The sequence below is a fragment of the Triturus cristatus genome, chromosome 4_1, assembly GCF_964204655.1.
Source record: "Triturus cristatus chromosome 4_1, aTriCri1.1, whole genome shotgun sequence".
Taxonomy (NCBI): Eukaryota; Metazoa; Chordata; class Amphibia; order Caudata; family Salamandridae; genus Triturus; species Triturus cristatus.
This window is the reverse complement of record NC_140585.1, coordinates 1,299,653,306-1,299,941,663: the sequence shown is the minus strand read 5'-3', so window position 1 is coordinate 1,299,941,663 and position 288,358 is coordinate 1,299,653,306.

Genomic DNA, 288,358 nt, shown 5'->3' with positions numbered 1-288,358 from the left:
AGGTGGTGAAGCGGTTGAACATGTATTCTGGCTCGCATAAGATCTTGGACAATAACATAAAGCAAAAATAAGAGAGTTAGATAAGAAGCAAATAGATGTATAGTGACTGTAATTTTTCAATATCTTAAGAGCATCACGATAATATGTATCAGCTTAATACTACATGCTATTTTTCCTCCTATTGCCTCACTTTTACACTCCTCCACTAATGATACCATAAAGCACACATTTAGTGATCTGCCATCCTATGAGCTATCATATCGACTTGCCTTACGCAACAATACCTTTATTCAGATGCTGCACCATTCACATCAGACTAGCAATGCTACAGACTGCTGGGTCTGTGGCCGACTCCCCCCCTATCAGAACTATAAGGGAGTTTTGCCCCTTTATTCTCTATCCGTTCACACACAATGGCTCCTGTGGAGCATGGTTTAGTTTGATTAATTCCCTAGATTCGAATTCCGCAGTTTATCAAGACAACTGGGTATGGGGAAACCTGAATTTAGTTTTTGCTTAAAGTCTGCTACCCTAACAAGGAGGGACTTCCCAAAAGAACAGGAACTGATCTAAGAAATGAAGTATATGGATTAGGTAATTTTACACTTAACCTCATGATCCTGAACGTTGAATCTGAAGCTACACCAATCTTGCCCGCCATGTCCGTATTCCCAGTAAAAGAGGAATTATGTATAAGAAAGAATGGCTCCATACACATGGGCCATAGTAAATGCACCACTGTAATAAAATTCAGTGATCAAGGCAAGTCTACATTTAGAGCTTCTCGTCATTCCTACTTTATATGTGGCCAGACCGCATATATACGCTTACCTCTAGATTGGGATGGTACCTGTTACATAGCATTCCTCCTACCACCTGTTTTCCTAGCTCCTCCTGATTCTCATAGAAATACTCATTTAGTACACAATAGACAGCAGAGAGATCTCCCAATTGTCAATTACACTGAAACAGCATGGGAAAAATACACAGATTTCAATAAAGGTTTCTTTCCCTATATAGGTACAGTTACCAATAGTAAGCTGATACGTAGATTAACCAGAACCCTTGAAGCAGTAGTGAACGAAACTATTTCCGCCTTAGGCAATTTAACAGAAGAGCAGTCTGCTATGCGGATTGTTGTGCTTCAAAATAGTCTTGTCCTTGACGTTATCCTGGCCGATAGGGGCGGAGCTTGTAGGGTCATCGGATCAAGCTATTGCATTTTTCATACCAGAAAATTCGCCATCTGTATATAAAGCCATAACTCGCCTTCATAAGATTGTAAGCCAGATACACCAGAATCCAGGCACCTGGACTTGGTCCGGTTGGTTTTGGAGTGTATTATCTACCTTTGGATGGAGGGTCCTATCCTTCCTAGGTATTGGCCTTCTCATACTATTCAGTTGCTGTCTATGCCTGCAATGTGGACCAGCGATTTGTGGTCTGTGTGCCACATCGTGTATTCCACATCAAGGTTTTCGCTCAAGATCCCGGAAGAAGAAAGAAGAAGAAATGATGCTCCATGAGCAAATCGATGGATTAATGAAGATTGATGTTTCTTGACGGGCAAGTAGGGGACAAGGAGGGAATGTGGAAATGTGGATTTCCCTGATCAGTTATGTCCCCTATCTTGGACCCCAACGGTTCTATGTGCATGTTACAAATACATGTATGTTCCCTTCAGTTCCAGTTTCGAAGACGCAAACACATGTGCGTCCACCGTTAACATGTCCTCTGTCAGATCCGCCATGAATGGGCTGGATATTCGATTCCTAAGTATGAAAGGCCACCGACTTTATATGGCTAAGTTACTCCATTTTTACAGTTCAGGCAAGTAGGCCCGATTCTGTCCTCAAAGCCTTTCCCTGCTCTCTGCCTCTGACAGCTTCAGCTTGAGCTTGCATCTGTGACCATGAACTTTGTCTCATTCTCTGCGCGGCTCACGAAGCCTGACATCAGCCTATTCTCTGCCAAGAGCTGTATTTCACCTTCGAATTATCTGCTTCCCCCTCAGCCGATGCATTCCTGCCTAGTAGCTTAAGTAAACATTCCTCCAGTTACCAAGCAAAAGGCCCGGTTTCTCTGCCCTCATGCAAGTAATTCATAGCCCTGTCACCATGGAATATTCCCATCCCCTTGCATCTCATATAGACACTTAGACGCTTGTACACGCACACACAGTCAGTATAGAATAGATTCTGTCCGAGAGCCCTTCCCTTGTGGATAACACAGTTCTTTAAACATAGGATATTAGATATGATTTGGGATTAGGTTGACATAACCCCAGACTTTTGTCTCCACATGTAGAGCTAAATGTCAAGTCCCCTTCACCCTCTAGTTGCACGTCTATCACACGTCATGCTGCTGCGCGCGCATCTCTGCCAAGTATTTCTGCTGACATTGCGAAATCATCTCCAGGTATCCACCCACACATGACAATTTACCCCTTATCATCAAGTGGACGCCCACATGGACGCCCACCTTCACGCCTACTTACACGCCCACATGCTCTTATCTCATTCTCTCTTGCTCTCTTGCTTACGTACAATTGAGAAATGTATATATACTGTACTCTGTGAATAATTTTTTGAGAATATTGAGAATACTTTTCAGCCCCGTCCAGATCCTTTTTGGTGATGGAGATATTCTCCCTTTGACTCGAGTTATTGGAATAAAGCCCTTTATGAATCTGATACCACAGACTCAGCCTCTTGCTTTATGCATGATCTTATTGATAATATGAAAAATTATGACAGCGTGATATTTTATTTACCACACCTGGTGGAAACGTCTGAGGTAGCCTTGTCCCCCTGATCCTTGATGGTTCCTTAATTATCTGGCACATCTGCGTATAGTTTTGGTATTCCCGTTTCTCCTCCCCACCCCTACCTCTTTGTTCCCCTTCTTCTTGACTGCCATCGGGTGGTCGGATATGGGAGTGCCCCTGCTGTGGCCCGACGCCCATCTCATGTTTTCTTGCCTCGCTTTTGTTTTAAGTTGTTATTTATGTTAAAAGGGTGTATCCTGATTTCCTTTATGTGCAGTCTGATCTTCTGTAGGTTGCGGAGCCCCGGTGGGCCAGTCATTGTGTTTGCACTGTTTGAACTTTTACCTACTAGCGGCCGGCCCAGGTGGTTGTAGGCCCGTGCTTGTAACCTTCTTTCTGCACAATACAAATTTTCAAAAAAAAAAAAAAAAAAAACGTTTGTTGGTGAATGGAGAGTCCTGTTAGAGGATGTCATAAACATTGTGCGGAAGGCTAAGATGTCAGGTAGATGTGATTAAGTATTATTCATCAACGACAAAGGTGCCGATGCTGTATATAAGATTGTTGGTAAACCAAGTAAAAACCCAGCTTCAAGTCCTTCAGTGCTCAATCAAAAATGTTAAACAAAGACAAAGGGGGAGGCAACAGGTGTTACCACTGTGATGGTAGGGAACATTTAGCCTTCAGCAAGAACTGCATTGCCTTAAAACAAAGATGTCGTTGTTGTGGTATAATTGGGCATTTTGCCAAAGTGTGCAGGAGGAAAAAAAACTGTGTAAAGTGTATTTCGGAGCACGACAATGGTGACGAGGAACATGATGAGTGTGGTGGCCGTGATGAGAAGTTTAACAGTGTGATGAACTTAGCAAGGGAGTTGATATTGAATTTTAATAATACCAGTACTAAGCCAGTGTGTTGGATGAGCATAGGTGGTGTGGGAATTAAGATTTTCACTGATTATGGTTCACCATACACTATCATAAATGAAGAGATGTGGGAGCAAACATTTGTAGGGAAAATTGTTAGTGATTTATGTGAGCCTAATATTCAACCCCAAGGGTATAGTGGAGAAAAAAATGACATTTTGGGGTATAGGTGGCTCAGATTCAGGTTCAAAGATGAACACACATGTGTCAAATTGTATGTGGCAAAAAGGGGTCCCCCAGTTCTTGGATGGTTTCACCAGGGGAAGCTATCCATCATTTTGGATTCAGGTAGTTTGGATCAAGTTAAAGTGGAGGATGAAAGAGCTAATGTTGCAAGTGAAATGTTAAGTACATTTCCTACTGTTTTTGACAAAACATTGGGCAACTTGAATGGATTTGAACACCGTATCGTATTGAAAACAAAGGCCATTCTAAAAGTGCACAAAGTCAGAAGTATTCCTATCACAATTACAGATGAAGTTTCAAAGGAATTACAGAAATTAGTTATAAATGGAATCATAGAACCAATAGAGTCAGCAGAATGGATTTATCCTTTGGTCGTGGCCAGGCATAGCAACGGAAAAATCCATCTATGGGTAGATCTGCGCCATTTGAATGATAATATTGTGATTGACCAGTTTCCGCTACCAAAAATCAAAACAAAATGGTCACATGTGTTAAGGGAGCCAAAGTATTCTCCACCATCGACTTGTCAGCTGCGTATCACCAAGTTTCTTTGACACCTGACTCATCACACCATTTGGATGTTATCAATTCAAAAGGATGCTGTTTGGGTTAGCATCCGCGGCTGCAGTTTTCCAGAGACTGATGTGCAATCTTTTTGGAAAAGAGGCAGGCATCACATTTTACCAAGATGACATAATAATTTTTGGAGAAAATAAATGCTGTCATGACTCTAACTTGTGTAAGGTGTTGGAAATTCTAGCAAATAATGGTTTAACTGTGGAAATGTCAAAATGTAAATTTGCAGAAGAAAAAGTGATGTATTTAGGGCACGAAATTGGAAATGATAGCGTTAAACCAAAAAGATCTCTTGTCAGTGCAATAAAGGATGCTCAAGTTCCTAGTAACAGAGATGAAGTACGTTCCTTCTTGGGATTAGTGTAATATTGCTCAAAGTTCATACCCAAGTTTTCAGAGAAAAGCTTTCAGATGCGTCAACTCTTAAAGAATAAATCCACATTTGAGTGGACTGTGAATTGCCAAACGGAATTTGAGTTGATTACATCAATCATCAATAGGATACCAGCTTTGGATTGTTTCGATCTAAATCCGAGTTGTTGCATCACCACGGATACTAGTGGTAACTAGGAGTAGTCGTCACACAAACAGACATAGAGGGGAGAACATTTAACATTTTGTTCGCCTCACAAGCCCTTTCACTGGCTCAATCATCAATAGGATACCAGCTTTGGATTGTTTCAATCTAAATCCGAGTTGTTGCATCACCACAGATGCTAGTGGTAATGGTTTAGGAGCAGTCGTCACACAAACAGACATAGAGGGGAGAACATTTATATTTTTGTTCGCCTCAGAAGCCCTTTCACTTACTGAGGAAAAATATCCAATTACTGAAAGGGAGTCATTGGCCTGTGCGTGGGCTCTGGACTATTTTAGGGCATTTGTATGGGGTAAACCTGTCACCATTCTGTGCGACCATAAACCCCTTGTGAAGTTGTTGACAACTGAATGAACAGTCAATGCCTCAGCCAGACTTTTAGTGAGGAGCAAGATTACGTTAAAAAACTGGTGTACATACCTGGGAAAGACAACGTTGCAGCTGACTGTTTATCCAGGATGGCAGTAAAACTAGAAGAATGTGAAGATGAAATTTAGAATGAGTTCCAAATTGCATTCATACACGGAGACGGTAGTAATGCGGTGTGCAGGGAAGAGTGGCTGAAAGAGGATAAAAAGGATGGGGTTTTTAGTGCAGGTCAAGGGATTGCTAGAAGGGACATGGCCTAACAATGGTGATTTACCAGTAGAGGTGAGACCGTTTTGGGAAATGCAATCACAACTTACTATAGACAATAGCACCATTTTAAGGGGAGAGAGAATAGTACCTCCAGAGTGTTTGAGGTGATCCATAATTGACTTATGCCAAGAAGGACATGTTGGCATTGTACTGACCAAGTGTCTAGTTAGGAATTTATTTTGGTGGCTGAAGATTGATGCAGATGTGTAGAGGTATGTGAGGAAATGTTTCATGTGAGCGGAGGTGGATAAATCATTGAAAACATAGAGACCCTGGGAGATGGTAGCAATTGATTTTGTGGGACCAGTGGGTGAGGAGCAAAAATGTCTTATTGTACTTACTGACATGTTCTCAAGATGGCCAGAAATAGAGGTGGTCAAAAGGGCTTATACTAGGTCTGTTTTAAAGTTTGGGATACAGTGTTTGTTTCTGAAGGTCTACCTAAATGTTTGTTAAGTGACAACGGGGTGCAATTCCTTTCCAATGAATCTAGAGATTACTTAAAAAAAATAGGTGTGCAACATAAGACGACTTCCCATTACAACCTGAGTGAAAATGGTATGGTTGATAGGTTCAATTGGATTGTCCAGGGAATCATTCAAGCCCCTGTGGTGAGCAATGGTGATTGGGAGCCACACTTACACAAAGCGGTGTAGGCATACACAGTAACGAAAAATGAAGTCACAGCATCATCCCCTTTTGTAAATATGAGAGGCCGGAATCCCAGATCTAAGTTTAATCCAAACTGGTTGCAGCATGCTGGGGTTGAACAATGGTCCCTTGATGTGGTATTGAACAGAATAGAGGAGCATCACCAGAAGATAAAAGCAGTGTATGATAGTAGTCATGGTGTCTAGAAATTGCTGTGGGTGATTGGGTTCACATAAAGAAACCTGGGCATATCAAGAAAGGGCAATGTCAGTTTAGTGAACCTGTGGAGGAGATTGAAGTTCTTAATAATGCAGTCAGAGTAAGTAGTGGGAATTTATGGTGCTTGAAGAGAGTAGCACATAGTACAAGTGGTGTACCAAGGAGAGATGGACATAATTCCCCAGAAGAAGATTTTCAGTGGTTAGATTTGGAGGGCACCAGTAACAACGACCTTGATGACGTATCGGGTTGAAGTGTTCTGAGGGGGAAAGATGGTGAAGGTGAGGATGTATGTGTTAGTCCAAAGCACAATGATTGTAACAATACAGTTGGAAAAAAGGATGGTGTCAAAGAGTCGAGAGTGAATAGTAATTCTGAAGTGGTGGAGTGAGGGGGGAGTGAAGATTGTGTGGAAGACGACCTAGGACAGAGGGCAAGGAATGCCCCAGAATTGTTATAGGATTTTTTATGGGGAAAGAAGATGTTTTTGGAGGTTAATGGTTAGAGTGGTGATATTCATTTTTCTTGTTCTTTTGCTTTAGTTAATGAATTGATTTATTAACTCTGTTATATTTCTTGTTAAGTGTTCTCATTATAGATTTGTATTGAAAAAGGGGGGATGCGTTATGTTCCGCTGTTGCTGTGTGTGTTCTCAAATGGTTTGATATTCCAAATGGAATATGTAACATCAAAGCTGGGGGAACAGCAGCGGCAGATGAGCAGCAAGACGTGTGTAGCCCTGCTGCTTCAAACAATAAAGAATGCTGCCCGTATGTTGCTGTTATGGTTAATGTGCCCCCCCTACAGCTGGGCCAAAGGGAGATTCATGATACCCTAAAAAATAAAGTGGTTCACTGACTAGATGAGAACTGCGGATACCCGGTGGCAGGAGCAAGTCAGATACTCCTAACAAGAAGAGTAAGTTGGTTCGGCCCCTTAGCCAAGAATCTCAAAGGAGATTGTATTATAATTATTTTAGAAATCCTAGTAGGGCTAGAAACATCCTGGATAGAGCAGTCCCACCATTACATTTTGACCAGAATATATCATTACAACCCCTTGGTTTTTCCTACAGGCATTTAAGGTTTAAACACCATAAGGAAGCTGGACGAGGTCATTTTCATAGGAAGCCTGTTCTGTCAACTCACCCCCAATATACATTACCAGGGTCAAATAGATTCCAAGACCTGAGTACTCTACAAAATAATGACTGACACAGGGATGCCCGTTCATTCACTGTGGAGTTTGTCTCTACCGGAGATGGGTTAATTGATGTGAAGTTGGGATATCAGTTACTAGTAATTTATTACCAAATGAATCAAATACTGTTTTCAATGATAAGAGCATACATGTAGAGACCCCATATACAAGTATGGATGAAGGAAGTATATGAGAATGTTCTAGTGATAAATCAGGGATGACATTAGAAAATGGCTATACAATTGCTACATGGAACATTGCTGGCCTAGTGAGTAAACAGGACTCACTAAATTGGATAGATTTAATTAATGACCACAACATAATCTGTATACAAGAAACCTGGTGTACCGATAATGTTTACATAGAAGGATTTACTTCACATAGGTTACTGGCAGTGCCATCCCCTGCAGGTAGAGCGAAAGGGGGGCTTCTGATTCTCATGTCAAACAAGTTACCAGTTGTGGTCCAAAGAGTGATTACAATCGGAGCGCACTCCCAGATTCTGTGGTTGTATTGTAAAGATGGTAGGGATGTGATTATTATCAACCATTATATTAATGTGTTTGACTGAACTCGCAGTATTATTGTATTTGAACTAGACACAGGGCTTGATAATCTGTTAGGCACGATCAATACACATATTTACCTTCCATTCCCCATTAGACACGTGTCTTAGCTATGCTACTCGCTAATAACATATTTTTATGTAATCTCATGTTTTTCTCCTAAGCCCATTCTTGTAACTGCAACTGTAACTGTAACAGATGTAATTTTCGTAACCTGTAACCCGCTGATCCTCATGTAAAGCGCTCTGATACCTCAGAGTCTAGCCAGCGCTATATAAAACGCTTCAAATAAATAAATTGCTATTATATGGGCTGGGGATTTTAATATGCAAATATGCCCACTGTCTATGACCAAAGTCTGTGGGTATAAGAATGACGAAGGAGTTGACTGCATACATTTCCCACATAGGAACTATGGAGGAGCGTTAAACACCATGATGGCCAAGTGCGAACTCGATTTGTTACAGTGCTACTGTGACATTAACGGTGGTTCATTACCAACCTTTATAGGCAGGAATGCAACAACAGTTATTGATCATGTGTTAATTTCTTCAAGTATTATTCATATGTGTTCCACTCCAAGGATCGCTCAGTTAGTACTTAGCGACCATAATTGTATTATAATGTTAATATTTGTATGGGGCAACAAAGCTGTATTACATCAAGACCCTATTGTTAATATTTCCCCTATTAGACCAAATTGAACACAAATCAAATGGGGGGGGGGGGGTTGACCCGATAAAAGTATTACATGATATTGTTTTCAAAATGTGGTGCAGAGATTTCTTACTGCCTTAATTAGGATGTTAATCCCACCCAGGTGTTGGCCTTCAACGATTAATGGACAAGTTTTGAACTTTCATTGCTAGTAGGAAATTGTTAATTAATAATACAAAAACCTTTACTATGGTGTGTGGCCCTAAACCCAGGAAACATAAATAATTTTACATCGAAAGCACCAGAGTGGAATCTGTTAATAATTTTTGCTATTTGGCAATAACCTATTCATGCAATGGGAATTGGGCGCATGAACTAACTAATGTCCGCTCGAAGATGCTAAGAGTGCACATGGGGTCTTCTGATTTGCATCTAAATTGGGAGATCGCTGTATAAAGGATATGATAGATAAATACAAGGCTAGATGTGCTTCCATTGCTTTGTATGGTGCCGGGGTGTGGAGCCATAATTGTGGCCGGACTTTACAACCCGAAGAACATTTCTTTTTAAAATGAGTTTTATGTCCACCCTGTTCTGCTTCTACAGAGATAATGCACCAAGAAGAAGGGATAAATTACCTATCAAATTTGATCACTTTGCGCCCATTAATGCTCTGGAGATCCATTTGGGCGAAGAATGAAACTAAATTTACTCAAACAATTATTAAGGATTGTTTACAATTGGATAAAAGTTAACGTATTTCCTGGTTAAAATATATGACTGATTTATACAGTGAGTTATTTAATATTGAGGTTCATGAAAATCCAGGGCACGTGATAACCTTAACAAAACAGGAGATAAAGGATACTTTTTGAACCATAAAAAAGAGATCCATATGAGAGTTGTCGGGAAGCAAACCACATATATATTTTATAATACAATTGAACGTGGAAGTGGTTTCCAAGACTATTTGTCTACAGTGACTAAGTGTTCACATCGTTTTGTACTGACAAGATTGAGACTAGGAATAGCATATCACCTAGTCTCATTCCCTATAATGAAAATGTGTCGCACATCCTTGTGCCCTTGTGATGAGCAATCTAAACAGAGCACCATGCACTTCATGCTTATTTGTAAACTTTACTTGTATTTTAGATGCTTTTTTTGAAGCCCCTTTTTAAAAATCACAATGTTAGAACAACCGATGTTGCTATAAAATTGCTAGTTGCGCTTAATGATTCAGGGATTTGTCTTTATGTTGCACTATACATTAAAAAAGCAATTAATAAGAGAAAAGGCATTGTGCTTGTTAACTGACACATGTAATTAACTGGACCTATTTTGTTTTTTAGAAACCTTATTTATCTGATGTTTGTTTTTGCTTTTCTGGTTGTTGTACATACCGAATAAAGCTTGCTGAACTGAACTGGGTTGAGGGGACCCCAAACAATGCAAGCTGATGTTCGACAAACAGGGCTCATTCAAATGATCAGACCATTGCCTGGATAGGGGAGATGGATCGGATTGCGATGAGCAGCCACAGGGCATGGAGGGTGTCAAGGCCATAATGGCGGAACTCTGTGCGGGGTTCCGCACAATAGACCCTAAATTTGTTTCCCTAACTATTAGGTTAGACAGAATGGGGAAGCACCTGGGAGGACACAGCACCAGACTCAATGAAGCAGAGAAAGGCATCTACACCCACGAAGATCAAACCAGAAATACAATCCTCCGGCTGGAACATGTGGAACGACTATTCAAGATTGTAGATATAAAGAACGAGGACCTGGAGTCTAGGTCACGGAAAAACAACATCCGCATAATGGGTCTGGCCGAGTCCATAACATTGGGCGCCCTGAGCCATTTGTGGAGTGTTGGAAATGGCCCTTTTTGCAGGGTTATCCCCAAACCTTTTGCTTATTCCTTCTATTTTTTCCTGACCTGTGTTTGTTGGCTATAGGACTCTAGACACTTTACCACTGCTGATCAGTGCTGAAGTGCATACGATCTCTCTGTAAAAATTGATATTGTGATTGGTTCTCTCTGATTGGCATATTTGTTTTACCAGCAGGTCCCTAGTAAAGTGCACTGAGTGTGCCAGGGCTGGTGAATCAAATGCTGTTAGTGGGCTTGCAGCACTGATTGTGCCACCCACATGAGTAGCCCTGAAAAGATGTCTCAAGCCTGCCACCGTGGTGCATCTGCGCAGTTTTTTAACTGCTATGTCGACTTGGCAAGTGCACCCACTTGCCAGGCCCAACGCTTCCCTGTTCTTACACATAGGGCACCCCTATGGTAGGCCCAAGGTACCCCCCTGGGCAGGGTGCAGTGTATGTGAAATGTAGGACATGTACTGGAGTGTGTAACATGTCCTGATAGTGAAATACTGCTAATTTCATTTTTCACTATTGAAATGCTATCTTGCCCCATAGGATAGAGGGGGGAATGCTTTGTAACATTTTACAAGCATATCTTCCGATAGGAATAAGATAGAAAAATGGAGTTTGGTATCCCTGAACTCAGGATTTAATAACACACCTTTTAGTAAAGATGGTTTTTAAATTGTGTGCTTGAAAATACCACTTTCAGAAAGTGGCTATCTATATGTTCAACCATCTCGTGTGCCTGTGCCTGTTTGAGGCGTGACTGTCTGGCTTTGGAGTGACAGGGGCTGGGGAGGTGCAGTGGCTCCAGGAATCTGGAAGAGCCAGCACTAGGCTGAATAGGCCTGATCTGCATTTGGAGTGGAGGGAGGAGTCGCACCTGTACCTGAATATGGCTGTGCTGGCCTTCCACAATGCTGGCTCCGTCCCCCTGTGGTGTGTCTGGAGCCAAGGCTCACAATGGCAATGGATGTTGTTGTGCGCTTGAAGAGTGCCCCCCGAACTGGTTTGAACTGGGCTCAGAGCCCCCTGCACAAAGAGAACAAAGACGTTTTGGGGTATAAGTATCAGACCCAAAACCCCAGACTTTAGATCATTCCTGGAATTCAAGAGGAACCTTTGCCAAGGAGAAGAGCTGAAGAGACTGAGGAGAAGTACTGTCCTTGCTGTATGTCTGGGGTTGGCCTGCAGTTGCTGTTTCTGCCAAGGAAAGGAGAAGGACTTTGCTGTGTGCTGTGTCCCCTGCTTGAAGGAGATCTCCAAGGGCCTGAAGTGAGCTAGCCTCCTGTTCAGAAGTCTTAGGGACACAAAGACTTTACCCACAGCTCCCCTGAACTCTGCTGCCATTAGTTCTGACCTGCCTTGAGGTGCCTGTGCCAGTTGTGGGCCTCTGGAGGTTGTTGCTGCTGTTTAGGAGCTGGAAGAGAGAAGAAACTCAAAGAACTACAGAAACCGATGCATCGCTTTTCTTGTGGCTGAATTTCTACGCATTTCCGCGGCGCTGCGAAAACTGTTGCAGCACCGGTCATCGCAGCAAGAATCAACGCATCAAGGGATCGTGGCTGAAGATCGCTGATGCATCCTGAAGATCCATGCATCGTACCTGTGCGACACGCTTTCCCGCCACATCACCTGCGGACCGGAACTGGCATGAAGAATCGACCCAACTCTCCCCATACAGACTGGAATCGATGCAACCTTTCCTCTGCGTGCAGCAAGACTGTCGCATCTCCACTTCAGGGTCTCAGGAGTGTCGCATCTCTTTGTTTTTCCAACACTGCGGCTGTTAGGCTTGGTGAACTTTGACGCAACTCCAGGTACTTTGGTGAAAAGTCACGCATCCATAGATTTCTATGGTACAAGTTCTTGAAACCTTTTGAAAGTCATATTTTTAACTGTGTATGTTGGATTTTTTGTCGTTTTGGTCTTGTCAAATTTAGATAGAGATACTTTATTTTTCTAAACCTGTGTGGTGTCCATTTGTGGTAATATTGCTGTGTTACTGTCAGTGTTGGTGCAAATAATTTACACATTGCCTTTGGGATAAGCCTGTCTGCTCGTGCCAAGCTACCGAGGGGGTGAGCTGGGGTTATCTAAAGTGTGTATCCCCCTCACCTTGACTAGAAGCAAGGGTCTCTATTTGTACAAAGGCACCTACCTCTGCCAACTAGAGACCCCCTTTTCTAACATGGAGTCTATGCTGATTGAACTGTTCGGGGCTGATATTTACTCCAAAACCTTTGTTGTGGAAATGGCGCATCGATCTTCCCCCCCCCCCCCCCCCCCCGGGTGTCGCCCCATGGCCCATCATTACCTGTCTGTTCAACTACAGGGACCATGCCTGGCCCAGGAAAATACACCAGTGCAATACCAAGGCGCCATACTCTGTTTATACCCAGACCACACAGTTGCAGTTCAAGAGGCCCGCCGTAAATATGCGGAAGCAAACCATCAACACTGTACAATGGGTCTGAAATACGCCATGCTCTACCCAGCCAGACTGCGGGTGATTGTGGGCAATAAACCCCGCTTTTTTGATAACGCTGCAGACACATTGGCCTTCTGCAAACAACATAAGAATGCAAGCCGTAGGAGCCCTGCCCTGTCCTCCGCACATTCCTCTCCAGACAGACAACTGGCCGCGGGGGCCGAGCTGGGTTACCATGGTCTGAAGGCCCCCGAATTCCGGAGTCACTCATTTATCTTACTGGTTAAGTATGTCACTGAAGACTGAGAAAAGAATTGTGTAAATTCCATATAATACTTCGCAGAACTACATAGTTTAAATAATGGGCATCGGACGTATGAGGTGTCGCCCACCTCCTATGGATGATTCTGGTTAGTTTGATCTTGGGGTTTGTTTTTCCTTTTGTTTTATGGGGTGGGAGGATATTCACTGGACACTTGAGTTCAGGTGTGGGAGGGGGTTGTTGTCCTTTCCCAGGATATTATTGATTACATTATTGTTTAATCGGTTTCAATTTCCCCTATGTGTCTTTTCCTATGTAGTCCCATCCCCGCCACAAATCCTACGGAGGTTACTGATCGCTGGAGGTGCACATACAAACCCCCTCTTCATTGTCATGATTTTGAACACCGCGGTTGAAGCAAAGCTTATCACCTAGAATGTGAGAGGGCTTAACAATCCCAGGAAATGCAAACTGGTGTTAGCATATCTCCGGAGACAACGTCAAAATAGCATTTTGAAAAGAAAACCATCTTCCACTGCAAAAATCACCCCCATATGCCTCTCAAGGGGACCCCATAGATTTTTGCAAATTACAGTACCTACTCCCGTGGCGTGTGCCTCCTTATCCATCACACTCTACCTTTTACTCATAAGGACACTGTATCCAATGCACAGGGGAGATACCTGCTGGTGGTGGGGACGTTCATGAGCAGGACGCTTTTATTCCTCAATATTTATTTGCCCAACACAGAAGACTCCATGTTTTTTCTTGATCTTCATACTTTGCTTAATCAATATGGCTATGATGCAATCTTCCTTAGAGGAGATCTGAGCCTATGGCTGGACCCCAGACAGGACTCCTCGAACCCAGTGCACATTGCCATGCCTCACACCCTCTGAGCAATGTGGGACCTCATACAGTCCCTGAGTCTGCGTGCTATCTGACATACACACCACCTGGACGTCCCAGGGCACACTTTTCATTTGGCGCTGCACTCCACTCAGACACACATAGACTACTGGGTCACTGACTTGCTGGGATGCCAATGGACTAAGGGCATAGATACGCTGCCGCGCACAGTGTCAGATCATGCATCGGTGCTCCTTCATTTGAGCATTCCACACTATGTTGGGTGGGAACGTAAGTGGTCTTTTCCAGCCACGACCCTGCTAGATGCTGTGTTTCAATCTGAGCTTCAGGAGGCAGTTACTGAAAATTTTACTCTCAACACAGGCTCAGTGGCTAAATACGCAACATTGTAGGAGGCGTTCAATGCATATGGCCGGGGCATCTGTATATCTAAGCAGGTGGGTGTTCTGTGTTCGATACGGGAAAGCCTTACACGGGTTGAGACAGAGCTGTCACTACTGGACACACTCCCACCCACAACCAGCACCCTAAGCAAGCGTAACTCCCTGGTACTTGAATTTAATGAACACACAGACAGGGAGGCACATTTACTGGGCAAGCACCACACAGCACACCGATATGGGGAAGGGGAGTGTCCTGGGAGGACTTTGGGGAGGTTAGTGAGCCCCCCAGAGGAGCCTGGCACATAGCAGCAATAAAGCGACCCACCTGCTCCATGGCCACTGGCGATGCAGACATAATACCTGAACTGGTCGCGTATTATTCAATCCTTGTATGCAATTAAACTCCCCAAGGACTTCACACAACACCTAGCCTACCTGAAGGAGGTTGCTATGGCATGGCTCACTACTGGACAGGCTGAGTTCCTCGGGGAACCCTTCACTGTAGAAGAGATCACACTAGTAATAGCTGCTCTTGATGGAGCAAAGGCACCGGGACTTGATGGGCTGTCAGGAATATTTACAAATCATTTAAGGACACCCTGGCACCACAGTTCCTCGAGATGTACGCGGCGGCCCTTAAAAAGGGCATACTTTCTCCTTCCATGAGGGAGGTTGCTCTATCCCTCCTATTAAAACCAGGTAAAGAGCCCACTAGCTGTGCCTCATATTGTCCCATTTCCCTAATAAAGTTTGACAACAAAATCCTGGCCAAAATGCTATCCACCAGGCTATCATTACTCTAGACCAAATACTCTCACCAGTGCAATCTGGCTTTATTCCACAGAGGTCCATGGCCCTAAACCTCCGAAACATCTGCTCTGTAATCACTAGGATAGAGCTAAGTACCCCTGCAGTGATAGCCATTCTCGATGCAGAGAAGGCCTTTGACTCTCTAGAGTGGCCATTCCTTGTTGCCACACTTCGCAAACTAGGCCTCCCAGCCAACTTTATTGCCCTGATTGCACTACTATGTTCCTCTCCCACATCCCGGATCCAGGTGAATGGCTCATTGTCTCCTTCGATCCCAATATATCGGGGCACCCACCAGGGCTGTCCCTTATCTCCCATACTCATTATAGTGGCCAAGGACCCCCTAGTCTTGCACTTGCAGGAAAAACACATGTTCCGAGGCCTACAGTTTCATTCGGGTCCACTGTTGATGTCCATGTATGTGGACGATATCCTACTTTTTATTAAAAACCCCAATAATAATTTACAGCCTGTAATCAATGAGATATGCTGTTTTGGTGACATGTCTGGGATACGAATTAATAGGGACAAATCAGAACTGTTTCTCATTACAGATGCTGCCTACGTTGGGCAGGGGATACCACCAAATACCTTGGCATAAATCTACATAGAAGTAAGGAACAAGTTGTATGCCTCAACTAAGGGCCAGCTATCGACCAACTTACCTCACAGGTTGAAAGATAGATCCAGTTAGCAATATTCATGGCTGGACGCATCGTCCTTGTCAAAATGAATGTCTTGGCCTGGTTCCCCTACCTATTTGCTAGTATACCCACCCGCTTACAAATGCCTTTTCCGCACAGCCGCGGGGCTCACTTATCCATCCGGTCTGGGGGGGACGTATACTGCGAGTGGCATGGGACACCTTAACACTTCCTTACGATTGGGGAGGGTTTGCAGTCCCAGATCTCCATCTTTATTACCTGGTTGCACAGGCTCGGTTTGCTCATCATTGGTTCCACCCAGAGGATGATATACCGTACACTAATCCCGAGCGTGACCTGGCCGCTCCCACACCACTAGGGGCATCATTTCTGCAGGGCATACCGCTGGACCCAAACGATATACAACTCTTATCTACCACATGCTGGGCTTGGCACAGGCTCAGCTGAATGTTTGGTGCCAGCTCCCTGTACTCACCTGCTATCCCACTGCTGAAAAACCTTTTTCTGCTGCTTACATCTGAGACAGTGGTACAATGCACTCTCAATAAATTGGAATTGTGCACTATTGGTTCCCTATTCCCAGACGGACAGGCAATCACTATGATGGACATATCCTCACACTCTGAACTGATATACATGGACAAATTCATAGTGACCAGACTACTTAAGGCGCTCCGCTCAGCCACTCTGGCCTTCCCATTCCCACCTCCGGAATTTACACCACTAAAGCCACTTATCACCGACAAAGAAGGAGACCACTTGGTCACTAAACTATACCGGGCTTGTATGGCAATCCACCATGTTCGAGACGGGGGTGAGGTTGCGAAGGGAGAGTACCTAGGTCAATCACAGACTGACAAAGAATTGGCCTGCTGTCATGAGCAAATAAGGAGGATATTCCCCAATCACTTTCAAGTTTGTGCATAGGATCTATATCACCGCGCGACAACTGACCAAATATGACCCCACCAAGTCATCCAACTACCCCAAATGGCAGATTCCGGACGCGGACTTTGCCCACATGACTTGTACATGCCCCCAGATAGCTGCATACTGGGCAGATATATTCCTGATAATATCTGAAGTGATCTCCACACCGCTTCTCCCCTCTCCCAAACTAGCCTTGCTGGGGGTGGTCAGCGATATAAAACCATGCCACCGTAGGTTCACTGCTACAGCACTGATGCTAGCGAAGAGGGAAATCACAATACACTGGGGATCCAAACACAGCCCCACGAAAGAAGCATGGATCAGTAGCATGCCGTACTGTGATATGCAAACCGAAATATATGCAACGCTTCAACCCCCGACTTTGCGACCCAAAGATATATGGCATGTTTATCGCTGCTATTTATGACAGATACAGCAGTCCTCCCCGACCCCCTCTCTCAGCCACCAGCTGACACCAGAGAGGCCAGAACCTACAACTCTTACACAATCAACCCCCATACTGGCGCTATAGCATGCCACACTTTCCTATCCACGAAGATTGGGGCATAAACTACCCACAGACTCTTTAGCCCCTCACAGACCTGTACAGAGGAAATATAAAACATTCCCCCAGCACAAAATACAGAATGCAACGCAAAGAACACACAAGTGGAGGTTTCCTTCATCTCCCCATCCCCCCCCAGATCATTCCCTTTTTTTTGATTAATCATTTGTTGAAATAAATGTTTGATATTAGATATCAACACTAGGACCGTGTTTACCTCTGTAAGGCAATGTTCCTACCAAGGATAAGTTGTATGTTTTATGATTTTCCTATAATAAAAAAAATTTAATTACAAAAAAAAGAGTTCTCCTTTGACCCTTTATGAATTTAGTCAAAAGTGTCTATGGTGCTGCAGCACTGTTGGCAGCGAGTTCCCTAGAGCCCAACTAGCCCAGTTCGGTTCCTACCCACTCTCACTGCACAGAAGATTTAAATGTTACATCCGGCACCTTCAAGCATGCTCCCATGAGCCCTGATCAGTTCAGAGAGGTTGCGCTGCTTGTGGCCAATGCTGCAGCACCCAGAGGTGGCAGCTCTCCCTCTGGAGTGGCGCTGCCTGAGGTTTCTTGGATGTTGAAGTAGCTAATTGCTTGTGAGGAAGTAGTAAGCGGGGAATCTTTTCTAGCATCAATCTCTCCTTTGGGTGGTATCCCGAATTCCTTAGCAGTGCTGGTACCAATAGCCCCTCTTGGCATATTGGGTTGCTTTGGTATGTGGTGATACAGGCTCAAGCCCTCCCAACCTCAGTGCTTTGCCCAGATAGTCACACGTTTTGGCACTCTTTGAAATGGTACTTTAATTTAATGGTGGTCCCCTCTGGCATGCAGGGTCATCGCAGCACAATGCTACAGGTCGGCCTGCAGCACTGGTTGTGCCACCCACAGGAATAGCTCTGCAAATGTATCTCAGACCTCCCACAGCAGTGTCTGTGAATGCAGTTTAAACTGCCATGTCGACCTGGCAAGTGCACTCACTTGCCAGGCACTAACCTTCCCTTTTCCTACATGTAAAGCACCCCTCAGATAGGCCCAAGGTAGCCCCCATAGACAGGGTGCAGTTAAGTGAAAGGTCGGACATGTACCGGTGTGTATTACATGTCCTGATAGTACAATACTGCCAATTTCATTTTTTACTACTGAAAGGCTATCTATCCATAGGCTAACATGGGAGTTGCTTTATAACATATTATAAGTATCACTTTCCTTTTTTTTTATAAATGAATTTTATTGAAAATCAGCATTGATAATTTCATACTTACATTCATAGAAATGTACTCGATACATATTCAATACATAAGGAGAACCTCCTTCAAATCCAATTAATTATTGGGGCCCATAATGCTTACCCAAATTTCTTTTTTCTTCTACCTTTAAGTTTATACAAAGCAATTTCCAAATTATACAGAGCTAACAATTTAGCCTTCCAAGTAGAAAAAGACGGTGAGTCCGGACTTAGCCATTGAGAGGTGATACATAAACGAAAGACAGCCATACATAAAAGCAGAAACCCCTTCTCAGGAGTTGAACGCTTTCTAGTATTTATCCCAAACTCATATCCAAATAACACTAATTGAGGTGTAATATCGACAAGCACTCCGAGAGCTAAATTCAGAAAACATTTACCTCATTTAACAAGGGGACTAGTACAGGGCATTCATAAAACATATGCACCGAATCAGCTGCCCTCAAGGCACATCTAGGACAAACGTCCCCCCGATTCGTCTCCCACTTAGCTATCTTCGCTGGGGAGTAGTATAAGTCAAAGATAGCCATATAACATTGGCTTTTAAAACTACCTGATTAAAGGACAGCATCCACCAGACTAAATACTAACTGTAGGTCAACACCTAATATCCCCAGCCTTCTATCCCAGCGTTGCTCGAAGTGTACAAGATCGTCCTGCTGGGTTGCCATTATGAATTTAGAAAGTTGAGAAATCTTACATCTCCCCTTTATAGATTCCAATATCAAATTCTTTTTCAAGCTAATAAGCCCTCTTAGATTAAGTTTATCTAAAAAACTTCGAGTTTGGAGATATTTAAAGAAGTCCGAGCGTTGCAGCCCAAACTTCTCTTGAAGTTCACAAAACGACATTATTTGATTATTTAGAAAAAGGTCCCCAATAGTTCTAATTCCCTGAATATTCCACCTCAGAATAGTTGAATCAAGGAAAATTACAGGGAGCTTCCCTGTTATTCCTAGAGGCATGTAGCGATTATATTCCTTTAAAATAAACCAATAGCCCCTCTTGGCATATTGGGTTACTTTGGTATGTGGTGATACAGGCTCAAGCCCTCCCAACCTCAGTGCTTTGCCCAGATAGTCACACGTCTTGGCACTCTTTGAAATGGTACTTTAATTTAATGGTGGCCCCCTCTGGTATGCAGGGTCATCGCAGCACAATGCTACAGGTCGGCCTGCAGCACTGGTTGTGCCACCCACAGGAATAGCTCTGCAAATGTATCACAGACCTCCCACAGCAGTGTCTGTGAACGCAGTTTAAACTGCCATGTCGACCTGGCAAGTGCACTCACTTGCCAGGCACTAACCTTCCCTTTTCCTACATGTAAAGCACCCCTCAGATAGGCCCAAGGTAGCCCCCATAGACAGGGTGCAGTTAAGTGAAAGGTCGGACATGTACCGGTGTGTATTACATGTCCTGATAGTACAATACTGCCAATTTAATTTTTTACTACTGAAAGGCTAGCTATCCATAGGCTAACATGGGAGTTGCTTTATAACATATTATAAGTATCACTTTCCATTGCGACAAGATAGAGAAATTAGTTAAAGTGCTTCAAACTCAAAATCTAATAATACATCTTTCTTGGGAGATTTTTTTTTCAATTGTTTGTTTGAAAATGTTACTTTTAGAAAGTAGGCATTTTCTTATTTAACCATTCTGTGTGCCTCTGCTGTTTTGTGTATTGACTGACTGGTTTTGGAGTGACAGGGGATGGGGATGTGCATGGCCTGTAGACAGCCACAAGGGTGGTTGAGGTGTGTCCTGCTTTCCTGGGTGACTCTAGTTGGTCTAAATAGACCCTGACTGTATTTAGAGTGGTGGGAGAAGTCTCACTTGCACCTGAATAGGCAGCGTGTCCTCTGAACAATGATGTGTCCAGTTCCTTTAGTTATGTGGCAACAAAGAGGACAGAGCTGGTTTGGACAGGGCTCAGAGACCCTTGCCACAAAGAGACAAAGAGAAAATGGGATGTGAGTACTGGACCTTAAACCTCCGAGAGTTAGATCACTTCTGGACTTCATAGAAACCTCTGCCAAGGAAAAGAGGAGGAGAGCTGTAAGGAGGAGTACTGCCCCTTTGCTGTGTGTGCTTTACTGTGTTGGTCTTCGGGTGCTGCTTCTGCCAAGAAGAGGACAGCGACTGGAACTTTGCTTTGAACCTGCTTGAAGAAGTCTTTCCAAGGGCAAGTTTAATGCCTTCCACCTGGCCTGGCAGTTCGGCCCAGACTGTTCCCATAGGGATCAGGGTCAAGACTGATTTGGATATGGCTGGGTCTAATCTGGAATGGCGTGTCGTGCAAAAAAAGATGGATTTAACCCAGATCTGTGACTGAGGGTGAATGCCTGATTAATTCAGCATTCTGTCCACCCTCTGTTTTTTTTGCATTTCTCACCCTAAGTGGGAAGAGTATGCCCAGACGTGGTCCCGTGCTCGCTACGCCACCAGATTCAAGCTATCCTGGCTGATGAGGGGTGTTACCCCAAAACCGGTTCCAAGATGCTTGTTTCTGGTCTAGGGAGGACCTGGCCTGGCAGTTCAGGCTGGACTGTTCCCATTGGGATCATGGTCAAGACTGATTTGCAGGCTGGATCTAAACTGCAATGGCGTGGCGTGCAAAGAAACAATGGATTTAACCCAGATCCATGACTGGGGGTGAATGTTTGATTAATTCAGAATTCCGCCCATCATCTGTACTTTTTGCATCCTTCCTATCAGGACGAACACAGAACACCTCATCTACATTACCCCTCTCACAGACAGCATTAGCTCTAACAGACTCAACATAATCTCATACATCGATGACATACAACTCATACTCATGCTCACTGAGGACCCCTCCTACACTAAAACCAACATCTGCAATGACATGACCAATGTAGCCATATGGGTGAGGGGCAGCTGCCTCAAATTCAGCTCTGAAAAACAGAAGTACTAATGTTCGGAAAGAACATCTCCACTTGGGACCACAGTTGGTGCCCAGCGGAACTTGGACCAACACCAACAAACCATGCACGCAACCTTGGCATCATCCTTGACAATGAACTAACCATGAAAAGACAAGTCCATGGAGTCACCTCCTCTTTATTCAACACCCTTAGCATGCACCACAGAATCTTCAGATGGATCCCATTCAACCATTCAACACAAGAGACAGTCATGCAGGCACTCGTCATCAGCCGCCTCGACTATGGCAACACTCTCTATGCCGGAATCTCCACCCAACTCTTTAAAGCATTCCAGATCATGCAAAACACCATTGCCAGACTCATCTTGGACCTCCCCAGATTTACCCACATCACCCCCACCTCAGAAACCTCCATTGCCAACCCATTCAAAAGAGCTGCCACTTCAAGATCCTCATGCACGCTTGCAAGGCCCTACACAACCAAGATCATCTTTCATCAACCATCAGCTGAACTTCCACCGACCCACAAGACACTTGCAATCTGCTTTTCCCACCCTCACACACATTCACCCTGCATCCTTTACAGCTGCAGTGGGTGCTGCTCCTTCTCATGCATTGCAGCCAAGACCAGAAACATCCTGCCCCTCTACCTCCACTCTGCAAAAACAACAGTTGATGGACAGAATGCAGAACAATTTCATACATTCACCCCAGTACAGAGATCTGGGCCTAAATCCATCGTTTTTTGGCTCACCCTGCCATTCCAGCCATATGCAAATCAGTCTTGACCCTGTGTCTCATGGGAACAGTCCAGCCCAAACTGCCAAGCCAGGTCATCCCTGGACTGGAACCAATCATCCTAGGACCGGTTTCGGGGTTTCACCCCTCTTCAGCCAGGATAGCTTGATTCCAGTGGCACGGAGAACACTGGACTCACATCTGAGCCTACCCGTCCCACTCGGGGTGACAAATGCAAAAACAACAGTTGATAGACAGAATGCAGAACAATGTCATACGTTCACCCCAGTACAGAGATCTGGGCCTAAATCCATCGTTTTTTTGCTCACCATGCCATTCCAGTTTGAACCCAACCATATGCAAATCAGTCTTGACCCTGTGCCTCATGGGAACAGTCCAGCCTGAACAGCCAAGCCAGGTCCTCCCTGGACTGGAACCAAGCATCCTAGGACTGGTTTCAGGGTTTCACCCCTCTTCAGCCAGTATAACTTGATTCCAGTGGCACAGAGAGCACGGGACTCACGTCTGAGCATACCCGTCCCACTCGGGGTGACAAATGCAAAAACAACAGTTGATGGACAGAATGCAGAACAATGTCATGTATTCACCCAAATACAGAGATCTGGGCCTAAATCCATCGTTTTTTTTCTCACCATGGCATTCCAGTTTGAACCCAGCCATATGCAAATCAGTCTTGACCCTGTGCCTAATGGGAGCAGTCCAGCCTGAACTGCCAAGCCAGGTCCTCCCTGGACTGGAACCAAGCATTCTAGCACCGGTTTCAGGGTTTCACCACTCTTCAGCCAGGATAGCTTGATTCCAGTGGCACGGAGAGCACGGGACTCGCGTCTGAGCATACCCATCCCACTCGAGGTGACAAATGCAAAAACAACAGTTGATGGACAGAATGCAGAACAATGTCATATAGCTCAAGACCTGGCTTTTTGATGGAGACACGACACCCTAAGTGCCTAGATAAAAATTTTGCGCAATTCAAATGCACAATTACACTCCATTCTTCAAACTATAAATTAAGTTGCTACACCCACTTACTCCCTTCTTGCCACTTTTTGACAAGATTTTCTTCCCTGTACCAGGGTTACCCTCCATATCTCTGAAGATCAAACAGTAGTAGCTTGAATACAGTACAGATACAGCTCAGTCACACCCAATGCGTATGTGCCCTCGCTCTGAAGTGTCTTTCCCTTTCACAAGAGTTAATCCTTCAAGCCACCTGGTGTTCAGAATGTATGTACACTGACACACACACACACAGCCAGTCTGGGAATCCAATGCAGCCCTGGCAAATTTGGGGGGGGGGGGATGGGGCAGAGTGCAAGTGTGAAGTACTGCTGGTACTCCGCTGCTGCAAACCTCACCTCCACCCCTCTAGCCTCCTGGGAAAACGCCTGATGCCCTCTACGACCAGTCTGGCTCCGCACGCATGCGCACACACACACACACACACACACACACAAGCAGGCTTTAGCAAAGTTCCTATAATCAGGGCGCAGGGTAGCATTTAGCAAGGCCTCCCTTCAGCTGGTTCTTCGCTTGCCTGTATTCCAAACTTGACCCCCCCCCCCCCCCTATTTTTCACATTTTTACTGCATGTACTGGATGGTACTGGATGGTTCAATCTGCTCCCTACAAAACTAATAAATAATTGCTGTTTCTTTCATATGTTGTGTTGTGGATTTGCATTTCTTTTCATGCTTGCGAGGCTCTGATTTTGTTGTTATTTAGTCAACTCAAGAAAGACTTGCGTTCTCTGTAGTGAAGGGGAAAGTGCAACCCACTGCCCATAACAACCTCACAGTCCCTTTTCCCACTTAAGGAATGCGGACTTTAATTTCACTATGGGCCCCCAACATTTCTCATTCTACGTCGGCAGTTTCACTTCCCCTTATTCTTGCAACAAATTGCCCCAAAAATGCAACTGTCATTCACTGTAGACATAAAATGGCGCGTTGCTTCTTGGGTGACAGCCCCTGCTGTTTGCACACAGTATTCAGTATTTTTCTTACAAATATTTCTTGGAAATCAAAAGAAACCCACAAATTATCTTCAGCAGTGCATGCACAGCAACAGATACTTTTGACACAATCCTTTTCTGCCAGTTCCTTTCTCAAAACGGTTCATTAAAAAGTCACTTAAATAGCGATATTTCACACAGATTTCATGTAGGATCAAGCCTGACAGATGGTGTAATACACAGTTGACTTCCGCCCTCAGAGAGTGATTCATCAACATTTGTTAAGCAAGAATCAAGCCATGAATCTCTTTCGCGTTAGACATTTCTGTTTGCAAATAACCTCATCCTGGCTCCGCTCTGATTTAAACTGGGTTTCTGCTCTCAGACGCATTGGCTTCTGTTCAATCGAATTCCGCGGAAAACAGTCCCTCAAAATGAGCAGCCCTCATCACAGTCCTATCAAAGCTGAGCAACTAAATAAGAGTGTGGTGCTTAATCCATGGACTTTGATCCACAAAAATACCAAGGTAGCAAAATTAACATCATGCACCCTTTAGCCTATTTGTGTTTCCTTAGTTCAAGGACTCCATTTAGTAAACACACACGGCTTCACTTATGGCATTTTGGCATAGGGCAGCACAGCAAGGCACTTTGCTGCGCTGCCCTACGTCAAAGGGCAGTGATGCACTGTGTTTCAGTAATGCCATGCATTCCTGTCCTTTCTGCTTGTGCAGGCACCATTTTGACAGTCTAGCGCCAACGTAGCCACCCTTGCACCATGGAGCAAGGGTGCCTCCTTTGCATGCAGGATTGTTTTTATGCAAGAAGGGGCAGCTTCCTACAAGGTGCAGCACACATTGAAAGAGGAAAAACCGAAAAAGAAAAACATATTTCTCCTTGTTATGCCTCACATCGGGAGGCGTACCGACATTGTGCTTCCCCTGGTTTACATTGCTTTGTAAATCTGGATTAGCGTCAAATTCTATGGGTGTTGCATGGGAAAAGTCACCGCAATGCCCCTGGAACACCTCCCGGGCGCAGAGTAAGTTGGCTTTGCGTGGCTTTATACATTTTTATGACAGCCTTGCGTCACGCATGTACCACTTTACATGGTGCAAAAGTGATGCGCGGCTCTCATAAATAAGCCCCGTAAGTGAACAACACTCTTTGACCAAATTCTGTGTGAGTGAATGTTTACGTGAACAAGGGTCAGATGTACTAATGCAACATTTACAGAATCGTGAATTGAGATTGTTAAGAAATCGCACATTGTGATTCGGTAAATGAAATGTACTATTGAGTACATGTTTCAAATAGCAATTAAAATAGATTCTTGTTCCTGAAATACTGATGTACTAAAAGTGACTCATTTGTGCTCACAAAACACAATCGCACAGACACAGAGTAATGACATCAGAATCAGGAAATACATTGCAGAAATGTACACTAAAAAGAACCGGACATGGCAGTAAACACGTGTTGGGTATACCATCTAATGGAATCTTCTAAAATGGCAAGTCATCAGCAGGACTCAGGAAGGAAAAGATAATAGAAATTTTGTGATGTAGAAATTGAAAACCGTTTAGATGTTTCTGAGATTGATAATAGGAAGCTTTTTGGAAAAGCTTCTTTAACTGTTTCAGAAGCTACCAAAAAAGAATATGGAGCCGAATCAAAGAGCGCATTTATGCTGCAGGGGTAACAACACACAGTATGGCAGAAATTAGAAAGGGGTGGTATGTCCTTTGGAACTAAGCATAAGATTGTAGGTCACAAGAAGGAAGCTGCTGGAACTGGAGGGGGTCAATCCACACAGCCACCACTCACACTCACACATTTAGATGAGGCAAAAGAAAGTACTTTAGTATGAGGACTTAATTTTGTTGACAATTCTCAACCTGCCCAGGCAACCAACCTCTGGAAAAAATACGAAATCCACAATGCAGTTAAAAAAAAAATTATACAAAAAAATATATATATATAAATATATGTATATGTATATATATATATATATATATATATATATATATATATATATATATATATATATATATATATATATATATGTCAAAGAAATACCCTTTCAGGCATAGAGTGATGAATAGATTATGCAAAAAAGAAGCAGAGAACTCTGGGTAGTTCTCAAGTTTAGGTGGAAAGCAGCTCCTGTATGGAGCACTCTCAACACCTGCGACACTCTAGATCTGCTCACCTCAAATGTCTGTTTTTCTATCAAAATCTTTAAGCATAGGATTAGCACAGTGCCATCCACGCCGAGATAGAAAAGGACAAAGTCTTTTGCCATTTGTACAGCAAAGTCTTTAAGCATAGAACTAGCACAGTACTGTGCTTGCCGAGCTGTAAAAATGACAAAAGCCAATTACCACTCCAGGAACAGTATTACAGCTTTGAATTGGTAAAATACCAATCAAGCCAACCTGAAATGAGTAAAAGCAACCCCTGACACAGTGTTTCGCTCTAATTAGAGCTCTTCAGAGAGGTATAGCTTTGTCCAGACACAATGGAGCACCCAGTATAAGTCTAAGAAATACCCTTTCAGGCATAGAGTGACGAATAAATTATGCAAAAAAGAAGCAGAGAACTCTGGGTAGTTCTCAAGTTTAGGTGGAAAGCAGCTCCTGTATGGAGCACTCTCAACACCAGCGACACTCTAGATCTGCTCACCTCAAATGTCTGTTTTTCTATCAAAATCTTTAAGCATAGGATTAGCACAGTGCCATCCATGCCGAGAAAGAAAAGGACAAAGTCTTTTGCCATTTGTACAGCAAAGTTTTTAAGCATAGGACTAGCAGAGTGCTGTCCATGCCGAGATGTATAATGACAAAAGCCAATTACTACTCCAGGCACAGTATTACAGCTTTGAATAGGTAAAATACCAATCAAGCGAACCTGAAATGAGTAAAAGCAACCCCTGACACATTGTTTTGCTCTAATTAGAGCTCTTCAGAGAGGTATAGCTTTGTCCAGACACAAGGAAGCACCCAGTATAAGTCAAAGAAATACCCTTTCAGGCATAGAGTGACAAATAAATTATGCAAAAAAGAAGCAGAGAACTCTGGGTAGTTCTCAAGGTTAGGTGGAAAGCAGCTCATTTATGGAGCACTCTCAACACCAGCGACACTCTAGATCTGCTCACCTCAAATGTCTGTTTTTCTATCAAAATCTTTAAGCATAGGATTAGCACAGTGCCATCCACGCCGAGATAGAAAAGGACAAAGTCTTTTGCCATTTGTACAGCAAAGTCTTTAAGCATAGGACTAGCACAGTGCTGTCCTTGCCGAGCTGTAAAATGACAAAAGCCAATTAACACTCCAGGCACAGTATTACAGGTTTGAATTGGTAAAATACCAATCAAGCCAACCTGAAATGAGTAAAAGCAACCCCTGACACAGTGTTTCGCTCTAATTAGAGCTCTTCAGAGAGGTATAGCTTTGTCCAGACACAAGGGAGCACCCAGTATAAGTCAAAGAAATACTCTTTCAGGCATAGAGTGACAAATAAATGATGCAAAAAATAAGCAGAGAACTCTGGGTAGTTCTCAAGTTTAGGTGGAAAGCAGCTCCTGTATGGAGCACTCTCAACACCAGCGACACTCTAGATCTGCTCACCTCAAATGTCTGTTTTTCTATCAAAATCTTTAAGCATAGGATTAGCAAAGTGCCATCCACGCTGAGAAAGAAAAGGACAACGTCTTTTGCCATTCGTACAGCAAAGTCTTTAAGCATAAGACTAGCACAGTGCTGTCTTTGCCGAGCTGTAAAATGACAAAAGCCAATTACCACTCCAGGCACAGTATTACAGCTTTGAATTGGTAAAATACCAATCAAGCCAACCTGAAATGAGTAAAAGCAATCCCTGACACAGTGTTTCACTCTAATTAGAGCTCTTCAGAGAGGTATAGCTTTGTCCAGACACAAGGGAGCACCCAGTATAAGTCAAAGAAATACCCTTTCAGGCATAGAGTGACGATTACATTATGCAAAAAAGAAGCAGAGAACTCTGGGTAGTTCTCAAGTTTAGGTGGAAAGCAGCTCCTGTATGGAGCACTCTCAACACCAGCGACACTCTAGATCTGCTCACCTCAAATGTCTGTTTTTCTATCAAAATCTTTAAGCATAGGATTAGCACAGTGCCATCCACACCGAGATAGAAAAGGACAAAGTCTTTTGCCATTTGTACAGCAAAGTCTTTAAGCATAGGACTAGCACAGTGCTGTCCTTGCCGAGCTGTAAAATGACAAAAGCCAATTAACACTCCAGGCACAGTATTACAGCTTTGAATTGGTAAAATACCAATCAAGCCAACCTGAAATGAGTAAAAGCACCCCGGACACAGTGTTTCGCTCTAATTAGAACTCTTCAGAGAGGTATAGCTTTGTCCAGACACAAGGGAGTACCCAGTATAAGTCAAAGAAATACCCTTTCAGGCATAGAGTGACAAATAAATTATGCAAAAAAGAAGCAGAGAACTCTGGGTAGTTCTCAAGTTTAGGTGGAAAGCAGTTCCTGTATGGAGCACTCTCAACACCAGCGACACTCTAGATCTGCTCACCTCAAATGTCTGTTTTTCTATCAAAATCTTTAAGCATAGGATTAGCACAGTGCTATCCACGCCGAGATAGAAAAGGACAACGTCTTTTGCCATTTGTACAGCAAAGTCTTTAAGCATAGGACTAGCACAGTGCTGTCCTTGCCGAGCTGTAAAATGACAAAAGCCAAGTACCACTCCAGGAACAGTATTACAGCTTTGAATTGGTAAAATACCAATCAAGCCAACCTGAAATGAGTAAAAGCAACCCCTGACACAGTGTTTCGCTCTAATTAGAGCTCTTCAGCGAGGTATAGCTTTGTCCAGACACAAGGGAGCACCCAGTATAAGTCAAAGAAATACCCTTTCAGGCATAGAGTGACGATTACATTATGCAAAAAAGAAGCAGAGAACTCTGGGTAGTTCTCAAGTTTAGGTGGAAAGCAGCGCCTGTATGGAGCACTCTCAACACCAGCGACACTCTAGATCTGCTCACCTCAAATGTCTGTTTTTCTATCAAAATCTATAAACATAGGATTAGCACAGTGCCATCCACGCCGAGAAAGAAAAGGACAAAGTCTTTTGCCATTTGTACAGCAAAGTTTTTAAGCATAGGACTAGCAGAGTGCTGTCCATGCCGAGCTGTAAAATGACAAAAGCCAATTACCACTCCAGGCACAGTATTACAGCTTTGAATAGGTAAAATACCAATCAAGCCAACCTGAAATGAGTAAAAGCAACCCCTGGCACAATGTTTCGCTCTAATTAGAGCTCTTCAGAGAGGTATAGCTTTGTCCAGACACAAGGGAGCACCCAGGATAAGTCAAAGAAATACCCTTTCTGGCATAGAATGACAAATATATTATGCAAAAAAGAAGCAGAGAACTCTGGGTAATTCTCAAGTTTAGGTGGAAAGCAGCTCATTTATGGAGCACTCTCAACACCAGCGACACACTAGATCTGCTCACCTCAAATGTCTGTTTTTCTATCAAAATCTTTAAGCATAGGATTAGCACAGTGCCATCCACGCCGAGATAGAAAAGGACAAATTCTTTTGCCATTTGTACAGCAAAGTTTTTAAGCATAGGACTAGCACAGTGCTGTCCATGCCGAGCTGTATAATGACAAAAGCCAATTATCACTCCAGGCACAGTATTACAGCTTTGAATAGGTAAAATACCAATCAAGCCAACCTGAAATGAGTAAAAGCAACCCCTGACACATTGTTTCGCTCTAATTAGAGCTCTTCAGAGAGGTATAGCTTTGTCCAGACACAAGGAAGCACCCAGTATAAGTCAAAGAAATACCCTTTCAGGCATAGAGTGACAAATAAATTATGCAAAAAAGAAGCAGAGAACTCTGGGTAGTTCTCAAGGTTAGGTGGAAAGCAGCTCATTTATGGAGCACTCTCAACACCAGCGACACTCTAGATCTGCTCACCTCAAATGTCTGTTTTTCTATCAAAATCTTTAAGCATAGGATTAGCACAGTGCCATCCACGCCGAGATAGAAAAGGACAAAGTCTTTTGCCATTTGTACAGCAAAGTCTTTAAGCATAGGACTAGCACAGTGCTGTCCTTGCCGAGCTGTAAAATGACAAAAGCCAATTAACACTCCAGGCACAGTATTACAGGTTTGAATTGGTAAAATACCAATCAAGCCAACCTGAAATGAGTAAAAGCAACCCCTGACACAGTGTTTCGCTCTAAAAAGAGCTCTTCAGAGAGGTATAGCTTTGTCCAGACACAAGGGAGCACCCAGTATAAGTCAAAGAAATACTCTTTCAGGCATAGAGTGACAAATAAATGATGCAAAAAATAAGCAGAGAACTCTGGGTAGTTCTCAAGTTTAGGTGGAAAGCAGCTCCTGTATGGAGCACTCTCAACACCAGCGACACTCTAGATCTGCTCACCTCAAATGTCTGTTTTTCTATCAAAATCTTTAAGCATAGGATTAGCAAAGTGCCATCCACGCTGAGAAAGAAAAGGACAACGTCTTTTGCCATTCGTACAGCAAAGTCTTTAAGCATAAGACTAGCACAGTGCTGTCTTTGCCGAGCTGTAAAATGACAAAAGCCAATTACCACTCCAGGCACAGTATTACAGCTTTGAATTGGTAAAATACCAATCAAGCCAACCTGAAATGAGTAAAAGCAATCCCTGACACAGTGTTTCACTCTAATTAGAGCTCTTCAGAGAGGTATAGCTTTGTCCAGACACAAGGGAGCACCCAGTATAAGTCAAAGAAATACCCTTTCAGGCATAGAGTGACGATTACATTATGCAAAAAAGAAGCAGAGAACTCTGGGTAGTTCTCAAGTTTAGGTGGAAAGCAGCTCCTGTATGGAGCACTCTCAACACCAGCGACACTCTAGATCTGCTCACCTCAAATGTCTGTTTTTCTATCAAAATCTTTAAGCATAGGATTAGCACAGTGCCATCCACACCGAGATAGAAAAGGACAAAGTCTTTTGCCATTTGTACAGCAAAGTCTTTAAGCATAGGACTAGCACAGTGCTGTCCTTGCCGAGCTGTAAAATGACAAAAGCCAATTAACACTCCAGGCACAGTATTACAGCTTTGAATTGGTAAAATACCAATCAAGCCAACCTGAAATGAGTAAAAGCACCCCGGACACAGTGTTTCGCTCTAATTAGAACTCTTCAGAGAGGTATAGCTTTGTCCAGACACAAGGGAGTACCCAGTATAAGTCAAAGAAATACCCTTTCAGGCATAGAGTGACAAATAAATTATGCAAAAAAGAAGCAGAGAACTCTGGGTAGTTCTCAAGTTTAGGTGGAAAGCAGTTCCTGTATGGAGCACTCTCAACACCAGCGACACTCTAGATCTGCTCACCTCAAATGTCTGTTTTTCTATCAAAATCTTTAAGCATAGGATTAGCACAGTGCTATCCACGCCGAGATAGAAAAGGACAACGTCTTTTGCCATTTGTACAGCAAAGTCTTTAAGCATAGGACTAGCACAGTGCTGTCCTTGCCGAGCTGTAAAATGACAAAAGCCAAGTACCACTCCAGGAACAGTATTACAGCTTTGAATTGGTAAAATACCAATCAAGCCAACCTGAAATGAGTAAAAGCAACCCCTGACACAGTGTTTCGCTCTAATTAGAGCTCTTCAGCGAGGTATAGCTTTGTCCAGACACAAGGGAGCACCCAGTATAAGTCAAAGAAATACCCTTTCAGGCATAGAGTGACGATTACATTATGCAAAAAAGAAGCAGAGAACTCTGGGTAGTTCTCAAGTTTAGGTGGAAAGCAGCGCCTGTATGGAGCACTCTCAACACCAGCGACACTCTAGATCTGCTCACCTCAAATGTCTGTTTTTCTATCAAAATCTATAAACATAGGATTAGCACAGTGCCATCCACGCCGAGAAAGAAAAGGACAAAGTCTTTTGCCATTTGTACAGCAAAGTTTTTAAGCATAGGACTAGCAGAGTGCTGTCCATGCCGAGCTGTAAAATGACAAAAGCCAATTACCACTCCAGGCACAGTATTACAGCTTTGAATAGGTAAAATACCAATCAAGCCAACCTGAAATGAGTAAAAGCAACCCCTGACACAATGTTTCGCTCTAATTAGAGCTCTTCAGAGAGGTATAGCTTTGTCCAGACACAAGGGAGCACCCAGGATAAGTCAAAGAAATACCCTTTCAGGCATAGAGTGACAAATATATTATGCAAAAAAGAAGCAGAGAACTCTGGGTAATTCTCAAGTTTAGGTGGAAAGCAGCTCATTTATGGAGCACTCTCAACACCAGCGACACACTAGATCTGCTCACCTCAAATGTCTGTTTTTCTATCAAAATCTTTAAGCATAGGATTAGCACAGTGCCATCCACGCCGAGATAGAAAAGGACAAATTCTTTTGCCATTTGTACAGCAAAGTTTTTAAGCATAGGACTAGCACAGTGCTGTCCATGCCGAGCTGTATAATGACAAAAGCCAATTATCACTCCAGGCACAGTATTACAGCTTTGAATAGGTAAAATACCAATCAAGCCAACCTGAAATGAGTAAAAGCAACCCCTGACACATTGTTTCGCTCTAATTAGAGCTCTTCAGAGAGGTATAGCTTTGTCCAGGCAGAAGGGAGCACCCAGTATAAGTCAAAGAAATACCCTTTCAGGCATAGAGTGACAAATAAATTATGCAAAAAAGAAGCAGAGAACTCTGGGTAGTTCTCAAGTTTAGGTGGAAAGCAGCTCCTGTATGGAGCACTCTCAACACCAGCGACACTCTAGATCTGCTCACCTCAAATGTCTGTTTTTCTATCAAAATCTTTAAGCATAGGATTAGCACAGTGCCATCCACGCCGAGATAGAAAAGAACAAAGTATTTTGCCATTTGTACAGCAAAGTCTTTAAGCATAGGACTAGCACAGTGCTGTCCTTGCCGAGCTGTAAAATGACAAAAGCCAATTACCACTCCAAGCACAGTATTACAGCTTTGAATTGGTAAAATACCAAACGAGCCAACCTGAAATGAGTAAAAGCAACCCCTGTCACAGTGTTTCGCTCTAATTAGAGCTCTTCAGAGAGGTATAGATTTGTCCAGACACAAGGGAGCACCCAGTATAAGGCAAAGAAATACCCTTTCAGGCATAGAGTGACAAATAAACTATGCAAAAAAGAAGCAGAGAACTCTGGGTAGTTCTCAAGTTTAGGTGGAAAGCAGCTCCTGTATGGAGCACTGTCAACACCAGCGACACTCTAGATCTGCTCACCTCAAATGTCTGTTTTTCTATCAAAATCTTTAAGCATAGAATTAACACAGTGCCATCCACGCCGAGATAGAAAAGGGCAAAGTCTTTTGCCATTTGTACAGCAAATTCTTTAAGCATAGGACTAGCACAGTGCTGTCTTTGCCGAGCTATAAAATGACAAAAGCCAATTACCACTCCAGGCACAGTATTACAGCTTTGAATTGGTAAAATACCAATCAAGCCAACCTGAAATGAGTAAAAGCAATCCCTGACACAGTGTTTCGCTCTAATTAGAGCTCTTCAGAGAGGTATAGCTTTGTCCAGACACAAGGGAGCACCCAGTATAAGTCAAAGAAATACCCTTTCAGGCATAGAGTGACAAATAAATTATGCAAAAAAGAAGCAGAGAACTCTGGGTAGTTCTCAAGTTTAGGTGGAAAGCAGCTCATTTATGGAGCACTCTCAACACCAGCGACACTCTAGATCTGCTCACCTCAAATGTCTGTTTTTCTATCAAAATCTTTAAGCATAGGATTAGCACAGTGCCATCCACGCCGAGATAGAAAAGGACAAAGTCTTTTGCCATCTGTACAGCAAAGTCTTTAAGCATAGGACTAGCACAGTGCTGTCCTTGCCGAGCTGTAAAATGACAAAAGCCAATGAACACTCCAGGCACAGTATTACAGCTTTGAAGTGGTAAAATACTAATCAAGCCAACCTGAAATGAGTAAAAGCAACCCCTGACACAGTGTTTCGCTCTAATTAGAGCTCTTCAGAGAGGTATAGCTTTGTCCAGACACAAGGGAGCACCCAGTATAAGTCAAAGAAATACCCTTTCAGGCATAGAGTGACAAATAAATTATGCAAAAAAAAAGCAGAGAACTCTGGGTAGTTCTCAAGTTTAGGTGGAAAGCAGCTCCTGTATGGAGCACTCTCAACACCAGCGACACTCTAGATCTGCTCACCTCAAATGTCTGTTTTTCTCTCAAAATCTTTAAGCATAGGATTAGCACAGTGCCATCCACGCCGAGATAGAAAAGGACAAAGTCTTTTGCCATTTGTACAGCAAAGTCTTTAAGCATAGGACTAGCACAGTGCTGTCCTTGCCGAGCTGTAAAATGACAAAAGCCAATTACCACTCCAGGCACAGTATTACAGCTTTGAATTGGTAAAATACCAATCAAGCCAACCTGAAATGAGTAAAAGCAACCCCTGACACAGTGTTTCGCTCTAATTAGAGCTCTTCAGAGAGGTATAGCTTTGTCCAGACACAAGGGAGCACCCAGTATAAGTCAAAGAAATACCCTTTCAGGCATAGAGTGACGATTACATTATGCAAAAAAGAAGCAGAAAACTCTGGGTAGTTCTCAAGTTTAGGTGGAAAGCAGCTCCTGTATGGAGCACTCTCAACACCAGCGACACTCTAGATCTGCTCACCTCAAATGTCTGTTTTTCTATCAAAATCTTTAAGCATAGGATTAGCACAGTGCCATCCACGCCGAGAAAGAAAAGGACAAAGTCTTTTGCCATTTGTACAGCAAAGTTTTCAAGCATAGGACTAGCAGAGTGCTGTTCATGCCGAGCTGTAAAATGACAAAAGCCAATTACCACTCCAGGCACAGTATTACAGCTTTGAATAGGTAAAATGCCAATCAAGCTAACCTGAAATGAGTAAAAGCAACCCCTGACACAATTTTTTGCTCTAATTAGAGCTCTTCAGAGAGGTATAGCTTTGTCCAGATACAAGGAAGCACCCAGTATAAGTCAAAGAAATACCCTTTCAGGCATAGAGTGACGAATAAATTATGCAAAAAAGAAGCAGAGAACTCTGGGTAGTTCTCAAGTTTAGGTGGAAAGCAGCTCCTGGATGGAGCACTCTCAACACCAGCGACACTCTAGATCTGCTCACCTCAAATGTCTGTTTTTCTATCAAAATCTTTAAGCATAGGATTAGCACAGTGCCATCCACACCGAGATAGAAAAGGACAAAGTCTTTTGCCATTTGTACAGCAAAGTCTTTAAGCATAGGACTAGCACAGTGCTGTCCTTGCCGAGCTGTAAAATGACAAAAGCCAATTACCACTCCAGGCACAGTAATACAGCTTTGAATTGGTAAAATACCAATCAAACCAACCTGAAATGAGTAAAAGCAACCCCTGACACAGTGTTTCGCTCTAATTAGAGCTCTTCAGAGAGGTATAGATTTGTCGAGACACAAGGGAGCACCCAGTATAAGGCAAAGAAATACCCTTTCAGGCATAGAGTGACAAATAAATTATGCAAAAAAGAAGCAGAGAACTCTGGGTAGTTCTCAAGTTTAGGTGGAAAGCAGCTCCTGTATGGAGCACTCTCAACACCAGCGACACTCTAGATCTGCTCATCTCAAATGTCTGTTTTTCTATCAAAATCTTTAAGCATAGGATTAGCACAGTGCCATCCACGCCGAGATAGAAAAGGACAACGTATGTTGCCATTTGTACAGCAAAGTCTTTAAGCATAGAACTAGCACAGTGCTGTCCTTGCCGAGCTGTAAAATGACAAAAGGCAATTACCACTCCAGGCACAGCATTACAGCTTTGAATCGGTAAAATACCAATCAAGCCAACCTGAAATGAGTAAACGCAACCCCTGACACAGTGTTTCGCTCTAATTAGAGCTCTTCAGAGAGGTATAGCTTTGTCCAGACACAAGGGAGCACCCAGTATAAGTCATAGAAATACCCTTTCAGGCATAGAGTGACGAATAAATTATGCAAAAAAGAAGCAGAGAACTCTGGGTAGTTCTCAAGTTTAGGTGGAAAGCAGCTCCTGTATGGAGCACTCTCAACACCAGCGACACTCTAGATCTGCTCACCTCAATTGTCTGTTTTTCTATCAAAATCTTTAAGCATAGGATTAGCACAATGCTATCCACGCCGAGAAAGAAAAGGACAAGGTCTTTTGCCATTTGTACAGCAAAGTTTTTAAGCATAGGACTAGCAGAGTGCTGTCCATGCCGAGCTGTAAAATGACTAAAGCCAATTACCACTCCAGGCACAGTATTACAGCTCTGAATAGGTAAAATACCAATCAAGCCAACCTGCAATGAATAAAAGCAACCACTGACACAGTGTTTCGCTCTAATTAGCGCTCTTCAGAGAGGTATAGCTTTGTCCAGACACAAGGGAGCACACAGTATAAGTCAAAGAAATACCCTTTCAGGCATAGAGTGACGAATAAATTATGCAAAAAAGAAGCAGAGAACTCTGGGTAGTTCTCTAGTTTAGGTGGAAAGCAACTCCTGTATGGAGCACTCTCAACACCAGCAACACTCTAGATCTGCTCACCTCAAATGTCTGTTTTTCTATCAAAATCTTTAAGCATAGGATTAGCACAGTGCCATCCACGCCGAGATAGAAAAGGACAAAGTCTTTTGCCATTTGTACAGCAAAGTCTTTAAGCATAGGACTAGCACAGTGCAGTCCATGCCGAGCTGTAAAATGACTAAAGCCAATTACCACTCCAGGCACAGTATTACAGCTCTGAATAGGTAAAATACCAATCAAGCCAACCTGCAATGAGTAAAAGCAACCACTGACACAGTGTTTCACTCTAATTAGCGCTCTTCAGAGAGGTATAGCTTTGTCCAAACACAAGGGCGCACACAGTATAAGTCAAAGAAATACCCTTTCAGGCATAGAGTGACGAATAAATTATGCAAAAAAGAAGCAGAGAACTCTGGGTAGTTCTCTAGTTTAGGTGGAAAGCAGCTCCTGTATGGAGCACTCTCAACACCAGCAACACTCTAGATCTGCTCACCTCAAATGTCTGTTTTTCTATCAAAATCTTTAAGCATAGGATTAGCACAGTGCCATCCACGCCGAGATAGAAAAGGACAAAGTCTTTTGCCATTTGTACAGCAAAGTCTTTAAGCATAGGACTAGCACAGTGCTGTCCATGCCGAGCTGTAAAATGACAAAAGCCAATTACCACTCCAGGTACAGTAATACAGCTTTGAATTGGTAAAATACCAATCAAGCCAACCTGAAATGAGTAAAAGCAACCCCTGACGCAGTGTTTCGCTCTAATTAGAGCTCTTCAGAGAGGTATAGCTTTGTCCAGACACAAGGGAGCACCCAGTATAAGTCAAACGAATACCCTTTTAGGCATAGAGTGATGAATAAATTATGCAAAAAAGAAGCAGAGAACTCTGGGTAGTTCTCAAGTTTAGGTGGAAAGCAGTTCCGGTATGGAGCACTCTTAACACCAGCGACACCCTAGATCTGCTCACCTCAAATGTCTGTTTTTCTATCAAAATCTTTAAGCATAGGATTAGCACAGTGCCATCCACGCCGAGATAGAAAAGGACAAAGGGGCATATCAACAAGGGCTTTATCTTTGCTTTTTTGGCTTTTATAAAACTGGCGCCCTATCAACAACAGGGTTCTAACACGCAAATTTGCATGTTAGCACCCTTTTACTCTACGCTTCTCCTTGCATCTCTAATGAGATGCAAAGGGGGCGTTCCAGAGTAAAATAATAGGGGAAATGTCGCTAAGCGACATTTCTCCCATTATCAAGAATGTCGCTAACCCTGTTAGAGACAAAAAAAGCAGCGCTAACCGCGGTTAACGCTGCTTTTTTACGTCTGCTAATTTTCAGACTTAGCCATGATATCCTATGGAAGGAGGATATCATGGCTAAGTTTGCCTGTCCCTATCAACAAGGTAACGTGTGATTATCGCTGGGTTTCCAGCGATAATCTCACGTTAGCCTGTTAGCGTGAAGATTTTTATCGCTATTGAGATAAGCGTTGCTAATACCACGCTATCTCAGCGATAAAAATTCACGCTAGCCGGCGATAATTATCCAAGCGCTAAGTGCGCTTTGCGATAATTATCGCCGGTTGTTGTTGATATCCCCCAAAGTCTTTTGCCATTTGTACAGCAAAGTCTTTAAGCATAGGACTAGCACAGTGCTGTCCTTGCCGAGCTGTAAAATGACAAAATCCAATTACCACTCCAGGCACAGTATTACAGCTTTGAATTGGTAAAATACCAATCAAGCCAACCTGAAATGAGTAAAAGCAACCCCTGACACAGTGTTTCGCTCTAATTAGAGCTCTTCAGAGAGGTATAGCTTTGTCCAGACACAAGGAAGCACCCAGTATAAGTCAAAGAAATACCCTTTCAGGCATAAAGTGACGAATAAATTATGCAAAAAAGAAGCAGAGAACTCTGGGTAGTTCTCAAGTTTAGGTGGAAAGCATCTCCTGTATGGAGCACTCTCAACATCAGCGACACTCTAGATCTGCTCACCTCAAATGTCTGTTTTTCTATCAAAATCTTTAAGCATAGGATTAGCACAGTGCCATCCACGCCGAGAAAGAAAAGGACAAAGTCTTTTGCCATTTGTACAGCAAAGTTTTTAAGCATAGGACTAGCAGAGTGCTGTCCATGCCGAGCTGTAAAATGACAAAAGCCAATTACCACTCCAGGCACAGTATTACAGCTTTGAATAGGTAAAATACCAATCAAGCCAACCTGAAATGAGTAAAAGCAACCCCTGACACATTGTTTCGCTCTAATTAGAGCTCTTCAGAAAGGTATAGGTTTGTCCAGACACAAGGGAGCACCCAGTATAAGTCAAAGAAATACCCTTTCAGGCATAGAGTGACAAATAAATTATGCAAAAAAGAAGCAGAGAACTCTGGGTAGTTCTCAAGTTTAGGTGGAAAGCAGCTCCTGTATGGAGCACTCTCAACACCAGCGACACTCTAGATCTGCTCACCTCAAATGTCTGTTTTTCTATCAAAATCTTTAAGCATAGGATTAGCACAGTGCCATCCACGCCGAGATAGAAAAGGACAAAGTCTTTTGCCATTTGTACAGCAAAGTCTTTAAGCATAAGACTAGCACAGTGCTGTCCTTGCCGAGCTGTAAAATGACAAAAGCCAATTACCACTCCAGGCACAGTATTACAGCTTTGAATCGGTAAAATACCAATCAAGCCAACATGAAATGAGTAAACGCAACCCCTGACACAGTGTTTCGCTCTAATTAGAGCTCTTCAGAGAGGTATAGCTTTGTCCAGACACAAGGGAGCACCCAGTATAAGTCAAAGAAATACCCTTTCAGGCATAGAGTGACAAATAAATTATGCAAAAAAGAAGCAGAGAACTCTGGGTAGTTCTCAAGTTTAGGTGGAATGCAGCTCCTGTATGGAGCACTCTCAACACCAGCGACACTCTAGATCTGCTCACCTCAAATGTCTGTTTTTCTATCAAAATCTTTAAGCATAGAATTAGCACAGTGCCATCCACGCTGAGATAGAAAAGGACAAAGTCTTTTGCCATTTGTACAGCAAATACTTTAAGCATAGGACTAGCACAGTGCTGTCTTTGCCGAGCTGTAAAATGAAAAAAGCCAATTACCACTCCAGGCACAGTATTACAGCTTTGAATTGGTAAAATACCAATCAAGCCAACCTGAAATGAGTAAAAACAATGCCTGACACAGTGTTTCGCTCTAATTAGAGCTCTTCAGAGAGGTATAGCTTTGTCCAGACACAAGGGAGCACCCAGAATAAGTTAAAGAAATATCCTTTCAGGCATAGAGTGACGAATAAATTATGCAAAAAAAAAGCAGAGAACTCTGGGTAGTTCTCAAGTTTAGGTGGAAAGCAGCTCCTGTATGGAGCACTCTCAACACCAGCGACACTCTAGATCTGCTCATCTCAAATGTCTGTTTTTCTATCAAAATCTTTAAGCATAGGATTAGCACAATGCCATCCACGCCGAGATAGAAAAGGACAAAGTCTTTTGCCATTTGTACAGCAAAGTCTTTAAGCATAAGACTAGCACAGTGCTGTCCTTGCCGAGCTGTAAAATGACAAAAGCCAATTACCACTCCAGGCACAGTATTACAGCTTTGAATCGGTAAAATACCAATCAAGCCAACATGAAATGAGTAAACGCAACCCCTGACACAGTGTTTCGCTCTAATTAGAGCTCTTCAGAGAGGTATAGCTTTGTCCAGACACAAGGGAGCACCCAGTATAAGTCAAAGAAATACCCTTTCAGGCATAGAGTGACAAATAAATTATGCAAAAAAGAAGCAGAGAACTCTGGGTAGTTCTCAAGTTTAGGTGGAATGCAGCTCCTGTATGGAGCACTCTCAACACCAGCGACACTCTAGATCTGCTCACCTCAAATGTCTGTTTTTCTATCAAAATCTTTAAGCATAGAATTAGCACAGTGCCATCCACGCTGAGATAGAAAAGGACAAAGTCTTTTGCCATTTGTACAGCAAATACTTTAAGCATAGGACTAGCACAGTGCTGTCTTTGCCGAGCTGTAAAATGAAAAAAGCCAATTACCACTCCAGGCACAGTATTACAGCTTTGAATTGGTAAAATACCAATCAAGCCAACCTGAAATGAGTAAAAACAATGCCTGACACAGTGTTTCGCTCTAATTAGAGCTCTTCAGAGAGGTATAGCTTTGTCCAGACACAAGGGAGCACCCAGAATAAGTTAAAGAAATATACTTTCAGGCATAGAGTGACGAATAAATTATGCAAAAACAAAAGCAGAGAACTCTGGGTAGTTCTCAAGTTTAGGTGGAAAGCAGCTCCTGTATGGAGCACTCTCAACACCAGCGACACTCTAGATCTGCTCATCTCAAATGTCTGTTTTTCTATCAAAATCTTTAAGCATAGGATTAGCACAATGCCATCCACGCCGAGATAGAAAAGGACAACGTCTTTTGCCATTTGTACAGCAAAGTCTTTAAGCATAGGACTAGCACAGTGCTGTCCATGCCGAGCTGTAAAATGACAAAAGCCAATTACCACTCCAGGTACAGTAATACAGCTTTGAATTGGTAAAATATCAATCAAGCCAACCTGAAATGAGTAAAAGCAACCCCTGACACAGTGTTTCGCTCTAATTAGAGCTCTTCAGAGAGGTATAGCTTTGTCCAGACATAAGAGAGCACCCAGTATAGGTCAAAGAAATACCCTTTCAGGCATAGAGTGATGAATAAATTATGCAAAAAAGAAGCAGAGAACTCTGGGTAGTTCTCAAGTTTAGGTGGAAAGCAGCTCCTGTATGGAGCACTCTCAACACCAGCGACACTCTAGATCTGCTCACCTCAATTGTCTGTTTTTCTATCAAAATCTTTAAGCATAGGATTAGCACAGTGCCATCCACGCCGAGATAGAAAAGGACAAAGGGGCATATCAACAAGGGCTTTATCTCTGCTTTTTTGGCTTTTATAAAACTGGCGCCCTATCAACAACAGGGTTCTAACTCGCAAATTTGCATGTTAGCACCCTTTTACTCTACGCTTCCCCTTGCATCTCTAATGAGATGCAAAGGGGGCGTTCCAGAGTAAAATAATAGGGGAAATGTCGCTAAGCGACATTTCTCCCATTATCAAGAATGTCGCTAACCCTGTTAGAGACAAAAAAAGCAGCACTAACCGCGGTTAACGCTGCTTTTTTACGTCTGCTAATTTTCAGACTTAGCCATGATATCCTATGGAAGGAGGATATCATGGCTAAGTTTGCCTGTCCCTATCAACAAGGTAACGTGTGATTATCGCTGGGTTTCCAGCGATAATCTCACGTTAGCCTGTTAGCGTGAAGATTTTTATCGCTATTGAGATAAGCGTTGCTAATACCACGCTATCTCAGCGATAAAAATTCACGCTAGCCGGCGATAATTATCCAAGCGCTAAGTGCGCTTTGCGATAATTATCGCCGGTTGTTGTTGATATGCCCCAAAGTCTTTTGCCATTTGTACAGCAAAGTCTTTAAGCATAGGACTAGCACAGTGCTGTCCTTGCCGAGCTGTAAAATGACAAAATCCAATTACCACTCCAGGCACAGTATTACAGCTTTGAATTGGTAAAATACCAATCAAGCCAACCTGAAATGAGTAAAAGTAACCCCTGACACAGTGTTTCGCTCTAATTAGAGCTCTTCAGAGAGGTATAGCTTTGTCCAGACACAAGGAAGCACCCAGTATAAGTCAAAGAAATATCCTTTCAGGCATAAAGTGACGAATAAATTATGCAAAAAAGAAGCAGAGAACTCTGGGTAGTTCTCAAGTTTAGGTGGAAAGCAGCTCCTGTATGGAGCACTCTCAACACCAGCGACACTCTAGATCTGCTCACCTCAAATGTCTGTTTTTCTATCAAAATCTTTAAGCATAGGATTAGCACAGTGCCATCCACGCCGAAAAAGAAAAGGACAAAGTCTTTTGCCATTTGTACAGCAAAGTTTTTAAGCATAGGACTAGCAGAGTGCTGTCCATGCCGAGCTGTAAAATGACAAAAGCCAATTACCACTCCAGGCACAGTATTACAGCTTTGAATAGATAAAATACCAATCAAGCCAACCTGAAATGAGTAAAAGCAACCCCTGACACATTGTTTCACTCTAATTAGAGCTCTTCAGAAAGGTATAGCTTTGTCCAGACACAAGGGAGCACCCAGTATAAGTCAAAGAAATACCCTTTCAGGCATAGAGTGACAAATAAATTATGCAAAAAAGAAGCAGAGAACTCTGGGTAGTTCTCAAGTTTAGGTGGAAAGCAGCTCCTGTATGGAGCACTCTCAACACCAGCGACACTCTAGATCTGCTCATCTCAAATGTCTGTTTTTCTATCAAAATCTTTAAGCATAGGATTCGCACAGTGCCATCCACGCCGAGATAGAAAAGGACAACGTCTTTTGCCATTTGTACAGCAAAGTCTTTAAGCATAGAACTAGCACAGTGCTGTCCTTGCCGAGCTGTAAAATGACAAAAGCCAATTACCACTCCAGGCACAGTATTACAGCTTTGAATCGGTAAAATACCAATCAAGCCAACATGAAATGAGTAAACGCAACCCCTAAAACAGTGTTTCGCTCTAATTAGAGCTCTTCAGAGAGGTATAGCTTTGTCCAGACACAAGGGAGCACCCAGTATAAGTCAAAGAAATACCCTTTCAGGCATAGAGTGACGAATAAATTATGCAAAAAAGAAGCAGAGAACTCTGGGTAGTTCTCAAGTTTAGGTGGAAAGCAGCTCCTGTATGGAGCACTCTCAACACCAGTGACACTCTAGATCTGCTCATCTCAAATGTCTGTTTTTCTATCAAAATCTTTAAGCATAGGATTAGCACAGTGCCATCCACGCAGAGATAGAAAAGGACAACGTCTTTTGCCATTTGTACAGCAAATTCTTTAAGCATAGGACTAGCATAGTGCTGTCTTTGCCGAGCTGTAAAATGACAAAAGCCAATTACCACTCCAGTCACAGTATTACAGCTTTGAATTGGTAAAATACCAATCAAGCCAACCTGAAATGAGTAAAAGCAACCCCTGACACAGTGTTTCGCTCTAATTAGAGCTCTTCAGAGAGGTATAGCTTTGTCCAGACACAAGGGAGCACCCAGTATAAGTCAAACGAATACCCTTTTAGGCATAGAGTGACGAATAAATTATGCAAAAAAGAAGCAGAGAACTCTGGGTAGTTCTCAAGTTTAGGTGGAAAGCAGTTTCTGTATGGAGCACTCTTAACACCAGCGACACCCTAGATCTGCTCACCTCAAATGTCTGTTTTTCTATCAAAATCTTTAAGCATAGGATTAGCACAGTGCCATCGACGCCGAGATAGAAAAGGACAAAGGGGCATATCAACAAGGGCTTTATCTCTCCTTTTTTGGCTTTTATAAAACTGGCGCCCTATCAACAACAGGGTTCTAACACGCAAATGTGCATGTTAGCACCCTTTTACTCTACGCTTCCCATTGCATCTCTAATGAGATGCAAAGGGGGCGTTCCAGAGTAAAATAATAGGGGAAATGTCGCTAAGCGACATTTCTCCCATTATCAAGAATGTCGCTAACCCTGTTAGAGACAAAAAAAGCAGCGCTAACCGCGGTTAACGCTGCTTTTTTACGTCTGCTAATTTTCAGACTTAGCCATGATATCCTATGGAAGGAGGATATCATGGCTAAGTTTGCCTGTCCCTATCAACAAGGTAACGTGTGATTATCGCTGGGTTTCCAGCGATAATCTCACGTTAGCCTGTTAGCATGAAGATTTTTATCGCTATTGAGATAAGCGTTGCTAATACCACGCTATCTCAGCGATAAAAATTCACGCTAGCCGGCGATAATTATCCAAGCGCTAAGTGCGCTTTGCGATAATTATCGCCGGTTGTTGTTGATATGCCCTAAAGTCTTTTGCCATTTGTACAGCAAAGTCTTTAAGCATAGGACTAGCACAGTGCTGTCCTTGCCGAGCTGTAAAATGACAAAATCCAATTACCACTCCAGGCACAGTATTACAGCTTTGAATTGGTAAAATACCAATCAAGCCAACCTGAAATGAGTAAAAGCAACCCCTGACACAGTGTTTCGCTCTAATTAGAGCTCTTCAGAGAGGTATAGCTTTGTCCAGACACAAGGAAGCACCCAGTATAAGTCAAAGAAATACCCTTTCAGGCATAAAGTGACGAATAAATTATGCAAAAAAGAAGCAGAGAACTCTGGGTAGTTCTCAAGTTTAGGTGGAAAGCAGCTCCTGTATGGAGCACTCTCAACACCAGCGACACTCTAGATCTGCTCACCTCAAATGTCTGTTTTTCTATCAAAATCTTTAAGCATAGGATTAGCACAGTGCCATCCACGCCGAGAAAGAAAAGGACAAAGTCTTTTGCCATTTGTACAGCAAAGTTTTTAAGCATAGGACTAGCAGAGTGCTGTCCATGCCGAGCTGTAAAATGACAAAAGCCAATTACCACTCCAGGCACAGTATTACAGCTTTGAATAGGTAAAATACCAATCAAGCCAACCTGAAATGAGTAAAAGCAACCCCTGACACATTGTTTCGCTCTAATTAGAGCTCTTCAGAGAGGTATAGCTTTGTCCAGACACAAGGGAGCACCCAGTATAAGTCAAAGAAATACCCTTTCAGGCATAGAGTGACAAATAAATTATGCAAAAAAGAAGCAGAGAACTCTGGGTAGTTCTCAAGTTTAGGTGGAAAGCAGCTCCTGTATGGAGCACTCTCAACACCAGCAACACTCTAGATCTGCTCACCTCAAATGTCTGTTTTTCTATCAAAATCTTTAAGCATAGGATTAGCACAGTGCCATCCACGCCGAGATAGAAAAGGACAACGTCTTTTGCCATTTGTACAGCAAAGTCTTTAAGCATAGAACTAGCACAGTGCTGTCCTTGCCGAGCTGTAAAATGACAAAAGCCAATCACCACTCCAGGCACAGTATTACAGCTTTGAATCGGTAAAATACCAATCAAGCCAACCTGAAATGAGTAAACGCAACCCCTGACACAGTGTTTCGCTCTAATTAGAGCTCTTCAGAGAAGTATAGCTTTGTCCAGACACAAGGGAGCACCCAGTATAAGTCAAAGAAATACCCTTTCAGGCATAGAGTGACGAATAAATTATGCAAAAAAGAAGCAGAGAACTCTGGGTAGTTCTCAAGTTTAGGTGGAAAGCAGCTCCTGTATGGAGCACTCTCAACAGCAGCAACACTCTAGACCTGCTCACCTCAAATGTCTGTTTTTCTATCAAAATCTTTAAGGATAGGATTAGCACAGTGCCATCCACGCCGAGATAGAAAAGGACAAAGTCTTTTGTCATTTGTACAGCAAAGTCTTTAAGCATAGGACTAGCACAGTGCTGTCCATGCCGAGCTGTGAAATGACAAAAGCCAATTACCACTCCAGGCACAGTATTACAGCTTTGAATTGGTAAAATACCAATCAAGCAACCCCTGACACAGTGTTTCGCTCTAATTAGAGCTCTTCAGAGAGGTATAGCTTTGTCCAGACACAAGGGAGCACCCAGTATAAATCAAACGAATACCCTTTTAGGCATAGAGTGACGAATACATTTTGCAAAAAAGAAGCAGAGAACTCTGGGTAGTTCCCAAGTTTAGGTGGAAAGAAGTTCCTGTATGGAGCACTCTCAACACCAGCGACACCCTAGATCTGCTCACCTCAAATGTCTGTTTTTCTATCAAAATCTTTAAGCATAGGATTAGCACAGTGCCATCCACGCCGAGAAAGAAAAGGACAAGGTCTTTTGCCATTTGTACAGCAAAGTTTTTAAGCATAGGACTAGCAGAGTGCTGTCCATGCCGAGCTGTAAAATGGCTAAAGCCAATTACCACTCTAGGCACAGTATTACAGCTCTGAATAGGTAAAATACCAATCAAGCCAACCTGCAATGAGTAAAAGCAACCACTGACACAGTGTTTCGCTCTAATTAGCGCTCTTCAGAGAGGTATAGCTTTGTCCAGACACAAGGGAGCACACAGTATAAGTCAAAGAAATACCCTTTCAGGCATAGAGTGACAAATAAATTATGCAAAAAAGAAGCAGAGAACTCTGGGTAGTTCTCAAGTTTAGGTGGAAAGCAGCTCCTGTATGGAGCACTCTCAACACCAGCAACACTCTAGATCTGCTCACCTCAAATGTCTGTTTTTCTATCAAAATCTTTAAGCATAGGATTAGCACAGTGCCATCCACGCCGAGATAGAAAAGGACAAAGTCTTTTGTAATTTGTACAGCAAAGTCTTTAAGCATAGGACTAGCACAGTGCTGTCCATGCCGAGCTGTAAAATGACAAAAGCCAAGTACCACTCCAGGCACAGTATTACAGCTTTGAATTGGTAAAATACCAATCAAGCCAACCTGAAATGAGTAAAAGCAACCCCTGACACAGTGTTTCGCTCTAATTAGAGCTCTTTAGAGAGGTATAGCTTTGTCCAGACACAAGGGAGCACCCAGTATAAATCAAACGAATACCCTTTTAGGCATAGAGTGACGAATAAATTATGCAAAAAAGAAGCAGAGAACTCTGGGTAGTTCTCAAGTTTAGGTGGAAAGCAGTTCCTGTATGGAGCACTCTTAAGACCAGCGACACCCTAGATCTGCTCACCTCAAATGTCTGTTTTTCTATCAAAATCTTTAAGCATAGGATTAGCACAGTGCCATCGACGCCGAGATAGAAAAGGACAAAGGGGCATATCAACAAGGGCTTTATCTCTCCTTTTTTGGCTTTTATAAAACTGGCGCCCTATCAACAACAGGGTTCTAACACGCAAATGTGCATGTTAGCACCCTTTTACTCTACGCTTCCCCTTGCATCTCTAATGAGATGCAAAGGGGGCGTTCCAGAGTAAAATAATAGGGGAAATGTCGCTAAGCGACATTTCTCCCATTATCAAGAATGTCGCTAACCCTGTTAGAGACAAAAAAAGCAGCGCTAACCGCGGTTAACGCTGTTTTTTTACGTCTGCTAATTTTCAGACTTAGCCATGATATCCTATGGAAGGAGGATATCATGGCTAAGTTTGCCTGTCCCTATCAACAAGGTAACGTGTGATTATCGCTGGGTTTCCAGCGATAATCTCACGTTAGCCTGTTAGCATGAAGATTTTTATCGCTATTGAGATAAGCGTTGCTAATACCACGCTATCTCAGCGATAAAAATTCACGCTAGCCGGCGATAATTATCCAAGCGCTAAGTGCGCTTTGCGATAATTATCGCCGGTTGTTGTTGATATGCCCCAAAGTCTTTTGCCATTTGTACAGCAAAGTCTTTAAGCATAGGACTAGCACAGTGCTGTCCTTGCCGAGCTGTAAAATGACAAAATCCAATTACCACTCCAGGCACAGTATTACAGCTTTGAATTGGTAAAATACCAATCAAGCCAACCTGAAATGAGTAAAAGCAACCCCTGACACAGTGTTTCGCTCTAATTAGAGCTCTTCAGAGAGGTATAGCTTTGTCCAGACACAAGGAAGCACCCAGTATAAGTCAAAGAAATACCCTTTCAGGCATAAAGTGACGAATAAATTATGCAAAAAAGAAGCAGAGAACTCTGGGTAGTTCTCAAGTTTAAGTGGAAAGCAGCTCCTGTATGGAGCACTCTCAACACCAGCGACACTCTAGATCTGCTCACCTCAAATGTCTGTTTTTCTATCTAAATCTTTAAGCATAGGATTAGCACAGTGCCATCCACGTCGAGAAAGAAAAGGACAAAGTCTTTTGCCATTTGTACAGCAAAGTTTTTAAGCATAGGACTAGCAGAGTGCTGTCCATGCCGAGCTGTAAAATGACAAAAGCCAATTACCACTCCAGGCACAGTATTACAGCTTTGAATAGGTAAAATACCAATCAAGCCAACCTGAAATGAGTAAAAGCAACCCCTGACACATTGTTTCGCTCTAATTAGAGCTCTTCAGAGAGGTATAGCTTTGTCCAGACACAAGGGAGCACCCAGTATAAGTCAAAGAAATACCCTTTCAGGCATAGAGTGACAAATAAATTATGCAAAAAAGAAGCAGAGAACTCTGGGTAGTTCTCAAGTTTAGGTGGAAAGCAGCTCCTGTATGGAGCACTCTCAACACCAGCAACACTCTAGATCTGCTCACCTCAAATGTCTGTTTTTCTATCAAAATCTTTAAGCATAGGATTAGCACAGTGCCATCCACACCGAGATAGAAAAGGACAAAGTCTTTTGCCATTTGTACAGCAAAGTCTTTAAGCATAGGACTACCACAGTGCTGTCCTTGCCGAGCTGTAAAATGACAAAAGCCAATTACCACTCCAGGCACAGTAATACAGATTTGAATTGGTAAAATACCAATCGAGCCAACCTGAAATGAGTAAAAGCAACCCCTGACACAGTGTTTCGCTCTAATTAGAGCTCTTCAGAGAGGTATAGATTTGTCGAGACACAAGGGAGCACCCAGTATAAGGCAAAGAAATACCCTTTCAGGCATAGAGTGACAAATAAATTATGTAAAAAAGAAGCAGAGAACTCTGGGTAGTTCTCAAGTTTAGGTGGAAAGCAGCTCCTGTATGGAGCACTCTCAACACCAGCGACACTCTAGATCTGCTCATCTCAAATGTCTGTTTTTCTATCAAAATCTTTAAGCATAGGATTAGCACAGTGCCATCCACGCCGAGATAGAAAAGGACAACGTCTTTTGTCATTTGTACAGCAAAGTCTTTAAGCATAGGACTAGCACAGTGCTGTCCATGCCGAGCTGTGAAATGACAAAAGCCAATTACCACTCCAGGCACAGTATTACAGCTTTGAATTGGTAAAATACCAATCAAGCAACCCCTGACACAGTGTTTCGCTCTAATTAGAGCTCTTCAGAGAGGTATAGCTTTGTCCAGACACAAGGGAGCACCCAGTATAAATCAAACGAATACCCTTTTAGGCATAGAGTGACGAATACATTTTGCAAAAAAGAAGCAGAGAACTCTGGGTAGTTCCCAAGTTTAGGTGGAAAGCAGTTCCTGTATGGAGCACTCTCAACACCAGCGACACCCTAGATCTGCTCACCTCAAATGTCTGTTTTTCTATCAAAATCTTTAAGCATAGGATTAGCACAGTGCCATCCACGCCGAGAAAGAAAAGGACAAGGTCTTTTGCCATTTGTACAGCAAAGTTTTTAAGCATAGGACTAGCAGAGTGCTGTCCATGCCGAGCTGTAAAATGGCTAAAGCCAATTACCACTCTAGGCACAGTATTACAGCTCTGAATAGGTAAAATACCAATCAAGCCAACCTGCAATGAGTAAAAGCAACCACTGACACAGTGTTTCGCTCTAATTAGCGCTCTTCAGAGAGGTATAGCTTTGTCCAGACACAAGGGAGCACACAGTATAAGTCAAAGAAATACCCTTTCAGGCATAGAGTGACAAATAAATTATGCAAAAAAGAAGCAGAGAACTCTGGGTAGTTCTCAAGTTTAGGTGGAAAGCAGCTCCTGTATGGAGCACTCTCAACACCAGCAACACTCTAGATCTGCTCACCTCAAATGTCTGTTTTTCTATCAAAATCTTTAAGCATAGGATTAACACAGTGCCATCCACGCCGAGATAGAAAAGGACAAAGTCTTTTGTAATTTGTACAGCAAAGTCTTTAAGCATAGGACTAGCACAGTGCTGTCCATGCCGAGCTGTAAAATGACAAAAGCCAAGTACCACTCCAGGCACAGTATTACAGCTTTGAATTGGTAAAATACCAATCAAGCCAACCTGAAATGAGTAAAAGCAACCCCTGACACAGTGTTTCGCTCTAATTAGAGCTCTTTAGAGAGGTATAGCTTTGTCCAGACACAAGGGAGCACCCAGTATAAATCAAACGAATACCCTTTTAGGCATAGAGTGACGAATAAATTATGCAAAAAAGAAGCAGAGAACTCTGGGTTGTTCTCAAGTTTTTGGTTGAAAGCAGTTCCTGTATGGAGCACTCTCAACACCAGCGACACTCTAGATCTGCTCATCTCAAATGTCTGTTTTTCTATCAAAATCTTTAAGCATAGGATTAGCACAGTGCCATCCACGCAGAGATAGAAAAGGACATCGTCTTTTGCCATTTGTACAGCAAATTCTTTAAGCATAGGACTAGCACAGTGCTGTCTTTGCCGAGCTTTAAAATGACAAAAGCCAATTACCACTCCAGTCACAGTATTACAGCTTTGAATAGGTAAAATACCAATCAAGCCAACCTGAAATGAGTAAAAGCAACCCCTGACCCAGTGTTTCGCTCTAATTAGAGCTCTTCAGAGAGGTATAGCTTTGTCCAGACATAAGGGAGCACCCAGTATAAGGCAAAGAAATACCTTTCAGGCATAGAGTGACAAATAAATTATGCAAAAAAGAAGCAGAGAACTCTGGGTAGTTCTCAAGTTTAGGTGGAAAGCAGCTCCTGTTTGGAGCACTCTCAACACCAGCGACACTCTAGATCTGCTCACCTCAATTGTCTGTTTTTCTATCAAAATCTTTAAGCATAGGATTAGCACAGTGCCATCCACGCCGAGATAGAAAAGGACAAAGGGGCATATCAACAAGGGCTTTATCTCTGCTTTTTTGGCTTTTATAAAACTGGCGCCCTATCAACAACAGGGTTCTAACACGCAAATTTGCATGTTAGCACCCTTTTACTCTATGCTTCCCCTTGCATCTCTAATGAGATGCAAAGGGGGCGTTCCAGAGTAAAATAATAGGGGAAATGTCGCTAAGCGACATTTCTCCCATTATCAAGAATGTCGCTAACCCTGTTAGAGACAAAAAAAGCAGCGCTAACCGCGGTTAACGCTGCTTTTTTACGTCTGCTAATTTTCAGACTTAGCCATGATATCCTATGGAAGGAGGATATCATGGCTAAGTTTGCCTGTCCCTATCAACAAGGTAACGTGTGATTATCGCTGGGTTTCCAGCGATAATCTCACGTTAGCCTGTTAGCGTGAAGATTTTTATCGCTATTGAGATAAGCGTTGCTAATACCACGCTATCTCAGAGATAAAAATTCACGCTAGCCGGCGATAATTATCCAAGCGCTAAGTGCGCTTTGCGATAATTATCGCCGGTTGTTGTTGATATGCCCCAAAGTCTTTTGCCATTTGTACAGCAAAGTCTTTAAGCATAGGACTAGCACAGTGCTGTCCTTGCGGAGCTGTAAAATGACAAAATCCAATTACCACTCCAGGCACAGTATTACAGCTTTGAATTGGTAAAATACCAATCAAGCCAACCTGAAATGAGTAAAAGCAACCCCTGACACAGTGTTTTGCTCTCATTAGAGCTCTTCAGAGAGGTATAGCTTTGTCCAGACACAAGGAAGCACCCAGTATAAGTCAAAGAAATACCCTTTCAGGCATAAAGTGACGAATAAATTATGCAAAAAAGAAGCAGAGAACTCTGGGTAGTTCTCAAGTTTAGGTGGAAAGCAGCTCCTGTATGGAGCACTCTCAACACCAGCGGCACTCTAGATCTGCTCACCTCAAATGTCTGTTTTTCTATCAAAATCTTTAAGCATAGGATTAGCACAGTGCCATCCACGCCGAGAAAGAAAAGGACAAAGTCTTTTGCCATTTGTACAGCAAAGTTTTTAAGCATAGGATTAGCAGAGTGCTGTCCATGCCGAGCTGTAAAATGACAAAAGCCAATTACCACTCCAGGCACAGTATTACAGCCTTGAATAGGTAAAATACCAATCAAGCCAACCTGAAATGAGTAAAAGCAACCCCTGACACATTGTTTCGCTCTAATTAGAGCTCTTCAGAGAGGTATAGCTTTGTCCAGACACAAGGGAGCACCCAGTATAAGTCAAAGAAATACCCTTTCAGGCATAGAGTGACAAATAAATTATGCAAAAAAGAAGCAGAGAACTCTGGGTAGTTCTCAAGTTTAGGTGGAAAGCAGCTCCTGTATGGAGCACTCTCAACACCAGCGACACTCTAGATCTGCTCACCTCAAATGTCTGTTTTTCTATCAAAATCTTGAAGCATAGGATTAGCACAGTGCCATCCACACCGAGATAGAAAAGGACAAAGTCTTTTGCCATTTGTACAGCAAAGTCTTTAAGCATAGGACTAGCACAGTGCTGTCCTTGCCGAGCTGTAAAATGACAAAAGCCAATTACCACTCCAGGCACAGTAATACAGCTTTGAATTGGTAACATACCAATCGAGCCAACCTGAAATGAGTAAAAGCAACCCCTGACACAGTGTTTCGCTCTAATTAGAGCTCTTCAGAGAGGTATAGATTTGTCCAGACACAAGGGAGCACCCAGTATAAGGCAAAGAAATACCCTTTCAGGCATACAGTGACAAATAAATTATGCAAAAAAGAAGCAGAGAACTCTGGGTAGTTCTCAAGTTTAGGTGGAAAGCAGCTCCTGTATGGAGCACTCTCAACACCAGCGACACTCTAGATCTGCTCACCTCAAATGTCTGTTTTCCTATCAAAATCTTTAAGCATAGAATTAGCACAGTGCCATCCACGCCGAGATAGAAAAGGACAAAGTCTTTTGCCATTTGTACAGCAAATTCTTTAAGCTTAGGACTACCACAGTGCTGTCTTTGCCGAGCTGTAAAATGACAAAAGCCAATTACCACTCCAGGCACAGTATTACTCCTTTGAATTGGTAAAATACCAATCAAGCCATCCTGAAATGAGTAAAAGCAATCCCTGACACAGTGTTTTGCTCTAATTAGAGCTCTTCAGAGAGGTATAGCTTTGTCCAGACACAAGGGAGCACCCAGTATAAGTCAAAGAAATACCCTTTCAGGCATAGAGTGACGAATAAATTATGCAAAAAAGAAGCAGAGAACTCTGGGTAGTTCTCAAGTTTAGGTGGAAAGCAGCTCCTGTATGGAGCACTCTCAATACCAGCGACACTCTAGATCTGCTCACCTCAAATGTCTGTTTTTCTTATCAAAATCTTTAAGCATAGGATTAGCACAGTGCCATCCACGCCGAGAAAGAAAAGGACAAAGTCTTTTGCCATTTGTACAGCAAAGTTTTTAAGCATAGGACTAGCAGAGTGCTGTCCATGCCGAGCTGTAAAATGACAAAAGCCAATTACCACTCCAGGCACAGTATTACAGCTTTGAATAGGTAAAATACCAATCAAGCCAACCTGAAATGAGTAAAAGCAACCCCTGACACATTGTTTCGCTCTAATTAGAGCTCTTCAGAGAGGTATAGCTTTGTCCAGACACAAGGGAGCACCCAGTATAAGTCAAAGAAATACCCTTTCAGCCATAGAGTGACAAATAAATTATGCAAAAAAGAAGCAGAGAACTCTGGGTAGTTCTCAAGTTTAGGTGGAAAGCAGCTCCTGTATGGAGCACTCTCAACACCAGCGACACTCTAGATCTGCTCACCTCAAATGTCTGTTTTTCTATCAAAATCTTTAAGCATAGGATTAGCACAGTGCCATCCACACCGAGATAGAAAAGGACAAAGTATTTTGCCATTTGTACAGCAAAGTCTTTAAGCATAGGACTAGCACAGTGCTGTCCTTGCCGAGCTGTAAAATGACAAAAGCCAATTACCACTCCAGGCACAGTAATACAGGTTTGAATTGGTAAAATACCAATCGAGCCAACCTGAAATGAGTAGAAGCAACCCCTGACACAGTGTTTCGCTCTAATTAGAGCTCTTCAGAGAGGTATAGATTTGTCCAGACACAAGGGAGCACCCAGTATAAGGCAAAGAAATACCCTTTCAGGCATAGAGTGACAAATAAATTATGCAAAAAAGAAGCAGAGAACTCTGGGTAGTTCTCAAGTTTAGGTGGAAAGCAGCTTCTGTATGGAGCACTCTCAACACCAGCGACACTCTAGATCTGCTCATCTCAAATGTCTGTTTTTCTATCAAAATCTTTAAGCATAGGATTAGCACAGTGCCATCCACGCCGAGATAGAAAAGGACAACGTCTTTTGCCATTTGTACAGCAAAGTCTTTAAGCATAGAACTAGCACAGTGCTGTCCTTGCCGAGCTGTAAAATGACAAAAGCCAATTACCACTCCAGGCACAGTATTACAGCTTTGAATCGGTAAAATACCAATCAAGCCAACCTGAAATGAGTAAACGCAACCCCTGACACAGTGTTTCGCTCTAATTAGAGCTCTTCAGAGAGGGATAGCTTTGTCCAGACACAAGGGAGCACCCAGTATAAGTCAAAGAAATACCCTTTCAGGCATAGAGAGACGAATAAATTATGCAAAAAAGAAGCAGAGAACTCTGGGTAGTTCTCAAGTTTAGGTGGAAAGCAGCTCCTGTATGGAGCACTCTCAACACCAGCGACACTCTAGATCTGCTCATCTCAAATGTCTGTTTTTCTATCAAAATCTTTAAGCATAGGATTAGCACAGTGCCATCCACGCAGAGATAGAAAAGGACAACGTCTTTTGCCATTTGTACAGCAAATTCTTTAAGCTTAGGACTAGCACAGTGCTGTCTTTGCCGAGCTGTGAAATGACAAAAGCCAATTACCACTCCAGGCACAGTATTACTCCTTTGAATTGGTAAAATACCAATCAAGCCATCCTGAAATGAGTAAAAGCAATCCCTGACACAGTGTTTTGCTCTAATTAGAGCTCTTCAGAGAGGTATAGCTTTGTCCAGACACAAGGGAGCACCCAGTATAAGTCAAAGAAATACCCTTTCAGGCATAGAGTGACAAATAAATTATGCAAAAAAGAAGCAGAGAACTCTGGGTAGTTCTCAAGTTTAGGTGGAAAGCAGCTCCTGTATGGAGCACTCTCAACACCAGCGACACTCTAGATCTGCTCACCTCAAATGTCTGTTTTTCTTATCAAAATCTTTAAGCATAGGATTAGCACAGTGCCATCCACGCCGAGATAGAAAAGGACAAAGTCTTTTGCCATTTGTACAGCAAAGTCTTTAAGCATAGGACTAGCACAGTGCTGTCCTTGCCGAGCTGTCAAATGACAAAAGCCAATCACCACTCCAGGCACAGTATTACAGCTTTGAATTGGTAAAATACCAATCAAGCCAACCTGAAATGAGTAAAAGCAACCCCTGACACACTGTTTCGCTCTAATTAGAGCTCTTCAGAGAGGTATAGCTTTGTCCAGACACAAGGAAGCACCCAGTATAAGTCAAAGAAATACCCTTTCAGGCATAAAGTGACGAATAAATTATGCAAAAAAGAAGCAGAGAACTCTGGGTAGTTCTCAAGTTTAGGTGGAAAGCAGCTCCTGTATGGAGCACTCTCAACACCAGCGACACTCTAGATCTGCTCACCTCAAATGTCTGTTTTTCTATCAAAATCTTTAAGCATAGGATTAGCACAGTGCCATCCACGCCGAGATAGAAAAGGACAACGTCTTTTGCCATTTGTACAGCAAAGTCTTTAAGCATAGAACTAGCACAGTGCTGTCCTTGCCGAGCTGTAAAATGACAAAAGCCAATTACCACTCCAGGCACAGTATTACAGCTTTGAATCGGTAAAATACCAATCAAGCCAACCTGAAATGAGTAAACGCAACCCCTGACACAGTGTTTCGCTCTAATTAGAGCTCTTCAGAGAGGGATAGCTTTGTCCAGACACAAGGGAGCACCCAGTATAAGTCAAAGAAATACCCTTTCAGGCATAGAGAGACGAATAAATTATGCAAAAAAGAAGCAGAGAACTCTGGGTAGTTCTCAAGTTTAGGTGGAAAGCAGCTCCTGTATGGAGCACTCTCAACACCAGCGACACTCTAGATCTGCTCATCTCAAATGTCTGTTTTTCTATCAAAATCTTTAAGCATAGGATTAGCACAGTGCCATCCACGCAGAGATAGAAAAGGACAACGTCTTTTGCCATTTGTACAGCAAATTCTTTAAGCTTAGGACTAGCACAGTGCTGTCTTTGCCGAGCTGTGAAATGACAAAAGCCAATTACCACTCCAGGCACAGTATTACTCCTTTGAATTGGTAAAATACCAATCAAGCCATCCTGAAATGAGTAAAAGCAATCCCTGACACAGTGTTTTGCTCTAATTAGAGCTCTTCAGAGAGGTATAGCTTTGTCCAGACACAAGGGAGCACCCAGTATAAGTCAAAGAAATACCCTTTCAGGCATAGAGTGACAAATAAATTATGCAAAAAAGAAGCAGAGAACTCTGGGTAGTTCTCAAGTTTAGGTGGAAAGCAGCTCCTGTATGGAGCACTCTCAACACCAGCGACACTCTAGATCTGCTCACCTCAAATGTCTGTTTTTCTTATCAAAATCTTTAAGCATAGGATTAGCACAGTGCCATCCACGCCGAGATAGAAAAGGACAAAGTCTTTTGCCATTTGTACAGCAAAGTCTTTAAGCATAGGACTAGCACAGTGCTGTCCTTGCCGAGCTGTCAAATGACAAAAGCCAATCACCACTCCAGGCACAGTATTACAGCTTTGAATTGGTAAAATACCAATCAAGCCAACCTGAAATGAGTAAAAGCAACCCCTGACACACTGTTTCGCTCTAATTAGAGCTCTTCAGAGAGGTATAGCTTTGTCCAGACACAAGGAAGCACCCAGTATAAGTCAAAGAAATACCCTTTCAGGCATAAAGTGACGAATAAATTATGCAAAAAAGAAGCAGAGAACTCTGGGTAGTTCTCAAGTTTAGGTGGAAAGCAGCTCCTGTATGGAGCACTCTCAACACCAGCGACACTCTAGATCTGCTCACCTCAAATGTCTGTTTTTCTATCAAAATCTTTAAGCATAGGATTAGCACAGTGCCATCCACGCCGAGAAAGAAAAGGACAAAGTCTTTTGCCATTTGTACAGCAAAGTTTTTAAGCATAGGACTAGCAGAGTGCTGTCCATGCCGAGCTGTAAAATGACAAAAGCCAATTACCACTCCAGGCACAGTATTACAGCTTTGAATAGGTAAAATACCAATCAAGCCAACCTGAAATGAGTAAAAGCAACCCCTGACACATTGTTTCGCTCTAATTAGAGCTCTTCAGAGAGGTATAGCTTTGTCCAGACACAAGGGAGCACCCAGTATAAGTCAAAGAAATACCCTTTCAGGCATAGAGTGACAAATAAATTATGCAAAAAAGAAGCAGAGAACTCTGGGTAGTTCTCAAGTTTAGGTGGAAAGCAGCTCCTGTATGGAGCACTCTCAACACCAGCGACACTCTAGATCTGCTCACCTCAAATGTCTGTTTTTCTATCAAAATCTTTAAGCATAGGATTAGCACAGTGCCATCCACACCGAGATAGAAAAGGACAAAGTATTTTGCCATTTGTACAGCAAAGTCTTTAAGCATAGGACTAGCACAGTGCTGTCCTTGCCGAGCTGTAAAATGACAAAAGCCAATTACCACTCCAGGCACAGTATTACAGCTTTGAATCGGTAAAATACCAATCAAGCCAACCTGAAATGAGTAAACGCAACCCCTGACACAGTGTTTCGCTCTAATTAGAGCTCTTCAGAGAGGGATAGCTTTGTCCAGACACAAGGGAGCACCCAGTATAAGTCAAAGAAATACCCTTTCAGGCATAGAGAGACGAATAAATTATGCAAAAAAGAAGCAGAGAACTCTGGGTAGTTCTCAAGTTTAGGTGGAAAGCAGCTCCTGTATGGAGCACTCTCAACACCAGCGACACTCTAGATCTGCTCATCTCAAATGTCTGTTTTTCTATCAAAATCTTTAAGCATAAAATTAGCACAGTGCCATCCACGCAGAGATAGAAAAGGACAACGTCTTTTGCCATTTGTACAGCAAATTCTTTAAGCATAGGACTAGCACAGTGCTGTCTTTGCCGAGCTGTAAAATGACAAAAGCCAATTACCACTCCAGTCACAGTATTACAGCTTTGAATTGGTAAAATACCAATCAAGCCAACCTGAAATGAGTAAAAGCAACCCCTGACACAGTGTTTCGCTCTAATTAGAGCTCTTCAGAGAGGTATAGCTTTGTCCAGACATAAGGGAGCACCCAGTATAAGTCAAAGAAATACCCTTTCAGGCATAGAGTGACGAATAAATTATGCAAAAAAGAAGCAGAGAACTCTGGGTAGTTCTCAAGTTTAGGTGGAAAGCAGCTCCTGTATGGAGCACTCTCAACACCAGCGACACTCTAGATCTGCTCACCTCAATTGTCTATTTTTCTATCAAAATCTTTAAGCATAGGATTAGCACAGTGCCATCCACGCCGAGAAAGAAAAGGACAAGGTCTTTTGCCATTTGTACAGCAAAGTTTTTAAGCATAGGACTAGCAGAGTGCTGTCCATGCCGAGCTGTAAAATGACTAAAGCCAATTACCACTCCAGGCACAGTATTACAGCTCTGAATAGGTAAAATACCAATCAAGCCAACCTGCAATGAGTAAAAGCAACCACTGACACAGTGTTTCGCTCTAATTAGCGCTCTTCAGAGAGGTATAGCTTTGTCCAGACACAAGGGAGCACACAGTATAAGTCAAAGAAATACCCTTTCAGGCATAGAGTGACGAATAAATTATGCAAAAAAGAAGCAGAGAACTCTGGGTAGTTCTCAAGTTTAGGTGTAAAGCAGCTCCTGTATGGAGCACTCTCAACACCAGCAACACTCTAGACCTGCTCACCTCAAATGTCTGTTTTTCTATCAAAATCTTTAAGGATAGGATTAGCACAGTGCCATCCACATCGAGATAGAAAAGGACAAAGTCTTTTGTCAAATGTACAGCAAAGTCTTTAAGCATAGGACTAGCACAGTGCTGTCCATGCCGAGCTGTAAAATGACAAAAGCCAATTACCACTCCAGGCACAGTATTACAGCTTTGAATTGGTAAAATACCAATCAAGCCAACCTGAAATGAGTAAAAGCAACCCCTGACACAGTGTTTCGCTCTAATTAGAGCTCTTCAGAGAAGTATAGCTTTGTCCAGACACAAGGGAGCACCCAGTATAAATCAAACGAATACCCTTTTAGGCATAGAGTGACGAATAAATTATGCAAAAAAGAAGCAGAGAACTCTGGGTAGTTCTCAAGTTTAGGTGGAAAGCAGTTCCTGTATGGAGCACTCTCAACACCAGCGACACTCTAGATCTGCTCACCTCAAATGTCTGTTTTTCTATCAAAATCTTTAAGCATAGGATTAGCACAGTGCCATCCACGCCGAGAAAGAAAAGGACAAAGTCTTTTGCCATTTGTACAGCAAAGTTTTTAAGCATAGGACTAGCAGAGTGCTGTCCATGCCGAGCTGTAAAATGACAAAAGCCAATTACCACTCCTGGCACAGTATTACAGCTTTGAATAGGTAAAATACCAATCAAGCCAACCTGAAATGAGTAAAAGCAACCCCTGACACAGTGTTTCGCTCTAATTAGAGCTCTTCAGAGAGGTATAGATTTGTCCAGACACAAGGGAGCACCCAGTATAAGGCAAAGAAATACCCTTTCAGGCATAGAGTGACAAATAAATTATGCAAAAAGAAGCAGAGAACTCTGGGTAGTTCTCAAGTTTAGGTGGAAAGCAGCTCCTGTATGGAGCACTCTCAACACCAGCGACACTCTAGATCTGCTCATCTCAAATGTCTGTTTTTCTATCAACATCTTTAAGCATAGGATTAGCACAGTGCCATCCACGCCGAGATAGAAAAGGACAACGTCTTTTGCCATTTGTACAGCAAAGTCTTTAAGCATAGAACTAGCACAGTGCTGTCCTTGCCGAGCTGTAAAGTGACAAAAGCCAATTACCACTCCAGGCACAGTATTACAGCTTTGAATCAGTAAAATACCAATCAAGCCAACCTGAAATGAGTAAACGCAACCCCTGACACAGTGTTTCGCTCTAATTAGAGCTCTTCAGAGAGGTATAGCTGTGTCCAGACACAAGGGAGCACCCAGTATAAGTCAAAGAAATACCCTTTCAGGCATAGAGTGACGAATAAATTATGCAAAAAAGAAGCAGAGAACTCTGGGTAGTTCTCAAGTTTAGGTGGAAAGCAGCTCCTGTATGGAGCACTCTCAACACCAGCGACACTCTAGATCTGCTCATCTCAAATGTCTGTTTTTCTATCAAAATCTTTAAGCATAGGATTAGCACAGTGCCATCCACGCAGAGATAGAAAAGAACAACGTCTTTTGCCATTTGTACAGCAAATTCTTTAAGCATAGGACTAGCACAGTGCTGTCCATGCCGAGCTGTAAAATGACAAAAGCCAATTACCACTCCTGGCACAGTATTACAGCTTTGAATAGGTAAAATACCAATCAAGCCAACCTGAAATGAGTAAAAGCAACCACTGACACAGTGTTTCGCTCTAATTAGCGCTCTTCAGAGAGGTATAGCTTTGTCCAGACACAAGGGAGCACACAGTATAAGACAAAGAAATACCCTTTCAGGCATAGAGTGACGAATAAATTATGCAAAAAAGAAGCAGAGAACTCTGGGTAGTTCTCAAGTTTAGGTGGAAAGCAGCTCCTGTATGGAGCACTCTCAACACCAGCAACACTCTAGACCTGCTCACCTCAAATGTCTGTTTTTCTATCAAAATCTTTAAGGATAGGATTAGCACAGTGCCATCCACGCCGAGATAGAAAAGGACAAAGTCTTTTGTCATTTGTACAGCAAAGTCTTTAAGCATAGGACTAGCACAGTGCTGTCCATGCCGAGCTGTAAAATGACAAAAGCCAATTACCACTCCAGGCACAGTATTACAGCTTTGAATTGGTAAAATACCAATCAAGCCATCCTGAAATGAGTAAAAGCAACCCCTGACACAGTGGTTCGCTCTAATTAGAGCTCTTCAGAGTGGTATAGCTTTGTCCAGACACAAGGGAGCACCCAGTATAAGTCAAAGAAATACCCTTTCAGGCATAGAGTGACAAATAAATTATGCAAAAAAGAAGCAGAGAACTCTGGGTAGTTCTCAAGTTTAGGTGGAAAGCAGCTCCTGTATGGAGCACTCTGAACACCAGCGACACTCTAGATCTGCTCATCTCAAATGTCTGTTTTTCTATCAAAATCTTTAAGCATAGGATTAGCACAGTGCCATCCACACCGAGATAGAAAAGGACAAAGTCTTTTGCCATTTGTACAGCAAAGTCTTTAAGCATAGGACTAGCACAGTGCTGTCTTTGCCGAGCTGTAAAATGACAAAAGCCAATTACCACTCCAGTCACAGTATTACAGCTTTGAATTGGTAAAATACCAATCAAGCCAACCTGAAATGAGTAAAAGCAACCCCTGACACAGTGTTTCGCTCTAATTAGAGCTCTTCAGAGAGGTATAGCTTTGTCCAGACATAAGGGAGCACCCAGTATAAGTCAAAGAAATACCCTTTCAGGCATAGAGTGACGAATAAATTATGCAAAAAAGAAGCAGAGAACTCTGGGTAGTTCTCAAGTTTAGGTGGAAAGCAGCTCCTGTATGGAGCACTCTCAACACCAGCGACAGTCTAGATCTGCTCACCTCAATTGTCTGTTTTTCTATCAAAATCTTTAAGCATAGGATTAGCACAGTGCCATCCACGCCGAGAAAGAAAAGGACAAGGTCTTTTGCCATTTGTACAGCAACGTTTTTAAGCATAGGACTAGCAGAGTGCTGTCCATGCCGAGCTGTAAAATGACTAAAGCCAATTACCACTCCAGGCACAGTATTACAGCTCTGAATAGGTAAAATACCAATCAAGCCAACCTGCAATGAGTAAAAGCAACCACTGACACAGTGTTTCGCTCTAATTAGCGCTCTTCAGAGAGGTATAGCTTTGTCCAGACACAAGGGAGCACACAGTATAAGTCAAAGAAATACCCTTTCAGGCATAGAGTGACGAATAAATTATGCAAAAAAGAAGCAGAGAACTCTGGGTAGTTCTCAAGTTTAGGTGGAAAGCAGCTCCTGTATGGAGCACTCTCAACACCAGCAACACTCTAGACCTGCTCACCTCAAATGTCTGTTTTTCTATCAAAATCTTTAAGGATAGGATTAGCACAGTGCCATCCACGCCGAGGTAGAAAAGGACAAAGTCTTTTGTCATTTGTACAGCAAAGTCTTTAAGCATAGGACTAGGACAGTGCTGTCCATGCCGAGCTGTAAAATGACAAAAGCCAATTACCACTCCAGGCACAGTATTACAGCTTTGAATTGGTAAAATACCAATCAAGCCAACCTGAAATGAGTAAAAGCAACCCCTGACACAGTGTTTCGCTCTAATTAGCGCTCTTCAGAGAGGTATAGCTTTGTCCAGACACAAGGGAGCACACAGTATAAGTCAAAGAAATACCCTTTCAGGCATAGAGTGACAAATAAATTATGCAAAAAAGAAGCAGAGAACTCTGGGTAGTTCTCAAGTTTAGGTGGAAAGCAGCTCCTGTATGGAGCACTCTCAACACCAGCGACACCCTAGATCGGCTCACCTCAAATGTCTGTTTTTCTATCAAAATCTTTAAGCATAGGATTAGCACAGTGCCATCCACGCCGAGAAAGAAAAGGACAAGGTCTTTTGCCATTTGTACAGCAAAGTTTTTAAGCATAGGACTAGCAGAGTGCTGTCCATGCCGAGCTGTAAAATGACTAAAGCCAATTACCACACCAGGCACAGTATTACAGCTCTGAATAGGTAAAATACCAATCAAGCCAACCTGCAATAAGTAAAAGCAACCACTGACACAGTGTTTCGCTCTAATTAGCGCTCTTCAGAGAGGTATAGCTTTGTCCAGACACAAGGGAGCACACAGTATAAGTCAAAGAAATACCCTTTCAGGCATAGAGTGACAAATAAATTATGCAAAAAAGAAGCAGAGAACTCTGGGTAGTTCTCAAGTTTAGGTGGAAAGCAGCTCCTGTATGGAGCACTCTCAACACCAGCAACACTCTAGATCTGCTCACCTCAAATGTCTGTTTTTCTATCAAAATCTTTAAGCATAGGATTAGCACAGTGCCATCCACGCCGAGATAGAAAAGGACAAAGTCTTTTGTCATTTGTACAGCAAAGTCTTTAACCATAGGACTAGCACGGTGCTGTCCATGCCGAGCTGTAAAATGACAAAAGCCAATTACCACTCCAGGCACAGTATTACAGCTTTGAATTGGTAAAATACCAATCAAGCCAACCTGAAATGAGTAAAAGCAACCCCTGACACAGTGTTTCGCTCTAATTAGAGCTCTTTAGAGAGGTATAGCTTTGTCCAGACACAAGGGAGCACCCAGTATAAATCAAACAAATACCCTTTTAGGCATAGAGTGACGAATAAATTATGCAAAAAAGAAGCAGAGAACTCTGGGTAGTTCTCAAGTTTAGGTGGAAAGCAGTTCCTGTATGGAGCACTCTCAACACCAGCGACACCCTAGATCTGCTCACCTCAAATGTCTGTTTTTCTATCAAAATCTTTAAGCATAGGATTAGCACAGTGCCATCCACGCCGAGATAGAAAAGGACAAAGGGGCATATCAACAAGGGCTTTATCTCTGCTTTTTTGGCTTTTATAAAACTGGCGCCCTATCAACAACAGGGTTCTAACACGCAAATTTGCATGTTAGCACCCTTTTACTCTACGCTTCCCCTTGCATCTCTAATGAGATGCAAAGGGGGCGTTCCAGAGTAAAATAATAGGGGAAATGTCGCTAAGCGACATTTCTCCCATTATCAAGAATGTCGCTAACCCTGTTAGAGACAAAAAAAGCAGCGCTAACCGCGGTTAAAGCTGCTTTTTTACGTCTGCTAATTTTCAGACTTAGCCATGATATCCTATGGAAGGAGGATATCATGGCTAAGTTTGCCTGTCCCTATCAACAAGGTAACGTGTGATTATCGCTGGGTTTCCAGCGATAATCTCACGTTAGCCTGTTAGCGTGAAGATTTTTATCGCTATTGAGATAAGCGTTGCTAATACCACGCTATCTCAGAGATAAAAATTCACGCTAGCCGGCGATAATTATCCAAGCGCTAAGTGCGCTTTGCGATAATTATCGCCGGTTGTTGTTGATATGCCCCAAAGTCTTTTGCCATTTGTACAGCAAAGTCTTTAAGCATAGGACTAGCACAGTGCTGTCCTTGCGGAGCTGTAAAATGACAAAATCCAATTACCACTCCAGGCACAGTATTACAGCTTTGAATTGGTAAAATACCAATCAAGCCAACCTGAAATGAGTAAAAGCAACCCCTGACACAGTGTTTCGCTCTAATTAGAGCTCTTCAGAGAGGTATAGCTTTGTCCAGACACAAGGAAGCACCCAGTATAAGTCAAAGAAATACCCTTTCAGGCATAAAGTGACGAATAAATTATGAAAAAAAGAAGCAGAGAACTCTGGGTAGTTCTCAAGTTTAGGTGGAAAGCAGCTCCTGTATGGAGCACTCTCAACACCAGCGACACTCTAGATCTGCTCACCTCAAATGTCTGTTTTTCTATTAAAATCTTTAAGCATAGGATTAGCACAGTGCCATCCACGGCGAGAAAGAAAAGGACAAAGTCTTTTGCCATTTGTACAGCAAAGTTTTTAAGCATAGGATTAGCAGAGTGCTGTCCATGCCGAGCTGTAAAATGACAAAAGCCAATTACCACTCCAGGCACAGTATTACAGCTTTGAATAGGTAAAATACCAATCAAGCCAACCTGAAATGAGTAAAAGCAACCCCTGACACATTGTTTCGCTCTAATTAGAGCTCTTCAGAGAGGTATAGCTTTGTCCAGACACAAGGGAGCACCCAGTATAAGTCAAAGAAATACCCTTTCAGGCATAGAGTGACAAATAAATTATGCAAAAAGAAGCAGAGAACTCTGGGTAGTTCTCAAGTTTAGGTGGAAAGCAGCTCCTGTATGGAGCACTCTCAACACCAGCGACACTCTAGATCTGCTCACCTCAAATGTCTGTTTTCCTATCAAAATCTTTAAGCATAGGATTAGCACAGTGCCATCCACACCGAGAAAGAAAAGGACAAAGTCTTTTGCCATTTGTACAGCAAAGTTTTTAAGCATAGGACTAGCAGAGTGCTGTCCATGCCGAGCTGTAAAATGACAAAAGCCAATTACCACTCCAGGCACAGTATTACAGCTTTGAATAGGTAAAATACCAATCAAGCCAACCTGAAATGAGTAAAAGCAACCCCTGACACATTGTTTCGCTCTAATTAGAGCTCTTCAGAGAGGTATAGCTTTGTCCAGACACAAGGGAGCACCCAGTATAAGTCAAAGAAATACCCTTTCAGGCATAGAGTGACAAATAAATTATGCCAAAAAGAAGCAGAGAACTCTGGGTAGTTCTCAAGTTTAGGTGGAAAGCAGCTCCTGTATGGAGCACTCTCAACACCAGCGACACTCTAGATCTGCTCACCTCAAATGTCTGTTTTTCTATCAAAATCTTTAAGCATAGGATTAGCACAGTGCCATCCACACCGAGATAGAAAAGGACAAAGTCTTTTGCCATTTGTACAGCAAAGTCTTTAAGCATAGAACTAGCACAGTGCTGTCCTTGCCGAGCTGTAAAATGACAAAAGCCAATTACCACTCCAGGCACAGTAATACAGCTTTGAATCGGTAAAATACCAATCAAGCCAACCTGAAATGAGTAAACGCAACCCCTGACACAGTGTTTCACTCTAATTAGAGCTCTTCAGAGAGGTATAGCTTTGTCCAGACACAAGGGAGCACCCAGTATAAGTCAAAGAAATACCCTTTCAGGCATAGAGTGACGAATAAATTATGCAAAAAAGAAGCAGAGAACTCTGGGTAGTTCTCAAGTTTAGGTGGAAAGCAGCTCCTGTATGGAGCACTCTCAACACCAGCGACACTCTAGATCTGCTCATCTCAAATGTCTGTTTTTCTATCAAAATCTTTAAGCATAGGATTAGCACAGTGCCATCCACGCAGAGATAGAAAAGGACAACGTCTTTTGCCATTTGTACAGCAAATTCTTTAAGCATAGGACTAGCACAGTGCTGTCTTTGCCGAGCTGTAAAATGACAAAAGCCAATTACCACTCCAGTCACAGTATTACAGCTTTGAATTGGTAAAATACCAATCAAGCCAACCTGAAATGAGTAAAAGCAACCCCTGACACAGTGTTTCGCTCTAATTAGAGCTCTTCAGAGAGGTATAGCTTTGTCCAGACATAAGGGAGCACCCAGTTTAAGTCAAAGAAATACCCTTTCAGGCATAGAGTGACGAATAAATTATGCAAAAAAGAAGCAGAGAACTCTGGGTAGTTCTCAAGTTTAGGTGGAAAGCAGCTCCTGTATGGAGCACTCTCAACACCAGCAACACTCTAGATCTGCTCACCTCAATTGTCTGTTTTTCTATCAAAATCTTTAAGCATAGGATTAGCACAGTGCCATCCACGCCGAGAAAGAAAAGGACAAGGTCTTTTGCCATTTGTACAGCAAAGTTTTTAAGCATAGGACTAGCAGAGTGCTGTCCATGCCGAGCTGTAAAATGACAAAAGCCAATTACCACTCCAGGCACAGTATTACAGCTTTGAGTTGGTAAAATACCAATCAAGCCAACCTGAAATGAGTAAAAGCAACCCCTGACACAGTGTTTCGCTCTAATTAGAGCTCTTTAGAGAGGTATAGCTTTGTTCAGACACAAGGGAGCACCCAGTATAAATCAAACGAATACCCTTTTAGGCATAGAGTGATGAATAAATTATGCAAAAAAGAAGCAGAGAACTCTGGGTAGTTCTCAAGTTTAGGTGGAAAGCAGTTCCTGTATGGAGCACTCTCAACACCAGCGACACCCTAGATCTGCTCACCTCAAATGTCTGTTTTTCTATCAAAATCTTTAAGCATAGGATTAGCACAGTGCCATCCACGCCGAGATAGAAAACGACAAAGGGGCATATCAACAAGGGCTTTATCTCTGCTTTTTTGGCTTTTATAAAACTGGCGCCCTATCAACAACAGGGTTCTAACACGCAAATTTGCATGTTAGCACCCTTTTACTCTACGCTTCCCCTTGCATCTCTAATGAGATGCAAAGGGGGCATTCCAGAGTAAAATAATAGGGGAAATGTCGCTAAGCGACATTTCTCCCATTATCAAGAATGTCGCTAACCCTGTTAGAGACAAAAAAAGCAGCGCTAACCGCGGTTAACGCTGGTTTTTTACGTCTGCTAATTTTCAAACTTAGCCATGATATCCTATGGAAGGAGGATATCATGGCTAAGTTTGCCTGTCCCTATCAACAAGGTAACGTGTGATTATCGCTGGGTTTCCAGCGATAATCTCACGTTAGCCTGTTAGCGTGAAGATTTTTATCGCTATTGAGATAAGCGTTGCTAATACCACGCTATCTCAGCGATAAAAATTCACGCTAGCCGGCGATAATTATCCAAGCGCTAAGTGCGCTTTGCGATAATTATCGCCGGTTGTTGTTGATATGCCCCAAAGTCTTTTGCCATTTGTACAGCAAAGTCTTTAAGCATAGGACTAGCACAGTGCTGTCCTTGCGGAGCTGTAAAATGACAAAATCCAATTACCACTCTAGGCACAGTATTACAGCTTTGAATTGGTAAAATACCAATCAAGCCAACCTGAAATGAGTAAAAGCAACCCCTGACACAGTGTTTCGCTCTAATTAGAGCTCTTCAGAGAGGTAAAGCTTTGTCCAGACACAAGGAAGCACCCAGTATAAGTCAAAGAAATACCCTTTCAGGCATAAAGTGACGAATAAATTATGCAAAAAAGAAGCAGAGAACTCTGGGTAGTTCCAAGTTTAGGTGGAAAGCAGCTCCTGTATGGAGCACTCTCAACACCAGCGACACTCTAGATCTGCTCACCTCAAATGTCTGTTTTTCTATCAAAATCTTTAAGCATAGGATTAGCACAGTGCCATCCACGCCGAGAAAGAAAAGGACAAAGTCTTTTGCCATTTGTACAGCAAAGTTTTTAAGCATAGGATTAGCAGAGTGCTGTCCATGCCGAGCTGTAAAATGACAAAAGCCAATTACCACTCCAGGCACAGTATTACAGCTTTGAATAGGTAAAATACCAATCAAGCCAACCTGGAATGAGTAAAAGCAACCCCTGACACATTGATTCGCTCTAATTAGAGCTCTTCAAAGAGGTATAGCTTTGTCCTGACACAAGGGAGCACCCAGTATAAGTCAAAGAAATACCCTTTCAGGCATAGAGTGACAAATAAATTATGCAAAAAGAAGCAGAGAACTCTGGGTAGTTCTCAAGTTTAGGTGGAAAGCAGCTCCTGTATGGAGCACTCTCAACACCAGCGACACTCTAGATCTGCTCACCTCAAATGTCTGTTTTTCTATCAAAATCTTTAAGCATAGGATTAGCACAGTGCCATCCACGCCGAGAAAAAAAAGGACAAAGTCTTTTGCCATTTGTACAGCAAAGTTTTTAAGCATAGGACTAGCAGAGTGCTGTCCATGCCGAGCTGTAAAATGACAAAAGCCAATTACCACTCCAGGCACAGTATTACAGCTTTGAATAGGTAAAATACCAATCAAGCCAACCTGAAATGAGTAAAAGCAACCCCTGACACATTGTTTCGCTCTAATTAGAGCTCTTCAGAGAGGTATAGCTTTGTCCAGACACAAGGGAGCACCCAGTATAAGTCAAAGAAATACCCTTTCAGGCATAGAGTGACAAATAAATTATGCAAAAAAGAAGCAGAGAACTCTGGGTAGTTCTCAAGTTTAGGTGGAAAGCAGCTCCTGTATGGAGCACTCTCAACACCAGCGACACTCTAGATCTGCTCACCTCAAATGTCTGTTTTTCTATATAAATCTTTAAGCATAGGATTAGCACAGTGCCATCCACACCGAGATAGAAAAGGACAAAGTCTTTTGCCATTTGTACAGCAAAGTCTTTAAGCATAGAACTAGCACAGTTCTGTCCTTGCCGAGCTGTAAAATGACAAAAGCCAATTACCACTCCAGGCACAGTAATACAGCTTTGAATCGGTAAAATACCAATCAAGCCAACCTGAAATGAGTAAACGCAACCCCTGACACAGTGTTTCGCTCTAATTAGAGCTCTACAGAGAGGTATAGCTTTGTCCAGACACAAGGGAGCACCCAGTATAAGTCAAAGAAATACCCTTTCAGGCATAGAGTGACGAATAAATTATGCAAAAAAGAAGCAGAGAACTCTGGGTAGTTCTCAAGTTTAGGTGGAAAGCAGCTCCTGTATGGAGCACTCTCAACACCAGCGACACTCTAGATCTGCTCATCTCAAATGTCTGTTTTTCTATCAAAATCTTTAAGCATAGGATTAGCACAGTGCCATCCACGCAGAGATAGAAAAGGACAACGTCTTTTGCCAATTGTACAGCAAATTCTTTAAGCATAGGACTAGCACAGTGCTGTCTTTGCCGAGCTGTAAAATGACAAAAGCCAATTACCACTCCAGTCACAGTATTACAGCTTTGAATTGGTAAAATACCAATCAAGCCAACCTGAAATGAGTAAAAGCAACCACTGACACAGTGTTTCGCTCTAATTAGAGCTCTTCAGAGAGGTATAGCTTTGTCCAGACATAAGGGAGCACCCAGTATAAGTCAAAGAAATACCCTTTCAGGCATAGAGTGACGAATAAATTATGCAAAAAAGAAGCAGAGAACTCTGGGTAGTTCTCAAGTTTAGGTGGAAAGCAGCTCCTGTATGGAGCATTCTCAACAGCAGCAACACTCTAGACCTGCTCACCTCAAATGTCTGTTTTTCTATCAAAATCTTTAAGGATAGGATTAGCACAGTGCCATCCACGCCGAGATAGAAAAGGACAAAGTCTTTTGTCATTTGTACAGCAAAGTCTTTAAGCATAGGACTAGCACAGTGCTGTCCATGCCGAGCTGTAAAATGACAAAAGCCAATTACCACTCCAGGCACAGTATTACAGCTTTGAATTGGTAAAATACCAATCAAGCCAACCTGAAATGAGTAAAAGCAACCCCTGACACAGTGTTTCGCTCTAATTAGAGGTCTTCAGAGAGGTATAGCTTTGTCCAGACACAAGGAAGCACCCAGTATAAGTCAAAGAAATACCCTTTCAGGCATAAAGTGACGAATAAATTATGCAAAAAAGAAGCAGAGAACTCTGGGTAGTTCCAAGTTTAGGTGGAAAGCAGCTCCTGTATGGAGCACTCTCAACACCAGCGACACTCTAGATCTGCTCACCTCAAATGTCTGTTTTTCTATCAAAATCTTTAAGCATAGGATTAGCACAGTGCCATCCACGCCGAGAAAGAAAAGGACAAAGTCTTTTGCCATTTGTACAGCAAAGTTTTTAAGCATAGGATTAGCAGAGTGCTGTCCATGCCGAGCTGTAAAATGACAAAAGCCAATTACCACTCCAGGCACAGTATTACAGCTTTGAATAGGTAAAATACCAATCAAGCCAACCTGGAATGAGTAAAAGCAACCCCTGACACATTGTTTCGCTCTAATTAGAGCTCTTCAAAGAGGTATAGCTTTGTCCTGACACAAGGGAGCACCCAGTATAAGTCAAAGAAATACCCTTTCAGGCATAGAGTGACAAATAAATTATGCAAAAAGAAGCAGAGAACTCTGGGTAGTTCTCAAGTTTAGGTGGAAAGCAGCTCCTGTATGGAGCACTCTCAACACCAGCGACACTCTAGATCTACTCACCTCAAATGTCTGTTTTTCTATCAAAATCTTTAAGCATAGGATTAGCACAGTGCCATCCACGCCGAGAAAAAAAAGGACAAAGTCTTTTGCCATTTGTACAGCAAAGTTTTTAAGCATAGGACTAGCAGAGTGCTGTCCATGCCGAGCTGTAAAATGACAAAAGCCAATTACCACTCCAGGCACAGTATTACAGCTTTGAATAGGTAAAATACCAATCAAGCCAACCTGAAATGAGTAAAAGCAACCCCTGACACATTGTTTCGCTCTAATTAGAGCTCTTCAGAGAGGTATAGCTTTGTCCAGACACAAGGGAGCACCCAGTATAAGTCAAAGAAATACCCTTTCAGTCATAGAGTGACAAATAAATTATGCAAAAAAGAAGCAGAGAACTCTGGGTAGTTCTCAAGTTTAGGTGGAAAGCAGCTCCTGTATGGAGCACTCTCAACACCAGCGACACTCTAGATCTGCTCACCTCAAATGTCTGTTTTTCTATATAAATCTTTAAGCATAGGATTAGCACAGTGCCATCCACACCGAGATAGAAAAGGACAAAGTCTTTTGCCATTTGTACAGCAAAGTCTTTAAGCATAGAACTAGCACAGTTCTGTCCTTGCCGAGCTGTAAAATGACAAAAGCCAATTACCACTCCAGGCACAGTAATACAGCTTTGAATCGGTAAAATACCAATCAAGCCAACCTGAAATGAGTAAACGCAACCCCTGACACAGTGTTTCGCTCTAATTAGAGCTCTTCAGAGAGGTATAGCTTTGTCCAGACACAAGGGAGCACCCAGTATAAGTCAAAGAAATACCCTTTCAGGCATAGAGTGACGAATAAATTATGCAAAAAAGAAGCAGAGAACTCTGGGTAGTTCTCAAGTTTAGGTGGAAAGCAGCTCCTGTATGGAGCACTCTCAACAGCAGCAACACTCTAGACCTGCTCACCTCAAATGTCTGTTTTTCTATCAAAATCTTTAAGGATAGGATTAGCACAGTGCCATCCACGCCGAGATAGAAAAGGACAAAGTCTTTTGTCATTTGTACAGCAAAGTCTTTAAGCATAGGACTAGCACAGTGCTGTCCATGCCGAGCTGTAAAATGACAAAAGCCAATTACCACTCCAGGCACAGTATTACAGCTTTGAATTGGTAAAATACCAATCAAGCCAACCTGAAATGAGTAAAAGCAACCCCTGACACAGTGTTTCGCTCTAATTAGAGCTCTTCAGAGAGGTATAGCTTTGTCCAGACACAAGGGAGCACCCAGTATAAATCAAACGAATACCCTTTTAGGCATAGAGTGACGAATAAATTTTGCAAAAAAGAAGCAGAGAACTCTGGGTAGTTCTCAAGTTTAGGTGGAAAGCAGTTCCTGTATGGAGCACTCTCAACACCAGCGACACCCTAGATCTGCTCACCTCAAATGTCTGTTTTTCTATCAAAATCTTTAAGCATAGGATTAGCACAGTGCCATCCACGCCGAGAAAGAAAAGGACAAGGTCTTTTGCCATTTGTACAGCAAAGTTTTTAAGCATAGGACTAGCAGAGTGCTGTCCATGCCGAGCTGTAAAATGACTAAAGCCAATTACCACTCTAGGCACAGTATTACAGCTCTGAATAGGTAAAATACCAATCAAGCCAACCTGCAATGAGTAAAAGCAACCACTGACACAGTGTTTCGCTCTAATTAGCGCTCTTCAGAGAGGTATAGCTTTGTCCAGACACAAGGGAGCACACAGTATAAGTCAAAGAAATACCCTTTCAGGCATAGAGTGACAAATAAATTATGCAAAAAAGAAGCAGAGAACTCTGGGTAGTTCCAAGTTTAGGTGGAAAGCAGCTCCTGTATGGAGCACTCTCAACACCAGCGACACTCTAGATCTGCTCACCTCAAATGTCTGTTTTTCTATCAAAATCTTTAAGCATAGGATTAGCACAGTGCCATCCACGCCGAGAAAGAAAAGGACAAAGTCTTTTGCCATTTGTACAGCAAAGTTTTTAAGCATAGGATTAGCAGAGTGCTGTCCATGCCGAGCTGTAAAATGACAAAAGCCAATTACCACTCCAGGCACAGTATTACAGCTTTGAATAGGTAAAATACCAATCAAGCCAACCTGAAATGAGTAAAAGCAACCCCTGACACATTGTTTCGCTCTAATTAGAGCTCTTCAGAGAGGTATAGCTTTGTCCAGACACAAGGGAGCACCCAGTATAAGTCAAAGAAATACCCTTTCAGGCATAGAGTGACAAATAAATTATGCAAAAAGAAGCAGAGAACTCTGGGTAGTTCTCAAGTTTAGGTGGAAAGCAGCTCCTGTATGGAGCACTCTCAACACCAGCGACACTCTAGATCTGCTCACCTCAAATGTCTGTTTTTCTATCAAAATCTTTAAGCATAGGATTAGCACAGTGCCATCCACGCCGAGATAGAAAAGGACAAAGTCTTTTGTCATTTGTACAGCAAAGTCTTTAAGCATAGGACTAGCACAGTGCTGTCCATGCCGAGCTGTAAAATGACAAAAGCCAATTACCACTCCAGGCACAGTATTACAGCTTTGAATTGGTAAAATACCAATCAAGCCAACCTGAAATGAGTAAAAGCAACCCCTGACACAGTGTTTCGCTCTAATTAGAGCTCTTCAGAGAGGTATAGCTTTGTCCAGACACAAGGGAGCACCCAGTATAAATCAAACGAATACCCTTTTAGGCATAGAGTGACGAATAAATTTTGCAAAAAAGAAGCAGAGAACTCTGGGTAGTTCTCAAGTTTAGGTGGAAAGCAGTTTCTGTATGGAGCACTCTCAACACCAGCGACACCCTAGATCTGCTCACCTCAAATGTCTGTTTTTCTATCAAAATCTTTAAGCATAGGATTAGCACAGTGCGATCCACGCCGAGAAAGAAAAGGACAAGGTCTTTTGCCATTTGTACAGCAAAGTTTTTAAGCATAGGACTAGCAGAGTGCTGTCCATGCCGAGCTGTAAAATGACTAAAGCCAATTACCACTCTAGGCACAGTATTACAGCTCTGAATAGGTAAAATACCAATCAAGCCAACCTGCAATGAGTAAAAGCAACCACTGACACAGTGTTTCGCTCTAATTAGCGCTCTTCAGAGAGGTATAGCTTTGTCCAGACACAAGGGAGCACACAGTATAAGTCAAAGAAATACCCTTTCAGGCATAGAGTGACAAATAAATTATGCAAAAAAGAAGCAGAGAACTCTGGTTAGTTCTCAAGTTTAGGTGGAAAGCAGTTCCTGTATGGAGCACTCTCAACACCAGCGACACCCTAGATCTGCTCACCTCAAATGTCTGTTTTTCTATCAAAATCTTTAAGCATAGGATTAGCACAGTGCCATCCACGCCGAGATAGAAAAGGACAAAGGGGCATATCAACAAGGGCTTTATCTCTGCTTTTTTGGCTTTTATAAAACTGGCGCCCTATCAACAACAGGGTTCTAACACGCAAATTTGCATGTTAGCACCCTTTTACTCTAAGCTTCCCCTTGCATCTCTAATGAGATGCAAAGGGGGCGTTCCAGAGTAAAATAATAGGGGAAATGTCGCTAAGCGACATTTCTCCCATTATCAAGAATGTCGCTAACCCTGTTAGAGACAAAAAAAGCAGCGCTAACCGCGGTTAACGCTGCTTTTTTACGTCTGCTAATTTTCAGACTTAGCCAGGATATCCTATGGAAGGAGGATATCATGGCTAAGTTTGCCTGTCATTATCAACAAGGTAACGTGTGATTATCGCTGGGTTTCCAGCGATAATCTCACGTTAGCCTGTTAGCGTGAAGATTTTTATCGCTATTGAGATAAGCGTTGCTAATACCACGCTATCTCAGCGATAAAAATTCAAGCTAGCCGGCGATAATTATCCAAGCGCTAAGTGCGCTTAGCGATAATTATCGCCGGTTGTTGTTGATATGCCCCAAAGTCTTTTGCCATTTGTACAGCAAAGTCTTTAAGCTTAGGACTAGCACAGTGCTGTCCTTGCGGAGCTGTAAAATGACAAAATCCAATTACCACTCCGGGCACAGTATTACAGCTTTGAATTGGTAAAATACCAATCAAGCCAACCTGAAATGAGTAAAAGCAACCCCTGACACAGTGTTTCGCTCTAATTAGAGCTCTTCAGAGAGGTATAGCTTTGTCCAGACACAAGGAAGCACCCAGTATAAGTCAAAGAAATACCCTTTCAGGCATAAAGTGACGAATAAATTATGCAAAAAAGAAGCAGAGAACTCTGGGTAGTTCTCAAGTTTAGGTGGAAAGCAGCTGCTGTATGGAGCACTCTCAACACCAGCGACACTCTAGATCTGCTCACCTCAAATGTCTGTTTTTCTATCAAAATCTTTAAGCATAGGATTAGCACAGTGCCATCCACGCCGAGAAAGAAAAGGACAAAGTCTTTTGCCATTTGTACAGCAAAATTTTTAAGCATAGGATTAGCAGAGTGCTGTCCATGCCGAGCTGTAAAATGTCAAAAGCCAATTACCACTCCAGGCACAGTATTACAGCTTTGAATAGGTAAAATACCAATCAAGCCAACCTGAAATGAGTAAAAGCAACCCCTGACACATTGTTTCGCTCTAATTAGAGCTCTTCAGAGAGGTATAGCTTTGTCCAGACACGAGGGAGCACCCAGTATAAGTCAAAGAAATACCCTTTCAGGCATAGAGTGACGAATAAATTATGCAAAAAAGAAGCAGAGAACTCTGGGTAGTTCTCAAGTTTAGGTGGAAAGCAGCTCCTGTATGGAGCACTCTCAACACCAGCGACACTCTAGATCTGCTCATCTCAAATGTCTGTTTTTCTATCAAAATCTTTAAGCATAGGATTAGCACAGTGCCATCCACGCCGAGATAGAAAAGGACAAAGGGGCATATCAACAAGGGCTTTATCTCTGCTTTTTTGGCTTTTATAAAACTGGCGCCCTATCAACAACAGGGTGCTAACACGCAAATTTGCATGTTAGCACCCTTTTACTCTACGCTTCCCCTTGCATCTCTAATGAGATGCAAAGGGGGCGTTCCAGAGTAAAATAATAGGGGAAATGTCGCTAAGCGACATTTCTCCCATTATCAAGAATGTCGCTAACCCTGTTAGAGACAAAAAAAGCAGCACTAACCGCGGTTAACGCTGCTTTTTTACATCTGCTAATTTTCAGACTTAGCCATGATATCCTATGGAAGGAGGATATCATGGCTAAGTTTGCCTGTCCCTATCAACAAGGTAACGTGTGATTATCACTGGGTTTCCAGCGATAATCTCACGTTAGCCTGTTAGCGTGAAGATTTTTATCGCTATTGAGATAAGCGTTGCTAATACCACGCTATCTCAGCGATAAAAATTCACGCTAGCCGGCGATAATTATCCAAGCGCTAAGTGCGCTTTGCGATAATTATCGCCGGTTGTTGTTGATATGCCCCAAAGTCTTTTGCCATTTGTACAGCAAAGTCTTTAAGCATAGGACTAGCACAGTGCTGTCCTTGCGGAGCTGTAAAATGACAAAATCCAATTACCACTCCAGGCACAGTATTACAGCTTTGAATTGGTAAAATACCAATCAAGCCAACCTTAAATGAGTAAAAGCAACCCCTGACACAGTGTTTCGCTCTCATTAGAGCTCTTCAGAGAGGTATAGCTTTGTCCAGACACAAGGAAGCACCCAGTATAAGTCAAAGAAATACCCTTTCAGGCATAAAGTGACGAATAAATTATGCAAAAAAGAAGCAGAGAACTCTGGGTAGTTCTCAAGTTTAGGTGGAAAGCAGCTCCTGTATGGAGCACTCTCAACACCAGCGACACTCTAGATCTGCTCACCTCAAATGTCTGTTTTTCTATCAAAATCTTTAAGCATAGGATTAGCACAGTGCCATCCACGCCGAGAAAGAAAAGGACAAAGTCTTTTGCCATTTGTACAGCAAAGTTTTTAAGCATAGGATTAGCAGAGTGCTGTCCAATGCCGAGCTGTAAAATGACAAAAGCCAATTACCACTCCAGGCACAGTATTACAGCTTTGAATAGGTAAAATACCAATCAAGCCAACCTGAAATGAGTAAAAGCAACCCCTGACACATTGTTTCGCTCTAATTAGAGCTCTTCAGAGAGGTATAGCTTTGTCCAGACACAAGGGAGCACCCAGTATAAGTCAAAGAAATACCCTTTCAGGCATAGAGTGACAAATAAAATATGCAAAAAAGAAGCAGAGAACTCTGGGTAGTTCTCAAGTTTAGGTGGAAAGCAGCTCCTGTATGGAGCACTCTCAACACCAGCGACACTCTAGATCTGCTCACCTCAAATGTCTGTTTTTCTATCAAAATCTTTAAGCATAGGATTAGCACAGTGCCATCCACACCGAGATAGAAAAGGACAAAGTCTTTTGCCATTTGTACAGCAAAGTCTTTAAGCATAGGACTAGCACAGTGCTGTCCTTGCCGAGCTGTAAAATGACAAAAGCCAATTACCACTCCAGGCACAGTAATACAGCTTTGAATTGGTAACATACCAATCGAGCCAACCTGAAATGAGTAAAAGCAACCCCTGACACAGTGTTTCGCTCTAATTAGAGCTCTTCAGAGAGGTATAGATTTGTCCAGACACAAGGGAGCACCCAGTATAAGGCAAAGAAATACCCTTTCAGGCATACAGTGACAAATAAATTATGCAAAAAAGAAGCAGAGAACTCTGGGTAGTTCTCAAGTTTAGGTGGAAAGCAGCTCCTGTATGGAGCACTCTCAACACCAGCGACACTCTAGATCTGCTCACCTCAAATGTCTGTTTTCCTATCAAAATCTTTAAGCATAGAATTAGCACAGTGCCATCCACGCCGAGATAGAAAAGGACAAAGTCTTTTGCCATTTGTACAGTAAATTCTTTAAGCTTAGGACTAGCACAGTGCTGTCTTTGCCGAGCTGTAAAATGACAAAAGCCAATTACCACTCCAGGCACAGTATTACTCCTTTGAATTGGTAAAATCAATCAAGCCATCCTGAAATGAGTAAAAGCAATCCCTGACACATTGTTTCGCTCTAATTAGAGCTCTTCAGAGAGGTATAGCTTTGTCCAGACACGAGGGAGCACCCAGTATAAGTCAAAGAAATACCCTTTCAGGCATAGAGTGACGAATAAATTATGCAAAAAAGAAGCAGAGAACTCTGGGTAGTTCTCAAGTTTAGGTGGAAAGCAGCTCCTGTATGGAGCACTCTCAACACCAGCGACACTCTAGATCTGCTCATCTCAAATGTCTGTTTTTCTATCAAAATCTTTAAGCATAGGATTAGCACAGTGCCATCCACGCAGAGATAGAAAAGGACAACGTCTTTTGCCATTTGTACAGCAAATTCTTTAAGCATAGGACTAGCACAGTGCTGTCTTTGCCGAGCTTTAAAATGACAAAAGCCAATTACCACTCCAGTCACAGTATTACAGCTTTGAATTGGTAAAATACCAATCAAGCCAACCTGAAATGAGTAAAAGCAACCCCTGACACAGTGTTTCGCTCTAATTAGAGCTCTTCAGAGAGGTATAGCTTTGTCCAGACATAAGGGAGCACCCAGTATAAGTCAAAGAAATACCCTTTCAGGCATAGAGTGACGAATAAATTATGCAAGAAAGAAGCAGAGAACTCTGGGTAGTTCTCAAGTTTAGGTGGAAAGCAGCTCCTGTATGGAGCACTCTCAACACCAGTGACACTCTAGATCTGCTCACCTCAATTGTCTGTTTTTCTATCAAAATCTTTAAGCATAGGATTAGCACAGTGCCATCCACGCCGAGATAGAAAAGGACAAAGGGGCATATCAACAAGGGCTTTATCTCTGCTTTTTTGGCTTTTATAAAACTGGCGCCCTATCAACAACAGGGTTCTAACACGCAAATTTGCATGTTAGCACCCTTTTACTCTACGCTTCCCCTTGCATCTCTAATGAGATGCAAAGGGGGCGTTCCAGAGTAAAATAATAGGGGAAATGTCGCTAAGCGACATTTCTCCCATTATCAAGAATGTCGCTAACCCTGTTAGAGACAAAAAAAGCAGCACTAACCGCGGTTAACGCTGCTTTTTTACGTCTGCTAATTTTCAGACTTAGCCATGATATCCTATGGAAGGAGGATATCATGGCTAAGTTTGCCTGTCCCTATCAACAAGGTAACGTGTGATTATCACTGGGTTTCCAGCGATAATCTCACGTTAGCCTGTTAGCGTGAAGATTTTTATCGCTATTGAGATAAGCGTTGCTAATACCACGCTATCTCAGCGATAAAAATTCACGCTAGCCGGCGATAATTATCCAAGCGCTAAGTGCGCTTTGCGATAATTATCGCCGGTTGTTGTTGATATGCCCCAAAGTCTTTTGCCATTTGTACAGCAAAGTCTTTAAGCATAGGACTAGCACAGTGCTGTCCTTGCGGAGCTGTAAAATGACAAAATCCAATTACCACTCCAGGCACAGTATTACAGCTTTAAATTGGTAAAATACCAATCAAGCCAACCTGAAATGAGTAAAAGCAACCCCTGACACAGTGTTTCGCTCTCATTAGAGCTCTTCAGAGAGGTATAGCTTTGTCCAGACACAAGGAAGCACCCAGTATAAGTCAAAGAAATACCCTTTCAGGCATAAAGTGACGAATAAATTATGCAAAAAAGAAGCAGAGAACTCTGGGTAGTTCTCAAGTTTAGGTGGAAAGCAGCTCCTGTATGGAGCACTCTCAACACCAGCGACACTCTAGATCTGCTCACCTCAAATGTCTGTTTTTCTATCAAAATCTTTAAGCATAGGATTAGCACAGTGCCATCCACGCCGAGAAAGAAAAGGACAAAGTCTTTTGCCATTTGTACAGCAAAGTTTTTAAGCATAGGATTAGCAGAGTGCTGTCCATGCCGAGCTGTAAAATGACAAAAGCCAATTACCACACCAGGCACAGTATTACAGCTTTGAATAGGTAAAATACCAATCAAGCCAACCTGAAATGAGTAAAAGCAACCCCTGACACATTGTTTCGCTCTAATTAGAGCTCTTCAGAGAGGTATAGCTTTGTCCAGACACAAGGGAGCACCCAGTATAAGTCAAAGAAATACCCTTTCAGGCATAGAGTGACAAATAAAATATGCAAAAAAGAAGCAGAGAACTCTGGGTAGTTCTCAAGTTTAGGTGGAAAGCAGCTCCTGTATGGAGCACTCTCAACACCAGCGACACTCTAGATCTGCTCACCTCAAATGTCTGTTTTTCTATCAAAATCTTTAAGCATAGGATTAGCACAGTGCCATCCACACCGAGATAGAAAAGGACAAAGTCTTTTGCCATTTGTACAGCAAAGTCTTTAAGCATAGGACTAGCACAGTGCTGTCCTTGCCGAGCTGTAAAATGACAAAAGCCAATTACCACTCCAGGCACAGTAATACAGCTTTGAATTGGTAACATACCAATCGAGCCAACCTGAAATGAGTAAAAGCAACCCCTGACACAGTGTTTCGCTCTAATTAGAGCTCTTCAGAGAGGTATAGATTTGTCCAGACACAAGGGAGCACCCAGTATAAGGCAAAGAAATACCCTTTCAGGCATACAGTGACAAATAAATTATGCAAAAAAGAAGCAGAGAACTCTGGGTAGTTCTCAAGTTTAGGTGGAAAGCAGCTCCTGTATGGAGCACTCTCAACACCAGCGACACTCTAGATCTGCTCACCTCAAATGTCTGTTTTCCTATCAAAATCTTTAAGCATAGAATTAGCACAGTGCCATCCACGCCGAGATAGAAAAGGACAAAGTCTTTTGCCATTTGTACAGCAAATTCTTTAAGCTTAGGACTAGCACAGTGCTGTCTTTGCCGAGCTGTAAAATGACAAAAGCCAATTACCACTCCAGGCACAGTATTACTCCTTTGAATTGGTAAAATACCAATCAAGCCATCCTGAAATGAGTAAAAGCAATCCCTGACACATTGTTTCGCTCTAATTAGAGCTCTTCAGAGAGGTATAGCTTTGTCCAGACACAAGGGAGCACCCAGTATAAGTCAAAGAAATACCCTTTCAGGCATAGAGTGACAAATAAATTATGCAAAAAAGAAGCAGAGAACTCTGGGTAGTTCTCAAGTTTAGGTGGAAAGCAGCTCCTGTATGGAGCACTCTCAACACCAGCGACACTCTAGATCTGCTCACCTCAAATGTCTGTTTTTCTATCAAAATCTTTAAGCATAGGATTAGCACAGTCCCATCCACACCGAGATAGAAAAGGACAAAGTCTTTTGCCATTTGTACAGCAAAGTCTTTAAGCATAGGACTAGCACAGTGCTGTCCTTGCCGAGCTGTAAAATGACAAAAGCCAATCACCACTCCAGGCACAGTATTACAGCTTTGAATTGGTAACATACCAATCAAGCCAACCTGAAATGAGTAAAAGCAACCCCTGACACACTGTTTCGCTCTAATTAGAGCTCTTCAGAGAGGTATAGCTTTGTCCAGACACAAGGAAGCACCCAGTATAAGTCAAAGAAATACCCTTTCAGGCATAAAGTGACGAATAAATTATGCAAAAAAGAAGCAGAGAACTCTGGGTAGTTCTCAAGTTTAGGTGGAAAGCAGCTCCTGTATGGAGCACTCTCAACAGTGCTCTCTTTGCCGAGCTGTAAAATGACAAAAGCCAATTACCACTCCAGTCACAGTAATACAGCTTTGAATTGGTAACATACCAATCGAGCCAACCTGAAATGAGTAAAAGCAACCCCTGACACATTGTTTCGCTCTAATTAGAGCTCTTCAGAGAGGTATAGATTTGTCCAGACACAAGGGAGCACCCAGTATAAGGCAAAGAAATACCCTTTCAGGCATACAGTGACAAATAAATTATGCAAAAAAGAAGCAGAGAACTCTGGGTAGTTCTCAAGTTTAGGTGGAAAGCAGCTCCTGTATGGAGCACTCTCAACACCAGCGACACTCTAGATCTGCTCACCTCAAATGTCTGTTTTCCTATCAAAATCTTTAAGCATAGAATTAGCACAGTGCCATCCACGCCGAGAAAGAAAAGGACAAAGTCTTTTGCCATTTGTACAGCAAATTCTTTAAGCTTAGGACTAGCACAGTGCTGTCTTTGCCGAGCTGTAAAATGACAAAAGCCAATTACCACTCCAGGCACAGTATTACTCCTTTGAATAGGTAAAATACCAATCAAGCCATCCTGAAATGAGTAAAAGCAATCCCTGACACAGTGTTTCGCTCTAATTAGAGCTCTTCAGAGAGGTATAGCTTTGTCCAGACACAAGGGAGCACCCAGTATAAGTCAAAGAAATACCCTTTCAGGCATAGAGTGACGAATAAATTATGCAAAAAAGAAGCAGAGAACTCTGGGTAGTTCTCAAGTTTAGGTGGAAAGCAGCTCCTGTATGGAGCACTCTCAACACCAGCGACACTCTAGATCTGCTCACCTCAAATGTCTGTTTTTCTATCAAAATCTTTAAGCATAGGATTAGCACAGTGCCATCCACGCCGAGATAGAAAAGGACAAAGTCTTTTGCCATTTGTACAGCAAAGTCTTTAAGCATAGGACTAGCACAGTGCTGTCCTTGCCGAGCTTTCAAATGACAAAAGCCAATCACCACTCCAGGCACAGTATTACAGCTTTGAATTGGTAACATACCAATCAAGCCAACCTGAAATGAGTAAAAGCAACCCCTGACACACTGTTTCGCTCTAATTAGAGCTCTTCAGAGAGGTATAGCTTTGTCCAGACACAAGGAAGCACCCAGTATAAGTCAAAGAAATACCCTTTCAGGCATAAAGTGACAAATAAATTATGCAAAAAAGAAGCAGAGAACTCTGGGTAGTTCTCAAGTTTAGGTGGAAAGCAACTCCTGTATGGAGCACTCTCAACACCAGCGACACTCTAGATCTGCTCACCTCAAATGTCTGTTTTTCTATCAAAATCTTTAAGCATAGGATTAGCACAGTGCCATCCACGCCGAGAAAGAAAAGGACAAAGTATTTTGCCATTTGTACAGCAAAGTTTTTAAGCATAGGATTAGCAGAGTGCTGTCCATGCCGAGCTGTAAAATGACAAAAGCCAATTACCACTCCAGGCACAGTATTACAGCTTTGAATAGGTAAAATACCAATCAAGCCAACCTGAAATGAGTAAAAGCAACCCCTGACACATTGTTTCGCTCTAATTAGAGCTCTTCAGAGAGGTATAGCTTTGTCCAGACACAAGGGAGCACCCAGTATAAGTCAAAGAAATACCCTTTCAGGCATAGAGTGACAAATAAATTATGCAAAAAAGAAGCAGAGAACTCTGGGTAGTTCTCAAGTTTAGGTGGAAAGCAGCTCCTGTATGGAGCACTCTCAACACCAGCGACACTCTAGATCTGCTCACCTCAAATGTCTGTTTTTCTATCAAAATCTTTAAGCATAGGATTAGCACAGTGCCATCCACACCGAGATAGAAAAGGACAAAGTCTTTTGCCATTTGTACAGCAAAGTCTTTAAGCATAGGACTAGCACAGTGCTGTCCTTGCCGAGCTGTAAAATGACAAAAGCCAATTACCACTCCAGGCACAGTAATACAGCTTTGAATTGGTAAAATACCAATCGAGCCAACCTGAAATGAGTAAAAGCAACCCCTGACACAGTGTTTCGCTCTAATTAGAGCTCTTCAGAGAGGTATAGATTTGTCCAGACACAAGGGAGCACCCAGTATAAGGCAAAGAAATACCCTTCCAGGCATAGAGTGACAAATAAATTATGCAAAAAAGAAGCAGAGAACTCTGGGTAGTTCTCAAGTTTAGGTGGAAAGCAGCTCCTGTATGGAGCACTCTCAACACCAACGACACTCTAGATCTGCTCATCTCAAATGTCTGTTTTTCTATCAAAATCTTTAAGCATAGGATTAGCACAGTGCCATCCACGCCGAGATAGAAAAGGACAACGTCTTTTGCCATTTGTACAGCAAAGTCTTTAAGCATAGAACTAGCACAGTGCTGTCCTTGCCGAGCTGTAAAATGACAAAAGCCAATTAACACTCCAGGCACAGTATTACAGCTTTGAATCGGTAAAATACCAATCAAGCCAACCTGAAATGAGTAAACGCAACCCCTGACACAGTGTTTCGCTCTAATTAGAGCTCTTCAGAGAGGTATAGCTTTGTCCAGACACAAGGGAGCACCCAGTATAAGTCAAAGAAATACCCTTTCAGGCATAGAGAGACGATTAAATTATGCAAAAAAGAAGCAGGGAACTCTGGGTAGTTCTCAAGTTTAGGTGGAAAGCAGCTCCTGTATGGAGCACTCTCAACACCAGCGACACTCTAGATCTGCTCACCTCAAATGTCCGTTTTTCTATCAAAATCTTTAAGCATAGGATTAGCACAGTGCCATCCACACCGAGATAGAAAAGGACAAAGTCTTTTGCCATTTGTACAGCAAAGTCTTTAAGCATAGGACTAGCACAGTGCTGTCCTTGCCGAGCTGTAAAATTACAAAAGCCAATTACCATTCCAGGCACAGTATTACAGCTTTGAATTGCTAAAATACCAATCAAGCCAACCTGAAATGAGTAAAAGCAACCCCTGACACATTGTTTCGCTCTAATTAGAGCTCTTCAGAGAGGTATAGCTTTGTCCAGACACAAGGGAGCACCCAGTATAAGTCAAAGAAATACCCTTTCAGGCATAGAGTGACAAATAAATTATGCAAAAAAGAAGCAGAGAACTCTGGGTAGTTCTCAAGTTTAGGTGGAAAGCAGCTCCTGTATGGAGCACTCTCAACACCAGCGACACTCTAGATCTGCTCATCTCAAATGTCTGTTTTTCTATCAAAATCTTTAAGCATAGGATTAGCACACTGCCATCCACGCAGAGATAGAAAAGGACAACGTCTTTTGCCATTTGTACAGCAAATTCTTTAAGCATAGGACTAGCACAGTGCTGTCTTTGCCGAGCTGTAAAATGACAAAAGCCAATTACCACTCCAGTCACAGTATTACAGCTTTGAATTGGTAAAATACCAATCAAGCCAACCTGAAATGAGTAAAAGCAACCCCTGACACAGTGTTTCGCTCTAATTAGAGCTCTTCAGAGAGGTATAGCTTTGTCCAGACATAAGGGAGCACCCAGTATAAGTCAAAGAAATACCCTTTCAGGCATAGAGTGACGAATAAATTATGCAAAAAAGAAGCAGAGAACTCTGGGTAGTTCTCAAGTTTAGGTGGAAAGCAGCTCCTGTATGGAGCACTCTCAACACCAGCGACACTCTAGATCTGCTCACCTCAATTGTCTGTTTTTCTATCAAAATCTTTAAGCATAGGATTAGCACAGTGCCATCCACGCCGAGAAAGAAAAGGACAAGGTCTTTTGCCATTTGTACAGCAAAGTTTTTAAGCATAGGACTAGCAGAGTGCTGTCCATGCCGAGCTGTAAAATGACTAAAGCCAATTACCACTCCAGGCACAGTATTACAGCTCTGAATAGGTAAAATACCAATCAAGCCAACCTGCAATGAGTAAAAGCAACCACTGACACAGTGTTTCGCTCTAATTAGCGCTCTTCAGAGAGGTATAGCTTTGTCCAGACACAAGGGAGCACACAGTATAAGTCAAAGAAATACCCTTTCAGGCATAGAGTGACGAATAAATTATGCAAAAAAGAAGCAGAGAACTCTGGGTAGTTCTCAAGTTTAGGTGGAAAGCAGCTCCTGTATGGAGCACTCTCAACACCAGCAACACTCTAGACCTGCTCACCTCAAATGTCTGTTTTTCTATCAAAATCTTTAAGGATAGGATTAGCACAGTGCCATCCACGCCGAGATAGAAAAGGACAAAGTCTTTTGTCATTTGTACAGCAAAGTCTTTAAGCATAGGACTAGCACAGTGCTGTCCATGCCGAGCTGTAAAATGACAAAAGCCAATTACCACTCCAGGCACAGTATTACAGCTTTGAATTGGTAAAATACTAATCAAGCCAACCTGAAATGAGTAAAAGCAACCCCTGACACAGTGTTTCGCTCTAATTAGAGCTCTTCAGAGAGGTATAGCTTTGTCCAGACACAAGGGAGCACCCAGTATAAATCAAACGAATACCCTTTTAGGCATAGAGTGACGAATAAATTATGCAAAAAAGAAGCAGAGAACTCTGGGTAGTTCTCACGTTTAGGTGGAAAGCAGTTCCTGTATGGAGCACTCTCAACACCAGCGACACTCTAGATCTGCTCACCTCAAATGTCTGTTTTTCTATCAAAATCTTTAAGCATAGGATTAGCACAGTGCCATCCACGCCGAGAAAGAAAAGCACAAAGTCTTTTGCCATTTGTACAGCAAAGTTTTTAAGCATAGGACTAGCAGAGTACTGTCCATGCCGAGCTGTAAAATGACAAAAGCCAATTACCACTCCAGGCACAGTATTACAGCTTTGAATAGGTAAAATACCAATCAAGCCAACCTGAAATGAGTAAAAGCAACCCCTGACACATTATTTCGCTCTAATTAGAGCTCTTCAGAGAGGTATAGCTTTGTCCAGACACAAGGGAGCACCCAGTATAAGTCAAAGAAATACCCTTTCAGGCATAGAGTGAAAAATAAATTATGCAAAAAAGAAGCAGAGAACTCTGGGTAGTTCTCAAGTTTAGGTGGAAAGCAGCTCCTGTATGGAGCACTCTCAACACCAGCGACACTCTAGATCTGCTCACCTCAAATATCTGTTTTTCTATCAAAATCTTTAAGCATAGGATTAGCACAGTGCCATCCACGCCGAGATAGAAAAGGACAAAGTCTTTTGCCATTTGTACAGCAAAGTCTTTAAGCATAGAACTAGCACAGTGCTGTCCTTGCCGAGCTGTAAAATGACAAAAGCCAATTACCACTCCAAGCACAGTATTACAGCTTTGAATCGGTAAAATACCAATCAATCCAACCTGAAATGAGTAAACGCAACCCCTGACACAGTGTTTCGCTCTAATTAGAGCTCTTCAGAGAGTTATAGCTTTGTCCACACATAAGGGAGCACCCAGTATAAGTCAAAGAAATACCCTTTCAGGCATAGAGTGACGAATAAATTATGCAAAAAAGAAGCAGAGAACTCTGGGTAGTTCTCAAGTTTAGGTGGAAAGCAGCTCCTGTATGGAGCACTCTCAACACCAGCGACACTCTAGATCTGCTCACCTCAATTGTCTGTTTTTCTATCAAAATCTTTAAGCATAGGATTAGCACAGTGCCATCCACGCCGAGAAAGAAAAGGACAAGGTCTTTTGCCATTTGTACAGCAAAGTTTTTAAGCATAGGACTAGCAGAGTGCTGTCCATGCCGAGCTGTAAAATGACTAAAGCCAATTACCACTCCAGGCACAGTATTACAGCTCTGAATAGGTAAATTACCAATCAAGCCAACCTGCAATGAGTAAAAGCAACCACTGACACAGTGTTTCGCTCTAATTAGCGCTCTTCAGAGAGGTATGGCTATGTCCAGACACAAGGGAGCACACAGTATAAGTCAAAGAAATACCCTTTCAGGCATAGAGTGACGAATAAATTATGCAAAAAAGAAGCAGAGAACTCTGGGTAGTTCTCAAGTTTAGGTGGAAAGCAGCTCCTGTATGGAGCACTCTGAACACCAGCGACACTCTAGATCTGCTCACCTCAAATGTCTGTTTATCTATCAAAATCTTTAAGCATAGGATTAGCACAGTGCCATCCACACCGAGATAGAAAAGGACAAAGTCATTTGCCATTTATACAGCAAAGTCTTTAAGCATAGGACTAGCACAGTGCTGTCCTTGCTGAGCTGTAAAATGACAAAAGCCAATTACCACTCCAGGCACAGTAATACAGCTTTGAATTGGTAAAATACCAATCGAGCCAACCTGAAATGAGTAAAAGCAACCCCTGACACAGTATTTCGCTCTAATTAGAGCTCTTCAGAGAGGTATAGATTTGTCCAGACACAAGGGAGCACCCAGTATAAGGCAAAGAAATACCCTTTCAGGCATAGAGTGACAAATAAATTATGCAAAAAAGAAGCAGAGAACTGTGGGTAGTTCTCAAGTTTAGGTGGAAAGCAGCTCCTGTATGGAGCACTCTCAACACCAGCGACACTCTAGATGTGCTCATCTCAAATGTCTGTTTTTCTATCAAAATCTTTAAGCATAGAATTAGCACAGTGCCATCCACGCCGAGATAGAAAAGGACAACGTGTTTTGCCATTTGTACAGCAAAGTCTTTAAGCATAAAACTAGCACAGTGCTGTCCTTGCCGAGCTGTAAAATGACAAAAGCCAATTACCACTCCAGGCACAGTATTACAGCTTTGAATCGGTAAAATACCAATCAAGCCAACCTGAAATGAGTAAACGCAACCCCTGACACAGTGTTTCGCCCTAATTAGAGCTCTTCAGAGAGGTATAGCTTTGTCCAGACACAAGGGAGCACCCAGTATAAGTCAAAGAAATACCCTTTCAGGCATAGAGTGACAAATAAATTATGCAAAAAAGAAGCAGAGAACTGTGGGTAGTTCTCAAGTTTAGGTGGAAAGCAGCTCCTGTATGGAGCACTCTGAACACCAGCGACACTCTAGATCTGCTCACCTCAAATGTCTGTTTTTCTATCAAAATCTTTAAGCATAGGATTAGCACAGTGCCATCCACACCGAGATAGAAAAGGACAAAGTCATTTGCCATTTATACAGCAAAGTCTTTAAGCATAGGACTAGCACAGTGCTGTCCTTGCCGAGCTGTAAAATGACAAAAGCCAATTACCACTCCAGGCACAGTAATACAGCTTTGAATTGGTAAAATACCAATCGAGCCAACCTGAAATGAGTAAAAGCAACCCCTGACACAGTGTTTCGCTCTAATTAGAGCTCTTCAGAGAGGTATAGATTTGTCCAGACACAAGGGAGCACCCAGTATAAGGCAAAAAAATACCCTTTCAGGCATAGAGTGACAAATAAATTATGCAAAAAAGAAGCAGAGAACTGTGGGTAGTTCTCAAGTTTAGGTGGAAAGCTGCTCCTGTATGGAGCACTCTCAACACCAGCGACACTCTAGATCTGCTCATCTCAAATGTCTGTTTTTCTATCAAAATCTTTAAGCATAGAATTAGCACAGTGCCATCCACGCCGAGATAGAAAAGGACAACGTCTTTTGCCATTTGTACAGCAAAGTCTTTAAGCATAAAACTAGCACAGTGCTGTCCTTGCCGAGCTGTAAAATGACAAAAGCCAATTACCACTCCAGGCACAGTATTACAGCTTTGAATCGGTAAAATACCAATCAAGCCAACCTGAAATGAGTAAACGCAACCCCTGACACAGTGTTTCGCTCTAATTAGAGCTCTTCAGAGAGGTATAGCTTTGTCCAGACACAAGGGAGCACCCAGTATAAGTCAAAGAAATACCCTTTCAGGCATAGAGTGACGAATAAATTATGCAAAAAAGAAGCAGAGAACTCTGGGTAGTTCTCAAGTTTAGGTGGAAAGCAGCTCCTGTATGGAGCACTCTCAACACCAGCGACACTCTAGATCTGCTCACCTCAATTGTCTGTTTTTCTATCAAAATCTTTAAGAATAGGATTAGCACAGTGCCATCCACGCCGAGAAAAAAAAGGACAAGGTCTTTTGCCATTTGTACAGCAAAGTTTTTAAGCATAGAACTAGCAGAGTGCTGTCCATGCCGAGATGTAAAATGACTAAAGCCAATTACCACTCCAGGCACAGTATTACAGCTCTGAATAGGTAAAATACCAATCAAGCCAACCTGCAATGAGTAAAAGCAACCACTGACACAGTGTTTCGCTCTAATTAGCGCTCTTCAGAGAGGTATAGCTTTGTCCAGACACAAGGGAGCACACAGTATAAGTCAAAGAAATACCCTTTCAGGCATAGAGTGACGAATAAATTATGCAAAAAAGAAGCAGAGAACTCTGGGTAGTTCTCAAGTTTAGGTGGAAAGCAGCTCCTGTATGGAGCACTCTCAACACCAGCAACACTCTAGACCTGCTCACCTCAAATGTCTGTTTTTCTATCAAAATCTTTAAGCATAGGATTAGCACAGTGCCATCCACGCCGAGATAGAAAAGAACAAAGTCTTTTGTCATTTGTACAGCAAAGTCTTTAAGCATAGGACTAGCACAGTGCTGTCCATGCCGAGCTGTAAAATGACAAAAGCCTATTACCACTCCAGGCACAGTATTACAGCTTTGAATTGGTAAAATACCAATCAAGCCAACCTGAAATGAGTAAAAGCAACCCCTGATACAGTGTTTCGCTCTAATTAGAGCTCTTCAGAGAGGTATAGCTTTGTCCAGACACAAGGGAGCACCCAGTATAAATCAAACGAATACCCTTTTAGGCATAGAGTGACGAATAAATTATGCAAAAAAGAAGCAGAGAACTCTGGGTAGTTCCCAAGTTTAGGTGGAAAGCAGTTCCTGTATGGAGCATTCTCCACACCAGCGACACCCTAAATCTGCTCACCTCAAATGTCTGTTTTTCTATCAAAATCTTTAAGCATAGGATTAGCACAGTGCCATCCACGCCGAGAAAGAAAAGGACAAGGTCTTTTGCCATTTGTACAGCAAAGTTTTTAAGCATAGGACTAGCAGAGTGCTGCCCATGCCGAGCTGTAAAATGACTAAAGCCAAATACCACTCCAGGCACAGTATTACAGCTCTGAATAGGTAAAATACCAATCAAGCCAACCTGCAATGAGTAAAAGCAACCACTGACACAGTGTTTCACTCTAATTAGCGCTCTTCAGAGAGGTATAGCTTTGTCCAGACACAAGGGAGCACACAGTATAAGTCAAAGAAATACCCTTTCAGGCATAGAGTGACAAATAAATTATGCAAAAAAGAAGCAGAGAACTCTGGGTAGTTCTCAAGTTTAGGTGGAAAGCAGCTCCTGTATGGAGCACTCTCAACACCAACAACACTCTAGATCTGCTCACCTCAAATGTCTGTTTTTCTATCAAAATCTTTAAGCATAGGATTAGCACAGTGCCATCCACGCCGAGATAGAAAAGGACAAAGTCTTTTGTCATTTGTACAGCAAAGTCTTTAAGCATAGGACTAGCACAGTGCTGTCCATGCCGAGCTGTAAAATGACAAAAGCCAATTACCACTCCAGGCACAGTATTACAGCTTTGAATTGGTAAAATACCAATCAAGCCAACCTGAAATGAGTAAAAGCAACCCCTGACACAGTGTTTCGCTCTAATTAGAGCTCTTTAGAGAGGTATAGCTTTGTCCAGACACAAGGGAGCACCCAGTATAAATCAAACGAATACCCTTTTAGGCATAGATTGATGAATAAATTATGCAAAAAAGAAGCAGAGAACTCTGGGTAGTTCTCAAGTTTAGGTGGAAAGCAGTTCCTGTATGGAGCACTCTCAACACCAGCGACACCCTAGATCTGCTCACCTCAAATGTCTGTTTTCTATCAAAATCTTTAAGCATAGGATTAGCACAGTGCCATCCACGCCGAGATAGAAAAGGACAAAGGGGCGTATCAACAAGGGCTTTATCTCTGCTTTTTTGGCTTTTATAAAACTGGCGCCCTATCAACAACAGGGTTCTAACACGCAAATTTGCATGTTAGCACCCTTTTACTTTACGCTTCCCCTTGCATCTTTAATGAGATACAAAGGGGGCGTTCCAGAGTAAAATAATAGGGGAAATGTCGCTAAGCGACATTTCTCCCATTATCAAGAATGTCGCTAACCCTGTTAGAGACAAAAAAAGCCTCGCTAACCGCGGTTAACGCTGCTTTTTTACGTCTGCTAATTTTCAGACTTAGCCATGATATCCTATGGAAGGAGGATATCATGGCTAAGTTTGCCTGTCCCTATCAACAAGGTAACGTGTGATTATCGCTGGGTTTCCAGCGATAATCTCATGTTAGCCTGTTAGCGTGAAGATTTTTATTGCTATTGAGATAAGCGTTGCTAATACCACGCTATCTCAGCGATAAAAATTCACGCTAGCCGGCGATAATTATCCAAGCGCTAAGTGCGCTTTGCGATAATTATCGCCGGTTGTTGTTGATATGCCCCAAAGTCTTTTGCCATTTGTACAGCAAAGTCTTTAAGCATAGGACTAGCACAGTGCTGTCCTTGCGGAGCTGTAAAATGACAAAATCCAATTACCACTCCAGGCACAGTATTACAGCTTTGAATTGGTAAAATACCAATCAAGCCAACCTGAAATGAGTAAAAGCAACCCCTGACACAGTGTTTCGCTCTAATTAGAGCTCTTCAGAGAGGTATAGCTTTGTCCAGACACAAGGGAGCACCCAGTATAAGTCAAAGAAATACCCTTTCAGGCAAAAAGTGACGAATAAATTATGCAAAAAAGAAGCAGAGAACTCTGGGTAGTTCTCAAGTTTAGGTGGAAAGCAGCTCCTGTATGGAGCACTCTCAACACCAGCAACACTCTAGATCTGCTCACCTCAAATGTCTGTTTTTCTATCAAAATCTTTAAGCATAGGATTAGCACAGTGCCATCCACGCCGAGAAAGAAAAGGACAAAGTCTTTTGCCATTTGTACAGCAAAGTTTTTAAGCATAGGATTAGCAGAGTGCTGTCCATGCCGAGCTGTAAAATGACAAAAGCCAATTACCACTCCAGGCACAGTATTACAGCTTTTAATTGGTAAAATACCAATCAAGCCAACCTGAAATGAGTAAACGCAACCCCTGACACAGTGTTTCGCTCTAATTAGAGCTCTTCAGAGAGGTATAGCTTTGTCCAGACACTAGGGAGCACCCAGTATAAGTCAAAGAAATCCCCTTTCAGGCATAGAGTGATGAATAAATTATGCAAAAAAGAAGCAGAGAACTCTGGGTAGTTCTCAAGTTTAGGTGGAAAGCAGCTCCTGTATGGAGCACTCTCAACACCAGCGACACTCTAGACCTGCTCATCTCAAATGTCTGTTTTTCTATCAAAATCTTTAAGCATAGGATTAGCACAGTGCCATCCATGCAGAGATAGAAAAGGACAACGTATTTTGCCATTTGTACAGCAAATTCTTTAAGCATAGGACCAGCACAGTGCTGTCTTTGCCGAGCTGTAAAATGACAAAAGCCAATTACCACTCCAGTCACAGTATTACAGCTTTGAATTGGTAAAATACCAATCAAACCAACCTGAAATGAGTAAAAGCAACCCCTGACACAGTGTTTCGCTCTAATTAGAGCTCTTCAGAGAGGTATAGCTTTGTCCAAACATAAGGGAGCACCCAGTATAAGTCAAAGAAATACCCTTTCAGGCATAGAGTGACGAATAAATTATGGAAAAAAGAAGCAGAGAACTCTGGGTAGTTCTCAAGTTTAGGTGGAAAGCAGCTCCTGTATGGAGCACTCTCAACACCAGCGACACTCTAGATCTGCTCACCTCAAATGTCTGTTTTTCTATCAAAATCTTTAAGCATAGGATTAGCACAGTGCCATCCACGCCGAGATAGAAAAGGACAACGTCTTTTGCCATTTGTACAGCAAAGTCTTTAAGCATAGAACTAGCACAGTGCTGTCCTTGCCGAGCTGTAAAATGACAAAAGCCAATTAACACTCCAGGCACAGTATTACAGCTTTGAATCGGTAAAATACCAATCAAGCCAACCTGAAATGAGTAAACGCAACCCCTGACACAGTGTTTCGCTCTAATTAGAGCTCTTCAGAGAGGTATAGCTTTGTCCAGACACAAGGGAGCACCCAGTATAAGTCAAAGAAATACCCTTTCAGGCATAGAGAGACGATTAAATTATGCAAAAAAGAAGCAGGGAACTCTGGGTAGTTCTCAAGTTTAGGTGGAAAGCAGCTCCTGTATGGAGCACTCTCAACACCAGCGACACTCTAGATCTGCTCACCTCAAATGTCCGTTTTTCTATCAAAATCTTTAAGCATAGGATTAGCACAGTGCCATCCACACCGAGATAGAAAAGGACAAAGTCTTTTGCCATTTGTACAGCAAAGTCTTTAAGCATAGGACTAGGACAGTGCTGTCCTTGCCGAGCTGTAAAATTACAAAAGCCAATTACCATTCCAGGCACAGTATTACAGCTTTGAATTGCTAAAATACCAATCAAGCCAACCTGAAATGAGTAAAAGCAACCCCTGACACATTGTTTCGCTCTAATTAGAGCTCTTCAGAGAGGTATAGCTTTGTCCAGACACAAGGGAGCACCCAGTATAAGTCAAAGAAATACCCTTTCAGGCATAGAGTGACAAATAAATTATGCAAAAAAGAAGCAGAGAACTCTGGGTAGTTCTCAAGTTTAGGTGGAAAGCAGCTCCTGTATGGAGCACTCTCAACACCAGCGACACTCTAGATCTGCTCATCTCAAATGTCTGTTTTTCTATCAAAATCTTTAAGCATAGGATTAGCACACTGCCATCCACGCAGAGATAGAAAAGGACAACGTCTTTTGCCATTTGTACAGCAAATTCTTTAAGCATAGGACTAGCACAGTGCTGTCTTTGCCGAGCTGTAAAATGACAAAAGCCAATTACCACTCCAGTCACAGTATTACAGCTTTGAATTGGTAAAATACCAATCAAGCCAACCTGAAATGAGTAAAAGCAACCCCTGACACAGTGTTTCGCTCTAATTAGAGCTCTTCAGAGAGGTATAGCTTTGTCCAGACATAAGGGAGCACCCAGTATAAGTCAAAGAAATACCCTTTCAGGCATAGAGTGACGAATAAATTATGCAAAAAAGAAGCAGAGAACTCTGGGTAGTTCTCAAGTTTAGGTGGAAAGCAGCTCCTGTATGGAGCACTCTCAACACCAGCGACACTCTCGATCTGCTCACCTCAATTGTCTGTTTTTCTATCAAAATCTTTAAGCATAGGATTAGCACAGTGCCATCCACGCCGAGAAAGAAAAGGACAAGGTCTTTTGCCATTTGTACAGCAAAGTTTTTAAGCATAGGACTAGCAGAGTGCTGTCCATGCCGAGCTGTAAAATGACTAAAGCCAATTACCACTCCAGGCACAGTATTACAGCTCTGAATAGGTAAAATACCAATCAAGCCAACCTGCAATGAGTAAAAGCAACCACTGACACAGTGTTTCGCTCTAATTAGCGCTCTTCAGAGAGGTATAGCTTTGTCCAGACACAAGGGAGCACACAGTATAAGTCAAAGAAATACCCTTTCAGGCATAGAGTGACGAATAAATTATGCAAAAAAGAAGCAGAGAACTCTGGGTAGTTCTCAAGTTTAGGTGGAAAGCAGCTCCTGTATGGAGCACTCTCAACACCAGCAACACTCTAGACCTGCTCACCTCAAATGTCTGTTTTTCTATCAAAATCTTTAAGGATAGGATTAGCACAGTGCCATCCACGCCGAGATAGAAAAGGACAAAGTCTTTTGTCATTTGTACAGCAAAGTCTTTAAGCATAGGACTAGCACAGTGCTGTCCATGCCGAGCTGTAAAATGACAAAAGCCAATTACCACTCCAGGCACAGTATTACAGCTTTGAATTGGTAAAATACCAATCAAGCCAACCTGAAATGAGTAAAAGCAACCCCTGACACAGTGTTTCGCTCTAATTAGAGCTCTTCAGAGAGGTATAGCTTTGTCCAGACACAAGGGAGCACCCAGTATAAATCAAACGAATACCCTTTTAGGCATAGAGTGACGAATAAATTATGCAAAAAAGAAGCAGAGAACTCTGGGTAGTTCTCACGTTTAGGTGGAAAGCAGTTCCTGTATGGAGCACTCTCAACACCAGCGACACTCTAGATCTGCTCACCTCAAATGTCTGTTTTTCTATCAAAATCTTTAAGCATAGGATTAGCACAGTGCCATCCACGCCGAGAAAGAAAAGCACAAAGTCTTTTGCCATTTGTACAGCAAAGTTTTTAAGCATAGGACTAGCAGAGTACTGTCCATGCCGAGCTGTAAAATGACAAAAGCCAATTACCACTCCAGGCACAGTATTACAGCTTTGAATAGGTAAAATACCAATCAAGCCAACCTGAAATGAGTAAAAGCAACCCCTGACACATTGTTTCGCTCTAATTAGAGCTCTTCAGAGAGGTATAGCTTTGTCCAGACACAAGGGAGCACCCAGTATAAGTCAAAGAAATACCCTTTCAGGCATAGAGTGAAAAATAAATTATGCAAAAAAGAAGCAGAGAACTCTGGGTAGTTCTCAAGTTTAGGTGGAAAGCAGCTCCTGTATGGAGCACTCTCAACACCAGCGACACTCTAGATCTGCTCACCTCAAATATCTGTTTTTCTATCAAAATCTTTAAGCATAGGATTAGCACAGTGCCATCCACACCGAGATAGAAAAGGACGAAGTCTTTTGCCATTTGTACAGCAAAGTCTTTAAGCATAGGACTAGCACAGTGCTGTCCTTGCCGAGCTGTAAAATGACAAAAGCCAATTACCACTCCAGGCACAGTAATACAGCTTTGAATTGGTAAAATACCAATCGAGCCAACCTGAAATGAGTAAAAGCAACCACTGACACAGTGTTTCGCTCTAATTAGAACTCTTCAGAGAGGTATAGCTTTGTCCAGACACAAGGGAGCACCCAGTATAAGGCAAAGAAATACCCTTTCAGGCATAGAGTGACAAATAAATTATGCAAAAAAGAAGCAGAGAACTCTGGGTAGTTCTCAAGTTTAGGTGGAAAGCAGCTCCTGTATGGAGCACTCTCAACACCAGCGACACTCTAGATCTGCTCATCTCAAATGTCTGTTTTTCTATCAAAATCTTTAAGCATAGGATTAGCACAGTGCCATCCACGCCGAGATAGAAAAGGACAAAGTCTTTTGCCATTTGTACAGCAAAGTCTTTAAGCATAGAACTAGCACAGTGCTGTCCTTGCCGAGCTGTAAAATGACAAAAGCCAATTACCACTCCAAGCACAGTATTACAGCTTTGAATCGGTAAAATACCAATCAATCCAACCTGAAATGAGTAAACGCAACCCCTGACACAGTGTTTCGCTCTAATTAGAGCTCTTCAGAGAGTTATAGCTTTGTCCACACATAAGGGAGCACCCAGTATAAGTCAAAGAAATACCCTTTCAGGCATAGAGTGACGAATAAATTATGCAAAAAAGAAGCAGAGAACTCTGGGTAGTTCTCAAGTTTAGGTGGAAAGCAGCTCCTGTATGGAGCACTCTCAACACCAGCGACACTCTAGATCTGCTCACCTCAATTGTCTGTTTTTCTATCAAAATCTTTAAGCATAGGATTAGCACAGTGCCATCCACGCCGAGAAAGAAAAGGACAAGGTCTTTTGCCATTTGTACAGCAAAGTTTTTAAGCACAGGACTAGCAGAGTGCTGTCCATGCCGAGCTGTAAAATGACTAAAGCCAATTACCACTCCAGGCACAGTATTACAGCTCTGAATAGGTAAATTACCAATCAAGCCAACCTGCAATGAGTAAAAGCAACCACTAACACAGTGTTTCGCTCTAATTAGCGCTCTTCAGAGAGGTATAGCTATGTCCAGACACAAGGGAGCACACAGTATAAGTCAAAGAAATACCCTTTCAGGCATAGAGTGACGAATAAATTATGCAAAAAAGAAGCAGAGAACTCTGGGTAGTTCTCAAGTTTAGGTGGAAAGCAGCTCCTGTATGGAGCACTCTGAACACCAGCGACACTCTAGATCTGCTCACCTCAAATGTCTGTTTTTCTATCAAAATCTTTAAGCATAGGATTAGCACAGTGCCATCCACACCGAGATAGAAAAGGACAAAGTCATTTGCCATTTATACAGCAAAGTCTTTAAGCATAGGACTAGCACAGTGCTGTCCTTGCCGAGCTGTAAAATGACAAAAGCCAATTACCACTCCAGGCACAGTAATACAGCTTTGAATTGGTAAAATACCAATCGAGCCAACCTGAAATGAGTAAAAGCAACCCCTGACACAGTATTTCGCTCTAATTAGAGCTCTTCAGAGAGGTATAGATTTGTCCAGACACAAGGGAGCACCCAGTATAAGGCAAAGAAATACCCTTTCAGGCATAGAGTGACAAATAAATTATGCAAAAAAGAAGCAGAGAACTGTGGGTAGTTCTCAAGTTTAGGTGGAAAGCAGCTCCTGTATGGAGCACTCTCAACACCAGCGACACTCTAGATCTGCTCATCTCAAATGTCTGTTTTTCTATCAAAATCTTTAAGCATAGAATTAGCACAGTGCCATCCACGCCGAGATAGAAAAGGACAACGTCTTTTGCCATTTGTACAGCAAAGTCTTTAAGCATAAAACTAGCACAGTGCTGTCCTTGCCGAGCTGTAAAATGACAAAAGCCAATTACCACTCCAGGCACAGTAATACAGCTTTGAATTGGTAAAATACCAATCGAGCCAACCTGAAATGAGTAAAAGCAACCCCTGACACAGTGTTTCGCTCTAATTAGAGCTCTTCAGAGAGGTATAGATTTGTCCAGACACAAGGGAGCACCCAGTATAAGGCAAAGAAATACCCTTTCAGGCATAGAGTGACAAATAAATTATGCAAAAAAGAAGCAGAGAACTGTGGGTAGTTCTCAAGTTTAGGTGGAAAGCAGCTCCTGTATGGAGCACTCTCAACACCAGCGACACTCTAGATCTGCTCATCTCAAATGTCTGTTTTTCTATCAAAATCTTTAAGCATAGAATTAGCACAGTGCCATCCACGCCGAGATAGAAAAGGACAACGTCTTTTGCCATTTGTACAGCAAAGTCTTTAAGCATAAAACTAGCACAGTGCTGTCCTTGCCGAGCTGTAAAATGACAAAAGCCAATTACCACTCCAGGCACAGTATTACAGCTTTGAATCGGTAAAATACCAATCAAGCCAACCTGAAATGAGTAAACGCAACCCCTGACACAGTGTTTCGCTCTAATTAGAGCTCTTCAGAGAGGTATAGCTTTGTCCAGACACAAGGGAGCACCCAGTATAAGTCAAAGAAATACCCTTTCAGGCATAGAGTGACGAATAAATTATGCAAAAAAGAAGCAGAGAACTCTGGGTAGTTCTCAAGTTTAGGTGGAAAGCAGCTCCTGTATGGAGCACTCTCAACACCAGCGACACTCTAGATCTGCTCACCTCAATTGTCTGTTTTTCTATCAAAATCTTTAAGAATAGGATTAGCACAGTGCCATCCACGCCGAGAAAGAAAAGGACAAGGTCTTTTGCCATTTGTACAGCAAAGTTTTTAAGCATAGGACTAGCAGAGTGCTGTCCATGCCGAGCTGTAAAATGACTAAAGCCAATTACCACTCCAGGCACAGTATTACAGCTCTGAATAGGTAAAATACCAATCAAGCCAACCTGCAATGAGTAAAAGCAACCACTGACACAGTGTTTCGCTCTAATTAGCGCTCTTCAGAGAGGTATAGCTTTGTCCAGACACAAGGGAGCACACAGTATAAGTCAAAGAAATACCCTTTCAGGCATAGAGTGACGAATAAATTATGCAAAAAAGAAGCAGAGAACTCTGGGTAGTTCTCAAGTTTAGGTGGAAAGCAGCTCCTGTATGGAGCACTCTCAACACCAGCAACACTCTAGACCTGCTCACCTCAAATGTCTGTTTTTCTATCAAAATCTTTAAGGATAGGATTAGCACAGTGCCATCCACGCCGAGATAGAAAAGGACAAAGTCTTTTGTCATTTGTACAGCAAAGTCTTTAAGCATAGGACTAGCACAGTGCTGTCCATGCCGAGCTGTAAAATGACAAAAGCCAATTACCACTCCAGGCACAGTATTACAGCTTTGAATTGGTAAAATACCAATCAAGCCAACCTGAAATGAGTAAAAGCAACCCCTGACACAGTGTTTCGCTCTAATTAGAGCTCTTCAGAGAGGTATAGCTTTGTCCAGACACAAGGGAGCACCCAGTATAAATCAAACGAATACCCTTTTAGGCATAGAGTGACGAATAAATTATGCAAAAAAGAAGCAGAGAACTCTGGGTAGTTCTCACGTTTAGGTGGAAAGCAGTTCCTGTATGGAGCACTCTCAACACCAGCGACACTCTAGATCTGCTCACCTCAAATGTCTGTTTTTCTATCAAAATCTTTAAGCATAGGATTAGCACAGTGCCATCCACGCCGAGAAAGAAAAGCACAAAGTCTTTTGCCATTTGTACAGCAAAGTTTTTAAGCATAGGACTAGCAGAGTACTGTCCATGCCGAGCTGTAAAATGACAAAAGCCAATTACCACTCCAGGCACAGTATTACAGCTTTGAATAGGTAAAATACCAATCAAGCCAACCTGAAATGAGTAAAAGCAACCCCTGACACATTGTTTCGCTCTAATTAGAGCTCTTCAGAGAGGTATAGCTTTGTCCAGACACAAGGGAGCACCCAGTATAAGTCAAAGAAATACCCTTTCAGGCATAGAGTGAAAAATAAATTATGCAAAAAAGAAGCAGAGAACTCTGGGTAGTTCTCAAGTTTAGGTGGAAAGCAGCTCCTGTATGGAGCACTCTCAACACCAGCGACACTCTAGATCTGCTCACCTCAAATATCTGTTTTTCTATCAAAATCTTTAAGCATAGGATTAGCACAGTGCCATCCACACCGAGATAGAAAAGGACGAAGTCTTTTGCCATTTGTACAGCAAAGTCTTTAAGCATAGGACTAGCACAGTGCTGTCCTTGCCGAGCTGTAAAATGACAAAAGCCAATTACCACTCCAGGCACAGTAATACAGCTTTGAATTGGTAAAATACCAATCGAGCCAACCTGAAATGAGTAAAAGCAACCACTGACACAGTGTTTCGCTCTAATTAGAACTCTTCAGAGAGGTATAGCTTTGTCCAGACACAAGGGAGCACCCAGTATAAGGCAAAGAAATACCCTTTCAGGCATAGAGTGACAAATAAATTATGCAAAAAAGAAGCAGAGAACTCTGGGTAGTTCTCAAGTTTAGGTGGAAAGCAGCTCCTGTATGGAGCACTCTCAACACCAGCGACACTCTAGATCTGCTCATCTCAAATGTCTGTTTTTCTATCAAAATCTTTAAGCATAGGATTAGCACAGTGCCATCCACGCCGAGATAGAAAAGGACAAAGTCTTTTGCCATTTGTACAGCAAAGTCTTTAAGCATAGAACTAGCACAGTGCTGTCCTTGCCGAGCTGTAAAATGACAAAAGCCAATTACCACTCCAAGCACAGTATTACAGCTTTGAATCGGTAAAATACCAATCAATCCAACCTGAAATGAGTAAACGCAACCCCTGACACAGTGTTTCGCTCTAATTAGAGCTCTTCAGAGAGTTATAGCTTTGTCCACACATAAGGGAGCACCCAGTATAAGTCAAAGAAATACCCTTTCAGGCATAGAGTGACGAATAAATTATGCAAAAAAGAAGCAGAGAACTCTGGGTAGTTCTCAAGTTTAGGTGGAAAGCAGCTCCTGTATGGAGCACTCTCAACACCAGCGACACTCTAGATCTGCTCACCTCAATTGTCTGTTTTTCTATCAAAATCTTTAAGCATAGGATTAGCACAGTGCCATCCACGCCGAGAAAGAAAAGGACAAGGTCTTTTGCCATTTGTACAGCAAAGTTTTTAAGCATAGGACTAGCAGAGTGCTGTCCATGCCGAGCTGTAAAATGACTAAAGCCAATTACCACTCCAGGCACAGTATTACAGCTCTGAATAGGTAAATTACCAATCAAGCCAACCTGCAATGAGTAAAAGCAACCACTGACACAGTGTTTCGCTCTAATTAGCGCTCTTCAGAGAGGTATAGCTATGTCCAGACACAAGGGAGCACACAGTATAAGTCAAAGAAATACCCTTTCAGGCATAGAGTGACGAATAAATTATGCAAAAAAGAAGCAGAGAACTCTGGGTAGTTCTCAAGTTTAGGTGGAAAGCAGCTCCTGTATGGAGCACTCTGAACACCAGCGACACTCTAGATCTGCTCACCTCAAATGTCTGTTTTTCTATCAAAATCTTTAAGCATAGGATTAGCACAGTGCCATCCACACCGAGATAGAAAAGGACAAAGTCATTTGCCATTTATACAGCAAAGTCTTTAAGCATAGGACTAGCACAGTGCTGTCCTTGCCGAGCTGTAAAATGACAAAAGCCAATTACCACTCCAGGCACAGTAATACAGCTTTGAATTGGTAAAATACCAATCGAGCCAACCTGAAATGAGTAAAAGCAACCCCTGACACAGTATTTCGCTCTAATTAGAGCTCTTCAGAGAGGTATAGATTTGTCCAGACACAAGGGAGCACCCAGTATAAGGCAAAGAAATACCCTTTCAGGCATAGAGTGACAAATAAATTATGCAAAAAAGAAGCAGAGAACTGTGGGTAGTTCTCAAGTTTAGGTGGAAAGCAGCTCCTGTATGGAGCACTCTCAACACCAGCGACACTCTAGATCTGCTCATCTCAAATGTCTGTTTTTCTATCAAAATCTTTAAGCATAGAATTAGCACAGTGCCATCCACGCCGAGATAGAAAAGGACAACGTCTTTTGCCATTTGTACAGCAAAGTCTTTAAGCATAAAACTAGCACAGTGCTGTCCTTGCCGAGCTGTAAAATGACAAAAGCCAATTACCACTCCAGGCACAGTATTACAGCTTTGAATCGGTAAAATACCAATCAAGCCAACCTGAAATGAGTAAACGCAACCCCTGACACAGTGTTTCGCCCTAATTAGAGCTCTTCAGAGAGGTATAGCTTTGTCCAGACACAAGGGAGCACCCAGTATAAGTCAAAGAAATACCCTTTCAGGCATAGAGTGACAAATAAATTATGCAAAAAAGAAGCAGAGAACTGTGGGTAGTTCTCAAGTTTAGGTGGAAAGCAGCTCCTGTATGGAGCACTCTGAACACCAGCGACACTCTAGATCTGCTCACCTCAAATGTCTGTTTTTCTATCAAAATCTTTAAGCATAGGATTAGCACAGTGCCATCCACACCGAGATAGAAAAGGACAAAGTCATTTGCCATTTATACAGCAAAGTCTTTACGCATAGGACTAGCACAGTGCTGTCCTTGCCGAGCTGTAAAATGACAAAAGCCAATTACCACTCCAGGCACAGTAATACAGCTTTGAATTGGTAAAATACCAATCGAGCCAACCTGAAATGAGTAAAAGCAACCCCTGACACAGTGTTTCGCTCTAATTAGAGCTCTTCAGAGAGGTATAGATTTGTCCAGACACAAGGGAGCACCCAGTATAAGGCAAAGAAATACCCTTTCAGGCATAGAGTGACAAATAAATTATGCAAAAAAGAAGCAGAGAACTGTGGGTAGTTCTCAAGTTTAGGTGGAAAGCAGCTCCTGTATGGAGCACTCTCAACACCAGCGACACTCTAGATCTGCTCATCTCAAATGTCTGTTTTTCTATCAAAATCTTTAAGCATAGAATTAGCACAGTGCCATCCACGCCGAGATAGAAAAGGACAACGTCTTTTGCCATTTGTACAGCAAAGTCTTTAAGCATAAAACTAGCACAGTGCTGTCCTTGCCGAGCTGTAAAATGACAAAAGCCAATTACCACTCCAGGCACAGTATTACAGCTTTGAATCGGTAAAATACCAATCAAGCCAACCTGAAATGAGTAAACGCAACCCCTGACACAGTGTTTCGCTCTAATTAGAGCTCTTCAGAGAGGTATAGCTTTGTCCAGACACAAGGGAGCACCCAGTATAAGTCAAAGAAATACCCTTTCAGGCATAGAGTGACGAATAAATTATGTAAAAAAGAAGCAGAGAACTCTGGGTAGTTCTCAAGTTTAGGTGGAAAGCAGCTCCTGTATGGAGCACTCTCAACACCAGCGACACTCTAGATCTGCTCACCTCAATTGTCTGTTTTTCTATCAAAATCTTTAAGAATAGGATTAGCACAGTGCCATCCACGCCGAGAAAGAAAAGGACAAGGTCTTTTGCCATTTGTACAGCAAAGTTTTTAAGCATAGGACTAGCAGAGTGCTGTCCATGCCGAGATGTAAAATGACTAAAGCCAATTACCACTCCAGGCACAGTATTACAGCTCTGAATAGGTAAAATACCAATCAAGCCAACCTGCAATGAGTAAAAGCAACCACTGACACAGTGTTTCGCTCTAATTAGCGCTCTTCAGAGAGGTATAGCTTTGTCCAGACACAAGGGAGCACACAGTATAAGTCAAAGAAATACCCTTTCAGGCATAGAGTGACGAATAAATTATGCAAAAAAGAAGCAGAGAACTCTGGGTAGTTCTCAAGTTTAGGTGGAAAGCAGCTCCTGTATGGAGCACTCTCAACACCAGCAACACTCTAGACCTGCTCACCTCAAATGTCTGTTTTTCTATCAAAATCTTTAAGGATAGGATTAGCACAGTGCCATCCACGCCGAGATAGAAAAGAACAAAGTCTTTTGTCATTTGTACAGCAAAGTCTTTAAGCATAGGACTAGCACAGTGCTGTCCATGCCGAGCTGTAAAATGACAAAAGCCTATTACCACTCCAGGCACAGTATTACAGCTTTGAATTGGTAAAATACCAATCAAGCCAACCTGAAATGAGTAAAAGCAACCCCTGATACAGTGTTTCGCTCTAATTAGAGCTCTTCAGAGAGGTATAGCTTTGTCCAGACACAAGGGAGCACCCAGTATAAATCAAACGAATACCCTTTTAGGCATAGAGTGACAAATAAATTATGCAAAAAAGAAGCAGAGAACTCTGGGTAGTTCCCAAGTTTAGGTGGAAAGCAGTTCCTGTATGGAGCATTCTCCACACCAGCGACACCCTAAATCTGCTCACCTCAAATGTCTGTTTTTCTATCAAAATCTTTAAGCATAGGATTAGCACAGTGCCATCCACACCGAGAAAGAAAAGGACAAGGTCTTTTGCCATTTGTACAGCAAAGTTTTTAAGCATAGGACTAGCAGAGTGCTGCCCATGCCGAGCTGTAAAATGACTAAAGCCAAATACCACTCCAGGCACAGTATTACAGCTCTGAATAGGTAAAATACCAATCAAGCCAACCTGCAATGAGTAAAAGCAACCACTGACACAGTGTTTCACTCTAATTAGCGCTCTTCAGAGAGGTATAGCTTTGTCCAGACACAAGGGAGCACACAGTATAAGTCAAAGAAATACCCTTTCAGGCATAGAGTGACAAATAAATTATGCAAAAAAGAAGCAGAGAACTCTGGGTAGTTCTCAAGTTTAGGTGGAAAGCAGCTCCTGTATGGAGCACTCTCAACACCAACAACACTCTAGATCTGCTCACCTCAAATGTCTGTTTTTCTATCAAAATCTTTAAGCATAGGATTAGCACAGTGCCATCCACGCCGAGATAGAAAAGGACAAAGTCTTTTGTCATTTGTACAGCAAAGTCTTTAAGCATAGGACTAGCACAGTGCTGTCCATAACGAGCTGTAAAATGACAAAAGCCAATTACCACTCCAGGCACAGTATTACAGCTTTGAATTGGTAAAATACCAATCAAGCCAACCTGAAATGAGTAAAAGCAACCCCTGACACAGTGTTTCGCTCTAATTAGAGCTCTTTAGAGAGGTATAGCTTTGTCCAGACACAAGGGAGCACCCAGTATAAATCAAACGAATACCCTTTTAGGCATAGATTGATGAATAAATTATGCAAAAAAGAAGCAGAGAACTCTGGGTAGTTCTCAAGTTTAGGTGGAAAGCAGTTCCTGTATGGAGCACTCTCAACACCAGCGACACCCTAGATCTGCTCACCTCAAATGTCTGTTTTTCTATCAAAATCTTTAAGCATAGGATTAGCACAGTGCCATCCACGCCGAGATAGAAAAGGACAAAGGGGCGTATCAACAAGGGCTTTATCTCTGCTTTTTTGGCTTTTATAAAACTGGCGCCCTATCAACAACAGGGTTCTAACACGCAAATTTGCATGTTAGCACCCTTTTACTTTACGCTTCCCCTTGCATCTTTAATGAGATACAAAGGGGGCGTTCCAGAGTAAAATAATAGGGGAAATGTCGCTAAGCGACATTTCTCCCATTATCAAGAATGTCGCTAACCCTGTTAGAGACAAAAAAAGCCTCGCTAACCGCGGTTAACGCTGCTTTTTTACGTCTGCTAATTTTCAGACTTAGCCATGATATCCTATGGAAGGAGGATATCATGGCTAAGTTTGCCTGTCCCTATCAACAAGGTAACGTGTGATTATCGCTGGGTTTCCAGCGATAATCTCATGTTAGCCTGTTAGCGTGAAGATTTTTATTGCTATTGAGATAAGCGTTGCTAATACCACGCTATCTCAGCGATAAAAATTCACGCTAGCCGGCGATAATTATCCAAGCGCTAAGTGCGCTTTGCGATAATTATCGCCGGTTGTTGTTGATATGCCCCAAAGTCTTTTGCCATTTGTACAGCAAAGTCTTTAAGCATAGGACTAGCACAGTGCTGTCCTTGCGGAGCTGTAAAATGACAAAATCCAATTACCACTCCAGGCACAGTATTACAGCTTTGAATTGGTAAAATACCAATCAAGCCAACCTGAAATGAGTAAAAGCAACCCCTGACACAGTGTTTCGCTCTAATTAGAGCTCTTCAGAGAGGTATAGCTTTGTCCAGACACAAGGAAGCACCCAGTATAAGTCAAAGAAATACCCTTTCAGGCAAAAAGTGACGAATAAATTATGCAAAAAAGAAGCAGAGAACTCTGGGTAGTTCTCAAGTTTAGGTGGAAAGCAGCTCCTGTATGGAGCACTCTCAACACCAGCAACACTCTAGATCTGCTCACCTCAAATGTCTGTTTTTCTATCAAAATCTTTAAGCATAGGATTAGCACAGTGCCATCCACGCCGAGAAAGAAAAGGACAAAGTCTTTTGCCATTTGTACAGCAAAGTTTTTAAGCATAGGATTAGCAGAGTGCTGTCCATGCCGAGCTGTAAAATGACAAAAGCCAATTACCACTCCAGGCACAGTATTACAGCTCTGAATAGGTAAAATACCAATCAAGCCAACCTGCAATGAGTAAAAGCAACCACTGACACAGTGTTTCACTCTAATTAGCGCTCTTCAGAGAGGTATAGCTTTGTCCAGACACAAGGGAGCACACAGTATAAGTCAAAGAAATACCCTTTCAGGCATAGAGTGACAAATAAATTATTCAAAAAAGAAGCAGAGAACTCTGGGTAGTTCTCAAGTTTAGGTGGAAAGCAGCTCCTGTATGGAGCACTCTCAACACCAACAACACTCTAGATCTGCTCACCTCAAATGTCTGTTTTTCTATCAAAATCTTTAAGCATAGGATTAGCACAGTGCCATCCACGCCGAGATAGAAAAGGACAAAGTCTTTTGTCATTTGTACAGCAAAGTCTTTAAGCATAGGACTAGTACAGTGCTGTCCATGCCGAGCTGTAAAATGACAAAAGCCAATTACCCCTCCAGGCACAGTATTACAGCTTTGAATTGGTAAAATACCAATCAAGCCAACCTGAAATGAGTAAAAGCAACCCCTGACACAGTGTTTCGCTCTAATTAGAGCTCTTTAGAGAGGTATAGCTTTGTCCAGACACAAGGGAGCACCCAGTATAAATCAAACGAATACCCTTTTAGGCATAGAGTGATGAATAAATTATGCAAAAAAGAAGCAGAGAACTCTGGGTAGTTCTCAAGTTTAGGTGGAAAGCAGTTCCTGTATGGAGCACTCTCAACACCAGCGACACCCTAGATCTGCTCACCTCAAATGTCTGTTTTTCTATCAAAATCTTTAAGCATAGGATTAGCACAGTGCCATCCACGCCGAGATAGAAAAGGACAAAGGGGCGTATCAACAAGGGCTTTATCTCTGCTTTTTTGGCTTTTATAAAACTGGCGCCCTATCAACAACAGGGTTCTAACACGCAAATTTGCATGTTAGCACCCTTTTACTCTACGCTTCCCCTTGCATCTTTAATGAGATACAAAGGGGGCGTTCCAGAGTAAAATAATAGGGGAAATGTCGCTAAGCGACACTTCTCCCATTATCAAGAATGTCGCTAACCCTGTTAGAGACAAAAAAAGCAGCGCTAACCGCGGTTAACGCTGCTTTTTTACGTCTGCTAATTTTCAGACTTAGCCATGATATCCTATGGAAGGAGGATATCATGGCTAAGTTTGCCTGTCCCTATCAACAAGGTAACGTGTGATTATCGCTGGGTTTCCAGCGATAATCTCATGTTAGCCTGTTAGCGTGAAGATTTTTATCGCTATTGAGATAAGCGTTGCTAATACCACGCTATCTCAGCGATAAAAATTCACGCTAGCCGGCGATAATTATCCAAGCGCTAAGTGCGCTTTGCGATAATTATTGCCGGTTGTTGTTGATATGCCCCAAAGTCTTTTGCCATTTGTACAGCAAAGTCTTTAAGCATAGGACTAGCACAGTGCTGTCCTTGCGGAGCTGTAAAATGACAAAATCCAATTACCACTCCAGGCACAGTATTACAGCTTTGAATTGGTAAAATACCAATCAAGCCAACCTGAAATGAGTAAAAGCAACCCCTGACACAGTGTTTCGCTCTAATTAGAGCTCTTCAGAGAGGTATAGCTTTGTCCAGACACAAGGAAGCACCCAGTATAAGTCAAAGAAATACCCTTTCAGGCATAAAGTGACGAATAAATTATGCAAAAAAGAAGCAGAGAACTCTGGGTAGTTCCAAGTTTAGGTGGAAAGCAGCTCCTGTATGGAGCACTCTCAACACCAGCGACACTCTAGATCTGCTCACCTCAAATGTCTGTTTTTCTATCAAAATCTTTAAGCATAGGATTAGCACAGTGCCATCCACGCCGAGAAAGAAAAGGACAACGTCTTTTGCCATTTGTACAGCAAAGTCTTTAAGCATAGGACTAGCACAGTGCTGTCCTTGCCGAGCTGTAAAATGACCAAAGCCAATTACCATTCCAGGCACAGTATTACAGCTTTGAATTGGTAAAATACCAATCAAGCCAACCTGAAATGAGTAAAAGCAACCCCTGACACAGTGTTTCGCTCTAATTAGAGCTCTTCAGAGAGATATAGCTTTGTCCAGACATAAGGGAGCACCCAGTATAAGTCAAATAAAAATCCCTTTCAGGCATAGAGTGACGAATAAATTATGCAAAAAAGAAGCAGAGAACTCTGGGTAGTTCTCAATTTAGGTGGAAAGCAGCTCCTGTATGGAGCACTCTCAACACCAGCGACACTCCAGATCTGCTCACCTCAAATGTCTGTTTTTCTATCAAAATCTTTAAGCATAGAATTAGCACAGTGCCATCCACGCCGAGATAGAAAAGGACAAAGTCTTTTGCCATTTGTACAGCAAATTCTTTAAGCATAGGACTAGCACAGTGCTGTCTTTGCCGAGCTGTAAAATGACAAAAGCCAATTACCACTCCAGGCACAGTATTACAGCTTTGAATTGGTAAAATACCAATCAAGCCAACCTGAAATGAGTAACAGCAACCCCTGACACAGTGTTTCGCTCTAATTAGAGCTCTTCAGAGAGGTATAGCTTTGTCCAGACACAAGGGAGCACCCAGTATAAGTTAAAGAAATACCCTTTCAGGCATAGAGTGATGAATAAATTATGCAAAAAAGAAGCAGAGAACTCTGGGTAGTTCTCAAGTTTAGGTGGAAAGCAGATCCTGTATCGAGCACTCTCAACACCAGCAACACTCTAGATCTGCTCATCTCAAATGTCTGTTTTTCTATCAAAATCTTTAAGCATAGGATTAGCACAGTGCCATCCACGCCGAGATAGAAAAGGACAACGTCTTTTGCCATTTGTACAGCAAAGTCTTTAAGCATAGGACTAACACAGTGCTGTCCTTGCCGAGCTGTAAAATGACAAAAGCCAATTACCACTCCAGGCACAGTATTACAGCTTTTAATTGGTAAAATACCAATCAAGCCAACCTGAAATGAGTAAACGCAACCCCTGACACAGTGTTTCGCTCTAATTAGAGCTCTTCAGAGAGGTATAGCTTTGTCCAGACACAAGGGAGCACCCAGTATAAGTCAAAGAAATCCCCTTTCAGGCATAGAGTGATGAATAAATTATGCAAAAAAGAAGCAGAGAACTCTGGGTAGTTCTCAAGTTTAGGTGGAAAGCAGCTCCTGTATGGAGCACTCTCAACACCAGCGACACTCTAGACCTGCTCATCTCAAATGTCTGTTTTTCTATCAAAATCTTTAAGCATAGGATTAGCACAGTGCCATCCATGCAGAGATAGAAAAGGACAACGTATTTTGCCATTTGTACAGCAAATTCTTTAAGCATAGGACCAGCACAGTGCTGTCTTTGCCGAGCTGTAAAATGACAAAAGCCAATTACCACTCCAGTCACGGTATTACAGCTTTGAATTGGTAAAATACCAATCAAACCAACCTGAAATGAGTAAAAGCAACCCCTGACACAGTGTTTCGCTCTAATTAGAGCTCTTCAGAGAGGTATAGCTTTGTCCAAACATAAGGGAGCACCCAGTATAAGTCAAAGAAATACCCTTTCAGGCATAGAGTGACGAATAAATTATGGAAAAAAGAAGCAGAGAACTCTGGGTAGTTCTCAAGTTTAGGTGGAAAGCAGCTCCTGTATGGAGCACTCTCAACACCAGCGACACTCTAGATCTGCTCACCTCAAATGTCTGTTTTTCTATCAAAATCTTTAAGCATAGGATTAGCACAGTGCAATCCATGCCGAGATAAAAAAGGACAACGTCTTTTGCCATTTGTTCAGCAAAGCCTTTAAGCATAGGACTAGCACAGTGCTGTCCTTGCCGAGCTGTAAAATGACCAAAGCCAATTACCTCTCCAGACACAGTATTACAGCTTTGAATAGGTAACATACCAATCAAGCCAACCTGAAATGAGTAAAAGCATCACCTGACACAGTGTTTCGCTCTAATTAGAGCTCTTCAGAGAGGTATAGCTTTGTCCAGACACAAGGGAGCACCCAGTATAAGTCAAAGAAATACCCTTTCAGGCATAGAGTGACGAATAAATTATGCAAAAAAGAAGCAGAGAACTCTGGGTAGTTCTCAAGTTTAGGTGGAAAGCAGCTCCTGTATGGAGCACTCTCAACACCAGCAACACTCTAGATCTGCTCACCTCAAATGTCTGTTTTTCTATCAAAATCTTTAAGCATAGAATTAGCACAGTGCCATCCACGCCGAGATAGAAAAGGACAAAGTCTTTTGCCATTTGTACTGCAAATTCTTTAAGCATAGGACTAGCACAGTGCTGTCTTTGCCGAGCTGTAAAATGACAAAAGCCAATTACCACTCCAGGCACAGTATTACAGCTTTGAATTGGTAAAATACCAATCAAGCCAACCTGAAATGAGTAAAAGCAACCCCTGACACAGTGTTTCGCTCTAATTAGAGCTCTTCAGAGAGGTATAGCTTTGTCCAGACACAAGGGAGCACCCAGTATAAGTCAAAGAAATACCCTTTCAGGCATAGAGTGACGAATAAATTATGCAAAAAAGAAGCAGAGAACTCTGGGTAGTTCTCAAGTTTAGGTGGAAAGCAGCTCCTGTATGGAGCACTCTCAACTCCAGCGACACTCTAGATCTGCTCACCTCAAATGTCTGTTTTTCTATCAAAATCTTTAAGCATAGGATTAGCACAGTGCCATCCACGCCGAGAAAGAAAAGGACAAAATCTTTTACCATTTGTACAGCAAAGTTTTTAAGCATAGGACTAGCACAGTGCTGTCCTTGCCGAGCTGTAAAATGACTAAAGCCAACTACCACTCCAGGCACAGTATTACAGCTTTGAAATGCTAAAATACCAATCAAGCCAACCTGAAATGAGTAAACGCAACCCCTGACACAGTGTTTCGCTCTAATTAGAGCTCTTCAGAGAGGTATAGCTTTGTCCAGACACAAGGGAGCACCCAGTATAAGTCAAAGAAATACCCTTTCAGGCATAGAGTGAAAAATAAATTATGCAAAAAAGAAGCAGAGAACTCTGGGTAGTTCTCAAGTTTAGGTGGAAAGCAGCTCCTGTATGGAGCACTCTCAACACCAGCGACACTCTAGATCTGCTCACCTCAAATATCTGTTTTTCTATCAAAATCTTTAAGCATAGGATTAGCACAGTGCCATCCACACCGAGATAGAAAAGGACGAAGTCTTTTGCCATTTGTACAGCAAAGTCTTTAAGCATAGGACTAGCACAGTGCTGTCCTTGCCGAGCTGTAAAATGACAAAAGCCAATTACCACTCCAGGCACAGTAATACAGCTTTGAATTGGTAAAATACCAATCGAGCCAACCTGAAATGAGTAAAAGCAACCACTGACACAGTGTTTCGCTCTAATTAGAACTCTTCAGAGAGGTATAGCTTTGTCCAGACACAAGGGAGCACCCAGTATAAGGCAAAGAAATACCCTTTCAGGCATAGAGTGACAAATAAATTATGCAAAAAAGAAGCAGAGAACTCTGGGTAGTTCTCAAGTTTAGGTGGAAAGCAGCTCCTGTATGGAGCACTCTCAACACCAGCGACACTCTAGATCTGCTCATCTCAAATGTCTGTTTTTCTATCAAAATCTTTAAGCATAGGATTAGCACAGTGCCATCCACGCCGAGATAGAAAAGGACAACGTCTTTTGCCATTTGTACAGCAAAGTCTTTAAGCATAGAACTAGCACAGTGCTGTCCTTGCCGAGCTGTAAAATGACAAAAGCCAATTACCACTCCAAGCACAGTATTACAGCTTTGAATCGGTAAAATACCAATCAATCCAACCTGAAATGAGTAAACGCAACCCCTGACACAGGTGCCGATCACGATCCGGCAAAAACCGGGTACGAACTGTCGGACGGAGCCCAATCTCCGCCCGACGCGTACCCGGACGTCAATTTTTACAAACAAGGAATTACGATTCGCACGGGTACACCATTACCGTACGAATCGTAAAAAAGGCCGACCGAACAAAAAAACACCTACCAATGCGATCCGGGCAAGCGCCGACCTGACGTCGGGACGCTCGCAGCCAGCCATTCACGACCCAGGAATCACGATTCGCACCGACGTCACCCCGCACGGTGAATATTTTGCGGCAGCCAAAAACTGCCGGGAAATCAGGACGACGCGAACAAGGACCACCAGAACGCGACGGACAGACGACGACGCGAACAAGGAGGACCAGTACGTGACGGACACACAGGACGACGCCACCAAGGAGGACCCGTACGCGGCAGGACGACGCGATCAAGGAGGACCCGTACGCGACAGGACGACGCGATCAAGGAGTACCAGTACGCGACGGACAGACATGGACCCGAACCTACGAGTCATCCCTGCCCTCATAGCAGTCCACCTCCTCTACAGGTTACGACGCAGACGCCGCAGAAGGTCAGAATAACTAAGGGAGGGGGGAAAGTGGGGTGGGGTGGGGGTGGCAGGACCAGGGCAGGCCACAAAACAACCACATAAGTCACACACCACACATGGCCTGGACATACCTGACTCCCATGCCCTGGTCACCACGAGGGGGTGGGGGCGTGTCCTGATAAGCCAGCGACCGCCACAACGGAAGTCCGTCACCACGCGAACCGGCAACACAACCAGACAGGTACGTCCCGTACCCACGCCTGAAGAGCGTGGGTACGAGTCGGACCACGCCCACACACGTCACCCCAACAATGGCGGGACGGATCGCACCCACGTGGCAAAGGCCTGGGTACGGGCCGCACAAACATCACATAGCGTGGGGACGGATATGTACGGACCCTACCCCCACCCCGTATGCAAGGAGCGCACCCCCCACCCCAACAGTGAAAGTACGACCCGTACCCCCACCCGCGTATGCATGGAGCGTACCCCCCATGCCAACAGTGTAAGTACGACTCGAACCCTCACCCGCGTATGCATGGAGCGTACCCTCCATGCCAACAGTGTAAGTACGACTCGAACCCTCACCCGCGGACGTACGGACCGTACCCCCACCCCCACCAGTGTAAGTACGACTCCTACCCCCACCCGCGGACTCACGGACCGTACACCCACCCCAACAGTGTAAGTACGACCCGTACCCCCACCCGCGTATGCAAGGAGCGTACCCCCCAGCCCAACAGTGTAAGTACGACCCGTACCCCCACCCGCGTATGCATGGAGCGTACCCCCCAGCCCAACAGTGTAAGTACGACCCGTACCCCCACCCGCGTATGCATGGAGCGTACCCCCCAGCCCAACAGTGTAAGTACGACCCGTACCCCCACCCACGTATGCATGGAGCGTACCCCCCAGCCCAACAGTGTAAGTACGACCCGTACCCCCACCCGCGTATGCATGGAGCGTACCCCCCAGCCCAACAGTGTAAGTACGACCCGTACCCCCACCCGCGTATGCAAGGAGCGTACCCCCCAGCCTAACAGTGTAAGTACGACCCGTACCCTCACCCGCGTATGCATGGAGCGTACCCCCACCACACCAGTGTAAGTAGACTCGTACCCTCACCTCGAATGCATTGAGCGTACCCCCACCGTGTATGTTCCAAGCGTACATATCCTGAAATCGGAGGTGTGTGTGCAGAGTCCACCCAGCAGTGCCCTGAGACAGGAGGGGTGGGTGTGGAGTCCTCCCAGCAGTGCCCTGAGACAGGAGGGGTGTGTGCAGAGTCCTCCCAGCAGTGCCCTGAGACAGGAGGGGTGGGTGCCTATCACTAACAGCAGTGCCCTGAGACAGGAGGGGTGGGTGCCTATCACTCCCAGCAGTGCCCTGAGCCAGGAGGGGTGGGTGTGGAGTCCTCCCAGCAGTGCCCTGAGACAGGAGGGGTGGGTGCCTATCACTAACAGCAGTGCCCTGAGACAGGAGGGGTGTGTGCAGAGTCCTCCCAGCAGTGCCCTGAGACAGGAGGGGTGGGTGCCTATCATTTCCAGCAGTGCCCTGAGACAGGAGGGGTGGGTGTGGAGTCCTCCCAGCAGTGCCCTGAGACAGGAGGGGTGGGTGTGGAGTCCTCCCAGCAGTGCCCTGAGACAGGAGGGGTGGGTGCCTATCACTCCCAGCAGTGGCCTGAGACAGGAGGGGTGGGTGTGGAGTCCTCCCAGCAGTGCCCTGAGACAGGAGGGGTGGGTGTGGAGTCCTCCCAGCAGTGCCCTGAGACAGGAGGGGTGGGTGCCTATCACTAACAGCAGTGCCCTGAGACAGGAGGGGTGGGTGCCTATCACTCCCAGCAGTGCCCTGAGCCAGGAGGGGTGGGTGTGGAGTCCTCCCAGCAGTGCCCTGAGACAGGAGGGGTGGGTGTGGAGTCCTCCCAGCAGTGCCCTGAGACAGGAGGGGTGTGTGCAGAGTCCTCCCAGCAGTGCCCTGAGACAGGAGGGGTGGGTGCCTATCACTCCCAGCAGTGCCCTGAGACAGGAGGGGTGGGTGTGGAGTCCTCCCAGCAGTGCCCTGAGACAGGAGGGGTGGGTGTGGAGTCCGCCCAGCAGTGCCCTGAGACAGGAGGGGTGGGTGCCTATCACTCCCAGCAGTGCCCTGAGACAGGAGGGGTGTAACACATGTGTGTGAGGCCAGAATTATCCACATGCATACTGGCTACAAGGGAACATGTCTCCATGAACTCATGTCAACAGACTCCACACACAAGTACAGTGATCACCAAGGATGCCACGATTGTTGCAGGTGGAGACATGGCCCTGCATGCATGGCCAAAGTAGAAGGGCTCCGTCACACACACAGCTCATGTAGACACAGCTCTGCGCTAAACATTGGGAACACCCTGCAGGGAAGAAAGCTGGGTACACAGAGGAAGGAATACACCCTGGGACAAGTGCACCATGCAGTAACTGCTTACATGAACAAAGAAAGTTAGCCAACACCTTGTGATGGCACACAGATCCCAGGGTCCCCCCAATGAGCATCACACCACTACATATCCCACACCCCCAAACCCTTAAACACCACCCAAAACCATGTAGCTGCCCCACCAACACCAATACCAGCATAGCAGTAGTGTGATAATGAAAACAAAATTAAGCTTTATTCAGCATGAGCACAATGTCCGTGGATCGCAGGCAGTTCCATATTCACATAGCCCATAGGGCAGTCAATGATTCGCATCCGGATGGGGGACACAGTGGGATGCGTGTCCCCTACCTTGCCTGCACAGTCAAAGGGCATCGTCTTCCACACTGGTGAGGGCATCAGGGGGGGGGGGAAGCAACAGGCACCGCAGGGACATCAGGGCAAAGGGGAGGCGTTGTGGGTGCAGGGATGGAGGACTCCACCACAGGGGGTGGGGCAGGGCCAAAGGCGGAGGCCAGGATGGCACTACACACCTTTGCAAGGTCCTCCAGGGATTCCCCTGCACCCGAAGGATCCACAGGCCCCAAGGAGGGGGGGGGGTCAGAGGGATGGGTCGCAGCGCCACCGGGGGAGGGTGGAGACAGGGGGGGAGACTCAACCACCCTGATCGAGGACTTCCGTGACCGCTTGCCTGGTGGTGCAACTGTGGGGCTCAGGGACAGAGCGGCCATGAATGAGTCCTTGGGGGAGATGTTGCCAGGAGAGCTGAGGGGAGGGGATTTGGAGGGAGTGGACTGGGTGGAATGCGGACTCCCACTATGGCTGCGTGTCACACGTTTGCCCCCCGACCCAGTGGGTGTGCCTACCTCACCCTGTGTGTGCGTGTCAGGAGGAGTGCGGTGGACCTTCCCTGCTGGTGTGGTGCCCGTGTCTGTTGTGGTGGGTGCATGCCGACGTCTGGGTGTACGTGTGACAGGCATGGGAGTGGGAAGTGTGGATGGGGCAGGGGTAGGTGGGGGGAGGTCGCGCTGCAGGAGACCCACTGCTGCAGTCAGTGTGGAGTCTATGGACCTCAGCAAGTTGCGTTGGTCAGCCTGCGATGAATGAATGCCCTCCAAGAAAGCCTCGATGTTGGTGAGGGTTTTCCCGTGGGCATGGAGGACATTAAGGATCGCAGCCTGACCAACCTGCAGCTGCCGCTGGATGTCCACAGACTCAGCATTGGCGGCAGCAGTGGAGACAGGGGCAGGGGGTGCGGTGCCTGGCAGGAAGGAGACATGTGGGGACCGGGCACGCTTGGAAGGGACACGAGCACGTGGGAGGCGGCTGATGGGAACTGAGGGGGCGGTGCCAGGTGTTGTCCCGCTGTCAGATGGTGGTGCAGCCTCCGCCCACTCGGAGTGATCACCCTCGGACCCGTCAGCTTCATAGTCTGTTGTGCCAGTCGACAGGTCCCCGGGGTCACTCTCCACCGCCTCTGTCCCACTCGAAATGCCAGCACTGATGTCACCGCTGGCACTGGTGCTCGGTCCCTCCGCGCCGTCTGTGTCCATGTCTCCCTCCGTGTCCCCCGACGATGCTGTGGACAGGGTGAAGAGACAGGAAGTTATCATACACCTGTATACATAAGTCACATGAGTCAAATCTAAGTAGGTAACAGTGCATAGCCTGAAACAAAGGAAGAGTTATATCTACATCACAAGGTACATATGTAGGGCATGCAAGACACTGTTTTTTGACCCACCATGCCATTGAAAATCCATGGAGAGCATCACACAATAGCAAATGAGATGACATGGAACTTCTGACTGAGGAGCATGGCCCTGGGGACAATCCAGCACTGCATCTGCACCACACAGCGTGGCAGGAAATTGGGATGAGCAAGGACAAAATCCAGGAACTAGAGGCACATGCAGCATAGGTAATACTGAGAACATGGCCACCCTGACTGGCACACTGCACCTTGAGTGTATGTCCGGGAAAACAGCACACACTGGGCAGTCCTAGCAAGGAGTTATCAGGTCTTGACATGTCGGACATGCCCGCACCACCCACCCCCTACATGAGACAAATCCATGTAGACACAGGAAGCACGTACATCTCTTAGTCTGGGTGAAATACACATGGGATGCTAAACTGCTATATTGCACACAAACTACCCAAGGTGCGGCAGTGAAAAATATCATGTACAAATGGGCAGCATCAGATGATTGCAACAAGACACAAAGGCAATGGCCACCGTGAGTATCACATTGGAAAATCAGGTCAGGCTGGACAGTGGACACTTGTAATACATCTCACGTCAATAAACATGGTGCCAGGGGACAATGGCACAGAGCACAACCTATGCTGTAGACACAGAGATTGTCGACATAATCGGATTACACACATGATACCTAGGAAAAGATGCCCCTGGGGACAGTAGTGGGCACACAACTCCATGCTCCTGAATGGGAATGACAGCGACACACGCTAACATCCCTGCACTAGGCCCAACGCACAATCATGCACATCATGCCACAGGCCACCACATGGGACATGCCTGCTGGAAGGCCTGCCACTCGAGAGGTTGACTCCCATGTCTGGACACAGCATTAGTGCCAACTGACATGGGACCCACAGGACCAGAACTGGACAGGGCACAGGCAAGGTCACACAACCAGTTATACACCACCCTCACACATGATGCTGCAGGCATTGTACACTAGGAGAAGGTGCCAGGCAACATAACCTTGTGATGGAGTGACTACACACAGACCAGGGAACACATTGCAAGGAGGGGAAGGGAGGCAGGAGAACCATGCAATACTGAGGGGAACATGATCTGCACAGCACCATTAAACCCTGGAAGTGTATCCATGGAACAGTGCACATACAAATGCTGGTGAAACACAACAAACACACACATGTACCTACCCCTTTCCGGCTGCTGCATCTCCTGTAAACGCCTGTCCAAGTCAGGAAAGACCACCGCCAGCACACGTTTCTGGATGTGGGAGAGGCGGCGGCGCCCGCGGTTCTTGTGGCTCTCAGGTGAGTCCCCCAGCAGGAGCCGTGCGATCCTCCGCGTCCAGCACCGGATATCCTGCCAGCGTTTCCTCACCTGGGGCAGGCGCCGCTTCCGGCCATCCGCACTCCTCACGGCGCTGACGGCATCCAGCCATATCTTCTCCTTGGCAGAGGCGTCTACCTGTGAGGATGGACAAGTGACACTACATCACTACACCTGGCACATGTCACAGGGACACAGATTAGAACACATTGACTGTTAACAACAAGGCCTAGTATGCATCCAACGCATTGCACCTCTGTCATAGGGACATGATCCTGTGGGGGAAGGCCAAAAGCAGTACGTGCCATTGAAAGGACACAGGTGGAATGAGGGCAACTACACAATCAATGATACAGGCTCACACTGTGCATCACACCCACCCCTCCTGCCTCAGGGCACTGCTGGGAGTGATAGGCCCCCACCCCTCCTGTCTCAGGGCACTGCTGGGAGTGATAGGCCACCACCCCTCCTGTCTCAGGGCACTGCTGGGAGTGTTAGGCCACCACCCCTCCTGTCTCAGGGCACTGCTGGGAGTGTTAGGCCTCCACCCCTCCTGTCTCAGGGCACTGCTGGGAGGACTCTGCACACACCCCTCCTGTCTCAGGGCACTGCTGGGAGTGTTAGGCCCCCACCCCTCCTGTCTCAGGGCACTGCTGGGAGTGATAGGCCCCCACCCCTCCTGTCTCAGGGCACTGCTGGGAGTGATAGGCCCCCACCCCTCCTGTCTCAGGGCACTGCTGGGAGTGGTAGGCCCCCACCCCTCCTGTCTCAGGGCACTGCTGGGAGACATCAGGCATTCCCACCCCTGGGACCCCCCTACAGTACATAGCATGTGGGTCACATCTGGACACTATGGCAGAAGTCACAGTCACGAACAAGGGGCACAGTCTGTGCCAGTGGACACTGCACTCACCTGATAACCTGGTCGCCCATACAGCATGGGGTACTGTGGGAGGATCACATCCACCAAAGCCATGTTCTCCTCCAGGGTGAATGGCTGTGACCTCTCCACAGCCCTTGACATGGTTCCAGGGAATCAGTAGCAGCAGCTGGGTCGTGGAATACAGAGATGTGCAGGCAAGTGCTCCCTCATGGGACCTGGCTGCCTTATATCTGCCTTGCTGGCCCATCTCATGCACAGGGGTACAGAGTGATTGGTCACTCACATTTGCATCCTATGGTTCCTCCAATCCCTTCAAACCTAGCAGTCTGTGGGTTCTCTATCGGTTTCATTCTCCTGCATGATGTCATCCCCACAAACACATTGCAACAAAGTAGAAGAATTCCAACTGACTTCTGCTGTGCACCTTCCAGAACAATTTCGAAATTTGAACTTGGTCTCCATGACAACCAGCATGCATGTAGGCCTTAATACTTGTCCCCTATGTAATTGGGAGCATCACACACAGGTACGGTGCATTTCGGGGCCCTAGGGCACCCCAAATGCATTGCAACGGCCCGTACATGCATGCCTACGTTCACTATCACTATGGGTCTGCAGGCGTATGCGTACTCGTAGTGGTACGGGCCGTACACTCGCATGTACGCTCACTATCACTACGAGTACGCATACGCGTGCAGACCCATAGTGATAGTGAGCGTAGATGTGTGTGCACGGTCCGTACCACTACGGGTACGCATACGCGTGCAGACCCATAGTGATAGTGAGCGTAGATGTGTGTGCACGGTCCGTACCACTACGGGCACGCATACGCATGCAGACCCATAGTGATAGGACCGTACACACGCATGTACGCTCACTATCACTATGGGTCTGCACGCGTATGCGTACCCGTAGTGGTACGGACCGTACACTCGCATGTACGCTCACTATCACTACGAGTACGCATACGCGTGCAGACCCATAGTGATAGTGAGCGTACATGCGTGTGTACGGTCCGTACCACTACGGGTACGCATACGCGTGCAGACCCATAGTGATAGTGAGCGTACATGCGTGTGTACGGTCCGTACCACTACGGGTACGCATACGAGTGCAGACCCATAGTGATAGTGAGCGTACATGCGTGTGTACGGTCCGTACCACTACGGGTACGCATACGCGTGCAGACCCATAGTGATAGTGAGCGTACATGCGTGTGTACGGCCCTATCACTATGGGTCTGCACGCGTATGCGTACTCGTAGTGCTACGGACCGTACAAATGCCTGTACGCTCGCCATCACGATGGGTACACATACGGCAGCACTCCCACAGTGATTTGGGAACATACACAGGCCCTCTTAGCAGCAGTACGGCGGTTTTTACACATCACTGTGGTGATAGGCGACACACAGGTAGTAATAGGGCGGACATACTTGTCCATGGATGGACATACTTGTCCAGGAATGGACATCAAGGCATCGTCTGTGCATTACTACATGTGTGGGGCACAGGTGTGACAGGCTGTGATGTGGAACATGCCTCCTGAGTGGAGAAGGCACCAGATGTATGATGAGATGTGTACAGGTGTACTGTGTGAGGGTGCAATGTGTGCCAGGCATGCCCTTGACTCCTTTGACATGTGTGCATGTCGGACTGCGCACTTGGGGTGAGCGTCACTGGCATGGCACGGACACCAACACACGGAAGTGTCCCATGATGCCCGGTACAGGGGTCATGACACATGACTTGTCACTACCCACAGTGCACAATGTGACTATGTCATATATGTGTCCGGGATTTACATCAGGTTGATGTTGTAGCACCCTCAAAAGCTGCAGCCGTTGCAGCTACCAACATGTGGCTGTGTGTAGATTGTCATTGCACACTGTTCCGCACACCATGCCACATGTGTTATCGGATGTGAGGTGCACATGTATGTGTGGGACACGGAGTAGCGTGACAGGGCCATGTCAGCATCCTCACAAGGAATATGTGGTGAGTCATGACATGTGCACCTTCATGGCAAGGTGTGTGGGCTGGACTAGTGTAATGTCATGTGACCTGTGGCTCCAGTGTTCCGCTACCAGTCTCTGCAATCGGCATCCCACTTCTGCTGATGTGTGGGTGTATGTCACTCCTGTCTTGCGTCGGGCTGTTCACTTGCACTGGGACACAGCTATTCCCATGGCGTGGCATGGGGAGGTTCTCAATCACCGTGTGTAGCTGGGTCTTGGAAGGAGTGTCACCTTGCATCCATACGTGTCCTGGGCATGTAGCACATACCTGACTCCCTATGTAGCATGTGTGTATTGCCAGATTTACATGTGCTCAGTAGACATGAGTTGTTGTCGTAGTGCACTCACTCTTCCTTGTCACTTCCTCATTACTGCAGAGCACCGCCTCTTGCCCGGATAATTCCAGACTTGGCTGCCATGCAGGAGAATGACAGCATCCGGCTCTACCACTTCACCCAACCGTTGATTCTGGAGTTGACGGCGAGACTGACACCACACCTGCAACCGCTGCACAGGTATCCCACGGCACTGACACCCCAGCTGAAGGTAATGGCTGCCCTACATTTCCTTGCCACGGGTACCTTTCAATATACCATAGCTCATGTTGGTGGCATGTCCCAGAGCATGTTCAGCGGTGTGCTGCATGATTTCTTAGAGGCCATGTTGATTCACCTGGATGACTTCATCAAGTTCCCAACCCCTGAACAGATGACAGAGGTCAAGCGTGGATTCTATGCCCTGGGAGGGATGCCCTATGTCATTGGGTCCATTGATGGGACACATGTAGCTTTGGTACCACCACACGCACGGGAGGTGGCGTACCGAAATCGGAAGCACTACCACTCCATCAATGCCCTTGTGGTGTGTCTGTCCAACATGGTGATTTCACATGTCTGTGCTCGTTTCCCAGGATCAGCACACGATGCCTACATCATGAGGCGTAGCGGGATGCCTGATATGATGATGCAGCTGCGCAACGAACGGGCATGTGTTGTTGGTGGGTACAGTCTGTCTGTCCTGTATTCTGTATAGCCGAGCAGCACGACCGCTTCGCCAGTTCTAACGATATCCATGTGCTTTCCTTGTAGGGGACGCTGGCTATCCCAACATGCCTTGGCTGCTGACACCTCTCCGCAACCCCATCACGCCGGCCCAGCTCCGCTACAACACCGCCCATGGCCGGACAAGGCGAGTGATAGAGAGGACGTTTGGCATGCTGAAGAGCCGATTCCGGTGCCTCCACAAGACCGGCGGCGCACTCCCATATGCCCCGGCGAAGGTTTGCAAGATCTTCATGGTCTGCTGCATGCTGCACAACATGGCAGTTGAAAGAGCTGTGCCACTCATCCTGAATCAACATGACGAGGACCATCCACCCGTGGAGGACGAAGGGCTTGGCAATGGGGCTAGTGATGTGGAGGATGTGGAGCCGCAAGAGGACATCCGGACTCGCCTCATACGCGACTTCTTTGCTTAGTGGTGAGTACCAGTGTCTGAGTGTGCACGCCTTGGTCACCGTGTGGCATGTGTTGTGATGTGTGTCTCCACCTGCATGTATGGCACGTGAGTCAGAGGTGTGTGTGGGTGTGTCACTGGAGTGATGGTGGCAGTGATGGTAGTATTTCCCCACTCATAATTGTGACCTAGCATGTTGTCATCCATACATGTGTCGAGTCAATGCACATGCAAGTGGCTGTGCTTTTTGTGGCTGACTTCTTGTGTGTCTCTCTTCCCCAGGTACCTGCGCATGCCATCTTCTGGTTGCATTGTTGTGGCACTGCTATTCCTCATGGACATGGCATCGTGGGCTGACTCAGCGTTACAGGCACGGACACGTTTGGAAGTCTCCATGGGGTAAGGGATGCATCTGGGGTGTATTGGGTGTGGCAGTTGTTCACGATGTGTGCACACTGCCCCGGTCGGGGTTTGGTTCCTCTGCAGACATGTGGCATCCCCATGGGACACGACATGCAGCTGGGTACACCTGAATAGATGGGCTGCCTGGTTGTCAGTCATCAGTGATGGGATAGTGGATTGTGATGATGGCATCAATGTGTGTGACACTGCCCTCGGACACATACGGTTAACATTGTCTTGACATGGCGTGGGACTTCCACATCAGCGGATCTATGGTGTATGTCAGGCTCTCCGTGTGCAGCTGTGGGTATTTAGCTGTTAGCCGACACTTGTGTGCCAGTTCCATGGCTATCACGCATTTGTGCTGCAGAAGGGGGGTGCCAGTGTTGGACCCACATGTTACTCCACATGATGTGTTCATGTGTACTTCAAGTTGCCTCTGCAATCCAAAAAACATGACTAATAAAGGTGTCCCTATGCCTCCAAGGTGCCTCTTCTCAGTCAATGCTGGTGTGTTGGCACGGTGCATCATGCATGTCTGGCATGGTATTCCCTGATTGTGGCTATGTGTCAATGTGTCGAGTGGCAAGATGCAAGCTGTGTGTGTGTGCTGAGACTGTGTATTGGGCATGATGTCCATGACTGTGTGGGTATTGTGACATGTGCCATCCCCATGCATCCAACGTTGTCCATTACCCCATTCTCTGCATCCACCGGACTCAAGCTTGCAGGACATGGTTCTGCCACCTGTCTACACATACCTGGGTGCCCCCCAGGACACTGGCCAGGATCCCTGACCTCTGCGCATGACTGTTGCTGTACTCAATGTGTCTGTCAGCACGGTTGTTCGGCCACCCCCTCAGCTGGTTGTGCCCATCACGGGTGTGTATGGTGCTCCATGTCTGTCTTGCCTAATAAACTGTGACCCATGTGTCCTGTGCCAGACTCAGGCCCCAGGGTGTGGATGGTTGAAGAGAACAGATGACTCAGGCATGTTTAGACTTTACAAGACACATGTTAGGTAATAATGCTACCAGCAGGCATCTACTCTTAATCGTGTGATTTATTATTGGGGGGGGGGACAAAGTGAGGGGCTTTCCGGGATTAGGGAATCCAAAGTTCAGTAGGGAAGTTGGTGTCCTTGCCATTGGAAATCCTCAGAGTCCATGCCACAGTCTTTGTCAACATTGGTCAGCCAGTGACCAGCAGGGCCATGTGGCAGAGAATGTCTCTTGATGCTGTGATGCATTTGCTCCAGTGGGCCAGGTGCCAGGCCAGGTGTCCTGGGAGATGGTGATGTAGCAGCCACCCTCACGGTCCTTTCCGTGGACGACCCGGCCTCCTGCGGGGAACATCACCAGCAGGCCGTGACGACGTCTGGGATGCTCCGTCGGATGTTTCCTCCTCCTCCTCCTGATCCCTCCCTGTGGGTGGTGATGTTCTCCGCCTTCTGGCACAGGGAGGGTCGGCCATGGTGTCGGCCATCCGACGGAGTGTAGCGTGAATCCCCTGGAACGCCGTCACTTGCTCAGCCTGTCTGTCCTCCATCCTCCGTTGGTGTACCAGTAGACAGGCTATTAGCTCCGCATGTTGCTGGGCCTGCTGGGTCTTGATCCCCTCGAGGACGGACACAACCTGGGCCATGCCCGTGGTGTCCTGCCGGTATGAGTCCAGGATGTTACGGACATGGGAAAATACCGGATCCCCAGCCAACTGGTCAGGCTCGCGCCTCCGCCGTCCTCCACTCCCACCACCCCTGCCCACTTGCGCCTGGCCTGCACTTGTGGGCACATCGGGTCTCCGGGACCCCTGAGGGGTGGCATTGGCGTTGTCGCCTGCCTCCTCCTGGGTGCCCGGGACACCGTGTCCCTCCTGGCGAGCCTGGCTGCATTGTGGTGTTGGGGCAGGGATCATGGGTGTCTCCTGGGATGTGGCAGGAGTGGGGGTGGTGGTTGGCACGGTTGTACCTGACGCAGGTGCTGCAGGTGGTTGCACACCAGAGGGGCCAGGTCGGTCGGGGTCGTCCGCAGAGTGGTGAGAGTGGTCGCTGCCGGTGGGATCGGGCTCCTGCAGATCCGGGTCCTGTGAGTGTTCCCCCCCAGTGTTGGGGGGTGCACCACGACGTTGACCTGTGTGTGAGAGAGACAATGTTAATTTTGGTCCAAGCAACATCCATGTTTCATCCGTTTCAAAGTTGGCACATTTCCTCTTGGAATTAGGATCTGTCTTGCATTCCACTCACAGTGCACTTGTGCATGGGTGTGTCCCTTGGGCACCACTTTGGCCCCTTTAACTATGTGTGGCACAGTCTTACTTGCTGCGTCAAGTGTGACTGCAGTCAGCAGGGGAGTGGGCAGGTGTGGCGAGCCATGCATTGGCGCCTTCCGTGTAGCACTGTACATGCGCACATGGAGGGGATCCACACACTTATATGATCCAGGTAGCTGTCCTTGTTCCCGTGTACAGGTTGTGACATGGCCCTGTGTTTTGCCATGGTGAAGAGGGGGGGTTCTGGCACTGGCCACCCTTGTCTACATGCACGCAGTCTACCTGCTGACGAGCAGACATTCACACACGCAACACGGCTGATGAGCTCTCCCTGTGTCTTGCTCCCTCTGTGTCCCCCTCTCCCTCCCTCCGTGTGTCAGCCTCCTCCCTCTGTCCGTCTCCCTCCCTCTCTGTCCCCCTCTCCCTCCCTCTCTGTCCCCCTCTCCCTCCCTCTCTGTCCCCCTCTCCCTCCCTCTCTGTCCCCCTCTCCCTCCATCTCTGTCCCCCTCTACCTCCCTCTCTGTCCCCCTCTCCCTCCCTCTCTGTCCCCCTCTCCCTCCCTCCGTGTGTCACCCTCTGTCACCTCGGCCCAGCTTCCTGGGCACACACTGTTAGCAGATCTTTGAGTGGCCCTTGGCTTGTTGATGTGAGTTTGTTTCTGATCTCCAGGCACCCATTGGGTGTGATGTGTGTCTGTGCGCTGCTGCTGTGGTGGTGTGTGCTGCCACTCTTTCACAATGTTGGCTGTTCATTAGCTGCTGTCATGTGCAAAACAGTGCCTTCACCCCCATGTGTTGATGCAAGGCGTCCACCATTTGCTGGCAAGTCATTCCTGTGTTGGGACACACTGTTTCTCTGGCTGTGACCTAGGCCATGTGGGTAGAGTGAATTGTTGTCTGCTTCTGAGTTGCACTATGTGCTTTTTTGGGCCCAGCCTCCCGCCATCCGGGTTACCGTGTCATGTGTTGTTGTCTTCTGTGGCCTGTGACTTGACATTGTCCAGCTGGGTGAATGGGGCATGGTGGCAGCAGTGGCATGTGCGTGCTCATGGAGTGTGGTTGAGTCATGCGATGGCTTGTGGTGGTTGCGTGCCTGTTAGTGATGTTGGTTGTGGATGCCGTTCCCCCCATGTGAGGTGCGTTGTTTGTGTACTCACCCGGGTCTCGGAGTCCTTCTAATCCTTCGACTGCCTCCACCGGCAGTATGGCCATCACCCTCTCCTCCCAGGGATGGTAGTGTATGGGTCTGCGGGAGGGCCCTCCTCCGGTGGCGTTGGCCTGGTCGTGTTCCTCCTGCCTCTTGGCTCTGACCCTCCTCCGCAGATCGTACCACCTGTTCTGGCATTCCTGCCTGGTCCGTCTGGTGTCCGCAACAGCATTCACAGCATCGACGATGGTCTGCCACATGGCTGTTTTTGCTGCCTGGCTGGTGTTTCTGACCAATGTTCCAAAGATCTGTGGCTCGACTCTGAGGATTTGATCAACAAGAACCTCCAACTCTCGGTTACTGAACTTTGGATTCTTGGTAGTGGACATGATGAGGGGTGTGGATGGTGGGGGGGGGTGGATGGTGGGGGTGGTGTGTGGATGGTTGTGGGTGTGTGGGTGTGGTTGTGCAGGTGCGTGTGTGTGTGAATGTGATGAGGGTGTGTTTGTGAAGGTGGTTGTGTGAAGGTGTGCAAGTGTAAGGTGTAGTAAAGGTTGAGGTCTGGTGCTGTGGGTTGTCTGTGGGGTCTGGCAGCAGTGGGTCTGTTGCAAAGGCTCATGGTTTGTGTGTGTGGGCCCTTTTTATTGGTCCATTGGTGGGTGTGGCTGTGTTTGAATTGTGGGTGGGTTGGTTATTAGGAGTGGTGGTGTATTGGGCCTCTGTTTGTTTTTGGCAGTTGCAGGTCAGTGAAGGTGTTGTTTTGGTGTTTTTGGGCCATGTTTAGTGGCTTTGTGCCATTCGAATGGTGTATTGTTGTGTTGTTTTGTTTTGTCCTGGTTGTGTCCGTGCGTTTTGAGCGTGTGTACGGTGTGTACATGGGCCATTTGGTTGTACGGTGCTGTCCTTGTGTGTGGCTTGGTACGACTCGTACAAGCGGTTGTGATTTTGGGGCCTGGGGTGCGCTCCGTAGTTAGGAGGTTGTGTTGGGGGTAGGACTTGAACGTACTGGGATGTACATACACGGTGGTTCGACACGTACTGGGGTGGGGGTGGGGCTCGAACGTACTGGGGTGTAGGTACACGGGGGGTATGACACGTACTGGGGTGGGGGTGGGGCTCGAACGTACTGGGGTGTACATAGAGGGTGGTACGACACGTACTGGGGTGGGGGTACGACTGGTACGTACTGGGATGTAGGTTCACGGTGGTACGACACGTACTGGGGTGGGGGTACGACTGGAACGTACTGGGGTGTAGGTTCACGGTGGTACGACACGTACTGGGGTGGGGGTACGACTGGAACATACTGGGGTGTAGGTTCACGGTGGTACGACACGTACTGGGGTGGGGGTACGACTGGAACGTACTGGGATGTAGGTACACGGGGGGTATGACACGTACTGGGGTGGGGGTACGACTGGAACGTACTGGGATGTAGGTACACGGGGGGTATGACACGTACTGGGGTGGGGCTCGAACGTACTGGGGTGTAGGTACACGGGGGGTATGACACGTACTGGGGTGGAGGTGGGGCTCGAACGTACTGAGGTGTAGGTTCACGGTGGTACGACACGTACTGGGGTGGGGGTACGACTGGAACGTACTGGGGTGTAGGTTCACGGTGGTACGACACGTACTGGGGTGGGGGTACGACTGGAACGTACTGGGGTGTAGGTTCACGGTGGTACGACACGTACTGGGGTGGGGGTACGACTGGAACGTACTGGGGTGTAGGTTCACGGTGGTACGACACGTACTGGGGTGGGGGTACGACTGGAACATACTGGTGATGAATACAGGCCCCAGCTAGGCCCGCAAGGCACAAGGGTTCGCTCTCCTGTAACGGAATCTATAAGGAAGTTGGCACGGAAACTGCAAAGTACAAAAACAAGGTTTATTAACCCTTAAGGGTGGTCCTACAATCCATACAATACCCTTCAGCATTGCATAGAGTAGCACACAGAACTTGCGTACACAGTCCCCTTTTATACACAATAGAGGGGCTCATAAGTGGGTGGATACAACATGAGGCCGAAGAACATTACCATTTATGGTCATTCTCGATACTGAATCAATACATGGGCGGGGCTAACACACTCCTTGAGCCCGTGAACACATGGTCAAGCAAAGCTAATTATAACAGATGTGGTCAAGTCTGGGCATGCGCCAGACAGACAAGAGAGAGCTATTTATAAACTGTTACTAGGCAGATTACAAGAGCAACTAACACAAAGGTCGGACTCTCCTCGTGGCGAACACGTGGCAGCATGACAATACAAAATGGAGTCCAAACTTCGGTCAACATAACGGAGAAAACATGATCTAAAGGGAAAGCATTAATGTCATCAGTAAATGCTTAATCACATTGCTGCTCTAATTACAACAGACGACCCTTTCAGCATTTACTGAAGACATCCGGCTTCCAAAAATCATCATATATGTCAATTATCATCATTCCTTTAACCTCTTTAGCTAGACGCTTCTGATGAGCAACATCGGCAATAGCTTTCTTATCCGGAATGCAGAATGAAATGCATACAGAACAGAACAATGGTCCACATTGAACACACATACAGAAAAAGAACAGAATTGCTATAATAATACAGAGACCAGTTAAGACCTTCCATCCCCAGGCAGTAACCAATGCCCAAAACCATCCAGAAAAGGACCAAGTGCCGTTTTCTGTGTGGATTTCAGCTGCTATTTTATGCAACTTGTTAATGGCGTTATAAACGGATGGCGTATGATCAGGGATGAACACACAGCAACTACTTCCAATAATTTTACAGGCTCCACCTCGATCAGCTAGCATTACATCTAATACCATACGATTCTGCAATGCAACAATCCTAGTTATTTGTAACTCTTCTGTAAGATTCCCAAGAGCAGCAGCAGTCTGATTTGTCACAGCTTCTACCACTCTTGTTAATCTTCGGATCTTCCTACTATTCAAAGCGGCTCCGACAAAGAAAAACAGTCCTAAGTTAAAATCAATATACTGCTGCAAGCTGGTATCAGTTTGATCCACATCATCAATCGATAAAGTACGTTTATACCTATTTACAGTCACATTATTCAACAATTTCAAATCCTTATGGTAAGATGCTGGTGCTAGGAATACAGGAGGTAATAGGAAGGATACATAACATACCCCAGACCACCCAGCCGGCAAACGATAATAACCTTTATTTCCGCATACAAAATAGGTATTATGGGACGCTAGGAAGGTACTGTTGTTCAACCCATCAATGTTCAAGACAGTTAGGCAATCACTGACACCAACAGGGATAAAACCCACACTCTGGACACACAGGTCCGCTTGAGCCTGTGCCACTTGGATCACGAATTTGCCCTTCCCCACAGTGTCTCTGGTGTTCGTGAAGATGTAGGGAATGGATTCATTGTCTGGTCGGTACTCTTCCCACTCCCAAATTGTCCCATTCGCTTGTGGATACCCATTCTTGTCTTGATGGCATTCTTTATTAAGTCTAAAAAGCAATCGTCCCACTGTCGGTTTCCGAGTGGCAAACAGTAAGGTGTACCATGCTCTACAAGAGCCATTATGAGAGAAAGGAAGTGGTATGAATGGCGTACCTCCTTTCTTCTGATGGGCCGGCATCATCCCACATATCCAACAGTTCGTAGCGTTTGTAGCAACGTGGGTATGATGCAGCATCTGAATGAAAGTGTTATTCAAATAAGACTGTCGATGCTTCAACTCTTGATACGGCAATGTATAGAAGTAGTGCTCCGCAGGCACCGGAGTCGTCAACACAAGTGTTTTCCGAGCAGGAGTTACCTCCTCTACAAACCATGTTGTTATTCCAACAATAGCTACTGTTAGCATAAACCCCAACGCACAAAGGATTTTCTTCTTATCCATGTCAAAGGAAACAATACCCTGATATCTTCCTGAAACTAAAGAGTCTGTCAGAACTCTTCCCCTTGGGCAGCGGTTGATTTCTTCACCAGCGGGCCAAGACGGGTGTCACTACACTAATGCAGGGCTGATCCCCCCCCCTTGCCTCATTGGCTCTCCGTTTCACTAACCCAAGGGCCGTTCTGACAGTATGTCCCGGTACTGGAAACTCACTTTCTTGGTCGAAGATGATATCGCCTCCCTCCAGGAGTCGCGTGGTCCGGAAAGAGCTCCTCAGTGTCACTTGGCTCTGCAGCACGGCCTGTCTCTGCTGCCAGGATTTCTCGTTGATCGGTCAGCACGGCAGACTCCACCAATCCGGGCGGTACCTTTCGACAATGCAAGGAATGGATCCAATTCTTCCTGTTCGAAACTCGCACAGCCGTCCTCGTTGCAAGGAGGACTTGCTCAGGGCCCACCCATCTCGGTTCCAAGCTGTTCGTTCTGTCAAAGACTTTCACCATCACATGGTCACCAGGCCGGAGACCATGTCCTTCACCGGTAGACCGATCAGGGAGCGCTTCTCGGACCTGTTGATGAATAGAAACCAGGTTATCCGTTAACTGTGCCAGATAATCGCTCATCATTATACAAGGTACATCATACACAGCCTTAGGCCTTGGTGGACCCCAAATGTTCATTGGGCGTCCAAATACAATTTCGTATGGCGTAAGGCCAGTTCGAGAGTGTGGCACTGATCTAATTGACAATAACGCCAGTGGTAGGGCATCTGGCCAAGTCAACGACGTTGAAGCTTGAATTTTGGCGATCTTAAGCTTCAGTGTACCATTATACTTCTCGACTAGTCCTGCAGACTGAGGGTGGAACACGGCGTGGAACTTCTGAGTGATGCCTAGGCCCTTCAAGACATACTTTATAACATCCGCTACAAAGTGAGGCCCATTATCACTCCACAGAAGCCTACAGACGCCGTATCGAGGGAAAAACTCTTTCAGCAGTAGCTTCGCTGTAGTCATTGCAGTATTGTCTTTCGTAGGGTACGCCTCAACCCATTTGCTGAAAGCGCAAACCACTACTAGGACGTACTTCAAATTATTACAGCGCTCGAGCTGGATGTAATCCATCTGCAGAACCTCAAAGGGTGCAGTAGGTGTCGCAAATCCTCCTACTGGAGTTCGAGTACCCTTTCCTGGGTTATACTTCAGACAGATCATACAAGTCTGCACCACCCTCTTTGCCGTGCTAGCAATCTCTGGATGCTCCCAAACTTGAGTAAGCAATTTCACTATTGCGGAAGCTCCAACATGTGCTAGCCCATGTGCCATCTGAACCATAGGTTGTACAAAGGCCGTGGGTAATTTCCATCTATCCATTTGCTTATTTCTCCAGCAACCCTCGTCATCCAACTCTCCCTCGCTAGCCCATTGCTCCCGCTCTTTATCAGAAGCGGTCCTTTGCATTTCTCGCACTTCCTCCTTCGCATCACGCCATCTTTCCACCTGTGACTTTACTACATACATGGCAGTAGCACCGGGCTGCATCGCAGTCTCCCGTGCTACTCGATCTGCTAACGCATTCCCTTCTCCAACTTTATCAACCACTTTCCTATGGGCGCTACACTTAACGATGGCAATTTTCTTTGGGTACGTCAATGCGGTTAAAAGATTGTGAACTAACTCTCCATGCATTATCTGCGCCCCATGTGACGTTAAAAACCCTCTCTCCTTCCAGAGTAGGCCGAAGTCATGCGCTACTCCGAAGGCATAGCGGCTATCTGTATAAACATTCACACATAGTCCTGTACTGAGCTCACATGCTCGTGTTAATGCTATCAGTTCCGCTGCTTGAGCTGATTTCTGTGGTATGCGTGCTGTCTCCACTATCGTTTGTAATGTGGTAATTGCATATGCTGCTGAAGTCGTACCATCTGGTAGCTTCAGACAGGATCCATCCACCCACAGTTCTCCATCTACATCTGGAAAGGGCGTATCCTGGAGATCAATACGACCCTTTGTTTGTTCCTCAGTCACAAGAATACAATCATGCGCTTTCCGCGCCTCAGGCTGAGTTTCGGGGTATGGCAACAATGTTGCCGGGTTTAGTGTTACGCACCTTTTCAACGTAATATGAGGAGCCAAAAGCGTCAACTCATATCCCGTCAAACGGGCACTGGTCAAGTGCTGCGTCTTTGTTTGATTAAGCAGGGCATCAACAGCATGGGGAACTAATACCAACAGCTTGTGAGATAACACAATTCCCTCGCTTTGGCGTATTGACACAGCAGTCGCCGCAACCGAGCGAAAACAACCAGGCAATGCTCGGGCGACAGGATCAAGTACAGCCGAGAAATATGCACAAGGGCGCTGCTTGTCGCCGTGCATCTGTACTAAAACTGACAATGCACATCCATCTTTCTCATGCACATACAACGAAAAAGGTTTTGCATAATCAGGGGTCCCTAACACTGGTGCTGAACAAAGGGCCTGTCGCAGTTGCTGAAAAGCAGCATCACACTCATCTGACCAAGGGATTGGGATAGGTGTATCCTTTGTCAGAAGGGCTAACAATGGCTTAGCTATGTGTGAAAACCCCAATATCCACTGTCTACAAAAAGAAACGAGGCCCAAAAATGCACGGACATCCTTCTGTGTGGATGGTCTCGGTGTATCCAAAATTACTTGGATACGATCCGGTGTGAGTGCCCGTCCCTCCTTAGACAAAAGGTGACCCAAATAAGTCACCTTTGGTCTACAGAATTGCAATTTCTTCCGAGATACCTTATGATTGTGGGAGGCTAAAAAGGAAAGTAAGGATAGCGTGCTTTTCTCACACAGCTCCAGGGTGTCAGCCGCCAACAAGATGTCATCGACATATTGAATGAGGGCGACCCCCTCGAGTAAAACAAAGGAATCCAACTGTCGCTTCAAAGCCTGACTGTAAATGCTAGGGCTTTCTGTATAGCCCTGGGGAATCCTACAGAAACGATAAGATCTATTATTTAATGTAAACCCAAAAAGATATCGGCTATCAGGGTGAATGGGAATGGAAAAGAAGGCATTTTTCAAATCAATCACTGAAAACGTGGTCGCCATAGGCGGGACCAAGGTAAGCAATGTCGTGATATCGGAAACCACCGGGTACTGGGGTATCACGATCTTGTTTACCTCTCTCAAATCAATTATGAACCGATAGATCTTTGCATCCGTGTCCTTTTTCAGAATAGGGAGAATCGGACTGTTACAGATATTATAGGGAACTTCTTCCACTACACCTACTGCGATCAAGTCTTGCACAATCTGTATGAGAGCCTCCTCGCCCTCCTGCGAAATACGATACTGCGGGAGGCGTGGTAACACCGCCCCCTCCTGGACACTAATGTGGACCGGGGGAATCACCATTTGTCCCACATCTGTGTCCGAAGTCGCCCATAAAGCACGAGGGAGGGTAGCCAACAACGCATCCTCTGATATCGTACACATCCGCCCAGACCGCGGGTAGTTGTCATTCAAAATCACCCTCACACCCTCAGGGGAGCAGCGGATCGTAGCCCTAAAGTGCTTTAACATATCAAGGCCCATAATGTTATCCGGTGTATACGGAGCAAGCAGAAACGGACAGGGCGCAGAAAAAGAATCAACCTTAAATGTAAGGGGCTGTGAAAGAGGGCTTCGGGAGAGTGTACCGTCAAACCCTACCGATGTAACCACTGAGCCGGATGGGGGAGCCCCCTGAACCAAGTACCTAGACAATGCACTACGTGTCGCTCCTGTATCTACTAGGAACTGATCAGTAGAACCTAAAACCTCAGCCGATACATAAGGACCCGTCTGATCGACCGGCACCTCAACTGATTCAGACCCCCATCCAACGCATTCCTATGCATGCTGCGAATCATGATATCCCGACCGATCGATCTCCGATACGTGATACTGGTGCTGGCGATCGAAAACATTTGAGCTATCCCGGTGCTGCCCAGCGGTATCGAAACGAACATGATCGTTAGAATTCCCTTTAAAGCTCGAGGAACCCCCTCTACCTCTCGGGCCACCCGGAGTATGCCCCTGGCGCGAAGCACGCAACACTGGGCAATCCCTGGCCCAATGGCCCAATTGCTTACAATACGCACACTGGTTCCTATTCAAATCAGATCGGCCCGAAGGGGGACCATAAGATCCTCCCCTTCCTCTATTATTACCCCGTCGGGGCGGGCCATAAACTTGTGCCAACATTACCTTAGTCTTAAGATCTTTCGATTTCTTTTCCTCCTGGCCCTTCGCCTCGTGCTCCTGACGCTCATAATACTGAGCGATAGTCAGAAGGGCCGTCGGCGTCGCGGAGGACCAGGAACTCTCGCTCGCTTTTAAACGGGCCGCAACTGCCGGTAACAGATTAGCCACATATTTGTCCGCGAAAAGGTGGCGGCCAGTGTCGTCAGTAAGCGACTGGCCACTAAAATCATGAAACGTTTCCTCAAAGCGCGTGAAGAAATCTGCAACTGACTCGTCAACTTTCTGTTTACATGCGGCTAACATATTCCAGTCAATCTTTTTAGGGGGGATAATCGTCTTCAGCTTAGTCACAATAGCAGCAGGGAGATCTAAAATACTCTGCGGCGGTTTCTGCGCGGGCTTCCTCTCCCTGTCTTCATCCTCAAGCTCAGACCATCGAGCCTTAAAGGCAACCACATCATCTACCTTTCGGACAGATCGCCACGTGTCCGGTGGCAGAATAAGGCCAAAGAACAGATCTATATCCGCTAAGGTCATAACGCAAGAATTCAAGGCCCCCTCGACTTCCTCATAGAAGGCCGCTGGATTCTTGCGGGGGTCAGGCAATGCATTCTTTAACGCCATAACATCGGCCCTATGCCATGGAGTATAAACCCAATTATACACAAAATATCCCCTAGCATCGGCGGAGTTAATGTCCGAGCTAGTCCCCGCTCCTTTAGGAGGAACATACAAAGGCGCCGCCTCTCGCATTGGTTTAGCATGCACTACGTCATCCTTATCTGGCTGGGAGGTGGATGAGTGGCCCCCTGCTGCAAACGAATCCGACTGCTTCTCCTCCTCGGTTTGTTGGCGTGCTTTCTCTCTAAGGGCCAGCACCTCGTCCCGCAAAGCGAACAACCGCCGAGCCGCCTCAGGAGCCTTAGGGGGAGAAAAAACACCATCATGCAATGCTTTAGCATCCGATGTCACTTCTTCAGGCTCAAAGACACTAGAATATTTTCGGAAAGCAGCAATCACTTCCTCAGCGAAATGAGACAGAAAATACACCCTCTCTCTATCTTGCCACGACCCCCAAGTATGGAACAACTCCTCCTTAGACATCTTGCCCTTAAGTGCACGGAGGGAAAGTTTCCGAAGCTCAGCCATATGCTCGGCCGATAACATGGACCGTGTGTCTACCTTACCCGAGGCTGGGCCAGAATCTTGCGGCCGCGGAGCAGATGCGCCAACATAAGGGGGCGGAGAGCGATCTAACAAATAAAAATCATCATCAGGATTATTAAGGACAGGATAAAGTGGCTGGCGAACAACATATTGACCCGAAACTTGGAGCCTACGCTCTTTCTCTTGTCTGTCCGCCTGCTCTTTGTCCTCCCGACGCTTCGCTTCCTGTGCTCGCACATGATCACTCTTTCGTTGGTCTTTATCATACAGCGCTTTCTCACGCTTCTCTCGCTCACGCACTTCCTTCACCCATAATCGCACACACTCAAACATATCCTGACGAGCACGTCGCTTACACATACACTGTTCCACATACTCAATCTTACGTATATCAAACGATCCATACAAAGGCCATCGCAACTCAGGATCCTTCTTTGTGTATTTCCTCCATACTGTGCTGTACATTATGGAAGAAAGACCATGCTTCACATACATATCCCTATTAGGCGTCCCCTCTGGGGGAGCCGGAGCAGATTCCTCGAGGTTCAACCGGTTTCCGAAACAGCAGCACCACTTACGGAGTGCGCTGAAAGCAGGCATGCTCAGAAATAATGCAAAATATGCAATATTATAAAAAATGGCACTTAATCGTTGCGCCGTTCAAAGTTACACAACTCTGGAGAAATCTCTCCACATCACCTGCCTATATGTGTTGCAACGCATATATATTCACAAAGACAAATCCAAAATATGACTAGTCATCATCAATCAAACTCAAATAGCCAACCCAGGCTTCAAAACTCGGAGCAAGTACCGTACAACGGTTCTTACCAATCAAGAGTCCAGATTCCAACTGCCAAGCTCCACAATCGCCCAAACGGCTCTCACGGCAGGACCGACAGAAGAGGTCTCAGTCGATGACCGGCGCCACCCAGACGGTCAGCTCGGAAGGGAAGGAAGAAAAACCTCGGGATGCCAGGGCTAAAACGCCGCTGGCAGTGATCACGTCCCCGGCCAAACTCCTCACCCTCGTCGCGACCAGTCCTTCGAGCATCCGAGTCGCCGATGAGCCCCACGTGACGGGCGCCAATTGATGAATACAGGCCCCAGCTAGGCCCGCAAGGCACAAGGGTTCGCTCTCCTGTAACGGAATCTATAAGGAAGTTGGCACGGAAACTGCAAAGTACAAAAACAAGGTTTATTAACCCTTAAGGGTGGTCCTACAATCCATACAATACCCTTCAGCATTGCATAGAGTAGCACACAGAACTTGCGTACACAGTCCCCTTTTATACACAATAGAGGGGCTCATAAGTGGGTGGATACAACATGAGGCCGAAGAACATTACCATTTATGGTCATTCTCGATACTGAATCAATACATGGGCGGGGCTAACACACTCCTTGAGCCCGTGAACACATGGTCAAGCAAAGCTAATTATAACAGATGTGGTCAAGTCTGGGCATGCGCCAGACAGACAAGAGAGAGCTATTTATAAACTGTTACTAGGCAGATTACAAGAGCAACTAACACAAAGGTCGGACTCTCCTCGTGGCGAACACGTGGCAGCATGACAATACAAAATGGAGTCCAAACTTCGGTCAACATAACGGAGAAAACATGATCTAAAGGGAAAGCATTAATGTCATCAGTAAATGCTTAATCACATTGCTGCTCTAATTACAACACTGGGGTGTAGGTTCACGGTGGTACGACACGTACTGGGGTGGGGGTACGACTGGAACGTACTGGGGTGTAGGTTCACGGTGGTACGACACGTACTGGGGTGGGGGTACGACTGGAACGTACTGGGATGTAGGTACACGGGGGTATGACACGTACTGGGGTGGGGGTACGACTGGAACGTACTGGGATGTAGGTACACGGGGGTATGACACGTACTGGGGTGGGGGTACGACTGGAACGTACTGGGGTGTAGGTACACGGGGGGTATGACACGTACTGGGGTGGGGGTACGACTGGAACGTACTGGGGTGTAGGTTCACGGTGGTACGACACGTACTGGGGTGGGGGTAAGACTGGAACGTACTGGGATGTAGGTACACGGGGGGTAGGACACGTACTGGGGTGGGGGTACGACTGGAACGTACTGGGGTGTAGGTTCACGGTGGTACGACACGTACTGGGGTGGGGGTACGACTGGAACGTACTGGGGTGTAGGTTCACGGTGGTACGACACGTACTGGGGTGGGGGTACGACTGGAACGTACTGGGGTGTAGGTACACGGTGGTACGACACGTACTGGGGTGGGGGTATGACTTGAACGTACTGGGGTGTACCTAGACGGGTGGGGGTATACATACACGGGGGGTACGTGTCGGACGTACGGGGGCTGGGGGGAGTGTTGGGCGTGTATGCGGGCACATGTCTCCATGGTTGCTATAGGAGTTCGGTGCGGACGGTGTTTTTTCCATACGGTTGTACGCTCGGACGCACGGGATGGATCGTGATTCCTCGGTCGGACTTGGCTTTTCACGTTTGTAAGGTAAATCGTCCGAGGACGTGTCGGACACATTTTCCGACCCGAGGACGTGTGGGGAATGATTCCCAGTGCGGTTCGTATGGACTTTTTACCATGCGAATCGTGATTGCCAGTTCGTACGGCACTTTTACGATTCGTACGGTAAAAAGACCCGATACGAGTCGTACGGGGGAATTTTTTACCGGATCGTGATCGGCACCACAGTGTTTCGCTCTAATTAGAGCTCTTCAGAGAGGTATAGCTTTGTCCACACATAAGGGAGCACCCAGTATAAGTCAAAGAAATACCCTTTCAGGCATAGAGTGACGAATAAATTATGCAAAAAAGAAGCAGAGAACTCTGGGTAGTTCTCAAGTTTAGGTGGAAAGCAGCTCCTGTATGGAGCACTCTCAACACCAGCGACACTCTAGATCTGCTCACCTCAATTGTCTGTTTTTCTATCAAAATCTTTAAGCATAGGATTAGCACAGTGCCATCCACGCCGAGAAAGAAAAGGACAAGGTCTTTTGCCATTTGTACAGCAAAGTTTTTAAGCATAGGACTAGCAGAGTGCTGTCCATGCCGAGCTGTAAAATGACTAAAGCCAATTACCACTCCAGGCACAGTATTACAGCTCTGAATAGGTAAAATACCAATCAAGCCAACCTGCAATGAGTAAAAGCAACCACTGACACAGTGTTTCGCTCTAATTAGCGCTCTTCAGAGAGGTATAGCTATGTCCAGACACAAGGGAGCACACAGTATAAGTCAAAGAAATACCCTTTCAGGCATAGAGTGACGAATAAATTATGCAAAAAAGAAGCAGAGAACTCTGGGTAGTTTTCAAGTTTAGGTGGAAAGCAGCTCCTGTATGGAGCACTCTCAACACCAGCAACACTCTAGACCTGCTCACCTCAAATGTCTGTTTTTCTATCAAAATCTTTAAGGATAGGATTAGCACAGTGCCATCCACGCCGAGATAGAAAAGGACAAAGTCTTTTGTCATTTGTACAGCAAAGTCTTTAAGCATAGGACTAGCACAGTGCTGTCCATGCCGAGCTGTAAAATGACAAAAGCCAATTACCACTCCAGGCACAGTATTACAGCTTTGAATTGGTAAAATACCAATCAAGCCAACCTGAAATGAGTAAAAGCAACCCCTGACACATTGTTTCGCTCTAATTAGAGCTCTTCAGAGAGGTATAGCTTTGTCCAGACACAAGTGAACACCCAGTATAAGTCAAAGAAATACCCTTTCAGGCATAGAGTGACAAATAAATTATGCAAAAAAGAAGCAGAGAACTCTGGGTAGTTCTCAAGTTTAGGTGGAAAGCAGATCCTGTATGGAGCACTCTGAACACCAGCGACACTCTAGATCTGCTCACCTCAAATGTCTGTTTTTCTATCAAAATCTTTAAGCATAGGATTAGCACAGTGCCATCCACACCGAGATAGAAAAGGACAAAGTCATTTGCCATTTGTACAGCAAAGTCTTTAAGCATAGGACTAGCACAGTGCTGTCCTTGCCGAGCTGTAAAATGACAAAAGCCAATTACCACTCCAGGCACAGTAATACAGCTTTGAATTGGTAAAATACCAATCGAGCCAACCTGAAATGAGTAAAAGCAACCCCTGACACAGTGTTTCGCTCTAATTAGAGCTCTTCAGAGAGGTATAGATTTGTCCAGACACAAGGGAGCACCCAGTATAAGGCAAAGAAATACCCTTTCAGGCATAGAGTGACAAATAAATTATGCAAAAAAGAAGCAGAGAACTGTGGGTAGTTCTCAAGTTTAGGTGGAAAGCTGCTCCTGTATGGAGCACTCTCAACACCAGCGACACTCTAGATCTGCTCATCTCAAATGTCTGTTTTTCTATCAAAATCTTTAAGCATAGAATTAGCACAGTGCCATCCACGCCGAGATAGAAAAGGACAACGTCTTTTGCCATTTGTACAGCAAAGTCTTTAAGCATAGAACTAGCACAGTGCTGTCCTTGCCGAGCTGTAAAATGACAAAAGCCAATTACCACTCCAGGCACAGTATTACAGCTTTGAATCGGTAAAATACCAATCAAGCCAACCTGAAATGAGTAAACGCAACCCCTGACACAGTGTTTCGCTCTAATTAGAGCTCTTCAGAGAGGTATAGCTTTGTCCAGACACAAGGGAGCACCCAGTATAAGTCAAAGAAATACCCTTTCAGGCATAGAGTGACGAATAAATTATGCAAAAAAGAAGCAGAGAACTCTGGGTAGTTCTCAAGTTTAGGTGGAAAGCAGCTCCTGTATGGAGCACTCTCAACACCAGCGACACTCTAGATCTGCTCATCTCAAATGTCTGTTTTTCTATCAAAATCTTTAAGCATAGGATTAGCGCAGTGCCATCCACGCAGAGATAGAAAAGGACAACGTCTTTTGCCATTTGTACAGCAAATTCTTTAAGCATAGGACTAGCACAGTGCTGTCTTTGCCGAGCTGTAAAATGACAAAAGCCAATTACCACTCCAGTCACAGTATTACAGCTTTGAATTGGTAAAATACCAATCAAGCCAACCTGAAATGAGTAAAAGCAACCCCTGACACAGTGTTTCGCTCTAATTAGAGCTCTTCAGAGAGGTATAGCTTTGTCCAGACATAAGGGAGCACCCAGTATAAGTCAAAGAAATACCCTTTCAGGCATAGAGTGACGAATAAATTATGCAAAAAAGAAGCAGAGAACTCTGGGTAGTTCTCAAGTTTAGGTGGAAAGCAGCTCCTGTATGGAGCACTCTCAACACCAGCGACACTCTAGATCTGCTCACCTCAATTGTCTGTTTTTCTATCAAAATCTTTAAGAATAGGATTAGCACAGTGCCATCCACGCCGAGAAAGAAAAGGACAAGGTCTTTTGCCATTTGTACAGCAAAGTTTTGAAGCATAGGACTAGCAGAGTGCTGTCCATGCCGAGCTGTAAAATGACTAAAGCCAATTACCACTCCAGGCACAGTATTACAGCTCTGAATAGGTAAAATACCAATCAAGCCAACCTGCAATGAGTAAAAGCAACCCCTGATACAGTGTTTCGCTCTAATTAGAGCTCTTCAGAGAGGTATAGCTTTGTCCAGACACAAGGGAGCACCCAGTATAAATCAAACGAATACCCTTTTAGGCATAGAGTGACGAATAAATTATGCAAAAAAGAAGCAGAGAACTCTGGGTAGTTCCCAAGTTTAGGTGGAAAGCAGTTCCTGTATGGAGCATTCTCAACACCAGCGACACCCTAAATCTGCTCACCTCAAATGTCTGTTTTTCTATCAAAATCTTTAAGCATAGGATTAGCACAGTGCCATCCACGCCGAGAAAGAAAAGGACAAGGTCTTTTGCCATTTGTACAGCAAAGTTTTTAAGCATAGGACTAGCAGAGTGCTGCCCATGCCGAGCTGTAAAATGACTAAAGCCAAATACCACTCCAGGCACAGTATTACAGCTCTGAATAGGTAAAATACCAATCAAGCCAACCTGCAATGAGTAAAAGCAACCACTGACACAGTGTTTCACTCTAATTAGCGCTCTTCAAAGAGGTATAGCTTTGTCCAGACACAAGGGAGCACACAGTATAAGTCAAAGAAATACCCTTTCAGGCATAGAGTGACAAATAAATTATGCAAAAAAGAAGCAGAGAACTCTGGGTAGTTCTCAAGTTTAGGTGGAAAGCAGCTCCTGTATGGAGCACTCTCAACACTAACAACACTCTAGATCTGCTCACCTCAAATGTCTGGTTTTCTATCAAAATCGTTAAGCATAGGATTAGCACAGTGCCATCCACGCCGAGATAGAAAAGGACAAAGTCTTTTGTCATTTGTACAGCAAAGTCTTTAAGCATAGGACTAGCACAGTGCTGTCCATGCCGAGCTGTAAAATGACAAAAGCCAATTACCACTCCAGGCACAGTATTACAGCTTTGAATTGGTAAAATACCAATCAAGCCAACCTGAAATGAGTAAAAGCAACCCCTGACACAGTGTTTCGCTCTAATTAGAGCTCTTTAGAGAGGTATAGCTTTGTCCAGACACAAGGGAGCACCCAGTATAAATCAAACGAATACCCTTTTAGGCATAGAGTGATGAATAAATTATGCAAAAAAGAAGCAGAGAACTCTGGGTAGTTCTCAAGTTTAGGTGGAAAGCAGTTCCTGTATGGAGCACTCTCAACACCAGCGACACCCTAGATCTGCTCACCTCAAATGTCTGTTTTTCTATCAAAATCTTTAAGCATAGGATTAGCACAGTGCCATCCACGCCGAGATAGAAAAGGACAAAGGGGCGTATCAACAAGGGCTTTATCTCTGCTTTTTTGGCTTTTATAAAACTGGCGCCCTATCAACAACAGGGTTCTAACACGCAAATTTGCATGTTAGCACCCTTTTACTCTACGCTTCCCCTTGCATCTTTAATGAGATACAAAGGGGGCGTTCCAGAGTAAAATAATAGGGGAAATGTCGCTAAGCGACATTTCTCCCATTATCAAGAATGTCGCTAACCCTGTTAGAGACAAAAAAAGCAGCGCTAACCGCGGTTAACGCTGCTTTTTTACGTCTGCTAATTTTCAGACTTAGCCATGATATCCTATGGAAGGAGGATATCATGGCTAAGTTTGCCTGTCCCTATCAACAAGGTAACGTGTGATTATCGCTGGGTTTCCAGCGATAATCTCATGTTAGCCTGTTAGCATGAAGATTTTTATCGCTAATGAGATAAGCGTTGCTAATACCACGCTATCTCAGCGATAAAAATTCACGCTAGCCGGCGATAATTATCCAAGCGCTAAGTGCGCTTTGCGATAATTATCGCCGGTTGTTGTTGATATGCCCCAAAGTCTTTTGCCATTTGTACAGCAAAGTCTTTAAGCATAGGACTAGCACAGTGCTGTCCTTGCGGAGCTGTAAAATGACAAAATCCAATTACCACTCCAGGCACAGTATTACAGCTTTGAATTGGTAAAATACCAATCAAGCCAACCTGAAATGAGTAAAAGCAACCCCTGACACAGTGTTTCGCTCTAATTAGAGCTCTTCAGAGAGGTATAGCTTTGTCCAGACACAAGGAAGCACCCAGTATAAGTCAAAGAAATACCCTTTCAGGCAAAAAGTGACGAATAAATTATGCAAAAAAGAAGCAGAGAACTCTGGGTAGTTCTCAAGTTTAGGTGGAAAGCAGCTCCTGTATGGAGCACTCTCAACACCAGCAACACTCTAGATCTGCTCACCTCAAAAGTCTTTTTTTCTATCAAAATCTTTAAGCATAGGATTAGCACAGTGCCATCCACGCCGAGAAAGAAAAGGACAAAGTCTTTTGCCATTTGTACAGCAAAGTTTTTAAGCATAGGATTAGCAGAGTGCTGTCCATGCCGAGCTGTAAAATGACAAAAGCCAATTACCACTCCAGGCACAGTATTACAGCTTTGAATAGGTAAAATACCAATCAAGCCAACCTGAAATGAGTAAAAGCAACCCCTTCATTGTTTCGCTCTAATTAGAGTTCTTCAGAGAGGTATAGCTTTGTCCAGACACAAGGGAGCACCCAGTATAAGTCAAAGAAATACCCTTTCAGGCATAGAGTGACAAATAAATTATGCAAAAAAGAAGCAGAGAACTCTGGGTAGTTCTCAAGTTTAGGTGGAAAGCAGCTCCTGTATGGAGCACTCTCAACACCAGCAACACTCTAGATCTGCTCAACTCAAATGTCTGTTTTTCTATCAAAATCTTTAAGCATAGGATTAGCACAGTGCCATCCACGCAGAGATAGAAAAGGACAACGTCTTTTGCCATTTGTACAGCAAATTCTTTAAGCATAGGACTAGCACAGTGCTGTCTTTGCCGAGCTGTAAAATGACAAAAGCCAATTACCACTCCAGTCACAGTATTACAGCTTTGAATTGGTAAAATACCAATCAAGCCAGCCTGAAATGAGTAAAAGCAACCCCTGACACAGTGTTTCGCTCTAATTAGAGCTCTTCGGAGAGGTATAGCTTTGTCCAGACACAAGGGAGCACCCAGTATAAGTCAAAGAAATACCCTTTCAGGCATAGAGTGACGAATAAATTATGCAAAAAAGAAGCAGAGAACTCTGGGTAGTTCTCAAGTTTAGGTGGAAAGCAGCTCCTGTATGGAGCACTCTCAACTCCAGCGACACTCTAGATCTGCTCACCTCAAATGTCTGTTTTTCTATCAAAATCTTTAAGCATAGGATTAGCACAGTGCCATCCACGCCGAGAAAGAAAAGGACAAAATCTTTTGCCATTTATACAGCAAAGTTTTTAAGCATAGGATTAGCAGAGTGCTGTCCATGCCGAGCTGTAAAATGACAAAAGCCAATTACCACTCCAGGCACAGCATTACAGCTTTGAATAGGTAAAATACCAATCAAGCCAACCTGAAATGAGTAAAAGCATCCCCTGACACAGTGTTTCGCTCTAATTAGAGCTCTTCAGAGAGGTATAGCTTTGTCCAGACACAAGGGAGCACCCAGTATAAGTCAAAGAAATACCCTTTCAGGCATAGAGTGACGAATAAATTATGCAAAAAAGAAGCAGAGAACTCTGGGTAGTTCTCAAGTTTAGGTGGAAAGCAGCTCCTGTATGGAGCACTCTCAACTCCAGCGACACTCTAGATCTGCTCACCTCAAATGTCTGTTTTTCTATCAAAATCTTTAAGCATAGGATTAGCACAGTGCCATCCACGCCGAGAAAGAAAAGGACAAAATCTTTTACCATTTGTACAGCAAAGTTTTTAAGCATAGGACTAGCACAGTGCTGTCCTTGCCGAGCTGTAAAATGACAAAAGCCAATTACCACTCCAGGCACAGTATTACAGCTTTGAATTGCTAAAATACCAATCAAGCCAACCTGAAATGAGTAAACGCAACCCCTGACACAGTGTTTCGCTCTAATTAGAGCTCTTCAGAGAGGTATAGCTTTGTCCAGACACAAGGGAGCACCCAGTATAAGTCAAAGAAATACCCTTTCAGGCATAGAGTGACAAATAAATTATGCAAAAAAGAAGCAGAGAACTCTGGGTAGTTCTCAAGTTTAGGTGGAAAGCAGCTCCTGTATGGAGCACTCTCAACACCAGCAACACTCTAGATCTGCTCAACTCAAATGTCTGTTTTTCTATCAAAATCTTTAAGCATAGGATTAGCACAGTGCCATCCATGCAGAGATAGAAAAGGACAACGTCTTTTGCCATTTGTACAGCAAATTCTTTAAGCATAGGACTAGCACAGTGCTGTCTTTGCCGAGCTGTAAAATGACAAAAGCCGATTACCACTCCAGTCACAGTATTACAGCTTTGAATTGGTAAAATACCAATCAAGCCAGCCTGAAATGAGTAAAAGCAACCCCTGACACAGTGTTTCGCTCTAATTAGAGCTCTTCGGAGAGGTATAGCTTTGTCCAGACACAAGGGAGCACCCAGTATAAGTCAAAGAAATACCCTTTCAGGCATAGAGTGACGAATAAATTATGCAAAAAAGAAACAGAGAACTCTGGGTAGTTCTCAAGTTTAGGTGGAAAGCAGCTCCTGTATGGAGCACTCTCAACTCCAGCGACACTCTAGATCTGCTCACCTCAAATGTCTGTTTTTCTATCAAAATCTTTAAGCATAGGATTAGCACAGTGCCATCCACGCCGAGAAAGAAAAGGACAAAATCTTTTGCCATTTATACAGCAAAGTTTTTAAGCATAGGATTAGCAGAGTGCTGTCCATGCCGAGCTGTAAAATGACAAAAGCCAATTACCACTCCAGGCACAGCATTACAGCTTTGAATAGGTAAATTACCAATCAAGCCAACCTGAAATGAGTAAAAGCATCCCCTGACACAGTGTTTCGTTCTAATTAGAGCTCTTCAGAGAGGTATAGCTTTGTCCAGACACAAGGGAGCACCCAGTATAAGTCAAAGAAATACCCTTTCAGGCATAGAGTGACAAATAAATTATGCAAAAAAGAAGCAGAGAACTCTGGGTAGTTCTCAAGTTTAGGTGGAAAGCAGCTCCTGTATGGAGCACTCTCAACTCCAGCGACACTCTAGATCTGCTCACCTCAAATGTCTGTTTTTCTATCAAAATCTTTAAGCATAGGATTAGCGCAGTGCCATCCACGCCGAGAAAGAAAAGGACAAAATCTTTTGCCATTTATACAGCAAAGTTTTTAAGCATAGGATTAGCAGAGTGTGTCTATGCCGAGCTGTAAAATGACAAAAGCCAATTACCACTCCAGGCACAGCATTACAGCTTTGAATAGGTAAAATACCAATCAAGCCAACCTGAAATGAGTAAAAGCATCCCCTGACACAGTGTTTCGCTCTAATTAGAGCTCTTCAGAGAGGTATAGCTTTGTCCAGACACAAGGGAGCACCCAGTATAAGTCAAAGAAATACCCTTTCAGGCATAGAGTGACGAATAAATTATGCAAAAAAGAAGCAGAGAACTCTGGGTAGTTCTCAAGTTTAGGTGGAAAGCAGCTCCTGTATGGAGCACTCTCAACACCAGCAACACTCTAGATCTGCTCACCTCAAATGTCTGTTTTTCTATCAAAATCTTTAAGCATAGAATTAGCACAGTGCCATCCACGCCGAGATAGAAAAGGACAAAGTCTTTTGCCATTTGTACAGCAAATTCTTTAAGCATAGGACTAGCACAGTGCTGTCTTTGCCGAGCTGTAAAATGACAAAAGCCAATTACCACTCCAGGCACAGTATTACAGCTTTGAATTGGTAAAATACCAATCAAGCCAACCTGAAATGAGTAAAAGCAACCCCTGACACAGTGTTTCGCTCTAATTAGAGCTCTTCAGAGAGATATAGCTTTGTCCAGACACAAGGGAGCACCCAGTATAAGTCAAAGAAATACCCTTTCAGGCATAGAGTGACGAATAAATTATGCAAAAAAAAAGCAGAGTAGTCTGGGTAGTTCTCAAGTTTAGGTGGAAAGCAGCTCCTGTATGGAGCACTCTCAACACCAGCGACACTCTAGATCTGCTCACCTCAAATGTCTGTTTTTCTATCAAAATCTTTAAGCATAGGATTAGCACAGTGCCATCCATGCAGAGATAGAAAAGGACAACGTATTTTGCCATTTGTACAGCAAAGTCTTTAAGCATAGGACTAGCACAGTGCTGTCCTTGCCGAGCTGTAAAATGACAAAAGCCAATTACCACTCCAGGCACAGTATTACAGCTTTGAATTGGTAAAATACCAATCAAGCCAACCTGAAATGAGTAAAATCAACCCCTGACACAGTGTTTCGCTCCAATTAGAGCTCTTCAGAGAGATATAGCTTTGTCCAGACACAAGGGAGCACCCAGTATAAGTCAAAGAAATACCCTTTCAGGCATAGAGTGACGAATAAATTATGCAAAAAAGAAGCAGAGAACTCTGGGTAGTTCTCAAGTTTAGGTGGAAAGCAGCTCCTGTATGGAGCACTCTCAACACCAGCGACACTCTAGATCTGCTCACCTCAAATGTCTGTTTTTCTATCAAAATCTTTAAGCATAGGATTAGCACAGTGCCATCCATGCAGAGATAGAAAAGGACAACGTATTTTGCCATTTGTACAGCAAAGTCTTTAAGCATAGGACTAGCACAGTGCTGTCCTTGCCGAGCTGTAAAATGACAAATCCCAATAACCACTCCAGGCACAGTATTACAGCTTTGAATTGGTAAAATACTAATCAAGCCAACCTGAAATGACTAAAAGCAACCCCTGACACAGTGTTTCGCTCTAATTAGAGCTCTTCAGAGAGGTATAGCTTTGTCCAGACACAAGGGAGCACCCAGTATAAGTCAAAGAAATACCCTTTCAGGCATAGAGTGACGAATAAATTATGCAAAAAAGAAGCAGAGAACTCTGGGTAGTTCTCAAGTTTAGGTGGAAAGCAGCTCCTGTATGGAGCACTCTCAACACCAGCGACACTCTAGACCTGCTCATCTCAAATGTCTGTTTTTCTATCAAAATCTTTAAGCATAGGATTAGCACAGTGCCATCCATGCAGAGATAGAAAAGGACAACGTCTTTTGCCATTTGTACAGCAAAGTCTTTAAGCATAGGACTAGCACAGTGCTATCCTTGCCGAGCTGTAAAATGACAAAAGCCAATTACCACTCCATGCACAGTATTACAGCTTTGAATTGGTAAAATACCAATCAAGCCAACCTGAAATGAGTAAAAGCAACCCCTGAGACAGTGTTTCGCTCTAATTAGAGCTCTTCAGAGAGGTATAGCTTTGTCCAGACACAAGGGAGCACCCGGTATAAGTCAAAGAAATACCCTTTCAGGCATAGAGTGACGAATAAATTATGCAAAAAAGAAGCAGAGAACTCTGGGTAGTTCTCAAGTTTAGGTGGAAAGCAGCTCCTGTATGGAGCACTCTCAACACCAGCGACACTCTAGATCTGCTCACCTCAAATGTCTGTTTTTCTATCAAAATCTTTAAGCATAGGATTAGCACAGTGCCATCCACGCCGAGCTAGAAAAGGACAAAGTCTTTTGACATTTGTACAGCAAAGTCTTTAAGCATAGGACTAGCACAGTGCTGTCCTTGCCGAGCTGTAAAATGACAAAAGCCAATTACCACTCCAGGCACAGTATTACGGTGAGCAGTCTATATATCGACTTTTTAATATCGAGGGACATAAATATCGAGTCAAAAATATCTAATGTACAAAATATCGAAATAGATAATATCGATGTGGAAAATATCGTTTTTTTTTTTTAATTATATGTCGATGTAAGTAATATCGTTAGTAATAATATCGACACGTGAAAATATCGTTATTGTGTGTTTAGTAAATATTCTGAAGTTGTTTGTATAAATAGTTAAAATGTATATAATATGAGAAATATTTATATTGTTTTAGGGGCGGGATGTTGGGTTATAGGGGATAAGGGTGGGGAGTGTTTTAAAAAAGTTAATTTTTTTTTTAATATATTGTAAAATTTAATTAGTAAATTTTATTTCAAATTTGAAATGTATATTTAATTTTAGGAGCGGGATGTTGGGTTACAGGGGATAAGGGTGGGAAGTGTTTTAAAAATGTTTATATATTTTTGAATTTTTACAAAAATTTATTTAGAAATTTTAAAATAAATTTAGAATGTTAAATTTATTTTTAGGAGTGGGATGTTGGGTTATAGGGGATAAGGGTGGGAAGTGTTTTAAAAATGTTTATATATTTTAGAATTAAAAAAAAAAAATTAGAAGTTTTAAATTACATTTAGAATTTTACAAATAATTTTAGGAGCGGGATGTTGGTTTATAGGGGATAAGGGTGGGAAGTGTTTTAAAAATATTTATAAATTTTGTAATATTTTAAAAAAATTATTTAGAAATTGTAAAATAAATTTCGAATTTTACAAATAATTTTAGGAGCGGGATGTTGGTTTATAGGGGATAAGGGTGGGAAGTGTTTTAAAAATGTTTATATATTTTTTAATTTAAAAAAAAATTATTTAGAAATTGTAAATTAAATTTAGAATTTTACAAATAATTTTAGGAGCGGGATGTTGGTTTATAGGGGATAAGGGTGGGAAGTGTTTTAAAAATGTTTATATATTTTTTAATTTAAAAAAAAAATATTTAGAAATTGTAAATTAAATTTAGAATTTTACAAATAATTTTAGGAGCGGGATGTTGGGTTATAGGGGATAAGGGTGGGAAGTGTTTTAACATTTTTTATATATTTTTGAATTTAAAAAAAAATATTTAGAAAATTTAAATATAATTTAGAATTTTACTAATAATTTTAGGATTGGGATGTTGGGTTATAGGGGATAAGGGTGGGAAGTGTTTTAAAAAAGTTTATATGTTTTAGAATGTTTAAAAAAATTAATGTAGAAATTGTAATTTTAATTTAGAAATTTAAAATTAATTTTAGGAGTGGGATGTTGGGTTATAGGGAATAAGGGTGGGAAGTGTTTTGCAAATGTTTATATATTTTTGAATGTTTTTTAAAAAATATTTATAATTTTAAATGTAATTTAGAAATTTAGTTAAAAATTTCGGAGTGGGATGTTGAGTTACAGGGGATAAGGGTGGGAAGTGTTGTAAATTTTTTTTTTTAATTTTGAATATTTAATAATTTTAAATTGAAATTTGGAATAAAAATATATTTTTTATATTATCTTTTAGGAGTGGGATGTTGGGTTATAGGGGATGAGGGTGGGGAGTGTTTTAAAAAATTAGATTTATGTATGAATAATTTGTATACAAAATGTAGAAAATTATAATAAAATTTCGAATGTTATATTAAATTTTAGGAGTGAGATGTTGTGTTATGGGGATAAGGGTGTGGAGTTTGATAAAAATGTGTAAAATGTTGGTAATATTGTATAAAAAGTATGTATACATTTTGATTTTGATTGTACAATTTAAAATTTTTTGGGGGCTTGGGACGTTGGCTTATAGGTAATAAGGGTGGGGAGTGTTTTAATAATTTATTTGAAATTAGTAATATTGAGTCATTTATATTAAAAAGAAATATATTATAATATAATATTTAGGGATACATTTTAGATTGGGGATTTGGATTTGTAGAGGATAAGTGTGGGTATTGCTTTATGTAAATTTTTTAATAATGATTAAAACGTATTTTTTTTTTATATATTTATATTTATATATTTGTATTGCAATTGCAGTAATTAAATACATATTGGAGTGGGAATATAACATTAATTAAGATTAGTATACATGATCTAGTGTAATTAAATATATTTATGAGTGGGAATACTAAATTAATGAAGTTTAGTGTTTTGCACCTACTATAATTAAATATAGATTTGAGTCAGAATAGTAAATTAATTAAGTTCACTGTCCAGCACTTATCTTAATTAAATATAGACTGGAGTGGGAATAGTAAATTAATTAAGTTCATTGTCCAGCACCTACTGTAATTAAATATAGGTTGGAGTGAGAATAGTAAATTAATTAAGTTCAGTGTCCAGCACTTATCTTAATTAAATATAGACTGGAGTGGGAATAGTAAATTAATTCAGTTCAGTGTCCAGCACATACTATAATTAAATATAGGTTGGAGTGAAAATAGTAAATTAATTCAGTTCAGTGTCCAGCACATACTCTAATTAAATATAGGTTGGAGTGAGAATAGTAAATTTATTAAGTTCAGTGTCCAGCACTTATCTTAATTTTATATAGACTGGAGTGGGAATAGTAAATTAATTAAGTTCAGTGTCCAGCAGCTACTCTAACTTAATATAGGTTGGAGTGAGAATAGTAAATTAATTAAGTTCAGTGTCCAGCACTTATCTTAATTAAATATAGACTGGAGTGGGAATAGTAAATTAATTAAGTTCAGTGTCCAGAACATACTCTAATTAGTTATAGGTTGGAGTGAGAATAGTAAATTAATTAAGTTCAGTGTCCAGCACTTATCTTAATTAAATATAGACTGGAGTGGGAATAGTTAATTAATTAAGTTCAGTGTCCAGCACCTACCCTAATTAAATATAGATTGGAGTGAGAATAGTAAATTAATTAAGCTCAGTGTCCAGCACTTATCTTAATTAAATATAGACTGGAGTGGGAATAGTAAATTAATTAAGTTCATTGTCCAGCACCTACTGTAATTTAATATAGGTTGGAGTGAGAATAGTAAATCAATTAAGTTCAGTGTCCAGCACTTATCTTAATTAAATATAGACTGGAGTGGGAATAGTAAATTAATTCAGTTCAGTGTCCAGCACATACTATAATTAAATATAGGTTGGAGTGAGAATAGTAAATTAATTAAGTTCAGTGTCCAGCACATACTCTAATTAAATATAGTTTGGAGTGAGAATAGTAAATTAATTAAGTTCAGTGTCCAGCACTTATCTTAATTAAATATAGACTGGAGTGGGAATAGTTAATTAATTAAGTTCAGTGTCCAGCACCTACCCTAATTAAATATAGATTGGAGTGAGAATAGTAAATTAATTAAGTTCAGTGCCCAGCACTTATCTTAATTAAATATAGACTGGAGTGGGAATAGTAAATTTATTAAGTTAAGTGTCCAGCACCTACTCTAATTTAATATAGGTTGGAGTGAGAATAGTAAATTAATTATGTTCAGTGTCCAGCACTTATCTTAATTAAATATAGACTGGAGTGGGAATAGTAAATTAATTAAGTTCAGTGTCCAGCACCTATCCTAATTAAATATAGATTGGAGTGAGAATAGTAAATTAATTAAGTTCAGTGTCCAGCACTTATCTTAATTAAATATAGACTGGAGTGGGAATAGTTAATTAATTAAGTTCAGTGTCCAGCACCTACCCTAATTAAATATAGATTGGAGTGAGAATAGTAAATTAATTAAGTTCAGTGTCCAGCACTTATCTTAATTAAATATAGATTGGAGTGGGAATAGTAAATTAATTAAGTTCAGTGTCCAGCACTTATCTTAATTAAATATAGACTGGAGTGGGAATAGTAAATAAATTTAGTTCAGTGTCCAGCACCTACCCTAATTTAATATAGTTTGGAGTGAGAATAGTAAATTAATTAAGTTCAGTGTCCAGCACTTATCTTAATTAAATATAGACTGGAGTGGGAATAGTAAATTTATTAAGTTAAGTGTCCAGCACCTACTCTAATTTAATATAGGTTGGAGTGAGAATAGTAAATTAATTATGTTCAGTGTCCAGCACTTATCTTAATTAAATATAGACTGGAGTGGGAATAGTAAATTAATTAAGTTCAGTGTCCAGCACGTATCCTAATTAAATATAGATTGGAGTGAGAATAGTAAATTAATTAAGTTCAGTGTCCAGCAGTTATCTTAATTAAATATAGCTTGGAGTGGGAATAGTAAATTAATTAAGTTCAGTGTTCAGCACATACTCTAATTAAATATAGGTTGGAGTGAGAATAGTAAATTAATTAAGTTCAGTGTCCAGCACTTATCTTAATTTAATATAGACTGGAGTGGGAATAGTAAATTAATTAAGTTCAGTGTCCAGCAGCTACTCTAATTTAATATAGGTTGGAGTGAGAATAGTAAATTAATTAAGTTCAGTGTCCAGCACTTATCTTAATTAAATATAGACTGGAGTGGGAATAGTAAATTAGTTTAGTTCAGTGTCCAGCACCTACTCTAATTTAATATAGGTTGGAGTGAGAATAGTAAATTAATTAAGTTCAGTCTGTAGTGGGAGTAGTATGTTAATTAAGTTTGGTAAATAGCAAATATTAGAATTAAATATAGAGTTGAATAGGAACAGTTAAATTAATTTGTTTTAATTTACAATAAATCTGTAGATTTTAGTTTTGGTTGGATAAAAGATAGAAGTTATATCAGAATGCAAATTATAAATTTTTGTATAAAATAGTAGGAAGGAAAATAAGATTTGTTTTATAGTTGTCGGAATGTATATTAATTAGAGAGAAAATATTGTTTATTATTACGCATATTATAATAATTAAATCATTGAAATAAACATGTAATAAAATAATTAATATTTAACATTTGTATTATTGTCATAATTTTTTTATAATGGATATATATTTGTTTAATGTTTATTTTGGACATTAATATATGAACAGACAAAATAATTTAAAAAAAAACAATTCTGATTTTTATAGCTGTTTAATATTTTTAAATTTATATTGTGTACTCTCAATATTTTTAGACTTTATTTGAATTTATAAGAAATTGTATGTTTTGAAATATATGATAAATATAGTTTAATTATTAATATTTATATTAGATAATTAATATAGAAATTGTTTACATTTTAGAATATTTCTTTTTATTTTTAGTTTTGGTATGTTGTAGATACAATATATTAATTATATCATGTTAATCCATTTTTTTTGGTAATATATACAGTTTTATTATTATATTAATAAATATATTTTATATATTATATTTATTTTTATACGTTAAATAATTTTCACATATATAAAAAAAATAGGTATTCTTTTTGAGTATTTTATTCTAATGTTTTACTAATTTTTAAAGTAATGTGTAATGTTAAATAAATAGTTAGGGCATTTATTGGTATTTTTTTAGTTGTTATTTTTGTTTGGGTCTTTTATTTTGTAACCGCTCGCTGTTGTTTTGGGTTATTTTGGTAGAATCCAGGTCGCGGTCGGGAGCTGTTTCGCGTTTGAGAAGGTAAGAGTTATTTTCTTTATTATTAAATAGTTTTAAGTGTTTTGTGGAAGTAGTAATGTTGTAATAAGTGTGTATGGATTGATGTTTTAGAAGTTAGGTTGTTAGTAATAGTTTGTATACGGTTTTATAATTTACGTTGTGTTCCGTGTTTGCGGCTTTGTTAGTGTTTTGTTATTTCGGTGTGTTAAAGTTTTATAGTGTTTGAATAATGTTTGTAGTGATGTTTTTAGGTGCATTATGTGTGTTTGTGTGTGGGTGGGAATGTTTGTTTCTCTTTTGTAGGTTTTACGGAGAAGATATTTTCGTCGGTTTCAAACACCTTATTTTTTTTTAAGGAAGTGTGTATTAGTTGTGTTTACTAATCTTTATTTTACACTTCCTTTATTGTTCGGGTTTCCAGGAGCGGTTATTTACCTTTTTAATATTTTTCGGGATTTTTATGGTTAATGGATAGTCGTTTTTTTGCGTAGACGTTTTTTAGGAAAAACAGTTGTATTTTTCCATTTTATTTGGATTTCTTTTTGATACCTATGGATTTTGAACTACCTGGATTTATTTGGAAGGAATGTTATTATCCCATTGGAGCAACTACACAGGTAAGTTCATTTAAATATTTTAATTGTGGGTGGGCAAATCTTATATATTTAATATTGTTGTTGTGTACTTGGTTTGTTTAATTATGTTGTCTAAATATATGTAGATATAAATTCTTTATATATTTTAGACAACATAATTAAATATGTGATATAATAAAGTGGTTTATTTATGTTGTGATAGTTGTTTTAGTAGAATTGTGGGTTAATATTTTGGAAAGGGTTTAGAAGAGAGTTTGAGCTATTATATTTAAGTACTCAAGTCCTCTTGTGGATGGGTATAGCTGTACCTGTTGTTGTAGGTAATTATACATTTGAGTTGTTTGTCTAGATTGTTTTGGTTTTAATTGTAGGACAGATTGTTGCATTCTTAATACTTGGAAACTTTGTTCCTTTTGTATGGCAATTAGTAGTTTTTGTAGTGTTGGAGTTGTTCTCCCAGTAGAAGTTAGGAATGCATTATGCCAGCCCTCGACGGCGTTGTTAGTTTTGGCTTGTTGGTTGAGTGTACTTACATATACATTCCACCAAGGTATTTGGAACTTGGGCTGACGTCTATGGCCTGATCTGTGTAGTCTCCCCACCCAGGTATCCTCAAAATAATCTAAGAGGGGAGATAACTTTACTTCATTTTGTTTGTAGAATGGACTTTCTAATAAAAGATTGTAATGTTCTGCAACATCTGTGGTTGGTACATAAGCTAGGGCTGTTAGAAGTTTTATTTGATGTGCAAAACTTATGTTAGTGGCATATTCTACACTTAGTGAAGATTTTTGTAAATGTCTCCATATACATTGGTTTATATGGAAGTAACATCCTTGGATAGCTGTATGGGGGTACAGTTTTAGAATGCAATTTATCATGGCTTGCTCAAAGTCTATGATAATTCTTTGAGGGTAAAAATCATTTGATTCTTGTTTTAGTTTTCCTAGCATTGCATTATATGTTGTGTTTTGTTTGTTAGGTAATAGTGCATAAATTAAAGGTATGGAAGTGTTGTGATATTGACCGTGTATTGTGTAAAGCTGGTAGAATGGTTTTGGGCATATTGTAAAGGTGCCATCCATCATCCATGTTTGGCATTGTTGGAGTTTAGTTATATTGTTTGCAGTAGCAAACATTATGATTCTTTTTTCTGTGCTTTTGTTATCAAAAAAAATTAAAGGTTCATTATTGTGGGTGATAGTTAATTCTGGTGGAATGATGATCTCTTGAAAAGGTTTAGGGGATGGTATAGTTGTCGTGGTTGCTTTTTTGGTCCTAGCAATAGTTCTTTTTATAGAAGCAATTGATGGTAATTGGCCTCTTGCTTCTTTGGGCACTCTAGGTAATAGTTCTTTTAGGATTACACTTGTAGCAGTTTGTGAACCAGTGCTTAATTCTTTGATATTTTCAAGGGTTGATCTGACTTCTATTTCAGAGAGATTGGGTGGATGGTTATGCTCTCTTGTATATAGTACAGTTGTTTCTCTTGTTGTTGCTCGTCCGTAGCATTTGTTAGAATAATATTTAGAACACTTCCAGTTCACTTTTCGGTCCGTCTGCTTTTCTTGGGTGTATGTGTAACCCATGTAACACAATAGGAATTTTCCTTTCTGCGAAGTTATAAATTGGGCTTCTTCTGTCATTGTGATGTGTTAGAAATCTGGAAAAAATGTATATGAAAATATATGCAATAGTACTTTATATATTTCTATAAAAATAGGAAACAAAAAAATGCTTTATATATACTTACCAAGTGTTTTTGGTTGTATTTGAATGAAGATGTTCTTTGTAGACAAAATGCTGTTTAGTTGATGTAGTCTCTGAAAGTTAAAGAACATATAGGTGCCGATCACGATCCGGTAAAAAATTCCCCCGTGCGACTCGTATCCGGTCTTTTTACCGTACGAATCGTACAAGTGCCGTACGAACTGGCAATCACGATTCGCATGGCAAAAAGTCCATACGACCCGCATTGGGAATCATTCCCCACACGTCCTCGGGTCGGAAAATGTGTCTGACACGTCCTCGGACGATTTACCGTACATACGTGAAAAGTCAAGTCCGACCGAGGAATCACGATCCATCCCGTGCGTCCGAGGTCACAACCGTATGGAAAAAACACCATCCGCACCGAACTCCTATAGCAAGCATGGAGACATGTGCCCGCATACGCGCCCAACACTCCCCCCAGCCCCCGTACGTCCGACACGTACCCCCCCGTCCATGTACACCCCAGTACGTTCGAGTCCTACCCCCCACCCCTGTACGGGTTGTACCATCGTGTACCTACACCCCAGGACGTTCGAGTCCTACCCCCACCCCTGTACGAGCTGTACCACCGTCTATGTACACCCCAGTACGTTCGAGTCCTACCCCCACCCCTGTACGTGTCGTACCACCGTCTATGTACACCCCAGTACGTTCGAGTCCTACCCCCACCCCTGTACGTGTCGTACCACCGTCTATGTACACCCCAGTACGTTCGAGTCCTACCCCCACCCCTGTACGTGTCGTACCACCGTGTACCCACACCCCAGGACGTTCGAGTCCTACCCCCACCCCTGTACGAGCCGTACCACCGTCTATGTACACCCCAGTACGTTCGAGTCCTACCCCCACCCCTGTACGTGTCGTACCACCGTCTATGTACACCCCAGTACGTTCGAGTCCTACCCCCACCCCTGTACGTGTCGTACCACCGTGTACCCACACCCCAGTACGTTCGAGTCTCAACCCACCCCTGTACGTGTCATACCCCCATGTACCTACACCCCAGGACGTTCGAGTCCTACCCCCACCTCTGTACGAGCCGTACCACCGTCTATGTACACCCCAGTACGTTCGAGTCCTACCCCCACCCCAGTACGTGTCGTACCACCGTCTATGTACACCCCAGTACGTTCGAGTCCTACCCCCACCCCTGTACGTGTCGTACCACCGTGTACCCACACCCCAGGACGTTCGAGTCCTACCCCCACCCCTGTACGAGCCGTACCACCGTCTATGTACACCCCAGTACGTTCGAGTCCTACCCCCACCCCTGTACGTGTCATACCCCCGTGTACCTACACCCCAGGACGTTCGAGTCCTACCCCCACCCCTGTACGTGTCATACCACCGTGTACCCACACCCCAGTACGTTCGAGTCTCAACCCACCCCTGTACGTGTCATACCCCCGTGTACCTACACCCCAGGACGTTCGAGTCCTACCCCCACCCCTGTACGTGTCGTACCACCGTGTACCCACACCCCAGTACGTTCGAGTCCTACCCCCACCTCTGTACGAGCCGTACCACCGTCTATGTACACCCCAGTACGTTCGAGTCCTACCCCCACCCCAGTACGTGTCGTACCACCGTCTATGTACACCCCAGTACGTTCGAGTCCTACCCCCACCCCTGTACGCGTCGTACCACCGTGTACCCACACCCCAGGACGTTCGAGTCCTACCCCCACCCCTGTACGAGCCGTACCACCGTCTATGTACACCCCAGTACGTTCGAGTCCTACCCCCACCCCTGTACGTGTCATACCCCCGTGTACCTACACCCCAGGACGTTCGAGTCCTACCCCCACCCCTGTACGTGTCGTACCACCGTGTACCCACACCCCAGTACGTTCGAGTCTCAACCCACCCCTGTACGTGTCATACCCCCGTGTACCTACACCCCAGGACGTTCGAGTCCTACCCCCACCCCTGTACGTGTCGTACCACCGTGTACCCACACCCCAGTACGTTCGAGTCTCAACCCACCCCTGTACGTGTCATACCCCCGTGTACCTACACCCCAGGACGTTCGAGTCCTACCCCCACCTCTGTACGAGCCGTACCACCGTCTATGTACACCCCAGTACGTTCGAGTCCTACCCCCACCTCTGTACGTGTCGTACCACCGTCTATGTACACCCCAGTACGTTCGAGTCCTACCCCCACCCCTGTACGTGTCGTACCACCGTGTACCCACACCCCAGTACGTTCGAGTCTCACCCCCACCCCTGTACGTGTCATACCCCCGTGTACCTACACCCCAGGACGTTCGAGTCCTACCCCCACCCCTGTACGAGCCGTACCACCGTCTATGTACACCCCAGTACGTTCGAGTCCTACCCCCACCCCTGTACGTGTCGTACCACCGTCTATGTACACCCCAGTACGTTCGAGTCCTACCCCCACCCCTGTACGTGTCGTACCACCGTCCATGTACACCCCAGTACGTTCGAGTCTCACCCCCACCCCTGTACGTGTCATACCCCCGTGTACCTACACCCCAGTACGTTCGAGTCTCACCCCCACCCCTGTACGTCTCACACCCCCGTGTACCTACACCCCAGGACGTTCCGGTCCTACCCCCAACACAACCTCCTAAGTACGGAGCGCACCCCAGGCCCCAACATCACAAGCGCATGTACGAGTCGTACCAACCCACACACAAGGACAGCACCGTACAACCAAATGGCCCATGTACACACCGTACACACGCTCAAAACGCACGTACGCAACCAGGCCAAAACTAAACAACACAAGAATACACCATACGAATGGCACAAAGCCACTAAACATGGCCAACAAACACTACAAAAACACCTTCACTGACCTGCAACTGCCAAAGACAAACAGAGGCCCAAAACACCACCACTACTTATAACACACCCATCCAAACTTCAAACACTGCCACACCCACCCATGGACCAATAAAAAGGGCCCACACACACAAACCATGAGCCTTTGCAACAGACTCACTGCTGCCAGACACCACAGAACCATACTACAAGCTACACCACACCTTACACTTGTACACCTTCACACAACCACCTTCACAGACACACCCTCATCAAATTCACACACACACACCCACAACCATCCACACCCCCCCCAACATCCACACACACCCCCCCACCATCCACACCCACACCCCTCACCATGCCCACTACCAAGAATCCAAAGTTCAGTAACCGAGAGTTGGAGGTCCTTGTTGATCAAATCCTCAGAGTCGAGCCACAGATCTTTGGAACATTGGTCAGAAACACCAGCCTGGCAGCTAAAACAGCCATGTGGCAGACCATCTTCGATGCTGTGAATGCTGTTGCGGACACCAGAAGGACCAGGCAGGAATGCCAGAACAGGTGGTACGATCTGCGGAGGAGGGTCAGAGCCAAGAGGCAGGAGGAACACGACCAGGCCAACGCCACCGGAGGAGGGCCCTCCCGCAGAGCCGTACAATACCATCCCTGGGAGGAGAGGGTGATGGCCATACTGCCGGTGGAGGCAGTCGAAGGATTAGAAGGACTCCGCGACCCGGGTGAGTACACAAACAACGCACCTCACATGGGGGGAACGGCATCCACAACCAAACCCACAAACAGGCACGCAACCACCACAAGCTATCGCATGACTCAACCACACTCCATGAACATGCACATGCCACTGCTGCCACCATGCCCCATGCACCCAGCTGGACAATGTCAAGTCACAGGCCACAGAAGACAACAACACATGACACGGTAACCCGGATGGCGGGAGGCTGGGCCCCAATAATCACATAGTGCAACTCAGAAGCAGACAACAATGCACTCTGCCCATATGGCCTAGGTCACAGCCAGACAAACAGTGTGTCCCAACACAGGAATGACTTGCCAGCAAATGCCGGACGCCTTGCATCAACACATGGGGGTGAAGGCACTGTTTTGCACATGACAGCAGCTAATGAACAGCCAACATTGTGAAAGAGTGGCAGCACACACCACCACAGCAGCAGCGCACAGACACACATCACACCCAATGGGTGCCTGGAGATCAGAAACAAACTCACATCAACAAGCCAAGGGCCACTCAAAGATCTGCTAACAGTGTGTGCCCAGGAAGCTGGGCTGAGGTGACAGAGGGTGACACACGGAGGGAGGGAGAGGGAGACACAGAGGGAGGGAGAGGGGGACACAGAGGGAGGGAGAGGGGGACAGAGAGGGAGGGAGAGGGGGACAGAGAGGGAGGGAGAGGGGGACAGAGAGTGAGGGAGACGGACAGAGGGAGGAGGCTGACACACGGAGGGAGGGAGAGGGGGACACAGAGGGAGGGAGAGGGGGACACAGAGGGAGCGAGACACAGGGAGAGCAAATCAGCCGTGTGGCGTGTGCGAATGGCTGCTCGTCAGCAGGTAGACTGCGTGCATGTAGACAAGGGTGGCCAGTGCCAGAACCCCCCCTCTTCACCATGGCAAAACACAGGGCCATGTCACAACCTGTTCACGAGCACAACGACAGCTACCTGGATCATATAAGTGTGTGGATCCACTCCATGTGCACATGTACAGTGCTACACGGAAGGCGCCAATGCATGGCTCGCCACACCTGCCCACTCCACTGCTGACTGCAGTCACACTTGACGCAGCAAGTAAGACTGTGCCACACATAGTTAAAGGGGCCAAAGTGGTGCCCAAGGGACACACCCATGCACAAATGCACTGTGAGTGGAATGCAAGACCGATCCTAATTCCAAGATGAAATGTGCCAACTTTGAAACTGATGAAACATGGATGTTGCATAGACCAAAATTAACATTGTCTCTCAAACACACAGGTCAACGTCGTGGTGCACCCCCCAACACTGGGGGGGAACACTCACAGGACCTGGATCTGCAGGAGCCCGATCCCACCGGCAGCGACCACTCTCACCACTCTGCGGACGACCCCGACCGACCTGGCCCCTCTGGTGTCCAACCACCTGCAGCACCTGCGTCAGGTACAACTGTGCCAACCACCACCCCCACTCCTGCCACATCCCAGGAGACACCCAGGATCCCTGCCCCAACACCACAATGAAGCCAGGCTGGCCAGGAGGGACACGGTGTCCCGGGCACCCAGGAGGAGGCAGGCGACAACGCCAATGCCACCCCTCAGGGGTCCCGGAGACCCCATGTGCCCACAAGGGCAGGCCAGGCGCAAGTGGGCAGGGGTGGTGGGAGTGGAGGACGGCGGAGGCGCGAGCCTGACCAGTTGGCTGGGGATCCGGCATTGTCCCATATCCGTAACATCCTGGACTCATACCGGCAGGACACCACGGGCATGGCCCAGGTTGTGTCCACCCTCAATGAAATCAAGGGGACCCTCGATGAGATAAAGACCCAGCAGGCCCAGCAACATGCCTGTCAACTGCAACACCAACGGAGGATGGAGGACTGACAGGCTGAGCAAGTGACGGCATTCCAGGGGATTCACGCTACACTCCGTCGGATGGCCGACAACATGGCCGACCCTCCCTGTGCCAGAAGGCGGAGAACATCACCACCCACAGGGAGGGATCAGGAGGAGGAGGAGGAAACATCCGACGGAGCATCCCAGACGTCGTCACGGCCTGCTGCTGAGGTTCCCCGCAGGAGGCCGGGTCGTCCACGGAAAGGACCGTGAGGGTCGGCGCTACATCACCATCTCCCAGGACACCTGGCCTGGCACCTGGCCCACTGGAGCAACAGCATCACAGCATCAAGAGATATTCTCTGCCACATGGCCCTGCTGGTCACTGGCTGACCAATGTTGACAAAGACTGTGGCATGGACTCTGAGGATTTCCAATGGCAAGGACACCAACTCCCCTACTGAACTTTGGATTCCAAAATCCCGGAAAGACCCTCACTTTGCCCCCCCCCCCCCTAATAAATCACATTATGAAGAGTAGATGCCTGCTGGTTGCATAATTACCTAAAATGTGTCTTGTAAAGTCTAAACATGCCTGAGTCATCTATTGTCTTCAACCATCCACACCCTGGGGCCTGAGTCTGGCACAGGACACATGGGTCACAGTGTATTAGGCAAGACAGACATGGAGCACCATACACACCCGTGATGGACCCAAACAGCTGAGGGGGTTGCCGAACAACCGTGCTGACACACACATTGAGTACAGCAACAGTCATGCGCAGAGGTCAGGGTTCCAGTCCAGTGTCCTGGGGGGCACCCAGGTATGTGTAGACAGGTGGCAGAACCATGTCCTGCAAGCTTGAGTCCGGTGGATGCAGAGAATGGGGGCCTGGCCAACGTTGGATGCATGGGGATGGCACATGTCACAATACCCACACAGTCATGGACATCATGCCCAATACACAGTCTCAGCCCACACACCCAGCTTGCATCTTGCAACTCGACACATTGACACATAGCCACAATCAGGGAATACCATGCCAGACATGCAGGATGCACCGTGGCAACACACCAGCATTGACTGAGAAGAGGCACCTTGGAGGCATAGGGACAGCTTTATTAGTCATGTATTCGGGATTGCAGAGGCAACTCGAAGTACACATGAACACATCATGTGGAGTAACATGTGGGTCCAACACTGGCACCCCCCTTCAGCAGCACACATGCGTGTTTGCCATGGAACTGGTACACAAGCGTCGGCTAACTGCTAAATACCCACAGCTGCACACGGAGAGCCTGCCATACACCATAGATCCGCTGATGTCGATGTCCCACACCATGTCAAGCCAATGCTAACCGTATGTGGCCGAGGGCAGTGTCACACACATTGATGCCATCATCACTATCCCCTATCCCATCACTGATGCCTGTCAACCAGGCAGACCATCTATTCAGGTGTACACAGCTGCATGTCGTGTCCCATGGGGATGCAACATGGCTGCTGAGGAACAACACATCGACAGGGGCAGTGTGCATACATCGTGAACAACTGCCACACCCTATACACCCCAGATGCATCCCTTACCCCATGGAGACTTCCAAACGTATCCGTGCCTGTAACGCTGAGTCAGCCCACGATGTCATGTCCATGACGAATAGCAGTGCCACAACAATGCAACCAGCAGACGGCATGCGCAGGTACCTGGGGAAGAGAGACACACAAGAAGTCAGCCACAAAAAGCACAGCCACTTGCATGTGCATTTACTCGACACATGTATGGATGACAACATGCTAGGTCACAATTATGACTGGGGAAATACTACCATCACTGCCACCATCACTCCAGTGACACACCCACACACACCTCCGACTCACGTGCCATACATGCAGGTGGAGACACACATCACAACGCATGCCACACGGGGACCAATGCGTGCACACTCAGACACTGGTACTCACCACTAAGCAAAGAAGTCGCGTATGAGCCGAGTCCGGATGTCCTCTTGCGGCTCCACATCCTCCACATCACTAGCCCCATTGCCAAGCCCTTCGTCCTCCACGGGTGGATGGTCCTCGTCATGTTGATTCAGGATGAGTGGCACAGCTCTTTCAACTGCCATGTTGTGCAGCATGCAGCAGACCATGAAGATCTTGCAGACCTTCGCCGGGGCATATGGGAGTGCACCGCCGGTCTTGTGGAGGCACCTGAATCGGCTCTTCAGCATGCCAAACGTCCTCTCTATCACTCGCCTTGTCCGGCCATGGGCGGTGTTGTAGCGGAGCTGGGCCGGCGTGATGGGGTTGCGGAGAGGTGTCAGCAGCCAAGGCATGTTGGGATAGCCAGCGTCCCCTACATGGGAAGCACATGGTCATCGTTAGAAGTGGTGAAGCGGTCGTGCTGGTAGGCTATACAGAATACAGGACAGACAGACTGTACCCACCAACAACACATGCCCGTTCGTTGCGCAGCTGCATCATCATATCAGGCATCCCGCTACGCCTCATGATGTAGGCATCGTGTGCTGATCCTGGAAAACGAGCACAGACATGTGAAATCACCATGTTGGACAGACACACCACAAGGGCATTGATGGAGTGGTAGTGCTACCGATTGCGGTACGCCACCTCCCGTGCGTGTGGTGGTACCAAAGCTACATGTGTCCCATCTATGGACCCAATGACATGGGGCATCCCTCCCAGGGCATAGAATCCACGCTTGACCTCAGTCATCTGTTCAGGGGTTGGGAACTTGATGAAGTCATCCAGGTGAATCAACATGGCCTCTAAGAAATCATGCAGCACACCGCTGAACATGCTCTGGGACATGCCACCAACATGAGCTATGGTATTTTGAAAGGTACCCGTGGCAAGAAAATGTAGGGCAGCCATTACCTTCAGCTGGGGTGTCAGTGCCGTGGGATACCTGTGCAGCGGTTGCAGGTGTGGTGCCAGTCTCGCCGTCAACTCCAGAATCAACGGTTGGGTGAAGCGGTAGAGCCGGATGCTGTCATTCTCCTGCATGGCAGCCAAGTCTGGAATTCTTCGGGCAAGAGGCGGCGCTCTGCAATAATATGGAAGTGACAAGGAAGAGTGAGTGCACTACGACAACAACTCATGTGTACTGAGCACATGTTAATCTGGCAATACACACATGCTACATAGGGAGTCAGGTATGTGCTACATGGCCAGGACACGTATGTATGCAAGGTGGCACTCCTTCCAAGACCCAGCTACACACGGAGATTGAGAACCTCCCCATGCCACGCCATGGGAATAGCTGTGTCCCAGTGCAAGAGAACAGCCAGACGCAACACAGGAGTGACATACGCCCACACATCAGCAGCAGTAGGATGCCGATTGCAGAGACTGGTAGCGGAATACTGGAGCCACAGGTCACATGACATTACACTAGGACAGCCCACACACCTTGCCATGAAGGTGCACATGTCATGACTCACCACACATTCCTTGTGAGGATGCTGACATGGCCTTGTCACGCTACTCCATGTCCCATGCATACATGTGCACCTCACATCCGATCCCACATGTGGCATTGTGTGCGGAACAGTGTGCAATGACAATCTACACACAGACACATGTTGGTTGCTGCAACGGCTGCAGCGTTTGAGGGTGCTCCAACATCAACCTGATGGGAACCCCCACACATACATGACATAGTCACATTGTGCACCGTGGGTAGTGACAAGTCAGGTGTCATAACCCCTGTACCGGGCATCAGGGGACACTTCCGTGTGTTGGTGTCCGTGCCATGCCAGTGACGCTCACCCCAAGTGCGCAGTACGACATGCACACATGTCAAAGGAGTCAAGGGCATGCCTGGCACACATCGCACCATCACACAGTACATCTGTACACATCTCATCATACATCTGGTGCCTTCTCGACTCAGGAGTAATGTTCCACATCACAGGCCGTCACACCTGTGCCCCACACATGTAGTGATGCACAGACGATGCCTCGATGTCAATTAATGGACAAGTATGTCCATCCATGGACAAGTATGTCCGCCCTATCCCTACCTGTGTGCCGCCTGTCACCACTGTGATGTGTGAAAACCGCTGTACTGCTGCCAAGAGGGCCAGTGTACGTTCCCATATCACTATGGGAGTGCTGCCGTAGGTGTACCCATCGTGATGGCGAGCGTACAGGCATGTGTACGGCCCGTACCACTACGAGTACGCATACGCGAGGACACCCATAGTGGTACGGGCCGTACACACGCCTGTACGCTCCCTATCACTATGGGTGTCCTCACGTTTGCGTACTCGTAGTGATAGGGAGCGTACAGGCGTGTGTACGGCCCGTACCACTACGAGTACGCATACGCGAGGCCACCCATAGTGATAGGGAGCGTACAGGCGTGTGTACGGCCCGTACCACTATGGGTGGCCTCGCGTATGCGTACTCGTAGTGGTACGGGCCGTACACACGCCTGTACGCTCCCTATCACTATGGGTGGCCTCGCGTATGCGTACTCGTAGTGGTACGGGCCGTACACACGCCTGTACGCTCCCTATCACTACGAGTACGCATACGCGAGGCCACCCATAGTGATAGGGAGCGTACAGGCGTGTATACGGCCCGTACCACTACGAGTACGCATACGCGAGGCCACCCATAGTGGTACGGGCCGTACACACGCCTGTACGCTCCCTATCACTACGAGTACGCATACGGCAGCACTCCCATAGTGATAGGGAGCGTACAGGCGTGTGTACGGCCCGTACCACTACGAGTACGCATACGCGAGGCCACCCATAGTGGTACGGGCCGTACACACGCCTGTACGCTCCCTATCACTACAAGTACGCAAACGTGAGGACACCCATAGTGATAGGGAGCGTACAGGCGTGTGTACGGCCCGTACCACTATGGGTGTCCTCGCGTATGCGTACTCGTAGTGATAGGGAGCGTACAGGCGTGTGTACGGCCCGTACCACTACGAGTACGCATACGCGAGGCCACCCATACTGATAGTGAACGTAGTCACGCGTGTACGGGCCGTTGCAATGCATTTGGGGTGCCCTAGGGCCCCGGAACGCACCGTACCTGTGTGTGAAGCTCCAAATTACATAGGGGACACATGAGGGACAAGTATTAAGGCCTACATGCATGCTGGTTGTCAGGGAGACCAAGTTCAAAATTCGAATTTCTTCTGGAAGGTGAACAGCAGAAGTCAGTTGGAATTAAGATACTTTGTTGCAATGTGTTTGTGGAGCTGACATCATGCAGGAGAATGAAACCGATAGAGTACACACAGACTGCTAGGTTTGAAGGGATTGGTGGAAACATAGGATGCAAATGTGAGTGACCAATCACTCTGTACTCCTGTGCATGAGACAGGGCAGAAAGGCACATATAAGGCAGCCAGGTCCCATGAGGGAGTACTTGCCTGCACATCTTTGAATTCGTCGACCCAGCTGCTGCTACTGATTCCCTGGAACCATGTCAAGGGCTGTGGAGAGGTCACAGCCATTCACCCTGGAGGAGAACATGGCATTGCTGGATGTGATCCTCCCACAGTACCCCATGCTGTATGGGCGACCAGGGTTTCAGGTGAGTGCATAGGCCACTGGCACAGACTGTCCCTATGTTGTGACTGTGACTTCTGGCATTGTGTCCTGGTGTGACACACATGCCATGTACTGTTGGGGGGGTCCCAGGGGGGGGATGCCTGATGTCTCCCAGCAGTGCCCTGAGACAGGAGGGGTGTGTGCCTATCACTCCCAGCAGTGCCCTGAGACAGGAGGGGTGTGTGCCTATCACTCCCAGCAGTGCCCTGAGACAGGAGGGGTGGGTACAGAGTGCTCCCAGCAGTGCCCTGAGACAGGAGGGGTGGGTGCCTATCACTCCCAGCAGTGCCCTGAGACAGGAGGGGTGTGTGCCTATCACTCCCAGCAGTGCCCTGAGACAAGAGGGGTGTGTGCCTATCACTCCCAGCAGTGCCCTGAGACAGGAGGGGTGGGTACAGAGTGCTCCCAGCAGTGCCCTGAGACAGGAGGGGTGTGTGCCTATCACTCCCAGCAGTGCCCTGAGACAGGAGGGGTGTGTGCCTATCACTCCCAGCAGTGCCCTGAGACAGGAGGGGTGGGTACAGAGTGCTCCCAGCAGTGCCCTGAGACAGGAGGGGTGGGTGCCTATCACTCCCAGCAGTGCCCTGAGACAGGAGGGGTGTGTGCCTATCACTCCCAGCAGTGCCCTGAGACAGGAGGGGTGGGTACAGAGTGCTCCCAGCAGTGCCCTGAGACAGGAGGGGTGGGTGCCTATCACTCCCAGCAGTGCCCTGAGACAGGAGGGGTGTGTGCCTATCACTCCCAGCAGTGCCCTGAGACAGGAGGGGTGGGTACAGAGTGCTCCCAGCAGTGCCCTGAGACAGGAGGGGTGGGTGCCTATCACTCCCAGCAGTGCCCTGAGACAGGAGGGGTGTGTGCCTATCACTCCCAGCAGTGCCCTGAGACAGGAGGGGTGGGTACAGAGTGCTCCCAGCAGTGCCCTGAGACAGGAGGGGTGGGTGCCTATCACTCCCAGCAGTGCCCTGAGACAGGAGGGGTGTGTGCCTATCACTCCCAGCAGTGCCCTGAGACAGGAGGGGTGGGTACAGAGTGCTCCCAGCAGTGCCCTGAGACAGGAGGGGTGGGTGCCTATCACTCCCAGCAGTGCCCTGAGACAGGAGGGGTGTGTGCCTATCACTCCCAGCAGTGCCCTGAGACAGGAGGGGTGGGTACAGAGTGCTCCCAGCAGTGCCCTGAGACAGGAGGGGTGGGTGCCTATCACTCCCAGCAGTGCCCTGAGACAGGAGGGGTGTGTGCCTATCACTCCCAGCAGTGCCCTGAGACAGGAGGGGTGGGTGTGATGCACAGTGTGAGCCTTGATCATTGATTGTGACATTGCCATCATTCCACCTGTGTACCCACTATGGCACGTACTGCTTTTTCCCTCACCAGAGGATCATGTCCCTATGACAAAGGTGCAATGCGTTGGCTGCATGACATGCCTTGTTGTTACCAGCTAATTTGTTCTCATATGTCTCTCTGTGACATGTGGCTGGTGTATTGATGTGGTGTCACTTGTTCTTCCTCACAGGTAGGCGCCACTGCCAAGGCGCAGATCTGGCTGACCGCCGTCAGTGCCGTGAGGGGTGTGGATGGTCGGAGGCAGAGCCTGTCCCAGGTGAGGAAACGCTGGCAGGATATCCGGTGCTGGACGCGGAGGATTGCACGGGTCCTGCTGGGGGACTCACCTGAGAGCCACAAGAACCGCGGCCGCCGCCGTCTGAGCCACCTCCACAGGCGTGTGCTGCCGGTGGTCTTTCCAGACTTGGAGAGGCGCTTACAGGCGATGCAGCAGCCGGAAGGGGGTAGGTACATGTGTGTTTGTTGTGTGTCACCGGCATTTGTAAGGGCACAGTAGCATGAATTCACTGCCAGGGTTTAAAGGTGCTGTGCAGATCCAGTTTGCCCCAGTATAGCGCTGCGCCCCTGCCACCCTTCCCCTCCTTGCAATGTGTTCCCTGGTCTGTGTGTAGTCACTCCTTCACAAGGTAATGTAGGCTGGCGCTTTGTCCACGAGAACTATGCCTGTAGCATCATGTGTGGGGGTGGTGTGTAACAGGTTTTGGGACCTTGGCTGTGCCCTGTCAAGTTCACTGCATGTGGGTTCCATGTCAGTTGGCACTGATGCTGACTCCAGACATGGGAGTTGGTCTCTCATGTGTCATGCCTTACAGCGCGCATGTCCTATGTAGTGGCCTGTGACATGATGTGCATGAGTGTGCGATACGCATAGTGCAGGGATGGTGGCGTGTGTTGCAGTCATTACCATTCAGGAGCATGGAGTTGCGTGGCCACTACTGTCCCCTGGGGCACCTTTTCATCAGTGTTGTATGTGTCATCATAAACGTGGACACTCTCAGTGTCTACAGCATAGGTTGTGCTCTGTGCCATTGTCCCCTGGCACCATGTATATAGACGTGCTATTTTGTACAGGTGTCCACTGTGCAGCCTGACCTGAATGTCCTTCTTCATACTCACAGTTGCTAGTGCCTGTGTGTCTTGTTATACTCATCTGAGGATGGGCACTGGTACCTCATTATTTGTACAGGCGCACCTTGGGTGTTTGGCGTCCAATCTTGCATTTATCCTGCCCCTGTGTTTATCACCCAGACTATGAGATGTTGGTGCCACCTGTGTCTCAACTATTTGCCTCGTGTAGGGGGTGGTTGGGGCGGGCAAAGCCTATATGTCAAATCCAGATTTCTACTTGCTGGGTCTGGGCAGTGTGTGATGTTTGTCTGGACACACACGCAAGGTGCAGTGACCGAGTCATGTTGGGCATGTTTTCAGCATTACCTATGCAGCATGTGTCTCAAGTTCATGGATATGGTCCCTGGTCATCGGTATTTTCGCCAACGCTGTGTGGTGCAGATGCAGTGCTGGATTGTCCCCAGGGCCTGGGTGCTATGTCAGACTCCGTTTCCTGTCTTTAGCTATTGTCTCATGCTCTCCATGGTATTTCAGTGGCATGGTGGCTCAACCAACTGTGTGTTTCATGCCCTACATCGGTACCTTGTTTAGTAGATGTTAGGGATCTTCCTTTTCAGGCTATGCAATGTTACCTATGTAGATTGGACTCATGTGACAGATGTGTACAGGTGTCTGATTAATTTCTGTCTCTCCACCCTGCCCACAGCATCGTCGGGGGACACAGAGGGAGACATGGACACAGACAAGGCGGAGGGACCGAGCACCAGTGCCAGCCGTGACATCGGGGCTGGCACATCGAGTGGGACAGAGGCGGAGGATAGTGCGGCCGAGGACCTGTCGACTGGCACGTCAGAATACGAAGCTGACAGGTCCGAGGAGGATGTCTCCGAGTCGGCGGTGGCTGCACCAGCAGCTGACAGCGGAACAACACCTCGCACCGCCCCCTCAGTTCCCATCAGCCGCCTCCCACTTGCTCGTGTCCCTTCCCAGCGTGCCCGGTCACCGCATGTCTCCTTCATGCCAGGCACCGCACCCCCTGCCCCTGTCTCCACTGCTGCCGCCAATGCTGAGTCTGTGGACATCCAGCGGCAACTGCAGGTTGGTCAGGCTGCGATCCTTAATGTCCTCCATGCCCACGGCAAAACCCTCACCAACATCGAGGCATACTTGGAGGGCATTCATTCATCGCAGGCTGACCAACGCAACTTGCTGAGGTCCATAGACTCCACACTGACTGCAGCAGTGGGTCTCCTGCAGCGCGACCTCCCCCCACCTACCCCTGCCCCATCCACACTTCCCACTCCCATGCCTGTCCCACGTACACCCAGACGTCGGCATGCACCCACATCAACAGACACAGGCACCACACCAGCAGGGAAGGTCCACCGCACTCCTCCTGACACGCACACACAGGGTGAGGTAGGCACACCCACTGGGTCGGGGGGCAAACGTGTGACACGCAGCCATAGTGGGAGTCCGCATTCCACCCAGTCCACTCCCTCCAAATCCCCTCCCCTCAGCTCTCCTGGCCACATCTCCCCCAAGGACTCCTTCATGGCCGCTCTGTCCCTGAGCCCCACAGTGACACCACCACGCAAGCGGTCAAGGAAGTCCTCGGTCAGGGTGGTTGATTCTCCCCCCCTGTCTACACCCTCCCCCGGTGGCGCTGCGACCCATCCCTCTGACCCCCCCCCCCTCCTTGGGGCCTGTGGATCCTTCGGGTGCAGGGGAATCCCTGGAGGACCTTGCAAAGGTGTGTAGTGCCATCCTGGCCTCCGCCTTTGGCCCTGCCCCACCCCCTTTGGTGGAGTCCTCCATCCCTGCACCCACAACGCCTCCCCTTTGCCCTGATGTCCCTGCGGTGCCTGGTGCTTCCCCCCCCCATGATGCCCTCACCCCTGTGGAAGACGATGGCATGTAACTGTGCAGGCAAGGTAGGGGACACGCATCCCACTGTGTCCCCCATCCAGCTGAGACTCATTGACTGCCCTATGGGCTTTGTGAATATTGAACTGCCTGCGATCCACGGACATTGTGTTCATGCTGAATAAAGCTTAATTTTTTTTTCATTATAACACTACTGCTATGCTGGTATTGGTGTTGGTGGGGCTGCTACATGGTTTTGGGTGGTGTTATGTGTTGGGTGTGTGGGATATGTAGTAGTGTGCTGCTCATTGGGGGACCCTGGGATCTGTGTGCCATCACAAGGTGTTAGCTAACTTTCTTTGTTCATGTAAGCAGTTACTGCATGGTGCAATTGTCCCAGGGTGTATTCCTTCCTCTATGTACCCTGGTATCTTCCCTGCAGGGTGTTCCCAATGTTTGGCGCAGAGCTGTGTCTACATGAGCTGTGTGTGTGACGGAGCCCTTCTACTTTGGCCATGCATGCAGGGCCATGTCTCCACCTGCAACATTCGTGGCATCCTTGGTGATCACTGTACTTGTGTGTGGAGTCTGTTGACATGAGTTCATGGGGACATGTTCCCTTGTAGGCAGTATGCATGTGGGTACTTCAAGCCTCACACACATGTGTTACACCCCTCCTGTCTCAGGGCACTGCTGGGAGCACTCTGTACCCACCCCTCCTGTCTCAGGGCACTGCTGTTAGTGATAGGCACACACCCCTCCTGTCTCAGGGCACTGCTGGGAGGACTCCACACCCACCCCTCATGTCTCAGGGCACTGCTGGGAGTGATAGGCACACACCCCTCCTGTCTCAGGGCACTGCTGGGAGTGATAGGCACACACCCCTCCTGTCTCAGGGCACTGCTGGGAAGACTCCACACCCACCCCTCCTGTCTCAGGGCACTGCTGGGAGCACTCTGTACCCACCCCTCCTGTCTCAGGGCACTGCTGGGAGTGATAGGCACACACCCCTCCTGTCTCAGGGCACTGCTGGGAGGACTCCACACCCACCCCTCCTGTCTCAGGGCACTGCTGGGAGTGATAGGCACACACCCCTCCTGTCTCAGGGCACTGCTGGGAGGACTCCACACCCACCCCTCCTGTCTCAGGGCACTGCTGGGAGCACTCTGTACCCACCCCTCCTGTCTCAGGGCACTGCTGGGAGTGATAGGCACACACCCCTCCTGTCTCAGGGCACTGCTGGGAGGACTCCACACCCACCCCTCCTGTCTCAGGGCACTGCTGGGAGCACTCTGTACCCACCCCTCCTGTCTCAGGGCACTGCTGGGAGTGATAGGCACACACCCCTCCTGTCTCAGGGCACTGCTGGGAGGACTCTGCACACACCCCTCCTGTCTCAGGGCACTGCTGGGAGTGATAGGCACCCACCCCTCCTGTCTCAGGGCACTGCTGGGAGGACTCCACACCCACCCCTCCTGTCTCAGGGCACTGCTGGGAGGACTCCACACCCACCCCTCCTGTCTCAGGGCACTGCTGGAAATGATAGGCACCCACCCCTCCTGTCTCAGGGCACTGCTGGGAGGACTCTGCACACACCCCTCCTGTCTCAGGGCACTGCTGTTAGTGATAGGCACCCACCCCTCCTGTCTCAGGGCACTGCTGGGAGGACTCCACACCCACCCCTCCTGGCTCAGGGCACTGCTGGGAGTGATAGGCACCCACCCCTCCTGTCTCAGGGCACTGCTGTTAGTGATAGGCACCCACCCCTCCTGTCTCAGGGCACTGCTGGGAGGACTCCACACCCACCCCTCCTGTCTCAGGGCACTGCTGGGAGTGATAGGCACACACCCCTCCTGTCTCAGGGCACTGCTGGGAGTGATAGGCACACACCCCTCCTGTCTCAGGGCACTGCTGGGAGGACTCCACACCCACCCCTCCTGTCTCAGGGCACTGCTGGGAGTGATAGGCACCCACCCCTCCTGTCTCAGGGCACTGTCTCAGGGCACTGCTGGGAGTGATAGGCACCCACCCCTCCTGTCTCAGGGCACTGCTGGGAGTGATAGGCACCCACCCCTCCTGTCTCAGGGCACTGCTGGGAGTGATAGGCACACACCCCTCCTGTCTCAGGGCACTGCTGGGAGGACTCCACACCCACCCCTCCTGTCTCAGGGCACTGCTGGGAGTGATAGGCACACACCCCTCCTGTCTCAGGGCACTGCTGGGAGGACTCCACACCCACCCCTCCTGTCTCAGGGCACTGCTGGGAGCACTCTGTACCCACCCCTCCTGTCTCAGGGCACTGCTGGGAGTGAAAGGCACACACCCCTCCTGTCTCAGGGCACTGCTGGGAGGACTCCACACCCACCCCTCCTGTCTCAGGGCACTGCTGGGAGTGATAGGCACCCACCCCTCCTGTCTCAGGGCACTGCTGGGAGGACTCCACACCCACCCCTCCTGTCTCAGGGCACTGCTGGGAGGACTCTGCACACACACCTCCTATTTCTGGATATGTACGCTTGGAACATACACGGTGGGGGTGCGCTCCATGCATTCGAGGTGAGGGTACGAGTCGTACTTACACTGGTGGGGGTGGGGGTACGCTCCATACGTACGTGGGTGGGGGTACGTGTCGTACTTACACTGTTGGGGTGGGGGTACACCCCATACGTACGCGTGTGAGGGTACGTGTCGTACTTACACTGGTGGGGTGGGGGTACGCTCCATGCATACGGGGTGAGGGTACGAGTCGTACTTACACTGTTGGGGTGGGGGTACGCTCCATACGTACGTGGGTGGGGTACGTGTTGTACTTACACTGTTGGGGTGGGGGTACGCTCCACACGTACGCGGGTGTGGGTACGGGTCGTACTTACACTGTTGGGGTGGGGGTACGCTCCATACGTCCGCGGGTGAGGGTACGGGTCGTACTTACACTGTTGGGGTGGGGGTACGCCCCATACGTACGCGGGTGAGGGTACGGGTCGTACTTACACTGTTGGGGTGGGGGTACGCCCCATACGTACGCGGGTGTGGGTACGTGTCGTAATTACACTGTTGGGGTGGGGGTACGCTCCATACGTACGCGTGTGAGGGTACGTGTCGTACTTACACTGGTGGGGTGGGGGTACGCTCCATGCATACGGGGTGAGGGTACGAGTCGTACTTACACTGTTGGGGTGGGGGTACGCTCCATACGTACGTGGGTGGGGGTACGTGTCGTACCTACACTGTTGGGGTGGGGGTACGCTCCATACGTACGCGGGTGTGGGTACGTGTCGTACTTACACTGTTGGGGTGGGGGTACGCTCCATACGTACGCGTGTGAGGGTACGTGTCGTACTTACACTGTTGGGGTGGGGGTACGCTCCATACGTACGCGGGTGGGGGTACAGTCCGTACATGTCCGTCCCCGCGCTATGTGATGCTTGTGCGGGCCGTACCCAGGCCTTTGCCACGTGGGTACGATCCGTCCCGCCATTGTTGGGGTGACGTGGGTGTGGGCGTGGTACGTCTCGTACCCACGCTCTTCAGGCGTGGGTACGGGACGTACCGGTCTGGTTGTGTTGCCGGTTCGCGTGGTGACGGACTTCCGTTGTGGCGGTCGCTGGCTTAGCTGGACACGCCCCCACCCCCTCATAGTGACCAGGGCATGGGTGTCAGGTATGTCCTGGGCATGTGTGGTGTGTGACTTTGGTGGGGGATTTGTGGCCTGCCCTGGTCCTGCCACCCCCACCCCACCCCACTTTCCCCCCTCCCTTAGTTATTCTGACCTTCTGCGGCGTCTGCGTCATAACCTGTAGAGGAGGTGGACTGCTATGAGGGCCGGGATGACACGTAGGTTCGGGTCCATGTCTGTCCGTCGCGTACGGGTCCTCCTTGTTTGCGTCGTCCTGTGTGTCCATCGCGTACTGGTACTCCTTGATCGCGTCGTCCTGTCGCGTACTGGTCCTCCTTGTTCGCGTCGTCCTGTCTGTCCGTCGCGTACTGGTGGTCCTTGTTCGCGTCGTCCTGATTTCCCGGCAGTTTTTGGGTGCCGGAAAATATTCTCCGTGCGGGATGACGTCGGTGCGAATCGTGATTCCTGGTTCGTGAATGGCAGGCTGCGAGCGTCCCGACGTCAGTTCGGCGCTGTCCCGGATCGCATTGGTAGTTTTATTTTGTTCGCTCGGGCTTTTTTACGATTCGTACGGAAATGGTGTTCCCGTGCGAATCGTAATTCCTTGTTTGTAAAATTTGACGACCGGGTACGCGTCGGACGGAGATTATGCTCCGTCCGACGGTTCGTACCCGGTTTTTACAGGATCGTGATCGGCACCATATTGTTTTGGTTGGTTTAGTTTTTTAAGTGGGGTGGTATTGCTGTTTGGTATAGACTATATTTTTTTTGTTGAAACATATTTTATTGTTTTACAAATCAACAACTCAACAAACATTACCCCGCCTTCACCTGTCCCGGAAGTACCACACATTTATCATCAAGACCAATTATTCAGGAGAAGGAACAACTTTCCCACCCAGTTCTCTACCCCCCCCCCTCCCCCACCACATGTCAATGTACCCCCGTCTCCTACCCCTCTTACTATGTGCCCCTCCTCCCTAATAAATAAGATGCAGGAGTCCAACCTCTCCCTAAGCAAACAGAGCCTTCCCTCATGCCCAGTGGTATAGACTATAGGTGTTAATTTATACAGGTTTTTAAAAATTGAAAAAAGAGAACATGGATTTGTTTAGGGGTTTCAGGATGTTTTGGGGTTTGAGTAGGATTTAATTAATATTTTATAAAGTATTTTGATAGTATACTTACTTTTTAGTGAGTCTTTTCTGGCAATCTTCAATATTTTCTTTAGCTGTTTTGAGTAATATCTGTAGTGGAAACATAAAGAGATGGAATATATAAGTTAGTTATTTATTTGAGTAAAGATAAATTAGTGTTTTAGTTTAATTTGGCAGTTTAGTTAGAAAAGATTATTTACTTACGTTTTTAGAATAGTAGTAGGATGTAGGTTTCTTCTGTTTAGCAGAGTTTCTTCTTCGTTCAATGCTTTGGTTTAAGGCACAGTAGAAGACTTGTTTTAATTGGTTTATATAGTGGTTTTAAATTGTTTCTTGAATGTTATTGGTTGTTTTCTGTATGTGGCCTTTCTATTGGATGGTTTGAATTTTTTTTAGTTAATTGGTTTCCTTTTATGGAAAATGCTAAGTAAGAGTATATTTAGTTTTAAAGGAGGAGAGTTTAAAATAATTATATATAAAAAGATTGTTTATAATGTGTTGTAATTTTTTTAAATGTGTTCGAAATGCCAATGTGATAATTATTTCAGTGTTTTTTTTATTATGTTGTTAAATATTGAGATCGTTATAAATGTTATGTTTATGTTTAAGTAGAATATCATTTGAAAATGTATGTTTTCGGAAAATATAGTATTTATGTTGTTTAAAGTATTGGTTTTATTAGTATTAGAATTGTCGATATATTTTAAAAAAACGATATTATTGATGTCTATATTTTGGTTATCGATATTTGTGACATGTGTTATATTTATTTACTTATGTCGATATTTAGTATTGGGATATTTATGTGTGCGATTTTTGTGTGATCGATATAATTGTATTACGATATTGTAGTGTCGATATTAGTGTAGTTTTTTAATTAAGTATACAATGTCGATAATTTTGATGTCGATATATTTGCTGCGATATTTGTGTAGTTCGATAATGTGTCTGTCGATAATATGTCAAAGATCCCAGTATTACACCTTTGAATTGGTAAAATACCAATCAAGCCAACCTGAAATGAGTAAAAGCAATCCCTGACACAGTGTTTCACACTAATTAGAGCTCTTCAGAGAGATATAGCTTTGTCCAGACACAAGGGAGCACCCAGTATAAGTCAAAGAAATACCCTTTCAGGCATAGAGTGACGAATAAATTATGCAAAAAAGAAGCAGAGAACTCTCGGTAGTTCTCAAGTTTGGGTGGAAAGCAGCTCCTGTATGGAGCACTCTCAACACCAGCGACACTCTAGATCTGCTCACCTCAAATGTCTGTTTTTCTATCAAAATCTTTAAGCATAGGATTAGCACAGTGCCATCCACGCCGAGAAAGAAAAGGACAAAGTCTTTTGCCATTTGTACAGCAAAGGTTTTAAGCATAGGACTAGCAGAGTGCTGTCCATGCCGAGCTGTAAAATGACAAAAGCCAATTACCACTCCAGGCACAGTATTACAGCTTTGAATTGCTAAAATACCAATCAAGCCAACCTGAAATGAGTAAAAGCAATCCCTGACACAGTGTTTCGCTCTAATTAGAGCTCTTCAGAGAGGTATAGCTTTGTCCAGACACAAGGGAGCACCCAGTATAAGTCAAAGAAATACCCTTTCAGGCATAGAGTGACGAATAAATTATGCAAAAAAGAAGCAGAGAACTCTGGGTAGTTCTCAAGTTTAGGTGGAAAGCAGCTCCTGTAAGGAGCACTCTCAACACCAGCGACACTCTAGATCTTCTCACATCAAATGTCTGTTTTTCTATCAAAATCTTTAAGCATAGGATTAGCACAGTGCCATCCACGCCGAGATAGAAAAGGACAAAGTCTTTTGCCATTTGTACAGCAAAGTCTTTAAGCATAGAACTAGCACAGTGCTGTCTTTGCCGAGCTGTAAAATGACAAAAGCCAATTACCACTCCAGGCACAGTATTACAGCTTTGAATTGGTAAAATACCAATCAAGCCAACCTGAAATGAGTAAAAGCAACCCCTGACACAGTATTTCGCTCTAATTAGAGCTCTTCAGAGAGGTATAGCTTTGTCCAGACACAAGGGAGCACCCAGTATGAGTCAAAGAAATACCCTTTCAGGCATAGAGTGACAAATAAATTATGCAAAAAAGAAGCAGAGAACTCTGGGTAGTTCTCAAGTTTAGGTGGAAAGCAGCTCCTGTATGGAGCACTCTCAACACCAGCGACACTCTAGATCTGCTCATCTCAAATGTCTGTTTTTCTATCAAAATCTTTAAGCATAGGATTAGCACAGTGCCATCCACGCAGAGATAGAAAAGGACAACGTCTTTTGCCATTTGTACAGCAAATTCTTTAAGCATAGGACTAGCACAGTGCTGTCTTTGCCGAGCTGTCAAATGACAAAAGCCAATTAACACTCCAGGCACAGTATTACAGCTTTGAAGTGGTAAAATACCAATCAAGCCAACCTGAAATGAGTAAAAGCAATCCCTGACACAGTGTTTCGCTCTAATTAGAGCTCTTCGGAGAGGTATAGCTTTGTCCAGACACAAGGGAGCACCCAGTATAAGTCAAAGAAATACCCTTTCAGGCATAGAGTGACGAATAAATTATGCAAAAAAGAAGCAGAGAACTCTGGGTAGTTCTCAAGTTTAGGTGGAAAGCAGCTCCTGTATGGAGCACTCTCAACACCAGCAACACTCTAGATCTGCTCACCTCAAATGTCTGTTTTTCTATCAAAATCTTTAAGCATAGGATTAGCACAGTGCCATCCACGCCGAGAAAGAAAAGGACAAAGTCTTTTGCCATTTGTACAGCAAAGTTTTTAAGCATAGAACTAGCAGTGTGCTGTTCTTGCCGAGCTGTAAAATTACAAAAGCCAATTACCACTCCAGGCACAGTATTACAGCTTTGAATTGGTAAAATACCAATCAAGCCAACCTGAAATGAGAAAAAGCAACCCCTGACACAGTGTTTCGCTATAATAAGAGCTCTTCAGAGAGGTATAGCTTTGCCCAGACACAAGGGAGCACCCAGTATAAGTCAAAGAAATACCCTTTCAGGCATAGAGTGACGAATAAATTATGCAAAAAAAAAGCAGAGTAGTCTGGGTAGTTCTCAAGTTTAGGTGGAAAGCAGCTCCTGTATGGAGCACTCTCAACACCAGCGACACTCTAGATCTGCTCACCTCAAATGTCTGTTTTTCTATCAAAATCTTTAAGCATAGTATTAGCACAGTGCCATCCATGCAGAGATAGAAAAGGACAACGTATTTTTCCATTTGTACAGCAAAGTCTTTAAGCATAGGACTAGCACAGTGCTGTCCTTGACGAGCTGTAAAATGACAAAAGCCAATTACCCCTCCAGGCACAGTATTACAGCTTTGAATTGGTAAAATACCAATCAAGCCAACCTGAAATGAGTAAAATCAACCCCTGACACAGTGTTTCGCTCTAATTAGAGCTCTTCAGAGAGATATAGCTTTGTCCAGACACAAGGGAGCACCCAGTATAAGTCAAAGAAATACCCTTTCAGGCATAGAGTGACGAATAAATTATGCAAAAAAGAAGCAGAGAACTCTGGGTAGTTGTCAAGTTTAGGTGGAAAGCAGCTCCTGTATGGAGCACTCTCAACACCAGCGACACTCTAGATCTGCTCACCTCAAATGTCTGTTTTTCTATCAAAATCTTTAAGCATAGGATTAGCACAGTGCCATCCACGCCAAGATAGAAAAGGAAAGTCTTTTGCCATTTGTACAGCAAAGTCTTTAAGCATAGGACTAGCACAGTGCTGTCCTTGCCGAGCTGTAAAATGACAAATGCCAATAACCCCTCCAGGCACAGTATTACAGCTTTGAATTGGTAAAATACCAATCAAGCCAACCTGAAATGACTAAAAGCAACCCCTGACACAGTGTTTCGCTCTAATTAGAGCTCTTCAGAGAGGTATAGCTTTGTCCAGACACAAGGGAGCACCCAGTATAAGTCAAAGAAATACCCTTTCAGGCATAGAGTGACGAATAAATTATGCAAAAAAGAAGCAGAGAACTCTGGGTAGTTCTCAAGTTTAGGTGGAAAGCAGCTCCTGTATGGAGCACTCTCAACACCAGCGACACTCTAGACCTGCTCATCTCAAATGTCTGTTTTTCTATCAAAATCTTTAAGCATAGGATTAGCACAGTGCCATCCATGCAGAGATAGAAAAGGACAACGTCTTTTGCCATTTGTACAGCAAAGTCTTTAAGCATAGGACTAGCACAGTGCTGTCTTTGCCGAGCTGTAAAATGAGAAAAGCCAATTACCACTCCAAGCACAGTATTACACCTTTGAATTGGTAAAATACCAATCAAGCCAACCTGAAATGAGTAAAAGGAATCCCTGACACAGTGTTTCACACTAATTAGAGCTCTTCAGAGAGATATAGCTTTGTCCAGACACAAGGGAGCACCCAGTATAAGTTAAAGAAATACCCTTTCAGGCATAGAGTTACGAATAAATTATGCAAAAAAGAAGCAGAGAACTCTGGGTAGTTCTCAAGTTTAGGTGGAAAGCAGCTCCTGTATGGAGCACTGTCAACACCAGCGACACTCTAGATCTGCTCACCTCAAATGTCTGTTTTCTATCAAAATCTTTAAGCATAGGATTAGCACAGTGCCATCCACGCCGAGATAGAAAAGGACAAAGGGGCATATCAACAAGGGCTTTATCTCTGCTTATTTGGCTTTTATAAAACTGGCGCCCTATCAACAACAGGGTTCTAACACGCAAATTTGCATGTTAGCATCCTTTTATTCTACGCTTCCCCTTGCATCTCTAATGAGATGCGAAGGGGGCGTTCCAGAGTAAAATAATAGGGGAAATGTCGCTAAGCGACATTCTCCCATTATCAAGAATGTCGCTAACCCTGTTAGAGACAAAAAAAGCAGCGCTAACCGCGCTTAACGCTGCTTTTTTACGTCTGGTATTTTTCTGACTTAGCCATGATATCCTAATTAGAGTGAAACACTGTGTCAGGGATTGCTTTTACTCATTTCAGGTTGGCTTGATTGGTATTTTACCAATTCAAAGCTGTAATACTGTGCCTGGAGTGGTAATTGGCTTTTGTCATTTTACAGCTCGGCAAGGACAGCACTGTGCTAGTCCTATGCTTAAAAACTTTGCTGTACAAATGGCAAAAGACTTTGTCCTTTTTTATTACGGCGTGGATGGCACTGTGCTAAACCTATGCTTAAAGATTTTGATAGAAAAACAGACATTTGAGGTGAGCAGATCTAGAGTGTCGATGGTGTTGAGAGTGCTCCATACAGGAGCTGCTTTCCACCTAAACTTGAGAACTACCCAGAGTTCTCTGCTTCTTTATTGCACAATTTATTTGTCACTCTATGCCTGAAAGGGTATTTCTTTGACTTATACTGGGTGCTCCCTTGTGTCTGGACAAAGCTATCCCTCTCTGAAGAGCTCTAATTAGAGCTAAACACTGTGTCAGGAGTTGCTTTTACTCATTTCAGGTTGGCTTGATTGGTATTTTACCAATTCAAAGCTGTAATACTGTGCCTGGAGTGGTAATTGGCTTTTGTCATTTTACAGCTCGGCAAGGACAGCACTGTGCTAGTCCTATGCTTAAAGACTTTGCTGTACAAATGGCAAAAGACTTTGTCCTTTTCTATCTCGGCGTGGATGGCACTGTGCTAATCCTATGCTTAAAGATTTTGATAGAAAAACAGACATTTAAGGTGAGCAGATCTAGAGTGTCGCTGGTGTTGAGAGTGCTCCACACAGGAGCTGCTTTCCACCTAAACTTGAGAACTACCCAGAGTTCTCCGCTTCTTTTTTGCATAATTTATTCGTCACTCGATGCCTGAAAGGATATTTCTTTGACTTATACTGGGTGCTCCCTTAGGTCTGGACAAAGCTATACCTCTCTGAAGACCTCTAATTAGTGCGAAACACTGTGTCAGGGGTTGCTTTTACTCATTTCAGGTTGGCTTGGTTGGTATTTTACCAATTCAAAGCTGTAATACTGTGCCTGGAGTGGTAATTGGCTTTTGTCATTTTACAGCTCGGCAAGGACAGCACTGTGCTAGTCCTATGCTTAAAGACTTTGCTGTACAAATGGCAAAAGACTTTGTCCTTTTCTATCTCGGCGTGGATGGCACTGTGCTAATCCTATGCTTAAAGATTTTGATAGAAAAACAGACATTTAAGGTGAGCAGATCTAGAGTGTCGCTGGTGTTGAGAGTGCTCCACACAGGAGCTGCTTTCCACCTAAACTTGAGAACTACCCAGAGTTCTCCGCTTCTTTTTTGCATAATTTATTCGTCACTCGATGCCTGAAAGGATATTTCTTTGACTTATACTGGGTGCTCCCTTAGGTCTGGACAAAGCTATACCTCTCTGAAGACCTCTAATTAGTGCGAAACACTGTGTCAGGGGTTGCTTTTACTCATTTCAGGTTGGCTTGGTTGGTATTTTACCAATTCAAAGCTGTAATACTGTGCCTGGAGTGGTAATTGGCTTTTGTCATTTTACAGCTCGGCAAGGACAGCACTGTGCTAGTCCTATGCTTAAAGACTTTGCTGTACAAATGGTAAAAGACTTTGTCCTTTTCTATCTCGGCGTGGATGGCACTGTGCTAATCCTATGCTTAAAGATTTTGATAGAAAAACAGACATTTGAGATGAGCAGATCTAGAGAGTCGCTGGTGTTGAGAGTGCTCCATACAGGAGCTGCTTTCCACCTAAACTTGAGAACTACCCAGAGTTCTCTGCTTCTTTTTTGCATAATTTATTCGTCACTCTATGCCTGAAAGGGTATTTCTTTGACTTATACTGGGTGCTCCCTTGTGTCTGGACAAAGCTATACCTCTCTGAAGAGCTCTAATTAGAGCGAAACACTGTGTCAGGGGTTGCGTTTACTCATTTCAGGTTGGCTCGATTGGTATTTTACCAATTCAAAGCTGTAATACTGTGCCTGGAGTGGTAATTGGCTTTTGTCATTTTACAGCTCGGCAAGGACAGCACTGTGCTAGTCCTATGCTTAAAGACTTTGCTGTACAAATGGCAAAAGACTTTGTCCTTTTCTATCTCGGCGTGGATGGCACTGTGCTAATTCTATGCTTAAAGATTTTGATAGAAAAACAGACATTTGAGGTGAGCAGATCTAGAGTGTTGCTGGTGTTGAGAGTGCTCCATACAGGAGCTGCTTTCCACCTAAACTTGAGAATTACCCATAGTTCTCTGCTTCTTTTTTTGCATAATTTATTCGTCACTCAATGCCTGAAAGGGTATTTCTTTGACTTATACTGGGTGCTTCCTTGTGTCTGGACAAAGCTATACCTCTCTGAAGAGCTCTAATTAGAGCGAAACACTGTGTATGGGGTTGCTTTTACTCATTTCAAGTTGGCTTGATTGGTATTTTACCAATTCAAAGCTGTAATACTGTGCCTGGAGTGGTAATTGGATTTTGTCATTTTACAGCTCGGCAAGGACAGCACTGTGCTAGTCCTTTGCTTAAAGACTTTGCTGTACAAATGGCAAAAGACTTTGGGGCATATCAACAACAACCGGCGATAATTATCGCAAAGCGCACTTAGCGCTTGGATAATTATCGCCGGCTAGCGTGAATTTTTATCGCTGAGATAGCGTGGTATTAGCAACGCTTATCTCAATAGCGATAAAAATCTTCACGCTAACAGGCTAACGTGAGATTATCTCTGGAAACCCAGTGATAATCACACGTTACCTTGTTGATAGGGACAGGCAAACTTAGCCATGATATCCTCCTTCCATAGGATATCATGGCTAAGTCTGAAAATTAGCAGACGTAAAAAAGCAGCGTTAACCGCGGTTAGCGCTGCTTTTTTTGTCTCTAACAGGGTTAGCGACATTCTTGATAATGGGAGAAATGTCGCTTAGCGACATTTCCCCTATTATTTTACTCTGGAACGCCCCCTTTGCATCTCATTAGAGATGCAAGGGGAAGCGTATAGTAAAAGGGTGCTAACATGCAAATTTGCGTGTTAGCACCCTGTTGTTGATAGGGCGCTAGTTTTATAAAAGCCAAAAAAGCAGAGATAAAGCCCTTGTTGATATGCCCCTTTGTCCTTTTCTATCTCGGCGTGGATGGCACTGTACTAATCCTATGCTTAAAGATTTTGATAGAAAAACAGACATTTGAGGTGAGCAGATCTAGAGTGTCGCTGGTGTTGAGAGTGCTCCATAAAGGAGCTGCTTTCCACCCAAACTTGAGAACTACCGAGAGTTCTCTGCTTCTTTTTTGCATAATTTATTCGTCACTCTATGCCTGAAAGGGTATTTCTTTGACTTATACTGGGTGCTCCCTTGTGTCTGGACAAAGCTATACCTCTCTGAAGAGCTCTAATTAGAGCTAAACACTGTGTCAGGCATTGCTTTTACTCATTTCAGGTTGGCTTGATTGGTATTTTACCAATTCAAAGCTGTAATACTGTGCCTGGAGTGGTAATTGGCTTTTGTCATTTTACAGCTCGGCAAAGACAGCACTGTGCTAGTCCTATGCTTAAAGACTTTGCTGTACAAATGGCAAAAGACGTTGTCCTTTTCTATCTCGGCGTGGATGGCAATGTGCTAATCCTATGCTTAAAGATTTTGATAGAAAAACAGACATTTGAGGTGAGCAGATCTAGAGTGTCGCTGGATTTGAGAGTGCTCCATACAGGAGCTGCTTTCCACCTAAACTTGAGACCTACCCAGAGTTCTCTGCTTCTTTTTTGCATAATTTATTTGTCACTCTATGCCTGAAAGGGTATTTCTTTGACTTATACTGGGTGCTCCCTTGTGTCTGGACAAAGCTATACCTCTCTGAAGAGCTCTAATTAGAGCGAAACACTGTGTCAGGGGTTGCTTTTAGTCATTTCAGGTTGGCTTGATTGGTATTTTACCAATTCAAAGCTGTAATACAGTGCCTGGAGTGGTAATTGGCTTTTGTCATTTTACAGCTCGGCAAAGACAGCACTGTGCTAGTCCTATGCTTAAAGAATTTGCTGTACAAATGGCAAAAGACGTTGTCCTTTTCTATCTCGGCGTGGATGGCACTGTGCTAATCCTATGCTTAAAGATTTTGATAGAAAAACAGACATTTGAGGCGAGCAGATCTAGAGTGTCGCTGGTGTTGAGAGTGCTCCATACAGGAGCTGCTTTCCACCCAAACTTGAGAACTACCGAGAGTTCTCTGCTTCTTTTTTGCATAATTTATTCGTCACTCTATGCCTGAAAGGGTATTTCTTTGACTTATACTGGGTGCTCCGTTGTGTCTGGACAAAGCTATATCTCTCTGAAGAGCTCTAATTAGAGCGAAACACTGTGTCAGGGGTTGCTTTTACTCATTTCAGGTTGGCTTGATTGGTATTTTACCAATTCAAAGCTGTAATACTGTGCCTGGAGTGGTAATTGGCTTTTGTCATTTTACAGCTCGGCAAGGACAGCACTGTGCTAGTCCTATGCTTAAAGACTTTGCTGTACAAATGGCAAAAGACTTTGTCCTTTTCTATCTCAGCGTGGATGGCACTGTGCTAATCCTATGCTTAAAGATTTTCATAGAAAAACAGACATTTGAGGTGAGCAGATCTAGAGTGTCGCTGGTTTTGAGTGCTCCATACAGGAGCTGCTTTCCACCTAAACTTGAGAACTACCCAGAGTTCTCTGCTTCTTTTTTGCATAATTTATTTGTCACTCTATGCCTGAAAGGGTATTTCTTTGACTTATACTGGGTGCTCCCTTGTGTCTGGACAAAGCTATACCTCTCTGAAGAGCTCTAATTAGAGCGAAACACTGTGTCAGGGGTTGCGTTTATTCATTTCAGGTTGGCTTGATTGGTATTTTACCAATTCAAAGCTGTAATACTGTGCCTGGAGTGGTAATTGGCTTTTGTCATTTTACAGCTCGGCAAGGACAGCACTGTGCTAGTCCTATGCTTAAAGACTTTGCTGTACAAATGGCAAAAGGCGTTGTCCTTTTCTATCTCGGCGTGGATGGCACTGTGCTAATCCTATGCTTAAAGATTTTGATAGAAAAACAGACATTTGAGATGAGCAGATCTAGAGTGTCGCTGGTGTTGAGAGTGCTCCATACAGGAGCTGCTTTCCACCTAAACTTGAGAACTAACCAGAGTTCTCTGCTTCTTTTTTGCATAATTTATTCGTCACTCTATGCCTGAAAGGGTATTTCTTTGACTTATACTGGGTGCTCCCTTGTGTCTGGACAAAGCTATACCTCTCTGAAGAATTCTAATTAGAGCGAAACACTGTGTCAGGGGTTGCTTTTACTCATTTCAGGTTGGCTTGATTGGTATTTTACCAATTCAAAGCTGTAATACTGTGCCTGGAGTGCTAATTGGCTTTTGTCATTTTACAGCTCGGCAAGGACAGCACAGTGCTAGTCCTATGCTTAAAGACTTTGTCCTTTTCTATCTCGGCGTGGATGGCACTGTGCTAGTCCTATGCTAAAAGACTTTGCTGTACAAATGGCACTGTGCTAAACCTATGCTTAAAGATTTTGATAGAAAAACAAACATTTGAGGTGAGCAGATCTAGAGTGTCGATGGTGTTGAGAGTGCTCCATACAGGAGCTGCTTTCCACCTAAACTTGAGATCTACCCAGAGTTCTCTGCTTCTTTATTGCATAATTTATTCGTCACTCTATGCCTGAAAGGGTATTTCTTTGACTTATACTGGGTGCTCCCTTGTGTCTGGACAAAGATATACCTCTCTGAAGAGCTCTAAATAGTGTGAAACACTGTGTCAGGGGTTGCTTTTACTCATTTCAGGTTAGCTTGATTGGTATTTTACCAATTCAAAGCTGTAATACTGTGCCTAGAGTGGTAATTGTCTTTTGTTATTTTACAGCTCGGCAAGGACAGCACTGTGCTAGTTCTTTTCTTAAAGACTTTGCTGTACAAATGGCAAAAGACTTTCCTTTTCTGTCTTGGCGTGGATGGCACTGTGCTAATCCTATGCTTAAAGATTTTGATAGAAAAACAGACATTTGAGGTGAGCAGATCTAGAGTGTCGCTGGTGTTGAGAGTGCTCCATAAAAGGAGCTGCTTTCCACCTAAACTTGAGAACTATCCAGAGTTCTCTGCTTCTTTTTTGCATAATTTATTCGTCACTCTATGCCTGAAAGGGTATTTCTTTGACTTATACTGGGTGCTCCATTGTGTCTGGACAAAGCTATATCTCTCTGAAGAGCTCTAATTAGAGCGAAACACTGTGTCAGGGGTTGCTTTTAGTCATTTCAGGTTGGCTTGATTGGTATTTTACCAATTCAAAGCTGTAATACTGTGTATGGAGTGGTAATTGGCATTTATCATTTTACAGCTCGGCAAAGACAGCACTGTGCTAGTCCTATGCTAAAAGACTTTGCTGTACAAATGGCAAAAGACTTTGTCCTTTTCTATCTCGGCGTGGATGGCACTGTGCTAATCCTATGCTTTAAGATTTTGATAGAAAAACAGACTTTTGAGGTGAGCAGATCTAGAGTGTCGCTGGTGTTGAGAGTGCTCCATACAGGAGCTGCTTTCCACCTAAACTTGAGAACTACCCAGAGTACTCTGCTTTTTTTTTGCATAATTTATTCGTCACTCTATGCCTGAAAGGGTATTTCTTTGACTTATACTGGGTGCTCCCTTGTGTCTGGACAAAGCTATCCCTCGCTGAAGAGCTCTAATTAGAGCGAAACACTGTGTCAGGAGTTGCTTTTACTCATTTCAGGTTGGCTTGATTGGTATTTTACCAATTCAAAGCTGTAATACTGTGCCTAAAGTTGTAATTGGCTTTTGTCATTTTACAGCTCGGCAAGGACAGCACTGTGCTAGTCCTATGCTTAAAGACTTTGCTGTACAAATGGCAAAAGACTTTGTCCTTTTCTATCTCGGTGTGGATGGCACTGTGCTAATCCTATGCTTAAAGATTTTGATAGAAAAACAGACATTTGAGGTGAGCAGATCTAGAGTGTCGCTGGTGTTGAGAGTGCTCCATACAGGAGCTGCTTTCCACCTAAACTTGAGAACTACCCAGAGTTCTCTGCTTCTTTTTTGCACAATTTATTCGTCACTCTATGCCTGAAAGGGTATTTCTTTGACTTATACTGGGTGCTCCCTTGTGTCTGGACAAAGCTATATCTCTCTGAAGAGCTCTAATTAGAGCGAAACACAGTGTCAGGGGTTGCTTTTAGTCATTTTAGGTTGGCTTGATTGGTATTTTACCAATTCAAAGCTGTAATACTGTGCCTGGAGTGGTACTTGGCTTATGTCATTTTACAGCTCGGCAAGGACAGCACTGTGCTAGTCCTATGCTTAAAAACTTTGCTGTACAAATGGCAAAAGACTTTGTCCTTTTCTATCTCGGCGTGGATGGCACTGTGCTAATCCTATGCTTAAAGATTTTGATAGAAAAACAGACATTTGAGGTGAGCAGATCTAGAGTGTCGCTGGTGTTGAGAGTGCTCCATACAGGAGCTGCTTTCCACCTAAACTTGAGAACTACCCAGAGTTCTCTGCTTCTTTTTTGCATAATTTATTCGTCACTCTATGCCTGAAAGGGTATTTCTTTGACTTATACTGGGCGCTCCCTTGTGTCTGGACAAAGCTATATCTCTCTGAAGAGCTCTAATTAGAGCGAAACACTGTGTCAGGGGTTGCTTTTAGTCATTTCAGGTTGGCTTGATTGGTTTTTTACCAATTCAAAGCTGTAATACTGTGTATGGAGTGGTAATTGGCATTTATCATTTTACAGCTCGGCAAGAACAGCACTGTGCTAGTCCTATGCTAAAAGATTTTGCTGTACAAATGGCAAAAGACTTTGTCCTTTTCTATCTCGGCGTGGATGGCACTGTGCTAATCCTATGCTTTAAGATTTTGATAGAAAAACAGACATTTGAGGTGAGCAGATCTAGAGTGTCGCTGGTGTTGAGAGTGCTCCATACAGGAGCTGCTTTCCACCTAAACTTGAGAACTACCCAGAGTACTCTGCTTTTTTTTTGCATAATTTATTCGTCACTCTATGCCTGAAAGGGTATTTCTTTGACTTATACTGGGTGCTCCCTTGTGTCTGGACAAAGCTATCCCTCGCTGAAGAGCTCTAATTAGAGCGAAACACTGTGTCAGGTGTTGCTTTTACTCATTTCAGGTTGGCTTGATTGATATTTTACCAATTCAAAGCTGTAATGCTGTGCCTGGAGTTGTAATTGGCTTTTGTCATTTTACAGCTCGGCAAGGACAGCACTGTGCTAGTCCTATGCTTAAAGACTTTGCTGTACAAATGGCAAAAGACTTTGTCCTTTTCTATCTCGGTGTGGATGGCACTGTGCTAATCCTATGCTTAAAGATTTTGATAGATAAACAGACATTTGAGGTGAGCAGATCTAGAGTGTCGCTGGTGTTGAGAGTGCTCCATACAGGAGCTACTTTCCACCTAAACTTGAGAACTACCCAGAGTTCTCTGCTTCTTTTTTGCACAATTTATTCGTCACTCTATGCCTGAAAGGGTATTTCTTTGACTTATACTGGGTGCTCCCTTGTGTCTGGACAAAGCTATATCTCTCTGAAGAGCTCTAATTAGAGCGAAACACTGTGTCAGGGGTTGCTTTTAGTCATTTTAGGTTGGCTTGATTGGTATTTTACCAATTCAAAGCTGTAATACTGTGCCTGGAGTGGTACTTGGCTTTTGTCATTTTACAGCTCGGCAAGGACAGCACTGTGCTAGTCCTATGCTTAAAAACTTTGCTGTACAAATGGCAAAAGACATTGTCCTTTTCTATCTCGGCGTGGATGGCACTGTGCTAATCCTATGCTTAAAGATTTTGATAGAAAAACAGACATTTGAGGTGAGCAGATCTAGAGTGTCGCTGGTGTTGAGAGTGCTCCATACAGGAGCTGCTTTCCACCTAAACTTGAGAACTACCCAGAGTTCTCCGCTTCTTTTTTGCATAATTTATTCGTCACTCGATGCCTGAAAGGGTATTTCTTTGACTTATACTGGGTGCTTCCTTAGGTCTGGACAAAGCTATACCTCTCTGAAGACCTCTAATTAGTGCGAAACACTGTGTCAGGGGTTGCTTTTACTCATTTCAGGTTGGCTTGGTTGGTATTTTACCAATTCAAAGCTGTAATACTGTGCCTGGAGTGGTAATTGGCTTTTGTCATTTTACAGCTCGGCAAGGACAGCACTGTGCTAGTCCTATGCTTAAAGACTTTGCTGTACAAATGGTAAAAGACTTTGTCCTTTTCTATCTCGGCGTGGATGGCACTGTGCTAATCCTATGCTTAAAGATTTTGATAGAAAAACAGACATTTGAGATGAGCAGATCTAGAGTGTCGCTGGTGTTGAGAGTGCTCCATACAGGAGCTGCTTTCCACCTAAACTTGAGAACTACCCAGAGTTCTCTGCTTCTTTTTTGCATAATTTATTCGTCACTCTATGCCTGAAAGGGTATTTCTTTGACTTATACAGGGTGCTCCCTTGTGTCTGGACAAAGCTATACCCCTCTGAAGAGCTCTAATTAGAGCGAAACACTGTGTCAGGGGTTGCGTTTACTCATTTCAGGTTGGCTCGATTGGTATTTTACCAATTCAAAGCTGTAATACTGTGCCTGGAGTGGTAATTGGCTTTTGTCATTTTACAGCTCGGCAAGGACAGCAGTGTGCTAGTCCTATGCTTAAAGACTTTGCTGTACAAATGGCAAAAGACTTTGTCCTTTTCTATCTCGGCGTGGATGGCACTGTGCTAATGCTATGCTTAAAGATTTTGATAGAAAAACAGACATTTGAGGTGAGCAGATCTAGAGTGTCGCTGGTGTTGAGAGTGCTCCATAAAGGAGCTGCTTTCCACCCAAACTTGAGAACTACCGAGAGTTCTCTGCTTCTTTTTTGCATAATTTATTCGTCACTCTATGCCTGAAAGGGTATTTCTTTGACTTATACTGGGTGCTCCCTTGTGTCTGGACAAAGCTATACCTCTCTGAAGAGCTCTAATTAGAGCGAAACACTGTGTCAGGCATTGCTTTTACTCATTTCAGGTTGGCTTGATTGGTATTTTACCAATTCAAAGCTGTAATACTGTGCCTGGAGTGGTAATTGGCTTTTGTCATTTTACAGCTCAGCAAAGACAGCACTGTGCTAGTCCTATGCTTAAAGACTTTGCTGTACAAATGGCAAAAGACGTTGTCCTTTTCTATCTCGGCGTGGATGGCACTGTGCTAATCCTATGCTTAAAGATTTTGATAGAAAACCAGACATTTGAGGTGAGCAGATCTAGAGTGTCGCTGGAGTTGAGACTGCTCCATACAGGAGCTGCTTTCCACCTAAACTTGAGAACTACCCAGAGTTCTCTGCTTCTTTTTTGCATAATTTATTTGTCACTCTATGCCTGAAAGGGTATTTCTTTGACTTATACTGGGTGCTCCCTTGTGTCTGGACAAAGCTATACCTCTCTGAAGAGCTCTAATTAGAGCAAAACACTGTGTCAGGGGTTGCTTTTAGTCATTTCAGGTTGGCTTGATTGGTATTTTACCAATTCAAAGCTGTAATACAGTGCCTGGAGTGGTAATTGGCTTTTGTCATTTTACAGCTCGGCAAAGACAGCACTGTGCTAGTCCTATGCTTAAAGAATTTGCTGTACAAATGGCAAAAGACGTTGTCCTTTTCTATCTCGGCGTGGATGGCACTGTGCTAATACTATGCTTAAAGATTTTGATAGAAAAACAGACATTTGAGGTGAGCAGATCTAGAGTGTCGCTGGTGTTGAGAGTGCTCCATACAGGAGCTGCTTTCCACCCAAACTTGAGAACTACCGAGAGTTCTCTGCTTCTTTTTTGCATAATTTATTCGTCACTCTATGCCTGAAAGGGTATTTCTTTGACTTATACTGGGTGCTCCGTTGTGTCTGGACAAAGCTATATCTCTCTGAAGAGCTCTAATTAGAGCGAAACACTGTGTCAGGGGTTGCTTTTACTCATTTCAGGTTGGCTTGATTGGTATTTTACCAATTCAAAGCTGTAATACTGTGCCTGGAGTGGTAATTGGCTTTTGTCATTTTACAGCTCGGCAAGGACAGCACTGTGCTAGTCCTGTGCTTAAAGACTTTGCTGTACAAATGGCAAAAGACTTTGTCCTTTTCTATCTCAGCGTGGATGGCACTGTGCTAATCCTATGCTTAAAGATTTTCATAGAAAAACAGACATTTGAGGTGAGCAGATCTAGAGTGTCGCTGGTTTTGAGTGCTCCATACAGGAGCTGCTTTCCACCTAAACTTGAGAACTACCCAGAGTTCTCTGCTTCTTTTTTGCATAATTTATTTGTCACTCTATGCCTGAAAGGGTATTTCTTTGACTTATACTGGGTGCTCCCTTGTGTCTGGACAAAGCTATACCTCTCTGGAGAGCTCTAATTAGAGCGAAACACTGTGTCAGGGGTTGCGTTTGTTCATTTCAGTTTGGCTTGATTGGTATTTTACCAATTCAAAGCTGTAATACTGTGCCTGGAGTGGTAATTGGCTTTTGTAATTTTACAGCTCGGCAAGGACAACACTGTGCTAGTCCTATGCTTAAAGACTTTGCTGTACAAATGGCAAAAGACATTGTCCTTTTCTATCTCGGCGTGGATGGCACTGTGCTAAACCTATGCTTAAAGATTTTGATAGAAAAACAAACATTTGAGGTGAGCAGATCTAGAGTGTCGATGGTGTTGAGAGTGCTCCATACAGGAGCTGCTTTCCACCTAAACTTGAGAACTACCCAGAGTTCTCTGCTTCTTTATTGCATAATTTATTCGTCACTCTATGCCTGAAAGGGTATTTCTTTGACTTATACTGGGTGCTCCCTTGTGTCTGGACAAAGATATACCTCTCTGAAGAGCTCTAAATAGTGTGAAACACTGTGTCAGGGGTTGCTTTTACTCATTTCAGGTTGGCTTGATTGGTATTTTACCAATTCAAAGCTGTAATACTGTGCCTAGAGTGGTAATTGTCTTTTGGTATTTTACAGCTCGGCAAGGACAGCACTGTGCTAGTTCTTTTCTTAAAGACTTTGCTGTACAAATGGCAAAAGACTTTCCTTTTCTATCTTGGCGTGGATGGCACTGTGCTAATCCTATGCTTAAAGATTTTGATAGAAAACAGACATTTGAGGTGAGCAGATCTAGAGTGTCGCTGGAGTTGAGACTGCTCCATACAGGAGCTGCTTTCCACCTAAACTTGAGAACTACCCAGAGTTCTCTGCTTCTTTTTTGCATAATTTATTTGTCACTCTATGCCTGAAAGGGTATTTCTTTGACTTATACTGGGTGCTCCCTTGTGTCTGGACAAAGCTATACCTCTCTGAAGAGCTCTAATTAGAGCAAAACACTGTGTCAGGGGTTGCTTTTAGTCATTTCAGGTTGGCTTGATTGGTATTTTACCAATTCAAAGCTGTAATACAGTGCCTGGAGTGGTAATTGGCTTTTGTCATTTTACAGCTCGGCAAAGACAGCACTGTGCTAGTCCTATGCTTAAAGAATTTGCTGTACAAATGGCAAAAGACGTTGTCCTTTTCTATCTCGGCGTGGATGGCACTGTGCTAATACTATGCTTAAAGATTTTGATAGAAAAACAGACATTTGAGGTGAGCAGATCTAGAGTGTCGCTGGTGTTGAGAGTGCTCCATACAGGAGCTGCTTTCCACCCAAACTTGAGAACTACCGAGAGTTCTCTGCTTCTTTTTTGCATAATTTATTCGTCACTCTATGCCTGAAAGGGTATTTCTTTGACTTATACTGGGTGCTCCGTTGTGTCTGGACAAAGCTATATCTCTCTGAAGAGCTCTAATTAGAGCGAAACACTGTGTCAGGGGTTGCTTTTACTCATTTCAGGTTGGCTTGATTGGTATTTTACCAATTCAAAGCTGTAATACTGTGCCTGGAGTGGTAATTGGCTTTTGTCATTTTACAGCTCGGCAAGGACAGCACTGTGCTAGTCCTGTGCTTAAAGACTTTGCTGTACAAATGGCAAAAGACTTTGTCCTTTTCTATCTCAGCGTGGATGGCACTGTGCTAATCCTATGCTTAAAGATTTTCATAGAAAAACAGACATTTGAGGTGAGCAGATCTAGAGTGTCGCTGGTTTTGAGTGCTCCATACAGGAGCTGCTTTCCACCTAAACTTGAGAACTACCCAGAGTTCTCTGCTTCTTTTTTGCATAATTTATTTGTCACTCTATGCCTGAAAGGGTATTTCTTTGACTTATACTGGGTGCTCCCTTGTGTCTGGACAAAGCTATACCTCTCTGGAGAGCTCTAATTAGAGCGAAACACTGTGTCAGGGGTTGCGTTTGTTCATTTCAGTTTGGCTTGATTGGTATTTTACCAATTCAAAGCTGTAATACTGTGCCTAGAGTGGTAATTTTCTTTTGGTATTTTACAGCTCGGCAAGGACAGCACTGTGCTAGTTCTTTTCTTAAAGACTTTGCTGTACAAATGGCAAAAGACTTTCCTTTTCTATCTTGGCGTGGATGGCACTGTGCTAATCCTATGCTTAAAGATTTTGATAGAAAAACAGACATTTGAGGTGAGCAGATCTAGAGTGTCGCTGGTGTTGAGAGTGCTCCATACAGGAGCTGCTTTCCACCTAAACTTGAGAACTACCCAGAGTTCTCTGCTTCTTTTTTGCATAATTTATTCGTCACTCTATGCCTGAAAGGGTATTTCTTTGACTTATACTGGGTGCTCCCTTGTGTCTGGACAAAGCTATATCTCTTGGAAGAGCTCTAATTAGAGCGAAATACTGTGTCAGGGGTTGCTTTTAGTCATTTCAGGTTGGCTTGATTGGTATTTTACCAATTCAAAGCTGTAATACTGTGTATGGAGTGGTAATTGGCATTTATCATTTTACAGCTCGGCAAGGACAGCACTGTGCTAGTCCTATGCTAAAAGACTTTGCTATACAAATGGCAAAAGACTTTGTCCTTTTCTATCTCGGCGTGGATGGCACTGTGCTAATCCTATGCTTAAAGATTTTGATAGAAAAACAGACATTTGAGGTGAGCAGATCTAGAGTGTCGCTGGTGTTGAGAGTGCTCCATACAGGAGCTGCTTTCCACCCAAACTTGAGAACTACCGAGAGTTCTCTGCTTCTTTTTTGCATAATTTATTCGTCACTCTATGCCTGAAAGGGTATTTCTTTGACTTATACTGGGTGCTCCGTTGTGTCTGGACAAAGCTATATCTCTCTGAAGAGCTCTAATTAGAGCGAAACACTGTGTCAGGGGTTGCTTTTACTCATTTCAGGTTGGCTTGATTGGTATTTTACCAATTCAAAGCTGTAATACTGTGCCTGGAGTGGTAATTGGCTTTTGTCATTTTACAGCTCGGCAAGGACAGCACTGTGCTAGTCCTATGCTTAAAGACTTTGCTGTACAAATGGCAAAAGACTTTGTCCTTTTCTATCTCAGCGTGGATGGCACTGTGCTAATCCTATGCTTAAAGATTTTCATAGAAAAACAGACATTTGAGGTGAGCAGATCTAGAGTGTCGCTGGTTTTGAGTGCTCCATACAGGAGCTGCTTTCCACCTAAACTTGAGAACTACCCAGAGTTCTCTGCTTCTTTTTTGCATAATTTATTTGTCACTCTATGCCTGAAAGGGTATTTCTTTGACTTATACTGGGTGCTCCCTTGTGTCTGGACAAAGCTATACCTCTCTGAAGAGCTCTAATTAGAGCGAAACACTGTGTCAGGGGTTGCGTTTATTCATTTCAGTTTGGCTTGATTGGTATTTTACGAATTCAAAGCTGTAATACTGTGCCTGGAGTGGTAATTGGCTTTTGTAATTTTACAGCTCGGCAAGGACAGCACTGTGCTAGTCCTATGCTTAAAGACTTTGCTGTACAAATGGCAAAAGACGTTGTCCTTTTCTATCTCGGCGTGGATGGCACTGTGCTAATCCTATGCTTAAAGATTTTGATAGAAAAACAGATATTTGAGATGAGCAGATCTAGAGTGTCGCTGGTGTTGAGAGTGCTCCATACAGGAGCTGCTTTCCACCTAAACTTGAGAATTAACCAGAGTTCTCTGCTTCTTTTTTGCATAATTTATTCGTCACTCTATGCCTGAAAGGGTATTTCTTTGACTTATACTGGGTGCTCCCTTGTGTCTGGACAAAGCTATACCTCTCTGAAGAGTTCTAATTAGAGCGAAACACTGTGTCAGGGGTTGCTTTTACTCATTTCAGGTTGGCTTGATTGGTATTTTACCAATTCAAAGCTGTAATACTGTGCCTGGAGTGCTAATTGGCTTTTGTCATTTTACAGCTCGGCAAGGACAGCACAGTGCTAGTCCTATGCTTAAAGACTTTGTCCTTTTCTATCTCGGCGTGGATGGCACTGTGCTAGTCCTATGCTAAAAGACTTTGCTGTACAAATGGCACTGTGCTAAACCTATGCTTAAAGATTTTGATAGAAAAACAAACATTTGAGGTGAGCAGATCTAGAGTGTCGATGGTGTTGAGAGTGCTCCATACAGGAGCTGCTTTTCACCTAAACTTGAGAACTACCCAGAGTTCTCTGCTTCTTTATTGCATAATTTATTCGTCACTTTATGCCTGAAAGGGTATTTCTTTGACTTATACTGGGTGCTCCCTTGTGTCTGGACAAAGATATACCTCTCTGAAGAGCTCTAAATAGTGTGAAACACTGTGTCAGGGGTTGCTTTTACTCATTTCAGGTTGGCTTGATTGGTATTTTACCAATTCAAAGCTGTAATACTGTGCCTGGAGTGGTAATTGTCTTTTGTCATTTTACAGCTCGGCAAGGACAGCACTGTGCTAGTTCTTTTCTTAAAGACTTTGCTGTACGAATGGCAAAAGACTTTCCTTTTCTATCTTGGCGTGGAAGGCACTGTGCTAATCCTATGCTTAAAGATTTTGATAGAAAAACAGACATTTGAGGTGAGCAGATCTAGAGTGTCGCTGGTGTTGAGAGTGCTCCATACAGGAGCTGCTTTCCACCTAAACTTGAGAACTACCCAGAGTTCTCTGCTTCTTTTTTGCATAATTTATTTGTCACTCTATGCCTGAAAGGGTATTTCTTTGACTTAGACTGGGTGCTCCCTTGTGTCTGGACAAAGCTATATCTCTCTGAAGAGCTCTAATTAGAGCGAAACACTGTGTCAGGGGTTGCTTTTAGTCATTTCAGGTTGGCTTGATTGGTATTTTACCAATTCAAAGCTGTAATACTGTGTCTGGAGTGGTAATTGGCATTTATCATTTTACAGCTCGGCAAGGACAGCACTGTGCTAGTCCTATGCTAAAAGACTTTGCTGTACAAATGGCAAAAGACTTTGTCCTTTTCTATCTCGGCGTGGATGGCACTGTGCTAATCCTATGCTTTAAGATTTTGATAGAAAAACAGACATTTGAGGTGAGCAGATCTAGAGTGTCGCTGGTGTTGAGAGTGCTCCATACAGGAGCTGCTTTCCACCTAAACTTGAGAACTACCCAGAGTTCTCTGCTTCTTTTTTGCATAATTTATTCGTCACTCTATGCCTGAAAGGGTATTTCTTTGACTTATACTGGGTGCTCCCTTGTGTCTGGACAAAGCTATACCTCTCTGAAGAGCTCTAATTAGTGCGAAACACTGTGTCAGGGGTTGCTTTTAGTCATTTCAGGTTGGCTTGATTGGTATTTTACCAATTCAAAGCTGTAATACTGTGCCTGGAGTGGTAATTGGCATTTGTCATTTTACAGCTCGGCAAGTACAGCACTGTGCTAGTCCTATGCTAAAAGACTTTGTCCTTTTCTATCTCGGCGTGGATGGCACTGTGCTAATCCTATGCTTAAAGATTTTGATAGAAAAACAGACATTTGAGGTGAGCAGATCTAGAGTGTCGCTGGTGTTGAGAGTGCTCCATACAGGAGCTGATTTCCACCTAAACTTGAGAACTACCCAGAGTACTCTGCTTTTTTTTTGCATAATTTATTCGTCACTCTATGCCTGAAAGGGTATTTCTTTGACTTATACTGGGTGCTCCCTTGTGTCTGGACAAAGCTATCCCTCGCTGAAGAGCTCTAATTAGAGCAAAACACTGTGTCAGGAGTTGCTTTTACTCATTTCAGGTTGGCTTGATTGGTATTTTACCAATTCAAAGCTGTAATACTGTGCCTGGAGTTGTAATTGGCTTTTGTCATTTTATAGCTCGGCAAGGACAGCACTGTGCTAGTCCTATGCTTAAAGACTTTACTGTACAAATGGCAAAAGACTTTGTCCTTTTCTATCTCGGTGTGGATGGCACTGTGCTAATCCTATGCTTATAGATTTGATAGAAAAACAGACATTTGAGGTGAGCAGATCTAGAGTGTCGCTGGTGTTGAGAGTGCTCCATACAGGAGCTGCTTTCCACCTAAACTTGAGAACTACCCAGAGTTCTCTGCTTCTTTTTTGCACAATTTATTCGTCACTCTATGCCTGAAAGGGTATTTCTTTGACTTATACTGGGTGCTCCCTTGTGTGTGGACAAAGCTATATCTCTCTGAAGAGCTCTAATTAGAGCGAAACACTGTGTCAGGGGTTGCTTTTAGTCATTTTAGGTTGGCTTGATTGGTATTTTACCAATTCAAAGCTGTAATACTGTGCCTGGAGTGGTAATTGGCATTTGTCATTTTATAGCTCGGCAAGGACAGCACTGTGCTATTCCTATGCTTAAAGACTTTGCTGTGCAAATGGCAAAAGACTTTGTCCTTTTCTATCTCGGCGTGGATGGCACTGTGCTAATCCTATGCTTAAAGATTTTGATAGAAAAACAGACATTTGAGGTGAGCAGATCTAGAGTGTCGCTGGTGTTGAGAGTGCTCCATACAGGAGCTGCTTTCCACCTAAACTTGAGAACTACCCAGAGTTCTCTGCTTCTCTTTTGCATAATTTATTCGTCACTCTATGCCTGAAAGGGTATTTCTTTGACTTATACTGGGTGCTCCCTTGTGTCTGGAGAAAGCTATATCTCTCTGAAGAGCTCTAATTAGAGCGAAACACTGTGTCAGGGGTTGCTTTTAGTCATTTTAGGTTGGCTTGATTGGTATTTTACCAATTCAAAGCTGTAATACTGTGCCTGGAGTGGTAATTGGCTTTTGTCATTTTACAGCTCGGCAAGGACAGCACTGTGCTAGTCCTATGCTTAAAGACTTTGCTGTACAAATGGCAAAAGACTTTGTCCTTTTCTATCTCGGCGTGGATGGCACTGTGCTAATCCTATGCTTAAAGATTTTGATAGAAAAACAGACATTTAAGGTGAGCAGATCTAGAGTGTCGCTGGTGTTGAGAGTGCTCCATACAGGAGCTGCTTTCCACCTAAACTTGAGAACTACCCAGAGTTCTCTGCTTCTTTTTTGCATAATTTATTCATCACTCGATGCCTGAAAGGGTATTTCTTTGACTTATACTGGGTGCTCCCTTATGTCTGGACAAAGCTATACCTCTCTGAAGTGCTCTAATTAGTGCGAAACACTGTGTCAGGGGTTGCTTTTACTCATTTCAGGTTGGCTTGATTGGTATTTTACCAATTCAAAGCTGTAATACTGTGCCTGGAGAGATAATTGGCTTTTGTCATTTTACAGCTCGGCAAGGACAGCACTGTGCTAGTCCTATGCTTAAAGACTTTGCTGTACAAATGGCAAAAGACTTTGTCCTTTTCTATCTCGGCGTGGATGGCACTGTGCTAATCCTATGCTTAAAGATTTTGATAGAAAAACAGACATTTGAGGTGAGCAGATCTAGAGTGTCGCTGGTGTTGAGAGTGCTCCATACAGGAGCTGCTTTCCACCTAAACTTGAGAACTACCCAGAGTTCTCTGCTTCTATTTTGCATAATTTATTCGTCACTCTATGCCTGAAAGGGTATTTCTTTGACTTATACTGGGTTCTCCCTTGTGTCTGGAAAAAGCTATATCTCTCTGAAGAGCTCTAATTAGTGTGAAACACTGTGTCAGGGGTTGCTTTTACTCATTTCAGGTTGGCTTGATTGGTATTTTACCAATTCAAAGCTGTAATACTGTGCCTGGAGTGGTAATTGTCTTTTGTTATTTTACAGCTCGGCAAGGATAGCACTGTGCTCGTTCTTTTCTTAAAGACTTTGCTGTACAAATGGCAAAAGACTTTCCTTTTCTATCTTGGCGTGGATGGCACTGTGCTAATCCTATGCTTAAAGATTTTGATAGAAAAACAGACATTTGAGGTGAGCAGATCTAGAGTGTCGCTGGTGTTGAGAGTGCTCCATACAGGAGCTGCTTTCCACCTAAACTTGAGAACTACCCAGAGTTCTCTGCTTCTTTTTTGCATAATTTATTTGTCACTCTATGCCTGAAAGGGTATTTCTTTGACTTATACTTGGTGCTCCCTTGTGTCTGGACAAAGCTATATCTTTCTGAAGAGCTCTAATTAGAGCGAAACACTGTGTCAGGGGTTGCTTTTAGTCATTTCAGGTTGGCTTGATTGGTATTTTACCAATTCAAAGCTGTAATACTGTGTCTGGAGTGGTAATTGGCATTTATCATTTTACAGCTCGGCAAGGACAGCACTGTGCTAGTCCTATGCTAAAAGACTTTGCTGTACAAATGGCAAAAGACTTTGTCCTTTTCTATCTCGGCGTGGATGGCACTGTGCTAATCCTATGCTTTAAGATTTTGATAGAAAAACAGACATTTGAGGTGAGCAGATCTAGAGTGTCGCTGGTGTTGAGAGTGCTCCATACAGGAGCTGCTTTCCACCTAAACTTGAGAACTACCCAGAGTTCTCTGCTTCTTTTTTGCATAATTTATTTGTCACTCTATGCCTGAAAGGGTATTTCTTTGACTTATACTGGGTGCTCCCTTGTGTCTGGACAAAGCTATACCTCTCTGAAGAGCTCTAATTAGAGCGAAACACTGTGTCAGGGGTTGCTTTTAGTCATTTCAGGTCGGCTTGATTGGTATTTTACCAATTCAAAGCTGTAATACTGTGTTTGGAGTGGTAATTGGCATTTGTCATTTTACAGCTCGGCAAGGACAGCACTGTGCTAGTCCTATGCTTAAAGACTTTGCTGTAAAAATGGCAAAAGACTTTGTCCTTTTCTATCTCGGCGTGGATGGCACTGTGCTAGTCCTATGCTTAAAGATTTTGATAGAAAAACAGACATTTGAGGTGAGCAGATCTAGAGTGTCGCTGGTGTTGAGAGTGCTCCATACAGGAGCTGCTTTCCACCTAAACTTGAGAACTACCCAGAGTTCTCTGCTTCTTTTTTGCATAATTTATTCGTCACTCTATGCCTGAAAGGGTATTTCTTTGACTTATACTGGGTGCTCCCTTGTGTCTGGACAAAGCTATACCTCTCTGAAAAGCTCTATTTAGAGCGAAACACTGTGTCAGGGGTTGCTTTTACGAATTTTAGGTTGGCTTGATTGGTATTTTACCAATTCAAAGCTGTAATACTGTGCCTGGAGTGGTAATTGGCTTTTGTCATTTTACAGCTCGGCAAGGATAGCACTGTGCTAGTCCTATGCTTAAAGACTTTGCTGTACAAATGGCACTGTGCTAAACCTATGCTTAAAGATTTTGATAGAAAAACAGACATTTGAGGTGAGCAGATCTAGAGTGTCGCTGGTGTTGAGAGTGCTCCATACAGGAGCTGCTTTCCACCTAAACTTGAGAACTACCCAGAGTTCTCTGCTTCTTTTTTGCATAATTTATTCGTCACTCTATGCCTGAAAGGGTATTTCTTTGACTTATACTGGGTGCTCCCTTGTGTCTGGACAAAGCTATACCTCTCTGAAGAGCTCTAATTAGAGCGAAACACTGTCTCAGGGGTTGCTTTTACTCATTTCAGGTTGGCTTGATTGGTATTTTACTAATTCAAAGCTGTAATACTGTGCATGGAGTGGTAATTGGCTTTTGTCATTTTACAGCTCGGCAAGGATAGCACTGTGCTAGTCCTATGCTTAAAGACTTTGCTGTACAAATGGCAAAAGACGTTGTCCTTTTCTATCTCGGCGTGGATGGCACTGTGCTAAACCTATGCTTAAAGATTTTGATAGAAAAACAGACATTTGAGTTGAGCAGATCTAGAGTGTCGCTGGTGTTAAGAGTGCTCCATACAGGAGCTGCTTTCCACCTAAACTTGAGAACTACCCAGAGTTCTCTGCTTCTTTTTTGCATAATTTATTCGTCACTCTATGCCTGAAAGGGTATTTCTTTGACTTATACTGGGTGCTCCCTTGTGTCTGGCCAAAGCTATACCTCTCTGAAGAGCTCTAATTAGTGCGAAACACTGTGTCAGGGGTTGTTTTTACTCATTTCAGGTTGGCTTGATTGGTATTTTACCAATTCAAAGCTGTAATACTGTGCCTGGAGTGGTAATTGTCTTTTGTGATTTTACAGCTCGGCAAGGACAGCACTGTGCTAGTTCTTTTCTTAAAGACTTTGCTTTACAAATGGCAAAACACTTTCCTTTTCTATCTTGGCGTGGATGGCACTGTGCTAAACCTATGCTTAAAGATTTTGATAGAAAAACAGACATTTGAGGTGAGCAGATCTAGAGTGTCGCTGGTGTTGAGAGTGCTCCATACAGGAGCTGCTTTCCACCTAAACTTGAGAACTACCCAGAGTTCTCTGCTTCTTTTTTGCATAATTTATTTGTCACTCTATGCCTGAAAGGGTATTTCTTTGACTTATACTGGGTGCTCCCTTGTGTCTGGACAAAGCTAAACCTCTCTGAAGAGCTCTAATTAGAGCGAAACATTGTGGCAGGGGTTGCTTTTACTCATTTCAGGTTGGCTTGGTTAGAAGTTTACCAATTCAGAGCTGTAAGACTGTGCCTGGAGTGGTAATTGGCTTTTGTCATTTTACAGCTCGGCAAGAACAGCACTGTGCTAGTCCTATGCTTAAAGACTTTGCTGTACAAATGGCAAAAGACTTTGTCCTTTTCTATCTCGGCGTGGATGGCACTGTGCTAATCTTATGCTTAAAGATTTTGATAGGAAAACAGACATTTGAGGTGAGCAGATCTAGAGTGTCGCTGGTGTTGAGAGTGCTCCATACAGGAGCTGCTTTCCACCTAAACTTGAGAACTACCCAGAGTTCTCTGCTTCTTTTTTGCATAATTTATTTGTCACTCTATGCCTGAAAGGGTATTTCTTTGACTTATACTGGGTGCTCCCTTGTGTCTGGAGAAAGCTATACCTCTCTGAAGAGCTCTAATTAGAGCGAAACACTGTCTCAGGGGTTGCTTTTACTCATTTCAGGTTGGCTTGATTGGTATTTTACCAATTCAAAGCTGTAATACTGTGCATGGATTGGTAATTGGCTTTTGTCATTTTACAGCTCGGCAAGGATAGCACTGTGCTAGTCCTATGCTTAAAGACTTTGCTGTACAAATGGCAAAAGACTTTCCTTTTCTATCTTGGCGTGGATGGCACTGTGCTAATCCTATGCTTAAAGATTTTGATAGAAAAACAGACATTTGAGGTGAGCAGATCTAGAGTGTCGCTGGTGTTGAGAGTGCTCCATACAGGAGCTGCTTTCCACCTAAACTTGAGAACTACCCAGAGTTCTCTGCTTCTTTTTTGCATAATTTATTCGTCACTCTATGCCTGAAAGGGTATTTCTTTGACTTATACTGGGTGCTCCCTTGTGTCTGGACAAAGCTATACCTCTCTGAAGAGCTCTAATTAGAGCGAAACACTGTGTCAGGAGTTGATTTTAGTCATTTCAGGTTGGCTTGATTGGTATTTTACCAATTCAAAGCTGTAATACTGTGCCTGGAGTGGTAATTGGCATTTGTCATTTTACAGCTCGGCAAGGACAGCACTGTGCTAGTCCTATGCTTAAAGACTTTGCTGTACAAATGGCAAAAGACTTTGTCCTTTTCTATCTCGGTGTGGATGGCACTGTGCTAATCCTATGCTTAAAGATTTTGATAGAAAAACAGACATTTGAGGTGAGCAGATCTAGAGTGTCGCTGGTGTTGAGAGTGCTCCATACAGGAGCTGCTTTCCACCTAAACTTGAGAACTACCCAGAGTTCTCTGCTTCTTTTTTGCATAATTTATTTGTCACTCTATGCCTGAAAGGGTATTTCTTTGACTTATACTGGGTGCTCCCTTGTGTCTGGACAAAGCTATACCTCTCTGAAGAGCTCTAATTAGAGCGAAACACTGTCTCGGGGGTTGCTTTTACTCATTTCAGGTTGGCTTGATTGGTATTTTACCAATTCAAAGCTGTAATACTGTGCCTGGAGTGGTAATTGGCTTTTGTCATTTTACTGCTCGGCAAGGACAGCACTGTGCTAATCCTATGCTTAAAGACTTTGCTGTACAAATGGCAAAAGACTTTGTCCTTTTCTATCTCGGCGTGGATGGCACTGTGCTAAACCTATGCTTAAAGATTTTGATAGAAAAACAGACATTTGAGGTGAGCAGATCTAGAGTGTCGCTGGTGTTGAGAGTGCTCCATACAAGAGCTGCTTTCCACCTAAACTTGAGAACTACCCAGAGTTCTCTGCTTCTTTTTTGCATAATTTATTTGTCACTCTATGCCTGAAAGTGTATTTCTTTGACTTATACTGGGTGCTCCCTTGTGTCTGGACAAAGCTATACCTCTCTGAAGAGCTCTAATTAGAGCGAAACACTGTGTCAGGGGTTGCTTTTAGTCCTTTCAGGTTGGCTTGATTGGTATTTTACCAATTCAAAGCTGTAATACTGTGCCTGGAGTGGTAATTGTCATTTGTCATTTTACAGCTCGGCAAGGACAGCACTGTGCTAGTCCTATGCTTAAAGACTTTGCTGTACAAATGGCAAAAGACTTTGTCCTTTTCTATCTTGGCGTGGATGGCACTGTGCTAGTCCTATGCTTAAAGATTTTGATAGAAAAACAGACATTTGAGGTGAGCAGATCTAGAGTGTCGCTGGTGTTGAGAGTGCTCCATACAGGAGCTGCTTTCCACCTAAACTTGAGAACTACCCAGAGTTCTCTGCTTCTTTTTTGCATAATTTATTTGTCACTCTATGCCTGAAAGGGTATTTCTTTGACTTATACTGGGTGCTCCCTTGTGTCTGGACAAAGCTATACCTCTCTGAAGAGCTCTAATTAGAGTGCAACACTGTGGCAGGAGTTGCTTTTACTCATTTCAGGTTGGCTTGGTTGGTATTTTACCAATTCAAAGCTGTAAGACTGTGCCTGGAGTGGTAATTGGATTTTATCATTTTACAGCTCGGCAAGAACAGCACTGTGCTAGTCCTATGCTTAAAGACTTTGCTGTACAAATGGCAAAAGACTTTGTCCTTTTCTATCTCGGCGTGGATGGCACTGTGCTAATCTTATGCTTAAAGATTTTGATAGGAATACAGACATTTGAGGTGAGCACATCTAGAGTGTTGCTGGTGTTGAGAGTGCTCCATACAGGAGCTGCTTTCCACCTAAACTTGAGAACTACCCAAAGTTCTCTGCTTCTTTTTTGCCTAATTTATTTGTCACTCTATGCCTGAAAGGGTATTTCTTTGACTTATACTGGGTGCTCCCTTGTGTCTGGAGAAAGCTATACCTCTCTGAAGAGCTCTAATTAGAGCGAAACACTGTCTCAGGGGTTGCTTTTACTCATTTCAGGTTGGCTTGATTGGTATTTTACCAATTCAAAGCTGTAATACTGTGCATGGATTGGTAATTGGCTTTTGTCATTTTACAGCTCGGCAAGGATAGCACTGTGCTAGTCCTATGCTTAAAGACTTTGCTGTACAAATGGCAATAGACTTTCCTTTTCTATCTTGGCGTGGATGGCACTGTGCTAATCCTATGCTTAAAGATTTTGATAGAAAAACAGACATTTGAGGAGAGCAGATCTAGAGTGTCGCTGGTGTTGAGAGTGCTCCATACAGGAGCTGCTTTCCACCTAAACTTGAGAACTACCCAGAGTTCTCTGCTTCTTTTTGCATAATTTATTCGTCACTCTATGCCTGAAAGGGTATTTCTTTGACTTATACTGGGTGCTCCCTTGTGTCTGGACAAAGCTATATCTCTCTGAAGAGCTCTAATTAGTGCGAAACACTGTGTCAGGGGTTGTTTTTACTCATTTCAGGTTGGCTTGATTGGTATTTTACTAATTCAAAGTTGTAATACTGTGCTTGGAGTGGTAATTGTCTTTTGTTATTTTACAGCTCGGCAAGGACAGCACTGTGCTAGTTCTTTTCTTAAAGACTTTGCTGTACAAATGGCAAAAGACTTTCCTTTTCTATCTTGGCGTGGATGGCACTGTGCTAATCCTATGCTTAAAGATTTTGATAGAAAAACAGACATTTGAGGTGAGCAGATCTAGAGTGTCGCTGGTGTTGAGAGTGCTCCATACAGGAGCTGCTTTCCACCTAAACTTGAGAACTACCCAGAGTTCTCTGCTTCTTTTTTGCATAATTTATTCGTCACTCTATGCCTGAAAGGATATTTCTTTGACTTATACTGGGTGCTCCCTTGTGTCTGGACAAAGCTATATCTCTCTGAAGAGCTCTAATTAGAGTGAAACACTGTGTCAGGAGTTGCTTTTAGTCATTTCAGGTTGGCTTGATTGGTATTTTACCAATTCAAAGCTGTAATACTGTTCCTGGAGTGGTAATTGGCATTTGTCATTTTACTGCTCGGCAAGGACAGCACTGTGCTAGTCCTATGCTAAAAGACTTTGCTGTACAAATGGCAAAAGACTTTGTCCTTTTCTATCTTGGCGTGGATGGCACTGTGCTAATCCTATGTTTAAAGATTTTGACAGAAAAACAGACATTTGAGGTGAGCAGATCTAGAGTGTCGCTGGTGTTGAGAGTGCTCCATACAGGAGCTGCTTTCCAGCTAAAATTGAGAACTACCCAGAGTTCTCTGCTTCTTTTTTGCATAATTTATTTGTCACTCTATGCCTGAAAGGGTATTTCTTTGACTTATACTGGGTGCTCCCTTGTGTCTGGACAAAGCTATACCTCTCTGAAGAGCTCTAATTAGAGCGAAACACTGTCTCAGGGGTTGCTTTTACTCATTTCAGGTTGGCTTGATTGGTATTTTACCAATTCAAAGCTGTAATACTGTGCCTGGAGTGGTAATTGGCTTTTGTCATTTTACAGCTCGGCAAGGACAGCACTGTGCTAATCCTATGCTTAAAGACTTTGCTGTACAAATGGCAAAAGACTTTGTCCTTTTCTATCTCGGCGTGGATGGCACTGTGCTAAACCTATGCTTAAAGATTTTGATAGAAAAACAGACATTTGAGGTGAGCAGATCTAGAGTGTCGCTGGTGTTGAGAGTGCTCCATACAAGAGCTGCTTTCCGCCTAAACTTGAGAACTACCCAGAGTTCTCTGCTTCTTTTTTGCATAATTTATTCGTCACTCTATGCCTGAAAGTGTATTTCTTTGACTTATACTGGGTGCTCGCTTGTGTCTGGACAAAGCTATACCTCTCTGAAGAGCTCTAATTAGTGCGAAACACTGTGTCAGGGGTTGCTTTTACTCATTTCAGGTTGGCTTGATTGGTATTTTACCAATTCAAAGCTGTAATACTGTGCCTGGAGTGGTAATTGTCTTTTGTTATTTTACAGCTCGGAAAGGACAGCACTGTGCTAGTCCTTTTCTTAAAGACTTTGCTGTACAAATAGCAAAAGACGTTCCTTTTCTATCTTGGCGTGGATGGCACTGTGCTAATCCTATGCTTAAAGATTTTGATAGAAAACAGACATTTGAGGTGAGCAGATCTAGAGTGTCACTGGTGTTGAGAGTGCTCCATACAGGAGCTGCTTTCCACCTTAACTTGAGAACTACCCAGAGTTCTCTGCTTCTTTTTTGCATAATTTATTCGTCACTCTATGCTTGAAAGGGTATTTCTTTGACTTATACTGGGTGCTCCCTTGTGTCTGGACAAAGCTATACCTCTCTGAAGAGCTCTAATTAGAGCGAAACACTGTGTCAGGGGTTGCTTTTAGTCATTTCAGGTTGGCTTGATTGGTATTTTACCAATTCAAAGCTGTAATACTGTGCCTGGAGTGGTAATTGGCATTTGTCATTTTACAGCTTGGCAAGGACAGCACTGTGCTAGTTCTATGCTAAAAGACTTTGCTGTACAAATGGCAAAAGACTTTGTCCTTTTCTATCTCGGCGTGGATGGCACTGTGCTAATCCTTTGCTTAAAGATTTTGATAGAAAAACAGACATTTGAGGTGAGCAGATCTAGAGTGTCGCTGGTGTAGAGAGTATTCCATACAGGAGCTGCTTTCCACCTAAACTTGAGAACTACCCAGAGTACTCTGCTTATTTTTTGCATAATTTATTTGTCACTCTATTGCTGAAAGGGTATTTCTTTGACTTATACTGGGTGCTCCCTTGTGTCTGGACAAAGCTATCCCTCTCTGAAGAGCTCTAATTAGAGCTAAACACTGTGTCAGGAGTTGCTTTCACTCATTTCAGGTTGGCTTGATTGGTATTTTACCAATTCAAAGCTGTAATACTGTGCCTGGAGTGGTAATTGGCTTTTGTCATTTTACAGCTCGGCAAGGACAGCACTGTGCTAGTCCTATGCTTAAAGACTTTGCTGTACAAAATGGCAAAAGACTTTGTCCTTTTCTATCTCGGCGTGGATGGCACTGTGCTAATCCTATGCTTAAAGATTTTGATAGAAAAACAGACATTTAAGGTGAGCAGATCTAGAGTGTCGCTGGTGTTGAGAGTGCTCCATACAGGAGCTGCTTTCCACCTAAACTTGAGAACTACCCAGAGTTCTCTGCTTCTTTTTTGCATAATTTATTCATCACTCGATGCCTGAAAGGGTATTTCTTTGACTTATACTGGGTGCTCCCTTATGTCTGGACAAAGCTATACCTCTCTGAAGTGCTCTAATTAGTGCGAAACACTGTGTCAGGGGTTGCTTTTACTCATTTCAGGTTGGCTTGATTGGTATTTTACCAATTCAAAGCTGTAATACTGTGCCTGGAGAGGTAATTGGCTTTTGTCATTTTACAGCTCGGCAAGGACAGCACTGTGCTAGTCCTATGCTTAAAGACTTTGCTGTACAAATGGCAAAAGACTTTGTCCTTTTCTATCTCGGCGTGGATGGCACTGTGCTAATCCTATGCTTAAAGATTTTGATAGAAAAACAGACATTTGAGGTGAGCAGATCTAGAGTGTCGCTGGTGTTGAGAGTGCTCCATACAGGAGCTGCTTTCCACCTAAACTTGATAACTACCCAGAGTTCTCTGCTTCTTTTTTGCATAATTTATTCGTCACTCTATGCCTGAAAGGGTATTTCTTTGACTTATACTGGGTTTTCCCTTGTGTCTGGACAAAGCTATATCTCTCTGAAGAGCTCTAATTAGTGTGAAACACTGTGTCAGGGGTTGCTTTTGCTCATTTCAGGTTGGCTTGATTGGTATTTTACCAATTCAAAGCTGTAATACTGTGCCTGGAGTGGTAATTGTCTTTTGTTATTTTACAGCTCGTCAAGGACAGCACTGTGCTAGTTCTTTTCTTAAAGACTTTGCTGTACAAATGGCAAAATACTTTCCTTTTCTATCTTGGTGTGGATGGCACTGTGCTAATCCTATGCTTAAAGATTTTGATAGAAAAACAGACATTTGAGGTGAGCAGATCTAGAGTGTCGCTGGTGTTGAGAGTGCTCCATACAGGAGCTGCTTTCCACCTAAACTTGAGAACTACCCAGAGTTCTCTGCTTCTTTTTTGCATAATTTATTTGTCACTCTATGCCTGAAAGGGTATTTCTTTGACTTATACTGGGTGCTCCCTTGTGTCTGGACAAAGCTATACCTCTCTGAAGAGCTCTAATTAGAGCGAAACACTGTCTCGGGGGTTGCTTTTACTCATTTCAGGTTGGCTTGATTGGTATTTTACCAATTCAAAGCTGTAATACTGTGCCTGGAGTGGTAATTGGCTTTTGTCATTTTACTGCTCGGCAAGGACAGCACTGTGCTAATCCTATGCTTAAAGACTTTGCTGTACAAATGGCAAAAGACTTTGTCCTTTTCTATCTCGGCGTGGATGGCACTGTGCTAAACCTATGCTTAAAGATTTTGATAGAAAAACAGACATTTGAGGTGAGCAGATCTAGAGTGTCGCTGGTGTTGAGAGTGCTCCATACAAGAGCTGCTTTCCACCTAAACTTGAGAACTACCCAGAGTTCTCTGCTTCTTTTTTGCATAATTTATTTGTCACTCTATGCCTGAAAGTGTATTTCTTTGACTTATACTGGGTGCTCCCTTGTGTCTGGACAAAGCTATACCTCTCTGAAGAGCTCTAATTAGAGCGAAACACTGTGTCAGGGGTTGCTTTTAGTCCTTTCAGGTTGGCTTGATTGGTATTTTACCAATTTAAAGCTGTAATACTGTGCCTGGAGTGGTAATTGGCATTTGTCATTTTACAGCTCGGCAAGGACAGCACTGTGCTAGTCCTATGCTTAAAGACTTTGCTGTACAAATGGCAAAAGACTTTGTCCTTTTCTATCCTGGCGTGGATGGCACTGTGCTAGTCCTATGCTTAAAGATTTTGATAGAAAAACAGACATTTGAGGTGAGCAGATCTAGAGTGTCGCTGGTGTTGAGAGTGCTCCATACAGGAGCTGCTTTCCACCTAAACTTGAGAACTACCCAGAGTTCTCTGCTTCTTTTTTGCATAATTTATTTGTCACTCTATGCCTGAAAGGGTATTTCTTTGACTTATACTGGGTGCTCCCTTGTGTCTGGACAAAGCTATACCTCTCTGAAGAGCTCTAATTAGAGTGCAACACTGTGGCAGGAGTTGCTTTTACTCATTTCAGGTTGGCTTGGTTGGTATTTTACCAATTCAAAGCTGTAAGACTGTGCCTGGAGTGGTAATTGGATTTTATCATTTTACAGCTCGGCAAGAACAGCACTGTGCTAGTCCTATGCTTAAAGACTTTGCTGTACAAATGGCAAAAGACTTTGTCCTTTTCTATCTCGGCGTGGATGGCACTGTGCTAATCTTATGCTTAAAGATTTTGATAGGAAAACAGACATTTGAGGTGAGCACATCTAGAGTGTCGCTGGTGTTGAGAGTGCTCCATACAGGAGCTGCTTTCCACCTAAACATGAGAACTACCCAAAGTTCTCTGCTTCTTTTTTGCCTAATTTATTTGTCACTCTATGCCTGAAAGGGTATTTCTTTGACTTATACTGGGTGCTCCCTTGTGTCTGGAGAAAGCTATACCTCTCTGAAGAGCTCTAATTAGAGCGAAACACTGTCTCAGGGGTTGCTTTTACTCATTTCAGGTTGGCTTGATTGGTATTTTACCAATTCAAAGCTGTAATACTGTGCATGGATTGGTAATTGGCTTTTGTCATTTTACAGCTCGGCAAGGATAGCACTGTGCTAGTCCTATGCTTAAAGACTTTGCTGTACAAATGGCAAAAGACTTTCCTTTTCTATCTTGGCGTGGATGGCACTGTGCTAATCCTATGCTTAAAGATTTTGATAGAAAAACAGACATTTGAGGTGAGCAGATCTAGAGTGTCGCTGGTGTTGAGAGTGCTCCATACAGGAGCTGCTTTCCACCTAAACTTGAGAACTACCCAGAGTTCTCTGCTTCTTTTTGCATAATTTATTCGTCACTCTATGCCTTAAAGGGTATTTCTTTGACTTATACTGGGTGCTCCCTTGTGTCTGGACAAAGCTATACCTCTCTGAAGAGCTCTAATTAGTGCGAAACACTGTGTCAGGGGTTGTTTTTACTCATTTCAGGTTGGCTTGATTGGTATTTTACTAATTCAAAGTTGTAATACTGTGCTTGGAGTGGTAATTGTCTTTTGTTATTTTACAGCTCGGCAAGGACAGCACTGTGCTAGTTCTTTTCTTAAAGACTTTGCTGTACAAATGGCAAAAGACTTTCCTTTTCTATCTTGGCGTGGATGGCACTGTGCTAATCCTATGCTTAAAGATTTTGATAAAAAAACAGACATTTGAGGTGAGCAGATCTAGAGTGTCGCTGGTGTTGAGAGTGCTCCATACAGGAGCTGCTTTCCACCTAAACTTGAGAACTACCCAGAGTTCTCTGCTTCTTTTTTGCATAATTTATTCGTCACTCTATGCCTGAAAGGATATTTCTTTGACTTATACTGGGTGCTCCCTTGTGTCTGGACAAAGCTATATCTCTCTGAAGAGCTCTAATTAGAGCGAAACACTGTGTCAGGAGTTGCTTTTAGTCATTTCAGGTTGGCTTGATTGGTATTTTACCAATTCAAAGCTGTAATACTGTTCCTGGAGTGGTAATTGGCATTTGTCATTTTACTGCTCGGCAAGGACAGCACTGTGCTAGTCCTATGCTAAAAGACTTTGCTGTACAAATGGCAAAAGACTTTGTCCTTTTCTATCTTGGCGTGGATGGCACTGTGCTAATCCTATGTTTAAAGATTTTGACAGAAAAACAGACATTTGAGGTGAGCAGATCTAGAGTGTCGCTGGTGTTGAGAGTGCTCCATACAGGAGCTGCTTTCCAGCTAAAATTGAGAACTACCCAGAGTTCTCTGCTTCTTTTTTGCATAATTTATTTGTCACTCTATGCCTGAAAGGGTATTTCTTTGACTTATACTGGGTGCTCCCTTGTGTCTGGACAAAGCTATACCTCTCTGAAGAGCTCTAATTAGAGCGAAACACTGTCTCAGGGGTTGCTTTTACTCATTTCAGGTTGGCTTGATTGGTATTTTACCAATTCAAAGCTGTAATACTGTGCCTGGAGTGGTAATTGGCTTTTGTCATTTTACAGCTCGGCAAGGACAGCACTGTGCTAATCCTATGCTTAAAGACTTTGCTGTACAAATGGCAAAAGACTTTGTCCTTTTCTATCTCGGCGTGGATGGCACTGTGCTAAACCTATGCTTAAAGATTTTGATAGAAAAACAGACATTTGAGGTGAGCAGATCTAGAGTGTCGCTGGTGTTGAGAGTGCTCCATACAAGAGCTGCTTTCCGCCTAAACTTGAGAACTACCCAGAGTTCTCTGCTTCTTTTTTGCATAATTTATTCGTCACTCTATGCCTGAAAGTGTATTTCTTTGACTTATACTGGGTGCTCGCTTGTGTCTGGACAAAGCTATACCTCTCTGAAGAGCTCTAATTAGTGCGAAACACTGTGTCAGGGGTTGCTTTTACTCATTTCAGGTTGGCTTGATTGGTATTTTACCAATTCAAAGCTGTAATACTGTGCCTGGAGTGGTAATTGTCTTTTGTTATTTTACAGCTCGGCAAGGACAGCACTGTGCTAGTCCTTTTCTTAAAGACTTTGCTGTACAAATAGCAAAAGACGTTCCTTTTCTATCTTGGCGTGGATGGCACTGTGCTAATCCTATGCTTAAAGATTTTGATAGAAAACAGACATTTGAGGTGAGCAGATCTAGAGTGTCACTGGTGTTGAGAGTGCTCCATACAGGAGCTGCTTTCCACCTTAACTTGAGAACTACCCAGAGTTCTCTGCTTCTTTTTTGCAGAATTTATTCGTCACTCTATGCTTGAAAGGGTATTTCTTTGACTTATACTGGGTGCTCCCTTGTGTCTGGACAAAGCTATACCTCTCTGAAGAGCTCTAATTAGAGCGAAACACTGTGTCAGGGGTTGCTTTTAGTCATTTCAGGTTGGCTTGATTGGTATTTTACCAATTCAAAGCTGTAATACTGTGCCTGGAGTGGTAATTGGCATTTGTCATTTTACAGCTTGGCAAGGACAGCACTGTGCTAGTCCTATGCTAAAAGACTTTGCTGTACAAATGGCAAAAGACTTTGTCCTTTTCTATCTCGGCGTGGATGGCACTGTGCTAATCCTTTGCTTAAAGATTTTGATAGAAAAACAGACATTTGAGGTGAGCAGATCTAGAGTGTCGCTGGTGTAGAGAGTATTCCATACAGGAGCTGCTTTCCACCTAAACTTGAGAACTACCCAGAGTACTCTGCTTATTTTTTGCATAATTTATTTGTCACTCTATTGCTGAAAGGGTATTTCTTTGACTTATACTGGGTGCTCCCTTGTGTCTGGACAAAGCTATCCCTCTCTGAAGAGCTCTAATTAGAGCTAAACACTGTGTCAGGAGTTGCTTTCACTCATTTCAGGTTGGCTTGATTGGTATTTTACCAATTCAAAGCTGTAATACTGTGCCTGGAGTGGTAATTGGCTTTTGTCATTTTACAGCTCGGCAAGGACAGCACTGTGCTAGTCCTATGCTTAAAGACTTTGCTGTACAAATGGCAAAAGACTTTGTCCTTTTCTATCTCGGCGTGGATGGCACTGTGCTAATCCTATGCTTAAAGATTTTGATAGAAAAACAGACATTTAAGGTGCGCAGATCTAGAGTGTCGCTGGTGTTGAGAGTGCTCCATACAGGAGCTGCTTTCCACCTAAACTTGAGAACTACCCAGAGTTCTCTGCTTCTTTTTTGCATAATTTATTCATCACTCGATGCCTGAAAGGGTATTTCTTTGACTCATACTGGGTGCTCCCTTATGTCTGGACAAAGCTATACATCTCTGAAGTGCTCTAATTAGTGCGAAACACTGTGTCAGGGGTTGCTTTTACTCATTTCAGGTTGGCTTGATTGGTATTTTACCAATTCAAAGCTGTAATACTGTGCCTGGAGAGGTAATTGGCTTTTGTCATTTTACAGCTCGGCAAGGACAGCACTGTGCTAGTCCTATGCTTAAAGACTTTGCTGTACAAATGGCAAAAGACTTTGTCCTTTTCTATCTCGGCGTGGATGGCACTGTGCTAATCCTATGCTTAAAGATTTTGATAGAAAAACAGACATTTGAGGTGAGCAGATCTAGAGTGTCGCTGGTGTTGAGAGTGCTCCATACAGGAGCTGCTTTCCACCTAAACTTGATAACTACCCAGAGTTCTCTGCTTCTTTTTTGCATAATTTATTCGTCACTCTATGCCTGAAAGGGTATTTCTTTGACTTATACTGGGTTTTCCCTTGTGTCTGGACAAAGCTATATCTCTCTGAAGAGCTCTAATTAGTGTGAAACACTGTGTCAGGGGTTGCTTTTGCTCATTTCAGGTTGGCTTGATTGGTATTTTACCAATTCAAAGCTGTAATACTGTGCCTGGAGTGGTAATTGTCTTTTGTTATTTTACAGCTCGTCAAGGACAGCACTGTGCTAGTTCTTTTCTTAAAGATTTTGCTGTACAAATGGCAAAATACTTTCCTTTTCTATCTTGGCGTGGATGGCACTGTGCTAATCCTATGCTTAAAGATAGAAAAACAGACATTTGAGGTGAGCAGATCTAGAGTGTCGCTGGTGTTGAGAGTGCTCCATACAGGAGCTGCTTTCCACCTAAACTTGAGATCTACCCAGAGTTCTCTGCTTCTTTTTTGCATAATTTATTCGTCACTCTATGCCTGAAAGGGTATTTCTTTGACTTATACTGGGTGCTCCCTTGTGTCTGGGCAAAGCTATACCTCTCTGAAGAGCTCTAATTAGTGCGAAACACTGTGTCAGGGGTTGTTTTTACTCATTTCAGGTTAGCTTGATTGGTATTTTACCAATTCAAAGCTGTAATACTGTGCTTGGAGTGGTAATTGTCTTTTGTTATTTTACAGCTCGGCAAGGACAGCACTGTGCTAGTTCTTTTCTTAAAGACTTTGCTGTACAAATGGCAAAAGACTTTCCTTTTCTATCTTGGCGTGGATGGCACTCTGCTAATACTTTGCTTAAAGATTTTGATAGAAAAACAGACATTTGAGGTGAGCAGATCTAGAGTGTCGCTGGTGTTGAGAGTGCTCCATACAGGAGCTGCTTTCCACCTAAACTTGAGAACTACCCAGAGTTCTCTGCTTCTTTTTTGCATAATTTATTCGTCACTCTATGCCTGAAAGGATATTTCTTTGACTTATACTGGGTGCTCCCTTGTGTCTGGACAAAGCTATATCTCTCTGAAGAGCTCTAATTAGAGCGAAACACTGTGTCAGGGGTTGCTTTTAGTCATTTCAGGTTGGCTTGATTGGTATTTTACCAATTCAAAGCTGGAATACTGTGCCTGGAGTGGTAATTGGCATTTGTCATTTTACAGCTCGGCAAGGACAGCACTGTGCTAATCCTATGCTAAAAGACTTTGCTGTACAAATGGCAAAAGACTTTGTCCTTTTCTATCTCGGCGTGGATGGCACTGTGCTAATCCTATGCTTAAAGATTTTGATAGAAAAACAGACATTTGAGGTGAGCAGATCTAGAGTGTCGCTGGTGTTGAGAGTGCTCCATACAGGAGCTGCTTTCCACCTAAACTTGAGAACTACCCAGAGTACTCTGCTTTTTTTTTTTGCTTAATTGATTCGTCACTCTATGCCTGAAAGGGTATTTCTTTGACTTATACTGGGTGCTCCCTTGTGTCTGGACAAAGCTATCCCTCTCTGAAGAGCTCTAATTATAGCAAAACACTGTGTCAGGGGTTGCTTTTTCTCATTTCAGGTTGACTTGATTGGTATTTTACCAATTCAAAGCTGTAATACTGTGCCTGGAGTGGTAATTGGCTTTAGGCATTTTACAGCTCGGCAAGGACAGCACTGTGCTAGTCCTATGCTAAAAGACTGCTGTACAAATGGCAAAAGACTTTGTCCTTTTCTATCTTGGCGTGGATGGCACTGTGCTAATCCTATGCTTAAAGATTTTGATAGAAAAACAGACATTTGAGGTGAGAAGATTTAGAGTGTCGCTGGTGTTGAGAGTGCTCCATACAGGAGCTGCTTTCCAGCTAAAATTGAGAACTACCCAGAGTTCTCTGCTTCTTTTTTGCATAATTTATTTGTCACTCTATGCCTGAAAGGGTATTTCTTTGACTTATACTGGGTGCGCCCTTGTGTCTGGACAAAGCTATACCTCTCTGAAGAGCTCTAATTAGAGCGAAACACTGTCTCAGGGGTTGCTTTTACTCATTTCAGGTTGGCTTGATTGGTATTTTACCAATTCAAAGCTGTAATACTGTGCCTGGAGTGGTAATTGCCTTTTGTCATTTTACAGCTCGGCAAGGACAGCACAGTGCTAATCCTATGCTTAAAGACTTTGCTGTACAAATGGCAAAAGACTTTGTCCTTTTCTATCTCGGCGTGGATGGCACTGTGCTAAACCTATGCTTAAAGATTTTGAAAGAAAAACTGACATTTGAGGTGAGCAGATCTAGAGTGTCGCTGGTGTTGAGAGTGCTCCATACAAGAGCTGCTTTCCACCTAAACTTGAGAACTACCCAGAGTTCTCTGCTTCTTTTTTGCATAATTTATTTGTCACTCTATGCCTGAAAGGGTATTTCTTTGACTTATACTGGGTGCTCCCTTGTGTCTGGACAAAGCTATCCCTCTCTGAAGAGCTCTAATTAGAGCTAAACACTGTGTCAGGAGTTGCTTTTACTCATTTCAGGTTGGCTTGATTGGTATTTTACCAATTCAAAGCTGTAATACTGTGCCTGGAGTGGTAATTGGCTTTTGTCATTTTAGAGCTCGGCAAGGACAGCACTGTGCTAGTCCTATGCTTAAAGACTTTGCTGTACAAATGACAAAAGACTTTGTCCTTTTCTATCTCGGCGTGGATGGCACTGTGCTAATCCTATGCTTAAAGATTTTGATAGAAAAACAGACATTTAAGGTGAGCAGATCTAGAGTGTCGCTGGTGTTGAGAGTGCTCCATACAGGAGCTGCTTTCCACCTAAACTTGAGAACTACAGAGAGTTCTCTGCTTCTTTTTTGCATAATTTATTCGTCACTCTATGCCTGAAAGGGTATTTCTTTGACTTATACTGGGCGCTCCCTTGTGTCTGGACAAAGCTATACCTCTCTAAAGAGCTCTAATTATAGCGAAAGACTGTGTCAGGGGTTGCTTTTACTCATTTCAGGTTGGCTTGATTGGTATATTACCAATTCAAAGCTGTAATACTGTGTCTGGAGTGGTAATTGGCTTTTGACATTTTACAGCTCGACAAGGACAGCAATGTACTAGTCCTATGCTTAAAGACTTTGTCCTTTTCTATCTCGGCATGGATGGCACTGTGCTAATCCTATGCTTAAAGATTTTGATAGAAAAACAGACATTAGAGGTGAGCAGATCTAGAGTGTCGCTGGTGTTGAGAGTGCTCCATACAGGAGCTGCTTTCCAGCTAAACTTGAGAACTACCCAGAGTTCTCTGCTTCTTTTTTGCATAATTTATTTGTCACTCTATGCCTGAAAGGGTATTTCTTTGACTTATACTGGGTGCTCCCTTGTGTCTGGACAAATCTATACCTCTCTGAAGAGCTCTAATTAGAGCGAAAGACTGTGTCAGGGGTTGCTTTTAGTCATTTCAGGTTGGCTTGATAGGTATTTTACCAATTCAAAGCTGTAATACTGTGTCTGGAGTGGTAATTGGCATTTATCATTTTACAGCTCGGCAAGGTCAGCACTGTGCTAGTCCTATGCTAAAAGACTTTGCTGTACAAATGGCAAAAGACTTTGTCCTTTTCTATCTCGGCGTGGATGGCACTTTGCTAATCCTATGCTTTAAGATTTTGATAGAAAAACAGACATTTGAGGTGAGCAGATCTAGAGTGTCGCTGGTGTTGAGAGTGCTCCATACAGGAGCTGCTTTCCACCTAAACTTGAGAACTACCCAGAGTTCTCTGCTTCTTTTTTGCATAATTTATTTGTCACTCTATGCCTGAAAGGGTATTTCTTTGACTTATACTGGGAGCTCCCTTGTGTCTGGACAAAGCTATACCTCTCTGAAAAGCACTAATTAGAGCGAAACACTGTGTCAGGGGTTGCTTTTACTAATTTCAGGTTGGCTTGATTGGTATTTTACCAATTCAAAGCTGTAATACTGTGCCTGGAGTGGTAATTGGCTTTTGTCATTTTACAGCTCAGCAAGGATAGCACTGTGCTAGTCCTATGCGTAAAGACTTTGCTGTACAAATGGCACTGTGCTAAACCTATGCTTAAAGATTTTGATATAAAAACAGACGTTTGAGGTGAGCAGATCTAGAGCGTCGCTGGTGTTGAGAGTGCTCCATACAGGAGCTGCTTTCCACCTAAACTTGAGAACTACCCAGAGTTCTCTGCTTCTTTTTAGCATAATTTATTCGTCACTCTATGCCTGAAAGGGTATTTCTTTGACTTATACTGGGTGCTCCCTTGTGTCTGGACAAAGCTATATCTCTCTGAAGAGCTCTAATTAGAGCGAAACACTGTGTCAGGGGTTGCTTTTAGTCATTTCAGGTTGGCTTGATTGGTATTTTACCAATTCAAAGCTGTAATACTGTGTCTGGAGTGGTAATTGGCATTTATCATTTTACAGCTCGGCAAGGACAGCACTGTGCTAGTACTATGCTAAAAGACTTTGCTGTACAAATGGCAAAATACTTTGTCCTTTTCTATCTCGGCGTGGATGGCACTGTGCTAATCCTATGCTTTAAGATTTTGATAGAAAAACAGACATTTGAGGTGAGCAGATCTAGAGTGTCGCTGGTGTTGAGAGTGCTCCATACAGGAGCTGCTTTCCACCTAAACTTGAGAACTACCCAGAGTTTTCTGCTTCTTTTTTGCATAATTTATTCATCACTCGATGCCTGAAAGGGTATTTCTTTGACTTATACTGGGTGCTCCCTTATGTCTGGACAAAGCTATACCTCTCTGAAGTGCTCTAATTAGTGCGAAACACTGTGTCAGGGGTTGCTTTTACTCTTTTCAGGTTGACTTGATTGGTATTTTACCAATTCAAAGCTGTAAGACTGTGCCTGGAGTGGTAATTGGCTTTTATCATTTTACAGCTCGGCAAGGACAGCACTGTGCTAGTCCTATGCTTAAAGACTTTGCTGTACAAATGGCAAAAGACTTTGTCCTTTTCTATCTCGGCGTGGATGGCACTGTGCTAATCCTATGCTTAAAGATTTTGATAGAAAAACAGACATTTGAGGTGAGCAGATCTAGAGTGTCGCTGGTGTTGAGAGTGCTCCATACAGGAGCTGCTTTCCACCTAAACTTGATAACTACCCAGAGTTCTCTGCTTCTTTTTTGCATAATTTATTCGTCACTCTATGCCTGAAAGGGTATTTCTTTGACTTATACTGGGTTTTCCCTTGTGTCTGGACAAAGCTATATCTCTCTGAAGAGCTCTAATTAGTGTGAAACACTGTGTCAGGGGTTGCTTTTGCTCATTTCAGGTTGGCTTGATTGGTATTTTACCAATTCAAAGCTGTAATACTGTGCCTGGAGTGGTAATTGTCTTTTGTTATTTTACAGCTCGTCAAGGACAGCACTGTGCTAGTTCTTTTCTTAAAGATTTTGCTGTACAAATGGCAAAATACTTTCCTTTTCTATCTTGGCGTGGATGGCACTGTGCTAATCCTATGCTTAAAGATAGAAAAACAGACATTTGAGGTGAGCAGATCTAGAGTGTCGCTGGTGTTGAGAGTGCTCCATACAGGAGCTGCTTTCCACCTAAACTTGAGATCTACCCAGAGTTCTCTGCTTCTTTTTTGCATGATTTATTCATCACTCTATGCCTGAAAGGGTATTTCTTTGACTTATACTGGGTGCTCCCTTGTGTCTGGACAATGCTATACCTCTCTAAAGAGCTCTAATTATAGTAAAACACTGTGTCAGGGGTTGCTTTTTCTCATTTCAGGTTGACTTGATTGGTATTTTACCAATTCAAAGCTGTAATACTGTGCCTGGAGTGGTAATTGGCTTTAGGCATTTTACAGCTCGGCAAGGACAGCACTGTGCTAGTCCTATGCTAAAAGACTGCTGTACAAATGGCAAAAGACTTTGTCCTTTTCTATCTTGGCGTGGATGGCACTGTGCTAATCCTATGCTTAAAGATTTTGATAGAAAAACAGACATTTGAGGTGAGAAGATCTAGAGTGTCGCTGGTGTTGAGAGTGCTCCATACAGGAGCTGCTTTCCAGCTAAAATTGAGAACTACCCAGAGTTCTCTGCTTCTTTTTTGCATAATTTATTTGTCACTCTATGCCTGAAAGGGTATTTCTTTGACTTATACTGGGTGCGCCCTTGTGTCTGGACAAAGCTATACCTCTCTGAAGAGCTCTAATTAGAGTGAAACACTGTCTTAGGGGTTGCTTTTACTCATTTCAGGTTGGCTTGATTGGTATTTTACCAATTCAAAGCTGTAATACTGTGCCTGGAGTGGTAATTGCCTTTTGTCATTTTACAGCTCGGCAAGGACAGCACTGTGCTAATCCTATGCTTAAAAACTTTGCTGTACAAATGGCAAAAGACTTTGTCCTTTTCTATCTCGGCGTGGATGGCACTGTGCTAAACCTATGCTTAAAGATTTTGATAGAAAAACAGACATTTGAGGTGAGCAGATCTAGAGTGTCACTGGTGTTGAGAGTGCTCCATACAGGAGCTGCTTTCCACCTAAACTTGAGAACTACCCAGAGTACTCTGCTTATTTTTTGCATAATTTATTCGTTACTCTATTGCTGAAAGGGTATTTCTTTGACTTATACTGGGTGCTCCCTTGTGTCTGGACAAAGCTATCCCTCTCTGAAGAGCTCTAATTAGAGCTAAACACTGTGTCAGGAGTTGCTTTTACTCATTTCAGGTTGGCTTGATTGGTATTTTACCAATTCAAAGCTGTAATACTGTGCCTGGAGTGGTAATTGGCTTTTGTCATTTTACAGCTCGGCAAGGACAGCACTGTGCTAGTCCTATGCTTAAAGACTTTGCTGTACAAATGGCAAAAGACTTTGTCCTTTTCTATCTCGGCGTGGATGGCACTGTGCTAATCCTATGCTTAAAGATTTTGATAGAAAAACAGACATTTAAGGTGAGCAGATCTAGAGTGTCGCTGGTGTTGAGAGTGCTCCATACAGGAGCTGCTTTCCACCTAAACTTGAGAACTACCCAGAGTTCTCTGCTTCTTTTTTGCATAATTTATTCGTCACTCTATGCCTGAAAGGGTATTTCTTTGACTTATACTGGGCGCTCCCTTGTGTCTGGACAAAGCTATACCTCTCTAAAGAGCTCTAATTATAGCGAAAGACTGTGTCAGGGGTTGCTTTTACTCATTTCAGGTTGGCTTGATTGGTATTTTACCAATTCAAAGCTGTAATACTGTGTCTGGAGTGGTAATTGGCTTTTGACATTTTACAGCTCGACAAGGACAGCAATGTACTAGTCCTATGCTTAAAGACTTTGTCCTTTTCTATCTCGGCGTGGATGGCACTGTGCTAATCCTATGCTTAAAGATTTTGATAGAAAAACAGACATTTGAGGTGAGCAGATCTAGAGTGTCGCTGGTGTTGAGAGTGCTCCATACAGGAGCTGCTTTCCAGCTAAACTTGAGAACTACCCAGAGTTCTCTGCTTCTTTTTTGCATAATTTATTTGTCACTCTATGCCTGAAAGGGTATTTCTTTGACTTATACTGGGTGCTCCCTTGTGTCTGGACAAATCTATACCTCTCTGAAGAGCTCTAATTAGAGCGAAAGACTGTGTCAGGGGTTGCTTTTAGTCATTTCAGGTTGGCTTGATAGGTATTTTACCAATTCAAAGCTGTAATACTGTGTCTGGAGTGGTAATTGGCATTTATCATTTTACAGCTCGGCAAGGTCAGCACTGTGCTAGTCCTATGCTAAAAGACTTTGCTGTACAAATGGCAAAAGACTTTGTCCTTTTCTATCTCGGCGTGGATGGCACTGTGCTAATCCTATGCTTTAAGATTTTGATAGAAAAATAGACATTTGAGGTGAGCAGATCTAGAGTGTCGCTGGTGTTGAGAGTGCTCCATACAGGAGCTGCTTTCCACCTAAACTTGAGAACTACCCAGAGTTCTCTGCTTCTTTTTTGCATAATTTATTTGTCACTCTATGCCTGAAAGGGTATTTCTTTGACTTATACTGGGTGCTCCCTTGTGTCTGGACAAAGCTATACCTCTCTGAAAAGCACTAATTAGAGCGAAACACTGTGTCAGGGGTTGCTTTTACTAATTTCAGGTTGGCTTGATTGGTATTTTACCAATTCAAAGCTGTAATACTGTGCCTGGAGTGGTAATTGGCTTTTGTCATTTTACAGCTCAGCAAGGATAGCACTGTGCTAGTCCTATGCGTAAAGACTTTGCTGTACAAATGGCACTGTGCTAAACCTATGCTTAAAGATTTTGATATAAAAACAGACATTTGAGGTGAGCAGATCTAGAGCGTCGCTGGTGTTGAGAGTGCTCCATACAGGAGCTGCTTTCCACCTAAACTTGAGAACTACCCAGAGTTCTCTGCTTCTTTTTAGCATAATTTATTCGTCACTCTATGCCTGAAAGGGTATTTCTTTGACTTATACTGGGTGCTCCCTTGTGTCTGGACAAAGCTATATCTCTCTGAAGAGCTCTAATTAGAGCGAAACACTGTGTCAGGGGTTGCTTTTAGTCATTTCAGGTTGGCTTGATTGGTATTTTACCAATTCAAAGCTGTAATACTGTGTCTGGAGTGGTAATTGGCCTTTATCATTTTACAGCTCGGCAAGGACAGCACTGTGCTAGTACTATGCTAAAAGACTTTGCTGTACAAATGGCAAAATACTTTGTCCTTTTCTATCTCGGCGTGGATGGCACTGTGCTAATCCTATGCTTTAAGATTTTGATAGAAAAACAGACATTTGAGGTGAGCAGATCTAGAGTGTCGCTGGTGTTGAGAGTGCTCCATACAGGAGCTGCTTTCCACCTAAATTTGAGAACTACCCAGAGTTTTCTGCTTCTTTTTTGCATAATTTATTCGTCACTCTATGCCTGAAAGGGTATTTCTTTGACTTATAATGGGTGCTCCCTTGTGTCTGGACAAAGCTATACCTCTCTGAAAAGCACTAATTAGAGCGAAACACTGTGTCAGGGGTTGCTTTTACTAATTTCAGGTTGGCTTGATTGGTATTTTACCAATTCAAAGCTGTAATACTGTGCCTGGAGTGGTAATTGGCTTTTGTCATTTTACAGCTCAGCAAGGATAGCACTGTGCTAGTCCTATGCGTAAAGACTTTGCTGTACAAATGGCACTGTGCTAAACCTATGCTTAAAGATTTTGATATAAAAACAGACATTTGAGGTGAGCAGATCTAGAGCGTCGCTGGTGTTGAGAGTGCTCCATACAGGAGCTGCTTTCCACCTAAACTTGAGAACTACCCAGAGTTCTCTGCTTCTTTTTAGCATAATTTATTCGTCACTCTATGCCTGAAAGGGTATTTCTTTGACTTATACTGGGTGCTCCCTTGTGTCTGGACAAAGCTATATCTCTCTGAAGAGCTCTAATTAGAGCGAAACACTGTGTCAGGGGTTGCTTTTAGTCATTTCAGGTTGGCTTGATTGGTATTTTACCAATTCAAAGCTGTAATACTGTGTCTGGAGTGGTAATTGGCATTTATCATTTTACAGCTCGGCAAGGACAGCACTGTGCTAGTACTATGCTAAAAGACTTTGCTGTACAAATGGCAAAATACTTTGTCCTTTTCTATCTCGGCGTGGATGGCACTGTGCTAATCCTATGCTTTAAGATTTTGATAGAAAAACAGACATTTGAGGTGAGCAGATCTAGAGTGTCGCTGGTGTTGAGAGTGCTCCATACAGGAGCTGCTTTCCACCTAAACTTGAGAACTACCCAGAGTTTTCTGCTTCTTTTTTGCATAATTTATTCGTCACTCTATGCCTGAAAGGGTATTTCTTTGACTTATACTGGGTGCTCCCTTGTGTCTGGACAAAGCTATACCTCACTGAAGAGCTCTAATTAGAGCGAAACCCTGTGGCAGGGGTTGCTTTTACTCATTTCAGGTTGGCTTGGTTGGTATTTTACCAATTCAAAGCTGTAAGACTGTGCCTGGAGTGGTAATTGGCTTTTGTCATTTTACATTCGGCAAAGACAGCACTGTGCTAGTCCTATGCTTAAAGACTTTGCTGTACAAATGGCAAAAGACGTTGTCCTTTTCTATCTCGGCGTGGATGGCACTGTGCTAAACCTATGCTTAAAGATTTTGATAGAAAAACAGACATTTGAGGTGAGCAGATCTAGAGTGTCGCTGGTGTTGAGAGTGCTCCATACAGGAGCTGCTTTCCACCTAAACTTGAGAACTACCCAGAGTTCTCTGCTTCTTTTTTGCATAATGTATTCGTCACTCTATGCCTGAAAGGGTATTTCTTTGACTTATACTGGGTGCTCCCTTGTGTCTGGACAAAGCTATACCTCTCTGAAGAGCTCTAATTAGTGCGAAACACTGTGTCAGGGGTTGTTTTTACTCATTTCAGGTTGGCTTGATTGGTATTTTACCAATTCAAAGCTGTAATACTGTGCCTGGAGTGGTAATTGTCTTTTGTTATTTTACAGCTCGGCAAGGACAGCACTGTGCTAGTTCTTTTCTTAAAGACTTTGCTGTACAAATGGCAAAAGACTTTCCTTTTCTATCTTGGCGTGGATGGCACTGTGCTAATCCTATGCTTAAAGATTTTGATAGAAAAACAGACATTTGAGGTGAGCAGATCTACAGTGTCGCTGGTGTTGAGAGTGCTCCATACAGGAGCTGCTTTCCACCTAAACTTGAGAACTACCCAGAGTTCTCTGCTTCTTTTTTGCATAATTTATTCGTCACTCTATGCCTGAAAGGGTATTTCTTTGACTTATACTGGGTGCTCCCTTGTGTCTGGACAAAGCTATATCTCTCTGAAGAGCTCTAATTAGAGCGAAACACTGTGTCAGGGGTTGCTTTTAGTCATTTCAGGTTAGCTTGATTGGTATTTTACCAATTCAAAGCTGTAATACTGTGCCTGGAGTGGTATTTGTCATTTTACAGCTCGGCAAGGACAGCACTGTGCTAGTCCTATGCTAAAAGACTTTGCTGTACAAATGGCACTGTGCTAAACCTATGCTTAAAGATTTTGATATAAAAACAGACATTTGAGGTGAGCAGATCTAGAGTGTCGCTGGTGTTGAGAGTGCTCCATACAGGAGCTGCTTTCCACCTAAACTTGAGAACTACCCAGAGTTCTCTGCTTCTTTTTTGCATAATTTATTCGTCACTCTATGCCTGAAAGGGTATTTCTTTGACTTATACTGGGTGCTCCCTTGTGTCTGGACAAAGCTATATCTCTCTGAAGAGCTCTAATTAGAGCGAAACACTGTGTCAGGGGTTGCTTTTAGTCATTTCAGGTTGGCTTGATTGGTATTTTACCAATTCAAAGCTGTAATACTGTGTCTGGAGTGGTAATTGGCATTTATCATTTTACAGCTCGGCAAGGACAGCACTGTGCTAGTACTATGCTAAAAGACTTTGCTGTACAAATGGCAAAATACTTTGTCCTTTTCTATCTCGGCGTGGATGGCACTGTGATAATCCTATGCTTTAAGATTTTGATAGAAAAACAGACATTTGAGGTGAGCAGATCTAGAGTGTCGCTGGTGTTGAGAGTGCTCCATACAGGAGCTGCTTTCCACCTAAACTTGAGAACTACCCAGAGTTTTCTGCTTCTTTTTTGCATAATTTATTCGTCACTCTATGCCTGAAAGGGTATTTCTTTGACTTATACTGGGTGCTCCCTTGTGTCTGGACAAAGCTATACCTCACTGAAGAACTCTAATTAGAGCGAAACCCTGTGGCAGGGGTTGCTTTTACTCATTTCAGGTTGGCTTGGTTGGTATTTTACCGATTCAAAGCTGTAAGACTGTGCCTGGAGTGGTAATTGGCTTTTGTCATTTTACATTCGGCAAAGACAGCACTGTGCTAGTCCTATGCTTAAAGACTTTGCTGTACAAATGGCAAAAGACGTTGTTCTTTTCTATCTCGGCGTGGATGGCACTGTGATAATCCTATGCTTTAAGATTTTGATAGAAAAACAGACATTTGAGGTGAGCAGATCTAGAGTGTCGCTGGTGTTGAGAGTGCTCCATACAGGAGCTGCTTTCCACCTAAACTTGAGAACTACCCAGAGTACTCTGCTTTTTTTTTTTGCATAATTGATTTGTCACTCTATGCCTGAAAGGGTATTTCTTTGACTTATACTGGGTGCTCCCTTGTGTCTGGACAAAGCTATCCCTCTCTGAAGAGCTCTAATTATAGCAAAACACTGTGTCAGGGGTTGCTTTTTCTCATTTCAGGTTGACTTGATTGGTATTTTACCAATTCAAAGCTGTAATACTGTGCCTGGAGTGGTAATTGGCTTTAGGCATTTTACAGCTCGGCAAGGACAGCACTGTGCTAGTCCTATGCTAAAAGACTGCTGTACAAATGGCAAAAGACTTTGTCCTTTTCTATCTTGGCGTGGATGGCACTGTGCTAATCCTATGCTTAAAGATTTTGATAGAAAAACAGACATTTGAGGTGAGAAGATTTAGAGTGTCGCTGGTGTTGAGAGTGCTCCATACAGGAGCTGCTTTCCAGCTAAAATTGAGAACTACCCAGAGTTCTCTGCTTCTTTTTTGCATAATTTATTTGTCACTCTATGCCTGAAAGGGTATTTCTTTGACTTATACTGGGTGCGCCCTTGTGTCTGGACAAAGCTATACCTCTCTGAAGAGCTCTAATTAGAGCGAAACACTGTCTCAGGGGTTGCTTTTACTCATTTCAGGTTGGCTTGATTGGTATTTTACCAATTCAAAGCTGTAATACTGTGCCTGGAGTGGTAATTGCCTTTTGTCATTTTACAGCTCGGCAAGGACAGCACAGTGCTAATCCTATGCTTAAAGACTTTGCTGTACAAATGGCAAAAGACTTTGTCCTTTTCTATCTCGGCGTGGATGGCACTGTGCTAAACCTATGCTTAAAGATTTTGATAGAAAAACAGACATTTGAGGTGAGCAGATCTAGAGTGTCGCTGGTGTTGAGAGTGCTCCATACAGGAGCTGCTTTCCAGCTAAACTTGAGAACTACCCAGAGTTCTCTGCTTCTTTTTTGCATAATTTATTTGTCACTCTATGCCTGAAAGGGTATTTCTTTGACTTATACTGGGTGCTCCCTTGTGTCTGGACAAATCTATACCTCTCTGAAGAGCTCTAATTAGAGCGAAAGACTGTGTCAGGGGTTGCTTTTAGTCATTTCAGGTTGGCTTGATAGGTATTTTACCAATTCAAAGCTGTAATACTGTGTCTGGAGTGGTAATTGGCATTTATCATTTTACAGCTCGGCAAGGTCAGCACTGTGCTAGTCCTATGCTAAAAGACTTTGCTGTACAAATGGCAAAAGACTTTGTCCTTTTCTATCTCGGCGTGGATGGCACTTTGCTAATCCTATGCTTTAAGATTTTGATAGAAAAACAGACATTTGAGGTGAGTAGATCTAGAGTGTCGCTGGTGTTGAGAGTGCTCCATACAGGAGCTGCTATCCACCTAAACTTGAGAACTACCCAGAGTTCTCTGCTTCTTTTTTGCATAATTTATTTGTCACTCTATGCCTGAAAGGGTATTTCTTTGACTTATACTGGGTGCTCCCTTGTGTCTGGACAAAGCTATACCTCTCTGAAAAGCACTAATTAGAGCGAAACACTGTGTCAGGGGTTGCTTTTACTAATTTCAGGTTGGCTTGATTGGTATTTTACCAATTCAAAGCTGTAATACTGTGCCTGGAGTGGTAATTGGCTTTTGTCATTTTACAGCTCAGCAAGGATAGCACTGTGCTAGTCCTATGCGTAAAGACTTTGCTGTACAAATGGCACTGTGCTAAACCTATGCTTAAAGATTTTGATATAAAAACAGACATTTGAGGTGAGCAGATCTAGAGCGTCGCTGGTGTTGAGAGTGCTCCATACAGGAGCTGCTTTCCACCTAAACTTGAGAACTACCCAGAGTTCTCTGCTTCTTTTTAGCATAATTTATTCGTCACTCTATGCCTGAAAGGGTATTTCTTTGACTTATACTGGGTGCTCCCTTGTGTCTGGACAAAGCTATATCTCTCTGAAGAGCTCTAATTAGAGCGAAACACTGTGTCAGGGGTTGCTTTTAGTCATTTCAGGTTGGCTTGATTGGTATTTTACCAATTCAAAGCTGTAATACTGTGTCTGGAGTGGTAATTGGCATTTATCATTTTACAGCTCGGCAAGGACAGCACTGTGCTAGTACTATGCTAAAAGACTTTGCTGTACAAATGGCAAAATACTTTGTCCTTTTCTATCTCGGCGTGGATGGCACTGTGCTAATCCTATGCTTTAAGATTTTGATAGAAAAACAGACATTTGAGGTGAGCAGATCTAGAGTGTCGCTGGTGTTGAGAGTGCTCCATACAGGAGCTGCTTTCCACCTAAACTTGAGAACTACCCAGAGTTTTCTGCTTCTTTTTTGCATAATTTATTCGTCACTCTATGCCTGAAAGGGTATTTCTTTGACTTATACTGGGTGCTCCCTTGTGTCTGGACAAAGCTATACCTCACTGACGAGCTCTAATTAGAGCGAAACCCTGTGGCAGGGGTTGCTTTTACTCATTTCAGGTTGGCTTGGTTGGTATTTTACCAATTCAAAGCTGTAAGACTGTGCCTGGAGTGGTAATTGGCTTTTGTCATTTTACATTCGGCAAAGACAGCACTGTGCTAGTCCTATGCTTAAAGACTTTGCTGTACAAATGGCAAAAGACGTTGTCCTTTTCTATCTCGGCGTGGATGGCACTGTGCTAAACCTATGCTTAAAGATTTTGATAGAAAAACAGACATTTGAGGTGAGCAGATCTAGAGTGTCGCTGGTGTTGAGAGTGCTCCATACAGGAGCTGCTTTCCACCTAAACTTGAGAACTACCCAGAGTTCTCTGCTTCTTTTTTGCATAATGTATTCGTCACTCTATGCCTGAAAGGGTATTTCTTTGACTTATACTGGGTGCTCCCTTGTGTCTGGACAAAGCTATACCTCTCTGAAGAGCTCTAATTAGTGCGAAACACTGTGTCAGGGGTTGTTTTTACTCATTTCAGGTTGGCTTGATTGGTATTTTACCAATTCAAAGCTGTAATACTGTGCCTGGAGTGGTAATTGTCTTTTGTTATTTTACAGCTCGGCAAGGACAGCACTGTGCTAGTTCTTTTCTTAAAGACTTTGCTGTACAAATGGCAAAAGACTTTCCTTTTCTATCTTGGCGTGGATGGCACTGTGCTAATCCTATGCTTAAAGATTTTGATAGAAAAACAGACATTTGAGGTGAGCAGATCTAGAGTGTCGCTGGTGTTGAGAGTGCTCCATACAGGAGCTGCTTTCCACCTAAACTTGAGAACTACCCAGAGTTCTCTGCTTCTTTTTTGCATAATTTATTCGTCACTCTATGCCTGAAAGGGTATTTCTTTGACTTATACTGGGTGCTCCCTTGTGTCTGGACAAAGCTATATCTCTCTGAAGAGCTCTAATTAGAGCGAAACACTGTGTCAGGGGTTGCTTTTAGTCATTTCAGGTTAGCTTGATTGGTATTTTACCAATTCAAAGCTGTAATACTGTGCCTGGAGTGGTATTTGTCATTTTACAGCTCGGCAAGGACAGCACTGTGCTAGTCCTATGCTAAAAGACTTTGCTGTACAAATGGCACTGTGCTAAACCTATGCTTAAAGATTTTGATATAAAAACAGACATTTGAGGTGAGCAGATCTAGAGTGTCGCTGGTGTTGAGAGTGCTCCATACAGGAGCTGCTTTCCACCTAAACTTGAGAACTACCCAGAGTTCTCTGCTTCTTTTTTGCATAATTTATTCGTCACTCTATGCCTGAAAGGGTATTTCTTTGACTTATACTGGGTGCTCCCTTGTGTCTGGACAAAGCTATATCTCTCTGAAGAGCTCTAATTAGAGCGAAACACTGTGTCAGGGGTTGCTTTTAGTCATTTCAGGTTGGCTTGATTGGTATTTTACCAATTCAAAGCTGTAATACTGTGTCTGGAGTGGTAATTGGCATTTATCATTTTACAGCTTGGCAAGGACAGCACTGTGCTAGTACTATGCTAAAAGACTTTGCTGTACAAATGGCAAAATACTTTGTCCTTTTCTATCTCGGCGTGGATGGCACTGTGATAATCCTATGCTTTAAGATTTTGATAGAAAAACAGACATTTGAGGTGAGCAGATCTAGAGTGTCGCTGGTGTTGAGAGTGCTCCATACAGGAGCTGCTTTCCACCTAAACTTGAGAACTACCCAGAGTTTTCTGCTTCTTTTTTGCATAATTTATTCGTCACTCTATGCCTGAAAGGGTATTTCTTTGACTTATACTGGGTGCTCCCTTGTGTCTGGACAAAGCTATACCTCACTGAAGAACTCTAATTAGAGCGAAACCCTGTGGCAGGGGTTGCTTTTACTCATTTCAGGTTGGCTTGGTTGGTATTTTACCGATTCAAAGCTGTAAGACTGTGCCTGGAGTGGTAATTGGCTTTTGTCATTTTACATTCGGCAAAGACAGCACTGTGCTAGTCCTATGCTTAAAGACTTTGCTGTACAAATGGCAAAAGACGTTGTTCTTTTCTATCTCGGCGTGGATGGCACTGTGCTAAACCTATGCTTAAAGATTTTGATAGAAAAACAGACATTTGAGGTGAGCAGATCTAGAGTGTCGCTGGTGTTGAGAGTGCTCCATACAGGAGCTGCTTTCCACCTAAACTTGAGAACTACCCAGAGTTCTCTGCTTCTTTTTTGCATAATTTATTTGTCACTCTATGCCTGAAAGGGTATTTCTTTGACTTATACTGGGTGCTCCCTTGTGTCTGGACAAAGCTATACCTCTCTGAAAAGCACTAATTATAGCGAAACACTGTGTCAAGGGTTGCTTTTTTATAATTTCAGGTTGGCTTGATTGGTATTTTACCAATTCAAAGCTGTAATACTGTGCCTGGAGTGGTAATTGTCTTTTGTTATTTTACAGCTCGGCAAGGACAGCACTGTGCTAGTTCTTTTCTTAAAGACTTTGCTGTACAAATGGCAAAAGACTTTCCTTTTCTATCTTGGCGTGGATGGCACTGTGCTAATCCTATGCTTAAAGATTTTGATAGAAAAACAGACATTTGAGGTGAGCAGATCTAGAGTGTCGCTGGTGTTGAGAGTGCTCCATACAGGAGCTGCTTTCCACCTAAACTTGAGAACTACCCAGAGTTCTCTGCTTCTTTTTTGCATAATTTATTCGTCACTCTATGCCTGACAGGGTATTTCTTTGACTTATACTGGGTGCTCCCTTGTGTCTGGACAAAGCTATATCTCTCTGAAGAGCTCTAATTAGAGCGAAACACTGTGTCAGGGGTTGCTTTTAGTCATTTCAGGTTGGCTTGATTGGTATTTTACTAATTCAAAGCTGTAATACTGTGCCTGGAGTGGTATTTGTCATTTTACAGCTCGGCAAGGACAGCACTGTGCTAGTCCTATGCTAAAAGACTTTGCTGTACAAATGGCAAAAGACTTTGTCCTTTTCTATCTCGGCGTGGATGGCACTGTGCTAATCCTATGCTGAAAGATTTTGATAGAAAAACAGACATTTGAGGTGAGCAGATCTAGAGTGTCGCTGGTGTTGAGAGTGTTCCATACAGGAGCTGCTTTCCAGCTAAACTTGAGAACTACCCAGAGTTCTCTGCTTCTTTTTTGCATAATTTATTTGTCACTCTATGCCTGAAAGGGTATTTCTTTGACGTATACTGGGTGCTCCCTTGTGTCTGGACAAAGCTATACCTCTCTGAAGAGCTCTAATTAGAGCGAAACACTGTCTCAGGGGTTGCTTTTACTCATTTCAGGTTGGCTTGATTGGTATTTTACCAATTCAAAGCTGTAATACTGTCTCTGGAGTGGTAATTGGCTTTTGTCATTTTACAGCTCGGCAAGGACAGCACTGTGCTAATCCTATGCTTAAAGACTTTGCTGTACAAATGGCAAAAGACTTTGTCCTTTTCTATCTCGGCGTGGATGGCACTGTGCTAAACCTATGCTTAAAGATTTTGATAGAAAAACAGACTTTTGAGGTGAGCAGATCTAGAGTGTCGCTGGTGTTGAGAGTGCTCCATACAAGAGCTGCTTTCCACCTAAACTTGAGAACTACCCAGAGTTCTCTGCTTCTTTTTTGCATAATTTATTTGTCACTCTATGCCTGAAAGGGTATTTCTTTGACTTATACTGGGTGCTCCCTTGTGTCTGGACAAAGCTATACCTCTCTGAAAAGCACTAATTATAGCGAAACACTGTGTCAGGGGTTGCTTTTACTAATTTCAGGTTGGCTTGATTGGTATTTTACCAATTCAAAGCTGTAATACTGTGCCTGGAGTGGTAATTGGCTTTTGTCATTTTACAGCTCAGCAAGGATAGCACTGTGCTAGTCCTATGCTTAAAGACTTTGCTGTACAAATGGCACTGTGCTAAACCTATGCTTAAAGATTTTGATATAAAAACAGACATTTGAGGTGAGCAGATCTAGAGTGTCGCTGGTGTTGAGAGTGCTCCATACAGGAGCTGCTTTCCACCTAAACTTGAGAACTACCCAGAGTTCTCTGCTTCTTTTTTGCATAATTTATTCGTCACTCTATGCCTGAAAGGGTATTTCTTTGACTTATACTGGGTGCTCCCTTGTGTCTGGACAAAGCTATATCTCTCTGAAGAGCTCTAATTAGAGCGAAACACTGTGTCAGGGGTTGCTTTTAGTCATTTCAGGTTGGCTTGATTGGTATTTTACCAATTCAAAGCTGTAATACTGTGTCTGGAGTGGTAATTGGCATTTATCATTTTACAGCTCGGCAAGGACAGCACTGTGCTAGTACTATGCTAAAAGACTTCGCTGTACAAATGGCAAAATACTTTGTCCTTTTCTATCTCGGCGTGGATGGCACTGTGCTAATCCTATGCTTTAAGATTTTGATAGAAAAACAGACATTTGAGGTGAGCAGATCTAGAGTGTCGCTGGTGTTGAGAGTGCTCCATACAGGAGCTGCTTTCCACCTAAACTTGAGAACTACCCAGAGTTCTCTGCTTCTTTTTTGCATAATTTATTTGTCACTCTATGCCTGAAAGGGTATTTCTTTGATGTATACTGGGTGCTCCCTTGTGTCTGGACAAAGCTATACCTCTCTGAAGAGCTCTAATTAGAGCGAAACACTGTCTCAGGGGTTGCTTTTACTCATTTCAGGTTGGCTTGATTGGTATTTTACCAATTCAAAGCTGTAATACTGTCTCTGGAGTGGTAATTGGCTTTTGTCATTTTACAGCTCGGCAAGGACAGCACTGTGCTAATCCTATGCTTAAAGACTTTGCTGTACAAATGGCAAAAGACTTTGTCCTTTTCTATCTCGGCGTGGATGGCACTGTGCTAAACCTATGCTTAAAGATTTTGATAGAAAAACAGACTTTTGAGGTGAGCAGATCTAGAGTGTCGCTGGTGTTGAGAGTGCTCCATACAAGAGCTGCTTTCCACCTAAACTTGAGAACTACCCAGAGTTCTCTGCTTCTTTTTTGCATAATTTATTTGTCACTCTATGCCTGAAAGGGTATTTCTTTGACTTATACTGGGTGCTCCCTTGTGTCTGGACAAAGCTATACCTCTCTGAAAAGCACTAATTATAGCGAAACACTGTGTCAAGGGTTGCTTTTTTATAATTTCAGGTTGGCTTGATTGGTATTTTACCAATTCAAAGCTGTAATACTGTGCCTGGAGTGGTAATTGGCTTTTGTCATTTTACAGCTCAGCAAGGATAGCACTGTGCTAGTCCTATGCTTAAAGACTTTGCTGTACAAATGGCACTGTGCTAAACCTATGCTTAAAGATTTTGATATAAAAACAGACATTTGAGGTGAGCAGATCTAGAGTGTCGCTGGTGTTGAGAGTGCTCCATACAGGAGCTGCTTTCCACCTAAACTTGAGAACTACCCAGAGTTCTCTGCTTCTTTTTTGCATAATTTATTCGTCACTCTATGCCTGAAAGGGTATTTCTTTGACTTATACTGGGTGCTCCCTTGTGTCTGGACAAAGCTATATCTCTCTGAAGAGCTCTAATTAGAGCGAAACACTGTGTCAGGGGTTGCTTTTAGTCATTTCAGGTTGGCTTGATTGGTATTTTACCAATTCAAAGCTGTAATACTGTGTCTGGAGTGGTAATTGGCATTTATCATTTTACAGCTCGGCAAGGACAGCACTGTGCTAGTACTATGCTAAAAGACTTTGCTGTACAAATGGCAAAATACTTTGTCCTTTTCTATCTCGGCGTGGATGGCACTGTGCTAATCCTATGCTTTAAGATTTTGATAGAAAAACAGACATTTGAGGTGAGCAGATCTAGAGTGTCGCTGGTGTTGAGAGTGCTCCATACAGGAGCTGCTTTCCACCTAAACTTGAGAACTACCCAGAGTTTTCTGCTTCTTTTTTGCATAATTTATTCGTCACTCTATGCCTGAAAGGGTATTTCTTTGACTTATACTGGGTGCTCCCTTGTGTCTGGACAAAGCTATACCTCACTGAAGAACTCTAATTAGAGCGAAACCCTGTGGCAGGGGTTGCTTTTACTCATTTCAGGTTGGCTTGGTTGGTATTTTACCGATTCAAAGCTGTAAGACTGTGCCTGGAGTGGTAATTGGCTTTTGTAATTTTACATTCGGCAAAGACAGCACTGTGCTAGTCCTATGCTTAAAGACTTTGCTGTACAAATGGCAAAAGACGTTGTTCTTTTCTATCTCGGCGTGGATGGCACTGTGCTAAACCTATGCTTAAAGATTTTGATAGAAAAACAGACATTTGAGGTGAGCAGATCTAGAGTGTCGCTGGTGTTGAGAGTGCTCCATACAGGAGCTGCTTTCCACCTAAACTTGAGAACTACCCAGAGTTCTCTGCTTCTTTTTTGCATAATGTATTCGTCACTCTATGCCTGAAAGGGTATTTCTTTGACTTATACTGGGTGCTCCCTTGTGTCTGGACAAAGCTATACCTCTCTGAAGAGCTCTAATTAGTGCGAAACACTGTGTCAGGGGTTGTTTTTACTCATTTCAGGTTGGCTTGATTGGTATTTTACCAATTCAAAGCTGTAATACTGTGCCTGGAGTGGTAATTGTCTTTTGTTATTTTACAGCTCGGCAAGGACAGCACTGTGCTAGTTCTTTTCTTAAAGACTTTGCTGTACAAATGGCAAAAGACTTTCCTTTTCTATCTTGGCGTGGATGGCACTGTGCTAATCCTATGCTTAAAGATTTTGATAGAAAAACAGACATTTGAGGTGAGCAGATCTAGAGTGTCGCTGGTGTTGAGAGTGCTCCATACAGGAGCTGCTTTCCACCTAAACTTGAGAACTACCCAGAGTTCTCTGCTTCTTTTTTGCATAATTTATTCGTCACTCTATGCCTGACAGGGTATTTCTTTGACTTATACTGGGTGCTCCGTTGTGTCTGGACAAAGCTATATCTCTCTGAAGAGCTCTAATTAGAGCGAAACACTGTGTCAGGGGTTGCTTTTAGTCATTTCAGGTTGGCTTGATTGGTATTTTACTAATTCAAAGCTGTAATACTGTGCCTGGAGTGGTATTTGTCATTTTACAGCTCGGCAAGGACAGCACTGTGCTAGTCCTATGCTAAAAGACTTTGCTGTACAAATGGCAAAAGACTTTGTCCTTTTCTATCTCGGCGTGGATGGCACTGTGCTAATCCTATGCTGAAAGATTTTGATAGAAAAACAGACATTTGAGGTGAGCAGATCTAGAGTGTCGCTGGTGTTGAGAGTGTTCCATACAGGAGCTGCTTTCCAGCTAAACTTGAGAACTACCCAGAGTTCTCTGCTTCTTTTTTGCATAATTTATTTGTCACTCTATGCCTGAAAGGGTATTTCTTTGACGTATACTGGGTGCTCCCTTGTGTCTGGACAAAGCTATACCTCTCTGAAGAGCTCTAATTAGAGCGAAACACTGTCTCAGGGGTTGCTTTTACTCATTTCAGGTTGGCTTGATTGGTATTTTACCAATTCAAAGCTGTAATACTGTCTCTGGAGTGGTAATTGGCTTTTGTCATTTTACAGCTCGGCAAGGACAGCACTGTGCTAATCCTATGCTTAAAGACTTTGCTGTACAAATGGCAAAAGACTTTGTCCTTTTCTATCTCGGCGTGGATGGCACTGTGCTAAACCTATGCTTAAAGATTTTGATAGAAAAACAGACTTTTGAGGTGAGCAGATCTAGAGTGTCGCTGGTGTTGAGAGTGCTCCATACAAGAGCTGCTTTCCACCTAAACTTGAGAACTACCCAGAGTTCTCTGCTTCTTTTTTGCATAATTTATTTGTCACTCTATGCCTGAAAGGGTATTTCTTTGACTTATACTGGGTGCTCCCTTGTGTCTGGACAAAGCTATACCTCTCTGAAAAGCACTAATTATAGCGAAACACTGTGTCAGGGGTTGCTTTTACTAATTTCAGGTTGGCTTGATTGGTATTTTACCAATTCAAAGCTGTAATACTGTGCCTGGAGTGGTAATTGGCTTTTGTCATTTTACAGCTCAGCAAGGATAGCACTGTGCTAGTCCTATGCTTAAAGACTTTGCTGTACAAATGGCACTGTGCTAAACCTATGCTTAAAGATTTTGATATAAAAACAGACATTTGAGGTGAGCAGATCTAGAGTGTCGCTGGTGTTGAGAGTGCTCCATACAGGAGCTGCTTTCCACCTAAACTTGAGAACTACCCAGAGTTCTCTGCTTCTTTTTTGCATAATTTATTCGTCACTCTATGCCTGAAAGGGTATTTCTTTGACTTATACTGGGTGCTCCCTTGTGTCTGGACAAAGCTATATCTCTCTGAAGAGCTCTAATTAGAGCGAAACACTGTGTCAGGGGTTGCTTTTAGTCATTTCAGGTTGGCTTGATTGGTATTTTACCAATTCAAAGCTGTAATACTGTGTCTGGAGTGGTAATTGGCATTTATCATTTTACAGCTCGGCAAGGACAGCACTGTGCTAGTACTATGCTAAAAGACTTTGCTGTACAAATGGCAAAATACTTTGTCCTTTTCTATCTCGGCGTGGATGGCACTGTGCTAATCCTATGCTTTAAGATTTTGATAGAAAAACAGACATTTGAGGTGAGCAGATCTAGAGTGTCGCTGGTGTTGAGAGTGCTCCATACAGGAGCTGCTTTCCACCTAAACTTGAGAACTACCCAGAGTTCTCTGCTTCTTTTTTGCATAATTTATTTGTCACTCTATGCCTGAAAGGGTATTTCTTTGATGTATACTGGGTGCTCCCTTGTGTCTGGACAAAGCTATACCTCTCTGAAGAGCTCTAATTAGAGCGAAACACTGTCTCAGGGGTTGCTTTTACTCATTTCAGGTTGGCTTGATTGGTATTTTACCAATTCAAAGCTGTAATACTGTCTCTGGAGTGGTAATTGGCTTTTGTCATTTTACAGCTCGGCAAGGACAGCACTGTGCTAATCCTATGCTTAAAGACTTTGCTGTACAAATGGCAAAAGACTTTGTCCTTTTCTATCTCGGCGTGGATGGCACTGTGCTAAACCTATGCTTAAAGATTTTGATAGAAAAACAGACTTTTGAGGTGAGCAGATCTAGAGTGTCGCTGGTGTTGAGAGTGCTCCATACAAGAGCTGCTTTCCACCTAAACTTGAGAACTACCCAGAGTTCTCTGCTTCTTTTTTGCATAATTTATTTGTCACTCTATGCCTGAAAGGGTATTTCTTTGACTTATACTGGGTGCTCCCTTGTGTCTGGACAAAGCTATACCTCTCTGAAAAGCACTAATTATAGCGAAACACTGTGTCAAGGGTTGCTTTTTTATAATTTCAGGTTGGCTTGATTGGTATTTTACCAATTCAAAGCTGTAATACTGTGCCTGGAGTGGTAATTGGCTTTTGTCATTTTACAGCTCAGCAAGGATAGCACTGTGCTAGTCCTATGCTTAAAGACTTTGCTGTACAAATGGCACTGTGCTAAACCTATGCTTAAAGATTTTGATATAAAAACAGACATTTGAGGTGAGCAGATCTAGAGTGTCGCTGGTGTTGAGAGTGCTCCATACAGGAGCTGCTTTCCACCTAAACTTGAGAACTACCCAGAGTTTTCTGCTTCTTTTTTGCATAATTTATTCGTCACTCTATGCCTGAAAGGGTATTTCTTTGACTTATACTGGGTGCTCCCTTGTGTCTGGACAAAGCTATACCTCACTGAAGAGCTCTAATTAGAGCGAAACCCTGTGGCAGGGGTTGCTTTTACTCATTTCAGGTTGGCTTGGTTGGTATTTTACCAATTCAAAGCTGTTAGACTGTGCCTGGAGTGGTAATTGGCTTTTGTCATTTTACATTCGGCAAAGACAGCACTGTGCTAGTCCTATGCTTAAAGACTTTGCTGTACAAATGGCAAAAGACGTTGTTCTTTTCTATCTCGGCGTGGATGGCACTGTGCTAAACCTATGCTTAAAGATTTTGATAGAAAAACAGACATTTGAGGTGAGCAGATCTAGAGTGTCGCTGGTGTTGAGAGTGCTCCATACAGGAGCTGCTTTCCACCTAAACTTGAGAACTACCCAGAGTTCTCTGCTTCTTTTTTGCATAATGTATTCGTCACTCTATGCCTGAAAGGGTATTTCTTTGACTTATACTGGGTGCTCCCTTGTGTCTGGACAAAGCTATACCTCTCTGAAGAGCTCTAATTAGTGCGAAACACTGTGTCAGGGGTTGTTTTTACTCATTTCAGGTTGGCTTGATTGGTATTTTACCAATTCAAAGCTGTAATACTGTGCCTGGAGTGGTAATTGTCTTTTGTTATTTTACAGCTCGGCAAGGACAGCACTGTGCTAGTTCTTTTCTTAAAGACTTTGCTGTACAAATGGCAAAAGACTTTCCTTTTCTATCTTGGCGTGGATGGCACTGTGCTAATCCTATGCTTAAAGATTTTGATAGAAAAACAGACATTTGAGGTGAGCAGATCTAGAGTGTCGCTGGTGTTGAGAGTGCTCCATACAGGAGCTGCTTTCCACCTAAACTTGAGAACTACCCAGAGTTCTCTGCTTCTTTTTTGCATAATTTATTCGTCACTCTATGCCTGACAGGGTATTTCTTTGACTTATACTGGGTGCTCCGTTGTGTCTGGACAAAGCTATATCTCTCTGAAGAGCTCTAATTAGAGCGAAACACTGTGTCAGGGGTTGCTTTTAGTCATTTCAGGTTGGCTTGATTGGTATTTTACTAATTCAAAGCTGTAATACTGTGCCTGGAGTGGTATTTGTCATTTTACAGCTCGGCAAGGACAGCACTGTGCTAGTCCTATGCTAAAAGACTTTGCTGTACAAATGGCAAAAGACTTTGTCCTTTTCTATCTCGGCGTGGATGGCACTGTGCTAATCCTATGCTGAAAGATTTTGATAGAAAAACAGACATTTGAGGTGAGCAGATCTAGAGTGTCGCTGGTGTTGAGAGTGTTCCATACAGGAGCTGCTTTCCAGCTAAACTTGAGAACTACCCAGAGTTCTCTGCTTCTTTTTTGCATAATTTATTTGTCACTCTATGCCTGAAAGGGTATTTCTTTGACGTATACTGGGTGCTCCCTTGTGTCTGGACAAAGCTATACCTCTCTGAAGAGCTCTAATTAGAGCGAAACACTGTCTCAGGGGTTGCTTTTACTCATTTCAGGTTGGCTTGATTGGTATTTTACCAATTCAAAGCTGTAATACTGTCTCTGGAGTGGTAATTGGCTTTTGTCATTTTACAGCTCGGCAAGGACAGCACTGTGCTAATCCTATGCTTAAAGACTTTGCTGTACAAATGGCAAAAGACTTTGTCCTTTTCTATCTCGGCGTGGATGGCACTGTGCTAAACCTATGCTTAAAGATTTTGATAGAAAAACAGACTTTTGAGGTGAGCAGATCTAGAGTGTCGCTGGTGTTGAGAGTGCTCCATACAAGAGCTGCTTTCCACCTAAACTTGAGAACTACCCAGAGTTCTCTGCTTCTTTTTTGCATAATTTATTTGTCACTCTATGCCTGAAAGGGTATTTCTTTGACTTATACTGGGTGCTCCCTTGTGTCTGGACAAAGCTATACCTCTCTGAAAAGCACTAATTATAGCGAAACACTGTGTCAGGGGTTGCTTTTACTAATTTCAGGTTGGCTTGATTGGTATTTTACCAATTCAAAGCTGTAATACTGTGCCTGGAGTGGTAATTGGCTTTTGTCATTTTACAGCTCAGCAAGGATAGCACTGTGCTAGTCCTATGCTTAAAGACTTTGCTGTACAAATGGCACTGTGCTAAACCTATGCTTAAAGATTTTGATATAAAAACAGACATTTGAGGTGAGCAGATCTAGAGTGTCGCTGGTGTTGAGAGTGCTCCATACAGGAGCTGCTTTCCACCTAAACTTGAGAACTACCCAGAGTTCTCTGCTTCTTTTTTGCATAATTTATTCGTCACTCTATGCCTGAAAGGGTATTTCTTTGACTTATACTGGGTGCTCCCTTGTGTCTGGACAAAGCTATATCTCTCTGAAGAGCTCTAATTAGAGCGAAACACTGTGTCAGGGGTTGCTTTTAGTCATTTCAGGTTGGCTTGATTGGTATTTTACCAATTCAAAGCTGTAATACTGTGTCTGGAGTGGTAATTGGCATTTATCATTTTACAGCTCGGCAAGGACAGCACTGTGCTAGTACTATGCTAAAAGACTTTGCTGTACAAATGGCAAAATACTTTGTCCTTTTCTATCTCGGCGTGGATGGCACTGTGCTAATCCTATGCTTTAAGATTTTGATAGAAAAACAGACATTTGAGGTGAGCAGATCTAGAGTGTCGCTGGTGTTGAGAGTGCTCCATACAGGAGCTGCTTTCCACCTAAACTTGAGAACTACCCAGAGTTCTCTGCTTCTTTTTTGCATAATTTATTTGTCACTCTATGCCTGAAAGGGTATTTCTTTGATGTATACTGGGTGCTCCCTTGTGTCTGGACAAAGCTATACCTCTCTGAAGAGCTCTAATTAGAGCGAAACACTGTCTCAGGGGTTGCTTTTACTCATTTCAGGTTGGCTTGATTGGTATTTTACCAATTCAAAGCTGTAATACTGTCTCTGGAGTGGTAATTGGCTTTTGTCATTTTACAGCTCGGCAAGGACAGCACTGTGCTAATCCTATGCTTAAAGACTTTGCTGTACAAATGGCAAAAGACTTTGTCCTTTTCTATCTCGGCGTGGATGGCACTGTGCTAAACCTATGCTTAAAGATTTTGATAGAAAAACAGACTTTTGAGGTGAGCAGATCTAGAGTGTCGCTGGTGTTGAGAGTGCTCCATACAAGAGCTGCTTTCCACCTAAACTTGAGAACTACCCAGAGTTCTCTGCTTCTTTTTTGCATAATTTATTTGTCACTCTATGCCTGAAAGGGTATTTCTTTGACTTATACTGGGTGCTCCCTTGTGTCTGGACAAAGCTATACCTCTCTGAAAAGCACTAATTATAGCGAAACACTGTGTCAAGGGTTGCTTTTTTATAATTTCAGGTTGGCTTGATTGGTATTTTACCAATTCAAAGCTGTAATACTGTGCCTGGAGTGGTAATTGGCTTTTGTCATTTTACAGCTCAGCAAGGATAGCACTGTGCTAGTCCTATGCTTAAAGACTTTGCTGTACAAATGGCACTGTGCTAAACCTATGCTTAAAGATTTTGATATAAAAACAGACATTTGAGGTGAGCAGATCTAGAGTGTCGCTGGTGTTGAGAGTGCTCCATACAGGAGCTGCTTTCCACCTAAACTTGAGAACTACCCAGAGTTTTCTGCTTCTTTTTTGCATAATTTATTCGTCACTCTATGCCTGAAAGGGTATTTCTTTGACTTATACTGGGTGCTCCCTTGTGTCTGGACAAAGCTATACCTCACTGAAGAGCTCTAATTAGAGCGAAACCCTGTGGCAGGGGTTGCTTTTACTCATTTCAGGTTGGCTTGGTTGGTATTTTACCAATTCAAAGCTGTTAGACTGTGCCTGGAGTGGTAATTGGCTTTTGTCATTTTACATTCGGCAAAGACAGCACTGTGCTAGTCCTATGCTTAAAGACTTTGCTGTACAAATGGCAAAAGACGTTGTTCTTTTCTATCTCGGCGTGGATGGCACTGTGCTAAACCTATGCTTAAAGATTTTGATAGAAAAACAGACATTTGAGGTGAGCAGATCTAGAGTGTCGCTGGTGTTGAGAGTGCTCCATACAGGAGCTGCTTTCCACCTAAACTTGAGAACTACCCAGAGTTCTCTGCTTCTTTTTTGCATAATGTATTCGTCACTCTATGCCTGAAAGGGTATTTCTTTGACTTATACTGGGTGCTCCCTTGTGTCTGGACAAAGCTATACCTCTCTGAAGAGCTCTAATTAGTGCGAAACACTGTGTCAGGGGTTGTTTTTACTCATTTCAGGTTGGCTTGATTGGTATTTTACCAATTCAAAGCTGTAATACTGTGCCTGGAGTGGTAATTGTCTTTTGTTATTTTACAGCTCGGCAAGGACAGCACTGTGCTAGTTCTTTTCTTAAAGACTTTGCTGTACAAATGGCAAAAGACTTTCCTTTTCTATCTTGGCGTGGATGGCACTGTGCTAATCCTATGCTTAAAGATTTTGATAGAAAAACAGACATTTGAGGTGAGCAGATCTAGAGTGTCGCTGGTGTAGAGAGTGTTCCATACAGGAGCTGCTTTCCACCTAAACTTGAGAACTACCCAGAGTACTCTGCTTATTTTTTGCATAATTTATTCGTCACTCTATTGCTGAAAGGGTATTTCTTTGACTTATACTGGGTGCTCCCTTGTGTCTGGACAAAGCTATCCCTCTCTGAAGAGCTCTAATTAGAGCTAAACACTGTGTCAGGAGTTGTTTTTACTCATTTCAGGTTGGCTTGATTGGTATTTTACCAATTCAAAGCTGTAATACTGTGCCTGGAGTAGTAATTGGCTTTTGTCATTTTACAGCTCGGCAAGGACAGCACTGTGCTAGTCCTATGCTTAAAGACTTTGCTGTACAAATGGCAAAAGACTTTGTCCTTTTCTATCTCGGCGTGGATGGCACTGTGCTAATCCTATGCTTAAAGATTTTGATAGAAAAACAGACATTTAAGGTGAGCAGATCTAGAGTGTCGCTGGTGTGGAGAGTGCTCCATACAGGAGCTGCTTTCCACCTAAATTTGAGAACTACCCAGAGTTCTCTGCTTCTTTTTTGCATAATTTATTCATCACTCTATGCCTGAAAGGGTATTTCTTTGACTTATACTGGGTGCTCCCTTGTGTCTGGACAAAGCTATACCTCTCTAAAGACCTCTAATTATAGCGAAACACTGTGTCAGGGGTTGCTTTTACTCATATCAGGTTGGCTTGATTGGTATTTTACCAATTCAAAGCTGTAATACTGTGCCTGGAGTGGTAATTGGCTTTTGTCATTTTATAGCTTGGCAAGGACAGCACTGTGCTAGTCCTATGCTTAAAGACTTTGTCCTTTTTTATCTCGGCGTGGATGGCACTGTGCTAATTCTATGCTTAAAGATTTTGATAGAAAAACAGACATTTCAGGTGAGCAGATCCAGAGTGTCGCTGGTGTTGAGAGTGCTCCATACAGGAGCTGCTTTCCAGCTAAACTTGAGAACTACCCAGAGTTCTCTGCTTCTTTTTTGCATGATTTATTTGTCACTCTATGCCTGAAAGGGTATTTCTTTGACTTATACTGGGTGCTCCCTTGTAACTGGACAAAGCTATATCTCTCTGAAGAGGTCTAATTAGAGTGAAACACTGTCTCAGGGGTTGCTTTTATTCATTACAGGTTGGCTTGATTGGTATTTTACCAATTCAAAGCTGTAATACTGTGCCTGGAGTGGTAATTGGCTTTTGGCATTTTACAGCTCGGCAAGGACAGCACTGTGCTAGTTCTATGCTAAAAGACTTTGCTGTACAAATGGCAAAAGACTTTGTCCTTTTCTATCTCGGCGTGGATGGCACTGTGCTAATCCTATGCTTAAAGATTTTGATAGAAAAACAGACATTTGAGGTGAGCAGATCTAGAGTGTCGCTGGTGTTGAGTGTGCTCCATACAGGAGCTGCTTTCCAGCTAAACTTGAGAACTACCCAGAGTTCTCTGCTTCTTTTTTGCATAATTTATTTGTCACTCTATGCCTGAAAGGGTATTTCTTTGACTTATACTGGGTGCTCCCTTGTGTCTGGACAAATCTATACCTCTCTGAAGAGCTCTAATTAGAGGGAAACACTGTCTCAGGGGTTGCTTTTACTCATTTCAGGTTGGCTTGATTGGTATTTTACCAATTCAAAGCTGTAATACTGTGCCTGGAGTGGTAATTGGCTTTTGTCATTTTACAGCTCGGCATGGACAGCACTGTGCTAGTCCTATGCTTAAAGACTTTGCTGTACAAATGGCAAAATACTTTGTCCTTTTCTATCTCGGCGTGGATGGCACTGTGCTAATCCTATGCTTTAAGATTTTGATAGAAAAACAGACATTTGAGGTGAGCAGATCTAGAGTGTCGCTGGTGTTGAGAGTGCTCCATACAGGAGCTGCTTTCCACCTAAACTTGAGAACTACCCAGAGTTCTCTGCTTCTTTTTTGCATAATTTATTTGTCACTCTATGCCTGAAAGGGTATTTCTTTGATGTATACTGGGTGCTCCCTTGTGTCTGGACAAAGCTATACCTCTCTGAAGAGCTCTAATTAGAGCGAAACACTGTCTCAGGGGTTGCTTTTACTCATTTCAGGTTGGCTTGATTGGTATTTTACCAATTCAAAGCTGTAATACTGTCTCTGGAGTGGTAATTGGCTTTTGTCATTTTACAGCTCGGCAAGGACAGCACTGTGCTAATCCTATGCTTAAAGACTTTGCTGTACAAATGGCAAAAGACTTTGTCCTTTTCTATCTCGGCGTGGATGGCACTGTGCTAAACCTATGCTTAAAGATTTTGATAGAAAAACAGACTTTTGAGGTGAGCAGATCTAGAGTGTCGCTGGTGTTGAGAGTGCTCCATACAAGAGCTGCTTTCCACCTAAACTTGAGAACTACCCAGAGTTCTCTGCTTCTTTTTTGCATAATTTATTTGTCACTCTATGCCTGAAAGGGTATTTCTTTGACTTATACTGGGTGCTCCCTTGTGTCTGGACAAAGCTATACCTCTCTGAAAAGCACTAATTATAGCGAAACACTGTGTCAAGGGTTGCTTTTTTATAATTTCAGGTTGGCTTGATTGGTATTTTACCAATTCAAAGCTGTAATACTGTGCCTGGAGTGGTAATTGGCTTTTGTCATTTTACAGCTCAGCAAGGATAGCACTGTGCTAGTCCTATGCTTAAAGACTTTGCTGTACAAATGGCACTGTGCTAAACCTATGCTTAAAGATTTTGATATAAAAACAGACATTTGAGGTGAGCAGATCTAGAGTGTCGCTGGTGTTGAGAGTGCTCCATACAGGAGCTGCTTTCCACCTAAACTTGAGAACTACCCAGAGTTCTCTGCTTCTTTTTTGCATAATTTATTCGTCACTCTATGCCTGAAAGGGTATTTCTTTGACTTATACTGGGTGCTCCCTTGTGTCTGGACAAAGCTATATCTCTCTGAAGAGCTCTAATTAGAGCGAAACACTGTGTCAGGGGTTGCTTTTAGTCATTTCAGGTTGGCTTGATTGGTATTTTACCAATTCAAAGCTGTAATACTGTGTCTGGAGTGGTAATTGGCATTTATCATTTTACAGCTCGGCAAGGACAGCACTGTGCTAGTACTATGCTAAAAGACTTTGCTGTACAAATGGCAAAATACTTTGTCCTTTTCTATCTCGGCGTGGATGGCACTGTGCTAATCCTATGCTTTAAGATTTTGATAGAAAAACAGACATTTGAGGTGAGCAGATCTAGAGTGTCGCTGGTGTTGAGAGTGCTCCATACAGGAGCTGCTTTCCACCTAAACTTGAGAACTACCCAGAGTTTTCTGCTTCTTTTTTGCATAATTTATTCGTCACTCTATGCCTGAAAGGGTATTTCTTTGACTTATACTGGGTGCTCCCTTGTGTCTGGACAAAGCTATACCTCACTGAAGAGCTCTAATTAGAGCGAAACCCTGTGGCAGGGGTTGCTTTTACTCATTTCAGGTTGGCTTGGTTGGTATTTTACCAATTCAAAGCTGTTAGACTGTGCCTGGAGTGGTAATTGGCTTTTGTCATTTTACATTCGGCAAAGACAGCACTGTGCTAGTCCTATGCTTAAAGACTTTGCTGTACAAATGGCAAAAGACGTTGTTCTTTTCTATCTCGGCGTGGATGGCACTGTGCTAAACCTATGCTTAAAGATTTTGATAGAAAAACAGACATTTGAGGTGAGCAGATCTAGAGTGTCGCTGGTGTTGAGAGTGCTCCATACAGGAGCTGCTTTCCACCTAAACTTGAGAACTACCCAGAGTTCTCTGCTTCTTTTTTGCATAATGTATTCGTCACTCTATGCCTGAAAGGGTATTTCTTTGACTTATACTGGGTGCTCCCTTGTGTCTGGACAAAGCTATACCTCTCTGAAGAGCTCTAATTAGTGCGAAACACTGTGTCAGGGGTTGTTTTTACTCATTTCAGGTTGGCTTGATTGGTATTTTACCAATTCAAAGCTGTAATACTGTGCCTGGAGTGGTAATTGTCTTTTGTTATTTTACAGCTCGGCAAGGACAGCACTGTGCTAGTTCTTTTCTTAAAGACTTTGCTGTACAAATGGCAAAAGACTTTCCTTTTCTATCTTGGCGTGGATGGCACTGTGCTAATCCTATGCTTAAAGATTTTGATAGAAAAACAGACATTTGAGGTGAGCAGATCTAGAGTGTCGCTGGTGTAGAGAGTGTTCCATACAGGAGCTGCTTTCCACCTAAACTTGAGAACTACCCAGAGTACTCTGCTTATTTTTTGCATAATTTATTCGTCACTCTATTGCTGAAAGGGTATTTCTTTGACTTATACTGGGTGCTCCCTTGTGTCTGGACAAAGCTATCCCTCTCTGAAGAGCTCTAATTAGAGCTAAACACTGTGTCAGGAGTTGTTTTTACTCATTTCAGGTTGGCTTGATTGGTATTTTACCAATTCAAAGCTGTAATACTGTGCCTGGAGTAGTAATTGGCTTTTGTCATTTTGCAGCTCGGCAAGGACAGCACTGTGCTAGTCCTATGCTTAAAGACTTTGCTGTACAAATGGCAAAAGACTTTGTCCTTTTCTATCTCGGCGTGGATGGCACTGTGCTAATCCTATGCTTAAAGATTTTGATAGAAAAACAGACATTTAAGGTGAGCAGATCTAGAGTGTCGCTGGTGTGGAGAGTGCTCCATACAGGAGCTGCTTTCCACCTAAATTTGAGAACTACCCAGAGTTCTCTGCTTCTTTTTTGCATAATTTATTCATCACTCTATGCCTGAAAGGGTATTTCTTTGACTTATACTGGGTGCTCCCTTGTGTCTGGACAAAGCTATACCTCTCTAAAGACCTCTAATTATAGCGAAACACTGTGTCAGGGGTTGCTTTTACTCATATCAGGTTGGCTTGATTGGTATTTTACCAATTCAAAGCTGTAATACTGTGCCTGGAGTGGTAATTGGCTTTTGTCATTTTATAGCTTGGCAAGGACAGCACTGTGCTAGTCCTATGCTTAAAGACTTTGTCCTTTTTTATCTCGGCGTGGTTGGCACTGTGCTAATTCTATGCTTAAAGATTTTGATAGAAAAACAGACATTTCAGGTGAGCAGATCTAGAGTGTCGCTGGTGTTGAGAGTGCTCCATACAGGAGCTGCTTTCCAGCTAAACTTGAGAACTACCCAGAGTTCTCTGCTTCTTTTTTGCATGATTTATTTGTCACTCTATGCCTGAAAGGGTATTTCTTTGACTTATACTGGGTGCTCCCTTGTAACTGGACAAAGCTATATCTCTCTGAAGAGGTCTAATTAGAGTGAAACACTGTCTCAGGGGTTGCTTTTATTCATTACAGGTTGGCTTGATTGGTATTTTACCAATTCAAAGCTGTAATACTGTGCCTGGAGTGGTAATTGGCTTTTGGCATTTTACAGCTCGGCAAGGACAGCACTGTGCTAGTTCTATGCTAAAAGACTTTGCTGTACAAATGGCAAAAGACTTTGTCCTTTTCTATCTCGGCGTGGATGGCACTGTGCTAATCCTATGCTTAAAGATTTTGATAGAAAAACAGACATTTGAGGTGAGCAGATCTAGAGTGTCGCTGGTGTTGAGTGTGCTCCATACAGGAGCTGCTTTCCAGCTAAACTTGAGAACTACCCAGAGTTCTCTGCTTCTTTTTTGCATAATTTATTTGTCACTCTATGCCTGAAAGGGTATTTCTTTGACTTATACTGGGTGCTCCCTTGTGTCTGGACAAATCTATACCTCTCTGAAGAGCTCTAATTAGAGGGAAACACTGTCTCAGGGGTTGCTTTTACTCATTTCAGGTTGGCTTGATTGGTATTTTACCAATTCAAAGCTGTAATACTGTGCCTGGAGTGGTAATTGGCTTTTGTCATTTTACAGCTCGGCATGGACAGCACTGTGCTAGTCCTATGCTTAAAGACTTTGCTGTACAAATGGCAAAATACTTTGTCCTTTTCTATCTCGGCGTGGATGGCACTGTGCTAATCCTATGCTTTAAGATTTTGATAGAAAAACAGACATTTGAGGTGAGCAGATCTAGAGTGTCGCTGGTGTTGAGAGTGCTCCATACAGGAGCTGCTTTCCACCTAAACTTGAGAACTACCCAGAGTTCTCTGCTTCTTTTTTGCATAATTTATTTGTCACTCTATGCCTGAAAGGGTATTTCTTTGATGTATACTGGGTGCTCCCTTGTGTCTGGACAAAGCTATACCTCTCTGAAGAGCTCTAATTAGAGCGAAACACTGTCTCAGGGGTTGCTTTTACTCATTTCAGGTTGGCTTGATTGGTATTTTACCAATTCAAAGCTGTAATACTGTCTCTGGAGTGGTAATTGGCTTTTGTCATTTTACAGCTCGGCAAGGACAGCACTGTGCTAATCCTATGCTTAAAGACTTTGCTGTACAAATGGCAAAAGACTTTGTCCTTTTCTATCTCGGCGTGGATGGCACTGTGCTAAACCTATGCTTAAAGATTTTGATAGAAAAACAGACTTTTGAGGTGAGCAGATCTAGAGTGTCGCTGGTGTTGAGAGTGCTCCATACAAGAGCTGCTTTCCACCTAAACTTGAGAACTACCCAGAGTTCTCTGCTTCTTTTTTGCATAATTTATTTGTCACTCTATGCCTGAAAGGGTATTTCTTTGACTTATACTGGGTGCTCCCTTGTGTCTGGACAAAGCTATACCTCTCTGAAAAGCACTAATTATAGCGAAACACTGTGTCAAGGGTTGCTTTTTTATAATTTCAGGTTGGCTTGATTGGTATTTTACCAATTCAAAGCTGTAATACTGTGCCTGGAGTGGTAATTGGCTTTTGTCATTTTACAGCTCAGCAAGGATAGCACTGTGCTAGTCCTATGCTTAATGACTTTGCTGTACAAATGGCACTGTGCTAAACCTATGCTTAAAGATTTTGATATAAAAACAGACATTTGAGGTGAGCAGATCTAGAGTGTCGCTGGTGTTGAGAGTGCTCCATACAGGAGCTGCTTTCCACCTAAACTTGAGAACTACCCAGAGTTCTCTGCTTCTTTTTTGCATAATTTATTCGTCACTCTATGCCTGAAAGGGTATTTCTTTGACTTATACTGGGTGCTCCCTTGTGTCTGGACAAAGCTATATCTCTCTGAAGAGCTCTAATTAGAGCGAAACACTGTGTCAGGGGTTGCTTTTAGTCATTTCAGGTTGGCTTGATTGGTATTTTACCAATTCAAAGCTGTAATACTGTGTCTGGAGTGGTAATTGGCATTTATCATTTTACAGCTCGGCAAGGACAGCACTGTGCTAGTACTATGCTAAAAGACTTTGCTGTACAAATGGCAAAATACTTTGTCCTTTTCTATCTCGGCGTGGATGGCACTGTGCTAATCCTATGCTTTAAGATTTTGATAGAAAAACAGACATTTGAGGTGAGCAGATCTAGAGTGTCGCTGGTGTTGAGAGTGCTCCATACAGGAGCTGCTTTCCACCTAAACTTGAGAACTACCCAGAGTTTTCTGCTTCTTTTTTGCATAATTTATTCGTCACTCTATGCCTGAAAGGGTATTTCTTTGACTTATACTGGGTGCTCCCTTGTGTCTGGACAAAGCTATACCTCACTGAAGAACTCTAATTAGAGCGAAACCCTGTGGCAGGGGTTGCTTTTACTCATTTCAGGTTGGCTTGGTTGGTATTTTACCGATTCAAAGCTGTAAGACTGTGCCTGGAGTGGTAATTGGCTTTTGTAATTTTACATTCGGCAAAGACAGCACTGTGCTAGTCCTATGCTTAAAGACTTTGCTGTACAAATGGCAAAAGACGTTGTTCTTTTCTATCTCGGCGTGGATGGCACTGTGCTAAACCTATGCTTAAAGATTTTGATAGAAAAACAGACATTTGAGGTGAGCAGATCTAGAGTGTCGCTGGTGTTGAGAGTGCTCCATACAGGAGCTGCTTTCCACCTAAACTTGAGAACTACCCAGAGTTCTCTGCTTCTTTTTTGCATAATGTATTCGTCACTCTATTCCTGAAAGGGTATTTCTTTGACTTATACTGGGTGCTCCCTTGTGTCTGGACAAAGCTATACCTCTCTGAAGAGCTCTAATTAGTGCGAAACACTGTGTCAGGGGTTGTTTTTACTCATTTCAGGTTGGCTTGATTGGTATTTTACCAATTCAAAGCTGTAATACTGTGCCTGGAGTGGTAATTGTCTTTTGTTATTTTACAGCTCGGCAAGGACAGCACTGTGCTAGTTCTTTTTTTAAAGACTTTGCTGTACAAATGGCAAAAGACTTTCCTTTTCTATCTTGGCGTGGATGGCACTGTGCTAATCCTATGCTTAAAGATTTTGATAGAAAAACAGACATTTGAGGTGAGCAGATCTAGAGTGTCGCTGGTGTTGAGAGTGCTCCATACAGGAGCTGCTTTCCACCTAAACTTGAGAACTACCCAGAGTTCTCTGCTTCTTTTTTGCATAATTTATTCGTCACTCTATGCCTGACAGGGTATTTCTTTGACTTATACTGGGTGCTCCGTTGTGTCTGGACAAAGCTATATCTCTCTGAAGAGCTCTAATTAGAGCGAAACACTGTGTCAGGGGTTGCTTTTAGTCATTTCAGGTTGGCTTGATTGGTATTTTACTAATTCAAAGCTGTAATACTGTGCCTGGAGTGGTATTTGTCATTTTACAGCTCGGCAAGGACAGCACTGTGCTAGTCCTATGCTAAAAGACTTTGCTGTACAAATGGCAAAAGACTTTGTCCTTTTCTATCTCGGCGTGGATGGCACTGTGCTAATCCTATGCTGAAAGATTTTGATAGAAAAACAGACATTTGAGGTGAGCAGATCTAGAGTGTCGCTGGTGTTGAGAGTGTTCCATACAGGAGCTGCTTTCCAGCTAAACTTGAGAACTACCCAGAGTTCTCTGCTTCTTTTTTGCATAATTTATTTGTCACTCTATGCCTGAAAGGGTATTTCTTTGACGTATACTGGGTGCTCCCTTGTGTCTGGACAAAGCTATACCTCTCTGAAGAGCTCTAATTAGAGCGAAACACTGTCTCAGGGGTTGCTTTTACTCATTTCAGGTTGGCTTGATTGGTATTTTACCAATTCAAAGCTGTAATACTGTCTCTGGAGTGGTAATTGGCTTTTGTCATTTTACAGCTCGGCAAGGACAGCACTGTGCTAATCCTATGCTTAAAGACTTTGCTGTACAAATGGCAAAAGACTTTGTCCTTTTCTATCTCGGCGTGGATGGCACTGTGCTAAACCTATGCTTAAAGATTTTGATAGAAAAACAGACTTTTGAGGTGAGCAGATCTAGAGTGTCGCTGGTGTTGAGAGTGCTCCATACAAGAGCTGCTTTCCACCTAAACTTGAGAACTACCCAGAGTTCTCTGCTTCTTTTTTGCATAATTTATTTGTCACTCTATGCCTGAAAGGGTATTTCTTTGACTTATACTGGGTGCTCCCTTGTGTCTGGACAAAGCTATACCTCTCTGAAAAGCACTAATTATAGCGAAACACTGTGTCAGGGGTTGCTTTTACTAATTTCAGGTTGGCTTGATTGGTATTTTACCAATTCAAAGCTGTAATACTGTGCCTGGAGTGGTAATTGGCTTTTGTCATTTTACAGCTCAGCAAGGATAGCACTGTGCTAGTCCTATGCTTAAAGACTTTGCTGTACAAATGGCACTGTGCTAAACCTATGCTTAAAGATTTTGATATAAAAACAGACATTTGAGGTGAGCAGATCTAGAGTGTCGCTGGTGTTGAGAGTGCTCCATACAGGAGCTGCTTTCCACCTAAACTTGAGAACTACCCAGAGTTCTCTGCTTCTTTTTTGCATAATTTATTCGTCACTCTATGCCTGAAAGGGTATTTCTTTGACTTATACTGGGTGCTCCCTTGTGTCTGGACAAAGCTATATCTCTCTGAAGAGCTCTAATTAGAGCGAAACACTGTGTCAGGGGTTGCTTTTAGTCATTTCAGGTTGGCTTGATTGGTATTTTACCAATTCAAAGCTGTAATACTGTGTCTGGAGTGGTAATTGGCATTTATCATTTTACAGCTCGGCAAGGACAGCACTGTGCTAGTACTATGCTAAAAGACTTTGCTGTACAAATGGCAAAATACTTTGTCCTTTTCTATCTCGGCGTGGATGGCACTGTGCTAATCCTATGCTTTAAGATTTTGATAGAAAAACAGACATTTGAGGTGAGCAGATCTAGAGTGTCGCTGGTGTTGAGAGTGCTCCATACAGGAGCTGCTTTCCACCTAAACTTGAGAACTACCCAGAGTTCTCTGCTTCTTTTTTGCATAATTTATTTGTCACTCTATGCCTGAAAGGGTATTTCTTTGATGTATACTGGGTGCTCCCTTGTGTCTGGACAAAGCTATACCTCTCTGAAGAGCTCTAATTAGAGCGAAACACTGTCTCAGGGGTTGCTTTTACTCATTTCAGGTTGGCTTGATTGGTATTTTACCAATTCAAAGCTGTAATACTGTCTCTGGAGTGGTAATTGGCTTTTGTCATTTTACAGCTCGGCAAGGACAGCAATGTGCTAATCCTATGCTTAAAGACTTTGCTGTACAAATGGCAAAAGACTTTGTCCTTTTCTATCTCGGCGTGGATGGCACTGTGCTAAACCTATGCTTAAAGATTTTGATAGAAAAACAGACTTTTGAGGTGAGCAGATCTAGAGTGTCGCTGGTGTTGAGAGTGCTCCATACAAGAGCTGCTTTCCACCTAAACTTGAGAACTACCCAGAGTTCTCTGCTTCTTTTTTGCATAATTTATTTGTCACTCTATGCCTGAAAGGGTATTTCTTTGACTTATACTGGGTGCTCCCTTGTGTCTGGACAAAGCTATACCTCTCTGAAAAGCACTAATTATAGCGAAACACTGTGTCAAGGGTTGCTTTTTTATAATTTCAGGTTGGCTTGATTGGTATTTTACCAATTCAAAGCTGTAATACTGTGCCTGGAGTGGTAATTGGCTTTTGTCATTTTACAGCTCAGCAAGGATAGCACTGTGCTAGTCCTATGCTTAAAGACTTTGCTGTACAAATGGCACTGTGCTAAACCTATGCTTAAAGATTTTGATATAAAAACAGACATTTGAGGTGAGCAGATCTAGAGTGTCGCTGGTGTTGAGAGTGCTCCATACAGGAGCTGCTTTCCACCTAAACTTGAGAACTACCCAGAGTTTTCTGCTTCTTTTTTGCATAATTTATTCGTCACTCTATGCCTGAAAGGGTATTTCTTTGACTTATACTGGGTGCTCCCTTGTGTCTGGACAAAGCTATACCTCACTGAAGAGCTCTAATTAGAGCGAAACCCTGTGGCAGGGGTTGCTTTTACTCATTTCAGGTTGGCTTGGTTGGTATTTTACCAATTCAAAGCTGTTAGACTGTGCCTGGAGTGGTAATTGGCTTTTGTCATTTTACATTCGGCAAAGACAGCACTGTGCTAGTCCTATGCTTAAAGACTTTGCTGTACAAATGGCAAAAGACGTTGTTCTTTTCTATCTCGGCGTGGATGGCACTGTGCTAAACCTATGCTTAAAGATTTTGATAGAAAAACAGACATTTGAGGTGAGCAGATCTAGAGTGTCGCTGGTGTTGAGAGTGCTCCATACAGGAGCTGCTTTCCACCTAAACTTGAGAACTACCCAGAGTTCTCTGCTTCTTTTTTGCATAATGTATTCGTCACTCTATGCCTGAAAGGGTATTTCTTTGACTTATACTGGGTGCTCCCTTGTGTCTGGACAAAGCTATACCTCTCTGAAGAGCTCTAATTAGTGCGAAACACTGTGTCAGGGGTTGTTTTTACTCATTTCAGGTTGGCTTGATTGGTATTTTACCAATTCAAAGCTGTAATACTGTGCCTGGAGTGGTAATTGTCTTTTGTTATTTTACAGCTCGGCAAGGACAGCACTGGGCTAGTTCTTTTCTTAAAGACTTTGCTGTACAAATGGCAAAAGACTTTCCTTTTCTATCTTGGCGTGGATGGCACTGTGCTAATCCTATGCTTAAAGATTTTGATAGAAAAACAGACATTTGAGGTGAGCAGATCTAGAGTGTCGCTGGTGTAGAGAGTGTTCCATACAGGAGCTGCTTTCCACCTAAACTTGAGAACTACCCAGAGTACTCTGCTTATTTTTTGCATAATTTATTCGTCACTCTATTGCTGAAAGGGTATTTCTTTGACTTATACTGGGTGCTCCCTTGTGTCTGGACAAAGCTATCCCTCTCTGAAGAGCTCTAATTAGAGCTAAACACTGTGTCAGGAGTTGTTTTTACTCATTTCAGGTTGGCTTGATTGGTATTTTACCAATTCAAAGCTGTAATACTGTGCCTGGAGTAGTAATTGGCTTTTGTCATTTTACAGCTCGGCAAGGACAGCACTGTGCTAGTCCTATGCTTAAAGACTTTGCTGTACAAATGGCAAAAGACTTTGTCCTTTTCTATCTCGGCGTGGATGGCACTGTGCTAATCCTATGCTTAAAGATTTTGATAGAAAAACAGACATTTAAGGTGAGCAGATCTAGAGTGTCGCTGGTGTGGAGAGTGCTCCATACAGGAGCTGCTTTCCACCTAAATTTGAGAACTACCCAGAGTTCTCTGCTTCTTTTTTGCATAATTTATTCATCACTCTATGCCTGAAAGGGTATTTCTTTGACTTATACTGGGTGCTCCCTTGTGTCTGGACAAAGCTATACCTCTCTAAAGACCTCTAATTATAGCGAAACACTGTGTCAGGGGTTGCTTTTACTCATATCAGGTTGGCTTGATTGGTATTTTACCAATTCAAAGCTGTAATACTGTGCCTGGAGTGGTAATTGGCTTTTGTCATTTTATAGCTTGGCAAGGACAGCACTGTGCTAGTCCTATGCTTAAAGACTTTGTCCTTTTTTATCTCGGCGTGGATGGCACTGTGCTAATTCTATGCTTAAAGATTTTGATAGAAAAACAGACATTTCAGGTGAGCAGATCTAGAGTGTCGCTGGTGTTGAGAGTGCTCCATACCGGAGCTGCTTTCCAGCTAAACTTGAGAACTACCCAGAGTTCTCTGCTTCTTTTTTGCATGATTTATTTGTCACTCTATGCCTGAAAGGGTATTTCTTTGACTTATACTGGGTGCTCCCTTGTAACTGGACAAAGCTATATCTCTCTGAAGAGGTCTAATTAGAGTGAAACACTGTCTCAGGGGTTGCTTTTATTCATTACAGGTTGGCTTGATTGGTATTTTACCAATTCAAAGCTGTAATACTGTGCCTGGAGTGGTAATTGGCTTTTGGCATTTTACAGCTCGGCAAGGACAGCACTGTGCTAGTTCTATGCTAAAAGACTTTGCTGTACAAATGGCAAAAGACTTTGTCCTTTTCTATCTCGGCGTGGATGGCACTGTGCTAATCCTATGCTTAAAGATTTTGATAGAAAAACAGACATTTGAGGTGAGCAGATCTAGAGTGTCGCTGGTGTTGAGTGTGCTCCATACAGGAGCTGCTTTCCAGCTAAACTTGAGAACTACCCAGAGTTCTCTGCTTCTTTTTTGCATAATTTATTTGTCACTCTATGCCTGAAAGGGTATTTCTTTGACTTATACTGGGTGCTCCCTTGTGTCTGGACAAATCTATACCTCTCTGAAGAGCTCTAATTAGAGGGAAACACTGTCTCAGGGGTTGCTTTTACTCATTTCAGGTTGGCTTGATTGGTATTTTACCAATTCAAAGCTGTAATACTGTGCCTGGAGTGGTAATTGGCTTTTGTCATTTTACAGCTCGGCATGGACAGCACTGTGCTAGTCCTATGCTTAAAGACTTTGCTGTACAAATGGCAAAAGACTTTGTCCTTTTTTATTTCGGCGTGGATGGCACTGTGCTAAACCTATGCTTAAAGAATTTGATAGAAAAACAGACATTTGAGGTGAGCAGATCTAGAGTGTCGCTGGTGTTGAGAGTGCTCCATACAGGAGCTGCTTTCCACCTAAACTTGAGAACTACCCAGAGTTCTGTGCTTCTTTTTTGCATAATTTATTCGTCACTCTATGCCTGAAAGGGTATTTCTTTGACTTATACTGGGTGCTCCCTTGTGTCTGGACAAAGCTATACCTCTCTGAAGAGCTCTAATTAGTGCGAAACACTGTGTCAGGAGTTGTTTTTACTCATTTCAGGTTGGCTTGATTGGTATTTTACCAATTCAAAGCTGTAATACTGTGCCTGGAGTGGTAATTGTCTTTTGTTATTTTACAGCTCGGCAACGACAGCACTGTGCTAGTCCTTTTCTTAAAGACTTTGCTGTACAAATGGCAAAAGACTTTCCTTTTCTATTTTGGCGTGGATGGCACTTTGCTAATCCTATGCTTAAAGATTTTGATAGAAAACAGACATTTGAGGTGAGCAGATCTAGAGTGTCACTGGTGTTGAGAGTGCTCCATACAGGAGCTGCTTTCCACCTAAACTTGAGAACTACCCAGAGTTCTCTGCTTCTTTTTTGCATAATTTATTCGTCACTCTATGCCTGAAAGGGTATTTCTTTGACTTATACTGGGTGCTCCCTTGTGTCTGGACAAAGCTATACCTCTCTGAAGAGCTCTAATTAGAGCAAAACACTGTGTCAGGGGTTGCTTTTAGTCATTTCAGGTTGTCTTGATTGGTATTTTACAAATTCAAAGCTGTAATACTGTGCCTGGAGTGGAAATTAGCATTTGTCATTTTACAGCTCGGCAAGGACAGCACTGTGCGAGTCCTATGCTAAAAGACTTTGCTGTACAAATGGCAAAAGAGTTTGTCCTTTTCTATCTCGGCGTGGATGGCACTGTGCTAATCCTTTGCTTAAAGATTTTGATAGAAAAACAGACATTTGAGGTGAGCAGATCTAGAGTGTCGCTGGTGTAGAGAGTGTTCCATACAGGAGCTGCTTTCCACCTAAACTTGAGAACTACCCAGAGTACTCTGCTTATTTTTTGCATAATTTATTCGTCACTCTATTGCTGAAAGGGTATTTCTTTGACTTATACTGGGTGCTCCCTTGTGTCTGGACAAAGCTATCCCTCTCTGAAGAGCTCTAATTAGAGCTAAACAGTGTGTCAGGAATTGTTTTTACTCATTTCAGGTTGGCTTGATTGGTATTTTACCAATTCAAAGCTGTAATACTGTGCCTGGAGTGGTAATTGGCTTTTGTCATTTTACAGCTCGGCAAGGACAGCACTGTGCTAGTCCTATGCTTAAAGACTTTGCTGTACAAATGGCAAAAGATTTTGTCCTTTTCTATCTCGGCGTGGATGGCACTGTGCTAATCCTATGCTTAAAGATTTTGATAGAAAAACAGACATTTAAGGTGAGCAGATCTAGAGTGTCGCTGTTGTTGAGAGTGCTCCATACAGGAGCTGCTTTCCACCTAAACTTGAGAACTACCCAGAGTTCTCTGCTTCTTTTTTGCATAATTTATTCGTCACTCGATGCCTGAAAGGGTATTTCTTTGACTTATACTGGGTGCTCCCTTATGTCTGGACAAAGCTATACCTCTCTGAAGAGCTCTAATTAGTGTAAAACACTGTGTCAAGGGTTGCTTTTACTCATTTCAGGTTGGCTTGATTGGTATTTTACCAATTCACAGCTGTAAGACTGTGCCTGGAGTGGTAATTGGCTTTTATCATTTTACAGCCCGGCAAGGACAGCACTGTGCTAGTCCTATGCTTAAAGACTTTGCTGTACAAATGGCAAAAGACTTTGTCCTTTTCTATCTCGGCGTGGATCGCACTGTGCTAATCCTATGCTGAAAGATTTTGATAGAAAAACAGACATTTGAGGTGAGCAGATCTAGAGTGTCGCTGGTGTTGAGAGTGCTCCATACAGGAGCTGCTTTCCACCTAAACTTGAGAACTACCCAGAGTTATCTGCTTCTTTTTTGCATAATTTATTCATCACTCTATGCCTGAAAGGGTATTTCTTTGACTTATACTGGGTGCTCCCTTGTGTCTGGACAAAGCTATACCTCTCTAAAGAGCTCTAATTATAGCGAAACACTGTGTCAGGGGTTGCTTTTACTCATTTCAGGTTGGCTTGATTGGTATTTTACCAATTCAAAGCTGTTATATTGTGCCTGGAGTGGTAATTGGCTTTTGTCGTTTTACAGCTCGGCAAGGACAGCACTGTGCTAGTCCTATGCTTAAAGACTTTGTCCTTTCCTATCTCGGCGTGGATGGCACTGTGCTAATCCTATGCTTAAAGATTTTGATAGAAAAACAGACATTTCAGGTGAGCAGATCTAGAGTGTCGCTGGTGTTGAGAGTGCTCCATACAGGAGCTGCTTTCCAGCTAAACTTGAGAACTACCCAGAGTTCTCTGCTTCTTTTTTGCATGATTTATTTGTCACTCTATGCCAGAAAGGGTATTTCTTTGACTTATACTGGGTGCTCCCTTGTAACTGGACAAAGCTATATCTCTCTGAAGAGCTCCAATTAGAGCGAAACACTGTCTCAGGGGTTGCTTTTACTCATTTCAGGTTGGCTTGATTGGTATTTTACCAATTCAAAGCTGTAATACTGTGCCTTTAGTGGTAATTGGCTTTTGGCATTTTACAGCTAGGCAAGGACAGCACTGTGCTAGTTCTATGCTAAAAGACTTTGCTGTACAAATGGCAAAAGACTTTGTCCTTTTCTATCTCGGCGTGGATGGCACTGTGCTAATCCTATGCTTAAAGATTTTGATAGAAAAACAGACATTTGAAGTGAGCAGATCTAGAGTGTCGCTGGTGTTGAGTGTGCTCCATACAGGAGCTGCTTTCCAGCTAAACTTGAGAACTACCCAGAGTTCTCTGCTTCTTTTTTGCATAATTTATTTGTCACTCTATGCCTGAAAGGGTATTTCTTTGACTTATACTGGGTGCTCCCTTGTGTCTGGACAAATCTATACCTCTCTGAAGAGCTCTAATTAGAGCGAAACACTGTCTCAGGGGTTGCTTTTACTCATTTCAGGTTGGCTTGATTGGTATTTTACCAATTCAAAGCTGTAATACTGTGCCTGGAGTGGTAATTGGCTTTTGTCGTTTTACAGCTCGGCAAGGACAGCACTCTGATTGTCCTATGCTTAAAGACTTTGCTGTACAAATGGCAATAGACTTTGTCCTTTTTTATTTCGGCGTGGATGGCACTGTGCTAAACCTATGCTTAAAGATTTTGATAGAAAAACAGACATTTGAGGTGAGCAGATGTAGAGTGTCGCTGGTGTTGAGAGTGCTCCATACAGGAGCTGCTTTCCACCTAAACTTGAGAACTACCCAGAGTTCTCTGCTTCTTTTTTGCATAATTTATTCGTCACTCTATGCCTGAAAGGGTATTTCTTTGACTTATAATGGGTGCTCCCTTGTGTCTGGACAAAGCTATACCTCTCTGAAGAGCTCTAATTAGTGCAAAACATTGTGTCAGGGGTTGCTTTTACTCATTTCAGGTTTGCTTGATTGGTATTTTACCAATTCAAAGCTGTAATACTGTGCCTGGAGTGGTAATTGTCTTTTGTTATTTTACAGCTCGGCAAGGACAGCACTGTGCTAGTTCTTTTCTTAAAGACTTTGCTGTACAAATGGCAAAAGACTTTGTCCTTCTCTATCTCGGCGTGGATGGCACTGTGCTAATCCTATGCTTAAAGATTTTGATAGAAAAACAGACATTTGAGGTGAGCAGATCTAGAGTGTCGCTGGTGTTGAGAGTGCTCCATACAGGAGCTGCTTTCCACCTAAACTTGAGAAATACCCAGAGTTCTCTGCTTCTTTTTTGCATAATTTATTTGTCACTCTATACCTGAAAGGGTATTTCTTTGACTTATACTGGGTGCTCCCTTGTGTCTGGACAAAGCTATACCTCTCTGAAGAGCTCTAATTAGAGTGAAACACTGTGTCAGGCATTGCTTTTGCTCATTTCAGGTTGGCTTGATTGGTATTTTACCTATTCAAAGCTGTAATACTGTTCCTAGAGTGGTACTTGGCTTTTGTCATTTTACAGCTCGGCAAGGACAGCACTGTGCTAGTCCTATGCTTAAAAACTTTGCTGTACAAATGGCAAAAGACTTTGGGGCATATTAACAAGGGCTTTATCTCTGCTTTTTTTGGCTTTAAAAGCCAAAAAAGCAGAGATAAAACTAGCACCCTATCAACAACAGGGTGCTAACATGCAAATTTGCATGTTTGCACTCTTTTACTCTACGCTTCCCCTTGCATCTCTAATGAGATGCAAAGGGGGCGTTCCAGAGTAAAATAATAGGAGAAATGTCGCTAAGCGACATTTCTCCTATTATCAAGAATATTGCTAACCCTGTTAGAGACAAAAAAAGCAGCGCTAACCGCGGTTAACGCTGCTTTTTTACGTCTGGTATTTTTCTGACTTAGCCATGATATCCTATGGAAGGAGGATATCATGGCTAAGTTTGTCTGTCCCTATCAACAAGCTAACGTGAGATTATCGCTGGATTTCCAGCGATAATCTCACTTTAGCCACTTAGCGTGAGGATTTTTATCGCTATTGAGATAAGCGTTGCTAATAGCACGCTATCTCAGCGATAAAAATCAACGCTAGCCAGCGATAATTATCCTAGCGCTAAGTGCGCTTAGCGATAATTATCTCCGGTTATTGTTGATCTGCCCCTTTGTCCTTTTCTATCTCGGCGTGGATGGCACTGTGCTAATCCTATGCTGAAAGATTTTGATAGAAAAACAGACATTTGAGGTGAGCAGATCTAGAGTGTCGCTGGTGTTGAGAGTGCTCCATACAGGAGCTGCTTTCCACCTAAACTTGAGAACTACCCAGAGTTCTCTGCTTCTTTTTTGCATAATTTATTCGTCACTCTATGCCTGAAAGGGTATTTCTTTGAATTATACTGTGTGCTCCCTTGTGTCTGGACAAAGCTATAGCTCTCTGAAGAGCTCTAATTAGGTCGAAACACTGTGTCAGGGGTTGTTGAGTTGCGATGCCACATTGGGTGCGCGAATCAATCGTACATTTTTAACCTTTACAAGTATGTTTATATAGGTTTATTGTATATATTACACCAAGAGATGATTTAAGAAAATTATATTAGTTATTTATTTGTAACCGCTTAAAAGATATATTATTTTTAAATGTATTTTTGCGGAACTGCGCCGGATGCGCTAATGTCCTGCGCCACGGTGCACGCCCTTCACGAAGCCCATGTGTCTTGAAAAGAAAGTTTATGATTGGTTTATAGGCTTTTTATTCTAGAAATTGTAGGACCCACCCATATTTCTTTCATTTTTCCAGGACCATCTCTAGAGACAGACTTCTTCTCTACTAGGTGTGTTTACATCTTTTTGGTGTTTATTTTTCTTCTTCTGAAAAAGGCTGCTGCATCATCTTCTCAGCAACTTCCACCAGAGGAAGAAGAAGATTTGGAAGAACATCGCAAAAAGAAATATGAGAGTGTGTATGGGCATTTTTTACTATACTACCAGGTCAAAAGAAGGTTAATGCAAGGAAAGTCACTTGCTTAATTTGTGAGCGAGTGCTTTCACGTGGATCAGAAAAAAAGTATTCATGTGGCACATTGTCGATGTTAAAACATCTTCAAACAATTCATCCAAGACGACTTGCCCAAGAACAACTAAGGCGGAAACAGGAGAAAGGACATGATGGGCCCAGTACTTCTTCAAGTGGCACAACACCTGCCACCATTCATCGAGATTTAGCTTGTGTAAAGCAGGTCTGCATTAAATGCAGAAAGACTCTTTGCGTTGGGGAGCAGTCAATGGATGCAATCCTCATTGCAATCCAGAATCACCATTGTTATTTCTTTTTATTTTCTTTCATGCAATGCTGTTAAATTGCATATTTTTTGCCATGTTGTTGTTGTTGTCTGCTCTGTTTTTTTCAGTTTTGAATAAAATAAACACCAAAAAAAGAAAAAAAGAAGAAGAAAAAGAATTGTTCTTTTAAGAACCGCCTATTTGGTTTAAAGAAGAAAAATATTCTGAGTGTTGTATGAATTGATGCGTCATTGATTGAAGGAGTACATGGATAGAATCTGAGTGATTTTGTAAGTGCTTTATTAATGTGCAAGAATAGTACCTGGGTGATCGAAGGACTGTATGGGTAATGCCTAGATGATGGGAGGAGTAAAAGCATAGTGTATACGTAGTGTCTGGATAATTCCAGGAGTGTATCAGTAGTGCATGGGTGAGTAGAGTAGTGTATAAGTAGTGCCTGTATGATTTCATGTGTACATGGGTACTACCAGGGAAATTGAAGGACCAAATGAGAAGTGTGTAAGTGGTTTGAGGACTGCATGAGTAGTGCATAGAGGATTGCAGCAGTGCATGTGCTTGTGACTGGGTCTTTGCATGAGTACATGGGTAATGAGTAGATAATTAGCGTACTGCAAGGAGACTGTGTGGTGAATTTATAAGTGTTTGGGTATTGGCGAAGTGATTGGTTAGTACATGGTTGTGGCTGGGTGACTGGAGGAGTGCATGGAAAGTGAGAAGGTGATTGCTGGAGTTTATGGGTACTCTCAGGGAAATTGATGGAGCAAATGAGAAGTATGTAAGTGGTTAGAGGACTGCATAAGTAGTGCATAGAGGATTGCAGCAGTGAATGTGTTTGTGACTGGGTCTTTGCATGAGTACTTGGGTACTGAGTAGATGATTAGAGTACTGCAAGGAGACTGTGTGGTGATTTTATATGTGTTTGGGTATTGGAGGAGTGTTTGTATTAGTACATGGTTGTGGCTGGGTGACTGGAGGAGTGCATGGGAAATGAGAGGGTAATTGCTGAAGTGTATGGGTACTAACGGAGGAATTGAAGGAGCGAATGAGAAATGTTTAAGTGGTTAGAGGACTGCATGAGTAGTGCATAGAATATTGCAGCAGTGCATGTGGTTCTGACTGGGTCTTTTGCATGAGTACATGGGTACTGAGTAGATGATTAGAGTACTGCAAGGTGACTGTGTGGTGAATTTATACGTGTTTTGGTATTGGCGGAGTGTTTGGATTAGTACATGGTAGTGGCTGGGTGACTGGAGGAGTGCATGAGAAGTGAGGGGGTGATTGCTGGACTGTATGGGTACTACCTGGGTAATTGGAGGAGTGAATCATTAGTGTGTAGGTGGTTACAGGACTGCATGGATAGTGCACATGTGAATGTAGCACTGAATGTGTTAGTGCCTGGGTCATTGTATGAGTACATGAATAGTGACAGGATACTTACAGTGCTGCAAGGAGAGTGCATGGTGAATGTATAAGTGCTTGGGTTTTGGCTGAGTGATTGGATAAGGTCATGGGACTGGCTGGGTAATTGGAGGAGTGCATAGGTAGTAACATGGAGATTACTAAACTGTATAGGTAGCACTCAAATGATTGTAAAAGTGCATGAGTTAGTGCCTGGGTAAATGCATGAGTACATGAGTACTGACTGGATGATTAGAGTACTACAAGGAGAGTGCATGGTGAGTTTATAAGTGCTTATATTTTGGCAGAGTGATTGGATTAGTATATGGTAGTGGCTGGGTGATTGGAGGAGTGCATGGAGAGTGACAGTGTGATTGCTGGACTGCATGAGCACTACCTGGATAATTGGAGGAGTGAATCAGTAGTGTGTATGTGGTTACAGGACTGCATGGATGGTGCACATGTGATTGTAGCACTGCATGTGTTAGTGCCTGAGTCATTGCATGAGTACATGGATAGCGACAGGATACTTAGAGTGCTGCAAGGAGAGTGCATGGTGAATTTATAAGTGCTTTGGTTTTGGCACAGTGATTGGATAATGACATGGAACTGGCTGAATAATTAGAAGAGTGCATAGGTTGTAACAGGGAGATTAGTAAACTGTATAGATAGTACTCAAGGGATTGGAGAAGTGCATGACTTACTGTCTGACTCATTCCATGTGTACATGGGTAGCGACTTGATTATTAGAGTGCTGCAAGGAGAATGCATGGTGAATTTATAAGAGCTTGTGTTTTGGCACAGTTATTAGATAAGGACGTGGCAGAGTGATTAAAAGAGTCCACAGGGAGTGACAGGGGGATTGCTGGACTGCATGTGTAGTGCTCTGGAGATTTTACCAATGAATGAGTTAGTGCATGAGTCATTGCATGAATGCATGGGTAGTGCTTGGATACTGGGTGATTGCACAATATAGAATCAGTAAATCATTTCTCATGTACTTATAAAATCACATATTCACTACCTTTGCACTCCTGTAATCAGTCATGCACCTCTCAATAATTCAGTAAATATACATACAACTCTATAAATACAATCTGAACAAATACATGAGTCATTACATACTATCTAGTTAAGTAGATAAGTACAACATACCAGAAAGAGTAATATGTGGTGGTTTACTTTTGAGCTACATCTTGACCATTTAATCTAGAAATATGCAACATCATCAAACTATACCTCTCAATAGACTTAAGAAAGAAGACTAATTAACAACACCTTTTATGAGCATTTCTATAACCACACTTTTAATGTACATCTTCACCATTCTATCTAAAATTATGTGGCATCATTCAACTATACCTTTGCTCAGACTACAAAAAGAAGCATAATTAACAACACCTTCTTTCACCATTCTATCATAAAACATATGTCATCATTTAACTTTACCTTCTGTACACACTAATAACTGAAACTTAATTATTAACACCTTATATGATCATCTTTCAAACAGCACAGTTGTGTGTGCTGCATTTTACCAAACTATCTATAATTATGCGTATCATTAAACTATACCTTTGTAGAGAGAAGAAAAAATAATACCTAATAAACTACACCTTATATGAACATGTTTCAAAATACACATTTGTAGTGCATGTTCAACCAACTATCTAAAAATATGAGGCATCATTCAGCTATACCTTTGAACAGACTTAAAAATATATATATTACTATACCGACTGTTATTTAAACAAACTTCAAGTACAATAAAACTAATCCCAAAATACATCTCTACATTAAAAAAAATATATCATACAACACAGTTTTAGAATAATGTCAAATCTTTTTAAAATAAACCGCAACAATATATAACTCACCTTGCAAATAAATCTGTTGAATGAAAAATCTCACACACTCAGACAGGATTTTCTTTTACACACAGCCAATATAAATAACCAGACTCTGCAAGGTGAGACCATAAATGGCAAGGTCTCCTTCTCTTTTTCCATACAAGTCACATAAGCAACAAATGACATTGCTTCCCAGAGATTTTCGAATTGTAAAACACATTTCCATTGGTCACAAATAATATCCCTTATCAACTGACTTCTTCACCCCTTCTGCGTAATGTCAGTTTCCATAGCAACAGGTCATGCAACATTCAACTTAACTGACAGTTTGCAATTTCACCACACAATGTTGCAAATAAGAACAGCAGGTGTGGTTGCCTTTGCAAAACATGACCTTATCCTTTCTGCTGTACCTTTCACATATTTTCTACTGACCAATAAGAAACTTGCTTTTTAAACAAGCTAAACTGCACCCTATTTTTGAATGTATAATCTTCTTTAACAGCCAATCAAATCTCAACTTTCTTAAAAACAGCATCTTCTCTACCATTTTAGATATCTCTCATTCTACCAACTGACTACCTCAGCTACAGACATCTTTTGATTACCTAAAGACATCCCTTCAAGATGCTTTCAGGGTGGATTGTTGGGCACAGCTACGTTTTCTGGTACAAAAGACATGCTGAACACAGAGGTATTGACAAAGACCTAACTTTGCAAAATGTAGACATTAAATGGATTGGACAGAGAGGATTAAAGTGGCACCAATTGATGCCTTTGGTTAAAACCTTTTTACATCTACAACCCCCTGACCTCATGATTGTGCACTGTTGTGGCAATTACCTAGGCACATTGACTGGGGTAGGTCTGGAAATGCTAATAAAGGACATCTTTGCAGAATTTATGTTGCTTTTCCCCCAAACTGCCTATGTATACTCTAACATATGCCAAAGACAGAAATGGAAGTGGTCCAATTAATTTTGTCCTCCGATTTGGAAAGCTAGAAAGAATGTCAATAAAGCTGTTTCTGCTTACTTCAGAGACCATAGAATGGGCTCCATAAATAACAACAATCTACGTTTCCACATGGAGGGCATCTACAGAAGTGATGGAGTACACTTAACGTGATGGGTACGCTGGGAAGAACAACATCACAAGATAGCACCATTAAAATTCCAAATTATAGAGGAAGTACCAAAAATTCCAGATAGAGATCATTCAAAATATCTCTTACAGAGAGAAGTTTTCTGGATAAAGAAATTACAGACTTTGATGCCGTATGGCCTCAATGACAAACTGGAAATGGCCTGTTTTCTCTAAAATATATAAACAAATCATCTGATCACCATGGGCTCCACACGTGACATCACAGTAGACATCCACCATTAGGCAACTGACTAACACTTACATTCACACTATCAAAATCACGACACCAGACCAGAATCACTTGTTTTTTGATGTATCTCATTCTTATTCAGCGAATTATTATGTCTAGATCTATTATGGGACCCATTATGTTAAGAATAAGCGTGTACAATTCATAATTTTGAATTATGATGTTATGTTTAGATCTGCATATTCAGACAGTTGATCAATTGTTAGTACAGTTTCTGCTGTGTATTTGTTTACCATGGGTTCGTCAAACTTCACCTTAGAAATCCAATCAGCCTGTTCAGGCACATTTACAGTGATTGTTTAATACATTTTCCACACAGCTGCAAGGAATACGCACATCTTTCTCCACTCTGGTGTTTAGCTTTTGATTTTTATTTTATTTCATTTTTCGGCACGGGGGTTATTTATTCAGAATCTTCTGTTCAATTTCTCCATTTATGAACTTCTATTTGTGAACTTTTGAATTGCATTTCACGCTCCGTATATTACGCTGAGGAGTCTGTTTTCAGTTTCTTTAATGCTGGTGCGCCTCTCATGCACAGAAGCATTGTCTCCTTGAGTCCGTCTTCAGTTTTCCGATGGTCGGATTATGTGCGCATGCTTCATTTTTAAAGCTATCCTTAAAGCCGCTTTATGTGTCTAATACGCCATTACTCCAGCGTTAATTCAAGGAAGTTCTGCACCCGCGTCGGAGCACTAACGCTGTTTAACCCCTCACGGATGGACGATCGGTTTCAGGCTTTGCAAATTGACATGTTCCGGTAAGCACGGGCTTCGGTATTAGTAAGAGGACAGATTTTGTTTATCTTTTGCCACATCGGGAGCATACTTCATGTGATTACGTATTTTATAGGTGCCTCAGAGCATTTCCATCACCTGAAGAAAATCCCCAGCTATTCGCGTTACAGCCTGAATTCTTTGTTACACAGTCGTTAGAAGTCCATATCCATTCAGCTTGTGAAGTGAGTCTATCACCCATAGGTCTGTTTCCTAAGCTGCGAGTGCTATAAATTCTAGTTGCACTTCATAAACAGGCCCTTCTTATCATTTTAGGTGTCCCACAAGGCGGATAATTAAATTGAAGCACCGATTATTCACACATACGGTGATCAGGTACGTGTTTATTTTCACGAGCTTGACTTTCGTGTTTTTCTTTTATACCTGGTCCTGGTGTATTTGAGTTTGCTTTCTTTTTTTTTCTCTCGTATAGAGTGGGAGCAACCTCATGGAGCCAAATAGTAAGTGTTGAGAAAGTCAGGTATCTGTTTATTCTCAGCACTATGGTGAAGGGCGCACAACGTGTACATACACTACATTAGCACTTAACATTTTATTTGAACCCAGTGTGCATCGATTGAGAATAGTCTCCTCTTTTCTTCACAGAATTCCCCTGACGAACGGACCCCGTGTCCCGAAATGCATTGGGTGTTGGTGCCGTTATAATCTTATGGCACAGAAAGAAAATACAATGTGGATAATTCACAATGTGGATAATCTGTTCTTCTAATGAAAAGTTTTAAGTTGGAGATACAAATGTTTATTGTTTATTACGTTTATGTTCCAATGTTAATAATTGATTGATAAATTGTATTGAATGGAAGACAACTTAATAGCTGTGCTGGTTGCAGTCCTAGTCACCAATCTGGGTCTAGGCCATTCATTTCACTTCCATTAATGTACATTCGCCCCAGGGACCCCATCCCCTGTGGCATGGCCAAATATAATTTTTTTCATTTACATTTTTTTGAAATGCGTAGGGGGACTGCCACCCCCCTCCTGGGCCATTTTGGGCCCCGGGATCCCCATTCCCCGGGACCTGGCCTCATGGTTAGGGACCGTGGGGGGAGCCCCAATGCCCCCATGGTCCCACCGGCACCCCGTCTCCTGTGGGAGCCGGCTTTGCTTTTCCACACAGGGAGCTGCTGACATGCAGCTCACTGTGTGGAAAAGCAATCTGCTTTGGATTTTGAAAGCAAGAGCAGGAAACCTGCTCTTGCTTCCAAAATCCAAAGCAGAGTTTGCTATGACAGGGCGAGAGCCATGCTCCCGCCCTTTCATAGTAAACAGCAGTGTACCGGGGGTAGGCACGCCGGGACAGGAGCCAGACCTGGGGGGTGGCTGTCCCCAGGGCCATCAAGGGAGAACGCATGGCCTCTCCTCCCAACGTGTTTAAAACCCCAGAGAGTTGGTGGTCCCCGGGGCTTGGGGGGCCTTGGAGGCCCCCCACACATTAAAACACAAGCCCCGGGGGGTGGCAGTCCCAGGGGCTGCCCTCCCACATATCATATACATAGCCCTGGGGAGGTGGCAGTCCCCAGGGCTGCGGGGGCCCCCGCTAATGAATTTATAGTACCCTGGGACCTGGCCCACACGGGGACTGTTTTTTAAAAGAAGCGCGAGGGCCCGCGCTTCATTTTTTAAAAACAAATTCGAAGGGATTCGCGACCACAGCACGAATTCCGCCAAAATTATAATACATTTTTTCATTTTCTTGGCCCTAGGGGTCTTTGTGAGACCCCCTGAGCAGGCCTAGGGGGTCATGGTGTTTCTACCCTGCCCCCTTTTCTTGTTTTTCACCTTTGTTTCACTGTTTTCTTGTGACTCGGTTCTACCAGGTCACAAGATGGCTGCCAACAATTCCATGGCAGCCAATCACAGTGAAGCTCGTGGTCGGGAGGGTTCGCTAATCCACTGCGTCCCTAGATATCAAAACTTTAATTTTTTTCATTTCTCAGCAACTACTGAACAGATTTACACCATTTAAAAAAAGGTCGTTTCTGGACCAAACACTACCTTTTTGATGAATTTGGTGTAATTCCGTTCAGCAGTTCGGGCTGTAGCCGTGTCTAAAGTTTTCTATGGAAAATAACATGGGGAAATGCGTTTTGGGACCCCCCTTTTTTCTCAGCCCATGCTTGGCGAATCACCCCAAAGCTTTCAAGACAGGAGTTGACTGGAGCTCATCACTAGTTTTGAAAATGTCGCTAAGATTTGTCAACTGGCGCCAAAGTTATTGGGAAAACAAAAAACTCTTTTCCTATGAAAACTAGGTCCTAACTATAACTACCTACTGGCGACCACCAGTAGCTAATCAATTAACTTTATTATAAGGTACATAATATTTTCATAATTGATTCAATTTCTCCTAGGTAACTATAAAAAAACTGAAATATTTTTTGTTTTGCATTGTGAGATGCATTATAAGATTTGCAGTCCATTACTAGTCACATTACATTTCTTCTTCAGCGTTATTTGTCAGTTAAATACATGATTAGAAAATAATACCCTGGATAAAATACGTAGAACTATATATTCTATAAATTATTTTATGTAAGAAAATTGTTTGTACCTTTCAAAGTTGAAACATGCATAACACTTAGAAATCATTTAAATATTTTCATATGGCATATAAACACAATAATAATTTTCTTTTTTTATATTTTTTCATGCATACACTACCAATACAGAGGTAAACATATCAGCGGGCCAAGAGGAAGAAAATCATGATGAGCTAGAGATTCAGATTAACACCATCATTGATTGCTTTACACCAATAGACATTGCCCTGCTACAGTTTGTGAAAAATAGTGCCTCCCAGAAGACAAATAGCTACATCTTCCACATGTACATCCACCTACAAACATAGAACAAGCATCTCTATCCAAAGACAAAAAAGGCCACACCACACCCTGCTCCAAATCTAATTTGGAGGTACAAAACTAACCAGTTGGACGTTATAAACATGAAAGGCAGCGTTGATTATTTAAATGAAACCATGAAATCATTATGTGGTGCAGTTTGTGAGGAGACTCAGCAACAAAATATATTGACAAGTAGTGTTTTTTTTAATGTAAAACTATGGTAAGAATGTGGGGAAACTAGCTACTACTATGGGAATTTCATTATATTCAACAGGAAATGGCACACTGTAGCAAAGATGTAAAGGCTTGTGGCGGGTCACATCATTACTGCAAGTGCTGCAAACTATGTAAACACTCCCATGGTTCAGGCTGCCCATGCTCTAGAAAGTGAGGAACATATTAAACAGATTTTACCAAGCTGTGCTTAATAAATAATTATTGCCTCTATTGGTTGCCCTTTAGTGTGAATCCTTTGTCTTGGTCCCAGGTCCTTTTTTGGAAATTACAAAAATCTCTGATGATCTTCTTTTGCTTTGTGCTTTTTAGCCATATTCTTTAGGTTGCTTTTCTGCAAATGCCCTTGACAATCTGTCCTGATGATGGCTCTGGTCAATTTAACAAATAGGGTTGAAACGTCGACTTAACTCATTATAATATGGGCCGTACTAACTGCTGGAAGAGTATTTCTCAGTTCTGAAAATAATTTTCAGTTGTTTGACGGATTTCTACATTGATTGTTTTATAAGTGCAGCCTATTATTCTTAATTTGGTGTTATCCTTGATTGCACCTGAATTTCACCAAAATATTGTTGTGCATTTATATTTTTTCCAAAATCGTTGCATTTGGTAGCAATTGGGATTCATGCATTTACATTTTAAATTAACCAGCTGTTGCATGCATCGTGTTATTCAATTATTGTTTTTATCACATTTGGGCTTAACTATTTTTCTTTTCTTCTCTTCATTTTTTTCTTTAATCTTAAAATCTTCCCTGGTAGACCCATTTTTTGGTATGTTTATATTACCCTGATACTTAGGGTTATAGGGTGGACCCTCGTTTATTGTTCTAGAAAGTGATGAGGATTCCAGCCATAGTAGTTTGTCTGTGAAGAGTAGAGGTCATGTCGGCAACAAATATAGGGGCATATCAACAACAACCGGCGATAATTGTCGCTCAGCGCTCTTAGCGTGAGGATAATTATCGCCGGCTAGCGTGAATTTTTATCGCTGAGATAGCGTGCTATTAGCAACGCTTATCTCAATAGCGATAAAAATCTACACGCTAACAGGCTAACGTGAGATTATCGCTGGAAACCCAGCGATAATCACACGTTACCTTGTTGATAGGGACAGGCAAACTTAGCCATGATATCCTCCTTCCATAGGATATCATGGCTAAGTCTGAAAATTAGCAGACGTAAAAAAGCAGCGTTAACCGCGGTTAGCGCTGCTTTTTTTGTCTCTAACAAGGTTAGCGTGAATATTGATAATAGGAGAAATGTCGCTTAGCGACATTTCTCCTATTATTTTACTCTGGAACGCCCCCTTTGCATCTCATTAGAGATGCAAGGGGAAGCGTAGAGTAAAAGGGTGCTAACATGCAAATTTGCATGTTAGCACCCTGTTGTTGATAGGGCGCTAGTTTTATCTCTGCTTTTTTGGCTTTTAAAGCCAAAAAAGCAGAGATAAAGCCCTTGTTGATATGCCCCATAGATAGGCTAAGGGGCATATCAACAACAACCGGCGATAATTATCTTTAAGCGCACTTAGCGCTAGGATAATTATCGCCGGCTAGCGTGAATTTTTATCGCTGAGATAGCGTGCTATTAGCAACGCTTATCTCAATAGTGATAAAAATCCTCACGCTAACAGGCTAACGTGAGATTATCGCTGGAAACCCAGCGATAATCTCACGTTACCTTGTTGATAGGGACAGGCAAACGTAGCCATGATATCCTCCTTCCATAGGATATCATGGCTAAGTCAGAAAAATACCAGACGTAAAAAAGCAGCGTTAACCGCGGTTAGCGCTGCTTTTTTTGTCTCTAACAGGGTTAGCGATATTCTTGATAATAGGAGAAATGTCGCTTAGCGACATTTCTCCTATTATTTTACTCTGGAACGCCCCCTTTGCATCTCATTAGAGATGCAAGGGTAAGCGTAGAGTAAAAGGGTGCTAACATGCAAATTTGCATGTTAGCACCCTGTTGTTGATAGGGCGCTAGTTTTATCTCTCCTTTTTTGGCTTTTAAAGCCAAAAAAGCAGAGATAAAGCCCTTGTTGATATGCCCCCAACTGCTCCCAAGTTAATAAAGAGACATTGAAATAAATGTGTGAAAAGCAAAACCTACATGTTTATTTTTTCTTACTTTTTAAGTAAGAACCTAATTTCATAAAGAAATACTATACTTTTCTGTGATTTGGGGTCTTCAAATATCCTGCGAATGACCATGAAGAGAACAATTACTTATAGACATTGCACCTTTAAGTTAATGCTCTATATCATTTTGCACTTTAAGACACTGACCTCAAAAATAGTTCTTTGTAATATATGTTCATCTATCCCACCCATCTGCAGCCTTTGTGGCATTGTGTTTTTGGTTCTGTGATGGTAGCTATTCTTCCTCATCAGAGCTGTCAACCACAGGCTACATAGGAAGTCACTTTCTGGTTGAAACATTGTGCAACACTGTACAAGCTGGTACTATTTTGCAGGCCACTTCTAGTGAATATTTCAGAGCCCCACCACTGTGTTGTAGGCAGAGAAATCTTACCTTAAGAAGGACAAAAGTGTATTCAATTATTGCCCTGGTTTGTCTGGATGCAAGGTTATATCTGTCTTTGCTACATGTAGCAGCCTTCTGGTATGAGGTCATGATATAAGTACGCGGAGCATATTTACTGTCACTTAACACACACATAACAGTAAAGTTTAAAGCAGTGTAAATAATGTTTTTAAAATAACAATCTGTTTTCAAATAAATACCTAAAAGAGAGTCATCACCAAAGTCTCCTCTGGATATGTGGGGGCAGATTTATGTTGCACTTGCGCCTCATTTACGCCGCCGTTGCGTCACTTTTGTGACGCAGCAGCGGCGCAAATCCTGCGCCATGGTGCGGGGTATTTACAAACGTGACGCATCTCCCAGATGCGTCATGTTGTAAAGCCCTGCGCCACATGTAGGCGTTCCAGGGCAGGTGGGGGCGTTCCGGCGCAGGAACGCCTCCTAAAAGTGGCTGAGTGAAATCTACAAGATTTCACTCAGTCACTTTTAGGCCCATGCTGCGTCAAAACCCTGCGCCTGCTTGAAGCAGGCGTAAGGATTGACGCAGCATTGTACAGATAGGGCCCCCCAGATCATTGCTGGAGCTGCGTCGCGCTTGCGACGCAACTCCAGCAATGCGCCACTTTTCGGCACAGACGCGTCACGCATCTGTGCCGTTTTTGCCCCATGGTGCGCCGCATTATAAATGCGGCGCATCCATGGTGGCGCAGCTGTGGCGCATAATAACTGGCGCATCCCTGCTGACATGCAGGGATGTGCCAGTCGTCATAAATCTGCCCCGTGGTGTACAGGCTACAGTGCCTGAAGATAAAAGGGTTGTGTTAGTCCAGGACAATTTGCAACAAGGTGTGCAATTATGCTGGATGAATTGCATACAGTTTGCATGTTTAAAGAGTGCTGGCTTTTCCTCTTCCAATTTATAAATGAAGTGGCGCTTGGAGGACAAATTAAAGCATGTCTGCCATCCATACAGCCTCTAACCAGGGTAAATTGTGCCATTCGGAAAAAAACACATATTTAGTTTGCTGCAAGTCTTGAAGATTATTTGGTAATACATTGTTTCTGTAAATGTTAAGAAGCATTGCATCAAACAAAATATAAAAAAAGTGAAACTGAGATTTGTGAAACCCTTCCTGCTGTGGTTACAACACCCCGATTGCTTCTTGAGGCTAAAAAGTGAAGGCAGCAATATACTTGTATATGTGTTGGGAATACAAACTCCTGTTGTTTGTCCTAGCCAACACTGGGTCTAATTTAGTAATGAGATCTAAATAACATTGCTGCTTAGACAATACTTATAATAAATCACCTCTTCAGTCTGCAGGAAAAACGTCAGTCTCACTCAGAAAATGCACCTTTGTATTCTTTTCTCTTGGTGTGGAGCAAAACCCCCCATCCTCCTTGCCAAAGCATATAGAGCTGTCATTGGGAAATAAAGGTTTTTCCTCTTCTTTAGTTGTTTGCACATGACTACTACCTACTGCTACTTGATGCTAATTTGCGAGCGTTAAAACACATTTGTGCAACTAATTGCAATTTGCAAACCTTTATTACATACCAAATTTGGAAACGCATTTTTAGAATCGTTAATAGGTAATCACTATTTCCAGTCACAAAAATAGAGCATCATTAAAACTCACTTAGCATCACTATTTTTGTAAAAAAAAAACATAAATGCACTTTGATACATTAGAAACATACCTTTAAACAATACCTAACATATTTGTGACCGATTAACGAATTGCAAAAGCTTTATACATCTAAACCTGAAGTGAATGACATCAATCAATCAATCAAAAAATAAAGTCTATGTACATATTTTATCATCTAAATTCGACATAACACAAATTCTTTCCATTTGCTATATAAAATTCTACTGTCATAAAACTACATTTATACAATTAAAACCAAAATTCATTAGAATTAAAAAAAAACTTTGGCCTTTTCATGGGTCTCTACTCAGTTTAGAAATTTATAAACCCCCTGCATAAATTTCCCAATGGCTATCGCAATGTCAAGATTTTCCATTTCCACTAAGAGATCACGTGCTTGCGAGCGCTCATTGACATCATATTTTAAAAATATCGGGCGAAGAAACACTTTACGTAGATTTAAAAACAGATAACAGTCCAATAAAAGGTGCAAAATATCACACTTCATTCCTATTTTACACACACATTTACCATCCGGATCTGAAAGGGCAGCTTTTATTCCGCTATTTGTAAATAGCGGGTTAGTTCCTATTCTTAACTTAAAGACTTCTTTCCTTAACCAACGGTTAGGTAGCAAATCCATATATGGAAAGCTGGAGTCTTTCTCCCATCCTGCGCTCATAAACTTTACAGAATCTTTTTCTCTCAAATACTTTAGATCTATTGCCCTCGAGCATACATTACCCTGCACTTTAAGCACATTCTTTATCACATTAATTTGGAGTGTCATAGGGTCAATGTCTACCATCAGGTGATCACAAATGGTCAGGAGTTTCCTTCTTGTTGCCTTCGCCCACTTTAACTCACTGAATTGAATTTGCTTCATACACCATTGTGATACCTTGGTGACTTCCCCCAGACCCAGGCGGTTCCACAAACTAAGCAAGCTTGACTGGACCTGCACATTCCATGAAGGTAGGTCCAATTCCAATCTAATTGCCTGAATCATCGCCGAACCTGGAAGGGACAGCAGGGATTTTAGACATTTACCCTCCTCTTTGTCCCATGAGCTTTTCCCATCAATGCATAGAACCTCTGCCCCATATTGGAATTGTGGCGGAACCATAGCCTATAGCAATAGAGGTTTATGTGACATATCGCCATAGCTATAGTCGAATCTTTTCAACCCACATACCGCTAGATGCGCTTTTAGTTTCTGTGCTTCCAGATGGGTATCCCACTTCAAAGACCCTGTAAACCATATTCCGAGGTATTTATATTCATTTACAGTATCTAACTTGGTTTGGCCCAAGTACCAGCTAAACTTCGTACTCTTCTTCCCAAAACACAAGATTTTTGTTTTATCCATATTTACTGTAAGACGCTTTGCAGTGGTGTATTCGTTAAATACATTCAACTTTCTCTGCAACCCTACCTCTGTTAGGTCCATTATTACAAGGTCATCAGCATACAGCAGGCAGGGCAGATGCTTACCATTTATCTTCGGGCTTGCACCTCTGGCTGTATCCAGGAGAAGGGGCAAGTCTGCTAAAAATATGGCAAAGAGTAACGGGGCCAATACACAGCCTTGCCTCAACCCATTGTCTATAGGAATTTCCTTTGTAAGCCCGCCAGAAGTATCTTTGATTACACGTGCCCAGTTATGGCTATGCAGTTCTTGAATTACCAACAAGAGATCAGCAGGCACCTCATACTTCCTCAATGCTTCCCACAGACAATCCCTATCCACCAAGTCAAAGGCTGCGCGAAAGTCCATGAAGCAGCAAAACAATTTGCCCTGCTGCTCCATGGACTTCCTCGCCACCGCCCACAGTGCAAAACAGTGGTCAATAGTTGAGTGCCCCTCCTTAAAGCCACCCTGCTCAATTGGAACTATTGACCGCTGCTCTACCCATTCCTTCAACTTGCCCAGGATTATTTTCGAAAAAACCTTAACCCCAATATCTAATAAGTTAATTAACCTATAGTTCTTGGGGTCCTTTTTTTCCCCTTTTTTGTGCAAGGGTCTAATTATAGCACCTTTCCAGGTCTTGGGGAATTTGCCTGACACCAGAATTGCCACAAACATATGGGAAAAGAAACCTGCCCACCAGTCTATCTGAGTTTTAATTAAGATAGCAGGGAAGTTGTCTGGGCCAGCTGCACGTGATAAGTTCAATTTTTTGATTGTATCTTTTACTTTCTCTACAGAGAAGTCTGGTATTAAACCTTCTACTCCCCTTATCCAGGTTGATAGATTATTCTCGATTTCCGGGGGCCTTTTGGCATTGTAAAGGTTGCTTAAATAGTGTCCCCATGCTGCCTCCTCTACAACACTGCTCATAGTACCCGGTGTTCTACCTGCAGCCTCCTGTATCAGCCTCCAAAATCCTTTTATATTTTTATTTTCAATTGTCTGTAATGTTTGCACATCATTCTTCTTTGAAAATCCCTTTCTGTCTCTTTATTAGGGATCTATACTCTTTTTTCAACTCGCACAATCGTTCCACATTCCCAGGGTCATAATTGGTCCTCTGACGTCGCTCTAGTTTCCGTATCACGCTTTTTTTGCTTTGACATTCCAGATTAAACCACTTTGACTTACATTTCATGGTTTGGGTATTTACATTGCCCTGTTTCTTATCTTTCAGGTACACCCTTATACACTGCACCACCTGTCATATTACATCCTCGTACCATGCTACCTGCTGCCCTTCAATCCTTTCCTTCGATAAGTTTTGTTGGAAACAAGCTAATTTATCAACATACTCATCCGTCAATTTTGCGGTCATACGCTTGGGATATTCCACATATTGAGGAAACACCCTTTCACATTTACCTAATGACTCACCTGCAATTTCACAGAATAACGCATTGTGATCGCTATCCCTGCGCTTGATTACATGGAATTTTTTTACCAATGCATAGTTCCATGCCAGGGTAAAAATATTGGGGCAGATCTATATTTGAGATGCGCCACTTTTACGCCGCCGTTGCGTCACTTTTGTGACGCAGCGGCGGTGTAAACCCTGCGCCACGTTGCGCCATATTTACATCGTGACGCATCTATGGAGATGCGTCACGATGTAAAGCCCTGCGCCACGTAAAACCTGCGTCAGGTTTCACGTGGGCGTGTCGACAGAGGGGGGGGCGTTCCGTCGCAGGAATGCCCCTGAAAAGTGACTCAGTCAAATCTATAAGATTTGACTGAGTCACTTTCCCAACGCTGATGCGCCAAAACCCTGCGCCTGCTTGAAGCAGGCGTAAGGCTTGACGCACCATGTTAGGGATAGGGTAGGTTGGAACAGTGCTGGAGTTGCGTCGCGCTTGCGACGCAACTGAAGCACTGCGCCAACCTTACACCATCGGATGCGTCACGCATCTGTTTATTCCTGCGCAATGATGCGCCGCATTGTAAATGCGGCGCATCATGTGTGGCGCAAGTGTAAACTTGCGTGACGCATCATTCCTGGCGCATCCTTGCTGATTTGCAGGGATGCACCAGGAAACATAAATCTGCCCCATAGTCTATTGGACATTGTTGATTTCCTACTCTAAAGGTCTGGGAGGCTGGCCGATCTGTATCCTTCCTGCCATTTAAACATATTAAGCCCTTTGAACCCAGGAACTTCCCAAGGGCTTCATCCTGTCTGGTGGCTAGACACAATGGAAAAACTGCTGGTCCAATGCTATAGGCACTCATCATATCTTCAAACCAATGATCTAACTTTTCAACATTTAATTTATGGTTAAAATCGCCCATTAGCACCAGAGTATTCCTCCCATACTTTTCTGTCAGATCAATTATCTCCTTTTTAAAGAGGCTTAATTCTCTCTCATATTCTTTTTGAGACCCCCATTGAATATATACATTTATGATGATGAGATGGACGTCCTTGCCTTCGATGCCTTTGTAACATACATTACAAACCAACAGCCATTTGCATAATGAACTGATTAATTTTAACTCTTTTACGAACTTGGTTGAAGCAAGGGTCAACAATCCCCCTGAGGGGCGTCCAAATTTTGTATTTTTACTGGCTGGTTTATACACATGAACAAACCCTTCTACTACCTGAGTGTTGCCGCATAGCCAAGTCTCCTGTAAGCAAATGACATCAACACGCTTTGCGAGCTGGTTTACACTATCTGCCTTTGATGTTCCACCCAGCCCGTTTATGTTCCATGAAATCAATTTCAGGCTATGCGGCAACTCAGTAACCTAGTCGATGTCACTGAGGCATCCTGACTCATTCAAACCCCATGGACAGATACTACTGTCCCAATCCCTACATTCCTCTTCCCTACTGGGTTTGGAGTTTTCTACAGCTATGGTGATGTTAGCCGTCTCACCCCACTCCCCGGTTAACCACCTCACCTGCCTTTCCCCCAGACCCGTTTGAAATCTCAGGAAGCCTCCCTTTCGCTGTTTCCCTGCATCTACTTCTTCTTCTGAAATAATCCTTATACCCTCTTTTAGGATTTCTTTCCCTGCATTCTGGATTGCCGCTTTAACAAGTCCTGAATAAACTTGCACCTTTGTGTACTCTGCGCCATTATTATCACAGCAAAACCCTACCTGTCTCAGATCCTTTGACCCAATTTCTTTTAGGGGTGGGCATTTTGCGAATGAAAATAAGAGATGGGAACGATTCAGCGGGCCTAACTTTCTTTGTTTTTTCCCTCCTGTTACCTGTCCATTGTGTTTAAAGTAAATCCACATTTTATTACTATTGCTTTTATCTGGGGATTCTAGATCACTGCCACCTCTTCCCACCTGTGTATTCGTTCTTAGGCGAGTGTCTGCTCTACTGCCTCCGACATCTACACTTCTTATTTGTACCTTCCCTCCTCGCTTGTTACAAGATTTTTTTGGCGAGGGGTTATACGTGTTTAACCGTGGTACCTTTTTCCTATCCCTTTCAACTTCAGTGACAGCGCCTGCAGAGTCTAGTTGTCTCCCAATTACCCTTTTTTCTCTTATCTGATTTTTCCGCTGGGCATTTTCTTTTGGTTTTGTCCTGGACTGCATTTCTTTGCTCTTCTTATTTTTTTGGGCCTTCAACTTGCCCTGGACATGAGAGGGTCTTTTACATGGATACCTTATGGTCTGATGCCTCAAGAACTCTCCCCGCCTCTTTACCAACATAGGCCACCTAGAGATGTAGACATTACTCTGGTAACCACCCTCCACTGCTGGCTCTACTTTCTCTTCCCTTTGGTCATCTAACCCTGGAGCTTGTACAGTTCTTACCATTGTAGGCATCAATCCCCTTATCCCCTGCAGTTCTTCTATCATTTTTTTAAACTGTAGTTCGTGATTATTTAACAGAGTATTATTTAATACTGAAACCTCCAACAAGCCTTGCAACATTTTTTGGAGCATTAGCATAATGTCCAACATCGCGACTTAAGATGAAGTTGTAATGTCCATACCCAATGTACCATTCCGTATTATTTCATTTAATGAGTCCAGAGGTTTCGGGCTTAGGGACCCGACTTGATCCAGGCTTTTGTTCAACATAGATCTTGTCGAAGAATTTAACAGGTTGGAACAGTCCCCCACATCACTGGGCCCCAAAACTGCCAAACCTACATCCACTGCTCTTGGTGAAGGGAAAATGCGTGGGGAGGATGAAAGTCTTAGTTCTGGGAGCGGTATCCTTTGGCTTATATCATTCTGTGAGAAGGAGGTATCCATAATCTCCACAACATCCTCTGCTTCAGCCCATGGTATCTCATTGTTAGACTCAAGGATTTGGACTCTGGTTTGAGCTTGACTTTTACCTGGGGTTAGTGTTCTTTTAAAATGCTTCCCCACAAAGTCCATTATCGATTTAGACACCAAGCCTCCATCTTTCTCACTACTTATTAGTGTGTTCCCAGTAATAGCCTTCTTTGTAGTCTTTTTCTTTTCCTATTTATCATTTTTATCATTAGTAACGCGTGGCTTCACAGTGGTCTCTTTGGACCCTTCTGCAGAAAAAGACGCTTCTGACTCATCAGCATTATCCAATGACCCTGTGCATGTTTCCTTCTGCTTTGCCTTTCTTGGCGCCATCACCGCGTTTCGCACCTGCTCCCTGGAGTATACTCAATGCGTATTTTACCGCCCTTTATTTTTTCTTTTTATTACTCTCCCACTAGGCCAAATAATCAAAACAAATTTAAAATAAAGTTTAAAACTCTTACCTTCTCTGTGAGCTTGCTGCTGACCGTGATTGACCTGTGTCTGTTGTATGCTACCTTAAGACGGTCTGGGCCTCGCAGGGTCCCCTGATCGGGCTCCCCCCCGAGTATTTAAACCACAGGCGCTCAGCGACTATCAATCGATTCTGGCAGCTCCCAGCTCTTAGCTCACTGCTTCTGAAACTCCTCCGCTCCCAGTGCCCCAGCCTGCGCCTCCTGAGCGCACTATGCGGCTCTGGGCGGGGTCGCGTTAACCGCTGTGTCAATGCCTACAGACTCTGGGCCGGGCCGGCACTTTCCTCCACGAACCCCCACACGAGGGGGGGGAGAATTTGCCCGGACCTCGGCGCGCTTCAGAATTCCGCCTTCTCAGCTCGTCAGCTCGGCTTACCACCGCGTCACTGTTCGCGCTGGCTCCCCGCTAGATTCCTCGGCTTCCTCAGGCTTCCTCGGCTCCGTGCTCCGGGCCCGGCGCTTGCTCTGACGCTCTACGATCTGCGTCCACGCTCTCACGTCAGCTCGCTCACAGGGAATGCCATAGTAATTAATGTAATAGATTCAGTGAGCAAGTGACAAAATTGTATGGTTTAAAGAACGCTTCCTATGAAAACATTATGATCAATTTTGATCGTTCTCAAACATTTAGAGAAAAAGTGGAATAGGAAAATTTGAGCAACACAAATACTATTTTGTAAGTCTACAACATGATCTATGAAATGTGCACAAAAAACATTATACTTATGCACTGAGACCCGAAAGTACACACAAGAAAATAATAGGAGTGCTTCACATTATGCCAATGTTGCACTTATTATGCTAAGGGGTGTGTGAATTTGTCACCACCATGTCACTGGTGAAATGTGTATACAAAACAAACACATAATTAATGTGGTGGACTGATCTCAAAATTCAGGGCTGCCCAAGAATTCATAATGAAAGTTTCTTTTTATTTTTTTCACTGCCATGGCACCATGCGGATGGATGCCTTCACTCGGGCCCCGCCCCCAATATCCCATGTGACCAGATTGCTAGACCGGCTAGTCACCTTCCTCCAGATAGTGATCATTAGAGGAAACAGCGTTTACAATGTATCATTTACCACAAAATTAACTTTAACTATTTTTTTAGTTTATGGGTGGGTAAGGGTATTGGGTGGTTGAGATATTTTTAGAGTTTAGGGCTGGGTAGGAGTTTTTGGGTGGTAAGGGTGTTTTTACGGTTTAGGCATGGGTGAGGATAGTTCATCGTAAGGATATTTTTAAGGTTTAGGGTTAGGTAAAGGTATTGGGTATAAGGGTGTTTTTAGTGTTTCGTATTAGTTGGGGTATTGAGTGGAAAGGGTGTTTTTTAGGGTTTAATAATGGGTAAGGGTATGTTATGTTAATTTAATTCATAACACACACAAATCATACAGGAATAGGTATCTTGGTGCTGCTCAGAACATAAGCAGGTCGGCCAGACTCTTAAGGCGCAAACAGCTCAGTCTTGAGAAATGTCCTGAATTTAAAATGATCAGCACATTGACATAAGTGAAATGGGAGCTTATTGTATGTTAGAAGGCGACCTCAGAGGGGCCCCGAGGGGGCCCTGACTGCCCTGAGACCCACCCTAAAGGTATCGTAGTCGGGCACTGGCGGGAGACTCCTCAGGGGAGGAACCTCGTACCTAGGATCGCACACTTGGCGCCACACGACAGAGAGACACCACACAAGGAGTTCTTAAGAGCAAATCTTTATCAGATCGGAGTGGTAGGATCTTTATGATCAGCAAGGCAGATATATACAAGCAGAGCGTGGGCTCCCAGAGTCTTGGAGGGGGTTAGGAGGTAGCGGGACAGTCTTTGGGGATATGGAGCAAATGCAGGAGCGTACCCGGCGCACAGCTCACAATCCTCGAGCTGGGGTATACGCTTGTTGTTGTGGGGTCCGGCGGGACCAAGAGAGTCTGTGGGAGCCGCGAGTCACTCAGCAGGGCTCGGATACAAGTTCGGTGGTCTTACGATCTTCAAGGAGCCGCGAGTCACTCAGCAGGGCTCAAGCACCAGTTCGGAGGTCTTACGATCTTCAGGGAGCCGCGAGTCACTCAGCAGGGCTCAAGCACAAGTTCGGAGGTCTTACGATCTTCAAAGAGCCGCGAGTCACTCAGCAGGGCTCAAGCACAAGTTCGGAGGTCTTACGATCTTCAGGGAGCCGCGAGTCACTCAGCAGGGCTCAAGCACAGGTTCGGAGGTCTTACGATCTTCAGGGAGCCGCGAGTCACTTAGCAGGGCTCAGGTGTTCCAAGGCGAATCTGCCGGACAGTCCCAGAGCACCCCTTGTTATAGGGCGACTCCTCTTTGATATCCGGAGTCTGTGCAGGCAGGGGTCTTGTCACCTGGGGGACGCTTGTCGGGGTTTCCTGCCATTGTCTTTTGATCCTTTTAGCTCCGGGTCGGGAGGATCCCCAGACACCCAGCAGGCGTGGAGCCAGCCCTCGGGGAGGCCGGCAGGTCGATCGAAACCCACCGTCCCAGGGAAGCGCAGAGGTGTGATAGAAACTGCTCCTCCCTCTCTCATCATAAGGGGAGCGTGATGTCCTCCAGCCGCAGTGGCGCCTCTAGGCCAGGGTCGCGCTGGGGCCGGGCGGCCATCTTGGTGCATGAAGTGGGCACGCGGGCCCGGTGTGGCCGAAGGGCGGAAGGCCACAGACGTGGAAGGCTGGGTTGGGTGCGTGCGGGTTCTGGTGGGAAGGATCGGCGAGGCCGTGGGTTTAGGGGCTGGTGTGAGGTGCAGGGGTCATGTCTAGCTAGGTTACGAGGGCCGGGTCTAACACGCGTCCCCCCCAGCTGAAAGCCGGAGAGAACTACCCATCTTCTTGGGGGTTCTCTTCGCTGAGGCGGAAGAACCGGGAGAGGCCATCGGCGTTGGCGTGGTCAGTCCCAGGGCGATGTTCCACGGTGAAATCCATCCCCTGGAGGGAGATTGACCACCGCAGTAGCTTGGGGTTTTCTCCTCGCATCTGCATGAGCCATCGCAAGGGGCGATGGTCGGTTTGGACCTTGAAATGGGTGCCGAACAGGTAAGGGCGTAGTTTCTTGAGGGCCCAGACTACGGCGAATGCCTCTCGCTCGATGGTGCTCCATCTCTGTTCCCTGGGCAATAGCCTTCGGCTGAGGAAGGCTACGGGCTGGTCTAGGCCTTGGTCATTTACCTGGGAGAGGACTGCCCCGATGCCATGCTCGGAGGCATCAGTTTGTACCACAAACTATTTGGAGTAGTCGGGGGCCTGGAGGACGAGGGCAGTACACATGGCCGCTTTCAGGGCCTCGAACGCCTCTTGGCAGGCAGGGGACCATTGCACCTTCTTGGGCTGCTTTTTGGACGTGAGTCCCGTGAGGGGACCGACCAGGCTGCCGTAATTCCGGATGAACCTCCGGTAGTAGCCCGTGAGGCCCAGAAAGGCTCGGACCTCCGTTTGGGTAGTGGGGGGTTCCCAGGCTAGGATGGCGTCGATTTTGGGCTGCCCGCTTCCGACCTGTGCCCTAGGCCGGTTACCGAACCTTGCCCAATCTGGCATTTGCTGGCTTTCACGGTGAGGCCTGCCTGGTGCAGGGCGGTCAGCACCCTCCGAAGATGCTGGAGGTGCTCACTCCACTCAGAGCTAAAAACTGCGATATCGTCGAGATATGCGGCACTGAATTTTTCCAGCCCGGCCAGGACTCTATTTACCAGTCGCTGGAAGGTGGCCGGGGCATTTTTCATCCCGAAGGGCATCACGCGAAAGCGATAGTGCCCATCCGGGGTGGAGAATGCGGACCGCTCCTTGGCTCCTTCTGTGAGCGCAATTTGCCAGTAGCCGCAGGTGAGATCGAAGGTGCTGAGGAACCGAGCAGCCCCGAGCCGGTCAATGAGCTCGTCGGCTCGGGGAATGGGGTGGGCATCGGCTCGGGTGACTTCATTGAGTCCCCGGTAGTCCACGCAGAAGCGGAGTTCTGGTGCGACCCCGGGGGCAGCTGCTTTCGGGACCAGGACCACGGGGCTGGCCCAGGGGCTGTCTGAGGGTTGGATCACGCCTAGGGTCAACATTTTCAAGACTTCGGCTTGGATACAGGACCGGACCCAATCAGGGACTCGGTTGGCCCGGTGTCTCACTGGCGGACTGTCCCCGGTATCCACGTCATGGACACACCAGTCGGTGACCTTAGGGACCAGGGAGAAGAGGTCCGAAAACTGCCCTAGGAGCTGGCGGCAATCTTCACGTTGCTGGGGAGTGAGAGACGGGGAGAGGTTCACTCCCTCTACGGAGCCGTCCTTCTCTTTGGTGCACAGGAGATCGGGGAGAGGATCGGACTCCTCCTCGGACCCATC